At 45.3% G+C, this 211,611-nt stretch overlaps 3 protein-coding genes across 25 annotated transcripts; 1 reads left to right on the top strand and 2 right to left on the bottom strand.

The window, feature by feature from the left end:
• Nucleotides 1-23,731: 23,731 nt before the first annotated feature.
• TTC13 (tetratricopeptide repeat domain 13) lies at nucleotides 23,732-106,899 on the bottom strand. 14 transcript variants are annotated; one of them, XR_014827886.1, is made up of 24 exons: nucleotides 106,614-106,899; nucleotides 83,633-83,727; nucleotides 78,618-78,693; nucleotides 76,341-76,411; nucleotides 63,069-63,134; nucleotides 60,892-60,984; nucleotides 57,821-57,937; nucleotides 56,754-56,864; nucleotides 50,505-50,587; nucleotides 48,794-48,935; nucleotides 48,333-48,507; nucleotides 45,974-46,130; nucleotides 43,836-43,966; nucleotides 42,760-42,892; nucleotides 41,999-42,091; nucleotides 38,917-39,000; nucleotides 36,828-36,912; nucleotides 36,383-36,509; nucleotides 32,861-32,967; nucleotides 29,785-29,920; nucleotides 28,026-28,105; nucleotides 26,520-26,598; nucleotides 26,083-26,162; nucleotides 23,732-24,507 (listed from the first exon to the last, which is right to left on the bottom strand). XR_014827886.1 is itself a non-coding variant. In XM_001926662.6 (23 exons), exons 1-23 carry the CDS (start codon nucleotides 106,876-106,878, stop codon nucleotides 24,393-24,395), a joined length of 2,577 nt encoding a protein of 858 aa, XP_001926697.1. In that variant the 5' UTR covers nucleotides 106,879-106,899; the 3' UTR covers nucleotides 23,732-24,392. The 14 variants fall into 14 exon arrangements, 6 of the variants coding, with proteins under 6 accessions (XP_001926697.1, XP_005652475.1, XP_005652476.1 ...); XR_014827887.1 differs by lacking the exon at nucleotides 36,383-36,509 and having other exon boundaries at nucleotides 32,861-32,970; nucleotides 36,805-36,912; XR_014827888.1 differs by lacking the exon at nucleotides 36,383-36,509 and having other exon boundaries at nucleotides 36,805-36,912.
• Nucleotides 106,900-107,117: 218 nt separating this feature from the next.
• On the top strand, nucleotides 107,118-119,131 carry ARV1 (ARV1 homolog, fatty acid homeostasis modulator). 3 transcript variants are annotated; one of them, NM_001243293.1, is made up of 6 exons: nucleotides 107,118-107,356; nucleotides 110,942-111,061; nucleotides 113,118-113,271; nucleotides 114,954-115,178; nucleotides 116,216-116,362; nucleotides 118,553-119,131. In NM_001243293.1, the coding sequence occupies exons 1-5, from the start codon at nucleotides 107,153-107,155 to the stop codon at nucleotides 116,356-116,358; spliced, it is 846 nt and encodes a 281-aa protein (NP_001230222.1). In that variant the 5' UTR covers nucleotides 107,118-107,152; the 3' UTR covers nucleotides 116,359-116,362; nucleotides 118,553-119,131. The 3 variants fall into 3 exon arrangements, 1 of the variants encoding a protein (NP_001230222.1); XR_002338273.2 differs by having other exon boundaries at nucleotides 107,145-107,356; nucleotides 116,216-116,446; XR_014825491.1 differs by lacking the exons at nucleotides 114,954-115,178; nucleotides 116,216-116,362; nucleotides 118,553-119,131 and adding an exon at nucleotides 114,337-114,815 and having other exon boundaries at nucleotides 107,145-107,356; nucleotides 113,118-113,363.
• An 8,178-nt stretch (nucleotides 119,132-127,309) lies between these two features.
• On the bottom strand, nucleotides 127,310-148,430 carry FAM89A (family with sequence similarity 89 member A). Of its 8 annotated transcripts, none has more exons than XR_014827914.1 (4): nucleotides 148,118-148,430; nucleotides 130,847-131,705; nucleotides 130,080-130,161; nucleotides 127,310-129,675 (listed from the first exon to the last, which is right to left on the bottom strand). XR_014827914.1 is itself a non-coding variant. In XM_001924531.5 (2 exons), the coding sequence occupies exons 1-2, from the start codon at nucleotides 148,388-148,390 to the stop codon at nucleotides 131,442-131,444; spliced, it is 537 nt and encodes a 178-aa protein (XP_001924566.2). In that variant the 5' UTR covers nucleotides 148,391-148,430; the 3' UTR covers nucleotides 130,663-131,441. The 8 variants fall into 8 exon arrangements, 1 of the variants encoding a protein (XP_001924566.2); XR_014827913.1 differs by having other exon boundaries at nucleotides 130,080-130,151; XR_014827915.1 differs by having other exon boundaries at nucleotides 130,080-130,148.
• Between the last annotated feature and the right edge of the window lie 63,181 nt (nucleotides 148,431-211,611).

Raw genomic sequence — 211,611 nt, 5'->3', positions numbered from 1 at the left:
TTAAAACAAAAAAGACCGTATTTCAGGTGTTACTAAGGAGCTTTGCGTCTAAAGTAACACTTGGAGGAGTTCCCGTCGTGGCGCAGTGGTTAACGAATCCGACTAGGAACCATGAGGTTGCGGGTTGGGTCCCTGCCCTTGCTCAGTGGGTTAAGGATCCGGCGTTGCCGTGAGCTGTGGTGTAGGTTGCAGACGCGGCTCGGATCCCGCGTTGCTGTGGCTCTGGCGTAGGCCGGTGGCTACAGCTCCGATTAGACCCCTAGCCTGGGAATCTCCATATGCCGAGGAAGCGGCCCAAGAAATAGCAAAAAGACAAAATAAAATAAAATAAAATAAAAAAATAAAGTAACACTTGGAAAATTCTGAAGTTTATAAAATAAGTCAATGTTATCTCAAAAAATAATTAGTAATAAAACAGTCATGGAGATATCTTGCAAAATTCTGTTTTAAATGTGAGATGGCCTTATCTTTTGGCCCAGATTCCTAAGAAAATATTTTCAGAATGTCAAATGTGACAAGCTCTACAATAAATGATACCGCTGTCAACAGTGTTATCAACATAATATATTGAAAAGCACTGAGAAAAGCCACCAAATAATAACCTAGGTTGCACAGTATGTGAAGAATTATTTAGGAAGCCAGGAGATGATTGAGGGTTTGGGTACTATTTTATCTCAGTTTAAGTTGATGCTCACTGAAACCCACTTTCTCCCCCTTTAGCCCTTGTTTAATGGGTGAGTGATGTTTAAAGATGTATTCTTGAAATTTAATTGACATTTTTGAAGTAGATTTGTAAGTCACATAGAAGGGGTTCTGTGCTGTTAGGAACTTGGTCCCATGTGGTTTTCACAGCAGTTGCAAAAATAAATGTTGCTTGCAAAAACATAACCCAGTTGTTTCAGATCAAATATAATTTATTGCCAGAGAAGTCATAATATAAATATAATATGAGATAAATGAGGGACATCAGCCAAAGTATGTAAAATCCACGATCTGGGTGATAAGGGTAACTAAAAGGAGAATTCTTCTAGATTATAAAGGAAACTCAAGGGAACTAAATGGCTCTGACAGATGACTTTAATGAAATTAGGAGATAGATGGATAGAAAGCTAGATAGCTAGCTAGATAGATAAAAGAGAGAAAGAAAGAAAGTTAGTTCACCCCAGAGAAGAAATAAAGATAGCCATATTCCAAATACATAATAAAGTAAAATAGTGGGATAGTTCTATTGCTAAGCATCTTCTTAAGCAAGAATTTGATGGGGGCAATCTGCCCTGTCCTTTGTGGATTTGGTTTAGCCAGTGGACTCTTCACAGAACAAAGAGACAAGCCTGTAGTCACTGACCCTCTGAAATTATTTAAAACCTTGCACTGGTCCAAAGACCATTCCCTTCTTTGTTCCTCAACATTTTTTATTGAGGCCTTTACACTTCACATTAAGTTCTACAGGGAGCAATGGAAAGGGTGTGAAAACAGAGGGAAACAGTTATTTTTACTAGACCTTTTAGTGATGGTGGATTGGTATTTTAGGCAAGGTCAGCTCTTCAGGACCTTAAAGTGATGTTTGTTCCTGGAATGCTTTTCTTAGGAATTAAAGAGACATGGAGTTCCCATTGTGGCTTGATGGGTTAAGAGCCCAACATAGTGTCCATGAGGATGCAAGTTCAATCCCTGGATTCTCAGTGGGTTAAGGATCTGGCATTGCCACAAGCTACTGTATAGGTCACAAATGCAGCTCGGATCCTGAGTTGCCGTGGTTGTGGCGTAGGCCTCAGCTGCAGCTGTGATTAAAGCCCTGGCCCGGGAACTTCTGTATGCCACAGGCGCAGCCCTAAAAAGAAAAAAGAAAAGGAAAGGAATTAGGGAGACATAGCAAAAAGTGCTTTAACTAAAGATTCAGCTTATTTCTTGGGGTTCCTGTCGTGGCGCAGCAGAAACAAATCTGACAAGGAACCGTGAGGTTGCAGATTCGATCCCTGGCCTCACTCAGTGGGTTAAGGATCCGGCATTGCTGTGAGCTGTGGTGTAGGCTGGGAGCTGTAGCTCCAATTCAACCCCTAGCCTAGGAACCTCCATATGCCGTGAGTGTGGCCCTAAAAAGCAAAAAGCAAAAAAAGAAAAAAAGAAAAAAGAAAAAAATTCAGCTGTTTCTCTCAGAAGAGTTCTTGAGTCTCTACCAGGATGTAAACTCCACAATAGGGAGTTCTGTCTTGTTTTCTCTTGGGAACAAGAATGCCTGATTCAGAGTAAGGACTCCATGACTATTGGTTGTATGAATTACGAATGAATAAATGAAGAGTGAATGAATGTTGCATAGTTTGCATTATTATCCCTTCTTTACAGATAAGGCTAGTGAGGCATCAAAGGAAGAAACTTACCTGGGATTAACCCATACCACCCCTCATAGTGTGTAATGTCACTGCTGTGGCTTGGAATTTCCACATGCCGCATATATATATATATATGAGATTCACTTTGCTGTACCCCTGAAACTAATACATTATACTGCAATAAAATTTGAAATAATAATAAGTTTATTATAGCTTCTGAATCACTCATTAGTAAAACACAGCACTGATTTTTTCAGTATCATATTTAAATGCCCAGGATGATGACCAAGGTTTCCATTACACGCCTGGCATCTTGCCTAAGTGTGGCTGCCCTGGGCTCCTCTCCATGGATCAGTCCCCCTTTAAAAAAAAAAAAAAAAAAAAAAAAAACCTATTGACAGAGACACCAACAGCAAGGCCATCCCCCAGGATGGAGAGCTTCCCTGGGGCACCTCTGGGAGACCAGGAAGGGACAAGATTCCGTGGCTTTGGGGAAAAGCCGGGCGGCAAGGACTAGGGTGCACCTGAAGTGGGGTGCTGTCATGCACCTGGCTACCAGAGGTGCTAAAACCCTATCAAAGCCTCAATTTCCTCATCTGTGATATGGGGACAGCTCTACCAGTCTCCTAGGGTCAAATGTCAAATGGGGGGTGGTGGCACATGGAAAAGGCTCTCCCTCACCCAGCTAGTGAGATCAGCCTCTCTGCTCCCACCTCCACGTGGGCCACATGTGCTCTACCTGTCAGGGTTCTGTGTGGTATTTTGGGGACTTGGGTAGTTGAAGACAAGGGCAGAGCTTGTCCTCCTTCCTTCCTCCTCCGTGACCCCAAAGTGCCCACTTACAGCTGACTGTTACATAGGCTCTTCGTACAAATGTCTGTTGAATGAATGTGTTATTCCAAACCATTTGGGAGCCCTCCCCCCACCCCACCCCATGAAGATCCTGCCCAGTCATGGGAAGCCACGGGGCAAGCATTCCAGCCCTGCTTCTCAGAATGACCCGCTCTGATGTTTTGCAAGCCGGTTGTTGAAGCGTGTGGTGAAATCCCAGGCACTTGTGGCCAACAGATGCCAGTTTGGGCAAGGGAATTTTTGGTGACATGATGGGTGATTGGCCGGTAGATAAAGCCAGCCTTCCTTACTCATGCTCTCAGCTTGGATAATGATTCACTGTTGCATCTGGTACTGGTTATTCCAGATGCTGCTCTGAAAGAGGCCTGTCCCCACCCTTAACCCCCACACCAAGAAGGAACAGGCCACAGAGGAGAGGCCACTGGGTGTATATGTATGACCATCTCACTGCAGCTGGAGGGTGGTGTTCATGACCAAGACAAAGGAGGCAGGAGGCAAAGACAAAGGAGGCAGGAGGCAAGAAAGAAAAGACAAGGAGAAGCTTTTACAAGTCTTCTGTTGGCAGGAAACATGCTTTGCATATCACAAGGGGTCAGGTTATTTTTCCCATTGTAGGGCTTTGTCACTGAGACAACATGGTCACCAAGTCCGGGCAGGTGTGAGGCCCTCCTTGTACCTTCAAGGACAGAATCGCCTTCTCGGGGCAAAGCCACGTGATCCACGTGAGGCTCCAAACTGGGTCCTCCCCTGTCATGTCATATTTGCCATAGCAAAGACGACCAGCATTAACAGCTCTATGAAAAATGCTAAAAGTCCTCTTGAAAACATCAGGGAGATTCTACCTGTCTGGCTTTTTACATTTAGAAAAGCTTCTGAGGTTGTCAGTCCTCTGTAAGCATATAAATAAGTCTAGAAGTGATTGTTCACTTTTCCCCTTCACCTGCAATTCCTACCCCACTCTCTGCAAATGTGGAAATTCCATCCTTAAGATCCAGCCCACATGAAGTCCTCGTGACATCCACACCCAAAAGAAGGTAGGCAGGCCCAAAAGGGACAGGTCTTCTCCTTTGTACTTTGATCTCAGTTAGACTCTGCTGTCCTCAGAAGAATGGTGCTAACACTTGAGGCATTATACACACGCGTGCTACAGATTGCATGTCAGATTCACACGCTGAGGCCCTAATTCCCACTGTAACAGTGTTTGGAGGAGGGGCCTTTGGGGCTGGAGCCTTTGTACCCTGCTAAGGTTGGAGAGGACTTACCTCTCCCTGCTCCCCACCATGTGAGGGTGGCCACCTGCAAACCAGGAGGCAGGCAGGCACTAGATCTGCTGGCACCTAGACCTTGGACTTCCCGTTTCCAGGACCGTAAGAAATAAATGTCTGTTGTTTAAGCTGCTCCGTCTATGGTATATTGTTATAGCAGCCTCAACTAAGACAGTGTGGAAATGGAATGGCTTCAAAATCATATAAAATCTTTGGCTTAGTAAGAGTGTGTAAAAACGTAGTTAGAGAGAGGATGAGGGGATAAAGAATGGCTGATGGAGAGGAGAGAGAGACGTATGTGGCAGAGGTTTATTGATTGAGAAGTGAATGCCTCTCTCTCTCTTTCTCTCTTCCCCGCTCTCCTCATCTAAACTATCCCTTCTTAACTCTAAACACTCCCAGATGCGGAATGCATTTTTTCCTTCTGTCCTTCTCTTTGTGCTGCCCTGACATGTGTCAAGTGACAACTGTCAGTTTCTCCTGGCTCTTGGCGTGAATGTCACCACTTTGAGGTCTGTAAATGGTCATCCCGCTCCCTGGGAGAGGTTCGTGGAATCCACTGGCGCTCTCTGCTTGACAGAAGGCACGGGCCAGCTTATTCCTTTACATCTTTCATCATTAGCCAGAACTCAGAGAGCTTGGTTAAAACTTCATGCAGGAGTTCCTGTCGTGGCTCAGTGGCTAATGAATCCGACTAGGAACCATGAGGTTATGGGTTTGATCCCTGGCCTTGCTCAGTGGGTTAAGGATCCGGCATTGCCATGAGCTGTGGTGTAGGTCGCAGATGCAGCTCGGATCTGGCGTTGCTGTGGCTGTGTGTGTGTAGGCCGGCGGCTACAGCTCCAATTAGACCCCTAGCCTGGGAACCTCCATGTGCCACGGGTGCGGCCCTAGAAAAAGGCAAAAAGACCAGAAAAAAAAAAAAAAAAAAAAAAACTTCATGCAGTTAAAAAGACTGGGAGTTCCTATCATGGCTCAGTGGGTTAAGAACCTATCCATGAGAATGTGGGTTCAATCCCTGGCTTTGTTCAGTGGGTAAACAATCTGATAAGCTGTGATGTGGGTCAGAGATGTGGCTTAGATCTGGCGTTGCTGTGGCTGTGGTGTAGGCCAGTAGCTGTAGCTCTGATTCAACTCCTAGCCCAGGAACTTCCATATGCCACAGATGTGGCCATGAAAAAAAAAAGAAAGCCAGTTTCTGGGATGGTAATATTTTCACTCTCCTGTCCCTGCTTGGATTTGATCTATGTCCTTGAATCTTTCTAACTTGAAATATTATCAAAATACCAAGATGCTAAGAAGAATGGAAATGAATGTGGAAAAATGAAAACAGTTGTCCATTAAGTTTCTGGGATTGCATTTTATTTTTTAATTTCTGTGAAAATAGTGTTTGTGTCATCGATACATTAACAGTGGTCAAACGCTCCCAGAGAGGGAGATAGATGCTGCTCAACATGGAAAATATGGGGAGTTCTGTCGTGACTCCGTGGGTCACAAACCAGACTAGTGTCCATGAGGATGCAGGTTTGATCCCTGGCCTTGCTCAGTGGGTTAAGGATCCAGTGTTGCCATGAGCTGTGGTAGAGCTTGCAGACGCAGCTTAAATCCTGTGTTGCTGTGGCTGTAGTGTAGGCCTGCAACTGCAACTCCGATTGGATCCCTAGCCTGTGTATGGTGCAGGTGCGGCTCTGAAAAGAAAAAAAAAAAAACAAAACACCACTGAAAATATGGAATCTATGTGGTGGTGCCAGTGAACCTGACCATGTCTCACCTGTAGGACAGGAAAGGAGGGCAGCTTGCTCCCGCCCTTGATTAAATGACAGTCATGGGCCAGTGCCCAAGGGGAGCCCTGCATCCATGAAGGGTGTCCTGCAGCAGTTCTTTCCGAATGGACGAGAGGCGGATGGAGGAGAGAATCTCACCTACAGCTCGGCCCCCGTTGTGTTAGGATCCAGCTCACAATTCCATCCTAGGGGTCTACTCAAGAAATAAGTCGCACTGTGTTTTGTAACGGTCTACGAAATCTCTCTTTGTCCTTTCCACTGTCCCCACTGTACTCCAAGTCTCATCATCCACCCTGGCAGGTCTGGCCCTCCCACCTCCAAGCCACTCCCTCCAAAGTGCACTCCATCTCTCTGCCAGCCTCCTCCTCCTTCACAAAGCCTCCAGGTGGGTAGCTCCTTTTTCGTTGCCACTGTTGGCCTAAACTCTCTGGCCTTCACTGGCCTCGCTCTCTCCCAGCACATCACCAAAGCCTCCAATCCAAATTCTATGTATTCTTGAAAGTTCGCCATCTGGCTGACCCTGACTGTGTCCCCTCTGGCTCTACACAGTGACTGTAAACTCCAAACCCACCAGCCCAGGAGAAAGCACACCATGCTCAGCATTCACCTTCTACGTGGTTCTAATCAGAGCCGTGCTTTAGAAATCATAGCAGACTAGGATGACCCAGAACAGGTCCTAGGAACTCGGAGATCCAGTTAGGGGCTGTTGTTCCTATAACAGGAAGGAGGGGCTCATGCAGGATGGCTGCAGTAGGATTGCGAGGACCTTAGTGTCAGAAATCACCAAGAAAGACTTGATGGGCTTAGAAATGATTAACCAGGAGGGACAAAGAAAAGGAAGAGGTAACAGCCAGCGAGCTCAGAGCTTGGATAATTGGGAGAATGGCAAGATAAAGGGGAGCAGGGAAGAGTCAGTAGGGAGAACTGGCTGACAGGGGGCGGATTTGAAGAGTTTGGCTACACATGATTTGAGTTTGAGGGGCTGGTGGTACAGGCAGCTGCAAAGGGTAAGTAGCCAACTGGAAACACAAGACTAGAGTTGACAGGTAGGTCAATGCTAGAATCTGTGGGAAAAGATGATAGCAGCTATCATTATTTTGTTTTCGCTTTTTAGGGCCACGCCTGTGGCATATGGAAGTTCCCCGGCTAGGGGTCAAATCGGAGCTGCAGCTGTTGGCCTACACCACAGCCACAACAACGCCAGATCCTTAACCCACTGAGCAAGGCCAGGGATTGAACCTGCATCCTCATGGATACTGTTGTCGGGTTCTTAACCCACTGAGCCACAACAGGAACTACTGGAGATGGTGGTTGAAACCACGAGAACAGAGACAGTCAGTGAAGAAGTATGGACAAGAAAAGGCCCAGAGCAGAACCATGGGATGCAGTCCCTGTTGAGGACCTGAATGGGGTGTGAGAGGGGCTGAGGCTGCAGAGAACGAGTCAGGGACGGGGCAGGGGAACTTGCCGTCTTTCAGCATCCTTGGTAAAGCTGACTTTTCTATACAAGTCTCATCAAGCCACACCCATGCTCTAACATCTTCAGAGAATGTAGTCCTCATTTCTTAGTACAGCCACCCTCAGGCCCACACTGCTTTTCCAGCCCCATCTACAAGCTCTGCCAAGATGCCAGGCTCCTTCCCATCTCTCATTATTCTCTCCCAGTTTTGCCTCTGCAAGGAGGGTTCCATCCTCCCTGGCAAATTCCTACCTACCTCCAAAGGCCAACAAGCTCATCAGTTCCCATCTCCCAGCTACATGCTCGGGCATAAATACATAGGTCCTTTTGGTTTTCTCATAGCACTTTGTTCTTTTACAGTCATCATCATTTTGTATTATTTATGTCTCCTTCCTTCCTCCCTCCCTCCCATCTTCCCTCCTCCCTCCCTCCTTTCTTTCTTCCTTTCCTCCTTTCTTCCATTCGTTCTTTCTTTTTTTCTATCTCTTTCCTTCTTTCTTTCCTTCTTTTTCCAGCTGCACCTGCAGCATATGAAAGTTCCCGGGCCATGGTCAAACCTCACAGAGACTACGTCGGGTCCCTCTGAGCCACAATGGGAACTCATATCTTCTTTCTGAATCAAGCTCATGATCAAGCAATCCAGAGGAGGGAAGCAGGAAAAGATACCCAACAAGGACACAGGTGGAAGAGAGCAAAAGCCAGGTTTATGCCAGGGCCCTGCACAGAGTAAGGCAGGGTATCAAATCAGCGGCCAAGATGGAAACGAGAGCCCACCTGCAGGTGATGCTGGAGCACAGAGCACAGCCCAGAACTGGTAAATCCAGGTGGAGTGACAGCATCTAGCCTTTGATTTCACTGATGGCAGCTGGCAGGAAATGCTTCTTGGAGCCCCTGATCTCCCAGAAGCTTTTGATTTCACTGATGGCAGCTGGCAGGAAATGCTTCTTGGAGCCCCTGATCTCCCAGAAGCTCTGCTCTTGTGGTGTTAGGAACAGAATGAGGCCGGACACACTTGTCTCTCATGAGATTTAATAGCATACGTTTCTAACTCACTTTGATGCTTTTCTCTATTCTTCAAGATTGATTACCTCCCCAAGACTCCTGGTAAAATCTGCTTTAACACCTCCTATAGAATGCTTCCATCAGTGGTTTCCTTGTCTTTTTGAACCTTCAAATGCTAGTTAAGTAATGGGAGAAGCGTCTACCTAACTCAGCCTCTCCAGAAGTGCTTAAACAACTGAGAAATTCCCTGTTTCTCTCGCCTCAATTCTCTCACTTCACTGTAAAGAAAGAAAAACCAATGGTTTGTATGGAACAAGGTGATTGTCATTTTCCAACCAAATATATTTCTCTCTCTGACTTATCCACATTTTCCAATCATACGTGATACTAGCATTATTGTTATTCCCAAATTGCATGCAGTTTAAATTATACATCAAATACTAAAGAGAGATTTTTTAAGATGTTTAAAAAGCTGATTTCTAAAACAATGTGACTTCAGGCCAGGAACTTTTTGGAAATCTTGACTTAAAAATAGACATTTAAAGGAGTTTCCTGGTGGCTCAGCAGGTTAAGGACCTGGCAGTTGTTGCTGCTGTGGCTCAGGTCACTGCTGTGGCGCAAGTTTGATCCCTGGCCTGGGAACTTCTGCATGCCAAGAGCACAGCCAAAAAAATTTATTTTAAGCATTTAAATAGAACATTACAAAATTTTAAGGCAGTTAATCATTTCCCCAAACTATTACTTATTCCTTTTTAGGTAAACTCTACTGCATGTATTTATATGAGTTTAGAAATTGTAAAGTATCTGATTTGGGGTGTAAATTGAATCATAAAAATTTCCATCTCAGGTAATTTTATTTATTTAATTTGTCAATTAATTTAATAATTAATTTTGTCAATTAATTTATAATTACTTTCATCATAAAAGTAATAATTATCAACAGAAAAATATTTGAAAAATAAACACACACACTATAACTGTGTGAACATTCTATTTTGTACACTGATCTTTTCTCCATGTATTACCAAACATACTAAAAATAACAGTAAAATTATTTTCATTACATAGTAGTCATTCTTTCAATTAAAAATGAATGTTACTCTAACTTGTCCCTTTCACGCAACAATATTATGAACATTTTTCTAATTTTGTTAAATATTTTGAAACATGATTTGAAGTCATATAGTATTCCAAAATAAAGAAATACATAATTTATTCAACCAAACCCCTATATTGGGATTCTTATAAATTCCAGAAGGAAGGTCTGTAGTAAAACTCACTTTTCTGGAAATCACGTGTCCTGCTCCCTAGTGGGTGACCCGGTTTTGTACCTGTGACCCCATCTCCTAGGTAGCAGGGTAGGGCCAATCTGACCACTCCTCTTATGAACTTGAACCTGGGACTGACTGGTCAGACAGTCTCTGGGCAGCAGAGACAGACAGAGAGAACAAGGAATCCTATTCCTTCTGAACATGATTTTGAGAAAGAGAACACAAACATCCAACTTCTCTACAGCCACCCCCTTTCTTCCGGGCATTTCCAGGGCCTGGTGGCAGGAAGCACAAGGACAGGGCTGTGCCCTTGTAGGACATTCTCCTCTTCCGCCTAAGTTAGCTTTACGAGGTTTCTACTTCTTGCCACTCAAAGTGTTCCACCTAGTGATAAAGGCATAAACATTTTTAAGGACTGGAAACACCTTGCAAAGCTTTCCTCCAGAAAAAGTCATATCTGCGTTGTAAGTTTCTTGTATCTTGTGGGTTTTGTTTGTTTGTTTGTTTGTTTGTTTGTCTTTTTAGGGCCACACCACAGCATATGGAGGTTCCCAGGCTAGGGGTCTAATCGGAGCTGTAGCCGCTGGCCCACACCAGAGCCACAGCAACAAGGGATCCGAGCCACGCCTGCGACCTACACCACAGCTCATGGCAACGCCAGATACTTAACCCACTGAGTGAGGCCAAGAATCAAACCCAAGTCCTTACGGATGCTAGTCGGGTTTGCTCACCACTGAGTCACGACAGGAATTCCCCAGTTTCTTGTATTTTGGAACAAAGGTTCTTTACCAGATATAGTTCTTAATAGGAAGCAGGTCTACTGTTCACTCTTTTTTGTTGTTTTTTTTGTTTTTGGGGTTTTTTGTTTTTTTGTTTTTGCCTTTTTAGAGCTGCACCCACAGCATATGGAGGTTCCCAGGTTAAGGGTTCAATTGGAGCTGTAGCCACTGGCCTACACCACAGCCACAGCAATGCCACATCTGAGCCTTGTCTGCGACCTATACCACAGCTCACTGAAAGGCCGGATCCTTAGCCCACTGAGTGAGGCCAGGGATCGAACCCAAATCTTCGTGGATACTAGTCCGGTTTGTTAACCGCTGAACCACAATGGGAACTCCTGCACTGTTCAGTCTTAAGTGCTACCAAAGGGAAAGAAGTAAGGCTTTGCAAAGTGTCGACAGAGACTTAACATGCATGTACAGGGATGCAGGCTGTAATCATAGTTGATGTGTGTAGGCGCAGGACCCAAAGACCAGTGGAATTTTCCTTCTGAGAGGCTGAGGCTGGGGTAATTTTCCTGACTAATTTGAAACTGGGAACAGTTCCTGTAAATTGCTGTAATCCGAGCCCATCTGCAAAGAGGCAGAAGACCTACGGGCCTGTTGCTGTCATCCAAGCTCATTTTAGCAACAAAAATCTAAATCCTCATTTGCTGGTGATGGTTCTCTCCAGAGAAGGACTGAAGCCAGGTCAAGGCAAGGCCGCGTTTGATGGCCACACCCATGGCATGGCCCACAGCTGTCATTACCAGTCTATGAGTCCCCATCCTCGAACCTCCCATGACTTGCTCTTTTATTAACTTGCCCTCTCTTGCTTCTTTCTCCTGCTTTCTAACCAGCTGTTTGTTTAGCAGCGGGACATGCTGACTTCCCAGCATGGCACAGAGACAAAAGGTGAGGAAAGGGGGCAGGGCCTCACTGCCTTGTGAGGGTCTAGCTAGACCACATGGTTCAGCCTGTTTTCCCCAAGCACATTTTTTTTTTTAATTTGTTTTTTTTTTGTCTTTTTGCCGTTTCTAGGGCCGCTTCTGCAGCATATGGAGGTTCCCAGGCTAGGGGTCAAATTGGAGCTGTAGCCGCTGGCCTGCACCAGAACCCCAGCAACACGGGATCCGAGCCGTGCAGCTCACAGCAATGTCAGATCCCCAACCCACTGAACAAGGCCAGGGATGGAACCTGCAACCTCATGGTTCCCAGTCGGTTTTGTTAACCACTGAGCCACGACGGGAACTCCCACATTTTTTTTTTTAATTTTTTATTTTTGGGGCCGCACCCAAGGCATATGGAGATTCTCAGGCTAGTGGTCAAATCAGAGCCACAGCTGCCGGCCTACACCACAGCCACAGCAACATGAGATCTGAGCCGCGTCTTCAACCTATACCACAGCTCAAGGCAATGCTGGATCCTTAGCCTACTGATCAAGGCCAGGGATTGAACCTGCAACCCGCAACCTCATGGTTCCTAGTTGAATTCATTTCCACTGTGCCAGGATAGGAACTCCCCCAGCACCTTTTAAAAGGAGAAATTTCCTGGAGTTCCCATCGTGGCTCAGTGGTTAATGAATCCAACTAGGAACCATGAGGTTGCAGATTTGATCCCTGGCTTTGCTCAGTGGGTTAAGGATCCGGCATTGTCATGAGCTGTGGTGTAGGTTGCAGACTCGGCTCGGATCCCCCGTTGCTGTGGATCCTGGTGTAGGCCGGTGGCTACAGCTCTGATTCAACCCCTAGCCTGGGAACCTCCATATGCCGTGGGAGCAGCCCAAGAAATGGCAAAAAGACCAAAATAAATAAATAAATAAAAATAAAACAAAATAAAATAAAAGGAGAAATTTCCCTTGCTGCTTTTAGCCCCCATGTAACTGCCAATTGCACCTGGTTAGAAACACACCCAATTTTATAAACAGGGACTTTTATGATCTTCTTTTTTATTGTTATTATTATTATTGTTTCTTCCTTATTATTTATTTATTCATTTTTGCTTTGTTAGGGCTGAACCCATGGCATATGGAAGTTCCTAGGCTAGAGGTTGAATCAGAGCTGTAGCCACCGCCCTATACCACAGCCACAGCAACACCAGATCCAAGCCATGTCTGCAGCCTACACCACAGCTCATAGCAATGCCGGATCTTTAACCCACTGAGCAAGGGCAGGGATCGAACCCGCAACCTCATGGATACTAGTCAGGTTCGTTACTGCTGAGCCGCGACGGGAACTCCTATATAGGGAATCTTCTATTGCCCAAAGTTTACAAGTTGGAGGATGCCTTTTCCCCCACCCTCAGAACAAGTTTATTTATCATTCCCCAACACCAAATTAATAAAGGTGAAGTAAGACCAGATATGTCTGTGGGGCCTGGATGGACTCATTTGTCTCACTGGAGAGAAACACCCCCTTTGCTCTGTGGCTGTCTCTCTTTGGGCCTCACCCCAAGCCATTTTCTTTATTTTTTTAAATTTTAATATAATATATCACAACCTTTGAATAGTATATTTTATTTTTTAATTTATTTTATTTTTTGGCTGTGCCTGCAGCATGTGGAAGTTCCTAGGCCAGGGACTATACAAATATTTTATTAGATCAGTCTCCCAGGGCAACAGAGATATAAACAAAAATATACAAATGGGGCCTAATCAAACTTAAAAGCCTTTTCACAGCAAAAAAAAAAAAAAAAAAACACTAAAAAACAAACAAGCAAATAAACAAACAAAAAAACTGGAAAGACAACCTACAGAATGGGAGAAAACAGTTGCAAATGATGCAGCTGTAAGGGCTTAATCTCTAAAATATACAAGCAACTCATACAACTCAGCAACAAAAAAACAAAACCCAATTGAAAAATGGGCAGAAGACCTAAATAGACATTTCTCCAAAGAAGACATACAATGGCCAATAGGTACATGAAAAGATGCTCAACGTCACTAATTATCAGAGAAATGCAAGTCAAAACTACAATGAGATACCACCTCACACCAGTCTGAATAGTCATCATTAATAAATCTACAAATAACAAATGCTGGAGAGGGTGTGGAGAAAAGGGAACCCTCCTACACTGTTGGTGGGAATATAAATTGGTACAACCACTATGGAAAACATAATGGAGCTTCCTCAAAAAAGTAAATCTAGAACTACCACATGATCCAGTAATCTTACTCCTAGCATCTATCCAGACAAAACTCTAATTCCAAAAAGATACATGCACCCCTATGTTCATAGCAGCACTATTCACAAAGCCAAGACATGGAAACAACCTAAATATCCATCAACAGATGAATGAATTAAGAAGATGTGGTACATATATATATGTATATGTGTGTGTGTGTGTGTGTGTGTGTACACTACTCCGCCATGAAAAAGAACAAAATAATGCCATTGGGAGCAACATGGATGGAACTAGAGATTCTCATTCTAAGTGAGGTAAGTCAGAAAGAGAAAGACAAATATCCTAAGATATCACTTATACCTGGAATCTAATATATGGTACAAATAAACCCTTCCACAGAAAAGAAACTCATGGACATGGACAACAGACTTGTGGTTGCCAATGGGGAGGGGGAGAAAGTGGGGTGGACTGGGAATCTGGGGTTAACACATGCAAACTATTGCCTTTGGAATGGATAAGCAATGAGATCCTGCTGTATAGCACTAGGAACTATATCTAGTCACATGATGGAGCGTGATGGAAGAAAATGTGAGAAAAAGAATGTACATATGTATGTGTGACTAGGTCACTTTGCTGTACAGTAGAAAACTGACAGAAAACTGTAAACCAACTCTAATGGAAAAAATAAAAATCATTAAAAAATAAGATAAAATATAGCACAAATGAATCTATCTACAGGGTAGAAACAGACTCACAGACAAAGAGAACAGACTTGTGGTTGCCAAGGAGGGGTAGAGGGATGGATGGGGATTTGGGGGTTAGTAGATGCAAATTATTACATTTAGAATGGATAATCCATGGGGTCCTGCTGTGTAGCACAGGGAGCTGTGTCCAATCTCTTGGGATAGAACATGATGGATATAATATTCAAAAAGATAATGTATATATATCGGAGTTCCCGTCGTGGCTCAGTGGCTAACGAATCCGACTAGGAACCATGAAGTTGCAGGTTTGATCCCTGGCCTTGCTCAGTGGGTTAAGGATCCGGCATTGCTATCAGCTGTGGTGTAGGTTGCAGACATGGCTTGGATCTGGTGTTGCTGTGGCTGTGGTATAGGCCGGTAGCTGCAGCTCTGATTCAACCTCTAGCCTGGGAACCTCCATATGCTGCGGGAGCGGCCCAAGAAATGGCAAAGAGACAAAAAATAGTAATAATGTGTGTGTGTGTGTGTATATATATGTATGTATGACTGGGTCACTTTGCTGTACAGCAGAAATTGGCACAACATTGTAAATCAACTATAATTTTTAAGATTTAAATTAAAAAAAAAAAAAAAAAAGCCAAAAGCTCTGGGATCAGACAGCCAAGGTTGAAACCTCAGCCCCATCTGTGGACTGTGACTTTCAGTGACTTTCTCACATTTTCTCCTCTTCCATTTTTCTATAGGTGCTATTTTTATTTCCCCTTCTATGTGTCTCACATGAGGACTAAATGGGATAATACTAGTGAGTGCTCAGCACCATGCCTGGCAGATACTAAATGCTTAACAGACCTGAGCTATGATATTATAACTGCTTGTCTGTCTGCTTAACTGGGCCATGAGTGGGTAGAGACTGTGGCTTTTTCATTTCTATCCCCCAGCATTAGCCCGGTGCCTAGCACTTGCGGTGGCTTCTCAATAGACACTTGTTGGTTGGATGGATGGGGTGAATGAATGTGTGAATTAGAGGCAGACAGGCTTTTGTAAACAGCGTCCTTGTCCCATCTCATCCTTTTTCTGGTATTGGAAAGACAACTGTAACACTGAGCAGGGGGAGGTTCACGCTCCTCCTCTTCTCTCAGAGGGACACCGTGCCTCTTACAGACCACATGACGATCTGAGAACCATTTTTTCGCCAGTCACCAACGTTCTTCCCTAGACAAAAACTACCTACACTGTGATCAGTAAGGCAGACTAGGCACAGAGCCACGGGTTTAGCTTTCTCATCAAAAGCATGGTTCTACAGGGTCTGTTTTCTCATAATGCAAATTGCTGCAGAAATAGCCACAAGCAAAAAGAGCAGACAACCATGTATGTATAATAAGATATAAAGAAAGAGATGTGTGGGTCCTGTGATATCAAAACCAAGGCTCAGCAGTTAATGAACCCAACTAGTATCCGTGAGGATGAGGGTTCGATCCCTGGCATCTCTGCTCAGTGGGTTAAGGATCCACAGCTGTGAACTGTGGTGTAAGTCGCAGACGCTGCTCGGATCCCACTTGGCTGTGGATGTGGCTGTGGCTGTGGTGTAGGCCAGCAGCTACAGCTCCGATTCGACCCCTAGCCTGGGAACCTCCATATGTCACAGGAGTGGCCCTAAAAAGCAAAAAAAAAAAAAAAAAAAATCTTTGTGGTTATACCAAGTGCATGCAAAAAGGAGAAACTATTTTATTGGTTGATTGATTTACTTACTTACTTATTGGCTGCACCCATACCATGTGCAAGTTCCCGGGCCAGGCTTCAAAGCCTCGCCAGAGCAGTGATCTGAGCCACTTCAGTGACAATGCTGTATCCTTAACCCACTTCACCACAAGAAAACTCCAAGAAATGCATTATTTTAAGTTCTGATTATAGTGTTCCCATTGTGGCACAGTGGAAAGGAATCCATCTAGTATCCATGAGGAGGCGGGTTCAATCCCTGGCCTTGCTGAGTAGGTTGGGGATCCTGCATTGCTGTGGTCGTGGTGTAGGCTGGCAGCTGTAGCTCCGACTCTACCCCTAGCCTGGGAACTTCCATATGCCTTGGGTGTGGCCCTAAAAAGCAAAAACATACAAATAAACATATAAATTCTGATCATAGTAAGTGACAATTACTAGTCTTTTTTTTTTTTTTTTTGGCTTCTTTTTTCTTTTTAGGGCCACACACGTACCACATGGAAGTTCCCAGGCTAAGGGTCAAATTGGAGCTGCAGCTGCCGGCCTACACCACAGCCGCACAATTCAGGATCCAAGCAGCATCTGAGACCTACACCATAGCTCTTGGCAACGCCAGATCCCGGACCCACTGAGCGAGGCCAGGGATCAAATTCGCATCCTCGTGGATACGTGTTGGATTCATTTCCCCTGAGCCACAGCGGGAATTCCCAACAATTACTAGTCTTATCTGAGATTATATAAGCCTTGACAAATTTGTTCATTCTTAGGCAAAATGTAGAGTTGCCTTAAATACCAAACCAATCCATATGGTTCCCAATGGATGACCGCTGGGAGATCCTCTAATGTAACACGGTGGCATTTCTACCTGGTCTCTGGCTGGAACCAGTCAGAGCACTTTACCACATGCTTGCTCTCCCTCCTACCTTCCTCCCCCTTCCCTCCATCCCCCATGTCAAATCCCAGGGGAAATTCATCCTTGGGCCTGCTGAGCTCAAGGCAGTTTTATTTTTTCAATGAAATATGGTGATTTTCACTTTTTATTTCCTTGCAATATTCTTTTCTTTAAAAAAAAGTTGAAGTACAATTGATTTACAGTGCTTTGGGTGCACAGAAAAGTCATTCAATTATACATACATGTATAAATATTTATCCTTTTCCAGATTTTTTTCCATTATTGAAAATAGTTCCCCATGCTATATAGTAGGACTTTGCTGGCTATCTATTTTATACAGAGTTGTGTGTATATGTTAATCCAAATTCCTAATTTATCCCTTCCCCCTCCTTTCCTTTTTGCTCAACTGTTAAGTTTGTTTTCTATGTCTGAGTCTACTTCTGTTTTATAAGTAAGTTCATTTGTATACATTTTTTAGATGCCATAAACAAGTGATATCATATAGTTTTCTTTGTTTGACTTACTTCACCTAGTATGATCATCTCTAGGTCCATCCATGTTGCTTCAAATGGCGTTATTTCATTCTTTTAATGGCTGAGTAGTATTCTATTGTGTATATGCACCACCTCTTCTTTATCTGCTCCTCTGTTGATGGACATTTAGGTTGTTTCCATGTCTTGGCTATTGTGAATAGCGCTGTGATAAACATTGAGGGGGTGCACATATCTTTTCGAATTAGAGTTTTCAACTTTGGTTCTGGATATATGCTTAGGGGTGGGATTGCTGGATCATATGGAAACTCCATGTTTCTTTATCTGATTGACTTCATTAAGTGGACATATATTTAGGGGCTAAGGCCAAGGGTGCTGGAGCCAAGCCCCACTGGCCCCACCACACCACACTTCATGGAGTGCTTATTCCATGGCAAACACTCCGGCAAAATTCAAGAGCTGTGACAGTTAAGTCACTCTCGCACCTGAGCCATCAAAGTGGAGAGAACACTAGTGCTAACCTCACAGGGTTCTTGAGGGGATTAAACAAGCTGATAAAGTATAGACCTTAGAAAAATGCCAATTGTATCATGTGCTCAAGACGTGTGGACTCCAAGGACGCTGGAGGCCAGCATGGGCCACTCAGCACTAAGGACAGCGGGCAACTGAGAGCCTGGCCCCCAACAGACCATCCTGGTTTGGCTGGGAACTTCAACAAGGCAGTAAAACTGGAAATGTCCGAATCACCCTGATTTGGCACAGGTTACATTTTCTATATCCAGGAGAAACTAGAGCTTGTGAACTGAGCTGTGTTCAATTACAGGGAAATATTAGTTTCATCCATATTTGCATACCCACCTGGTAATGGAACTGGTAAACGTGAGGCTTGCAAACTGTAGACCTAAAGTGATTTTATATTTGTGGGCACATAGCTTGAAGAAAGAAAAGGACTACCAGAATTCCAATCGCAACCATAATTATTCAAGAACATGCTTGATTCTCTGGGGTTTTAAAAAGAGGAGGAAAAAAAAAAAATCCCAAGGCAGTGGGATAGACTTTCATATCCTAGTTTGATGCTTCTCAGGCGTGGTTCCTGGACCATCTATGGTAAACTTCCTGGGCACTGATGAGGATGCAGACCAAGCCTATCCCAGGCCCCCAAGTCAGTATTAACGGAGATTTTTCAGGCTGCTGCTGGTGATTTCCTTTCTCTCCCCTCTCTCCCACTTGTCTCCCTGTGCTGCAACTGAATTTTGACCCTGAACCCCTCAAAACCCAGACTCTTGCTTAAAACCACAGAGACTCCCACTCTAATGACTGTCTGAGGCAGAAGCATGGAGAGATGCTCTAATTTCAGGGTGGCAGCACATCCTAATGCAACGTTCTGCCTTGACTTTCTGCAAATGTTCTCTCTGTGCTGTCTGCTACGGTAGCCACCAGCTGCTCCTATGGAGCCAGTGTGACTGAGGAATGAACAAGTGTGTCCTTTCATTTTATTGAATCATGTGACAGTGCTGATGGCTAGACAAGTGCATATTGGGGACATTGTTAGAGGTGGACGTAGCTGGATGTGATGGTGAACGGGGCGGGGGGATTGGAAACAGAAACTGCCTCTCGCAGACTCAGGATGGCCTGAGGGGTGCTGGCCCGAGCTGCTGGGTAGGAGGGAAGAGTGGAGGATGGCACTGACCCTGGGGTAAGGAGTCACCAGCTCCAGGGCAGACATCTGAGGATGCTCATGGATATAGACCTGTCCTGCGGGTCTGAGGCACAGTGGGTGACTCTGCTGATTTCTGCTCTGATTCATATCAGTCATGTCTCCTTATTTACTTTTTTTTGTCTTTTTAGGGCTGCACACGCAGCATATGGAGGTTGCCAGGCTAGGGGTCCAACTGGAGCTGTAGCCGTTGGCCGACACCACAGCCACAGCAACACCAGATCCGAGCCACATCTGTGACTTACACCACAGCTCATGGCAACGCTGGATCCTTAACCCACTGAGTGAGGCAAAGGATCAAACCTGCAACCTCATGGTTCCTAGTCGGATTCGTTTCCACTGCGCCACGACGGGAACTCTGTGTCTCCTTATTTCTAAATTATTGGAAGGCAGGCTTGGAGAGCTGGAGGTGAGTTTCCTGTCCCTCATACACTTTACTCGTCAGAAACATTCCGCACCAAGTCTCTAGTCCACCAACCAGCGCCACCTAGAGGATCTTTTCAAGTTAGTCTTTTAAAAGCGTGAACATGTTATTCATGGGAGCAAGCTTACAAACAGAGCTGAGATATTCAGAAAAGTCTACAAAATTAAGTTCACAATATAATGAAGTACTACCAGAGAACATCATTTGGGATTATTTCTGTGGAAAAGCTTATTCTGAAGTCAAAGGAAGAACTCTCTAGGCTGTACTGTTTCGCATAATAGCCACTGGCTACCTGTGGCTATCTGAACTTAAAGTCATTAAACTAAATTAAAGAGTTTCCGATGGTGCAGCGGAAATGTATCCGATTAGGATCCATGAGATTGCAGGTTCAATCCCTGACCTCACTCTGTGGGTTAAGGATCCAGCGTTGCCATGAGCTGAGGTGCAGGGTGCAGATGCAGCTCGGATCTGGTGTTGCTGTGGCTGTGGCGTAGACTGGCAGCTACAGCTCTGATTAGCCCCCTAGCCTGGGGACATCCATATGCTGCAGGTACAGTCCTAAAAAGACAAAAGACAAAACAAACAAATAAACAAAAAACAAAAAAATAGTTAAATTAAAAACTCAGTTTCTCAGTCACATGAGCACTAAAGCAGGTGTTCAGTGGTCACATGCGGCTGGTGGCTGCCATCCTGGATGAGGCAGATATAGAACATTCCCATCACACAGATGGTCCTACTGGACAGCACTGGGCAAAGGGCGAGGTCCCCACGGGCAGCAAGACATGATGGTACTAAAGCGCAGTGTGGCTGAGGTGGATGCAGGGAAGAGCTGTAAGAGGTGAGGCTGGACAAACCCTGGGTTCTGGTAGACTTGGGTTTATTTCTGGTCAGTGAGATGCTGTGAGGGGCGTAAGCAGAGCAGCAGCAGGAAGACGGGTCAGAGGTGACAAAAGTGGTCAAGAGAGATTATGATGGAGGTCCCATTGTGGCTCAGTGGGTTAAGAACTTGACTTGCATCCATGAGGATGCAGGTTGGATCCCTGACCTCGATGCCAGGAGGTCACAGATCCAGCTTGGATCCTGAATGGCTGTGACTGTGGTGTAGGCTGGTAGCTGTAGCTCTGATTCGACCCTAGCCTGGGAACTTTCATATGCCAAGGGTGTGGCCCTAAAAAGCGGGGGTGGGGGATGGGGGGAAGCTGGACTGGGGAGGTACAATGGGGCCAAGAAAAAAGCACAGAGATGGGGGTTTTGAAGAAAGAGAGAAGAGCTGGCTTGTTAATAGACTGCCTTGGGCTGGGTCCTGGGAGAAAGTTTCCGGAATAATCCACAGTCCCCTCTAAAACACATTTCAAATTATATAGGGGGTAAAGGAGCCCTAAGACTGATAACAAATAGGCAAATGAATTATCTAAAGAATTTAAAAAAAATTTTTTTGGTCTTTTCAGGGCCGCACCAGTGGCATATGGAAGTTCCCGGGGCTAGGGGTCGAATCAGAGCTGTAGCCACTGTCCTATACCACAGCCACAGCCACAGAGATCCAAGCCGTGTCTGTGACCTACACCACAGCTCATGGCAACACTGGATCCCCAACTCACTGAAGCCAGGGATTGAACCTGCATCCTCATGGATCCTTAATCCACTGAGCCACAACAGGAACACCTGGAGAATTTCTAATGGTAATAGCTGGAGTACTAGAGAAACAAAATGCACGAGCACAGACCAACATGCAAAGCACTATACACACAGCCTCTTACACTTGAATCCGACCTGGGGCAGAAAAGCCCCTCAAACCTGACATTTCCAGTTCTCATCACAGAGGTTGAGGGAGAGTGGGCTCAGGGTGTCAGAGACCCAGCAGGAGAATCCTGATTTCTATGCCATGAAATCAGAAGGACCAGGGTAGCTAACAAGATAAAAACCAAACAGAGATGAAGGACACTTAGCAGCCTTATAGCTGCAGAAGGATCAAAAGGTTTTGATATGAAACTTTTTTTTGGTCTTTTTGTCTTTTTAGGGCCACACCCAACAGCATATGGAGGTTCCCAAGCTAGAGGTCCAATTGTAGCCGCCAGCCTAGGCCACAGCCATAGCAACTTGGGATCCAAGCCGAGTCGGCAACCTACACCACAGGTCACAGCAACACTGGATCCTTAACCCACTGAGCAAAGCCAAGGATCGAACTTCAGTCCTCACGGATGCTAGTTTGGTTTGCTAACCACTGAGCCACGACGGGAACTCCCTGATGTGAATTTTTTTCAGGACAAAAGCAAACCCTAATTCTAATTTTAAAGATAAACATTTTTTTAAAAAGGCTTTAGGGGAGTTCCTTGGTGGCCTAGCAGGTGAAGGATCCAACATTGTCACTTCTATGGCACGGGTTCAATCCCTGGCCTGGGAAACTCTGCATGCCACAGGTGTGAATAAAAAGGAAAAAAAAAGTTTTAAACAGAGGATGACCCGTATGCTGGAATTCTGATTTTTAGATGCAGTTTTTCAGTTTAATAGACGATGTGATGAGAGAACTTTTATACCATGATATAAAAGTGCGAAACTCCAAATCTCCATGACCTTCTCGAGACAAGAACCCTCAAAGGAGGGAACGGGAGGGAGCACCAGTAGGTGGTACTTTCCAGTAATGTGCAGGTGGCAAACTTAGATACAAAAAAAATTTCTAATCTGGGGTTTAAGACATATTGTCCTATTTTAGAAAAGGTAGATAATTTCTTTGCATGATTTCCCCACCTGAAAAATGGGTGTCTCACCATTAAAGATTTTGAAGCGCTGGTGATAAGGAAAAATCCTTGACAAAGTTCAAAGAGTCTGATTTTGAGATAATGAGCCAAAAAGTGGAAACATTTTAAAATCTACTCATTTCTCCTTCATTTCATCTCTGCCATTTCCACTTCACTTTGCAGTCCTGCAGAGTGTATCTGGGCAGCTCCTTTGTGGTTTTAAAAATCTCAGGTAGACCAGTTGGTCAAAGAGAGAGATGGAGAGGAATGTGGGACCTGAATCCCTGGTGCGCTGAGACCATGGTGGGCATCCCAGGGGCCTGGCTGGGATCCCCACCATGGAGGGGGGGTCATTAAACCCGGAGCTTCAACTCCTTCTCTTCTGATATGAAAATAAAGGCACTTGTCTTTTGTGAGCACAGGTTTGGTCTCAAGGGAAAAATGAAGTCTGTGTGAAATTCGTTTGCAAAATTAGTGCACCTGACAATTTATATCACCATCATCATCCAGATGAGAGGAGAACACAAGCCACATCTCAGTGGCTGGTTTTTTTTTTTTCTTTTTTTTTCTTTTTCTGTCTTTTTAGAGCTGCACCTGCAGCATATGGAGCTTCCCAGGCTAGGGGTCGAATCAAAGCTGTAGCTGCTGGCCTACACCACAGTCACAGCCACGCCAGATCCGAGCCGTGTCTGTGACCTACATCTCAGCTCATGGTAACACTGGATCCTTAATCCACTGAGCGAGGCCAGGGATCAAACCTGCAACCTTTTGGTTCCTAGTTGGATTCGCTAACCTCTGAGCTGCAATGGGAACTCCCCTCAGTAGCTGTTCTGAAGCACATGTCAGCGCCCAGAACGGCATCCATCCACAGTGCAAGTCCCATCTGCCTGAAGCGCTGCAGTCCTCCAAGAGCACAGCTAACTATGCTACTGCCCAGTGTTCAGTCCCCGCCAGGCAACGCCTGCAGACACTCCTTTGTGCCCCTCACGCAAGGTCTTGAGACAAAAACTACATAACAGAAAGCAGTAAACAGTTTAACTCTTTAACAAAAAGTCAAAGAAAAATGATAATGGTTTTGAAATGGCAGCAGTTTAATGAAGCCATTTTACTCACCGTCATTTACCTAGTCTGCAAAAAGAAATCAGTCATCTTCTGACCTCTTCTTGTACCTGAAAGTGACACTAGTTCACAGAATAAAAACATACATAATCCAGTGTCCAAAACTGGTGATTTATCAAAATCACCCGTTTATTTTTTTCCAACAAAGAGGGGAAAAAACCCCAAGCATGGTTCAATAATTCAGGGTTTGAGTCACTGGCAAATACTGACCGCGTCCTTCAACGGAAGAGTTCCTGGCCATGAGCTCCGGGCACGCGGGTTGATGGCCACGAATCTTCCACGGTTCCCATGAACTGAGCGCAGGGGGTTACGTGAGTTGAGAACGAGATGCCTGACCACAAAATGCACACAAAGAAAAGTCTCGGGAGAATCGCCACATCTTTAAAGGAATGAAAACGCTCTCGTTTTGGTGTTGGTTTTGTTCCTTTTAATTACTCACTTTCGGTTTTTCAAGTCCGCTGTTTTCGCTGTGAGGAAGGGGTCATGTGACTTTGTAAGTGGAAACCAATGGGCCGCTGGCTGAGAGACACACCTTTCCTCCCAGACACAGGGCTCTCCTGTCCCCTCGAAACCCTTTCATGATTTGTAGTACGGTTCAGAGAGGTAAAGAAAATGATTTCAAGTCGTCCGTTCCTATCAAAAATTGGTATCAAAAGTAATAAAGGACCTAATTTCTTTATAATTCCATGTTTTAAAAAATAACTTAGGAAGCAAGAGGCCCGGCCCTTTACTTGTATAAATACCACAGCGTAACTAGAGTTTCTTAAGACAGCGTGGGGAGGAGTCCGTGTTTAGCACCTCGATCATTGATCTTAACGTTGGGAACGTCTCTGACACGGACGGGAGAGTCTTATAAGAAGGCGAAATGCTGAAAAGGAAAAACACGAAGCAGGTGTGTGAAAACCAAGACAAGTTTACCAAAAAGGCAAAGCTCACATCACACGAATTCCTATTCCAATATTCGCTTCCCAGCGCCCTGTGTGTGCGACACCAGGCAATGTTACGAAGGCAGGGGCAGCTGTGAGCAGGGCAGATTCTGCTGCAGCAGTGAAACGGGTATCTGCAGGCTCCCACCGTGCGTGCACCCAGGGTCTCTGGAGAAACTGAATCTCTGATTTACACAGAGTGTGGGGCGCACACGTCCTGCTGGGATGCACACTGGGCGTGGAACCGGAAGACACAGGCTCTATCCTCATCAGCTTTGGTAATTTCTCTAAGCCCCGCTTCCCAAACCTGCAGCAATAGGAACAGTGTTCCTAAGTCCCAGAGTTACTGGGAGTAGGAGTGAGATGCTGGATGCCAAGGTACACCGGGAAACACCAGGTAGGGCTGTTATTCTTTCCCTAAGGTACTGCCAAAAGATCAACACTATAAAATCATGTAGGAAACAGAAGCGAGGCCTTTGAGTTTATGGCTGTTACTAAACTGGACCTGAAACAATACAGTGGAATAGGAAGTCCCCTGGAGGCCAGTGGTTAGGATTCAGTGTTTTCACCCTTGCAGCCTGGGATCAGTTCTTGGTCTGGGAACTGAGATCCCATACCAAGCCACCATACACCATGGCCAAAAAATAAAACAAAACAAATCAAAATAAAATAAAATGACTTTGTCCCGAGAATTAAGAAAAAAGAATACGCTGGAACAAGCCTCGGTTGTTAGGAGCTTTCATTTGAAGGCTAATGGAATACTTAGAAATCGAACAAGAGTGTCCTAGAGACATTTACTTTTCTGTTTTGCAAAACTGGAGGTGGTTATGATATTAAAAAACAATGGGGAAGGAGCAAGAATTAATAAGGCTGAATAGTGAGATTTGCTTATTCTTCATTAACTATGAAACTATTAAAGTGAGTTTAATTTCATCCCAGATTCACATGTTCCCCTACAGTCCTTCTGGAAACCAGAGCAGGAAAGGTCAGAATCTGCTGGGCTCACCCGCGTAAGCATCAGGGATCACTTCCTGCTAGTGGTGCCTGATTGGCACCTCACCTATGTTACAAGAAAGTACCACCTTCTCAAAACCTAGAGCGCAGGAAAAATGCAGCAGAAAGGCAGGTGCCCACCACCTGAGTCAGTCTGCGTCAGGTCCAAATGGGTTTCCAGACTTACTCCTGAACGCTGAGCCCGAGAGTCTGGGACAAAGGGGGAATTAGCCAAGAAATGTGACTGTCTGGCTATACAAATAATATGTGTAACCTCACCTTCACAAACCGGCTCCCCCACTTTGTTCATTATTCACTTTGATTCATACACTCACCTGTTCAGGGGGTTTACGTGACAGCAAAAACATCTTAACTTTGAAAAGTGGGTTCTATTCACTGTCTAAGAATAACTCCTAGAGATGAGTACGATTCCAGTTTTATGACGCTCTAAAAGTACCAGGAAGTTCCTTTTTTTTCACTTTTCAGTTGTAACATCCTTTTGTGGATCCCTATCAAGCAGTTACCTTTTCAAGTTCATCCAGCTTTTAGCTATTTTGCTAAAGGCCTCTGAACCAGGGGCGGTCATTGCTTCAAAGTCAACCAACTGAAAAAGAAAGAAATTTATAAACGTGATTAAACATGAAAGAGAGAGGCTCACGTATCTTTTTTTTTTTTTTTTTTAAACTTGGCCTGATTGTTTACATAAGTGTATAATTGATAATATTGGCTTTTTTTTTTTTTTTTTAGGCTGCACCCTGCAGCATATAGAGGTTCCCGGAGCAGGGACTGAATCTGTGCCACAGCAGGAACCCAAGCCACGTCAGTAACCTGCACCACAGCAGAGACAATGCCAGACCCTTAACCCGCTGAGCTGCAAGGGAACTCTGACTCATGTATCTGAACACAAAAACCTCACTGGGATTTGAACACACAACTGTTTTCCCTTCCAGCCTCAACATACCTTCCCTTTGGGAATTTTTCCTGCTACTTCTTTTCCACTTGCCATCAGAGCTCCCACGATCACTGAGTAAGCGATTACACTATTTACAAAAAGAACAATTACCAGTTAATCCCAGGCCTCAGACACCACAATAAAACTCCCCATGATTCTGCATCACGAAGGATGACATTTTACTTCTTTTAAGAATTCTTTGAACATTAAACATAAGAATTGTTTCATTGTTTTAAAGTATTTACTGATTCACTAATTCAAGGGTAAATGTGACCAAGAATAAAATTTTTCCGAGAACAAAAAGTTTCTTTTGATTAGGAGTTTTCTTCCCACTTGGTTTTTCTTTTTATCTTTCTTTCCTTTTTTTTTTGGCCATGCCCGCAGCATGCAGAAGTACCCAGGCTGGGGACTGAACCTGTGCCACAGCAGTGACAACACTGGATCCTTAACCCCCTGAGCCACCAGGGAACTCCCACTTGGTTTTCCTGTTCTTGTGAAATAGTGAATTAGAAAATGTGCCTGCTTATATTTTTAACAACTTCATGATGCTTGTCTTTAAAATGCACATATATATATACAATATATTTTATAAATACAAACACATTAATCTTATTGTTTAAGCAGTAAAAATTTGGCCCCACCCTCAAGAAGAAAAGCAGAACCATTCTCAGAAGGCATGAACAGCCAGGTCTGAAAATGGCTGCGTTATAAGGACTTCCTTCCTGGCCTAGGAATATTCTGCATGCTGCAAGTGTGTCCAAAAAAATTAAAAAAAAAAAAAGATCAAGACATTCAATTATATTATTTTAGCCAAAACATCTTAAATTCAAACATATGCAAATAATGGCATATGCCAGTCACATGATTTACTGTACACAGTAATGGATAAAGGAGAATAAAAAGAAACTTCTAGGCTCACTGCTGTTTTAATGAACACCTAAAAGACTCCTGATGGATTCACAAGAAGCAAGAATTCATTCATCATAATAAAAATAATATGGGATGGTGGGTGACTCAAAAATAATAAACATTAGGGCCAAAGGTCAATTAATGGCCAAAATATAGGGGAGAAGAGGGCAGGGTAACAGTCTGGGAAAATATCAGAAATTAAAACACAATGACACATGTGTATACTAAGTGAGAATTTGACACATTTTTGCCAATGAATGACGCCTAGCCTGTAGACCTAATCACACTCTATTACACTATCTTCCATAACTCTTTTTTCTTTTTTTTTTGCTGCATCTGTGGCATGCAGAAGTTCTCAGGCCAGGGATAGGACCCTCACCACAACAGTGACAGCAGATCCTTAACTTCCTGAGCCACCAGGGAACTCCTCCATAACTCTTCTGACAAAGTGGCAAATCAAGGACATCATTGGGGGTGGACTTTGAAGAACCTAAAGGGGGCTTCTCGCCATTGCTGAGCCACCTGTACCCACACCCACATGGGTTATGCAAGCAAAAAGCGTGTGTTCTTCACTGTAAAACTGTCAGATGTCAGGATACCACTCACCTGGATCCACGAGAGAGTGGCATCAAATTATAAAAGTAATAAACTAAGGATAAGATTAAGTTGCAAACAGCATCAGCCTCCTAGGAAAAAAAAAGACACATGCTCATGAACTTAAGTACTAGATTTTTTTTTTTTTTTGAGGAGGAAGAGGTGACATTTTTTTTCTATTTTTTAATTAAAATATAGTTGATTTACAGTGTTATGACAATTTCTGCTGTACAGCAAACTGACTCAGTTATAGATATATACATACATTCCCTTTTTATATTCTTTTCCATCATGGTTTATCTGGGGAGATTTAGATATAGTTCCCTAAATGCTAGATTATAGATTTGTTTTTTATTAGGTGACCAAACACACTGGAATCATGTTAAGTTAGGGAGAGGATTATTTCATTCTTCCCTAAAAAGAACCCACTTTTCACATCTTCGAATATTTTATACTCTCTTGCATCATTTTTTTCTAATGAAAAAGTATATATTCAGTTCCGTTTAGAACAGTCTTCCCAGCTGCCTTTAAAACTGCAACCTTTTCTAATAAATGTAAACATCTCAGTCTCGCTCTATATATAATGTTACTGGAAATGTCAAAATATATATTGAGATTAAAATAAAGCATCATTTTTAGACTTTCCGTGGTTGCTCAGTGGGTTAAGAACCCGACTAGTATCCATGAGCATGTAGGTTCGATCCCTGGCCTCACTCAGTAGGTTAAGGATCCAGCATTGCCGTGAACTGTGGTGTAGGTTGCAGACACAGCTCGGATCCTGCACTGCTGTGGCTGTGGTGTAGGCCGGCAGCTGCAGCTCTGACTTGACCCCTAGCATGGGAACTTCCATATGCTGCAGGTGTGGGCCTGGGGAAAAAAAAAAAAAAAAAAAGCAAAATGAATAAGATAAAATAAAGCACTTCTTAATACCGAATATTCTTTCTCAAACTGCAGGCCTTTCTACTCCAAGATTCTGATTAGTATCCCACCCCTCCCATGAGATTTAGGTGATACATAACAATATGTATAAACTGATTAAAAATCCAGAGAAATAGGAGAGTTCCCGTCACGGCTCAGCAGTTTAACGAACCCGACTGGCATTCATGAGGATGTAGGTTCGATCCCTGGCCTTGCTCAGTGGGTCAAGGATCCAGTGTTGCTGTGAGCTGTAGTGTGGGTAGCAGATGAAGCTCAGATCCTGCGTTGGGTGGCTGTGGTGTATGCCAGTGCTAGGCTTCCCTAGCCTGGGAACCTCCATAAGCCACAGGTGCGGCCCTAAAAAGACAAATAATAATAATAATAATAATCCAGAGAAATAAAGTAACTTCCCAAGGGCCCCCAGCATCCATTCTGGAATGCGGATGGAGTGCCCCTCATGGCTGCTGCCGCCAAAGTGACATTGCAGATCCTGCCCCCAAGCAGCCCTTGAGTGGAGGAGGCAATGGAGGGGGGAGGGGCCACCCAGGAGAGGGTCCCTCATGCAGGAGAGGTCATTCCCATCAAGACCAATTTTCCATTTAAATCTTGACAAGCCCCATTTTTAAGATACTCTAACGTATTAACTGCCTACATCTATCAATCTCCCCTACTCAGCTTCTATAGCTACTAAATATGGGAACTGTTGCTCTAAGAACATTAAAAAGGAAATATTTACCAGTCAATTAAAGCTGATTTCAAGCATAAAATATCTAACCCCAATGGTAGAGGTTTAAAAAATTTTATGAAAGACTCCTAGGAAGCAGGGATAAAATGGAAACAAACAAAAACCTACCCCAAATTCTGATGAGAGAATTAGTACTTTTCCTTTGGCCGTTAGATCTTTATAAAGTGCATCTATTTCGGCGTGATATAATTGCGTCCTTTCTTCTGTGGTTTGAGTCTCCACAGAAAATAGTATATTGCCAACCCTACAAATAACAAGGATGTGTGTCAAAGGCATACGTTATAGGAGGCAAAGAGCCAAAGGCAGGGGCGGGGGGCAGCGTGGTGACGTGGCACGGGCCGCGTAGAGGTCACAGCGGGCAGTTTCTTCACAACTTCAATCAGTCCAACCATGTGGACTTCCCGTATGAGCTCCCACTAATACGGGAGGAAACAACTGCACACAGGACAATACACTTCAAAGCCCAGGAAACATGACCAGCAAGTCCAGCCACCCCGTTAGGACTAGGGCAGGGGCAGGGGCAGGGACAGGGACAGGGGCAGGGGCAGGGGCAGTGAGAGGCAAGCAGGCTCCAGGACGCCACTCCTTTTTTTTTTTTTTTTTCTTTTGGTCTTTTTTGTCCTTTTTTTAGGGCCGCACCTGTAGCACATGGAGGGTCCCAGGCTAGGGATCTAATTGGAGCTGTAGCCACCAGCCTATGTCAGAGCCACAGAAACACAGGATCCGAGCTGCATCTGGGGGACCTATACCACAGCTCACCGCAATACTGGTTTGATCCCTGGCCTTGCTCAGTGACCTTAACCCACTGAGCAAGGCCAGGGATCGAACCCACAAGCTCATGGTTCCTAGTTGGATTTGTTTCTACTGCACCACAACAGGACCTCCATCCTTCCTTCTTGAAGCTGCTGCTGCTGCACGTGCAGCTCCACAGAGGCTCAATGGAGGACTTAAACTTGAAGCAACAGGTCTTTACTGCCAAACACCTCCACCCAAATGCTGGAAGAGTCCTTGGAGCCGATAAAAGACAACCCAGCATAGCTGCTGCCTTTACAGGGGAAGTGGTGGGGAGGGGCAGGGCCGAGGCCACAGACCATCAAGTGAGGCCTCAGAGGAGGAAGAATAGATGGAACTGGAAGACAGGAAGGAGACAGGAAATGCTTTGTGGAAGTAGGGTCTGAACTTGGATCTTGAAGATGAGGATGGGAGTGACAGAGGCTCAGAGCCAGGAGGTGGGAGATAACCTCAGGGAACAAGGGGTCCAACCAAATGAGCAGGCCAGGCCCTGCCGGGAAAGCAGCTCAGGTAAAGTGGCAAGTGTTTCAAGGTCCTATTACAAAAGGCCTTGAATGCCTGACAGAGGAGCTGATCTTTGAATCAACAGGCAATGGTGGGGTGTGAACTGGGGAGGGGTTTGGGAGCCAGAGGGTGGAGCCATCAGGATGGATGAAACACTGGTCAGCCACCAGGGGCCCAGAGGTAAAGTCAGGAGTCATGCGGGGTTTAGAAGTCCCAACCAAGCCTGACAACAGATGGGTGAAAGAAGAGAAGGCGCTGGGTTTCGGAGAAGGATCTATCTTCTTTTATTCAGTGGCCCCATTTCTGCCTGGAAGTTTAATCGCAGGTGGATGAAGAGGTAGGAGAAAAGCTTTTACATCAGTGGAAAACCCTGGAATCCCTTTTGCCAGGGAATGCCCTTTACTGGGAAAGCACTTTAACAAGCGGCTCGGGGTAGAGGTGGAGACCTCAAGGACACAGAAGAGTCACAGAATCCGGAAGCCGCTAGGCGGGTGTTTGCTCTCGCAGGCCTGTGTGAGTTCTGACAAGGAAGCAAGAGCCCAGGAGGCAGAGGGGCTGAGGACCCAGGTAGGAGGCACTGGGCTGGCAGGAAGCACTTGAGGACTGTGTGCTGGGGAAGGGCAGTGAATGGGGAGGGTCAAGGTCATCCCACCCCAAATTCAAGGGGCGGAGGCTCTGCAGTGACATGTGGATTTCAGATGTAAATAAAATGACTATGAATAAAAAACATTCATTGCTATTTATAAGGTGAAAAAATGGGAAACACCCTAAATGCTCAACAATTACAAAATGAGTTGGAGAAACTCTATGCAATTCATAAAATGAAATACCATGCAATTTTAAAAAATGCTTTGAAGAATTAGATGTGAGAAAATGTTCATAAGGGCAGCAAAGAAACAGGCTATAAAACAATAGGTATAGCATAACCTCAGTTTTAAAAGGAAATAATGAGTTAAAAATTTTTAACCTTGCTTATCTGTGTATTCTCAATTTTCCACAGGACTGCACTTATGATTAAAACTTTAATATTTAAAAAATCTAAAAATAGCCTTCAATCTGCCAATCTCTCATCTTTTCTTTCATTTTATTAGTAAAAGTCTTCAAGAACCCAGAAAAAAGCTTTCCACAAACCTCGCTAGACTTTATACCTAATATCTAGAAAATTGTTAGATTTAGCAGTCAGAAAATCTGCTTGTGTAATAATACCCTAAATGTCACATTAAAAAAACAGTTGGTTCTGAGAGTTCCCATCGTGGTGCAGTGGAAACGAATCCAAGCAGGAACCATGAGGTTTCGGGTTCGTATTCATGGCCCTGCTCAGTGGGTTAAGGATCTGGCGTTGCCATGAGCTGTGGTGTAGGTCACAGATGTGGCTCGGATCTGGCGATGCTGTGGAGTAGGCCGGCGGCTGCAGCTCTGATTGGACCCCTAGCCTGGGAACATCCATATGCCACAGGTGCGGCACTAAAAAAAGACAAACAACAACAACAACAAAAACCAGCTGGTTCTATGGAGCTCCTGTTGTGGCACAGCAGAAACAAGTCTAATAACCATGAGGTTGTGGGTTCGATCCCCAGCCTCACTCAGTGGGTTGGAGATCTTGTGTTGCCGTGAGCTGTGGTGTAGATCAAAGATGCAGCTCTGATTTGACCCCTAGCCTGGGAACCTCCATATGCCTTGGGTGCGGCCCTAAAAAGCCAAAAAAGAAAACCCCAAGCAAACAAACAAACAAACAGTTGGTTCTAGCTACACACAAGACCCTGCTAATTCCCATCTCAGGAGACAAGGGCCTCACCCGAGGGCCCAGTATGTGGAACCTCCCATGCCAGAACCTTCTGCACACGCCCCAGCCCCAGTCTGCACACGCACACTTGGGAAGCACACGTACTTGTCTCCTGTAATAGTGATCGTGAAGCCATCGTATTCCTTCCCCTGGTCTTTGAGGCTGGGAACTTTTGTGTTCACAGTGAACCCATCCTTTGTTTTAGTATTAAACTGCTTTCAGGGAAAAAGAAAATTCACATTACTGGCAGAGAATACATTGTAAATCCCCAGCCGCTGCTCTGTGGTGCTGACTCCGACTTTGACGTTTTTAAGAGAGGTCACAGAAGTCCCCAAGGCAAGCCACCGTGTATTCTCTGTCCTGGCAATTAGTGGCCAGGACCCCACCCAAACTCCCAGCCCAAGTCACACTCTGCATGGCCCCTGCCAGAGGCCCGCAGAGAACGTCAGTGCGAAAGATGCCCAGCCTCCCTTCCACGGCAAGGCCCCTGCTCCCTTCTAAGAGCTCCCTTAGAGAGCAACATCTTAATATGCCGCAACACTGATACTTAACAGAATAGTTGTGCTCGATATCTTGTAATTCAAAAAAAGCAACTTGTGTTTGTGCCATCGGGCTTCTTCAAAGCAGATTCTTAGCTGTCTGCAAAGTACTCAGAATTTTGTCAACTGGAAAATTTCTCACACACACACACTAACTCTGCAGACCACAGAAAACAAAGCAGAGGAAGCTAAAGGAATTACTCAGAGCTAAGACTGGCTCTGTAGCGTGAGGAGTATGAACACAGAGCTTTCTGTTTAAAACTACTTTGACAAACTGAAATGCCAAAAAATAGGTGTTGTCATTGCTCCAGAAAAGTCCTACTCAAATTTAGTCATTTAGTGTGGCCAACCAAGGCTTTTAGGATTGACAGACTTGAATAAGAGAATCGATGATAAAGTAAAAGGAGGTTGTGCTTCACATAAGACATTGCTGGGGGGAAAGTCTGGCCAAAAACAGTGACATCCAGCAGCTATTCACCAAGGTCCAGAGAAGGAGAGGGATGAGTGGACATGAGCTGGACGGCCATGGCAGCAGGGGCAAAGACAGGAGGTGTCTTGAATGAAGACAAGGGCTTTTACAGCAAGAATGTGCTAACACTTAGCATGGGCCAATTGTCTTTTTTTTTTTTTTTTTTCTTTTCGGTCTTTTTGTCTTTTTAGGGCCGCTCCTGCGGTACATGGAGGTTCCCATGCTAGGGAGCTAATCAGAGCTGTTGCTACCGGCCTACACCACAGTGACAGCAACGCCAGATCCGAGGTGCATGTGTGACCAACACCTCAGCTCATGGCAATGCCGGATCCTTAACCCACTGAGCGAGGCCAGGGATCGAACCCGCAACCTCATGGTTCCTAGTCAGACGCATTTCCGCTGCACCAAGACAAGGACTCCCCAGTTGTCTTTAATGCTCATAATGTGCCCATAGGGCAGGGCATGATCTCCCTCATATAGGTGAAGAAACCAAGTGAAGGTGAGAGGAGTTGAGCTGAGCTGTTGTGAGAGGAGGTAAAGTGCGCAGAGGTGAGGTGAAGTGAGCTGAGGTGAGGGGAGGTGAGAGGAAGTGAGGTGACCTGAGCTGAGGGGACAGGAGATGAGGTGAAGTGAGCTGAGGTGAAGTGAGGTGAGGTGAGGTGAGAGGAACTGAGGTGAGGCCCAGCCCGAGCGGGTGCTCAGGGGTGGCAGAGTGGGATCAGGGACCCAGGCCCTCGAGATGCGCAGTTTCCTTATTTGCTAACCAGCTGCCTGAAGGGGAGCGCAGGTACATTTAACTTGGCTTTCAGCAAAAGTACATCGTTGTACATCTCAGCCATGGCATCACATTCACCAAGCACTTTAAACACAAAAGTGCATTTTTATACACTTCCACATAAGCCTCTGGTAGCGCCAGTGTTCCCACAGCCTGGGTGGAGGCTGCTGTGCAAGGCCACTGCAGACGGCCACTCCCAGAGGCGGTCAGGCAGGCAGTGACTTCACACGGGGAGCCGAGCACCTGCAGCCTCTCAGCCGATCTCCAAGCATCCGCAGCCTTTAGTCCATCACACTTTTCTTTTCAGACAAAGACACGTTTATTGCAATCTCTTTAAGGCGATCTTGTATTCTGCCTCATACAGTAAATTTAAAAGCCTAAAATACTCACGGAAAAAGCTAGAGACTCCAAACAGGCTCCAGTTTTCCTTCTGTCTGGTGCACCCAGCAGCACCTCCTGCCCCCTGGGGGGGCATTTGGGGAATTTACAGGAGAGTGTGAGGGCCTCAGGGAAAAGGTGGGTGGGGGCCAAAACCACCGGGTGCCACAGAGCAAGGAACAGTCACACGTGCACAACTTCACTGGGCTTTCATGTAGATGGGGATGCAGATGTTTATAATTTAATAATTGCCTAAGCCTGGAACCAGACTCCGTTTTACACTAACATGCTGAATATTTGTTACTGGTGGAATACACGCTGACTTTTCTAGGAATGCAAACAGCCTACAAACTGAGGAAGAAGTAAAATTATATATTGCATGGAACTTTGTTAAGCGTGGTTTTACCATTACAGAAAACCATATTGCCAATGACATCATAGCTCGTGATACCGGAGTTACCAAGTGGCATGTGGACACAGGGCTGCTTCTGTAGCTGTCACGTTCACCAAGATTTTACACTCATGTGCAAGCAACTGGTGACTTTTTTGTGGCTTCTCATGAAGACATGCCTGAATGTTGACCTACTGAAATGCATGGTTTTTCTACTATAAATAAGTGGCCTTTTAGAGCTCCTTGATGGCACCATGGTGATGTTTTAAAGACTTTTTGGAGTAGGTGGGATCTGTTCTTTATGAATTTCATCTTGGTGCAGTGAAGGGGGCATATGAACATGTTTTTGACCTTTTGAGGCTGGCTTATTTCACTGAGCATAATATCTTCAAGGTTCATCCAAGGTGTAGCAGGTGTCGAATCTCATTCCTTTTTGAAGCTGAATAATACGGTATGGAGGGACCACATCTTGTTTATCCATTCATCCATCAACAGATACTTGGGTTGTTTCCACGTCTGGCTATTGTGAGTAATGCTGCTGTGGACATGGGGATGCACATATCTGTCTGAGTCCCTGCTTTCAATTCTTTTGAACACATACTCAGAGGTGGAACTGCTGGATCTTACAGTAATTCCATGTTCAATTTTTTAGGGAACTCTCCTTTATCTGAAGTCCCCCAATTTTATCAACATGTGTCTAGATGCCCCCAGATGAGGCCAGAACTCCAGCACCTCTCAGTGCTGTGAAGTCTGCGATGCCGCTGTTCAGCTCAGCCCCAGCAGCCACTCACTGCTGAGCCCCTATCTCACTGCAGGTGCACCATCCAGCCCTCAGCCCAGGTGACAGGTGCACCATCCAGCCCTCAGCCCAGGTGATGGGACTCCCACGCTGTCCTCTGGGCACCCCAGGCATGTAGCTCCCTGCTCTGTGGCACTGTCCTACCACATCATGTTCCAGCCACTGTCACAGACCCAGGCTCCAGACTCTGCCTCCTGAGCTGCTGGGGTTCCACATCCCTGCCCAGTGGTCTGGCAAGCCTTCCCAAGCAGAAAGCTGGGGTGAGGTGGGGCTCACCTCACATGGCTCCTTTCTCTCAAGAATCAGTCTTGAAACCATTCAACACCTGAAAAGAGCTGCCTTGTATTTTGTCCAGTTTTATCATTGCTATGATGTAGAAGGGCAGTCGGTAGTGGGGACGACTCTGTGTCCAGAAGCAGAATTCAATTACATGTATGTTTAAGTTTTCTTCGGTTTCCAACATCAACTGCTTCCCCACAGATCTGCTTTTAGGTTTAAGACGAATGCCTATGTTTTACTTTACTTTGGTTATTATTCAGAGTGTGTTTATATATGTCTATAAAAACACTTTCTATCAATATTTTCAAGCAGCATGCTTATAATACTGAACATGCTTCTAATAATAACAAAACATGCATTTAGTAATTAGGAGTTCTTTTTTAGAAAGTGCTAATTTTTTTTTTCCTAAAAACACTTACTGCGATTTTGATGATAAATTTACCTTCATAATTGGAAGGAGGTCTTCTACTTTGTGGACCTTTTCCAGAGCTTCTCTAACTTCCAACAATCCCTTAGGATTATTAGCTCTTAAAAAGTGAGAGAGAGAGGGAGAGACAGTAACAAAAATTAATACATAAATTAATAATTATGCTATTCCTTTAATTAATTTTTTTCCCGCTGTACAGCATGGGGATCAAGTTACTCTTACATGTATACATTTTTTCCCCACCCTTTGTTCTGTTGCAATATGAGTATCTAGACATAGTTCTCAATGCTACTCAGCAGGATCTCCTTGTAAATCTATTCTAAGTTGTATCTGATAACCCCAAGCTCCCGATCCCTCCCACTCCCTCCCTCTCCCATCAGGCAGCCACAAGTCTATTCTCCAAGTCCATGCTTCAATTTAAATAAAGCATCCTTAATTATGAGTGGCTCAATATTCAAGATGGTGGACCAGGACCAAAGTTTGTAAATAATGGGATGCGTTAATCTAATGAGTTTTGGATTATAGGTGAGAATTAAGGAAACAGAGCAGTCTGTCTAGAAGGTGAAACAGGGCAAATGGCATGGAGGAACAGCCAGTGCCTGTGTGGACATGTCTGAGCTTGGCTGGAAAATCCCGATTCTCCTATTCCAACTATGAAATTAGAAGGAAATGTTTTCTCTCTAAAGTGGCTCAAATGGGAGTTCTCTTGTGGTGCAGCAGGTTAAGGATCTTGCAGAGTACATCAGCATTGAAAGGAGGCTTGTGGGGAATATCCAAAAAAAAAATGGAAAAATGAGTTTCATGTTAAGTGAAAAAGAGCAGAGAACCACATTTTATATATATATGTAAAATATCATCATAAGGATAGACATATATTCAAATATGATTTATGCATCAAAAAAGAATGGAAGGAAATAAAATATTAACATTACTCAGAGATATTTATTCTTTTTTCTTTCAATTCTCTTTATTTTTTTTGTTTTTTTAATTTATTTTTTATTGGTATTTCCCCCAACATACTTTTTTTTTTCCCCACTGTACAGTATGGGTCAATTCTCTTTAATTTGTTAAAAATTTTAATGAGTCTATTTCTCAAATCTTTTAAAAATTATCATACAGGAAAATTGACTTTTGGGGGAAATGTGTACAGTTTTGCACATTTTGATACACGTATAGATTTATATAACATTACCATAGTCAGGATACGTGAATCACTTATTTATAAGAAGAAAAAAAGTAGTAAATTTTCTGAAAAAAGAAAATAGAGTTTCCTGGAGTTTCCCAGTTGCTCAGTGGGTTAAGGATCCAGCACCGTCACTGACATGGCTTGTATTGCTGCTGTGCTGTGGTCCAATCCCTGGCCTGAAAACTTCTGCATGTTGCAGGGGCAGCCAGGATAAGTAAGTAAATAAAAAAAGTTGCTCAAATAGAAGTATCCTATTAGTTTTTTTTTGGCGGGGGGAGAGAGGTTATGGCCGAACCCAAGGCATATGGAAGTTCCAGGGCCAAAAACTGAATCTGAGCCGCATCTGTGACTTACAATGCAGCTGTGGCAACGCCAGATCCTTTAACCCACTGCACTGGGCCGGGGATCAAATCTGTGCCTTCGAAGCGACCCAAGCTACTGCAGTCGGATTCTTAACCCACTGCACCACAGCAGGATCTCCCCTAGGAGGTTTTTATAGCAATTTTATATTTCCTTGGTGATAGCTGACATTCAGAAGTCTTTTTTTCCCAGCGATGTGTTCTATACTATACTGCCTCTTAGGTGAAACGGAGTGAGACTTAAGGCTGAAATTCCTCATTTCATCCCTAATTAACACATGCAAAGAAACATCCTGCTTTTTAGAAGAAAGAGGCTAGAAAAGTCGCAGTATTGTGTGTAAGATAAAAATACTCAGTTGCGGTCCACAGATTTTGTGAGGCTCTTAAAGAGAAAGTTGATAAATGGCTGTGAAAGACTTTATGATCCCAAACACTAAGTAAAAATCTGATACACTCTGTTTTGTCCATCAATAGGCCTAGTTTTCAAGTTTCATAAATACAGGAGTGTCAAATATATTAAATCTCTCCATTACTATGAAAAAGAAAATTGGAAGATTACCCATGATAAACCAGAATTCTATCTTTAATAAAATGGAGAATTTTCTCAAAATATTCCAGGTATCTCATGTTAATCACCTGACCCCTGTAAGAAAAAAAAAAATTAAGAATGTTTTTGCAAAAGAACATGCGCCACACAACATCTAATTTCAAAGTTAATTCAAACGGACACAAAGGCTCTGAGGATAATGCAGCAAAGAGGTTTGGGAAAATCTCTTGTGTGCATTCAAAGAGTGGAGGAGCAAGCACCTGTCTTAGCAAGGGTGATGGTCAGCACCTGGAGCTTGTTCTGGTGGGAACGCGTCAAACTCCGCCCTGGAGATGCCCGAGCAGGAAGAAAGGTCCTCAAGCACTTAAATAAGGCTCAGATTTTCACACCAGCTTCAGAGCACGTTACCTGCTAAGAATGGACTTCACCTCCTCCACCGCTTGCCACACAGCCTTTTCCCCACATTTCCAATCCCACTGCCATTTATTTTTATTTTATTTTTATTTTTTTGTGCTTCTTAGGACCCCACGGCATGTGGAAGTTCCCAGGCTAGGGTTGGAATAGGAGCCACAGCTGCCAGCCTACACCACAGCCACAGCAATGCCGGATTCTTAACCCACTGAGCGGGACTAGGGCTCGAACCCCAGTCCTCATGGATACTAGCTGGGTTTGTAACCACTGAGCCGTAACAGGAACTCTCCCACCCCCATTTTTAGAGCTCTCTTGAACCTCGTGTACAGCCAGCAGGCTGGTGTCCGTGTGTCCCACAGGCCCAGCTGCTCTCTGGACATGGCTCCCTGGACTGCCCACAGTTCAGCAACTCACACCCCCAGCCCGCTAGGCCCCCAGCTCCAGCTCCCAAGTGTGTTCACCTGCTTCCTGTCCTGGGGCCACCAAGCATCTGCAAGACCTCAGCCTAGCCTCCCCACAGCCACACACTTGAACACCTCTCACCCGCCCCCCAGTGCTCCGACCCTGCCTTCTCAGAATCCACACTTCCCCTCCCATTTACATCCACAAGGCTTTCTAGACTGCTGCACTAGTGCATCTGAATATTACACAACTTCCAGAGTTCGTGCCTGTGGCGCAATCAGATAGGTGGCGTCTCTGCAGCACCAGGATGCAGGTTTGATGGGTTAAAGGATTCGGCATTGCTGCAGAATCTGATCCCTGGGCTGGGAACCTCCATACGTCAAGGGATGGCCAAAAAAGAAAAAGAAAACCCACTCCCCACACATCCAGGGGAGCCGCTGACTCCTCATCTAATTCTGCCACCAGCGGCCACAGTGATGACCCAAATATGCAAATCTGCTCACGCCACATCTCTGCTTCTGATCTCTGAATGGCTCCCCATCATTTCAGGACCAAAAAAAATGCCTTGGCATGACAAAAGTTAGTTAGATTTGGGGTGAGGGGAGCTATTTCTGCTTTGGCCTCTGCCTGTCTTTCTAGTCTGATTCCTGATAGGTCCTTAATTGCAAACCAATCACCAGTGGTAACGAATCAGTCTTACCTCCCTGACCACATGGACACGTGAGTGGCTCTAGGTCCTTCCACCTCTCTTTGTTTTCCATCTTTCCAAACAGCATCACCTAAGGCTGGGCTGAGCACCCCTGGCATTCTGCACACATGACCACCACCACTCCTTACCCACTACATGGTCCTTCACTGGTCCATTTCCTCAGTAGGCTGTGAACTTTCTGAGACCAGGGCCATGCTGCACGGCTGTATCACCATCATGCAGCACAGCACGTGGACAGTGGCCTTTGGTTAAAGCTAGTGAGTCTATCTGCACATGCCACAAATTATTCCATAAGAATCTTTACAGGAATATCCAAGTCATAAGGGGAAAAGAAATTTATTTATTTATTTATTTATTTATTTATTTATTTATTTTTTGTCTTTTTGCCTTTTCTAGGGCTGCTCCCGCAGCATATGGAGGTTCCCAGGCTAGGGGTCGAATCAGAACTGTAACCGCAGGCCTATGCCAGAGCCACAGCAACTCGGGATCCGAGCGAGTCTGCAACCTACACCACAGTCATGGCAATGCCTGATCCTTAACCCACTGAGCGAGGCCAGGGATCGAACCCACAACCTCATGGTTCCTAGTCAGATTCGTTAACCACTGCGCCACGACGGGAACCCAGAAATTTATTTTTTAAAAATTAAAACAAAAATAAATGTCTCAATAACATTTCCATTAAAGATAAATGTCAAACTGGGAGTTCCCATTGTGGTGCAGCAGAAACAAATCCAACCAGAATCCATGAGGTCTCAGGTTGGATCCCTGGCCTTGCTCCGTGGATGAAAGATCCAGCATTGCTGTGAGCTGTGGTGTAGGCTCGCAGCTACAGCTCCGATTAGACCCCTAGCCTGGGAACTTCCATATGCAGCAACTGTGGCCCTAAAAAAAAAAAAAAAAAGTCAACGTGGTATAGTATAATATTGTCTTGATTCAAGTTTCTGGAATTAAAAGCATTTTAAATGTGACACAACAACCATATTTGTCCATTTTATCTGAATTTAATTCAGTGGGTCTCCTTGGAGCTGAAATTCTTTAATATTTCCTTATTGTTTACTCCGGGAGTGGCTAAACACATGAGGGGCAGGGTAAGGAAGGAAGAACTCCCCCACAGCTCTGACTGGCCAGGTAACCTGACTTGTCCTCCCTGGATGGTAGTTTAGAGCCCAGACCAGTGTTATTGACGCAAACCCTTCATGCGCTGCAGGCTGGGACAAGGGAGCCTTTTCCCCACCAGGAGAATGCTCTACACCAAGCAATATTATCAGGATGGCAGGGTAAACAAAATGTTCTCCATCCCATTACTCTGTGATGTTTTAGAACCCTTTCAAGATTGCCATCAAGGCAGAAAGCCAGCCCTCTACCCTGCAACAAGGCTCTGCATCAAAGAGAAGCCTGGAGAAGCAGCACAGACTAGCGCACAGCAACACAGGCAGGACCCTGCAGGTGCAGAGCTACACTGCATCCCAAAGCCAGTGGGAAGGGAGCAAAGGGCTGCTTGTGGTCTCCACAGACTGTATATTTCAAATAAGAGTCCTACGAAACCAGGAGAGATGAACAGGATGTTCATACCTGATTAAATTGATGTGGTTGTTAAATCCTCTGCTAAGACTTCGTGCCGGCATTTGATCCAACCATAGCACTGGCTGGTCTGGGTCAGCGATCCTGTAAAATAGGGCTTGTTAAACATGAAGGCTGATTAAACCTAGGAACGTTCAGAAACATTACAAATAAAACATGGAGAAGTCTTTGCAGAAGTGGGGAGAAAACAATGGCTCAGTTCATTACACCTAAAAGTACGAAACATAAACCTGCAAATTCCATAAAAGATGCTTCAACTGGGCCAAGTAAGAAGTCAGTACAAGTTTTTTTTTTTTTTTTTTTTTTTTTCATAAAAATGAGTATCAGCCATTCCCCCATGTCAACTGTGGTGGGTTGGCCAGGCCCACACTTCAACCATGAAGACACTGACGCCCTGAGGTTCATTCAAAGGTACCTGGGGAATGATATGCTCCCAGGGAGGCTGTCGTTCCTACAACACTGCACTTCGAGTGTGCTTGGAAACACCTAAAAATCAGTTCCAATTTCACAAACAACTGTTGAGTGCATTTCAAAGAATAACAATGCCAGAAATTTCCAACAAACTTTACAGAGGAAAACATAACTTACAAGGTCTGTTATCAGTGAATAAAATGAGACTGAAAGTCTGTTAACTACGGGAGACTTAGACTGTTTTACAATGGTAAGACCTCTAGCTTGTTTTACTTTTTAAAAATTTTTTGAATTATTTTTATTTTTACTTTTTAGCTTGTTTTAATTTAAACGCCAGTTACCGTCTCCACTTCACCGCAATGTCGAACATGTCTCTCCACTGCATCAGCCGCGTTTTCCCGTTCATCCGAACCTTTGAATTGGTCCACGTACGCTGTACGGCTTGCATGACTTCCAAAGCTGCCAAGCCCATGGCTGAAAGGAGGAAACATGGGGAAAACAGAGTTTGTAGAGGGATCTTTATCGGTAGCTCAGTGAACAACTCGGAAGCCATCACGTAAAAAAAAAAAGAATCACACGAGTTCCCATTGGCTCAGCAGGTTAAGAACCTAACTAGTATCCATGAAGATGCGGATTCAGTCCCTGGCCTTGCTCAGTGGGTTAAGGATCAAGGGTGGTGGCAAACTGCGGTAAAGATCCAAGATGTGGCTCAGATGCGGTGTTGCTGCGGCTGTGGCTTAGGGTGGCAGCTGCAGCTCTGATTCGATCCTTAGCCTGGGAATTTCCATATGCCACAGGTGTGGCCCTAAAATAATAATAATAATAATAATAATAATAATAATAATAATAACAATAAAAAGACTAACAAGTGTGGGTAATTTAGTAAGACCAGAGATGCATTACAATCTTAATGCCTCAGAGTTCCCTAGTGGCCTAGTGGTTAAGGACCTGGTGTGGTCACTGCTGTAGCTTCAGTTCAATCTCTGGCCGGCCACATGGCTTGGCCAAAACAAAACAAACCAAAAAACAATCATGACAGCCTGCTGAAAACTCTGCTCTATCAGAGGAAACTGGAGCCGATCCCAGATGTGTCTGCTCCCAGCCCCGAAGGAGCTGAGGCTCACCCTCCTCTTCCCTCCGCAGCAAGGAGATGGCGCTGGGGGAGGAGCGGTCTGACTGACAGCCGTGATGAAAGACCCACATCCTACATCCGCATTTAGCATCAGCACAAAGGCCAAAGCTGGAAGCAGTCTTCTTTCAGAATTCACTGTGAATGAATCTACTCATTTCTGTTCCAATGTCATGCAGATTCTGAGTAAGCACAACAAAGGATTTTTTTTTTTTTAAGTACAACATGATTTAATAATCCTTGCTCTTTGGTCAGAAATACTCCCATTTTCAGATAGTTTTCAAATACCTCTGTGTATTCTCTTGTTTGGCAGGAAACCAGGTGTTTCGTATTGCATCAGGGATCCCAAACGATCAGCTACACAAACCAGCTCTTGCACCTCAGGTTTATAACTCTCAAAATTCTGATGTAACACGTCTCTGGAAGAAACATTAAGTGCATGATACAGACTTTGACGACAGATACCTGGTTAGCTCATTTCACCTGAAAAGCAGTCACTTCCTCCACTGGAAAAATAATCAAGACACCTAGCACCACATGATCCTAAATTCCATGCTCTGCACCCAACCATACACCAACTAAGAGAAGGAATCTTTGTGAGGGTGTGGAGACACTATCATATGCTTGGTAGCCACACTGATATTTAGTTTGCAAGGTACCTCTGAGCATCATGTGTTTCGTAAACTTCTCCAGAATAAACAACTTGCATGGACTGCCTTTTTCAACAAGCAACCATACCCAACCCTCTGTCCATTCTTACTCCAGCCCCAAGTGGTATCACTGCCAACTGTGCTTGGGGTTGTGTATGTGGCTCCTGTCTCGCTGCCAACCTGCTACAAGTTTCCGTAACAAAGACTGCAACTCTAAGTTATTCTAAGTTACAGGCTGTGTCAGGGTCCCCGAGAGTCCCCTGGGCTTCAGAAAGTCTCAGAGTGGGCTCCTGGGCTCCCAGTACAGCTGTACTCAGGGGGCATTGAGATTCAGGGGAAGCCAGGACTCCAGGGAGACACATGGCACTAATTCCAGGGTGACACACTCACTGGACACTTACTGCTCCGGGACTGTACTGGGAGGACCCCTGCCAGCCCCCAGGGAAAGTAAGTGTGTGGCCTACACTGTGCTGTCTGTACACACAGGCAGGTGCAGGGGGCCATGCTTCCCAGCTCGGGATGAAGGGAGCTCCCCAAACCCATGTCCCAGAAGCCAGCCTGGGGACTAAAGCTTCCCTCATTATTTCTTTAATCTGTCTGGTCACTTTTTAAATAATCTCACGTTTCTTGCTCATGTTTGTGATTTCTTTACTACTTCCTCTGGAGTGATTTTAGGGTCTGTTTTCAACAATTCCAATAGCTGAAGTCCCTGAGCGTCAAAGTCTATTGTCTGTTGTTTCTGCTGATTCTCACAGCTGGTTTTGGTAACACTGGTTGTAATTCTCACACCAGTGATCTTCATCTGTGGGAATACTCGGGGGCACAAACTGGCACTAATTTCTTCCCAGGATGGATCTGCATTTGCTTCTGTTGAGACCCTGGGAAGGCCTCCACCGTGGCATCAGCCAGCCATGAAGGTCTGAAAACCCATTTTGCCCACGCCTCAAGGCATTCCATGGACATCCTTTTCCTTTAAAATGTGCTTAACCATCCACCACTCTTGTTTGAATAACTCCCCTTTCTTTCTTTTTAGGGAGTGAGGGCGCTGATCTTTACAGATTTTTCCTAATTTTTTTTTTTTTTGGTCTTTTGTCTTTTTTCAGGGCTGCACCTGTGGCACATGGAGGTTCCCAGGCTAGAGGTCCAATCAGAGCTGCAGCTGCTGGCCTACACCACAGCCACAACGATGTGGGATCCAAGCCACGTCTGTGACCTACACCACAGCTCACAGCAACGCCAGATCCTTAACCCACTGAGGGAGGCCAGGGATGGAACCTACATCCTCATGGACCTAGTCTGGTTCGTTAACTACTGAGCCATGACGGGAACTCCAGATTTTTCCCAATGTTTTAAGGCATTGCTAGATGCCCAGGAATTAATTTCTATTCTAAACCTAATTGCTCTGTAAAGGCATACTGTTTGAGCATATCTGTTCTGCCGTACTGCAGCAGCAATTGGCCAGTATGGTAATTTCAAACTTTTAATATGTTGAGAAACTTGTTTTAAGCTAACAAGGTATAAGAATGATGCATGTCAAAGGCTCTAATAAGCATGAGTGCATTTGAAGTTTGAAGGTGCCCCAAACTACGTCAGGCTAGAGGGAAAGATGATATTCAAAGGTGAGGTTCAAGGTACCTTATAAACTAGGAGAAATATTTGCAGACACATCAAACCCCCCAAAAAATCCATCAGAAGGCCACTTATCAATCAAGAGATATGATAAAGGTATAGCTTGGTGTCGAAGAGGAAAAAACAGCCTCTTTTTGAAGCACTCACTTTATGTGGGGTTGCAGCCCTGGCTGCTCTTCGTAGTCTTCTATGAGGAAAGGCAGGTTCTTAGCCCAGTGGTCTTTAAAGCTCCCAGGCAGATCCACGTCAATGTTGTACTCCGTAAGGGGGGTATCCAGGTGTGCGTGAAGGTATCGAGAATACTCTGCAGACAGGAGGTGAGATCTGATGCACCCAAATATGCCCAAGGAACTGTGTTTAGGGCTGTCATTTTTCATAGCCAATTTGCACAAAGTCCAAGGACTTCACAACAAACTTCCATTTAATGATAAGAATTTTTAAGTGGACTCCAAATTTTAGTAAGTCACTATAAGATGACAATGGAGGTGGCCTGCTGCTGACTTGAGTCGCCAAGGCCAAATACACGCCAGTCAATCTGGGCCCACTTTGGCTAAATTTTAACTGCTTTTCCACAAGCAATACTAAAGATCTCACTATTCAATACTAGAATCTAAGAATGCAAGTTCAATGCCACAGAGAGCCTGGTTCCTTGTCAACGGATAGATCTACTGACTGTGGATGCGATTTCATCAACTGACCAACTGCTGTTTGTCTCTAGGAACATGGTGTAGGGAAAAAACAGAATAAGGAGTGCCCGCATCTTCAATCGATAGTTTACAAGTCCAAGTTCTCCCAAACCAGGAACGAACAGAGAATTACAATTTAGAGTAAGCAGCTGCACTGTCCAAAAGGTGGCCCCTAGCCAGCTGGCTATTGAGAACTTCAGATGTGGCTAGTGTGGCTGAAAAACTGAACTTTAAATTTTACTTAACTCAGATTAATTTAAACATAAATTAATACTTTGCTATCTTGTGCAATTATTAGAACACAATGTTTGGAACAACCCACATATATCAACCTACTTTTGAACTTTAAATTTTATGAACTCTTGGAGTTCCTGTCATGGCTCAGTGGTTAACGAATCTGACTAGAAACCATGAGATTGAAGGTTCAATCCCTGGCCTCACTCAGTGGGTTAAGGATCTGGCGTTGCCATGAGCTGTGGTGTAGGTTGCAGACTCAGCTCAGATCTAGCGTTGTTGTGGCTGTGGCATAGGCCGGCGGCAACAACTCCGATTGTACCCCTAGCCTGGGAACCTCCATGTGCCGCAGGTATGGCCTTAAAAAGACAAATAAATAAATAAATAAATAAATTTTATGAACTCTTAAGTCCAGATCATGAATCTCCAATGAAAATTTAGCATCCAAGTTGACAGGAACTGTAAGTGTAAAATATATTTCAGGAGTTCCCATCATGGCTCAGCAGAAAGAAGTCTGACTAGTATCCATGAGGATGGAGGTTCGATCTCTGGCCTTGCTCAGTGGGTTAAGGATCCGGGTTTGCCATGAGCTGTGGTGTAGGTTGCAGACACGCAGACTCGGCTTGGATCTCACGTTGCTGTGGTTGCAGTGTAGGCCAGCAGCCACAGCTCTGATTCAACTCCTATCCTGGGAACCTCCATATGCCTCGGGTGTGGCCCTAAAAAGACAAAAAAATAAAACAGATTTCCAAGACAAGTACAGAAAATGGAAAATATCTAACAAACAGAATTTTCATATTTACCAGAGGCTGAACTAATACTGTGAGTGTACTAAGGTACATGAAATGTATTATTAAAATGAATTCCACCTTTTTATTTTTTGTCTTTTGTTTGTTTTGACTTTTTACTGAAGCCAATAGAAATTTAAAATCACACATACGGCTTGCAATTTTTCTCACTTGGACAGTACTGGAACAGAGGGCAAAATATGACGAAAGAGAAATGAAAGTAAAGATTTGCCTTTCTATGAAAAACAAAACTATCTTTATGTAGGGCAGAGAGAAGGTAAGACTGACTAATGAAAAGATAACTCAAAGACGAGTTTCCTCTTCAGCCTGATTTAAATTCTCCAACATAGGTGAGAACTCTGATATGAAGGAATGACAGATCAAAGATACTAAGCTTATACTGAACAGCAGAAACCTTATAAAGGGGTACTTTTCTGTCATCCCTTTATCTTTGGATGAGACGTGACAAAACACACATACCCAGATGATGGTCACATTTAGTTCAAGATATGTTTTTTGTTTTTTTTTTTGACTTAAGTAAAAACTTTTAACTTTAGTGACAAAGAAGCCAAAAAAAAAAAAAAAAAAAAAAAGAAAAGGAAAGAAAGAAAGGCACTGGACTGGCCTTCATAAGACATAGGGTCTCTAGCCCTGACACTCGCATTCCCCGAGGGGTGGCAGTGGGCAAGCTTCTCTGAGAGTCTCAGCTGCCTTGGAGGGGACCTTGGAGAGACAAGCCGTGTGACACCTGCACCTTCAAGCTTTTAAATGCGGTGACCCTGCAACTGCCTGACTTACCTCGCAGATACTTCACTTTAAGGTACTCTGGGCTAGCCTTCTGGCCGGGAAGAGGGTCATTGAGCATAACTTTCGTTTGGGCCTTTATCCCTTCATAAAACTGCCCCATTGCTACGTGGCTGAGTCCTTTCATGTACTGGCACACCTCATTATATGGCTCCAACTGCAGACACCGCTGAGGCATTGAAGGAGAAAATGTGTTATTAGTTAGCAATACACTTTAAAGTATATTCGTCTTTAATCTGGAATTGGAAAAACTTTCCCTCCGGGTTAAATCAGGCCAAATACGTCCTCTGTAAATCAGTCAACAGGACAAGGTAATGGTTTTCTCTTTCTTTTTGCTGCAGTATAAGCCCTATTCTTGTCCCTCCCCCACCCCCACCCCCACCCCGTTGCACCGAACTTTGCTGAGGATCCATGCAGGTCTGCAGTCACGGTGCTTCTCACTTTCAGATGCTCACCTTAAAGTTCTTCAGGGCCTCCTGTAAGCTGCCATGGTGATAGAGCATCACTCCCCTGAGCTGGAGGGTCTGCACATGATTTTGGTTGAGCAACAGAGCCTTTTGAAAGCTCTCAGTGGCTGCTTCAAAATTGCCCAGTTCTCTAGGTATTTAACAATAGTGATGAACATAGTACAGACATTTCAGTAAACATACAGAACAAGTTATCCTCAGAATTACCGTCCAATCTGCAAATAAGATAGCCCGATATGGGTGTTTGCTTTTTAATTTTACCACTTTATAGCTACTTAGCCTCATCATATCCTACTTGCTTTTTTTTTTTTTTTTCCTACTTGCTTTTTCTTTTTTTTTGTCTTTTTAGGGCCGCACCTGTGGCATATGGAGGTTCCCAGGCTGGGGTTGAATCAGAGCTGTAGCTGCTGGCCTATGCCACAGCCACAGCAATGCCAGATCCGAACCATGTCTGTGACCTACACCAGAGCTCGCGGCAACACTGGATCCTTAACGCATTGAACAGTGCCAGGGATCAAACCTGAGTTCTCATGGATGCTAGTCAGATTCATTTCCACTGAGCCACAATGGGAACTCCCTACTTAATTTTTCTAAATCTTACCAGATTATAGGACAATCATAGAGCTCTTGAAATTCTTTAGGGGGAAATTAATTTATTGATTTCCAAAGACATAAGCTTATTCAAATTCTTTTCCCCAATCCAGGATGAGCTCCAACCCCTAAAAAACTTTGTGTAAGTTTTAGTTTTTTGGCTAGAAACATGTTTCTCTTTTGGGAAAAAAGTATGTAGGTTATAATCATACAGAGGTATATCATTGTGAATCAAGTTCATAGGTTTAAATATTTTTTCTGTCACTAAAGTTACTTTACGTAAAATCTCGTAAATCATTAATTTAAAATTCTGAAAGAAGTATATTTTAGAATTTTTGATCATTTCAGAGTAGAAAGGTTCTTACTGAGCAGCCTTCTTTTATATATCAAATTTCTTATAAATAATAGAGCCTCCAAAATATCCAATATGTCAGTTTTCTATAAATAAGGAATATTTTAAAAATATATGTAGCACTCACTTTTTTTTTTCTTTTTTTTTTAAGGGCTGTACCTGTGGCACATGGAAGTTCTCAAGCTAGGGGTTGAATTAGAGTTGCAGCTGCTGGCCTACGACACAGCCACGGCAACACTGGATCGGAGCGCATCTGTGACCTACACCACACCTTGCGGCAATGCCAGGTCCTTAACCCACTGATCGGGGCCAGGGATCTAACCTGCATCCTCATGGATACTAGTTGGGTTTGTAACCCACTGAGCCACAATGGGAACTCCTGTTATGTGGGTATTAACCTCAGTTACTGTCTAAAAAAGCAGCAGCATATAGAACTCAACAGTTTATAATGCCACTATTCAAAGCAACAACCCTTGAAGCACTACCATTTTCTAGACCAATATCTATAAAAGAGGTTCTCTTAAGACAGATAACAGGCATCCTGACATCCTCTTACTGACAGTTCTATAGTCCAAAGAAGATCTCAACAAGGATATACATGCCTGTGTAATTCAGAATGAGCATCTCTTTTGGTTAAGAAATGCTTTAAAATATGTGTGTGTGTGTATATATAATATTGTATATACCGATTACGAGGCTGTCTTATCTCCCCATCGACACCCTCCCTCCTCCCCCACCTGTTATTACTTTACTCACCTATAGGCCTGCCCAAGACTTTTATATGCATCAATAAAGTCAACTTTTTGCTTCAAAGCTTCTTTGAAGGATTCAATAGCTTCCTGTAAAAAGTATGTAGAAAATTATTTCATTTACTTAACTTAAAATTGAGTTTCTCTTAAATCACTAAAGGACTTATCTACATCTTATGCATGGTCTCTGAGTGATTTTATTTTTAAATAAGAGGACTTAAAAGAGAGAGGTATAAAGCACAATAAACTATGAGTCAGGATGATTTGATTTCAACAGTAAACAAATGCATTACTACGGAAAACAGGGCCTTAAGTTTCTCCCTTTCAAAAAGGGAAAACAGCTTCTCACTATCTCTTTCATTAGGATTTTGAGTGTTAATAACACCTTCATTTTAACATAGTTTCCTTAATGGATAAAAGCCGCATGGAACAAAAGGAAGCCTAAGAGCTGCGTGAAATAATCCAAAATGATCACAGCCAGCAGCATTTAAAAGTGAACCAACAGAAGAGACAGAAAAGAGCAAGCCCAATGTGCAATTGTTTATAAGACAAGAAAAAAGGCTCCTAGGAGAGCATCTGAAGGACTCCCATGATCTACAAGGAAAAAGGAACAAAATAAGAGAAACCTTCACTCTGGGGGCAGGCGGACTGTGGCTCCCACCAAGGTTCCAGGTGTGCGCTAAGGGCCCAGAACCGCACACACTATGCCTTGACACCAACCCTCAGAACCACAGTATACTTGGCTGCAAGGGGACTCTCTGTGAAAACTGGCAATAAAATGCACCATTCCATGTCAGAAAAAACATCCTAGGCTTCCACCAGCATTGAATGCACTTTTCATTATAACTTTATTTACTGTAAAAAAAAAAAAAAATTACGAAGACATTTCACCCATCTCCCCAGGAAAAGACATATCTCACTTAACAGCTATAAAGGATCACGGTCTCTAAGAGCTTTAATGAGAAAGCCTTAAAAACTCCTGGGATAGAACATTGCAGCCTCATTAGATAATTCATAGCAAAAACTACTAAAGATATCATATGCCTTGCACATGGTAGGCACTCAATAAACATTTAATTCCCTGGTAGGCACACAAAATAGTTTGGCAAAAGCAGGACAATCTTGATTCTTTTCAGAAAGTCATTCCTTCTCTGCTTCTTGGTTTCTCGGGGCGGTGGGGGGGCAGCAGTCAAGAGAGGCTGGATTTGAAACTCTTCAGAGGCAACACGGGGATAAACCTTTTCATTAAGGAGTCCCACTGCATAGCTACTGCCTGGGAGAAAGATGAAAATCAATTCGAACACTGAAGTGTTAAGGACCACTCTTAATTAGGCTTCTTGCCATGACACAGTCCGGATCTTTTAGGGTTTCTACAACTATATATTTAATTCAACAAACATATAGTGAGTGCCTACTATGTGCCAGGGGCCACAGGAGGGAAGGGAACACAAAGATAGGCAGGTCATTATCTCTGTCCTCTAAGAATTCACAGTGTTGTTAGAAAGCCAATTGTGTCACCAGGTTATTAGAATACAAACTAAGAGCTACGACAGAGGTGTGAGCAAAAGTCTCTGGGAATAAAGTGAAAGAAACAACTAACTGAGCCTGAGGGACCAGAAGAGGCTGCACAAGGAGGTGACAAGGAGCTGGGTTTACAGAATGAGGGTTTGGGGAAGAAAGTGGAGCTTCTTGGACGGGGAGCACTAGGACACTGGGGCGTGAGCACAGGGTGCATGGGTGAGGGTGGGAGAGGGAGATGCGGGGGTCAGGGGCCAGAGGGCTCTGCAGCCTGGGCCAACCCTGAAGCCCTGAGGACTGGGGCCTGGGTGGCGGTCCCCATCTCACAACATGTACCCATTAGAGATGATAAAGGCGGGCAAAACCAGAGAAGACACACGGGAACCGGGAGAGGATGGATGGAGCCCGGCCAGGAGGCGGCCGCATGGGTCCAGGCAAGAGATGATGAGAGCTCAGACTGAGATAGTGTCTCAAGGGAGAGAAAAGAAGGGTCCCATTCAGGAAGGGTTGGTTTTTTAAAGGCAAACGAAGACCCTACTGGCTGTGTGGGGCTGGGGGAGGAGGGAGGTGAGGGCAGGGAGAGTTGAAGCTGAGAGCCTGGGTGCAGGGCCGGGGTGTTAACCGAGGCGGTTTAGCAGGTGGACAGCTGCGAGGTGGGGGGAGGCCATGAGTCCACCATTAAGTCTGGGGTGTAGGTGGACGTCTGGAGGAGATGCCCGGGGGCCTCTGCTGCCCACGGCACTTACAGCATGCTTGGACGCCACAGTTCTTCAAAGTCTGATTTCTCTTCAGCTTTTAAGAGTCTTTGGTTTCGGGGTTCCTGTCTAATCACTGCACAGCTCTCTACCTCATTCTGCCAAAAAGGGGACATAGCAGAATCAAGATTTTAAGCCATTGGGAACAAAGAAACCACGTTCGTTGAATCAATCTCTCAGCATACGAACTGGCTCTGAATTCGTCTACACAGGGAATGCAATGGTCACCACTTAAGTTGCCATCCTCCTCACTAGCTGGTGAGCAGCCAGCACTCTGGGGCCATTCAGTTATAACTGAACAGGACAACCGCAGGCAACTCTCAAGGTCAATGTATGTGTTCCGAATATACAGTTTTTGAAATATCCTTACAACGGGTATACAATTCAATAGAAAGATTTTTGCTATTCTTTCCCCTAAGAAAATCCAAAATGTCTGATATAGCTACTGAACTGGACAGCTGTGAAATTTGTCATGTAATATATCCTAATATAGTTCTTTTTTTTTTTTTTTAAGGGCTGGACCTGCACCGCTGGAGGTTCCTGGGCTAGGGGTCTAATAGGAGCTGTGGCCGCCGGCCTATGCCACAGCCACAGCCACGCCAGATCCAAGCCATGTCTGCAACCTACACCAAAGCTCATGGCAATGCCAGATCCTTAACCCACTGAGTGAGACCCAGGATCGAACCTGCATCCTCAGATGCTAGTCAGATTCATTTCTGCTGAGCCATAGCAGAACCATGATGGGAACTCCTATCCTAATATATTTCTTTCTTTTTTTTTTTTTTTTTTTTTGTCTGTTTGTCTTTTTAGGGCCACACCCTCAGCCTATGGAGGTTCCCAGGCTAGGGGTCAAATCGGAGCTGTAGCCTCCGGCCTACGGCAGAGCCACAACAACGCCAGATCCAAGCTGATCACAGCTCATGGCAATGCCGGATCCTCAACCCACTGAGCAAGGCCAGGGATTGAACCTGCAACATCATGGTTCCTAGTTGGATTTGTTTCTTGTGCCACAACGGGAACTCCCTGATATATTTCTAATGTATGATATCATAAAGTAAATAAGCAATCACCCACTTAATTTCTAAATTGCTGCTGATCTGGAGAGATCACCTTTAGGATACAGTGATAATGCAAACTCTTTGGACTATTTAATACTTTTTAAATTTTTTCCTTTTATGGCTACACCCATGGCATATGGAAGTTTCCAGGCTAAGGGTTGAGTCGGAGCTGCAGCTGCTGGCCTACGCCACAGCCACAGCAATGCAGGATCCAAGCTGCATCTGCAGCCTATGCCTCAGCTCAAGGCAACACCGGATCCTTTAACCCACTGAGCGAGGCCAAGGCTCAAACCCACATCCTCATGGATACTGGCTGGGTTCCAAACCTGCTAAGCCACAACGGGCATTCCAGTGCGGTTTATACTTTGTCTCTACAGTTAAGAAGAAAAAGAGAAGTATCTAAACTAAGTTCATTAATGTAATTAAGGCATTTCACCACTGACTCAGTTTTCCAATCTGTGTAACTGGGACACCCTCTGCTCCTTCTCTACTTCATGGGGATGTCATGCCGTTGGGATGAGTGAGACAATACGTAAACAGTCTGACCTCTTCGGACAGCAGATCTACAAAACGCAAAGAAAAAGGTCTCATCCATTACACACGTTGATGCTGTGTTTATGAGCGTGGCGAAAAGAAGGAAGGATCAAAACCACTGAGGGAGACTGATTCACTGAGGGGCTTCTGATGCTCCGAGAAGGAAAGCACTGCTTCTAGGTTCTCACCATGTAGGTTTGAAATATACCAAACTGAACTTTAGTCCATGTCCAGTTTCTACTTGGTGTCTCTGTCACCACTCTTTTCCGAAAATTCGTCCTTTGGATATAACACAGAGAGCCCCGCCCACGTTCCTAAACCTGGTTTTTCAGTTAAAAGTGGAATCATTTGTTTGCATTTGTTTACCTTAACAAAGTGTTTTTACCCTCTGAGTAGTAACAGTTCGCGTTTTTTCCTATTTCAAATCTCTTTTTCCTCCATGTCATACTCAAGGGACAGGCTCTGAACAGGGTATTGTGATTTTGCATTTTTTAATTGAAGGTGACCGAGAGAAGATGAGAGGAATAGAGGGCAGATACGAAACAAATGGAAAGAGATCATCGGGCCGCTGCTCAAAGCACATGTGGAATAACTGTCCTCAAAGCCCCTGTGCTGCCCCCATGAATCCTGAGGGGAGCCAGAAAGGGTCCTTGTTGGGACCACCCTCCATGTACTTGCAAAAAGGAGAGGACGTGGATGAAACGAGATCTGAGAAATTCTTTCTGGTTTGGTTTTTAATGACTGGGGGTTACTTTTTTTTTTAATGGGTCTATAAATGAAATTTCCACATATAAAATAATCTGTAATAATTAATACCTGATCCACATTTAGAGTTTATGCAGGACTTTTCACACACGCTATTCTAGGTCATCCTCATTGTCATTCCAGGAGGCGGAGAGTGGCAGCACCCCTACCGGACAGATGTGGAAGGAGAGGCCCAAAGAGGTGGAGCAGCACGTCCAGTTATGCAATCAAGAAGATTCGGAGCCAGAGCTCAGACCCAGGCCTTCAGTGCAGTGCTCTGTCTTTGAAATGCACTCATCCCACGGATACTTACTGAGCACCTACTATGTGACAGACACTGTAACACTGAGGATTTACAGCTTGAGGGCTTTTCAAAGGTAAACCCTCTCCCAACCTCCAAGCGTGCATGTGTGTGTGCATGTGTGTGTGTGTGTGTGTGTGTGTGTGTGTATGTGAGATCCTCGGAACTATTTTCAACAATAACGTGCATGTTCTCTCTGCCACGTGCTACTGGAACTTGTCACAGCTTTCCAAGACCAGGTTCAGTGGAACCTCCTCTGGACTCCCCACCTCCTCACTGCAATGGAGGGTTGTCATTTCCCACTGTCTTTGGCTCTTAGGCTGGCCTGTCCTCACTCAGCCGGTTTGGACACGTCCTGTGCCAGAGCACTGCTATGTGTCAGGCCTGGCTTGGGTGAGGGGCTGAGCTCCACTCTCAGCCCTCAGTGTTTCTGCGCTCGTCCATGGCAGGGACAGGCCTGGCACAGGCTGGGAGAATGCAGGGTCACAGGTAGGGGGAGGAGCTGGTGGGGGCATCCCACCCACACCTGGCGTCAGCTGAAACAGAGCCCCACCAGGGTCCCTCAACTGCTCCTTCAAGGGACGGAGCTGGCACCGCCCCTGCAGCCCCCAGAGGGCCTGAGGCAGTCTGGCCGCCCCAATCTGAACGTGGCCAGCGTCTCCTGTGTCCCTGTCCCTACCCTCCTCGGCCCCTGCCGCCTCAGCATCCACTTCCTAAATGCAAACCGGGTCTTGTCTCTGTATTTCCCCCAAATCCAGGTTTTACAGTACCTCTGGGCCACCGATTAAAGCCAGAATTCTCAGCACAGCACTCCTGACCTTCAGGACGCCCTCCCCGTGGCCCAGCCCCGTCTCCTGGCACTCAGCCCCGCTGTGCTCCGGGCACTGACCGTGGCTGTGTCCCCCGGCGCTGGTATCATCGCTCATGCTTTTTCAAAACTTCCCAGCCCCACTCCGCCTTCCAGGTCAGGATGCAGCCCACTTGCTCTCTGGCCTGCCCCCAACCCCTGGGTTCAAAGGAATCTTTCTCACCTCTGCTTCCAAAGCCCTTGGTTGATATCACTTTAGTGTATTCACCGTATGACACACGATATGTAGAGAAAAGAAAGTCTTTGTAAAATGCATCCGTCCTAAATGCAAAGTATTATGTCTCCCTCCTAACCTTCTGTCCTCCCCCTTCTGCATCTATCAGACAGTAGGAGCTCAATAAATATGTTGATTCAAACTACTTTCTAAAATAAACCAATCAGACACTTGAGACGTCATTTAAAAACATGCCAAACTAAAGCCCACCCGCAAAGGAAAAGCAGGATCGCTGTATGTACACATATCACACAGCACTTTCACCTTCAAAAGTCCTCTGTGAAAGAAAGTTAAACCTTTGTATAGCATAGCTATGGGCTGGTTTTTGTTCAGTTCTAAGGACTGCTGAAAGTCTTCATGGGCTGTGGCATAGTCCTACAAAAAGGAGAATGAAAAAAAAATAAAGTAGTATTCATTAGATATTTTGGACATGTTGTACCTTTGACTGATAGAGGAAAAAAATTCCCAATTTATCCTGTGCCCTTTCTGGCTTTAAAAGAAACATTTCATGATCATAAATATGAGTTGAATGCTTATTACTGTTTGTTGAAAGAGTGGATTTAAATTGATGGGAGAAACTCATAAAGGTTTAATTTAAGCATGCTGTCTCGACCGCAACAAGAATATTATTTTACACACGATTAAAGTCATAATCTGTTATAGAAACTTACAAATTATTTTCTGGTACTAGCATTTTATTACACCAAGTACTTCTAAAATAGTCATGATGTAGATCAACCTCGAAACATGTTATGCTGATATTTTGAAACTCTATTTCTTGTACAATAGCAAATTGTTATTAAAAATGACTGTAAACCCACAAAAATAAGTGTGACAGTCATAAACACCACTCTGATGATAAAAGATAATCTTGCTAGACTGAGAAGGTACAGTCTGGGAAGCCACATTCATTCAGGTTTTAGTTCTTGGGTTGTGAGACCCACAGAAATTCAAATTGTTCCTGTAAGTTTAATGGTCACAGTGGTAACATGGACATGCTTCTCTATGCTGCTATCCGCAAGAAAGGTGACGGTATAATCTGTAAACCACATTTCTCTTCTTCTGTTTCTCACTCTCCTTCTTTTTATCCCCCAGCCCAGAATTAGGTACCGCTGACAACTCAAGCAAGAAAATGTGTTCCTGACACTTCATATGTCTCCACTGGGTTCGATTTCAGCTAAAGAGAATGCTTTTATACCTGTCTTTGAAGGCAAATGTAGTATGACTCAGCCCCAAACCCAAATCTATCAACAAGCCGTTTTCTGAACTAGAAGGAAAGGCCAAGTCTTGATCATTGTGAAAGGAAAGGTTGCAAGGCAAGAATAATTCACCTCTGATATGAAGTACAGGGTCCCCCGGTGTCTGTACAGCCGTGCTGAGGGCTGAAGCTGAATAGCTTTAGTGAGATCATTCACTGCTTCATTAATTCGTCCCAGAGGGGACAGAATCTATAAACCCAAAAATGCAATTAGGGGAGAAAAGTCCCAATGATCATCCTCACACTGCCAACGTTTTTGACTTTTCAACTCCACTTCCCCACACCACACGCCCTATGACTCCCTCTGCAGCCTAAAACCCTGGACCCCAGGCACCAGGCAGTGAGGTTCAAAGTCAACAGGCGAAGGGCCACCGACCTTGTCCGGCCAAGAGGAGGCTAAGGAATTACAACAATGGCAATGGACTTATCCTTGTTTCATGTTCTGGGTCACAACAAATGCTGCTTTTCCTGACGTATGACCATTCCCCCCCCCCCCCACAACCTGTCATTTACCTTTCAAAACAAAATTTGGTGTGTCAAATTAACCTGAAGGACAACCCTGAACCATTGAAATAGAGGAAGTGTTCATCACAGATCAGAGTCCGCCATGCTCTCTAGCTGTGCCCTGTGTGGTATTAAGTGCTGAATGGCAATTTCTAAGATCCTGCGTGTTTTGACAGCCCTCTGTGTGAACTCTCAACTCATTGGTCATGATCTGAAAGGAAGGAAGTAAACAGCTGCAAGCCTGTTCTGAAACCGCCTTTTAATCCAGCAGTCGGTTGTGTTCTGGCAACACTGACAATACAGAAGGCAGCTCAGGATGCAAAAATACACCCCAAAGGAGTTCCCATCATCGCTCAGTGGTTAACAAACCCGACGAGCATCTATGAGGACTCAGGTTCGATCCCTGGCCTTGCTCAGTGAGTTAAGGATCCAGCATTGCTGGGAGCTCTGGTGTAGGTCACAGACGCAGCTCGGATCTGGTGCTGCTGTGGCTCTGGCATAGGCTGGTGGCTATAGCTCTGACTGGACCCCTAGCCTGGGAACCTCCATACGCCGCAGAGGCAGCCCTGAAAAAAAAACAAAAAACAAAAAAAACACCCAACAACAATGAAAAAAACACCCCAAAGACACAAGAAAAATTCAAATGTGTATCTGTATTCATGAACTGCGTTCAAGCAATTTATCCAGAACAGATGTCTTTAAATTTGGGTTAATTTTGTTCTTAGAATAGGACACTTCCATCCAGTTTTACTAACTGGTTTCCTCCTCTGCAGGAACTTAAAGCCAGCAAAAGAGAGAAGAGTCAGGTAGTCACATCACAGTGGCAAGAAAGATAGTTGAGAAAGAGGAAAGAAGTGGAATTACGCCCTGAGATTTCAAGCCCCATAGTGGCCTGGCATTGTATTTTCAAAGGAACAACATCTTGACCTGGTAGGTTAACCCTCAGAGACGTAACTGAATTGTCACACACCAGCACACCAATCAACATGCATAGTAGTGTCACTAAAAAAGGTTACATTATGTTCACTGAACACAGACTATTTCAGAAAGCATCAAAGTGAAAAGTTTCTTGTAAAAGAATTTCTGACATAGATCAATGGTATCCCGTAACTGAGCTGGAAAAAAATCACTACGTTGTGACATTATTGTCTGATTATGCCAGAAAATGGGGGTATTATTATTTCGTTTTTCAGATAATGGGAAATCACTTTTCTGATTACCAATATTATTTGGGGTACACAATTAGCTTTTTTTTTGAAGCTGCTCAGTCTTCTTTCTAAGTACACTGAGCGAAATTCATGCTTTGTCATAACGTTTGAGCGTGACATCATCGTAATGGTGAGGAAAAGCACATGGCCTCTCCCTGGAGCAGAGGGTCACCAACTGGGCCACCAAACGCTCCCCCTAAAAACCAATAGGACTCTCATACAGCAGCAAACAGATTCACTTAACCCTTAGGGTTACGATCCAAAAGAGACAAGAGATAATGAATTTTTTCATTAATGGAGAAGGAATTTCATTCAGGAAGTCAAAACCCCAATAAAACATAAAACTCATGTTAAGAAACTGAACTGTAACTTAAGACATTATCATTTTGAGGACAAAAACCTCACACATGCAGACTTTAAAACACTAAAACACTTTGTGTTCCCTCTGCTTGCTCAGTTTTCTCCCCTCGAAGAGGGGAAAAAAGTCATTTGCCCCTTTAGTGGAACTCTCAAATCCCACCAGATCAGACTATTAAAAGTTAAATTTTATTCAGATTGAATTCATTAACATAAATTCTAAGGCCAATAATGTGAGTATAGGTGCAGTAAAATAAATACAGCATGAAATCTGGATGGTTTACTATTGCTTTATGAAAATAGTAAAATGGACACATTTCATTTAAAAACATTAAAAAGGACACCTTTGCACACACGCCTTTCCCTGGCCTGGACACCCCACCCCACCTTGTCCCCCAGGACAAGGGATCTGACCCGCTCCAGCATCACCTCTTCAGTGAGGCCTCTGCAAACACTCCCCGAACCTGTCCCCTTGCTGACCTGTCCCTGAGCCCTGGCAGACCATGCTTTCCTGAAGCCCCCCCCTCGGAGTCCACTGTCACAGGTGTTACCTGGAATTTTCACCACATGTTTCTTCTCTGTCTCCACCTTCAGTCATAAGTTCTGGTTATGGTCCCCCTTACCTGATCTATGTCTCTATATAGACAGGTGTATCTCATGCGAATTATATACCAGTATGCACATGTGTGCACGAGCACACACACACACACACCCCGAGATGCTTCTAAAGGCTAGAAATCTCATTTGACCATACTGTCACACTGTTTTGCTAAAGTAAGTCATATGTACAGCAAACATCACGTATGACATAGTTTTCAATGGGCACTGACAATGGCACGACACACCATAACTGTGTATTTTAATACCAAATATTACTATTACATGTTAAGTCAGGAGTATCGCTCGGCCCATAGTTTTTAGTAATCTCCACCGTGTTTTAAGGCATTATGTATCTATGGAGGAAAACACAATAGGTATAAGCGAGGTTTTAATTTATAAGTAATAAAATAATAGGGAAAAAAGTCTGAGATTCGACTAAACCAGTAACAGAGGGGAAAAAGAAAACCACACTCACTTCGGCTCGCTGCTCAAATACCTCTGGACGATCTGGTTCCAAGGTAATTACTCGGCTCAGTTCGAACAGAGCAAGCTCAGCATTCTTAACGTCCTTGAAAAGGCATTAGCTTAGTATGAGATGCACTGTTATGTGAAACCAGCTTGAATAGATTTTTCTGAAAAAACTAATCATTTAGTAAGGACATAGCTACTTATTGGGAAATAAATACCAACTTCACTTCTACACAAGAGATCTGCCAGGTTAAATATGTTATATTCCAACTCTTTCACTCACTCAGCTCTAACTATTCACTCACAGAACACTGGACCTGCTACCTGCCACAGGTGCCACAGATGGCAGCATAATTTCTCAGTTTAACCTATTTAAACACCACACCAACAAATTCCCAGGGCTGAGTGCACGGACACCAGCGTGCAAAATGATGCTGACCAGTGGCGATGTGGGGAGAGAGAGGAGCCATGACAGTGTCAAGTCAAAACCCTAGACTCACACACCTACACCTTAGGATGTCCACGTAAGTTCTCTTTAAAATTTGGACATGACTTTTATATTAAAAAGATATGAGCATGTTTCTTTTACATTAAGAATGCATTTAAGATACGAGCAAATTTCGCATCAAGATATAAAATTTAAAAAGATGAAATTGGGAAGAAGCAGTTTATCTCTGACCTTTACTAGGGCAACTTCGGTCATTTACTGATGCCCTGGACCTAACTAGGGCTAATTATGGATGCTCTGAGCGTAATATTGTTCCTTCCTAAACACCTTTGTCATTCCCAAATCTGAGTTCCTTCTCAGTCTTCCTTCACATGTCTCAGAAGTATACAAATATACAAGAGTTCTCCAACGATTTTTTTCTTCATTGGCAAAGATATAAAAGTGACATTTCTCCGGAGTTCCTGTTGTGGCTCAGCAGTAACGAACCTGACTAGTATCCATGATCCATGAGGATGCAGGTTCGATCCCTGGCCTCGCTCAAGGGTTAAGTATCCGGCATTGCAATGAGCTATGATGTAGGTCAAAGATGTTGCTCAGGAGTTCCCGTCGTGGCGCAGTGGTTAACGAATCCGACTAGGAACCATGAGGTTGCGGGTTCGGTCCCTGCCCTTGCTCAGTGGGTTAACGATCCGGCGTTGGCGTGAGCTGTGGTGTAGGTTGCAGACGTGGCTCGGATCCTGCGTTGCTGTGGCTCTGGCGTAGGCCAGTGGCTACAGCTCCGATTAGACCCCTAGCCTGGGAACCTCCATATGCCGCGAGAGCGGCCCAAAGAAATAGCAAAAAAGACAAAAAAAAAAAAAAAAAAAAAGATGTTGCTCAGATCCACCCGTGGCTGTGGCTGTGGCATAGGCCAGTGGCTACAGTTCTAATTCGATCTCTAGCCTGGGAATTTCCATATGCTGCATGTGCAGCCCTAAAAAGCAAAAAAAAAAAAAAAAAAAAAAAAAAAGAAAGAAAGAAAAGAAAAAAAGTGACATTTCTCTTCTAAAGCATAATTTCATTTGACTATTTTCAGTATAAAATAATTTTTTAAAAAATATGCATAATGTTCTAGACTGAACATCTGGACAGCTGATCTTAGACTATTTTATTATTTACTCTATAATCTCAGGAACGTCTTCATTTTTAGATCATGTTGCCTTTGTTTGAGCAAAATATACTTCTTAGTGCCTCCCTCCTGCACTCCGCAGAGAAATATGGGGGATAAGGTTCCAAAGACACACCTATCTGGGAAAGGATAATCTAGGATAACAAATTAAAAATAAGTTTTTGTTCTTTTATGCAACCTTTAAAAGCTGTGAAAGGAACTCAGATTCTAAGTGCTCCTGTACTACCGACACCCAGTTTCTCTTTTGCTAAAGACTCTTTCTTGGGCATTCACAAGGTCTCAAGCTTTTCTTGGTTTATGCCCAGGCAGTTGAGGTTGGCAAAGGCTGTCCTTTTGGAGTTGGTGAAATGGACCTCAGAAGACCTGGGCAGAAACTCCCAGCACCCCCGCTCCCCAGCCACTTGATCTTGAGGAAATCCTTCGCAGCCACTGTCTCTTCCGGGAGCTGGGATGGCACCCCTGCATGTTCCATCAGAGCTTGGGGAGCAGTGGGGGGGCCCTCGGGGAAACCCTGGTCCAAGCCCGGGCATGTAGGCACTGTGGCGAGCGTTAACTATTCCATACTCACATGTAGGCCCTTCTTTCCATAGGCTATCCCTCGGCCATAAATTGCACTAACCAGATCAGGCTCCTCCTAGTCAGACCAAAACAGAAACACGTCAAAAAACTAGAAACGAAACAAAACAAAGAAGTCAGTTTCTGCTTACAGCGCAGGGTTAATGGCACAAAGGGCAGCTCTACGTTAGGCTACCAGCCCTCATGTCAATCAGTACGAGGTTCCCCCGCCAAAAAGCTCATGATAAGGAGACATGGATGCGAGTTTTGCATTCTAATTTTTTTAGTTTTTATTTTGTTTTATCTTATTTTTCGGTTTTTAGGGCCGCATCCATGGTATCTGGAGGTTCCCAGACTAAGGGTCAAATTGGAGCTACAGCTGCCGGCCTATGCCACAGCCACAGCAACATCAGATACAAGCCGAGTCTTCAACCTATACCACAGCTCATGGCAATGCCGGATCCTTAATCCACTGAACGAGGCCAGGGATCAAACCCACATCCTCATGGATCCTAGACAGGTTCATCAACCACTGAGCCACAAAGGGAACTCCTGCACTAAAAAAAAGTTTTAAATAAAGAGAAACAACATTTCTGTGTTCTGCGCTTGCTTTCCTTAAAGACACCTTTGTCTTCCTTAAAATGTAAGCCTCTCAGCAACTCTCTGACTGGCAGCGCAGAGGGAAAACAGGGCTCAGAGAAGCACACACGGGAGTCAGGGGCTGGGGGATGCCTCTTCCTAGTTTGTCTCCAGTTGTGAAATAACCTGGAAAGGAAGGAACCCTCGGTGCCAGCGCAGTGAGGAACAAGAGATGAATCGGCTCCACGATCTGACAGGACTCACACAGCCCTTTACTCCGCTGGGTCAGAGGAAGAACAGAACCTCTGAGCACTCTGCTCCCACATGGACGGGATGAAACACCTCCAGAGCCCAGGCCCATCGCATCTGCTGCCTGGATATCCTGCCCCTGCCCCACTGGCCAAGTGACATGCCTCTCAGCTACATTTAGCCTCTGCCATTCTCACCCTCATCTCTGAATCTTTCCCTATACATTTGTGAAAGAAGAGTACACAGACTCTGGCTATAAGGTCCCAAGAGGGAATTTAACAGAACAGGACTACACCAGGCGAGGGATCTTACAGGCTAATCTACCGTTGGTTTCAAACCTGAGATGGCCGGGGCGGAGGGGGTGGTCCTTGCCAGGATCACAGAAGAAGACACATCAGCATCAGTGATGAGTCCAAGGAGAAGAATAAAGAAGATGCCTATACACTGAAAGGCAAAACGAGGCTACCGCAAACTGAATGAGGCGCAGCACATCAAGGAGAAAACTGGGGCGTCACCGGCTGCAACCCAGCCAGGAGGTGGGCTTCTCGATGTATGGAAAATGGGAAAAATTCAGGTAAACAAGTACAGATTCAACAATGATAGACCCACAGTTGGGAATGAAACTGTAAGAACATGCACCCCCCCACCACAAAAAAGAATTAGCGCTGAGTCCTGGCTGCCCATTTAGATGAGGGGTGTGTCTACCACAGCCCACCCACTGCCTCAAGGTGGCATCAATGCACTTCTCTCTTTTAAGTTGCCTCCCTGGTTCCCATACTGTCTGGGATTTCTGACTTATACCTTATACGTAACTGGCACGAAGGCTGTCTATGCTACTTGCTGAGGGAGAAAAAGTCTAAATGACAGGGCAACAGAACAATGGGGGTCACTGCTTATAAATAATACTTATATATATGATTATGTGGGTCAGGATGTGTGCAGAAAAGGGCGCTCCCAAACACTAAGGATAATTTTCTCTGGGGAGCGTCATTCCTAGATACGTTCCCCTTCTGCTTAATATACTTATGCATCATTCCTTTGAATTACTTAAATCAAACATGCATACATTTACAACCAAACCGAAATGTTTTCAGTAAAATATTTTCAGTAAAATGTATTCCAGAAAATAAGAGAAAACTTCAGTATAAATTGAACATACTATGCTAAGTAAATAAATAGAAAATTTATTATAAATTACAGACCACTTAGAAAATGAAGAAAATCACAAAAAAAAAGAAGGTAAAGGGCACCCCATAATCCCATTACCCAGAGGTAACACTGTAGATATTTCAATATCTGTCCTGACAGATGAACAGATCTGCCTGCAGGGCAGGCGGCAATGGAGCAATAAATGAGCCCCATAAAACACTTCACGTAGGAGTTCCTGTTGTGGCTCAGCAGTAACGAACCCGACTAGTATCCATGAGGAGGACGAGGGTTCAATCCCTGGCCTAGCTCAGTGGGTTAAGGATCCCAAGCTGCCGCGAGCTGTGGTGGCAGGGTGCAGGCTGGCAGCTGCAGCTCTAGTTTGACCCCTAGCCTAGGAACTTCCATATGCTGCAGGTCAGCCCTTAAAAAAAACCAAAAAACAAAAAAAACTTCACATTAAAAAAAGTAACTAGGAGTTCCCATGGTGGCGCAGTGGTTAACGAATCTGACTAGGAACCATGAGGTTGCGGGTTCGGTCCCTGCCCTTGCTCAGTGGGTTAAAGATCTGGCGTTGCCGTGAGCTGTGGTGTAGGTCGCAGACGTGGCTCGGATCCCGAGTTGCTGTGGCTCTGGCATAGGCTGGTGGCTACGGCTCCGATTTGACCCCTAACCTGGGAACCTTCATATGCCGCGGGAGCGGCCCAAAGAAATAGCAAAAAGACAAAAATAAATAAATAAATAAATAAAGTAACTAAATAAATATCTTTCCTGGAAGGAGAGGGTTATAGGCACAGAGGAGGAGGAGGGGCAGGAAAGACAGTCCCTGGAAAGGAGATGAAGGATGACAGTCTTCATGTCTTCCCCTCACAAAGCACCTGCCAGGAGACAAAAGAGCCTGCTGGGCTGGGCTAATAATAGCAGGGGCGGCAAGGCCATGGGGCTCATGCCTGCTGACTACAGGCTGCAGGAAGGAGACCCCACTTCCAGATTTGTAATGTTCCAAAATATACCATCTAAGAAGCTTTTCTCCTCCACTGAGAAGAGGAGATACCAGATGACAGGAGGTAAATTACAAAAAGGTGCATTTAAGTAAGTAGTTAATCTACTGATCTAGTGACCACACCAGCCATGCTGGGCATCGTTCTCATCTCCCCAGCCACACATCTACTCATGAAACCCTGGCAGCTTCACCTCCTGACCCATTAGCTACCGCCCAGTTTAAGCTTTCCTCTCACACGTGGCTACTGCAATTGCCTTAACCACTTTCTTGTTTCTTCCCATCCCTTCTCCAGGTGCCCACTAAGAGTCATCCAACACCAGGGCTGATCACAACAGATGTGAAACTGGCTGAGACTCTTCACTGGCTCCGCAACACCTACAACGGCAACATTCAAACACTGTTCACTCTAATCCATAGTAAGAAATATAATTTACACTGTGACCCAGTACACTCACACATATATACATAACACACACACACACACTAGAAACAAAAGTTTCATTAAGTCACACCTAGCCTTACTACACACAATATAATCTGAGATTTTCTTTCTTTCTTTTTTTTTTTTTTTTGTCTTTTCGCCTTTTCTAGGGCCGCTCCCGTGGCACATGAAGGTTCCCAGGCTGGGGGTCCAATCGGAGCTGTAGCCGCCAGCCTACGCCAGAGCCACAGCAACGCGGGATCCGAGCCGCGTCTGCAACCTACACCACAGCTCACGGCAATGCCAGATCCTTAACCCACTGAGCAAGGACAGGGATCAAACCCGCAACCTCACGGTTCCTAGTCAGATTTGTTAACCACTGCGCCACAACGGGAACTCCGAGATTTTCTTGTCTGACGCATTTCATTTTTAAAAAATTCTAGGCTTGACTCACAAATTAATTTCAGGCCCTACGAAAGGGCAGCAACTTATAATTTGAAAAACAGAGAGGTAGCATCTAAACACCTTTTGCAGAGAATGCTGATCATTCAGGCTCCCCTCCTTCCATTTCCCCCTCACGGTTTACACTTAGCAGTCCACACAGTTCATACGTAGCAGTTCCCAAGATACAACGTGCTCTCCCAAGCTCGGGCTTTGCACATGCTCCCCTCACTGCCTCAAACCCCCACCCACCACCTCTGTGCCCACAAAAGTCATTTGGTCCTCGAAGTCTTAGCTCAAACACTATCAAACACTCCTTAGAGACACCCCTGGACAATAAATATACTTCTCTCCTCTGTTCCACCATATGTCGTGCAGACATTAGTCATTTTTCAGGGACAGCGATGAGCCATGTCCCATCCCATGTGCTAAGAACACCACGGTAACTGAAAACCAACACAGAAGGCAAAAGATTCTTGCTTTTTCGGAGCTCAGCCAAAGAATCACAACACAGATGTAAAGTGACATCCTCAGTAAGGACTAGAGTGGTAAATGGTGCTTTAAGAAATTGCACAAAGACTTCAATAAGGCTAGGGAGGTTCTCTAAAAAGAGATACCTGGGCTGAGATGTGCTGGGGGAGGGAGGGGTCCCAGAATTGCTGGTCCAGGCAGAAGGGCAGCCTGTGCCAAGGCACTGAGGGAAGCAGGGAACACAGCATCTCCAGGATGAGCTGGAGAGGCAGGGAGGGACTTTGTTAGCGATTTTTATCTTTAACCTAAAAGCAGCAGCAAAGCACATGTGTGTTTAAAGTGCACGTTTGTACAGTGTGCACGTGTATGGGAGAGAGGCCAGGAAATGATAGCCCCATCTGTCCTCTGGCAGATGGAAGCAGCACGGCTGAGGGTTGAACAGAGCCAGGAAGAGCAGAAGGTACTTAGGAGGCGTGCAGAGAGCTGGTGACAAAGTAAGTGGCACATGTGTGTGTAGAGCATGTGCCTCACAGAACCCAATGGAGGGGATATTGAGCTGGGCAACACAGGGATGTGACAAGGAATTCTTTTTCAGTTGCGGGAGGTGGTACGGGATCAGGTGACAGTATGCAGCTGGTCTAGAACCTTTTAAAAAAAATGTTTTTTGTTAGAGTTGATTTACAATGCTCTGTCAATTTCTGCTGTACAGCAAAGGGACCCAGGTCTACATACACATACATTCTTTTTCTCATATTATCTTCCATTGCGTTCTATCCCAAGGGATTGGATAGGGTTCCCTGTGCTATACAGTAGGACATCACTGCTGATCTGAAGTTGAAGATGCCTTTTAGATGTCCAAGTGAGTATAATTCCATTCAAGTAATTCTCCGATCACATCATTATTTTGCATTCGCATAGTGTCGCCCTGCTGGAGTCCAGAGGACATACCTTTTCATGTCAGGGCACATGAGCACAGCCCCTGGCACATGATAAGTCTTAATACGTGGCAGTTATTTATTATTTACGTTATTCAACAAACACTGGCCATATGTGAGGCAGCTATGAAAACCTTCATGCACGTTAAAGGCTATCAGATCAAAGCAGCTCCGCCTGGCCTGCTCTTCCCACAGGGGCTGTAGTGGGATGAAGACCATGGAAGAAAAACACCAGACCCAGGATTCACGAAGGCTGAGGTGCCCTGGGGCGTGGATTCTGCTGGGCCACCAGTATGGCAGCTCTAACGTTATTGCACAATACAACCTTTAAAAAAGAACCACTTGAAAGTCCATAACCATTGAAAGCTCTGAACACTGACTACTTCCTGCAGTCAGTTATTGTACTGGCTCCTGGGGTCTCACACATGCCCCATCTTTGCCCTCCCCTCAAACTACCCCTTGGTCTCATCATGACTTAGCAGTGACTTACTTTCAGGACTGCAAAGACAGACCAAGTGATAGAGTTGTATCAATCACTGGAGTTCCTGCTGTGGCGCAATGGGATTGGCCACATCTCTGGTGCACTGGGTTGCAGGTTCAATCCCCAGCTCGGCACAGTGGGTTAAGGATCCCCTGTTGCCACAGCTATAGCGTGGGTCACAACTGCGGCTCAGATCTGATCCCTGGCCTGGGAACTCCATATGCCCCAGGGTGGCCAAAAAAGAAAAAAAGGAGTTTCTGTTGTGGGTCAGGAAGTTAAGAACTGGACTAGTATCCGTGAGGATGCAGGTGCGATCCCTGGCCTTGCTCAGTGTGTTAAAGGATCTGGTGTTGCCATGAGCTGTGGTGTATGTAGGTAGCAAATGTGGCTTGGATCTGGTGTTGCTGTGGCTGTGACATAGGCTGGCAGCTGCAGCTCTAATTGGAAGTCTAGCCTGGGAACTTCCATATGCTACAGGTATTCTATAGGTGTGGCCCTAAAAAGGTAAAAAAAAGAAAAAGAAAAAAAAGTAATAAAATCTACCATTTAATTGAGGAAGCCACAATACTAGGCTATAACTATGCTAGCAGCCAGAATAAGTAAACATCCTTCTATGCTGCTGGGAAAAAACTCTGAAGAGGAAACTGAATGAAGAAAACCGAAATACCTTACAGACGCACACATTAGTTAGGTTTTTCCCTCTTTCTCAATTTACATTTTCTCTTTTAGAATTTTTTCCAACAGCATGGAAGGATGTATAATTACTGTGATAGTATCACAGTTATACCATAGTATTACAGGTTCCTAAATTTAAATAGATATCATTACTTTTTTTGATTGATACAACTTTAATATTTTATCATTGGCTTCAGACATTAGCAAGAAGTTAAATTCTTTCTTTACAAAATATCACAATGAATTATTTTTTCAAATAAAAGCAATGTTTATTTATTTCCTTTTTTTTTCTTTTTTCTTTTTTTGCTTTTTAGGCCCGCACCCAAGGCATATGGAAGTTTCCAGGCTAGGGATTGAGTCGGAGCTACAGCTGCCGGCCTATGCCACAGTCACAGCAAGACGGGATCTGAGCTGCGTCTGTGACCTACACCACAGCTCACGGCAACGCCAGATCCTTAACCCACTGAGCGTGGCCAGGGATTGGACCTGGGTCCTCATGGATACTAGTCGGGCTTGTTACCTCTGAGCCACAATGGGAACTCCTGCAATACTTATTTCTAAAAACCAGTTGGCCTCAGAATATCATTTCAAAGTATTTTTGAATACACAAGTCTAATAACAGTTACATTTTACAGTTTTCAGATTTTTAAATGAATTAAACTAATATTTCAATCTTCCACTGTTACTTTAGGCAAATGCAAAATCATTTTATAACAAGACAGGTAGCTTACTGTGGTCATATCCACTTACATGCCTCAATTCTCAAAAAAAAAAAAAAAAAAAAAACCACCATTTTTTAAAATCCATGAAAGTCTAACATCAAAAGCTATCACGGAGTTCCTGTCGTGGCGTAGTGGTTAACGAATCCGACTAGGAACCATGAGGTTGCGGGTTTGATCCCTGTCCTTGCTCAGTGGGTTAAGGATCCAGCATCGCCGTGAGCTGTGGTGTGGGTCCCAGATGCAGCTCGGATCTGGCGTTGCTGTGGCTGTGGTGTAGGCCGGCGGCTACAGCTCCAATTCGACCCCTAGCCTGGGAACCTCCATACGCCATGGGAGCGGCTCTAGAAAAGGCAAAAAGACGACCAAAAAAAAAAAAAAAAAAAGCTATCACTTACATGTGGGATCTGAAAAAAGGACACAATGAACTTCTTTGCAGAACAGATACTGACTCATAGACTTTGAAAAACTTATGGTTTCCAAAGGACCCACTTCGGGGGGTGGGGGGATGTCCTGGGGTTGTGGGATGGAAATCCTATAAAATTAGATTGTGATGGTCATTGTCCAACTATAAATGTAATAAATTCATTGAGTAATAAAAAATAAATAAAATCCATGAAAGTCTAATTTATCATCCTTGTTATATTATTTATATAGTAACTTTAAAATTTACAAATATTTATTTTGCTACCACAAGGTTGGCTTTTTGCTAAAATGTGAAAGTCACTGGCTCAAAGACATATAAGTGAGCCAAAAAAGTCACGGCCCAGCAACATGAGGAGGTTTAAGTTCTGTGTAAGTGGTTGGTGCACACACACGTAAAGGATGGTTACAAAATCATGCGCAGAAGGATGTTTCACATTGTGTCTGCTTGTGTAAAAAAAGAAAGTTCTTTCAGGAATTCAGTTCCACCAGAAGCAGATGACCTCAACGTCACACAACTAATAACAAAGTCCAGTTACGTCGTAACATTGTCACGGCACTTATGTTACCCGGCCCTGCATGAGCATCAAAGCAGCATGGAAATCAGGAAACAATACCACTTTCAAGGACACTGTGATCAAGGCGGTGACATGTGTGGACACTGACATAGAGAAAATACTGACTGATAAGCTTTTAAAATCAAGTGTTTCCAGGAGTTCCCATCGTGGTGCAGTGGAAACGAATCTGACTAGGAACCAGGAGGATGTGGGTTCGATCCCTGGCTTTGCTCAGTGGGTTAAGGATCCGACATTGCCGTGAACTGTGGTATAGGTCGCAGACACGGCTCGAATCTGGTGTTGCTGTGGCTGTGGTGTAGGCCAGCAGCTGTAGCTCTGATTCGACCCCTAGCCTGGGAACCTCCATATGCCGCTGCTACAGCCCTAAAAAGCCAAAAATAAAAAAACAAAAAATAAATAAAAAATTCAAGTGTTTCCAGTGAAGACAGACCTATCTAATGAAGCCTTGAGACTGTGCTCCTTGAAAACTCTGATGCTCAAGGAACACTGTCTTCCTTTATAGACACGCCAATCAAACCATATTTGGGTCAATATTCAAATGAATACCTTGAAACGACAAAGATTATGGAAGTATCTCATAAGCTTGTTCCCTGATAGTGTAGCTAAGACAACAAGCTATAAAAGCCTTACATCACAGAGGGTCATTCTGGAATGGGAGCAGCCTTCACACACAGATCCAAATTTCACCTTAAATGAGTTTATAAAAACGGTGAATAAAATAAAACCCCAGCCCCATGGTCTCATTTGTCTTCAGCTTTCTATGCATGGAATCAGATTCCATGTGCTGCTGCTTCACCCTGGAGCTCACAGGTTGTCCAAAAGAAACATTCTGCCAGGAGTTAGCAAACTAAAAAAACTGGAAGAGAATATCACTGAAGACTTGTTAAAGGATCTTTCCTGGCTTTGAAACACAGAAGAATGTTTGCACACGTGAAAGGTCCTGCAAGGAACAGGTGAACATCTACTAGCAAATACTGACAAAAATGGTCCCCCCTCACTCAGCATTCCTCCATGCTTGGAAACACTTTACCACTCTCTGAATGTGGCATATAAGAAAGTATTGCTGGGGTAAAAATCAATTTCACTACCACAAGACAATAAAAGAAAAGGAAGAGCAGTTAGATTTAAAGAATGATCATACTTTTTTTTTTAACTTATTTTTATTTTATTTTTACAGCTGCACCTGTGGCATATGGAAGCTCCCAGGCTAGGGGTCCAATTGGAACTGCAACCTCAGGCCTATGCCACAACCATGGCAACACCAGATCCAGATCAACACCGGATCTGGGTTGAGCCACATCTTCAACCTATGCCTGCTGTAGTTTGTGGAAACGCCAGATCCTTAACCCGCTGAGCGAGGCCAGGGATTGAACCCGCATCCTCTCCGACACTATGACGGGTTCTTAACCCACTGAGCCTCAAGGGGAACTCCAAGAATGGTCATATTTTAAAAAATATAACATTAGAGTTCCCACTATGGTGCAGTGAGTTAAGAATCTGACTGCAGGAGTTCCCGTCGTGGCATAGTGGTTAACGAATCTGACTAGGAACCATGAGATTGCGGGTTCGGTCCCTGCCCTTGCTCAGTGGGTTAACGATCCGGCGTTGCCGTGCGCTGTGGTGTAGGTTGCAGACGCGGCTCGGATCCCGCGTTGCTGTGGCTCTGGCGTAGGCCGGTGGCTACAGCTCTGATTGGACCCCTTGCCTGGGAATCTCCATATGCTGCAAGAGCGGCCCAAGAAATAGCAAAAAGACAAAAAAAAAAAAAAAAAAAAAAGAAATTGTAGTCTTTCTGGAGTTCCCGTCGTGGCGCAGTGGTTAACGAATCTGACTAGGAACCATGAGGTTGCGGGTTCGGTCCCTGCCCTTGCTCAGTGGGTTAACGATCCGGCGTTGCCGTGAGCTGTGGTGTAGGTTGCAGACGTGGCTCGGATCCTGCGTTGCTGTGGCTCTGGCATAGGCCAGTGGCTACAGCTCTGATTTGACCCCTAGCCTGGGAACCTCCATATGCCGCGGGAGCGGCCCAAAGAAATAGCAAAAAGACAAAAAAAAAAAAAAAAAAAGAATCTGACTGCAGCAGTGCAAGTTGCTGCAGAGGTTAGGTTCAATCCCCGGCCCTGTGCAATGGGTTAAGGATCCAGCATTGCCGAAACTGCAGCAGAGGTCACAGCTGTGGCTCAGATTCCACCCCTGGCCTGGGCAACCCCCCTGTGGATTCGGCCATAAAAACAGCAAGAGACTGATTTATGTAAATTTTGATTCATAAAGAGTAAAGAGTTTTGACCAATTGGAGAAATAGCAGTAACTATTCTTTGAACACTTGCTACCCCTTGTACAGTTTCTTGATGAGAACAGCTATCAAGAATTTGAAGAAATCAATGAAAAGCTCTTATAGGAATTGTGTTCATTAATTTCAAACATAGAGCCTAATACGGAAAAGTAATACCTAGAAAAGCAGGATCAAGTCTCTTATTAAAATTTAAAAAAATTTTTTTAAAGAAAGGCGTTCCCATTGTGGCTCAGCAGGTTAAGAACTCAACTGTATCCATGAGGCTATGGGTTCCATCCCTGGCCTGGCTCAGTGGGTTAAGGATCTGGCAGTGCCAAAAGGTCTCAGATGTAGCTTGGCTCTGGTGTTGCTGTGGCTGTGGCTGTGGCCTGAAGTTACAGCTCTGATTCCACCCCTAGGAACTTCCACATGCCGCAAGTGCAAAAAATAACAATAATAATAATTTTAGCCTTTAATATCAAATCTTTGTATTTTGTATTTAGCAGAGTCATATAACATAAAGAAGACGTGGCAGATTTTGGCCAAGCCCTATCTGGAAGCCTCTGAACTTGCTCCTGCTTATTCCAATGTGTCACACGAATGTGATTTTCCACGTGCATCATGATGCGCCAATGGCTGGGAAGCATGGAGGCAGAGAAGAGAGACATCACCAAGAAGAGCACCAGCAGGAAAGCCGAGAGAGCCTCGTGTTCCCGGGTGAAGGCGTGTCATGAATGACCACCCACCCTGTATTCTTGGGCCAGGAGTATCTGACCCTTCTGCTTCACCCCCATCCTCTGTTCCTGCCCCATCAGGAGCTGGAATCACCAGAGAAGCAGTCCAACCTTATAATCCACACACTCTTAAAGAAAAATTCCCAGATGCAAGCAACCCATCACAAATGGATGAAAATGCTTTATCAGACTCCAGTAGAGTAATATCTTCTCTTAGCGCAAAGAGAAAATTTCTGATCTATTTTCTGAATGCAACTGCAAGAGCCATACATTTTACAACTATACATGGATGACACATTATAGAGTCATCAAAACTGTAAGATTGTAGAGATATACTGAAAAATATTTATAGCATAAAATTAAAAGTAATCAAATAGTACATATATTCAGATTATAAAAGGCAAACGCATACTTTGAAAATGTCAAAAACAAAAAACTTAAATTATGGTAGAGTGGCAAAAGTAGGAAATTTTTTTATTGCTTAAACTTTTTTCTTTAACATTGTTACATTGCCTTCAACTAGAATGGTAATAATATTTTTCAAAAAGATGAATGAATTGATAACAGGTCTGCAAGCCCATACTGTCTTCTTCTGTCAGCTACCATAAATTAACTGACATTTGCTCCTATGAATGTATCAAAGTCTCCCTTTCAAAGCAGGGCGTTAAACTGCTTTCTTACCTTTTTAAATATTGCCACGCTAATCAGAAAGGCAAATTTTCAAACTACTTATAATCTACCCGTTTTACATTAAACTCCACTGAAGAATATTATTCCATATGACCAAACACACAGCTGCTTGGATCTAAGGACTCTAATAATTAGAAATCTCTTATAGATTATTTGAGAATGAAGACAGAATTATCCACATAATTAACCCTATGTTTAAAAAGAGAAAAAAATTCAAAATCAATAACTTTTTTTTTTTTTTGTCTTTTTGCCTTTTCTAGGGCTGCTCCCACGGCAATATGGAGATTCCCAGGCTAGGGGTCCAATCGGAGCTCTTGCCGCCAGCCTACACCAGAGCCACTGCAACGTGGGATCCGAGCCACATCTGCGACCGACACCACAGCTCATGGCAACACCGGATCCTTAACCCACTGAGCAAGGCCTGGGATCAACCCTGCAACCTCATGGTTCCTAGTCGGATTCATTAACCATTGTGCCATGACGGGAACCCCTCAAAATTAATAACAAAATTAAGTCCACCTGCTGGACTGTTAACTATCTACTGATTCTTGCTGTACCAGCTCTGATGAATATGCCAGAACGGTGCTCTGAGTAGTGGAAATTAACTGAGCACTTACTGTGTGCCAGGCACTTAGTACTTTTTTAAGCTATTTCATTTAAACTGAATGAGAATATTTTTGGAGATAGTTATTATCATGCTCATAATCCAGAAGGTGAAATAAGTCACTAGGGAGCAGCAAAGTGGATTAGAACTTGGGCTTCTCTAACTCTGAAGCCCATGTCTTCTTCACTGGGCTCCCCTGCACAGACACATTGACAGTAGATAATGATCAAGCGTCCACAAGAACAGTTAAACAACAACATGAGATACACAACCAACAATGTCAGGCTGCATGACAGGTCTCCTTTACAACCATAATACATCTATTTTTAAGTTCTTTGTCTTAACCAGGTTTTTTTAACACAGCCGTCAATCAACAGAGGTCTGCTACTTCCCCTGCAGAATCTTATAATTACACTTCGAGGTGAGAAACAGATCCATGAGTGGACATGGAGTAACCATGCAGACTGACTCTGTGCAGAGCATATACATCCCGAATTCCAAGAATTTCCAGTGTCTGCATCGCATGGGAGATACCAAGGTAGAGAGGAAAATGAGCCAAAGCTAATGTTTGTCTTTTTGAAACTTGTGTTTGACTCTCAGCTCTGCCACCTGACAGTGGGGAGACTACAAGCAAATTGCCTACCTCCTTAGATCTCATTTTCTTGCTTTAAAGTAAAGTAACACTGCAAAGATTAAATGAGAATATATTCCAAGGCCTGCACCAAGAAAGAGCTCAGTCAGGGATGGCTTCCTTTACTTTCTTGCAAAATCTTAAAATCCACGTTTTATTGCAGCACTTTAGCAATTAAGTCTTTATTTTTGTCATGACTGTAAACTTGAAATTGTATAATTAAGAAGAAAAATTACCTGAAGCATTGTTGAAAAATGTCTTATTGCTTCATCATAGAGACCACTGCCGATCAATACATATGCAATAGCTATGAAAAAAAAATACAAAAATATTAAAGGAACAAATAAAGGATTTCAGACAGAAAGTGGTACCTAAATTCTTTACTGAATCTTAAAAAGCAGCTCCAAGGAGGAGAAGCAGTTAAAGAAAACCTAGAAGTTAATAAGATGTAACTGAATTCTCCCAGCTCTCAGCACTTGATAATCAGTCTTCCAGTTCTATCTAGATTTTAATTATTAAAGTCATCTATAAAACATCTGCCTACAAGAAGTAATTATCTTTTTCTCAGCCCATCACTCACTTTCAAATACCAAATAATCTTTATGAATGTTTCCTATCCTTAAATCAAAAGAGCTAATAATAAGCTTGAATAATACCCACACAATGTGGCAATGTGATTTTACTGTGAAAGTTAGAAGAAATATCCAAATAGCATCACGTATCTCAGTTCCTGCAGGTGCAGGAACTGGATTTACTGCCAGTTACCTAGTCTGAACAAAACAGAGGCTCAAATTATTATATATTAATATAATGCTTAACTGTAAATAATTCACATCACTGCGATGCAGTGGTGGTCTTTTCCCTACCTCTTCTATTCAAAACATAGTCAAAACACTGCTCAAAATATATTCTTACAATGAATAAATAGTTTCAAATCAAATTGTTTATGTAAGTGGTATTTTGTAATGAGAGCCATGACAATCTCTTAAAGCACAGCAGTATTTTGACTAAACTTTTTAGCATGATCAAAAATAAATTTTAATATTTTAGATTATATTTCCATCTATATTTGCCTTAACACTCTAAATCTCTGAATACCCCTGAAAAAAGGTATGTTCTTAACTCAATATAATACTATTTTGATTCCATTTCTTTGCAAAAAAAAAAAATAGCTTTATTGTAACCCTCTAATTCTAAGACCTAATAGGTATTCAAGAAGATGGCAATTTAAAACTTTTACTGTCACTCAGAGTTTCAATTTCCTGATAGTTAAAAGCAGGAGAAACAGTAAATGCAAAAAGAGATGTAGAGTATCTTTATAACTAACCTGAGAAAGACAAAGTTCAAAACACTGAGCATCATAATAATATAAGGGCTTTGGGAGGGCATTCTTCAACATGAAAAGAGGACTGTTTTTAAGCCAATTTCTTTGAAAAGATAATTAAGGCCAAACTCATATTCAGAGTAATAGGAATGGATACTATTCAGGTAGTTTTAGCAGATGGCGAGATAGCCAGAGATCTCTTTGGTGGGGGCCAGCAGTATCGGTAGCAAAACCAGCAACAACAATAATAAGTGTCACATACTGTATTCTTAATACGTGCCAGGCACAGCCCCAAGCATTTATACACACTTATATACACTCATTTACTCCTTAATTCCAATGAGGGACAACAACTGTATGTCCCCATTTGCAGACAAGGAAATGAAGCATTTAAACTGTCCAAAGACAACATGCAGTAAGACAAGAGAACCAGGCTGCCTCGCTCTGGGACCTGCCCTCCTAAACAACAAGCCACCCTGAGCAAAATCAAGGCTGCACCGAAAGGGCTGTGCAATGGGCCAAATTCCTTGATGACTGGGTGAACAGGGACTGAACCATAAACTTGCACTTTTTTTAAGTGCACTAAGCTGTTCGCTGTGCTGTTCAGTCCTGTTTTCAATGCTCTGCCCATACCTTCAAGTGTGAGCTGATCAGGCGATGAGGGGGACACACCCAAAGCAGATCAGATGCTGGTGAAACTGGCCTCTTACAACACAGTCTTGAACAAGGCAAACTGCACGACCCATCTGCAGATCTGAATGAACTCAACCTTCTACACCCACGGGCTTAGACCCATGGGTACATTAACCCAAACCTAGCTCATTTATTACACAGAAGACTAAAGCAGGTGTGATTCTCTTTCCGCTTTCTCTTCTAAATTGTACTTGATGACAGCACACGAATAACCTTTTAATGAATGATAACAGCGCAAAGGAACTCATTACCATAATCATTCATTTCCATAGAAACACAAAGCTGGGACAGTCCTTACCAATTCCATCCAGATCTTTTATTTTATGATGAATAATACAGAGACCCTCACAAGGGTTGAATGCCCCATCCATGATCACACCGCTCATATTGGCAGAGCCACTCTCTGTTTTTCCTGCCTCCCCATCCTGCCTACTCGCTCTTCATCTTAGAAACTCTAGGTAAATACCCCAGGAATAGCCCCCGTGTCAAGTCTCACCTAATTCTTCATTTGTGCTGTCATTATCAGTTGCAAATGGGAATCTCTTCTGTTCGGCAATAGACTTGGCCTGGCTCTGAAATAAAAACAAACATACGTTTTAGCTTATGGCAAAAGAAAAGATACAACGAAAACTGAATTTTATTTATTTATTTATTTACTTGGCCGTCCTGTGGCTTACGGAGTTCCTGGGTCAGGGATCAGATCTGAGCTGCAGTTGCGACCTGAGCTACAGCTTCGACAACGCTGGTTCTTTAACCCATTGTGCCCAGCTGGAGATCGAGCCTAAATCCCAGTTCTCACAAGATCCTGCTGATTTGTTGTGCCACAGTGGGAACTCTGAAACCTGTATTTTATTTTATTTTTGCTTATTAGGGCCGCACCTGTGACATATGGAGGTTCCCAGGCTAGGGGTCGAATCAGAGCTGCATCTGCTGGCCTACGCCACAGCCACAGCAACGTCAGATCCGAGCCATGTCTGTGACCTACACCACAGCTCACGGCAATGCCAGATCCTTAACCCGCTAAGCTAGGCCAGGGACGGAACCCACATCCTCCTGGTTCCTAGTCAGATTCGTTTCTGCTGCGCCACGACGGAAACTCCCCTCAAACCTGTAATTTAAAAAATTAAAGCTACACTTACTTTTGGCAGCCAGAAAATATTCACATTAAGTCATTATCAATAATGGACCTCGAAGACACAATCTGTGCTGTAGCTGATTTGCTTCCTTCCTTTATCGTTAGTGGTTTGGTCTCCAAGAACACCTATTCCTTTATGTTCGTGGGCATTAATCTTCCTGGCTGCTTCAGAGCTCCCTTCAAACACTATTTCATGACATTGCTCATGTTAGAAAGATCACATTCTAGTGACTGGTCTTCAATGTGGCTTGATAACAGAATACTGCTCTTTAAACCCTATTTTAGTATTTTAGAAATAAGAGCTACAGGTTATAGGAAGATGACACCATAATAAGACCAGCCAAACCTGACCAAGAAACAAGACATTTTATTAAGTAATGCACAGCAGGTAATGAACATAACCGTCCCACTTGACACAGTACATTTGCCCATGAGGAAATCAAGCAGACACACATGTGTACACTTGGCAGAAGAGATAAAATAAAAACAGTAACTAGGGAAAAACAAAATAAGTTAGCTTAGCAATAGGAATGATTTTTTAGGCAGTACTGGTCCACCACCCGAAACAACGGCTCTATTGTGTTTTGGAGACAAGTCGTGTCTGATAACACAAACAGCTGTCACTTGGCTGGAAGATTTCACTGCTGACACTGAGTCGTGACAGGTTTAGCCTACAGGGTACACATTAAGATGACAACTTCATACCAGATTCACCTAAGGTATGTTGAAAACGTGTACACACAGACAGAGGAAGCTAAGATAAGGCGAGACAAAAGAGTCACTTGGGCAGAACTATAGGATTAGAACCTAGTGACATCCCAATTATTCGAATCCCTCTTTTTTTTTTTTTTAAATCCATTGTACAGATGCCTACGGGCATACATGACAGCCAAAGACTTCTACACAGGTGACTCTTAGGACTGATGACTGTGCTATTTGGCTAATAATTGTTCTCATTAGCCACAGTCTCTTGGGCTTCACTGACTCACATAACAGAGTTAACAGGTATTCCCACCTACACGCCCTACACTCTTAAGGTTCAGATTGATGTTCAGATACGGAGTGGTTTTGGGAATTTGCCTAGAAGACAGGTCAAGGGAGCTTCATGGTGGACTAGTGGTCTGGACTCAGCACTTTCACTGCTGCAGCCCAGGTTCAATCCCTGGTCTGGGAACTGAGATCCCACATCAAGCCACTTCACGCTGAGGGCAAAAACACAAATAAATAAATAAACAAATAAGTAAATAAAATGGGTCAAGGAGTTCCCATTGTAGCTCAGTGGGTTAAGAACCAGAGGTAGTGTCCGTGAGGACATAGGCTCAATCCCTGGCCTTGCTCAGTAGGTTAAAGATCTGGCGTTGTGTCTGTGGCATAGGCCGGCATTTGTAGTTCCAATTTGACCTATAGCCTGGGAACTGCCATATGCTGAAGGTGTGGCCATAGTAAGAAAAAAAAATTTTTTTTTTTTTTTGGTCTTTTGTCCTTTTGCACCCGCGGCATATGGAGGTTCCCAGGCTAGGGGTCTAATCAGAGCTGCAGCTGCTAGCCTAAGCCAGAGACACAGCAACATGGGATCAGAGCTGCATCTGCGACCTACACCACAGCTCACAGCAACGCCGGATCCTCAACACACTGAGCAAGGCCAGGGATCGAATCTGCAACCTCATAGTTCCCAGTCGGATTCGTTAACCACTGAGCCATGATGGGAACTCTTGAAAAAAAAAATTTTAATAAAATGAAACAGGTCAAGAATAGCGATCTCTGGTCAGAACACAAGTTAAAAGATACAGGTCAAAAGGGCACCCCATCTTAGGAGACTCGGGCCTCTCGCGTCAATCCATGCAGAATCCTGAGCAAAATGAAACATCTGAAAATTCTACTGCTTGGGGAATGTTTACATTTTCCCTCTTCCAGGAAAACCTTGAGGACTACAGAGAAACTCTGTCAGCTCTCTCCTGCTTTGCTCTCTAGCTGGGAGCTTCCGCACATGGATGCCTAATCCAGCTGCTCCACAAAGCGGCAGGTTCAACACCATGTGAGGGGTTTATAACACATTCAGATGTGACCAGCCAAGAGCGCTTCCTCTTTCCAGTTGCTTACAGACAAACGCACAGAGGCAAAAGCTTTTTCTGCTTTACAAGTTGCTTAGAGCCAAGAAAAGGAGTCTATAAACAATGCTTTTAATACTTCAAAAGTCTTGTGATCTCCAGTAACCAACGAAGAGTCAACCATTTGCCAAGCCTCTGTGCAAAAAGATGGTGAAAGAAGGAGTTCCTGGTGTGGGTCAGCAGGTTACGAACTCTACTACTAGTACCCACGAGGATGCAGTTTGATCCCTGGCCTCGATCAGTGGGTTAAGGATCCAGAGTTGCTGTGAGTTGTGGTGTAGGCTGCAGACGCGGCTCGGATCCCCCCTTGCTGTGGCTCTGGCGTAGGCCGGTGGCTACAGCTCCAATTCGATCCCTAGCCTGGGAACCTCCATATGCTGTGGGTGCAGCCCTAGAAAAGGCAAAAAGACAAAAGAAAGAAAGAAAGAAAGAAAATCTATAGCAGATAGCAGACATGGACAGGAAAAGTATAGTATGGACAAATTAATTTCATGATCAAAAAGAATCATTCCCATTTCTAATACTGCATCCATAGCTATCTTCTGGGGACAGAGTGGGTTAGCTATGATCACGGAAGTTCCAACACACAGCCCCACTCTGCTAGTAGACGAACTCCAATCCACCTTTCGGCCCCTGCTTCTGTTTCAATTCTGAAAGCTGTCTTGTCTGTTTCTTCTAATATAAGAGAGATTATGTTGACCCCCTGTTTTTCCTTTATATGGTTTGCACAACTGAACTTCCACTTGCATTTGTACAGTTATTTGACTAGTGCCTGTCAGAGTCATAATCGCAGGACCACAGCTATCTGGATCACGACCCTACAGCTAAGTACTTACTTAGCACAATGCCTGGCACAATCGAGGTGCCAAATAAACACCTGGAAACTGAAACTAAACAAATAGTTTAACTCCCAGAATTTTCAGCCTGGGGAGAATGAAAGGCCTCTATTGATAAGCATTCTCCCAAAGGTTACTAGCTAGGGCCATGTTCAGCTAGAAATGCCACTAACAGAAAATATTTGAACTACTATCAGCAAGAAGGTCCCTACTAAGTCTAAGAATCTAATCACTTATCCAGGGTAGGGATCACCTAATTTCTAGTTAAATGTTTTCAGGGACAGCCAACTCACTACTTCACACGTTGGCCCATTTTGGTTTGGCACAAGTCTAACCGAAAAGTTCTTCCCGGTATCAAGTTGACGGCTATGCAATGAGTGGGGTAAAATCAGTTGATCATTCTCTAGCCTGCAATTTCTACCTATATTTAGTAGTTCTTTTTAAAAAAAAAACAAAACCTGAAATTAAAGTATAGTTGATTATTCAGTGATTCTTACATGAAAAGGCGGAGCTTTGTGTAGAAAAGAAAGAATACCCTAAAGGGAAATTGCAAATGAAAGAAGCAAACAAATTTACGCAGATGTTGAAGGAAAAGACCTGGAGAAAAAATATGTTAACCTCGGCCACTGAAAGTATAACTCAATCTCACGGAATTAAGTGTGAACAAAAAGACCCTTGCACTTCGAGACAGTTGTGCCAGGAGACTACACATGCTAACAGGGATAGGCAGGCACCGAGGTGGCACAGTGCCAGGTCCTCAGCCCTGGAGTGGAGACATCTCCTGCACAGATGAGTGAGTACTGATCAAAAACATAGATGTAAGAGTTCCCATCGTGGCTCAGTGAAAACAAACCTGACTAGCATCCATGAGGATGCAGGTTCACTCCCTGGCCTCGCTCAGTGGGTTAAGGATCCAGAGTTGCTATGAGTTGTGGTGTAGGTTGCAGATTCAGCTCGGATCTGGTGTTGCTGTGGCTGTGGTGTAGGCTGGCGGCTACAGCTCTGATTAGACCCCTAGCCTGAGAACCTCCATATGCCGTGGGGGCAGCCCTAAAAAGACAAAAAACAAAACAAAACAAAACAACAAAAAAAAAAAACATAGGTATAAGGGGTACTCATGCAGGCAAAGGCTAGAAAAATAAGATTATACTCTTTGCTCCAATCCATAAGGCTCCTAGAAACAAGCGTTAACCATGATCTCCTTTATTCCGTGGAACTTAAAAGTGAGAAGTGCTAAGTCCAGAATGACCAACCGTCTAATTCATAAGATCAATGGGACAGCAGATCAATGGGACAAAATACCAGATGACCAATCTTTATCTTTATGTAGAACCAACTGGACTCAACTCCTAGTGCAAGAACTTCGCCTTCTGGAACTAGTATCACCGTGTTTTGGGCCACAAAAAAAGAAGCCCGGCTGGGAGATGCATACCAGAATCTTCTCAGTGTTGAGGGAAAGCAGTGAGTCGCAGGGTGGTGATCCTTTGGGTTCGCAGTCGGAGTCATGGAAGTTCAAAAAAGATGACTCTGAAAAGCAAACAGTCCTTGTTATTCTCCTCAACTTAGATTTATGGCTCATCGTTGCTTAACTGTGAATTGGAATGTTAAGAATCCATGAAACCAAAATAAAGTGTAAAAAACACTAAAAGGGGCACCCTGTCTTCCAATTGTATGATGTTTAGAGCTTCCAAGTGTCTTGCACACCCATCAGTGATTGTCCTCACAACATGAAGAGTCAGTTGTTAAAGACTCTTTCATCAGACACCTCCTATTTGGTGGCATTTACCAGAGGTTAAAAAAAATCACGAAGAGGGCAGCAAAGTGAAGCCAGGAAGACCGACTATTAAAAGACATGCAGTAAGGGTATAGCGTCCAGAAGGTATAAAAACTCTTACAATTCAACAGGAAAAAGACAACCCAATTTATTTATTTTGTCTTTTTAGGGCTGCACCTTTGGCATATGGAAATTCCCAGACTAGGGCTCAAATCAGAGCTGCAGCTGCAGGCCTACACCACAGCCACACCAGACCCAAGCCAGGTCTTCGACCTACACCACAGCTCACAGCAACACCGGATCCTTAACCCACTGAGCAAGGCCAGGGATTAAACCTGTGTCCTTATGGATACTAGCTGGGTTCTTAACCTAGTGAGCCACAATGGGAACTTCAGACAACCCAATTTAAAAGCAGGCAAAGGGAGTTCCCATCATGGCTCAGTGGTAACAAACCTGACTAAGATCCATGAGGACACAGTTCGATCCCTGGCCTCGCTCAGTAGGTTAAGGATCTGGCACTGCCATGAGCTCTGGTGTAGGTCACAGTCCTGGCTCGGATCCCACACTGCTGTGGCGTAGGCTGGAAGCTACAATTCCGATTCAACCCCTAGCCTGGGAACTTCCACTTGCTGTGGGTGCAGCCCTAAAAAAAAGGACAAAAATAAATAAAGCAGGCAAAGGACTTGAATTGGCAACACTCCAAAGAAGATCTACAAACAGCTAGTGAGTACATGAAAAGAGGCTCTACGTCATTATTAATTAGGGAATGCAACTCAAACCACAGTGAGGTACCACTTCACACCCATTAGGATGGCTACAATTTTTTTCTAACGGGAAATCACAAATGTTGACAAGGATATAGAGAAATTTAACCCTCGTGCATTGCTGATGGGGAGGTAAAATGGTGTGGCCACTATAGAAAACAGCTGGTTGCTTCCTCAAAAACAAAAAAGTTAAAATGCAGAATGACCACATGGTCCCACTATTCCACTCCTAGGTCTGTAGCCTCAAAGAACGGATAAAGGGGACCCAAACAAGTACATACACACAAATGTTCAAAGCAGCACTATTTACAATAATCAAAAGGTGGAAATAGCCTAAATGTCCATCAGCAGGTAATGGATAAGCAAATCGCGGTATATACATGCAGTGGAATATTATTCAGCCTTTAAAACGAATGAAGTACTAATACATACTACAACATGGAAGAACTTCCAAAACAAAAACTAAGTGAAAAAAACTAGACACAAAAGGCCACATATTGTGTGATTCTATTTATATGAAATACACAGAATAAGTAAATTCACAGAGATAGAATGTACCTTGGTGGATGAGGGCAGGAATGGGGATAAACTGCTTACTAGGCAAGGGAGCTGACTTTGGAGGGAGGGAAATGCTTGGGGTAACTGAGCTACTTAGTGAATGTACTAAATGCGACTGAACGGTTCACTTGAAAATGGCTAATTTTATGTTATGTGAGTTTTGCCTCAGATTATTTTTTGATATAGGCTTGAATTCAGCAGTCATTAAAGAGCAACAAATTATGTTCAAGGAACCATGAGAACCAATTTGGCTGAATTCTGGCGTGTGTGTCCTCATGGCAGAAAGCTAGCCCTGATGGATCAAAGAGCCCAGGTGGGAATAATGATGGCGGCCCGATGGGGCACAGTGGGGCTGAAAGGATGGGCAGGATCTGATGAGTACACAGGACACAAGGGGAATGGGCATTCGAGGCAGAATGTGTGGTGTGCAGAAACACAAAGGCAAGCAAATGCCAAGGGGCCAATGAGCAGACAACCCTGGCTAGGGGAGCGAGTTGGTGCTGGCGAATAAAAAGCATGCCTTTGAAAGGTGAGTGGTCATACTGGGGAAAGTCAAGGACCCAAAGAAGGGCTTTAGTCGGACAAGAATGAAGAGCCAGTGGTCCTTGCTGATAGGCAGCTGGAAATACATTAACTTATAACCTGTTTCTTCTACCTTTTAAAAAAAAAAGGTACCATTTGAGAACTGACCACATGCGGAGCACTGTGCTAAGCATTGCACAGACATGGCCATATTCTAACAATCCCTCTACTTGGTGGAATTCTTCCCAGTTTCAATACATAAACATCTATATAGTTCTAGCGGGCTCTACAGCTTTCCATCCCCCGGAACTTAACCAGACCCCTACCACTGGATAATTAGCATGTCCTTTCTCTTCTCCATAAACAGTTTCAGTGAGTATACCTGGTCTATATTTTTTCACAAATGTACCCAACTGGGCAATTAACACATAACGTATATCATTTCCGAGGCAAAGGGTGTAAACAGTTTTAAGAGTTTCCAGATGTATACGGCTCCATTTCCCTTCCAATACATAATAGTAACTCCGTCTATTTCCCTCTACTCAGAATACTGCCATTCCTTTTATCTTTCCCAACCTGAAAATAGTTCTAGTAAACCTCTGATTTACTGGCCATGTGTACCTCTTCCGTAAATCGCTTGTATCCTGTGCTATTTTGTAAGTCATCTGATCTATTTAGGTCTAAGATATGGAAAAGAAGTTCTAATTATCTCCTTTCCAAATGGTTACCCAGAGATCCAGCACCACTTAAGAAATTATAAAGTTTGAATGCCACCTTTATAACACATTATAGTCACTGGAATCTATTTCTAGACTTTTTCTTTTTGTCTTTTTAGGGCCACACCCTCAGCATATGCAAATTTCCAGGCTAGGGGTCAAATAGGAGCTGTAGCCAGACCCATAGCAATGCGGAATCCGAGCCGCGTGTGCAACCTACACCACAGATCTCGGCAATGCTGGATCTTTAACCCACTGAGCGAGGCCAGGGATCGAACCCGCAACCTCATGGTTCCTGGTCGGATTCGTTAACCACTGAGCCACAACGGGAACTCCTAGACTTTCTTTTTTTAAAAGGAATCTTTGAGATGATTTACATCTACCTTCTGCAGTAGCTCTGACAGATGACTGCCCAATCTCTATGTGGACATTTATTTCTAAAAAAATTATAGTCAGTCATGTTCATTGTAGTAAAATGCAGAAAAATCACAAAACATGAATAAAGTCATACGGAATATCACCACGTGCCGAGAAGCACCATGAATTGTTGGTGTATGTAATTAAACTGTCTGAAATCAGATAGCTGGGTTTGAATTCCTATTCTCTGCCACTACTAACTAGCTCTTGGCCACTGTCTCCACCTCTTCAATCTTCAATTTCTTCACGTCTAAAACAGGGTCAGTAACAAATTACCTATATCACAGGGGAGGTTGTGAGATTTAAATGAGGAAATTTAAGTAAAGCATGCGGTAGTTTCTGACATAAGGGAGCTCAAAGAACGCGGGCTACTATTATTGTCATTAGGTTGTGAGAACTGAATGAGCTACATTGTTTTATAACCTGTCCTTTTAACTTCATAATATAAACACGTACCCATACGATTAAACATCCATATGATTAAATTTTCTCCCACATGAAACTTGGGGAGATTATATATCATTTTTAATTTAATATTTTAAGAATAAAATTTCCATTTTCTACAATAAACATGCATTTTGTTTCTTGTAGGCTTTCTAACCCCTTTAATGATCTGTTTATTCTGACTGCAGTATTACATAGTTTTAATTACTCTAACCTTATAATAAATACATATATTTTAGTATAAAAGCAAAGCCTCATTTTTTTCTTCCAAAAATGTTGTGGCTATGTGGAAAACGTTCTTCCTTCAGATAAACTTCAGTCATTTTGTTAAGGTTCCAAAACCAAAAAAATGCCATATGATTTTTATTAGAATTGCATTAAAATTGTAGATTAATCTGGGGAGGAATACTTGACTTTACAAAATTTTATTTTTATTCGTCTTTTATTAACCTACATGGAATTTTATAATTTTTGTGTAAGATTTACACATTCGAGCTTGTGATCTTAAAAAAAAAAAAAACTGGTTGATGAAGTTCCCTGGACCTAGTGGTTAAGAATTAGGTGTAGTCACTGCTGTGGCATGGGTTTGATCCCTGGCCTGGGAACTTCTACAGGCCGTGGGTACAGACAAAAATAAAAATAAAAATTGGGAGTTCCGATCGCAGCTCAGCACAAATGAATCCGGCGAGCGTCCATGAGGATGCTAGTTCAATCCCAGGCCTTGCTCAGTGGGTTAAGTAAGGATCCAGCATTGCCATGAGCTGTGGTGTAGGTCACAGATGTGGCTTGAATCCCAGGTTGCTGTGGCTGCAGTGTAGGCCAGCAGCTGCAGCTCTGATTTGACCCCTAGCCTGGGAACTTCCATATGCTGCCAGTGCAGCCCTAAAAAGAAAAAAGAAAAGAAATACGCTAGCCCAGCAGGACAACTTCCTGATGATCAGGGAGAGCTGACCCCAAGCACTTGGTCATATATGTTTTTGTAGTCCAGGGACAAAGGAGAGAAGAGAGGTCTTACGACACACTTGCTGGTTGGTTGAAGCATATAATTTCCCTGTAGGGGCAGGGCAAGGAACAGGCCAAGTAACTTTACTAATACAGGACAGGAGGGAGTAGACAGGTTGCTGAATGGGAAGAGGGGGCTCGAGAACTTTCTAACAGTTGCAGTGAGACAGGTGGAGGATAAGGGTCTGGTAATTTTTATCCACATGTTGGTGGACTGTCTGCCACAAAAAAGAGTGAAGGCAAATCTGAGCAAAGTTAACGACTTAACAGGCAAAGGTCCACGGGAGGCTGGCAGGACTGGGAGAGTGGTTCAGGCACAAATATAACATACTGTCAATCTTGTCTCCTTAGCTGGCTAAAGCTAAATATTTCATTTCCCCACATTACTGATCTCTTAACAGGCCTATTAATGTCTCCATTTACACTGTGGATAATTATATCATCTATATGTAATTATATCAAGGTCTTTTTTTTTTTTTTTTTTTTTCTGGCTGCTTCAGGGGTATACGGGCCAGAGCTGGAGCTGAGCTAATGCACAGCTGCAGCAATGCTGGATCCTTAACCTGCTGTGCTGGGCACCTCCACAGAGACAAGCTGGATTACTAACCCACTGCACCACAGCAGGATCTGCAAGATCTTTTTAATATTTATATTTACTTAGCATTTTATTATACTATATAAAACCTCCCCAAAATAAAAGGCACTCCTGGAGTTCCCACTGTGGTTCAGTGAGTGAAGACTCAACTGAAATGGCATGGGTGTCTGCAGAAGTGCAGGTTTGATCCATGACACGGAGCAGTGGGTTAAAGCTTCGGCAGGTCATGGGTTGCAGCTGCAGCTCAGATTCGATCCCTGGCCTGTGAACTTCCACAAGCGGTGAGTGAAGCTTTAAAATTAAAAAAAAAAAAAAAAAAAAAAAGGCACTCCTGCTTATTTTTCTTTTCTTTTTGCCATACATACATCATATGGAAGTTCCTGGGCCAGGGATTGAACCAGCACTATCAGAAACTAGCTGGATCATTAACCCACTGCAATACAGCTGGGAACTCTACTCCTTATTTTTGTCAACACTTCATTTGATGACCAAGAACTTCTTCAACTTTTGACAATAATACTTTTTAATTAACACTTCTAAACATCCAGTGGGAAGCTGCTCTATGCGGCTATTTTGAGATTGATGCATTTTACCACATAAGGGAAGAATTCTCCAATCTTTTGCTTTACCAAAAATCAGGAAAGCTGGCTGAACTTTATCAAGTGATGTGGATATTTCTTTTTGATAATCATATGATTTTTCTCCTTTGATCTATTAAAGTGATTAATTCAATTTTTTTAAAAGTTAAACCTTTTTTTACTTATAGAATAAAATAATTGATCAAGGCAGGTTATTCTTCTAACTGCTTGCTGGCTTCCGTTTATTAATATTTTACTTAGGATTTTTATAACAATGTTAATAGCTTTCTCCCCTCCCCCGCAACTGTATTAGATTCTGGCATCCATGTTTTCGCTGGTCTGGTAAGGTCTGTGATAGAAAGACAGTTTTGTTCTACAGACTTGTGGTTGCCAAGAGGGAGGGGAAGGGAGGGGAATGGACTGGGAATTTGGGGTTAATAGATGCAAACTATTGCTTTTGGAATGGATAAGCAATGAGATCCTGCTGTGTAGCACTGGGAAATTTATCTAATCACTTATGATGGAGCATGATAATGTGAGAAAAAAGAATGTATACATGTATGTGTGACTGGGTCACCTTGCTGTACAGTAGAAAATTGACAGAACACTGTAAACCAGCTATAATGGAAAACATAAAAATCATTTTTTTAAAAAAGAAAGTTTGTTCTAGTTGTAAGTAGAGTTGCCTGGAACAGGTTAAACTTGTTCTTTATTTTTATTTTTTTTGTTGTTTTTTGTTTTTTGTCTTTTTGCCATTTCTTGGGCCGCTCCTGCGGCATATGGAGGTTCCCAGGCTAGGGGTCCAATCAGAGCTGTTGCCACCAGCCTACACCAGAGCCACAGCAATGCGGGATCCGAGCCGCATCTGCAACCTACACCACAGCTCACGGCAATGCTGGATCCTTAACCCACTGAGCAAGGCCAGGGATTGAACCCGCAACCTCATGGTTTCTAGTCGGATTCATTACCACTACTGCACCACGACGGGAACTCCTAAACTTGTTCTTTAAAAATATTTAACTCACTATGGCTTCAACTATTTTTATAATAACATCCCAGTCAGCTGTATTTAAATGGTATAGGGGTTCCCCTTGTGGCATAGTGGGTTAAGAATCCAATTGCAGGAGTTCCCGTCGTGGCGCAGTGGTTAACGAATCCGACTAGGAACCATGAGGTTGCGGGTTCGATCCCTGCCCTTGCTCAGTGGGTTAACGATCCGGCGTTGCCGTGCGCTGTGGTGTAGGTTGCAGACGCGGCTCGGATCCCGCGTTGCTGTGGCTCTGGCGTAGGCCGGTGTCAACAGCTCCGATTAGACCCCTAGCCTGGGAACCTCCATATGCCGCAGGAGCGGCCCAACAAATGGCAAAAAGACAAAAAAAAAAAAGAATCCAATTGCAGTGGCTTGGGTCACTGCAGAGAGGCAGGTTCATTCCCTAACCAGGCACAGTGGGTTAAAGGATCCGGCATTGCTGCAACTGTGACACTTTCATATGCTGCAAGTGTGGCCATAAAAAATAACAATAAGTAAATGGTATAGATTTCCACAGAACTAGGTAAAGTCTGTTTTCTTCCTTGTTTAGGTCATACAAGTAATTTAATGGTGATTACTGCAGAAATATTCTCAAAACACATCACAGATTTTCAACTTTTTCTTCTACATCATCTTCCTAGATATTTTTTATTGTTTTAGAGTTTTAACTTTATTAGCAAAGATTTCTACACAGTTGTCTCTTAATTCTGCATCTGTGCACACATCCCCCCTTTGTAGGCACATGTGCATCTGCTCCCCTATTTATACATTAGCCTTATTGATCTACTGTATTCTTTTTAAAGAACCAGCTCTTCTAACTATTGATCAATGCTACTGTCACTCTAACTCACTTATTCTGGCTTTGTTCTATTCAGTCTTTCCAATTTCCCTTATTTCCTCATCCAGTTTCTCAAGTTTGATATCCAATTCACTTAGTCCCTTTCTTTTTTAAGATGCCAAGGAAAGGCATTCCCATTGTGGCTCAGCGGAAACAAATCCGACTAGGAACCATGAGGTTTCGGGTTTGATCCCAGGCCTCACTCAGTGGGTTAAGGATATGGCGTTGCTGTGAGCTGTGGTGTAGGTCACAGACTCTGATCAGATCCTGTATTGCCGTAGCTGTGGTATAGGCCGGCAGTTGTAGCTCTGATTTGACTCCTAGCCTGGAAACCTCCATATGCTGCAAAAAAAAAAAAAAAAAAAAAAAAAGTCAGGGAAATCTTAAGCAGGAAGAAAGATCACTGACAAAGGTGTGAGGAGAGGACAGGAGATGGGGGTCTGGGGCCAAGCAGAGGCTGCGGCCAGAAAAACGGGACAGTCGTAACACAGGCTTGGCCACTGGCTTGAAATGGAGGGGAGGTGATAGCGATTCTCTAAAGAGATATGGAGTTAAAAGGATGGGGCCTGGAGAAAAACTGGGCACGGGAAGAGGAAAGAGGCTGTTTCCAGTTTGTGCAGCTAGAAAAGGAGCGGTACCAGTAGCTGAGGTGGGGAATTCAAGAGGAGGGAGGGAAGTAAAGCACTAACTTTGGGTTTAAGTCAAGTGCTCCCAAGATGCTGAACCAGGAGCTGTCTTGCATGTAGTTAGGAAATCCCAGATAAAGATTAAGAGCTACAGACATGAGTGTGATAATCATTAACTTATGGCAGATGATTAAGCAGGGAATGTAGGCAGGATCTCTAAGAAAGCTTAGGAAGCTTAAAGGTAAAGAGGAAAAGAGCTGACCCTGCTCAGGACACGGTATTTAAGAAGGAGACGGGCAATCATATTGGTCATTTACCTTTTTCTAAAGAGCTATCCATTTCTTTGAATCGTTCCACCTCTTTGTCATAAGGCGACAGAGTTATAATGACTCCTGAGACCCTCCAACAACTTAGGGGTGAGGAATGCCAACCCTCCGTGCAGCTGAAAATCTGCATTTTATATACAGTTAACCATGTGAACCCATGGTTCCACAACTGTACACTCAACCAACTATAGTACTGCAGTATTTACTACTGAAAAAAATCTACACTTAAGTGGACCCAAGCCACCCAAACCCATGTTGTTCAAGGGTCAGCTGTATTTACCTCTTCTCATTTTCTTGAGTAGACTTGCTAGATAATTGTCTAAACTTTACCTGTATTTTCTTCCTTTTTTTTTTTTTTTTTTTTTTTTTTTGCTTTTTAGGGCCACACTCACAGCACATGGAAGTTCCCAGGCTAGCGGTCAAAATCAGAGCCACATCTTCGACCTACACCACAGCTCACAGCAACGCTGGATTCTTAACCCACTGAGCAAGGCAAGGGATCAAACCCGAGTCCTCTTGGATACTAGTTGGGTTCGTTACCACTGAGCCACAACAGGAATTCCTACCTGTATTTTCAAAGAACCAGCTCTTCTACTGAAATCTACCCTTTCTCTGACTTCAAATATAATTAATTGGTTTGGAGGTAAGGCAGCAGAACAGTTGAGAGCACAGGCTGTGGAGGCAGACTCAGATCAGATGCCTAACTGGCTGTTGGACTTAGGGCAAGTCCTTTAATTTCTCTTAGCCTCAGTTTCCTCATTTGTAAAATAGGACTAACTACCACCACACATCCTCACAGGGCAACTGTGAGTGACCTCTGTGCACTAATGCCAAGTTGAATCTCAGCAACAGAGTTTTTGGTGAAGGAGAAAAGAATAGCTTTATTGCTTTGACAGGCAAAGGGGCCACAGTGAGCTCATGTCTACACAACCTGTGTGTCCCACCTGGGAGGATTTGGTGAGGAGTTTTATAGCTATGGTTCAAAGGTGGGGTTGCTGATAAGGATCAGGGTGTGTGCAGGGCCTGTGTTTCTTTAATCTGGCCCCAGGGGGTCTCTGGATGAACTTCTGTGGTTCTCGGGTTATCAAACTGTGACCTGCTCTCTGGAATGAAGAAGGCTTCATCAAGTAGTTAACATTTTCCATTTGGTGGGGGTTTAGTTCTACAGAAGAGCTCAAGATATGTGTTTCCCTGGAGAAGGACCCAGGGCGCTGCCCCAAGGCTGCACCCTTGTTTCTGCTCCACCCTGGTCTCTGCATCTTCTCCTTCCCTGATGAGTAACTGTTTGAACCTGCCCTTTGGAACCCGGGGAAGACTGTGGAGGCTGAAGCCTATTCCCTGCGAAAAATAAATGGGGGACACAGAAAGGCTTCCATACCCCAGAGCCCCACAGTGTCCTGCTTGGTTTCATGAGGAATAGAATGACTGTTAAATGTTAGTTTGTGCATCTAGGCATCTAGGCTTAAGTTTGCTGGGGTTCTGTTGTTGTTAATTTCTTTTTCCTACTTAAGTTCATTTTAGTCCTCATATTACAGCTTTTTTTTTTTTTCTTCTTCTTCTTCTTTTTAGGGATATGGAAGTTTCCAGGCTAGGGGCTGAATTGAAGCTACAGCTGCTGGCCTTACACTACAGCCACAACAATGTGGGATCCAAGCTGCATCTGCGACCTACACCACAGCTCACGGCAATGGTGGAACCTTAACCCACTAATCGGAACTGCACCCTCATGGATCCCAGTCTGGTTCGTTAACCGCTAAGGCATGAAGGGAACTCCCACTTTACAGCTCTTAAAATGCTTTCACAGACATTATTTCTTTTGGTCCTCCATCCTCTGAGGTGGGCAGAACATTCCCTGGGCTCACGGTGCATGTGGGACTGATGCTCAGTGCTGATGTGTTCGAGACTGAAACCACCCACCTTGGCCAGGCACGGTAGTCGTCACTTTCACGACTTGTCTCACAACCGGAGGCCCTGATAAGGAAAGGAGTGCTGCCCTGAAGACTAAACTGGAGGATTTGGGAGGGGACAGTAAGAGGGAGGAGACCACCAACCTCCCAGGATCCTTGGCTGAGAGATACACAGGCCACCAAGAAGGACCCTGGGCCAGACCAAGTATGGGCCGAGCAAGATGACGGGCCAGAGACAATCCAGAAACGAACCCCATTCCCATAAAACCTGAGGCTGCAGGGGCACGTGCCGAGCAGGTCTCCTGGTTCCCTCCCCCTGCTGCTCTCCGCCCAGGCCGCCTTCCCATAAAGTCTTCTGCTTTGTCAGCACGTGTGTCTCCTCAGTTCACTTCCAGGGTTAGACAAGAGCCCACGCTCAGCCACTTCCAGGGGACCCTTCCTGCAACAGATGGACATGTTTAAGATCACAAAACAAAGGAGCAGTGGAGCAGCCGCACCAGAGCAGTGCTCGCAGCCACCACGTCAATAGAGGTACACGGTATGTTAGTCACCACCCATTCTGCCTACACAGGGTCCTGGTAATAAACAATTTACTACAGCAACGCCATCCAGCTTCTCTCCTCTCCTCCTAAATCTTACAGCTGACTTAGAAGAGCACCTCTGGTGGAGAAACAGGAGCTGAGGAGGTTTGAGACAGAACTGGAGGCATGGGGACAATGCATATAGACATCACCTTTGAGGAATTCTGCTGTAAAAGGAAGCAGAGACGTGAGGTGGTGGCTGGAGTGAAACAAAAGGGAAAAGAGCAGGGCAAAACCTTTAAAAGAATGACAGAACCCTTGAAGACATAACAAAAACTGGTTAGAACCAACTAGGGCCAAGATGGTAGAAAATTCAGCTTCCAGCAGACCTCGAGCCTCATTATGCACTCATTGTAATACATTAGCATCTAAATGACAGGCCCACAGGTGCCAGGACAGCTCTGAGGTGACCACTACAGGGCAAAAAAGTAGACGGGCCCAGTTCCTGGAAACCCCTGCCCTTTCCTGAAATGGTTGGAATAATCCTCCTGCTCAGTAGCCTGTGAAATTGCCCAGTCCATAAATACCCGCCACCCTCATATTTCGGGGCTTCTAGCCTTCTGAGACGCCCACACACTCTCTCTCAATAAATCTACTTCTTACCTATCACTTTAGCTCTCACTGAACTCCTTCTGCTCTGAGACACCGAGAACCTGAACTTCAGTAATTCCTGAGACTAGGTGAGTGGTTTTAATTAAAAAACTGGGTTCAGGCGTTCTTGTTGTGGCTCAGCAGGTTAAGAACCATGAGGATGTGCGTCCAATCCCCGGCCTCAGTCAGTGGATTAAGAATCTGGCGTTGTCACAAGCTGTGGCATAGGCCCTGGATGTGGCTCAGATCCTGCATTGCTGTGGCTGTGGTGTAGGCCTGAGAACTTCCACATGCCGCAGGGTTGGCCCTAAAAAGAAAAAAGAAAAAAACAAAAAAACATGGGTTCAGGTCCCAATCTGAGTTGTGCAGTTTCAGTAGGGCTCAGTGGTCATGACTCTGTTGTTTGTCTTTCCAAATAGGAGCTATTACAGCTGTCTGTAAACTGATGGGGCGAGACCAATGACTCTAGGCACAAGGGCAGAGCTGCTCCAGGCAAAAGCCATGAGGCTGCCATGGCACCATGACCACAGGCTAAAGCTATCAGCGGCCTGACAGCTGAGATGCTGGGAGAGCACAGACATTCTCTCCTGACTGCTCCTTTCCCAGTCAAATAAGAGAGCGTTACCCCCTGGGGAGGAGAGGTGTCCCTGGAAGGGGCATGCGTTTGCCACACATTCCTGTCCTGCAAGTGAGAACTGACAGAAAGCCCACAAAGAGCAAACCCATGGCGACTCCCTGAAGGTAAACGTTTCGCAGGGACTATTTCACAGCTGCTGGGCTGTGCTCTGACTTGCCCGCCTCACTCTGGGTGGGCCCAGTTCACTGAAAACAAGGATGCCTGGGCTGGAACTTGGAAGTCGGGTGCCAGACAGTTATTGACAATTCTAGTCCCAGGGGCAGGGTAACCTGAGAAGAGCAGATAGTGTTCTTGTGGCTGTGGAACCACCTGAAGGCCAAGCAAGTGCTACACACCTCTGCAGTGCTTTAGCTTTGTAAGACAACCACTGTTAAGGATGTTTAGGAGTTCCCTGAAAACCAAGCTCCCCTGCCAAGTTTATGATTAACCTTTCTCACCAGAACTTCATTTTCCTTCTGGTCCTGCCCCACTCCCCTCAGAACTGAGACACATCAGAGAAGGAGCTGAAACCAAGCAAGACCTCGCTGGACCCTCCCAGTAGTAAAGCCCCTCAACCCCTGTCCCCTAGTTCTTGCCTGTAGAAAAATGCCTCAGTCTCCCAGGCCTCTGGGGGGGTTCCAAAAAGCAGACTCAGGCAGTTACTAATTGGGGAAATGAGGGATGCAGGGAAAAAAAGGGACAACGCAGTCAAGCAAGAAAAGCACTGACAGCTTTAACAAAAATGATGAAATGGAGTCCTAGTTCCCCCTCAAGGGATTATACCTAACAATTTCTGAGTTGTTTTACAGGAGCTGAGATCCCCACGGGTGGAGGATGGGGACTACCTAAGCACAGGGACCCTAGACCAGTTGGAACCAGAAGGCTGACAATTAAGATTCCCGAGATGTCACCTTGTCACCTCACCACCAACCAACTGGAAGAAAGCCCACAGGCTGCAACCCTCACCCCAGATGTTGCCTTTAAAACCTTTCCCTGAAAGCCACTGGAGAGTTCAGGTTTTTTGAGCATGAGCTGCTGGTTCTACAAATAAACACTGCACCTTCCTTCACCACAACCCAGCGTCAGCAGATTGGCTTTTTTTTTTTTTGTCTTTTTGCTATTTCTTTGGGCCGCTCCCGCGGCATATGGAAGTTCCTAGGCTAGGGGTTGAATCGGAGCTGTAGCCACCGGCCTACGCCAGAGCCACAGCAATGCGGGATCCGAGCCGCATCTGCAACCTACACCACAGCTCACGGCAACACTGGATCGTTAACCCACTGAGCAAGGGCAGGGACCGAACCCGCAACCTCATGGTTCCTAGTCGGATTCGTTAACCACTGCGCCACGACGGGAACTCCCCAGATTGGCTTTTAACGTGCTGCAGATGGGCAGACTCAAGTTCGGTTGGGTAGCAAGGACACTGTAGATTACACTACTTGATGATCCCAAGAGGCACTTTTTTTTTTTTTTTAGGGCCACGCCTGCAGCATATGGAAGTTCTCAGGCTAGGGGTCAAATCAGAGCTGCAGCTGCCAGCCTATGCCACAGCCACAGCCACACTGGATCCGAGCTGCGTCTGTGACTTACACCACAGTTCATGACAACACCGAATCCTTAACCCACTGATCGAGGCCAGGGATGAAACCCGAATCCTCACAGATACTAGTCGGGTTCGTTACCACTGAGCCACAACGGTACTTTTTAAAAAAAATATAATAACAGGAAAATTTCCCTCTGAAGAATTTGTATGCTTCTTTTATTCTAATAAATATTATTCATCAGTATGAAGTGTCTAAGTTATCATAAAACAACTCAAAAATGGAGGTTGCTCACTGAGAATTATGAAGTCAACATATAATTAATTCTCTAGAACAAGGACCTGCAGAAGGCATCTTAAAGGGGCAGAACAGTTTTTTAACAAAACATTAATCTGACTGAAGCTGTATTAATCCACATTGAAGTATTCACACATGCAAAGACTGTATAAAAACAAAAGAAAAAGGGTTCGTCAGCTGCATAGACTGGAAAAAGAGGCACGGAAGCAAATTATGTGGTACCAATGCAAGAACAGACCAGGCTGGCAGTGCTGCAGCCACCGAACTGGCAGCGGGCCTCAACCACGAAGGCTATTCCCTTAGCTTGGGTTACGAATGGGACTGAAAATGCATCCGATGCTCAAAGTGGCTCGTACTTTAAGAGCGAAGCCTCCCTTTCTCATAAGCCCACACACACTGGCAGATATCACCAGCTCTACTGTGAAGGCTGCTGGAGCAGATCTAGGAGGTGATGTGAGACCATCAGTGACAAGGGAACACAGTGTCACTTTCAATACCTCAAACATGGGAGAAAGTCACAAGGGAAGGCAACTGGTCTTTTCTGCAGAAGAGGTGCCGTGTAGAGGACAGACCTCCTGAGGCAGGACCCCCCGCTTGTCTCTGTGAAGAACACCAGCATCCAAGCAGAGGCTGGCCACTGCCCGGTGCAGGTTCCTGAGTCAGAAATAAGGCCACAGCAAATATTTTCCAACGAAACAAAGGCGACAAGGAATAAGACTTTATTAGCATGCTTAAAACAAGGTATCAGTTATTGATTCAGGATTCTTTCTGATTACATGAGTTACCCGGGTTGTGAGAATTCATGGAATTCCCCTTGTGGCTCAGCGGTAATGAATCCAACTAGTATCCATGAAGATGCCTCGCTTGGTGGGTTAAGCATCTGGCATTGCTGCAAACGGTGGTATAGGTCACAGATGCGGCTTAGACCCCAAGTTGCTGTGGCTGTGGTATAGGCCGGAAGCTGCAGTTTGGACTCCACCCCTGGCCCAGGAACTTCCATATGCCACAGGTGTGCCCCTAAAAAGAAAAAAAACCAAAAAAACAAAACAGATATCAGTTATTGATTCAAGGTTCTTTTTCTGGTTACACAAGTCACCCAGAGTTGTGAGAATGCATGGAACTTTACACTTTCGATACACACATTTTTCTGCATATATACCACATTTCAATGAAAGTTAAAAATAACAGAAGGAAAATGTTAGAAGCATTAACCCAAAGCGAACAGTGCTGAAATTCTGCTATTATAATAGATTTTGTACTTATTCTATCTACAAGAGAACAAGCCCAAACAAAAAGATAAGATGACCTCTTTAAAACACTGTGAAAAGAGGAAGCTTTAAAAGTTGGTCGGGGAGTTCCCATCATGGCTCAGCAGTAATGGACCCAACTAGTATCCACGAGGATTCGGGTTTGATCCCGGGCCTTACTCAGTGGATTAAGGATCTGGTATTACTGTGAACTGCGGTGTAGGTCGCAGACGAGACTCCAACCCCATATTGCTGTGGCTGTGGCGCAGGATGGCAGCTACACCTCCAATATGACCCCTAGCCTGGGAACTTCCATGTGTCGTTAGTTCAGCCCTTAAAAAAAAAAAAAAAAAAAAAAAAAGGTTGGTCAGGAAGCTCCCTGGTGGCTCAGCAGGTTAAGGAACTGGTAATTGTCACTACAGTGGCTGGGGTTCCTGCTATGGCACAGATTCAATTCCTGGTCTGGTAACTTCCATAAGCCATGGGTGGGGAAAAAAAAAAAAATGTTGGTCAGCAGCCAACCATCTTTTGAGTGCAAAGTCTGCTGTCTCTCCACACAGTAAAAGAAACTCCTTAAAAAGTTTGTGTTCTGCCACTTCCTGAAGCCATGCTCCACAGAGGAAGATTTTAAAATCCTGGCCACATATCTTTCATTATATCTGCATATTGCCCTTATTCAGAGGAAGAAAAAAAAAGTTAACCTTTGTCACCAAAAGCTGAACACATCTACCTACCAAGCACAGACCTTGTCAATGGTAAATGCAATTCTCTCTCTCCTTTTTTTTTTTTTTTTTTCTTTTGCTTTTTAGGGCCGTACCTACAGCATATGGAAGTTCCCAGGCTAGGGGTCCAATCGGAGCTGTAGCTGCCAGCCTTTATCACAGCCACTTCAATGCGGGATCCGAGCCCTGTCTGCAACTAACACGGCAAGATCGGATTCATTTCCACTATGCCACAATGGGAACTTCCAGTAAATATAATTCTTAACAACAGATCTACAGGAAAAAGCTGACAAGTTTGCAAATACCATGGGCTGTCAGCTTCCCCGGGCTCTGGCTACAAAAAGCCACCCCTAAATCAGAGGACTTGCGGAAAAATGCTGCTCACCCTCCCTGGGATCAGTGGCCTGGGCTCGTTGAGATAACACCACCAATCTCTTTATCACTCCGTCTCAATCTCTGAGCTCAAAATGAGATAGCTCCTTGATCCTGGCAAATTTACTGTAGATGCCCTAAAAAATATCAGAAGAGATTTGCCGCAAAACTATGTACGATAACGAACACAGAAAATCAAGGCCAAGGGAAGAATGATCAAGCAAACACACTAACAGGAAGGGTTACTGCAGTTGCCATGACTGAGCACAAAACTCAGCTCTTAACTTCCCCATGGCCAGAACAAAAGAGGAAATCGCTCTTATTTTGAGTTTCCCTCTATTGATTCCTTACCACCTCTAAGGCGAAGCTGTGACTTAAGGTTGTGAGCTATAAGATTTCATGTATTTAAATGAGGGAGGTACCATAAACAATGACCATCTTTAGGTCTAATGGACTTTGTCAAAGAACTAGGTTCACAGCTATTGCTTTTCTGGCAGTTTAAGTTCCCAAATCGGACAAGTAGACATTAATGCTCTGTTTTCCACAAAAAAACAGTGGAAAGTGAAATAAATCTGTGATCATTAATTTCACCAAACAATTACTTAGGGTTGTAAATTAATCACTGAACTTGGCTGAGGTTTTTTTTTTTGGTTTGTTTTTTGGGGTTTTTGTCTTTTCTAGGGCCGCACCCATGGCATATGGAGGTTCCCAGGCTAGGGGTCTAATGGGAGCTGTAGCCGCTGGCCTACACCACAGCCACAGCCACGCCCGATCCGAGCCTCATCTTCGACCCAAACCATAGCTCACAGCAATGCTAGATCCTTAACCCACTGAGTGAGGCCAGGGATCAAACCCAGAACCTCATGGTTCCTAGTCGGATTCGTTAACCACTGAGCCACAACGGGAATTCCATGGCTGAGGTATTAGGCATGGATTGTGCCAATGTCACTAGGTAGATGAAGGAGGCTATTTGAAAACTACTATCACAATGTCAAGTACTAGTCTACCTCACTTGGGAACAGACAAAAAACCCTCAAGAAGGCAGTAAAAAAAATACATCACATAAATTCACTGTTCCTATTCATGGATTTTCAAAGGAAAACAAAAGTATTTTTGAAACAAGTACTAGAAATGCATATGTCTGAACAACTGAAACACATCTGGGCTGCCAGAAAAGAACACAGAAAGACATATTTCATACAGATGAATGCCATGTTGGAGCTGCAGCTGAGTTTTGGTAGGAAGAGCCGAGGAGAATACCTGAATTCTTGAATGAATGGACAAGTTACGACTAAACTAGACTCTACTTCACCAGATCCGGGATATCAGGGTGTCGAGTTAAGATGTCATCAAGATGGTTCCAGTCCTCGCTCCATCCAGGTCTCTGCTCACATCCCCGTGGCAGAGGCCTTCCCCAGCCATCTTTCAAGGGAGCACCCCACACCACTCTGTTCTTCTGGGCACTTTTCACCAGGCCTGTCGCTCATGGATTCCTTCCCCCGCTGGAACGCAGGCCCTACTGAGGAACTCAGCCAGCTGTGCTGTGACCCCAGGGTCCAGAACCCCAAGCAGCATCTAGGCACACAAACAGCTCCATAGCTGAAGAGATCCACCCTGCTCTACAGTTCAAAATATCAGGCTCAAGGGAGCATCATTACACACAGGTCAACAGAAAATTCTGGGAGAAGTTACCTAAGAATGCAACTTTCAACAAATAAGGCTTAAGGGTATAGGGCTTTTATCAATGACATTGGTAAGAAACTATACTAACAAGTAAATATTACTGAGGAGAAATTCACAAATGGTCAAGAGGCCAAGTTCAAATCCTGGCTCTACTCTCTACTGTGTTCTTTCTTTCTCTTTACCTCTGTTTTGCTTGTCTGATTTGGCAACTTTAATTGTCAGAGAGGGGGAGATAAAATGGGTATAAAAACAATATATACTTCAGTGTCAAGAGGGTTAAATAAGAATGCACAGTGTTTACAAATATAAAACTGAGGGACTGGGAGTTCCCGATATGGCACGCAGGGTTAAGGATCCGACTGCTGCAGCTCGGGTCACTACAGAGGTTCAGGTTTGAACCCTGGCCCGACACAGTGCGTGAAGGATCTGGTGATGCTGCCATTGTGGCGTTAAGTTGCAGCTGCCCCTCAGATTCAATCCCTGGCCTGGGAACTTCCATTTGTCTCAAGGAGCAAAAATAAAAACAAAAAATTGAAGGAAAGGATTAGGGAAAAACTTTTGTTCATTAGCTCTCCCCACAATCTCAAACTACAAACAGGTCACAGATAACAAGGAGGGGAAGGAAAATGTATTTTTACTTGAAAGATGTATATTATAGTATTCATATCTTAAAAAAGTAAGATAAGAGTTCCCATTGTGGCTTAGCAGTAACAAACCCAACTAGTATCCATGAAGATTTGGGTTTGATCCCTGGCCTCACTCAGTGGGTTAAAGATCTGGTGTTGCAGTGAGCTGTGGTGCAGGTTGCAAACGAGGCTTGGATCCTGAGATGCTGTGGCTGTGGTGTAGACCTGCAGCTGCAGCTCCAACTGGACCCCTAGCCTGGAAACTTCCATATGCCGCACATGTGGCCCTAGAAGGCAATAAATAAATAAATAAATAAATCACTTTAAAAAAAAAGGTAAGATAATTTTCACCACAGGAAAACGGAAGATCAGAAGTTTGTGGTTACACATGTATTTCATATAAAAAGTGAAACACAGGAGTTCCTGTCATGGAGCACAGGAAACGAATCCGACTAGGAACCATGAGGTTGCAGGTTCAATCCCTGGCCTTGCTCAGTGGGTTAAGGATCCGGCATTGCCGTGAACTGTGGTATAGGTCGCAGACATGACTTGGATCCTGCATTGCTGTGGCTCTGGCGTACGCTGGCAGCAACAGCCCGATTGGACACCTAGCCTGGGAACCTCCATATGCCGAGGGTGTGGCCCTAAAAGGACAAAAGACAAAAAAAAAAAAAGTGAAACACAAATGTGCTGGAGAAGAAGCTGAAGGGAGCTGGGCAACAGTGAGGCTGAGCCTGTGGCACGGAGATCACCCAGGCTTGTACTGTGAGCAGCTGGACCCTCCCCTCCCCAGCTGCTACCTGGGGCCTGGATTCCAGTCACCAGGTCTGGATCCCAGTGCTGTTCAGACTGACAACTCCAACGAGCTATTCTCTTTGGCCCTATAATCCCTGGGGCCAATCCCTGGTCTTAAAAAAATACAGCTCATTTGCAAGGGTGCAGATTTAGACCCAAGCAGGCATCAACTCAGCCACGAGAATCCAAAAGCAGTGAGAAGGCTTCTGAAAAGTGGCTGTGCTGCTGGGTCTACCCTCTGAAGAGAGGCTGGCTCGATGGGGACAGGCCTGGGGCTGGACAGACCGGCAAAGACCAGGACATGATTAACAGTTGCTGAGGTCAGATCTGTTTCGATTCTGGATAAATGACTGGTTCTGGATCCTGGCACTAGTTTATAGACCCCATACTGATCATTTGAGGTACAGACATGAGTCCCTCAGGCTACAATTCACTTAGTTGTAAATCCTGAACTTGTTGCTTCATCTGGTCCTCCTGGAACACACAGGGACTGGGGCAGGTTCCACCTGCTTCTACCTGGTTGTCCAGGATAACGATGGAAAAATGGGAGACACCCAAGGTGTTTCTGCCACACAAGAGATGGCTTTTGCCACAAGGCAGCCACTAAGGCTAAGGGGAACACCTGAAGACCCAAGAGCATAAGCAGCTGACTCTGGAAATTATTTCCTGGGGCTGAAGGCAGCAACAGGCAGGCCACTTCAGCTCTGTCGGCAGCTGCTGGGACAGTCACAGCAGCATAGCGGAGGCCATCTAGAAGTCTGTGCCCTGCGTTTGCAACAGCACGTTTTTTAATTGCAAACTAAGAAAATCAGTACTACATGGGGAAGGTAAAGAGAAAACTGAAACACTGAAATAAATTATGCTTAAAGCCTCATAATACAGCGTTCATCCTTTGAAGCAGAGAACATGAGAAAAAAAAATTTTTTTTTTTGGTCTTTTTAGGGCTGCACCTATGGCATATGGAAATTCCCAGACAAGGGAGGGTGTCGAATTGGAGCTGTAACTGACAGCCTATGCCACAGCCACATCAACTTGAGATCTGAGCCACATCTGCAACCTACACAACAGCTCACGGCAACACCAGATCCTTAACCCACAGAGCGAGGCCAGGGATCGAACCTTCATCCTCACGGATACTAGTCAGGGTCCTTTACTGAGCCACGACGGGAACTCTCATAAAATGGCCTTGATATGTGAGGGAATGACGGATGGACAGATTCTTCCAAATGCCTCGGTTCTGAAAACCTACATTTATCATGATCTGGGGGAAAAGCATAATACAGGTCAGAGTTGGCTCAAATGAAGACTTTTTTTTTTTTTTTGGCCACCCTTGGTACATGGAGTTTCCCGGATCCAAACCACAATTTCGATCTACACCGAAGCTGCAGCAATGCTGGATCCTTAACCCACTGTGCCAAGACAGGTATCGAACCCTTGTCCCAGGGCTTCAGAGAAGTCACGGATCCTGTTTTGCCACAGTGGGGACTCCTCAAATGAGGACTCTTAACCACTGGCAGAAGCCTGATGCTACAGAGTAAAATAAGCCACCTAGATCAATAACATCAACCGATTTCATAATATAAATCAATTTGTTTCTTTCATTGCCTAAAATCTGGGTCTCCTTTAGCCAGTGAGCATCACATGGCTATAGAAGGGAAGGGAAATGAAGATTTACACACCACACACTATACGCTTGCAAACACTACAGATGTGTTTCCATCCCTTTAACCACTTAGTGTTTAAGACAAATTGTGTCTGGCGCCTGACCACCTGGGCTCCTCCCTTTCCAGCTGTGGGCCCTCAGCAAAGCGATGATTTCACTGTGCTTTGGTTTTCTAATCTGAGAAAAGTAGCTACCGTCCAGTGATATAGTTACCGGTGTTCTGAAAGACTAAGAGAACTGGCTAACCAACCTAAAACTCTTACAGCAGCACCTGGCACAGAGCAAATACTGCATACGTGGATGTTAGCTATTTCTCATTTTCCTCGCAGCATCCTTATGAAGAAAATAAAACCCTGTAATTAGGTAACAGTGCCTTCAATTTACAGAGCAGGCGATTTTGCAAAGACAGGCTATTAACCTGTTCAGAGTCACAGAAAGTGACAGAGAGAAAAGCCCTTCTCTACCCACTATGCAACACTGGCCACGTCATTTATGCTGCTACTAGCCACCGCCTACTACAAAATACAGAAGTCACATAGCCCTCCATGAGCAAGACTTCCTCAAGGAAGTCAGATTGTGCTAAAAGGAAATCAGAGTGTGCTAATCTTGCCATCTCATCTCAACCAAAAAATACTTATTGTCCTTCCAGGTACACAATGCTAGACTGCTGAGAGGCCATAAAAGCAACCAGCCAGCTCCTTAAGAAGACCCAGACGTTTCAAAAGCAGGCCTTAAGGGAACTCGCGGAGGGCAGGAAGAAAGGGAAAGGGGAGGGAATTAAAGGGTTAAAAAGACTCACTACGGAACTCATAAACAAAAAAAGTACCTTGCCCCTGAGGAATCTGCCATGAGTTATTAAATTGAGGCCAAAAGCGCCCAATCTTAATGAATGAGCTGGCCCAGTTCCAATACACACACAGCTCTGATACACATGGGCTGGGTGCCCCAGGGCACTTTTTACGCCCTGGGAAACACCTGACAGATCACAGGTCAATCTTAAACAACTAGAAGCAAGATGTCAATGAGCAGATCCAATGGGCTTGCTCTTTTGCTCCCTTCTTTTTCCAGGTATCAAATTTTTAGACTCTGTGTTTAACACAAGACGTCAACCGGGAGGGGCGGATATCTCGTTTCCAGGCCTAAGATGGGCCAGGCATCACAGCTCTGGACGCGGGTCCGGTCCTCCTGGTCTGTCGGTACTTCCCTAGGCTCCCACAGCCCCCGTGGGGGCCGGGGGCTGCCCTGGAACACCTGCCATCTCCTCCTCCACCCTTTCAACAGTTATGAGGACTGCGGAGAGGCCGCCCTGGCCTCGGGAGCATGCTGTCAGCTCTTCTCACTATTCACCGCCCTTCCCAAGGCTGCCTCGGCAGGGGGGCGCACAGCGGCGTGGGTGTGAGCGGTGGGAAGCTGCCCCGGCGTGACACCTCGCGGAGCCGTCTCCCGCGGGGGCACACGCCGCGGCTGGCGGCAGCGAGACCTGGGCGGCCAGCAACATCGGCCCCGGGGCCCGCAGCCCCCAAGGCCCCGCCACCCGGCGCTCCGCTGCGACCCGGACGCCCGCCCGCCGCCGCCGCCCACTCACCGCCGCACTCGGCCGAGTACTGGTCCCCCCAGTCCCCGGACTGCGGGCTGCAGCCGCCGCCCGCCGGGGCCTCCTGCTGCTGCCGGTGCTGCAGCTCCTGCTTGAGCAGGGACAGCGGCGAGTAGTGCTCGGTGGCCAGGGCGCCCGGCCGCGGCCCAGCGGACAGTACCCCCAGCAGCAGCAGCACCGGGACGCGCCGGGCGGCGCCCGCGGCGGCCACAGCGCCGCCCCAGCAGCCGCAGCAGCCGCAGCCGGCAGGTGCCATCTTCCCTCAGGGCGCATGTGCGGCGTCCCTCGCCGCGCGCTGCGGCCTCCCAGCCCTTACCCGAGGCGGGCAGGTGGGCCTTGGCAGGGGGGCTGAAGAAAGAGAGTGGCGGTGCCTGCTGGGAGTTGTAGTCCCATATAGGCCAGTCTGGGTCCCCCTGTCTGGGGCCGGGACTGCGAATCCCATCAAGCACTGCGCGCGCAAGGCTTCCGGTCTGGCGTCTGACGTCTGCCCCGCCACTGAATCGGAAGTTCTGGGCTGCAGTTGCGTGGAAATGGGCACTGGTGGGCGGAGTGGGCTTCGGCCAGGCAAGGGGAACGCAGAAGGGGTGACAGCGGGAAAGGGGAAGGCGGATGGGGTGGCAGTGACTCCTACTGCTGCCTCAGCCTCCTGCCAGTACAGGTGTATCGAATGCAACCAGGAGGCCAAGGAGTTGTACCGAGACTATAACCACGGCGTGCTGAAGATAACCATCTGTGTGAGTTGTCAGCTGTGGGGTTCCTTGGGGAAAAAATGGCGCAGTGAGATTTGGGGACCGTGAGCGACCATGGAATCTGTATCAGCTGTTCAGGGTGATAAAATGTAAAAAATCAACAGTTTCAGGGTCTTCTAATACAGACTAAATTTTGACGCTCGACCTTCCCCGTCGAATGTTTGCCTGAATACCTAGAGTAGTAGAGAAGTCACACCCCACAGTGCTTTTCTCAGATCCGTCACGTTTGCTGACGGATCCTCGGACCTGATGGATGCAGGCGCTATGCCGAGAAATTTAAAGGTCAGATTAGGTTGACGGTAAAGCTATTTCATTCTTAGTTGTTTTCCCTCTGATAGACAGATGTTGCCATCTTTGCGCTTCATAACCTATGGCGAATTCTCTAGATATTTTTTCAGGTTTCATCCATTGTGGTTATGGAATGGACAGCATTGTGTATAAAGCACTGTGCTAGACGTTGGTGATACAAAAACCAAAAATGAGGAAGTAAAAGTTCTGCTTTCAAAGTGTTCATAGTCTCTTTATAGGGAATGGTCCTTTGTTTTAAAAGTCATAAAATTGGGAGTTCCCGTCGTAGCTCAGCGGTTAACGAACCCGACAAGCACATATAAGAACACGGGTTCGATCCCTGGCCTCACTCAGTGGGTTAAGGATCCGGCGTCGACATGAGCTATGAGCTGTGGTGTAGTTCGCAGACCTGGCTGGGATCCTGCCTTGCTGTGCCTCTGGCGTAAGCCGTCGGCTACAGCTCCGATTGGACCCCTAGCTTGGGAACCTCCATATGCCCTGGATGCTGCCCTAAAAAGACAAAAAGACCAAAAAAAAAAAAAAAAGGTCATAAAATTGGAAGTTCTTTGGGGGCCATTAGCAAAGAATCTGTCACATTATGGGTAGTCACTATGTTTTTCTCCCATTTCCGATCCCATTTCTATTAATCTTCATTCCAAAAACACAGCACATAGTAATTTACCAGGGAGCAGACAGTATGAATATGTACCAGTTTCTGACTGTCAGACATGGTAATCACTCTGGTGCATGCGATCCCAATTTCCTGTTCTTTTTCCACTCACTTGGCAAAATTTTGACCCTGGTTAAATGCAGCATATTGCCTACTCTGTCCCTACCTACCCTTGCATCTGGCATTATAGGGGAGACCTGAAATTCATGATCACTAACCTCATTTTCTCTTCTGAATCTACTTGGGACAGACTTTCTCCCACCCTCCCATCCTACTTACCCTTGTCCTCCACTGTGTCACTAGAAACTGTTCTCGTTAAGATCACCACTGACTTCCTCTTTTCTAGTCCATTCTCAGTTAATTAGCAGCTTTTGACCTTATTGCTGCCTCCTCCTGGAAATGCTGTGTTTACTTGCCAGGGGACCATATGTTCTTCTAGATTTCTTGCTTCACTGGCTATTTCCTTTCAACCTCCTTTCTGGTTCTGCTTCACCTCTCACTAACTCTAAACCATGGAATATGCTGAGGCTTGGTTCTTCCACCTATTTCTGTCTACACACTCTTCTTTGAAGACCTCATTCTGGCTCATGGCTTTAAATAGCATCTAAATGTAGAAAATCCCCAAATTTATACCTTCAGCCTGAATCCCTTCCTTGACCGCCTGAACCCATTACTTGACCACCTGAACCCATCCCTTGACCTCCTGACTCAAACATCCAACTACCTACCTGATTTCTCCACTTGGACTTCAGTAATCACCTCAACCTTTCAAGGAGTTAATGGCAGCTCTATCATTTTATTTCCTAAGACCAAAAAACCTTGTAGTCATCCTTGATTCCTCTTCTCTCACATTCCTTATTCAATTGCTCAGCAAATCCTGTTAGCTCTATCTTCAGATTATGTTCAGAATCCTCTACTTCTCACCCTGTCCCATTGTAGCACATTTACCATAGCATGTTTATTTGTCTTCCCCTTCTAAACTGTAAGGTCCTTGAGGATAGAGCTTATGTCTTAAACCAAGTGGCCAGCACTTCACAAGTGCCTGGTCCTTAGAAAGGGCTGAGTAAAGAGAGCTGTTGGTCTGAGTGTAATCACCACTGCAAACGCACTCTTCAGGCAGGTGATTGCAGAAGGAATAACTGCACTACCCTGTCTCCTCCTGCTGGTTTCTGCCCATCTCCTTCTCAGAATGTCCCAGTTCCATCTTAGACTTGTGACGCTGCCCAAAGATGGGTTTTAGAGAACTTTTAAAGGACAAAGAGAGGATCCTTGACCAGTCTGCGGTCTCACCTTAAAATGAAATAGCATCTTTGGTCTTCTACTTATGTGTATAAAAAGAAAAACTGTTCATATGAATAGCACAGGGAAAAGATCTGCAAAACTACCGTCGTGTATACAGTATTTCCGACTCTGTGGCTTCTGTTTAGACACTGGCTTGCTCTTTGCTCAGCTGAAAAGCCTAACATCTTAGGCCTCAGATTTATTAGGCAGATTTGAATTTGGGGTAATAGTACATCTTCACTGGCTCACTTGACTAGAAAAACATAACACACTTTTTGTAATGACATGAATGAAGGGGAGAAACAAACTGGTACTGAGTCTAATTCTTCATGACATTGGGAGTGCAAGGTTAATATTCTTCAGTATACTCCATTTTTCTTCTTACTTTGATGTAATTAAAAGGCCGTCTTAGTAAGTTTGCAGATCCATCACTTCTGTTTCCATTTTAACCTCTCAGAGTTTTGCAGTGTTTTGTGTTTGAATTGTAGCCATTAGTTCATGCAGTGACTAGTAGCCTTGGTGCAACTTTGTAGCTAATACTGTTTGAAATGTCACATTTCTAATAAGCTTTTCCCCCAATACCTACATTTTATAGTTTATATGTTCTAATGTATCAGGATTTCATAGCATTGTAATCACATGTGTCAAAAACAAAACAAACAAAAACCCACGCAAAATCCATTTATTAGCCCAGAGAGCCTTGATCTGGGTAACTTGGAACCAGGCACAACCCAGTTCTTATCCGCAGCCCAGCATTCTCCAGGGTCTTTGCTATAGCAGAGAAAGAACATTTTCCATATTCTTAGTGTTATTGGAGAAAATAACACTGTGTGTCACTGTTTCTACCTGCCTGTAGCTCTTAGAAGCTCTGGGTACAGGGTTACTTTTCTAAACCTTTTTCTCCAAATGGTGTTTCAAGAACCACAAAGTCGGAGCCATCTAGCCAACAGGCAACAGTTTGTCAGTGAAAGTACAGTGTAGATTTATTTATTTTATAACAGTTTCTACAAATTGAAAGTAGAATTTATGGAGTTCCCATCGTGGCGCAGCAGAAACGAATCCGACCAGGAACCATGAGGTTGCGGGTTCGATCCCTGGCCTCGCTCAGTGGGTTAAGGATCCGGCATTGCTCTGAGCTGTGGTTTAGGTTGCAGACGCAGCTTGGATCTGGCATTGCTGTGGCTCTGTCCTAGGCCGGCAGCAACAGCTCTGATTAGATCCCTATCCTGGGAACCTCCATATGCTGCGGGTGCGGCCCTAAAAAGAAAAAAAGAAGAAGATTTCAAAATGTATGAATCTGCTTGTTCTAATATTATCTTGCATTATTTCAGAAATCCTGCCAGAAACCTGTAGACAAATACATCGAGTATGATCCTGTTATCATCTTGATTAATGCTATTTTATGCAAAGCCCAGGCCTACAGGCATATTCTTTTCAATACTAAAATAAACGTAAGTTGTGATAATTTTTTTATTTTCTAACTTTACTTCATGATTTTTTATTTTAAAATAACGGTAATTTTGAACAAAATGCAAGGACATCATTTAAAGAAATTCCAACAAGAGTGGGTTTTTATCTCAACAAGTCTGGAAATTTCTAGAAATAGCAGGCATTGATTTTTTTTTAAAAGATGTACAATGTTTAGTGTCTATTTAATAATATGATCACTGGCAGAAAACTGACAAATCATAGTCTGGATTCCTTTTCGTAGGTTCCTTTTTGAAACAGACATCAATAAATTTGAACAGAATAAAATAATAATTTTTTGCATGTTACACTCTGCTGTTGAGGGAATGCATGAGGTGAAAAATGAGGAAAGTCCTAATATATAATGTTGGGTTTTTCTAAATATACATTTAGTGTATCAACTTGTGAACTCTTAATAGTTTGGGTAAGATTGACAGATAAAGTACAGGACACACAGTGCAATCAAAATTGGAAATCAAATAAACAGTAATTTTTTGACATGTCCTAAATATTGCATGGAACATACATATACAAAAAAAGCATTTATTTATCTGAAATGCATCTTTAACTGGGTGTCCTATGTTTTTGTTTGCTAAATCTGGCCTCCCTAATTTTGGGCTAACATGGACAGCAACAGTGCAATTTTTTTTATCTCTGTGCCTCCTCTCCCAGGTTAAATAACCCAGGCAGTTTTTAAATTACTAGAGCACTGAGTCTCAAACTTTGCTTCACATTAGAATTACCTGGGAGAGAGAGAGGGGAGGGCAGTTAACTCTTCCAAGCTGAGGCCTCACCCAGAACCAGTTAAATCAGAATCTTTGGGGATGGGGTCCAGGCATCGTTTCTATGAAAAACCCCCTTGCAATTCCAGAGTGCAGCCAAGAAAAGCAGAGTGCCAGCCGAAGGAACCTCAGAAGCTCACACCCATACCTGTTCCTGGACCCTGTGGGATTTGCACACACTTTCTCGTCCCCACTTTATATTGATAAAGTTTAGCCAATAGGAGAAGTATATAGAAAAGAGCCAGTTCTTTTTGCCTATTATTTTCTACTTTTGCCAAAATTTCAGAGTTTTTAGAACCTTCAGCTGGTTTGTCATCTTTTAATTACTCTTTCTCACTATATTATACTCATCCAGCCTAGAATGTGTCTGGGGCATTTTTTCTTTTTTTTTATTTACCTTCAGGGAGTTCCCATTGTGGCTCAGCAGCTTACAAACCCAGCTACCATCCATGAGGATGTGGGATCAGTCCCTGGCCTCATTCAGTGGGTTAAGGATCCGGCATTGCTGTGGGCTATGGTATAGGTCATAGATGCAGCTTGGATCTGATGTGGCTGTGGCTGTGGCTGTGGCCAGTGGCTGCAGCTCCAATTCAACCCTTAGCCTGGAAACCTCCACATGCTGTGGGTGGGGCCCTAAAAAGAGAAAAATTGTATTCAGAAATCATGAAATCTTCGGATTAAATCCATTCTCATTTTGCTGTTTGCACCTATCCTGAGTCACATAAATTCTTGCTTGAGTCTATATAATTGGATGAATGTTGACAATATAAGAAAAGGTGAACTGCTGTTTAAAGCAGTGATTCTTAACTCACCCTCAACCTGGAACTGTTTCAAAATGTACATGTCTATGGTTTCCTTCCATAGATTCTGCATCAGGAGTGGGGCCTAGACGTTTGTGTTTTGAAAAATCTGCCCACTTGAAGATTCTACTGCATGTTGCAGATTAAGAACTACTGGTTACAGAAACAATACAGTTCCACACTTAATTGGGCAGTTCTAATTTTGAAAAGCTACTAGATGGGACTTTCTTCAAAAACCACAAACGTTAGCTCTGTCTGTGCCTATTGGTATTAAGTACAATTGTTCCTTTTTCTTATTTTATTCTTTTTATTAAAGTATAGTTGATTGACGATGTGCCAATTTCTGCTGTACAGCAAAGTGACCCAGTCATATATATGTATATGTATATATATATACGCACACACATTCCCATTAAGTGTTTCTTTACCTGATTGAATGGCATTGCCTTTTTGACCAGATGCATGGAAAACTCTGCGTCTTCTGTTTGCTATGTGAAGCTTACCTGAGATGGTGGCAGCTTCAAGATTCGAGCCGGATCACTGATCCTGATGACTTTATCAGATATGCCAAGGAATGGGATTTCTATAGAATGTTTGCAATTGCTTCTCTAGGTAGGAAGAAGCCATGCTTTCCATTCTGGTTAACCCACTAGTTTGTTGGTTGGTTGGTTGGTCTTTTTAGGGCGCACCTGGGCCATGTGGAGGTTCCCAGGATAGGGGTCAAATCACAGCTGTAGCTGCTGGCCTACACCACAGCCACAGCAACACCAGATCTGAGCCACGTCTTCGACCTACACCACAGGTCCTGGCAACGCCGGATCCTTAACCTACTGTGCAAGGCCAGGGATCAAACCTGTATCCTCATGGTTGCTAGTCAGATTCGTTTCTGCTGAACCATGACGGGAACTCCCAGAGTACTAACGATCTTAATGAAGAGAATAATGCAGTTAAAAGAAATGGTAAATTCCTAGTTGATGGGAACAGAGCAGATTGTACTCCATTCTGATGATGGGACACCAGAGGAGTTATTGCCTCTTCTAGTCTGGATTCTGCTTTCTGGAAGGATGAGGAATTACACTCAACAAGTTTGTCAAAATGAATAAGGGAAGTTTTAATTTAGGTAACAGAGAAGGTTCTCTCGTGGCTCAGCAGGTTAAGAATCTGGCATTGTCACTGCAGGGGCTAGGGTCAGCGCTGTGATGAGAGTTCGATCTCTGGCCTGGGAACTGCCATATGCCTCAGGCATGAACTAATTATAATAAATTAATTAAGGTAACAGAATCTAAGATCTTATGGATAATAGGCACTTAATAAACAGTAGAAGGGAATTCCTCTTGTGGTTCAGTGGATTAAGAGCCATGTTAGTATACATGAGGACACGGCTTCAATCCCTGGCTAAGGATCCAGTGTTACCATGAGCTGAGGTGTACGTGGCAGATGTGGCTCAGATCTGGCATTGCTGTGGCTGTGGCATAGGCCAGCACCTGCAACTCTGATTCAACCCCAGCCTGGGAACCTCCATATGCCACAGGTATGGCCATAAAATGACCAAAAAAAAAAAAAAATAGTAGAAGAATGAACAATGAGGAACATCTTCATATGTCATTCCTAAGATGGGTCCCCTATTTCAGATTTTTTTTTTGCCTTTTTTGAGGGCTGCACCCTTGGCATATGGAGGTTCCCAGGCTAGGGTTCTAATCGGAGCTGTAGCTGCTGGCCTACGCCAGAGCCAAAGCAACACCAGATCCGAGCCGCATCTGCGACCTACACCACAGCTCACGACAACACCAGATCCTTAACCCACTGAGTGAGGCCAGGGATCAAACCCGCCACCTCAGGGTTCCTAGTCAGATTCATTTCTACTGCGCCACGACAGGAACTCCCCATATTTCAGATTTAAAAGCTTCCATGCTCCTGTCTGCTCTTTGTGTGGAAATCTCTAAGACCGAAGATATTTAAACAGAACCTTACTTCCTAGAAGGAACTTTGGAGAGTTGACGATTATAGTTCCCATGGAGTTACTTTTTCTTCAGAGAATGATAAAGTTCTTCATGAAGGAATTATTGAAGTATGTTTCTGAAATCAAAGCAGCAGGATTTGACACAAAAGGCAGGGGTTTATTTTTAAAAAAGAATAAGAAGGAGAAAAGGAAAAAAGAAATTTGATCTTGATAAAGAAGCATTTCTTATGTGGTCAGCCGATAGGCTGTATTTTGGAATTGCAGTTTATTTGTTTTTAGGGGGCTTTGGTTTGGATTAGGACATTCATATTTTTATTTTTCATTTCCTCCCTAGAACAAACTGCCTATTTTAGTGGCATTTTTACTTTCCTGTGGGTAGAACGACCCCTAAGAGCGAAAAAAAAACTCAACTTCGTTTTGCTGCTGAAAGCATTATTATTATCCAGCTACGGAAAACTCCTGCTGATTCCAGCTGTCATTTGGGAACATGATTACACACCCCTGTGCCTCAGACTCATTAAAGTATTTGTCCTCACATCAAACTTTCAGGCAATTAGAGGTATGTTTATGTTTTATTCTGTCTTCTCAGCTTTCAACCCATATAAAAGCTTAAGGCCTTATTTCTAGAGTACAGTTTTTATAGAGCCTGTTAAACACTGGGATTCTTCAAGAACAATAACAAGGCCTAACATTTCTCTAGTGCTTTATGCATAGCATGTATGCAGTGTTCGTTCAGTTGAACCAGTTGGTACTTTTTAGCTTTCCAGATGCTCTCATAGGCAGTGTCTCCATCCTGAGGGGCTAGTAGGGCAGCCGTCGTTACCTCCACCTTATAAATGAGCTTGTGGTAACCCGTCCAAAGTTGTGAGTCTGGGCAGTTATGAAGCCAGGGTAGGATGCAGGTGTCTGCCTCCCAACTCAGGCCAGTTCCTAGTGTATCCAAGAAGGGATAAGCAGCCTATGAGTCTTCATTTTTTCTCATCCATTATGAGAAGTGCTATTTCAAAGGAACCTGTTACCTAAGACTTCTCCTCATAATGTTTAATATCTTGTAAACTATAAAACAGAGTATCAATTTTTTTCTTTCATTCTCTTTATAACCTTAGAACCTGGAGTTCCTATCATGGCTCAGTGGTTAACAAATCCGACTAGGAACCGTGAGGTTGCGGGTTCGATCCCTGGCCTCGCTCAGTGGATTAAGGATCCCGAGTTGCTGTGGCTGTGGCATAGGCCAGCAGCTATAGCTCTGATTAGACCCCTAGCCTGGGACTCTCCATATGCCGTGGGTGTGGCCATAGAAAAGACAAAAAAAAAAAAATCTGTTTTTCATCTTCCTGTTTAATATTCAAGGGAATCCGTGTCTCAGTGTGAGGAGGAGAAGCTTAGTGTTTTTATTATAAGCAGATGCCTTGGTTCTCTCAAAAGGTTTGCAGATGGAAAAGTGGGAGAAGGTTGCAGCAGAGATTATTAAGAACAAATAGAGATTTTTCCAGAAACAGCTTTACAAAACAATTCCAGGCACGCTCTCACATGATTTCCATGCCAGTAGCATTTACTTAAACTCCTAAAACTGAGCAGTTGCCTTTTCTTTCTCAGTGACCCTGAATGTCAGCCGCAAGCTCTCCTTCTTGGCCATCCTGAGTGGCTTACTGGTGGAGAGCACCATGGTCTACTTCTTCCAGAGGATGGAATGGGCTGTCGGAAGCGACTGTGCCATCTACAAGTCTCAAGACTTTTGAAGAGGTAGAGAGCATCTCGGTGTTCATGCACGCGCGCAAGTGCCCTCAAATTAGACAGAGGTCAGGGAATTCCCTGGTGGCCTTGTGGGTAAGGATCCGGTGTTGTCAGTGCCGTGGCTCGGGTCCCTGCTGTGGTGCAGGTGTGATCGCTGGCCCAGGAACTTGCATGTGCTGCATGGCAGAAATAAATAATTAGACAGAGGTCATTGTAGAATACAGAGCGCGTCCCCTAGCATCTGGGCCCCTCAAGGCTGCCTCTGTCACCCTTGGGAACTTTAGTGCTTGTCTCCCAGGGTCCTGCACGCTTGTTCTTTTATCATCCAGAGTGACAAGGTAACGTCAATAGCTGTGGTTTTGTTGCTTCTGGAGCCCTGTTCTCACAGCACCTCTGACACCTCCACTCCAACTCACTCCTGCTAAGAGCTAACTGCCAAGTCCATCCTGCTGACCTTTTCCACCCATTCCACTCCCTCCCTCACACCACCCCTGCCTTTTGCTTCCCATCTCCCTATGCCTCTCACCTTCCTCTACCTCTGGCCCATCCTATTTTTTAACCACCCTGGAGCCTACAGGTGGCTGTTGCCTTATCTGCCGTCGGTCCCTTGACACCGGCCGGCTTCCATCAGCCTGCCCCATAGAGCTGCTGGGTGAGTCTCTTTTCTCCATGGAGCCGGGCCAGCCCTGTGTCTGTAGAGCACGACTGAGCAGCGGCTCCTCTGTCCTCTGGTCACCTCTGGTGCTCAGCCCCCTCTTCCTCGGGCCTCAGAGATGCCCGCTCCTCCTCCATCCTCTCTCCTGCAAGGCGCCTTCCCTCGGCCAGCAGATGCGCTGCTCTTCCTTCTTTTTATTCTAGAACAGCTGCTCTAAGCCTGTGTCTTCACTGCCTTTCCTCTTTGTAAAGCTCACTTTCTCCCTAGTCCCTGCACTTGGCTCCCAAGTCAGAAGGCCAGCTGCTGCTGGCTCTGTCAGGGCCCCCTTCCTGCTCTGCTCTGCTCTGCAGGCTGAGGCCACCCATGCACTTTCTGCCAGGCCCTCCTTCTCCACAGACCTCCCTGTGGCCCATGCCTCCGTCCTCAGCCCTCCTCTTTGCCCTCCTGCCATGCCTGGCCCATTCTCCCAGCGCAGGAAGCTTCCAGACCTGATGCCCCAGCCCTCGCTCCACCAAGTCACACATGTCACTGGCACTTTCCCCTGCCTCCTAGAGGGTGCACAGCCGTCATCTCCAGAGCTGAACTCAGACCCACCCCTCCACCCTCCAAAATGACCCTTTCCTGACAGCCTTTCCTCTTGTCACTCCAAGCCCAGCTCAGCCCTCCTCATCTGCTGCTTAAAAGTTTAGAACAACCTCCTCACCAGCCTTGAGCCCCTCTTCACAAAGCACCACTTCTGTGTCTCTGTGAATTTCTCCTCATTTCTTCTTGCCAGCAGGGGTTTCCAGTCTCTCCTGAGGAGCACTTTTCATTTCCTCTGAGCTTCCATGGGGTCTGCACAGTCCGCCCCTCATTTCTCCCCTGTGGCCTGTTCCTGCTGCGCTCTCTGCTGCAGTCTTTTCACCTCCAGATGTGTGCTCTGCTCCCCCCCGGGGCCTGGAGCTGCCTTTCCTCTTCTGCCTTTGCTTCCCCGGGCAGTGAGGACTTGAGTCTGTGGTGCTCACTCCTCCCCCAGTCTCCCCCTGCCCAGCTCAGCACCACTGCCCTTGTGCTCCCAGAGCGCCTGAGACTTTCCCAGTGCCCAGGGCCTGGCGCTGCCTCTTAGTGCTTCTGACACGCAGCTGTCCATCAGAATTCCTGGGTGGGAGCAGGCCCCCTGTCTCTAACGGCCATTTGAAAACCACTGTCCTCCTTTAACATCATCTCCTGTTTTATACTTGTTTATCTCTTACATTAAAATGCCGTATGTAGGAGTTCCCTGGTGGCTCAGCAGGTTAAGAATCTGGCATTGTCACTGCGGTGACTCCAGTCACTGCTGCAGTGCGGGTTTGATCCGATCCCTGGCCCAGGAATGTCTGCATGCCGTGGGTGAAGCCAAATAAAATCCTGTATGTTTATGCCCGACTGCCCCAACCCGGCTTGGTGCCAGGAGAGACCATACCTGAGGGTACTGGGTCTCCCACAGTACAGGGCCTGCCCTGATAAGTGTGGATTGGATTTTCAGCAGAATGTGCCACTCTAAATTCTTCTTTCATTCCCCACAGTTTCATTCTTTACCATCTGTGGCATGACCAGCTGCATCCGTAAAATAGAAGACATAAAATATAAACCACGCTTCTCATTATTGTTGTGTAAAATGAAGCAAAGATCTGGATATGCTTCCTGGGGAAAAAAAAGCAACGATTATGGTGCTGGGGACTCCTAACCCATCACCCCAGCCCTACATGTAGGAAACAGAGCAGGTACAGATTTGCACACACAGACACTCAGACACAAGGAATGTTGCCACAGGAAGGGACGTACACAGCAAGTGACGAGGTTGACCTTCTAGACTGTTCAGGTAAGCGTTCAGGCTGAAGGAACACGAACTCCTGAGTCACAGATAAGAAGATAAGAAGAGCTCTGTTTCATTCCTTTGCCGTATTTATATTTATATTTAAATGTTAATGGTTAAACTGAGCTTTTGTGAATTTTCAATTCAGTATCTTCTCCTGTGACTAAGTTACTCTCTGAAATCAGCTGATCCAAAAAGAAATAACTAAAAACAGCTGCCTTGTACACTTTACAGGAGTGAAGTATATCTCAGCAGAGCTGTTATTAAATAAATAGTTGTGTCACCTGTCTTCCTGTTTCCTTTATTCTTTCGTTCATTATTTACATATTCATTCATCAGATATTTACTAGGCCCCTACTCTGCTTGGGTCAGACATTGTGGATACAGTGGTAAAAAAAGACACAGCTCTCTTAAAGTTTACTGAGTAGCAATAGATTGAGAAATATGAGCAGGTTGGAGTTCCCTGGTGGTGTAGAGATTATGGACTCAGCATTGTCACTGCAGTGGCTCAGAGGTTTGATCCCTGGCCCAGGAGCTTCTGCATGCCGAGGGTGTAGCCAAAAACATGAGAGATGTAATTGCAGTACAGTGTCATACATGTTATGAAGGGGTGAGTATAGTGTACTTGGAAAAGGTGGAATGGGAACACCTGTTCCGTTCTTAGACGTCAAGGAGGTCTTCCAAGGGGAGGGGGAAAAGAAAGGAGCTTTCCAGGTCCTTGGCAGAAAGGCTGACAATGCTCACAAATTCCCAGGGAGCAGGGTGTGTGATTTGCAAGCACAGGAAACTGAAAGCAAAATGACATGCCAGGTGGAGTGTGGGCAGTGGCGGCTTACAAATAATGCTAGGAAGTCACGTAAAGGGCTTCACAAGTTGTCATTTATCCCAAGGACAATGAAACCAACACAGACAGTTAAAGGGAAGCATCCAGGAGTTCCCCAGTGGCCCAGCAGGTTAGGTGTCCCGCTTGGATCAGATCCCAGAACAGCTGTAGGATGGAAATGACCACTAGATGGAGCCTGCGAGTATTAAGGAGAAGGAGAAAACGTGGTTCAAAAGCATGCAACCAATTAAAAAACAAGCACTAGGAAAAATGAGCAAAAAAATAATACACTGACCATAGCCTTTAAATCCTTGATCTGTTAACTCGGGCAAGTGAAGAGAAACACATCACCCATTTGAAAATTCATACTCACCACATCCGCGGTCTAGATCACCATAAATAATGTATTTATTACTCTTTAAAACAGCAAGTGTTAGGCGTTCCCGTTGTGGTTCAGCAGTAATGAACATGACAAGTATCCATGAGGACTCAGGTTCGATCCCTGGCCTCAGTTGGTGGGTTAAGGATCCAGTGTTGCCTCAAGCTGCAACATAGGCCTAGCAACTGCAGCTCTGATTCCACCCCTAGCCTGGGAATGTCCACGTGCCATAGGTGTGGCCCTAGAAAAACAAAAAAATGAAAACAAAAAACACAATACAGCAGAAACTGACAACATTGTAAATCAAAATAAAACAACAGGTGTTAGAAACCTCTTTCCTGGCTGCCAAGGAGGCATCCACGAGCAGTGGGTGAGTGGCAGGGGCTACAAGGCAAAGCCTTCTGGTCCAGCTCTGATCTTGGCCTCTGACTCAGCACATCGGTCCTGGGAGTGAGAAAGGAAAGGGCGAGACTCCAGGAAGAAAGCAGAGAGGCAGCCTTCTGAGGACCAGCTGGCACACATGGCGGGTGACCCATCGGCCCTGCCCTGCCACCCAGCTCTGAGAGCTCATCTTCTGTCTGCTCTCAATGCCCTCACTTTTTCAACACATTTTATGATAAACTTCAAAGATACGAAAAAGCTGAAAGGATTGCACAGAGAAACACATATACCCACTGCCTAGATTTTACAGTTGTTAAATTTTGCCCTGACCTCTTTCTAAAAATTGTTTACATATCATTCCCAGATGGCAAGACTCTCAGTTATGCCAAGGAGATGAGTTAGTGGTGGTGGTGCTGCTTTCAAATGCTGTCTGTTTTTTCCAAGACTATTTAAACATGGTCTAACAACAACCCAAAAGGTATTTATATGAAAATCCACTTGAAGTTGTAGAAGATCACTTTTATTTTTGTCTTTTGTCCTTTTAGGGCTGCACCTGCAGAATATGGAGGTTCCCAGGCTAAGGGGTCTACAGCTGCCGGCCTATACCACAGCCACAGCAACGCCAGAACCAAGCTATGTCTTTGACCTACACCGCAGCTCACGGCAACGCCGGATCCTTGACCCACTGAGCAAGGCCAAGGATCGAACCCGAAACCTCATGGTTCCTAGTCAGATTGGTTTCCGTTGCGCCATGATGGGAACTCCACTTTTATTTTTTATGGGCCGCACCTGCAGCATATGGACGTTCCCAGGCTAGGAGTAAAATTGCAACTGCCAGCCTATGCCACAGCCACAGCAATGCCAGCCACATCTGTGACCCATGCCACAGCTTGCGGCAACACTGGATCCTTAACCCACCGAACAAGGCCAAGGATCAAACCTGCATCCTCATGCATGCTATGTCAGGTTTTTAACCCACTGAGCCACAACGGGAACTCCAGAAAACCTTGTAGAAATCCACACTTTTATTGAAAAAATGTATGCACCAAGCCATTCTAGAAAAGCTGCCTTCATAATCACAATGGATTAGTTATGGTCACACAGTGGCTATACAGCCAGAGCCCACCACTGGCTCCTGAGTTTTTAACACAGCCAAGAACAGGAGGAGGAAAAGTACCCAATTTATGAAAGCATGATATAGATGAGTAAGACACAGAGAAAATAGACAAATGGGCTTCCGTTAAAAGATTTTCGGAGTTCCCATTGTGGCTCAGTGGTAACAAACCCAACTAGCATCCATAGGCTGTGGGTTCGATCCCTGGCCCCACTCTGTGGTTAAGGACCCAGCATTGCAACGAGCTGTGGTGTAGGTTGCGGACTCAGCTCAGATCTGGCATTGCTGTGGTTGTGACATAAGCCAGCAGCTACAACTCCCAATTCAACCTCAACCCAGGAACTTCCATATGCCACAGGTGCAGCCCTAAAAAGACACACACACAAAAGATTTTCTAGCAGAGTGTTTGAGACCCTTTGAACTAAACTGGGAGGAAAACATAGTCAAAGAAGGGGTAATTTTTATTTTTATTTTTTTATTTTAAATTTTTTGTCTTTTTGCCTTTTTCTAGGGCCGCTCCTGTGGCATATGGAGGTTCCCAGGCTAGGGGTCTAATCAGAGAGATAGCCGCCAGCCTATGCCACAGCTACAGCAACTCGGGATCCAAGCCGCGTCTGCGACCTACACCACAGCTCAAGGCAACGTCAGATCCTTAACCCACTGAGCAAGGCCAGGGATCGAACCTGCAACCTCATCGTTCCTAGTCGGATTCGTTAACTATTGTGCCATGATGGGAACTCCAAAGAAGGGGCAATTTTTAGATATTTACAACAAAACAAGGCAAACAATCAGAAAATTTGGAGATTTTTAAAAATTGCAATCTTATATGAAGAAACTGAAGCTTAGCATGGTTCAGGGATATGCTTACAGTTCCATAAGCATATTGTGACAGAGTGGCACTAAAAACCTTGGTCTCCATTCCTAGTCTAATTGGGGATACCCTGACTCATCATCACTTGTCAAGAAAAAAGATAAATACAAATACAGTTAGGAATAGAAAACAGGAGACTTTTACTTTCTTTCTGTTGGCCCCGCCCGTGGGTAAGTCCCCAGGCCAGTGATGGAACCTGGGCCATAGCACCAGCAACTCCAGATCCTTAACCCCCAGAGGCACCAGGGAGCTCCAGAGTTTTAAATAAATAGGGAACTCAGATGACTAGAACCCGATTAAATATTAGCCCTTTGTCTCCAGGGAAGAAGATGTAGAAGAAAATGAGTTTTTTTTTTTTATTATTCTTTCCTGAACAGAATTGCTCTGATTCTGAAGACTCATGTTGTATCTTTCTAATATCGAACGCATCTAAGCATAAGTTTACTTATGAAGTTGGGGGTTCACTTAAGGGACAGTTAGCAACCTGAGACTCAATTAAAATGTTCTCTAACTCCTGACGAACCAGCAGAAGAAAAGCATTGCAAAAACAAGAATCTCAGTACCCAAATCAGGACTGTATTTATTCATTCCTGTATTTATATATACTACTTTGTACCAGGCAATATTTGAGGGCCATGGTAATTTTTTCTTTTTTTTTTTTTTTTTTTTTTTTTTGTCTTTTTGCTATTTCTTTGGGCCGCTCCCGCGGCATATGGAGGTTCCCAGGCTAGGGGTCGAATCGGAGCTGTAGCCACCGGCCTACGCCAGAGCCATAGCAACGCGGGATCCGAGCCGCGTCTGCAACCTACACCTCAGCTCACGCCAACGCCGGATCCTTAACCCACTGAGCAAGGGCAGGGACCGAACCCGCAACCTCATGGTTCCTAGTCGGATTCGTTAACCACTGCGCCACGACGGGAACTCCGGGCCATGGTAATTATTAACTCATTTAATTCTCAGAATAACCCTAGCAGTTGCCTCTGAGAGCCCACTGGGAAATGTACCCTGGGCATTCTGATAGGGGTAGCACAACATGTTTGCTTGGCATATTCAGGGATGCTGTCCAGCCGTGACAGAGATCAGTGGCTCGGGAGGAGGAACGTAAGGGTGCCTAGAAATCTGTGCTGGTTTCCTGTGGCTGCTGCAACAATGACCACAAGCTTGCGGCTTAAAATAACAAACTTATTCTTTCACAATTCTGGAGGCAGGAAGTCCAGAGTCATTGTCATTGTCTTTTTGTTGTTGCTGTTGTTTTTCCTTTTTTTTTTTTTTTTTTTTTTTCTTTTTGGCTGTCCTGCAGCATATGGAATTCCTGGGTCAGGGATCAGATCAGAGCCACCGTTGTAACCTACACCACAGGTGTGGTAATGCCAGATCCTTAACCCACTGTGCTGGACTGGGCATCAAACCTGCATCCTGGTGCTGCAGAGATGCTGCCAATTCCATTGCACCATAGTGGGGACCCCTGGTTTGGGGGTTTTGTTTTGGCCACATCTTAAGTATGCGGATGTTCCTGGGGCCAGGGATGGAACCTGAGCCACAGCAGTGACAACGTCAGATCCTTAGCCACTGGGCCACCAGGGGACTCCTTCACTGTCTTAAACATTTGTGACACCATTTAGGACCCACTTGGATAATTCAGGACAATCAGGTCATCTCCAGATCCTTAATTACATGTGCAAAGACCTTTTTTCCCCCAACAGGGTCACATTTACAAGTTCCAGAGATTATGTCTTTGACCCAGATACCTTTGGGAGGCCATTTCCCGCCTACAACAAAATTATCTGGCTGACAGCAGCCCCACACCCAACACACACAGACATACACAAACTCCCAGATTTGAGCAGGCCTCATTATGGAGCCCAACCCTTTATCTGCATCTTCATCAGAGTCACGGGGAGCAGATTTCAGGGCGCTGCCAGGAGCTCTCAGCATTGGCTGAGTGGACTCCATGCAACTCTGGATCCCCTTGCGACAAGAAGGCCACTCTGACTCCTCCCCATCTTTTCCGGGAGTCACCTTGCTTGAACACACTTGGCAGGAAACACCCAGGAAAACACCTGCTCTAGAGCTGAGCATTCACCGTGGATCTGATGGCCTTAGTCTGAATTCAAGGTCAGTCTCCCTCATGTTCTGCAGGCAGAGAGAATTATTTGACTTCCTCACGGCAGGTGCTTCTTGTGCTGATGTCACACCTGGCTTCATCTCATCTTTCCAGCCCTGGAATTCTCTCTGCGCTGATTTCTAAACACTCTTTTTAAAAAAAATTTTTTTTTTTTTTTTTTTGGCTGTGCCCGCTGCATATTAAATTTCCCAGGCCAGGGATTAAACCTGTGCCATAGCAGCAGCCCAAGCCACAGCAGTGACAATGCCGGATCCTTAACCCACTACACCACAAGAGAACTCATAAACCTACTTTTTTTCTTTTTTTTTTTAGGACCATAAGTGCAACATATGGAAGTTCCCAGTCTAGGGTCAAATCAGAGCTGCAGCTGCCAGCCTATGCCACAGCCACACCAACACCAAATCCGACCTGAGTCTGTGACCTGCACCACAGCTCACAGCAACACTGGATCCTTAACCCACCGAGCAAGGCCAGGGATCGAACACACATCCTCATGGATACTACTCGGGTTCTTTTCCACTGAACCACAGTGAGAACTCCCTAAACCTACTTTTTAAAAAATGCATTTTGTGTTGTGTAAATCTTTATAAAGCAACCTTAAATAGCTTTTGAAACAAATGTGGTATAGAAATCATATTGATCTATTTAAAACAGATAAACCTGTGACCAGGCACTTGCCTGGACTAGAGTGGGTTTTCTGCACTGGGGCCATGTTTCTGCTCTTCCTTCCGCAGCCCAGGTCTTATGCCGGGCTCCTTCTAATCTGAGGTTCCAATTGGAAGGGCTTTATTGGGGTGCCTGAGCTGGTATGAGTTATCGATCAAGAAGAAAGCTATATTTGATGTGTCTGATAGAAGCTTGTCGAGAAGTCACATGGTGTAAGACCACAGGGAGATGGGTCGAACTTGTCTTCCCTAGTATTTCTGCCAAGAAGGCAGCTGCGGGTCAGCCAGAGAGGACCGGTGCCCAGCAGGGAGTGTGGCTGGCCTTGGCTAGCTGGGATCACACAGTGACTGCTGGTGGAGTCTGGTGAGGGATCAAGCACCCATCACATCCCATGGGGAATCCTGAGCCCCCACGCCCAGGGACACACCAGCCTGTGCTTCAACCTCAGTGCCCCATGGCTTTCCTACGCTGGTGCTGGACTTTGGAATTTTAGAGTTATCCTCTCTCCAGCATAACGGATGCTCTAGAGCCCATCTTAAGAGGTCTCCCCTCTCGCCCGTCCTCTCTGAGCTTGTCTGGCATCTTGCTACCCTGGGGCCAGGAGGAAGAGAAGGAAGGGCAAGCTGCTCTGGTCCCCAAGTCCCAGAGAAGAGCAGAGCTAAGTCCTAACTTTTCTTCTCCTATATGATGCCCTTCTAAGGAAACTGGGAAGTCCTCTCAGGGCCTATGGTGACTGATTTTAATCATGTCTAATCTCACGCAAGTCCTCCCCTGACCTAAATCATCCTTCCCAGTGACAGTGGTGTCTGTGTTCATGGGGCCCTAATGGTCACTGCCTCTCATTAGCACTTCGGTCTTGGTGATGGAATGGGAAGCAAGGAGAGGGGGGTCTTTGAGCTTCTGCCTAAGGTTGCAATGCAGAATTCTCCTGTTGCCACTGCTCTGTTCTCTCCCACAGGCACCTGCCTCTCTCAGGCTATCTCTTCCTACCTATTATTGCTTCATGCTTTTGTATTGTTAGTATTGCTTTGTACATGTCTTTAATAAGGATGTTGCTCAACAACATTCTGTAGATGCTAAGCTTGCTTCTGTGAGTTCTCCAGGGAGTCAGGAGAACCGGGTTGTGAGCTGGGAATCTAGGGACCTGTCCTGTTAACTGGTGGCCAAGGCGGGAGGTGGAAAACCATGCACTCTTATCACAGTCAGTCAAAACAAAAGCAGCAGGCAGGCTGTGGACACTTTGTCCAAAGCCCACCACGAGGTGATTGAAAATGCAGGCTCCCGTTGCATTTTCATCCTTGACCCTGACCCAGCAGGTGTCAGCCACTATTCAGGTGTGACCTCCAGATGTGACCGTCCAGCCTCCATGGAGTACGGGCTCAGAAACATCCCTCTGGACAGGACATACAACCTTCCATGAAGACAAGAAGCCTGGACAAGCTTGCGTTTTCACAATCACTAAGTGTTCTTTGAGCAGAGAGAGGAGATTCAACTGCCAACCAGCCTGCAGTGATCTTGGTGGCTGTGGCCTTCCCATCACCCATACACTTGGTATGTTTATCATCACAGGCTCTGAAATAAGTCCTGTGTGTGTAGAAGTCAGACCACAATCCAGCAGAAAGCACTACCCAACAAACCAGTAAATAATAAATCACCGTGATGAGGGCAAAAGGGGCTGCGGCAGATAATCTCCTTAGAGTTCATGTTACCCCAGCAACTGTTTGTGCCTTAAACATAAAACATAGCCTGCATCTGAAAACTCCAGCTCTGCTGTCTTTCAGCCGTGTCCTTAGGCATATCACTTAACTTGGGTTTAAGTTACAGAAAAGAAAATGTTTTATGAAGCACACAGAACTGCCCAGAAGTTTAGGTGTTTTTTGTTTTTTTGTCTTTTTAAGGCCGCACCTGTGGCATATGGAAGTTCCTAGGCTAGGGATCTAATCAGAGCTACAACTGCCAGCCTACAATCACAGCCACAGCAACTCGGGATCCTTAACCCAGTGAGCAAGGCCAGGGATCAAACCCGTGTCTTCATGGATACTAGTCGAGTTTGTTAACCGCTGAGCCACAATGGGAACTCCCATGCCCTGAAAAGTTTTTGGAGACTGTTTTGGTTTTTTGGAGCAGAGAAAGTTTATTGCAGAGCCAAACAAGAACAGGTGGCTTGTGCTCAAAAACCCCAAACTCCCCAATGCTATGGGGGAAGAAGTTTTTATAGGCAAAATGTGGGGTGGCTGCAGGGTTGTTGCTTTCTTCTGATTGGTTGGTGGTGAGGTCATAGGGCGGTGCTCCAGGAATCTTGAGCTCAGCAGGAAGTTGCCATCCTCCACCTGGGTGGGGACCTTAGTTCTGCGGAAGAACTCAAAGGTATTGTTATATATATTCCTGGAGAGGAACCAGGACTCTGCCCCAAGGCTGCACTATTGTTTCTTGACTGTTTCAGACCTTCTTCAAGAACTTATTGAACCAAAGCCAGCTGAGATATTATCCTGCATCCCAAGTAGCTGTTAAGTCTTCTCGGACTCAGGGGCTCACGAAACACCCCCCCCCCCACACACACACACTGTCATACTTGACATCGTGTGCTGGGCTCTCTGTGGAAAGAGGCTCTTCATGTTACTCATCCACATTCTTAGCGCCTGGACCAAAGTAATCCAGAGAAATGCTAAATAAATGTTAATTGAGTGAAAGACATCGCCCTGGGTTACAGAGAAATGAAAGGAGTCAGGTGGGTTAGCCATGAATTCCACTAGGATGTGAGAGGAAATGTATCATTTGTGAATTGCAGACTTAAATTATTGGCAATTTTGGGTTCACTGCACACACGCCTTGGAAAACTAAAGATGCTTTTCTTTAACTACTATGTAGGACATTGCCTTACTAACGTGTTCACAATTCCTTCAGCTTTCATCAGGTAATGCTGGATTGTCTTATCATCTGTTTCTCTGTTGGCGACTGGTCCAGAGTGGGTAAGGAGTTCCCTTGTGGCACAGTGGGTTAAGGATCCAGCATTGTTATTGCAGTGGCTCAGGTTCAGTCCCTGGCTTGGGAACTTACACATGCTGCTAGCACAGGCAGGGACATATAAAAAGAGTGAACAAGATAGACCCACTCTGAACGTACAGATAATGATTTATGCCAGGTAGCAAAAAAAGACACCAGCTGAATCTGTTTTCTAACCATCTGTGGAACTTTTATAAGAAGGGTATATTATAAAACATTGGCTCTGATTCGACCCCTAGCTTGGAAACTTCCATATGCCTCAGGTGCAGCCTTGAAAAAAAGGGGAAAAAGGGAAATTTAATATTTCTTGCCAAGCTGTATTTACAGGAGTAACACTCTATCTGAAGTAAAAGATAGTTTGAGTGATTTTTATATATTGCAGAGTAAACGGAGTAAAAATCCTGGTGGGAGTTCCCACTGTGGTGCGGTGGGTTAATGATCTGGCTTGTCTCTGTGGTGGCACTGGTTTGATCCCGGGCCCAGCACAGTGGGTTAAGGATCCTGTGTTGCCACAGCTGTTGCAGCTCTGGCTCAGATTCTATCCCTGGCCCAGGAACTTCCATATGCTGTGGGTGCAGCTGAAAAGGGAAAAAACTAATAAACAAACAATACAGTGGCTTATATGTATACACCACTTTGCTACAGGGTGAGACTGTGTTACTGACTGTGCCTTGCTTACCTCGATTCATTCTACTCTTTTTTGGGGGTGCCCAGACCATACAAAAGTTCCCAGGTGAGGCAACAGCAGTGATAACGCCGCGTCCTAAACCACCAGGCCACCAGGGAGCTCCTCTACTTCTAACTCTTGACAGCTAGCCCCGCACTGATAGAGTGCCCAGAAACTCGCAGGCACCAGGAATGTCTATGGTTCCAGAAGAATCCAGAGGCAGGGAACTCAGGCATTCTCCATTAGCGGGCTGCCCGAGCTGGAACCAGCCCTGCAATTTTCACTGTCAGGACCAGGGCTCCTGACCCTGGTCTGGGGCTTGCTGCTCTAAGCACCTTGGTCCTTCTCAGAGCAGCAGCGTTGCCCCTGGGATGACATACAGCTGACGTCAGGAGGGCCATGGGAGCATCTTGCCAAGTGCAAGGCTGAGGGGGTGGGGGTGGGTGGGTGAGGTTCCGCATTACGTTTTTGGTGGCATATCACTTGGGGGATATCTAGAACCCTACAGAAGCCTAGGTCCCACTCCTAATTACATCAGAATGAGGCTGGCAGGTCTTGAGCCAGGCTCAATATTGTTCCCGTTGTTGCTCAGGGGTAACAAACCAGACCAGTATCCATGAGGAAGCGGATTCGATCCCTGGCCTCCTGGCCTCGCTCGGTGGGTTAACGATCTGCTGTTGCCTCAAGCTGGGGTGCAGGTCACAGATGTGGCTCCGATCCTGTGTTGCTGTGGCCGTGGTGTAGGCTGGCAGCTGCAGCTCCAATTCTACAGCCCAGGAACTCCCATATGCCACAGGTGCAGCCCTAAAATGAAAAAATAAAAATAAATAATAAAAGCTCCCCTGGTGATTCTATCGTGGTCAGAGTTAAAAAGAGCTGATCTCAGGTTCAACTCATTGTTAACCTCAAAGGAAGAGGTTGCAGGAGATAACCAGACCTCACCGAGTTTTATCATTTTCAGTTTTCTAGTGCCCGCCACTTGTGTTACATGCTGAAGGCAATTCACTGCCCTCATTTTAATGACTGCTTCCAATCTGGGAAATGAGTGGGAATGCTCTTCCTTCTGTGCACCTCACCTCAGTTCCTGACACTGGGCTGTGTACATGGTAAATTTATTTCCTTCTCTGACCCCAAAGAGGTGCTAAAAGCAGAAGAAGGAAGAGCAATGGGTCCAGAATATTTCATGACTGAACAGTGCTGAGACCTACCTGTATGTGGTGATCTCCTGATCACTCCAACTCCAAAACCTCCAAGAATAAGCCACCAGAGCAAAAAAGCTTCTTTCCAAATCTTAACGTCAAGAAAACAACTTGTAACTTTTTTTTTGTCTTCTGTCTTTTTAGGGCTGCACTTGTGGTATATGGAGGTTCCCAGGCCAGGGGTCTAATCAGAGGTACAGCTGCCAGTCTACACCACAGCCACAGCAACACAGGATCCGAGCCAGGTCTTCGAGCTACACCCCAGCTCATGGCAATGCCGGATCCTTAACCCACTGAGCGAGGCCAAGGTTCGAACCCGAAACCTCATGGTTCCTAGTCGGATTCGTTTCTGGTGCTCCACAATGGGAACTCCAACCTGTAACTTTCTTTCAGGAGTTGACTGGATTCAATGCATTATAAAAGTTGATGCCCTTTTTTTTTGTGGCCAAACCCGAGGCATGTGGCAGTTCCCAGGCCAGGGTTCGAACCCACATGACATCAGTGACAAGGCCAGATCCTTAACCCACTGAGCCACCAGGGAAGTCTAAAAGTTGATGATTCTTAAATCAGAACAAAATAATACACAACCACAAGCAGAATATATCTTTTATCCTCATTTTTAACCTACAAAGTGTAAAACGTTCATAAAAGACTTTAATAAATATAGTAAGGCTTAAGGTGACCACTGTTTTGAGTGGAAGAGTTTGCTTTCTAACAGCTAGTGTACATTCGCAATCTTTAAACAAAAACATTCACCACCTTACAGTGAAGGATACAAAACATTAACTTGCCCCAGTTTTTCTCCGTACTCTCTTCCTTCCTCCTCCACCTGATGGAGGAAGGATGATACAGATTCTTTTGACAGGTTAGGAGATGCAGTCCTCTCAATGGGTGTGACCTAAAATGTTCACTATTTCAGTACAAAGCTTGTACTGAGTCACCCGGACAATGAGTAACGCAGCGTACAAAGAAACAAGGCTCAACCAAGAGGCTTCCAAGCTCAGGAGACAGCAAGAAAGGCTGCAGAACGTACCGAGGAAGGGAGCAGGGGAGTATCAGCTCTAATACACTGCAAACTGGAGGCGACCCAATCTGGAAGAAAGTTACTGCTACACGCAAGTTGTCTCATTTTGCACAAAACATCCTTGAGGGTTTTCTTCAGGGACCATTCAGGTGATGCTTTTAGGGGTAAACCCCTGGCTGTGTGCCGCGGGCCAGGATGTGAGGTTACTGAGCGCCTCTAGATCACCTAAGCAGAAACTGGCTGCCCAGCGTCCACGCAGATCCCACCTGCAGACTGAACTGGCAGCGCTGGTCCACAGGCCGGGGCTGCCCACGGCTGAGGAGCAGCACACGCCCCTCCTGGGTCCTCTAGAGGGACCCCAGAACCCAGTCTCTGCTGGGGATTGGGGACACGGGCCGAGGCAAGTCCCTCGGGGGGCCTCGCTCCCTGCTGTCTTGGAGGTGGTCCTGCTCCTGGAAATACTCCTCCTCCTCCTCGAAGAAGCCGTTCTCCAGAGCATAAGTGCCATCCGGGCTGCACGCTGCCTGGCACGCTCCCTTGTACTCCTGGATGGACTCGTAGAGGCTGTACAGCTGGCAGAGCAAGGACATGTCCAGCTGTCGGAGGCCGACCTTGAGGGAGGGGGCAGGGAGGTACAAAAACCGAGAAGTCAGTGCTGGAGTTGCATTTCAGTGGTACCCTCAGCCGGCAATCTGCTTGTGGCAGCACGTTCCTCCCACGCCACCAGCGACACAGCATCCCTCGAGTGCTCCGGGTTCCCGGTTTGAGGGTAAACCTTCATGACGTGACGCCCACACCTCAGACATGACTCAGAGCGTCTAGGGAGGTTCACATCTGCCAGGCAGCGGGCCCCAGCCTGCAGGATGTCCTGAGCCCTCTGGCACACCCTGCAGAGTAACAGCACTGCACGTTCTGGAAACCCCAGCTGGCTCCAGTTTGGATGCCAAGATACAAGAGCGTCGTTTCCTCTTGCCATGATCAGATTCAGATAAAACCCACATGTGCTGCCTTGCCAGGCTGGTCATTCTCCACGCCCTGGGGCAACAGGGTCCCCTTGCCAGGCCCCCGCAGCTCACCGGTCAGGGCCACACACTGCCCCCTGGGAGACCCACCCTCTTGCCCGCTCAGTCACCAGGACACATATGGTCAGACTCCCTTTCCTCCTGAGATGGGTGTGGGATAGCTTGCCCCTCAGAGTGAGCAACTGAATATGCTATGGAGACACAGGTCCTTGACAGATTCTCCAGGGAACTATTTTCACAGGAGGTAACAGAACAAAGAACATTGAAAAGTCACAGATTGGTTTATCCGAGGTCCTCCCTTCCCTGGGGCCCCTCCCAAGAAAAAGAGCACAGTCAGGGAGTTCCCTGATAGTGCAGTAGGTTAAAGACTTGGCCTTGTCACTGCTGTGGCTTGGGTTCCATCCCTGGTCCGGGAACTTGTGTATGCACAAGTGCACCCCTCCCCCTCTCCCAAATAAGGAGCACAGTCAGGAAAGGAAAGGCATCACTTCCATCAATCCCAAAGAAAGAAGGGTTAATCCATTTAGAAATGAAGCCTAGACCAGCATGTCTACACTTTGCTGAGCCTGAGAACCACTTGGGGATCTTGTTAAGCCAGCAGATTCTGACTCAGCAGGCCTGGGGCCACTGATGACAGGGACGCTGAGAAAGGTTGCTGGGTGGCAGACCTCACTGAGTGGCAAGGGGAAAAGCTACGCAAGATGTCACTGTGCAAGTTATTTATCATCTCTATGCCCTGGGTGATGACAAAATGGGGTAATTGCTCCGATGGGGAGAATTCAATGAATTATCAACCGTTTTCTTTCTTCCTTCTTTTCTTTCTGGCTGCACCCATGGCATATGGAAGTTTCCAGGCTAGAGGCAGAATCAGAGCTGCAGCTGCTGGCCTATGCGACAGCCACAGCAACACCAGATCCAAGCCACATCTGTGACCTACACCACAGCTGTGGCAATGCCAGATCTTTAATGCAGAGAGTGAGGCCAGGAATCAAACCCACATCCTCATGGATACTAGTTGGCTTCTTAACCCACTGAGCCACAACAGGAACTCCTCAATCATTTTAATAAATAGGAATCAAATACCCTCTGTGAACCAAGCACTAGGCAAAGAACACTCAAGACGCAGGGCAATGAGCACCTAGGAAAGTGCAGAGCATGTCAGGGGACTCGGTCCTTAAAATTACCCAGAGGTGAGATTTTCCAAACAAGATAAGCCAGGGTCCAGTAAGAAAGGTCCACCTGGTAACAAGACTGAGTGTTAGGTTCCAGGTCTCTCTTCACACCATCGACCACGTTAAAGCACCCTCAAAGCTGACTCTCTCCAACCTGGCATGTTAACTCAGACACTCTAGGATGATTTCCGAATGCAGAGGCAGGTCCTGTTGCTGCTGGAGATTCCCCATTACCCTAGAACTCCTTCTGAACTACAGCTTCCTGAAAATGCTGCTCCTAGGAAAAGACTGGGCCACAAGCAGGGGGCATGGCCTCCAGGCCCAGATCTGCCCCTTCAATGGCTTTGTGCAGGCCCCTGCCCTCATTGTGCCTAGAAATAGGCGAGTCAGACCAGGTAAGCTGGAAACCAGGTGTGCGCTGCTCAGGAACACAGCACTGCCCCGCATAGGCCTGTTGCACAGGCCAACCTATGCAAAGCATTGGGAAGAACAAATTAGTCCCCAAATAGGGATTTAAACACACACACAGGCCCCTCCCCGCCTCTCAGGACCTCCTTCCTCAGGCACTACCTTCAACTTCCTTCTCTGCTCACCAGCAAATCTCCAGACCGCGCTAGGAAGACTTGAACTCTGTCCTACCTACAACGCAGCTTCCCAGCCAGACACCTCTCCCTCAGCTGTGCTTGTTTCCACATTTTCACTTGGATCTTCTAGAGGGACGATGAAAAGCCCTAGGCAGCCCCCCCACAACCTGGTCTGAATCTCTTCTCTCCTGCGCCTCACGCACTGATCAGCGTGCATGGAGTCCCTCGGGCCCGTGTCGCCCCAGCTGTCTCGCTGCATGGGTCAAGGCCTCCTCTCTCGCCTGGCCCAGCACCAGCTTCTCGCCCACTCTTGAGACTTCGATGGGCACAGCCACCAGGGTTGCTCGCTGTCCCTCGTCTTCTCTGCCGTCTCTCGGCATTCATCATTCTCTGCCTCGTGCTAGACACACACGCAGTCCTTCTCCGAACGCAGGGACCCACCCCCTCTCCGGATCCCTCCGCAAGCAGCGAAGGACCCTGCACAGGAAACACTCAGATCCTGGTCGGCAATGGGTCAGCGCCTTGCCGCAGAAACGTACGATGCGCTTCAGAGGTCCCCTGCTGCGGAAGTGGCCTGGCCCTGGGAGGGGGTGCTGGGACCTGCAGGCCCCAGGCTCCACCCCACAGGCAGCCCGTGGGCCCAGAGCACTCAGAGGTGCCCCTGAGAAAAGCTGCCGACCACGTGGTTCCCGACAGGTCATCACCTCTTGCCTGGCAGGAGTGCTCATTACAGAGTCGGCCGCCTGCCCAGGAGGCAGGCTCTCAACAAGGGAGGTTTGAGGGTCTGGGGGCCTGGGAAGGGGAGAGAAGGACGAGCCAAGAGAATGAAACTGCAGGGATTTTAGGACTTGACTGGATCACCTATAAACAAAAACGTCTCATCCTTCCAGAGAAAAAACTGGGGGGACACACCATGACCCTCACCACTGTCCCCATTCTACAAGCAGGAGAAGCCTGCACTTTAGGGATATGTCCCCACATGTCCCTAGAAGACAGATCTCCTGATTCACAGCTGCATTCAGAAAAGACAGCTCTTTTTTTGAAAGCACAGTTGAAAAATACAGAAAGGCTCATTTAAGAAAAATATAGGAGTTTCTGTTGTGGCTTGGCGGGTTAAGAACTTGACCACTATCCATGAGGATGTGGGTTCGATCCCTGGCCTTGCTCAGTGGGTTAAGGATCCATGAACTGTGGTGTGGGTCACAGATGCGCCTCAGATCCTGTGTTGTTGTGTATGTGGCACAGGCCGGCAGCTACAGCTCTGATTGCACCCCTAGCCTGGGAACCTCCATACGCCACAGGTGCCGCCCTTAACAAAAATAAAGTGCAGAATTCTAAGGCCCTGTGATTTGTCACCCCTTATTCTAGACCTCCAAGACGACTGAGAACAATTCACTTGTTTCCACCACTTTAAACTGCTAGCATGATTCCTTCCTCTCTCTGCTCAGGCTTCCTGCTTCCTTCCTGAACTTTCCCCACAAACAGAGCTCCCTGCTCCACCTGCTCCACACACAGGTGGCTCACCAAGCCCCTGCATCTCCAACAATGGAGCCCGGCAAACCTAAACCACCCTCCAAAGTGTTTCAAAAAAAATTCACAATAGGTTAGCCTCAGGAATACACCCCAGACAGGGCGGTGGTTCCCAGCTGGGCTTCAGGTGGTTCCCAGCTGGGCTTCAGGTCACCGAGTTTCTGACTACCTCAGAGGGGTGCTGCTGGGGAGGAAATTCTTCTGACTTCTAGATTACAATAGAAACATTACCATCAGGATACAAGGCTCAGAAGACAAAAGAACACTTTACTGGGAAATTTTGCTGTAATTTACTGAATACAAAGCATCAAGAAAAATTGCTGGATTTAGCAGTAAAAAAAAAAAAAAAAAAAATCACATTTAAGAAAAATAGCCTGTTTCATTTAAGAAACGAAAAACAAAAGTTGGAGCAATTCATGTGAGATTAAGAGACACAGAAGCAACTTCTTGCCAAAATACAGCAATGAGTAGAAAACAAAACAAACATACAGACAAATGGTCTTATTTGTACCCAGCTCCATACAGGAGCCTGGGCAGGGTCTGTGGGTGGAGCTGGGAGGGAGCAGGTCTAGGGCCGGCAAGGGTCGTCTTAGTCCCAGTAGTCATACTGCAGGTCACTCTGAATGAATCCCTCCCTCCCTCACCAGTATACTATCTCCCATCACTGCAACTCCTCCCACCTAAGATGAAAAACACCCACCTCTGAGTTTGCTGGTGGTGCAGCAGGTTAAGGATCTGATTAGGTCACTCCTGTGGCTCAGGTTCAATTTCTGGCCCAGGGAACTTCCTCATATACTGGGCATGGTCGAAAAAGAAAAAAAGAAAGAAGAAAGGAAGGAAAGGAGGGAGGGGGGAAGGAAGGGAGGGAGGGGGAAAGAAAGAAAAATACCCCATCTCACATGAGGTGGGGGGGGAATATATGGATCCGATGTTAAGCTATTGAATCAGGAAATATACATATTACAGTCAACCCCAAATATAGGAACGAGATGCAGGAAAAAAAAAATCTGTCATATGGGAGTTCCCGTCATGGCGCAGTGGTTAACGAATCCGACTAGGAACCATGAGGTTGCGGGTTCAGTCCCTGCCCTTGCTCAGTGGGTTAACGATCCGGCGTTGCCGTGAGCTGTGGTGTAGGTTGCAGACACGGCTCGGATCCCGCGTTGCTGTGGCTCTGGCGTAGGCTGGTGGCTACAGCTCCGATTCAACCCCTAGCCTGGGAACCTCCATATGCCGCGGGAACGGCCCAAGAAATAGCAACAACAACAACAAAAGGAAAAAAAAAAAATCTGTCATATGAAAGTTTAGATCAAAACATAATGGATGACAGAAACTTGACTTAAAAAATTGTTATAGGAGTCCCTTGGTGGCCTAGTGGTTAAAGGATCCAGCTGTCACTCGGGTTACTGCTTTGGCATGGGTTCAGTCCCTTGCCTGGAACCTTCCACATGCCAAAGGTGAGGTGCAAAAAAAAAAAAAAAAAAAAAAAAAAAAAATTTATATTATAGGTCATACAATAAAAACCAGCCAGTCATTTAAAAGAAGGAAGAGGTCTCTAAGTACTAGAGTAGGACACTGAGCAATGCACAATGTTAGGCATAAAAGTTCAAGGTACAGAATAGTGTGTTTAGGGCGATTTCACTCTGCACATATGTGCACATTGACGTGCAAGGTTTTTTTTTTTTTTTTTTTTTTTAATGGCCACACCCACGGCATACGGAAGTTCCTAGGGATTGAATCTGAGCCACAGCTACAGCAACGCTGGATCCTTAAACCTGCTGCACCAGGCGGGGATGGAACCCATACCTCTGCAGAGACCCAAACCTCTGCAGCCACATGTGCCACAGTAGGAACTCTGCAAGCTCTTGACTGAAAAAGGAAACGTCTGCTAGCAGAATTTACTTCTGCAAAGTTGAAAGGGATATTTACATCCTGTCATACTACTTAATTTTTTTTCCCCAGCAATCATGTTACTCTTAAAACTCTGCCTGACTTTTAACTAGCTAACCAGTTCATTTCCAGAGACTGACTGTGAAGAAGACAATCTCAGCTGTACACAGACAGGTCATCCTCATCCTTTTCTGAGGCTGTAGGTGTTGTTTCTGTTATGATGAGAAAACTGAGGCACTGAGGAGGAAGGCCTTTGACTCAGAGCAGAGAGGAAGTCGAAATCGGTCAGAGGGCTCCAGCGCCTTGACCATCAGCCTGCACATCAGCCAGTGCAGACAACACTGGAAGATGCCACGATGCCAGCTGCAGTGTAGCAAGCTGTTGAGATCATAGGTGACTTTTATTTGGGGCTTTCCTGAATTTTCCAGATTTTCTATTATGACTACATATTAACTCATGAGGAGAGAGCTTTTCAAGTTATCTTTTTATTTTTTAGGTTTGTTTCTAGTTGGTTGGTTGGTTTTGGCCATGCCCATGGCATATGCAGGTTCTCAGGCCAGGGATCGGACCTGTGCCATAGCAGTGACCCGAGCCACTGCAGTGACAGTGCTGGGTCCTTTATCTGCTGAGCCACCTTTTTAAAATGTAATGAATGAATAAGCATATAGGACGAATGGCTTGTGAATGTACCATAGACAAGTCTTGGTAAATGCCTTCAATTGAATCAGGGTGTCTAGCATGCATCCGCAGGAACAGAATGTAATAAAGCAAGCTGTGACCTAAGGGATTCTAACCTGATTTCTGAATAAAGGATGTGCTGACAGGAGGATGCAGACCTGCATACCATTTCGAAAAAGAGAATCAGAGAGAAAGGCTTCATCAGTGTGGATCTAGCGGAGAAAGGGTGGTTAACTCAGCTGCTGGAGCTGGACACGTGCCCCTGCAGGACCCTGGGCTCCCAGTGAGCTGGGTGGGACCCAGGCTCACGAACCCAGCTTCCCACCCATCACACGGCTCCTCCACTGGTTGGAATCGCAGTGGTGCTACTCATCTCCTGGTCAGCCTCATCTGCTGCTAACGTGTAGCCCCACCAAGCTGACAGTGATTCAGACAGGAAACAGACCAGGGTGCATGACTGCGCCCAGGATTAAGCCAGACTCTCAGCCCCGCCCACTCCTACATGCTCCCACAAATCCCCCAGCTAGGAAAGGCTGTTAGTTGACTGTTCTGCTTTCAACTGACAGTATCCATAGTGATGGATGGACCCTATTCTGCAACTCAGCAGTTCCCATGAGGACAATCTTGTTTATCTAAACTAATGGTGCTACCAAGTAAGCCCATTTCCTCCCATTCTGTCCTAGGCAGAGATGAAGAAAAGTGATTGACCCTTCTAAGAAATGCCTTTACACATTCCTTTACTTTTTTCCCTGACTACCAAAATGAAACAGTCTAACTGTATTAAGAATTCAATGGTGGAATTCCCATCATGGCTCAGCGGAAATGAACCCCACTAGGAGCCGTGAGGTTGTGGGTTCAATCCCTGGCCTGGCTCAGTGGGTTAAAGATCAGGCGTTGCCATGAGCCATGGTGTAGGTTGCAGACGCGGCTCAGATTCTGCATTGCTGTGGCTATGCCTGTGGCTGGCAGCTGTAGCTCTGATTGGACCCCTAGCCTGGGAACCTCCATGTGCCAAAAGTGGGGCCCTAAAAAGAAAACAAAATAATAAAAAGTAAAAAATAAATTCAATGTCTCACAATTATACAAAACAGCCTTCCCTAATTTCATGTTCTAAAGCAGCAATCTAAAACAAACAAACAAACAAAAAACCCCAAAGGAGTTCCCATCATGTCTCAGTGGTTAACGATTCCAACGAGGAACCATGAGGTTGCAGGTTTGATCCCAGGCCTTGCTCAGTGGGTTAAGGATCCAGCATTGCTGTGAGCTGTGGTGTAGGCTGCAGATGCAGCTTGGATCCCAAGTTGCTGTGGCTCTAGCATAGGCCAGTAGCTCTGATTAGACCCCTAGCCTGGGAACCTCCATATGCCACGGGAGCGGCCCTAGAAAAGACAAAAAGACAAAAATAAATAAAGCAAGCAGCAATCTTCAAATGTCTTGGTTGCAGGACCCTTTTATACTCCTAAAATTACAGAGGGTCCCAGAGAGCTCTTGTTTATGTAGGTTATACCTATCAATAGTCAGTCACCTTGTTAGAAATTAAAACTGAGACACTCTAATATATGAATCTATTCACAAATACTACCTGTTAGCATAAATAACATGTTAACATAAATAACATTTTTATCAAGGACATTTTGTAAATCTTTTCTGTGTCTGGCTTATCTGCTCCTACACTTGACCCTTTGTAATCTGCTTTTTTGGTTGAAGTCAACCTGGCCTCACACAGATAACGCAATTGGGAAAAAGAGGAGTATTTTACCAGTAATTGTGGTGATTCTTCTCTGACACTAACCTTAAGCTGGCTGCAGTGTGGAATTTGAAAACCATGCCAAGGAGCTTTCACACTGGTTATATCAAAACCCATCAGGCTTGCACTCTGAATGGCTCTGAAACCCACCAGATTTCCTTAGGTACTATTTGAAAAATCACATTTGTCCATATGACCGCCACATAATTATGGACCCTCAAAGGATCTGGGGACCCCTAGATGTCCTCAGACCATACTTTAAGAACCACTCTTCTAAAGATATCCACTTCTAGCTGTTTTAGCATGTGCCCCTCAAGACACTATGTGTATCCAATTTGTTTTTCAGCTACCTTACCACATACACAAATGTATATACATACTGGGTTGTTTTCTTTTTGTTTTGGTTTGGTTTTTTTGGTTTTTTGTCTTTTTAGGAGGTTAGCATATGGAGGTTCCCAGGCTAGGGGTCCAATCAGAACTGTAGCTGCTGGCCTACGCCACAGCCACAGCAATGTAGGATCTGAGCCGCGTCTGGGACCCACACCACAGCTCATGGCAATGCCGGATCCTTAACCTCCTTAACCCACTGAGTAAGGCCAGGGATTGAACCTATGTCCTCATGGATACCAGTGGGTTCATTTTCGCCGAGCCACAACGGGAACTCCTACAGTCACTCTTAACAGACAAATGCCTGTAACGAAAAGGTGGAGGAAAAGCAGAAGCGCTGTGCTGTTCGAGACACTTGAGTGAGGAATTTCTGATTGCTACAGGAAGGCACAGGAATAGAAAAAAGTTTACAGTGGTGTGAAAAAATATCTTTCAATCTTTTACATCCTCAAATCGTACAACTATTACGTATAATCTCTGAGACAACCTCTGAAATGAATGAAACCAGACCAGTGATGCCACAGACACAGGTGTGCTTTCACGTGCACACACTATTGTACAGCCTTTGTTTTTGCTTTTATTGGATGGATTCTGGGATGGAGACAAGTATCGTACAGGGTAATTAGGACCTAAAAGCTTTAAGAACTAGTGTAGACAGCCATATTTTTGATCAACGGAGTCTAAGAATAGCAACCTACGCCTGTCTTCCTTTTCTGCTGCCGCTGTTTTGCATTAAGTGGATTTACAGCCAGCAGATATAGCTGTGCAAGGCTCCCTTGGGGTCACATAGGCTCTGCACCTGTACCCACATTTATGACAGAGCAAACTTCTTCTAAGGGCATAGTCAAGACCCATAAAAACATGAGGGAAAAAGAATTATACTGCTATAGCCAAAAAGATCCTTTACAGCATTTGATTCTCATTTTCCCAACAGGGGACCTATAGTCTAACATAGTTAAGTGGCTTCCTAAATTATATTACATAATTTAATAATACAATTCATGCTCTTGATGCCTGGTTCATGAGCTTCCCAAAGAAGTTGTTAAAAATGCAGACCCTGTCCCATCATGGCACAGCAGAAACAATTCCAACTAGGAACCATGAAGTTTCGGATTTGATCCCTGGCCTCGCTCAGTGGGTTAAGAATCCAGCATTGCCGTGATCTGTGGTGTAAGTCGCAGATGAGCCTACGTTGCTGTGGCTCTGGCGCAGGCCAGTGGCTGCAGCTCTGATTGGACCCCTGGCCTGGGAGCCTCCATATGCTGCAGGTGCGGCCCTAGAAAAGACAAAAACAAACCAACAAAACCCCCCCAAAACAAAAACAAAAACAGAGTCTGGAGTTCCCGTCGTGGCACAGCGAAAACGATTCTGACCAAGAACCATGAGGTTGCAGGTTCGATTCCTGGCCTCACTCAGTGGGTTAAGGATCTGGCATTGCCATGAGCTATGGTGTAGGTTGCAGACATGGCTTGGATCCCACATTGCTGTGGCTGTGGTGTAGGCTGGAAAGCTGTAGCTCCAATTCGACCCTTAGCCTGGGAACCTCCATACGCTGTGGGTGCAGCTCTAAAAAAAAACACCAAAAAACAAAAACCAAACAGAGTCTACCTTCTCCCAGATTCTGTAGGTGCAAGAAAGGGCCTAGGAATGTGCATTTTGGCCACACCTGCCATATGCGTAAATTCCCGGAAGTTCCCCGGCGGGGGATGGAACCAGAGCCAAAGCAGTGATAACCCCAGATCCTTAACCCACTGAGCCACCAGGGAACTCCCTAGGAATATGCATTTGAGCAAGTGGCACAGGAGATTCTGGGGAACACCACAATAAACCATGCTGGTGAGAAGACAGTGAAAACAAAATGACAGCATTAAAGGCCACTGACCATCCCATCTTCTCTGATGAAGGTCAACCAGAACGCTACACTGGGAGCCAATGCTCTTATTCCAGATGGCATTTCATAGGTCTGACTCAAGATTGGAGCTCCAACCACAAACCCATCTCCTCCCTAAGACACTGGCTTCATGTGTAGGATGAGGACTGAACGTTGCTAGGATCTGGGCTCTTCAGGTTAATGCCTGTCACCTAGGACACAGGTCACTGGACAAGCTCATTAGGCACTTAGTTGTCTCAACTGAAATGTGGGAAAGGCATTTTGTTGCCCTCAGAAATCAAACCCTTTTTCTCAGATAAATTCTTCACCCAAAGTACCGCTGCTCAGGAAATCTACAGTTCTCCTACAGAGAACAAAATAGCTGCAGGATAGTCTGAAAGTAAAAGGAAAACTGAGGCAAAGAGGTTCCGAGTGAAAGCTACTAGAACTTGCTGCTGCTGATGGTCTGAGAAGCAGAACCCAAGAATCATCAGGGTTGCAGCCCCACCATCTCTTGTCCCCACGTCTGAGGCTCTTTTTGGGTCTGGATGCTTTTGTGAGACTTGGGTATCTAAGCTTTTTTTTTTTTGCTTGCTATATAGGGCCGCACTTGGGGCATAAGGAAGTTCCCAGGCTAGGGTCTAATCGGAGCTATAACTGTCAGTCTACACCACAGCCACAGCAACTTGGGATCTGAGCCACATCTGCGGCCTACACCACAGCTGACAGCAACACTGTATCCTTAACCCATGGAGTGAGGCCAGGGATCGAACCTGCCTCCTCATGGATGCTATTTGGGTTTGTTACCACTGAGCCACAAAGGGAACTCTGAATACCTAAGCTTGAGTGTGCCAGCCTCACAAGGCTGCTGGGCGAGTGCTCTTTATTTTTTTATTTTTTACTTTTGCAGCAGAGGTTACTTTGGTAAAAGATTTTTTTTTCTTTTTTTTTAAATGAATGTATTTAGAGAAGGTGGTCTCTGCAGAACCCAGAAAGCGAAGGTGGGTGCCAGTGTTCCCGCTGACCCTGACCGTCAGGCCTGTCCTTCAATGGCACGCAAGGATGTGAAACACCAGCAGAGATCTAGTAGACAAGCTAGCCTGACGGCAGACAGATAACAATCTTGCAAACTGTGGGGCCCTTGAGGGCGAGGTATTTTTATCCAGAAAGAGGCTGGTGGTAGATACCTTGTATGCTGGCTATCCAGTACCAGCCCTGCTCCATCACACCATCTTAGTAAAACACCCTCCTGTCACGGGTCACCTCTGGCTGGCCCAGGCTGGCCAGAGCCCACCACCACCCCAAGCTGGGCCCACTGGCTTCCTTCCACATTTTCAAACTGGAACGCCCTGAGGCATGGCTGAAACTGGGAGCGTGGACACCGCTGGCAGTCACATTCCAAAATGTAGGAAAAAATAAATAAAAATGCAAGGGAGGGGGAAGAAGAAAGAATACAGCGGCCTTCCTGGGTTCCCCGTGAACCCAGGTTCTAGTCTGTCTCTGCACACATCCAGCCCTACAAGGTCCTCCTTTGGCAAGAGTTGGTTCACATTGAGTCTCTATGGCTAACAAGTCTTCGGTCCTGCAAACTGACAAGTGGTCTAAACTATGGCTACAGATTGCTGTACGATGCCGTCTCTGCCAGATGCTTAAGCTCTTTATCACCTACATGGCTCCTATGCACCTCTGTACCTGCCACAACACTTTACATCTAACAGATACCCAGTAAACTTACACTGAATATGATCTAAAAATACTTTCTGGAGTTCCCGTCGTGGCGCAGTGGTCAACGAATCCGACTAGGAACCATGAGGTTGCGGGTTCGGTCCCTGCCCTTGCTCAGTGGGTTAACGATCCGGCGTTGCCGTGAGCTGTGGTGTAGGCTGCAGACGCGGCTCGGATCCCGAGTTGCTGTGGCTTTGGCGTAGGCCGGTGGCTACAGCTCCGATTCAACCCCTAGCCTGGGAACCTCCATATGCCGCGGGAGCGGCCCAAGAAATAGCAACAATAACAACAACAACAACAAAGACAAAAAGACAAAAAAAATAAATAAATTAATTAATTAATTAAAAAAAAATAAAAATAAAAATACTTTCTGATGTTGGGGGGAAAAAAAACAACAAAAAACCCCAACAGTCTCAGCTTCTTGTTTTAAAGCACTTTTTCAGGTCTAAAGAGCAACAGCCATCTGTGTGACCCTCACAACTCTTCAAATGGGCCTGTAGGGGGCAGGGAAGGGAACTCGAAGCAACACAGAACTTCAGAGGGGGGGTTACGGGGACAGGAAGGGCTGAAACCTGGAGTGGAATCCAGGACTGTTAGATCAGAGCAGGGCGTCCCCAGTCAGGGACAGAGCCTCTGCCCAAACAAGCTCCCCTGGACACCAGCTGCCTCAGGTTCTGGCCCCACTGTTTGTCAATCAGGTATCTCCAGCCCAAACCCTCTCTGCCAGCCTCTAGCCCCGCATTCTGAAATGTTTAACATACTCTTCCACTGATGTAATGGCCAACCACCGTCCCCCAGAAGAAACCACTCCTTCTGACTCCTCTACTGTTGTCATGAACCCCACCTTCATGACAGATGACAGATCATCAAGGAAATTACTAGCGGTTATATTGTTATATTACATTATAATATACATTGACCTGAAAAATACTTGCAATATGTGCCCCCCCCACCCAAAGCAGTAAAATGCAATGCTTAAACTGGGTCTTGGAGCCAAACACATCTGGTTGCATCTGTCACCTTAGGTGAGCTACTTAAATTCTGAGTCGTATTTTCTTTTCTTTTCATGGCTGCACCTGCGGCATATGGAAGTTCCTGGGCTAGGGGTCAAATCAGAGCTGCAGTTGCCAGCCTACGCCACAGCCACAGCAACAACAGATCCAAGCCTCATCTGTGACCTGTGCCACAGCCTGCAGCAGCTCGGGATCCTTAATCCACTGAGCAAAGCCAAGGAATGGAACCCACATCCTCACAGAGACAACGTCATGTTCTTAACCTGCTGAGCCACAATGGGAACTCCTCTGAGTCATATATTTGAAAATACAGACTTTCAGTATTTATCTCGTGGGAACTTAAAAAATTAAAATGATGTAAGCAAAGCACTTACATTGTGCCTACAAGGAGATATCCCCAAATATTAACAGTGATGGTATCTAGGTGCTAGGACTGTGATTTTTAATCATTTTGCTTAGCTGCATATTCTGTAAAAAAAACACTCAAGTCTTCTCTGGTTCCTTTTCATCACCGTCCCTGACTCTAATACTTAATGAGCCATTCCTGCAGATTCTGTTTCAGGGAAGCATCTCCCATTTGATTCTCCTGTCGCATTCCAGGGTCCCCACGCTGCAGGAGGCTCTTGCCTCCCCAAGCACACCTCTAGCCCTCCCAAGCCCAGCTCCCCCTATAATTCCTCAAAGCCAGCTCTCCAGCCTGACCCCTCCCTTTGCTGCTTGAGACCTCTGCAACCCACCCAGCCCGGCCCCTGTCCTCTCACAGTTGGAGTGTCCACTCCTGTGCTATTCTGAGCAGAGCATGCATCCATCCAGCTTTCCTGCTACTCTCCTGTCACCCTTTTCCCTTGTTAAGATGTCATCACCTTTGGGGACCTTCCAAGCCACTGCTGCTGGAAGCTGGCCCTCTTTTGTGCTTGCACAGGACATTTTAAAACAGGACTAATCAGGAGTCCCACTGTGGTGCAGTGGGTTAAGAATCAGACCACAGAGGGTCAGGTTGCTTTGGAGGCTTGGGTTGAATCCCAGACCTGTCCGGCATTGCCACAGGCTGCAACATAGGTCCCAGCAGAGCTCTGATTCAATCCCTGACCCAGGAACTTCCATGTGCAGTGGGCGTGGTCATAAAATTTAAAAAAATAAAAAGGGACTAATCACATCCTGCCGTCACTATGCTAGTTACATACCTTGGTATAGATTCTACCTTCAAATTAAACAGATCAACACAAACTACTGGGAAGATAATTCAAGCAGGAGCACCCAGCTCTTTGTTTTCTTTTTTCTTTTTTTTTTTTTCGGGCTGCACCTGCGGCATGTGGAAGTGTCCATGCTAGGGGTTGAATTGTAGCTGTTGCAGCTGGGACCTATGCCACAGCCACAGCCACAGCCAACGTGGAATCTGAGCCGCATCTGTGAGCTGTGGCATAGGTCAAGACAACACCAGATCCTTAACCCACTGAGCGAGGCCAGGGATCAAACCCGAATCCTCATGGATACTAGTCAGGTTCCTAACCCACTGAGCTGCAACAGGAACTCCTGAACACCCAGTTCTGATCTTACAAGGCCCCTCAGTAGGAGCCTGAGTTTGAGGGGGCCACTCTGACCCCATTGCCCCAGGTTAGTAAATCTCAAAAAGCCAAAAGACCAGAGGACTTCTAGGACCTCATGACATTTCTTAAAAGGGGCTTGTCAAGGCCTGTAGCCATATTTTGTTTTTATCTCAGCTAAGTATCAGGCAGACCCAAGACTGCTGTTTATTTTCCTTGTGCTTCAAGTACAGAGGGAGCTCTGGTCCAAGGCGTAATGACAAGGCCGTGGCTATGCTTCAGTTGTACCAGGAGGGACCTGGAAAAATACTTGCGGGAAGGGCACGTTTACTCCCAAGCCACCACTTAGTAATATGCAAGACTCCAAAGCATGTTTATAAAGCAGAGAGAGCTTCACAACAGGAGTGGCCCTGAGGTTTTCCTGTTTCTGTTCCAGTCTGTAACTTACCTCAAGATGAATCTTCCTATTTCACCCCTGTATTTTTGCTGCACCTAAGATGTGTAAACACACTTGGGTGTAGATTTACCTAATTAAAATGCACCTCACCAGCTGTGCAATGACAGTGTCAATTAATGTTTATTAATAAATCAAAACGGTTGGCTTGGAATTTAAGTCATTCTATAAGAAGCTTAGACAATCTTTTCCTCAAGAAATGGAAATCACTACAGAGTGGGGAGATAACTGCTGATTAATTAAAAAAATGTTAAGACTGTTTTCCCGGATTTAATGAAGTCTAAGTTTTCAGAATAGCTACACTCCTGAAGAAATGCATAAACTGAATTTTTCTAAACCATATCTTAATGTGTTAGATGCATATTTAAAGGATTCCTATAAGAATTTCTTTAGCAAATGTATTTTTGGGGGGAAAGGAGCTTTCATATATTAGGTTTCCTTAATAAAGTATTTACCTGTGCCAGAAGAGAAGCACCTGCACAAGGTAAAAGAATGGGCAGATTCTAAAAAGACAGAGAAGGTGGCCCCACAGAGTTAGAAGGAGGAAGTTTTTCTGTTCTCTTCTGGGTGGGCCTAAGCCTGAAGAAAGATTCCGTGCTACCCACATCTCTGCCCTTGCCCTGCTTTTTGGCGTCACCCTCACTACAATGTCCCGGTCCTCAGACACCTAACATACTCCCCAAGGACTGGGAAAAACCAAGCCCCATTGTTTGGGGCCCAGACACAACCTGAAGAATCCTCACGGGTTTCACCCAGACGCGGTGGGCCCCACCTCCCCATCCTTCTCGAGGCGGCTTGGGGAATCCGAGTACCGCGCGGAGAGGGGTGAGGCAGAGCGTTCGCTTTCCCCACCATCTGCGGGCCGGAGCCAGCCCGCAGTAATCCGATTCTGCAAGCGCCGCCTCGGGCGCGGGGGAGGGGGGCGAGGGCTGTTCCAATCCGCTGTCTACACTCGGACGGACAAAAAGCTGTCCTCTTCAGGGCAGGAAAATACGATTGCACACAGCTCTTACGCCCCTCGGGCGCAGTTGAGTCCTCTTTCAGACCAGGGACATCTGCTGCACTCTGGGGAGGGTGACGAGCCGACCCCGGCCCGAGGCCAAGCGCAAGCCCCACGCCGCACCTCCCGACGCTCGGGTCTCTGAGCCGGCTGGAGTCGTACTAGGGGCGTCAAGTCTCTGAAAGGCCGCCTTTCGAGAGGACGACCCTCTCGGGGCGAGGGTCCAGTCGTGGCCACAGAGGGGACAAGCAAAAGGGGTTAGCTGAAAGACAGTCCCTCTTTCGGCGCTAACGCCTGGGGCAAAGGAGCCTGAGACTGGCTGTGGCGCGGGCACTTCCGGCTAACTTTCCCAGTTCGGCGAGTCCGGACGGGAAGGACCCCCGCTCAGCCCGCGGACCCCCGCTTACCATCTCTTTACGCAGCAGGGCCAGCGCGGCGTCCAGGTTGGGGGGCTTGGCGGGCAGCACCGTTGCCCGCGCCCCACCGCCGCCAGCTCCACTTCGGCTCAGCTCGTCCTGGATCCGAGACTTCTGCGCGTAGAGCCGCTCCAGGTGCCGCCAGCCCCCCGACGCACCGCCCCCCGACGCCGAGTGTAGCAGCCCGCTGAGGCTCTTGGGCAGCGGGGGCAGCCCGTCCACCCGCAGTCCGCGCACGGAGCTGGCCGCCCCGGCCCCGCTCATCCCGCCCAGCCAGACCACGCGCCCGCCAGCCGCAACCGCCGCCAACGCCGCCGCCGCCGCCACCCGAGGGCCAGGCTCCTCGGCCCGCCCCGTTCCCGGCGGCGCCCCGCCCACTTCCCTGCCCCGCCTCTTCTCCCTGCCCCCTCCGCGGCCCACGCCCCTCCCTGCTTCCCCGCCCTGCGCCCTCGACCCCAGTGCGCCCCACCGCCCCGGCTCTTCTTCGGCCCCGCCCACTCTCTTCCTCACCACCCTCAGCGCGTCTGCGCCCTACCCAGCAGCCCAGTTCACCACCGACCCCTCCTCATTAGCCTCCGGTCCCCACCGGCCCCGGACCAGCCCCCACTCGGCGCCCACCTCGGCTTCCTGGCTATCTTCCAACCCCGCCTCCTCGTCACTCGCCCCGCCCCACCATGCGCCTATCCCCGCGCTGAGGCTCACTTTTAGCCAGTCCTGATTCTCCCTCCCCACCTGCCCGCGCTGCTCTGGGGATCGAGGCCACCCACGCTACCCCTTTCCCGGCAAAGTGGGCTCCGAGACCAGTCCCCGGAGCTGCTCGTAATTACTGATGGGGGAGGTCATCTCAGATGCGACCGGACGGGGCCAGCTTGGTGTGGGGAGTCAGGGTACGGAGCCTACCCCTCCAGGAGGCCAGGATAAAAGGAGAGAAGTTTTGGTAGTGCTAGTGATCCCTCCCGCGGTCACCGTCCCCAGAGGCAGGATCTAACACGCCAGGTACAGGCTGACCAAGGGGGAGAAGGCCAGGTTCTGGCCACAGGACCCCCGCCTGTCCCCGATGGCAGAATCTGGACCGCTTCTAGTTAAGTCTAACTTTCCACAGGGACAACTGGGGCCCAAGCCCCGGCGAGTCACTCTTTCACTGCAGGGCGCGCTGGCCTTCTCAGTAAAGGCAGTCAGTGTCCAGCCATACCGACAGCAGCCAAGAAGAGCATGGGGTATACTTTGGGAACTTCAAAATTCGAACAAAGATGGCTTTCAGCTTGGCTGTGGAAAGAGCAATTCTAAATGAATGGAAGTGTTAGGAGAGTGGAGAAAAGGATTAAATCTCAGAAACTATCCATCAACTCCGAGGCAAAAGTGAATACTCAGGACACCTCAGAGAGGCAGAAAGAAAAGAGAGAGAAGCAGGCTCTACCTTTTGGAGAAAGAATAAGAACGACAGAGGTTATACCCAGATTAGTGACAGAAAAGGCAACAAAGAATTGATTTGCAGAGACAGCCCCACTGCAGATTAAAAACGAATGCAGTATATAGAGACTGGATAACTTTAATGCCTGCTGATTCTCGCCTTTAATTATCAAAGGGGCTTAATGGGTCTAAATACCTTCCATGGGATCATAATTATACAGTGTTCTGAGCACTTCAGACACTTAAGATAAAAGAATCTTTGCACTTTGGGGTTTTTTCCCCTTTCATCTAGCACCAGAGAGGGGCCTTTCCAGAATCATTTGGCAGATGTTCCCATTGGACCTTTGCAACCAGATGAGACCCGCATGGAGAAGCCCCAGCACCAGTGGTGTGATTTTGAGGGTATCAGGAAGGATTCCCACCCAACTCAGTGCCCAGAATTTTCCACTTCATCACTGTGCCTCACCTTCCTCTAATTGCCTAGTTACATTTCTGGATTTCAGGCATCCATTCATTCGCCTATTTAAACAGTGGGTGTCTGGGAGACTCACACATGTGTTTGCGTGAGAGTCAGGGAGAGGAAGGGATGGGTAGCATCTGATCTTTTGTTCACACCTTGGCATCAATTCCTTTCATTTCGGGTGTCAGGTTGCTTTCTGTCTGGCAGTAGTAGCAGAAATTACTGAAGTGAGGTGGTAGGTGGTTCGGATATGTGATGGTGCCATGAGAAAAAAAGAATTGTGCAGCATCAGGCTCTGAAATCATTTGAAAGCACACACTTGAGAGGATTACAGATGACAAGAAGGAAAGAGAGGTGGGATCACGAGGATAGCAGCTCACAGTCCCTGGTGCTAGAACAAGAGGGACAGTTGGCAGGATGCCAGCCCTACAACTGTAAAGGCAGGTTCTGGGTCCTGGTATATACTCAATGAGATGAACACACTGAAATAGTCCTCTTTGTGTCAACAAAGTACATTCACTGTGAATAGAAATTTCTACAGAATTTCCATGGTACTGAGTAAGAGCATTTGTAGGAGTTCCCATTGTGGCTCAATGGATCGAGGACCTGACCTTGTCTCTGTGAGGTTGCAGGTTTGATCCCTGGCCTTGCTCAGTGGGTTAAGGATCAGGGTGTTGCCATAAGCTGTAGCCATAAACTGTGGCGTAGGTTACAGATGCAGCTCAGATCCCATGTTGCCATGGCTGTGGCATAGGCCTCACCTGGGGCTCCCATTTGACTCTGGCCAGGGAACGTGCATATGCTGGCCATAAAAGGAGAAAAAAAAAGATTTGTATAAACCTGAACCATAATCCAAAAGCAAATATAGGGTACTTTTAAAGGTTCATGCTTATGTCAGAAATGAAATAATAATAATAATAATAGTAATAAAAACCTTCTGAAAATATGTTTTTGCTTTAATTCAAGTCTGAAACACTAGCATTCTGATCTCAAACCAGAATGAAACCCAGCCATCTGCTATACAGCTATCTCAGTCTCTCTAACCCTAACCTTAACATATTTAACTATGTTAACAGTCAAAATATTCCCCCAGCTACCAGGACCCTGGTTCTGCTCAGGCACTGCTCCCTAGGGTCATTAGAACAGCTGTTTTTCCTGCCATACAAACAGCTGGCACATTCCTCTGGAATATTGCTACTTCCGGTTAACCTTGTGAAGTCATATAGCTGGCCTTTTTTGAAGACAGGAATTTGAATTATTTTGCCCCCCTTTATCATCTCCTCCAGGCACCTACAGTTTGTCAGGAATTTTCTTGAAAGGTAGTGTCCATATGCGAGTGGAAAATCCCAGATGTGTCTGACAGGTTCTAAATGGCATTGGACTGTCTCCCCCATTTTACTGTTAGCCCACCTTTTTTTTTTTCCTCTTGTCTTTTTGTCTTTTTAGGGCCACACCTGCGGCATGTAGAGGTTCCCAGGCTAGGGGTCCAAACAGAGCTGTTGCTGCCGGCCTACACCAGAGCCACAGCAATGTAGGATACGAGCCATGTCTGCGACCTATAGCACAGCTCACGGCAACACCAGATCCTTAACCCACTGATCAAGGCCAGGGAGCGAACCTGTAACCTCATGGTTCCTAGTTGGATTCATTTCCTCTGCACCACGACGGAACTCCCACTGTTGCTGTTTTTTCTTTTTCTCTCTCTCTTTTTTTTTTTTAAGGGCCATATGGGCAGCATATGGAAGTTCCCAGGCTAGGGGTTGAATCGGAGCTGCAGCTGCTGGCCACTGTCCCAGCCACAGCAATGCCAGATTCGAGCCACATCTGTGACCTACACCACAGCTCACGGTGATGCCAGATCCTTAACCCAACGAGCAGGGCCAGGGATTGGACCCGCATCCTCATGGATCCTAGTCAGATTTGTAACCCGCTGAGCCACAACAGGAACTCTGAGCCCACTTCTTTTGAAGCTTACAATCAAATTAAAGTTTGGAGTTGACACATCCTGCTTCTAAATAATACTGAACTTTTGTCCAATTTTAGTTTTAACCCCTCTTCAAGTAAGTTGCACAAAAGAATAACAGTCTGTCCCCATAAGTGTCAAGATTTAAAAAGAATAAACAAATATATGTTTATTTAGGCAGAGGACATGTCTGGAAGTACATATAAACAAGTGGCTCCTTCTAGGGGGAGGGAATAGGACATTCTCTGAGGGAGCTTTTCAAATTTTTATTTTACGCCCTTTTGTATTATTTGCATTTTACTTTAGGTATGTCATAAAAGGTACAATTATAATTTTATTCCTATTATTAGTCACACATACATTTTAATTTATAGAATTAAATTTTAATTTATAAAATAATTAAGCGCCTCCATCTGTAGGAGCTACAATTAGGCTGAAAGCTTACTTTTCTGTAGTTGGATTTTTTTAAACTAAACACAGTACTTTCACTTATCTATATAAATTCAGCTTATTTTATGCAACCGATCGAATCCTATTCAACTGATTGAATCCTATTGAATCCTACCTATTCAAAAGTTTTTTGAATATTGATTCCTGAATTATCTTTCCCTGAATTATCTCATCTGCCAGATTAAGAAATATACCACTTATGGTGATAGTGATAGTAGTGAAACCTACTATTTTTAAGGGCTTAGTATGTTCTGTGTCCTGGGATAAACATTTTACAGACAGTGTCTCATTTCCCCTTCATAACACTCCTTTGAGGTTGGTGTAATTATCCCCATTTATGGATGATGAAACCAAAGTTAAGGGAAGAAAATTAACTTGCTCACATTCACACATGTACTTAGTGGTAGAGCAGATATTTGAAATTAAGGTCTCTCTGACTCAGAGCGAATGTTCTTTTTTTTTTTTTTTTTTTTCTTCACTGTGGTAATAAACACATAACACGAAATCTATCCTCTTAAAAAAAAAAAGTGTACAGTACAGTATCTGTATTTACAGGGCAGAACTGGTGTCCTTAACACTGCCCTAGCCAAGACATCAAAGAAAATGATAAGCAGGACGGGGTCAAGGACTGAAACTTGTGTCAGAGACCTTTCTCCAGTGTGACGACAATCTGTTGACTTACATTCTCTGTGTACATGATGTGGCCACCTAACCGTCTGGGATACTAAGAGTGCCTAAAACCGAGCTGTCCAGCATAGCAGCCACTTGCCCCAAAGGGCTACTGAGCACCTGAAATGGGACTATAGCCCACACTGAGATGTGCTGTGCCCTGGGGGCCAGAGGCTTAGCATAAGGAATGTAAGTTCTCTCATTAACTGTTGCTGGCATAGGTTGCATATTGAAATAACATTTTGGATATATTTGGTTAAATCGAATATGTTATTAAAAATGATTTCACTTGGCTTTATTTTTTACACAGCTCCTAGAAAATTTATAATTACCTATGATGCTCCCTATAAAACAGATACAGACTCACAGACATAGAGAACAGACCTGTGGTTGCCACGGGGGAGGAAGGTGGGAATGGGAGGGATGGGGAGTTTGGGGTTAGTAGACACAAACTATTAGATTCAGAAATAGGTAAGCAATGAGGTCTTACTGTACAGCACAGGGAACTCTATCTCGTCTCCTGGGATAGATCATGATGGAAGATAATATAAAAAAAGAATGTGTGTGTGTATATATATATGTGTGTGTGTATATATATATATATATATATATATATGAATGAGTCACTTTGCTGTACAGAGGAAATTGGCACAACATTGTAAATCAATAATATTTTAATAATTTTTTTTTTTTTGGTCTTTTCTCTTTTTAGGACCGCACCCACGGCACATGGAGGTTCCCAGGCTAGGAGTCTATGGGAGCTGTAGCTGCCTACGCAACAGCCACAGCAAGGCCAGATCCGAGCTGTATCTGCGACCTACACCACAGCTCATGGCAACGCCGGATCCTTAACCCACTGAGCGACGAGGCCAGGGATCAAACCTGCAACCTCATGGTTCCTAGTTAGATTCATTTCCACTGTGCCACGCTCAGTGGGTTAAGGATCCAGAATTGCCGTGAGCTCTGGTGTAGGTTGCAGATGTGGCAGGGATCCTGCGTTGCTGTGGCCGTGGCATAGGCCAGCAGCTGTAGCTCCAATTAGACCGCTAGCCTGGGAACCTGCCAAGGGGTGCGGCCCTGAAAAGACCAAAAAAAAAAAAAAAAAAAAAAAAAAAAAAAAAAAAAAAAGAGTTAAAGAGATAGGGCTCCTAGGACCAGGGACTATACAGGGTCAGCAGGCGACAGCACAGGGATGGAGAGGGGCCTGGAACCAGCTGGAACCCCACAGAGACCAGGCGGGGTCATCAGCCATCAAGTTCAGGCTAGGGATCTTGAACTTACTCTTCAGCAGAGAGGGAGCACTGATATTTTTAGTGCAGGAATAATGAAATCTGTGTTTTGATTTTTTCCAATCAAAGGTCTCACATATTTACTACTGAACCAACCTACTAGTGAAAGTTATAGAAACAAAAAGAAAAAGCATTTTCCCATTTCCCCATGTCTAACATCCAGGTAGTGGCGAGGAGGTAAGATGCTTGTGACCTTGATACAGCGTTAAGTATGGTGCCCCCTCAGGTATGGTCCCTTATAGACCCAGCTTGTCTCGTGCACTGTCTCCTTGTGTTGCTGGACTTGATTTTTATTACTGGTTTTCATCTGAATCCACATGGGAATTGGGACCATGGTGCTTTTGTTTCTTGGCCAGGAATCTCTTAATCCTGAACATCTCATGAAGTGACTTGGCAATGACAGTGGACCACACGCTCGGTGGAGGAAGGGAGAGAGCAAAATCTGTGTTTTAGAGTAATAACAAGGCAGGGGGTCAGGATGGATGTAGTGCAGAAGAGGAGAAGCTGACACACCCAGAGGAGGAAAGAACAATTCAGAAGCAAATGGTTTAGCCCATGCAGGAGTTAAAGCTGGGCCCTAGACCAAGTGCCTGACTCTGAGGATAGAGAGGAGAGGAGGTAGAAAAGAGACCTTTAGGAGTTCCCATTGTGGCTCAGCAGGAATAAACCTGACTAGTAACCACGAGAACGTGGGTTCAATCCCTCGCCTCCCTCAGTGGGTTAAGGATCCAGCATTGCCAGGAGCTTTGGTGGTAGGTCACAGATGCGGCTTGGATCTGGCATTGCTGTGGCTGTGGCATAGGCCGGCAGCTGCAGCTCCAATTCAACCCCTAGCCTGGGAGCTTCCATATGCCAAAAGACAAAAAGGAAAAAGAAAAAAGAGAGAGAGAGAGACCTTTAAAAAAAAACCCAACATAGTATTTAATGACTAGTGGTACATAAAGAGCTGAGAATTATGCTCAGAGACTATCTCTGCATGGTTTCCTTTTTATCCCCAATACATGAGAGTTGAGACAATGACTATGCTGGTCGCTGGGGCTGTCACACACAATCAAAGCCATTCAGTTGACAATATTCCAGTTGAACCAAGCCCTTCGAAAACCCCTTCATAATGGCCAGCATTTCCAAGAATCCCTCGGTTGGAACACTGTTTGCAAATCCTGTTCGGAGAACAGCTGAACTGAAATTAAAACTCGTGGAGTTTCCCCACTTGGCACCGCTCACTATTGAAATGAATATCCAATAATGGGGTTAAAAGACACTGGACAGAAATGGAAGAAGACCAAAAACGCTCAGCACACACTGGCCAGCAACCCACACAAAGAGCAAAGGGAGGTTGGAATGTAAATAGAACCGGGAGCATCAGACAGAATTAATTGAGACAAAGTCATCAGTGTTCCGGGCAGCCGAGTGAAAGTGAGCCCTTAATTTAATTCTACCCATCAACCCAACTGTACTGCAAAGAGTGGTGTGCTCAGCCAAGAGGTTACTACTGTTTTCATTTTTCTAGAGGGAAGTCTGACACCCAAGTTTAATTAATCAGTGAAATAGATTTATGTAGTTACTCCAGGCAAATTTATTAACACTGAATTTAAAATGGGTTTTTTTAGGGCCGTACCCATGGCATATGGAAGTTCCCGGGCTAGGGGTCCAATTGGAGCTGTAGATGCCAGCCTAAGCCACAGTCAGAGCAACACTAGATCCGAGCCACATCTATGACATATGATGCAACTTTTAGCACCAACGGATCCTTAACCCACTGAGTGACACCAGGGATCAAACCGGGAACCTCACAGAGATAATTTGTCAGGTCCTCACCCACTGAGCCACAATGGGAACTCCTGAAAATGTTTCAAAGTAATGGCTTTTCTGTCTATCTGGGATATCCTGAAATCTACCATTATTCATTTATTTTTTTCACTTTATTGGTTTGTACACTAATTTTTTTACAATTTACTATTTAATAAATAACTACCATATGCCAGCCACTGTGTAACGTGATAGAAATTCAAACATTTTCTCCCCTCAAGAAGCATAGGAGATCAGGATATAAGCTCAGACATTAAATATCCATAACTGGTCCCATGACTGGTGGAGCAGACAATGCCCGGTTCCCTGGGGACAATCCCAGGGCACTGAAGGCTCAGGCAGGGAGTGACGTGATGGAGTGGTATGGCCCATCCTCGTTATTCACAGGTTCTGAATTTGCAGATTCTGGATTTGCGAATTGCCTACTTGCTTAAACTTACTTGTAACATACAAATCAACACTTGCTGTCCTTTTGTGACCATCTGCAGATGTGCACAGAGCAGTGAAAAATCTGTCTCCCTGTAAGCACTCCCCCAGCTGAAGGGGAGCACAGAGACCTCTGCCTTCCTGCTTCAGCTCTTACTCTAAACAAGTGTCCTTTTTGTAGTCTACTTAGCATACTTTTTTTTTTTTTTTTTTTTTTTGCATTTTCAAGCTTTTTGTTGGATTTTGTTGTTTAAAATGGCCCCCTTGCTGAATGCTGAAGTGCTGTTTAGTACTCTTAAGGGCAAGAAGGCTGTGACGTGTGCCACGGAGAAAATACATGTGTTAGATAAGATTATTGGGCCATGCATTGTAGTGCTGTAGTTGTGAGCTCAATGTTAATGAATAAGCAAGATAGATTAAATAAGGTGTCTTTAAATAGAATTGCAGGAGTTCCTGTGTGGCTCAGCGGGTTAAGAATCTGACGTAGTGTCCTTGAGGATATGGGTTCAACCCCTGGCCTGGTTCAATGGGTTAAGGATCCAGCGCTGCCACAAGGTTTGGCGTAGGTCTCGGATGCAGCTCAGATCAGGTGTTGCTGTGGCTGTGGTGTAGGCCGGCTGGCAGCCGCAGTTCCAATTTGACTCCTAGCCTGGGCACTTCCATATGCCACAGGTGCAGCCCTTAAAAAAATAAAAAATAAACAGAAATGCTCATTAAACAAGGTTATTTACTGAACAGTTGATGAAATGCTATGATAAGAGGTTCTCAGGAGCCTTATCCTGTTTTTCCCCTTAAGAGCAATGGTCCAGTATTTGCTGATTTGGTGTGTGTGGCAACTTCATAGACCCTAACTGACTGCTGTGAATAGCAAGAATTGAGAATGTTATAAAAAGATCCCTTTGGGAGAGATGTGGTTAATGGATGGGAGGACGTGTTGCTTGCTGTCTTAACTAGCCTTGTTAGACCATCATAGCAGTTCATCTGAAAAGATGAAGGCCTTAACCAAGGTAGAAGCAGTGAGGATCCAACCATTCATTTATCCTTTCCTTCAGTAAATGTCTCTTGGACACCTATTCCACAGGTGCTGTGGCAGAGCACAGGCCGACCAGGCACCGCCATCATGGGTGGAATGGAGGTGGGCAGCCTGAGAGGTATCAGGGACTGACCAGGTCAGTGGATGAGACGGAAGGCAGGTGTGAGCCCAGGTGTCTGTTTCACGCAGCAGGTGAATGGTGCTGATGCTCCCAATGAGAGGAACATAAGGGGGAGGGGCAGTCTTTGAAGGAGACAGTGAAGAAGGTGGCTGGATGCATAACGATGTCTGTGGGGAGCTTCCAATCAGAAGACCAGTGGCAGGTAAACAGACCTAGCAATCAAGGAAGCATCACTTCCGCCTGCCTTTCCCAAGGTGGGCTGCTGGTAAAAACTGGGCAGGAGGGAAGACCTCTCAGTGCCTCTCTTCCTTGTGGACCCTGGCTTTGGGGAATCTCATCCTATTGTTTATCTGGATCCTCAGGCCACTCACTTCTCTCTGATGCCCACCCGCCCTACTTGGGGGTCTCAGTTTTTGCCCCTTTGGGTCCAAATCACTTCTCTTCCACATCCTCCAGCCAGCTTACTTCATCCCTTGATTTACAGTCAGTTTCTGGGTCCCCAAGGGCACCTATCCACCCACCAGATTGCCAGCCAGGTTATAAAAACAGTCCTGGGAGTTACCGCCATGGCATAGTGAGTTAAGAACCTGATTGCTGTGGCTCAGGTAGCTGCAGAGGTGCAGGTTTGATCCCTGGCCCAGCTCAGTGGGTTAAAGGATCTGGCATAGCCACAGCAGCAGCTCAGAGCCAGCCCCTGGCCTGGGAACTTCCAGATGCCACAGGGGCAATGATTAAAAAAAAAAAAGAAAAGAAAAGAAAAAAAAGAAAGAAAGAAAGAAAAAGTCTCAAAATAAAACAGTCCTGAGTGGGAGAAGACCTAGACAACTGCCCACAACCCACTCTATTGTTCCTATCTGATCACCCAAGGGGCTTTAAAATGGTTTCCATGCCTGGCTATGGCTCCCTTTGTGCCCTGCTCAGGCCCTGGGGTGGTGGTGGCGGTGGGTGTCCTTGCTTCAGGTAGGAAACTCCCTGTCTCCTTCCTCCTGTGGAACCCTCCAGCCAGGTCACATCCTGACCGTGCTGGAGAAGAACTGCCTAGGCTGTGCCTCTGGGTATCAGTTTATCTCGTAAACATGTGCTCTTGGAGAGATAGGTGGCCCTGGGGAGTCGAGTGTAGTCATTGTTTTTATACACACTTCCTCTCCTGCACCTGTTTTAAGCTAATTGACAGCGGAAGTTGCTCGCTGCTCAGAGTCCAGTCATCCTCAGCCTCTGGCACAGGGCAAAGCCCTTGGTAGGAAATGAAATAAGATTTGTGGAACCAATCCTCTAAAGTGGAGACTGTATAGCAGATAAGAAGGAAAGGTGACATCATGGCAGTCGGAGTGGAAAGAGGATACTTTGGTGACAAGCAGGGCTTTTCCTTATCCCTCATATTGCACCCTCTGGGCCACTACCAATTTTCCTCACCAAGCATGCACCTTGATGTCTTATCCCCAGGGCCGAGTGAACACCTGGCATATAGTGGGCATTCTGTAATATTTGTTGAGTAAATTACTCCTCAATTCTGCCCTGTAGGAGTTCCCATCATGGCTCAGTAGTAATGAACCTGATTAGTATCCATGGGTTTGATCCCTGGCCTCACTCAGTGGGTTAAGGATCTGGCATTGCCATGAGCTGTGGTGTAGGTTGCAGATGCAGCTTGGACCCCACATTGCTGTGGCTGTGGCTGCGGCCAGCAGCTGCAGCTCCGATTAGACCCCTAGCCTGTGAACTTCCATAAGCCACAAGTGCAGCCATAAAAAGACAAAAAAATAGAAACAAAAATTCTTCCCTGTAACTTTCCCAGGTTTTGTTAAATATTCAAAAAGTTTCTGCATCAGTCCCACACTCACCAAGTTTCTCATCCAGTAGGTGAGCAATCTCCTTTAGGAGAGGAAGGCTCGAACTTCAAAAATTGGTTGGAGGACTTCTGACTCTGGCCGTATGGGGTCATGGGTACTAGAGCTGCTCTCCCATTTAATCAGCTAGAAAACTGAACAAAACCTAGGAAATGGTTATCTTTGGCTATTGGCTAACAGGCAGCAAGAGACTGTGGTCCCTGAGAGAGTGATCACAAATAAGAGGTTTGCCATGCAGAGGCACTTCCAGAATCCCGCCCGAGTGAGGCGGGCAGGATGCTGAAGAGATAGAAATGGAAACGAGGAGATGCAGCAGGCAGACAGCAAAGGAAAGAGCTACGTAAAGTGGTCCAGAAATCTGTGTAGGGCTGCCCTGAAGCTTATCCTGACCTGGCCGCCCATGAGGAAGAAGGAAGGAAGGAAAGAAGAAAAGAAGGAAGGGAGGGCAAGAAGAAAAAGGAAAAAAGAAAGCAGTCCAAAATTACAAACTATACAAATGAACCTATCTATGAAACAGACTCATGGACAAGGAGAACAGACTCATCTATGGTTGCCAAGGAAAGGGGGGTTGGGGGAGGGATGGGGTGGGAGGTGGGGGTAAGCAGATGTCAACTATGATGCATGGAGGGAATAAACCACAAGGTCCTACTGTACAGCACAGGGCACTCTGTTCAATGTCCTAGGAGAAACCATATGGAAAAGAGTAGAAAAAGCGTGTGTGTATAATTGGGAGACTCTGAGATCTGATAGCCAGAGGGAAGAGACCTGGTGGACATTCAGGGTCTGCAGGCAATGGAGAAACCAGAGGTCAGCTTCTTAGTGGGAGGACCCTATTAGCTCTGCATAACGGCATTGGTTGTATTTAAATGAACCAGTTTTCCAAGAATTGGCTTACTTCCTAGGACCATGAAAAGTCCTATTTCTATTTTTCTTAATGTTTATAAACTCAGCTATTTTCTACATGCACAGATCCCACAGAGACATCCGGACAACATCAGTTTGGGGCTTAAAGTTGGTGATTTATGCATTTTATTAGGAAAATGTACACATTAGAGCTTACCATCAAACAAAGATTAATTTTAGTAACATTTTTGTGGCACTGTATGCTTTCTTTTTAAAATACATAACATTTAATATAAACTAAATGTTATTTTTTAAAGTATAAATTACAGATAACACAAAGAAGAAAATCAGATGGCCTATAATCCCTCCACTCACAGATAACCATTCTTTGTACTGTGTGCTTTTTTTTTTTTTTTCCCAGCTGCATCCATGGCATGTGGAAGTTCCTGGGCCAGGGATCAAAGCCAAGCTGCCGCTGTGGCAATACCAAATCCTTAACCCACTGTGCTACAGCAGGTATTCCAGTACTATGTGCATTTTATTTTTTGTTTTTTTCTCTTTAATTTTTTTTCTTTTTGTGACTGCACCTGCTGCATATAGAAGTTCCCAGGCTAGGGGTTGAATCAGAGCTACAGCTAAAGCCTAATCACAGCCACAGCAATAGTGGGTCTGAACTGCATCTGCAACCTATACTGCAGCTTACAGCAAAGCTGGATCCTTAACCCTCTGAGGGAGGCCAGGAATTGAACCTGCATCCTCATGGACACTATGTTGGGTTCTTAGCCTGCTGAGTGAACCACGGTGGGAACTCCTGTACTGCGTCCTTTTCAAAGAGCACTTTCTCATACATTATCTCATTGGATCATCAAACAGCTGATTAAGCAGATGGCATGCATATTATTATCCACATTTTATGGATTAAATTAAGTGGCTTGCCTGAGGACATTTGGCTTAATGGCTAGGAAGCCAGATCTGGATTCAGATAACTCTGACTGTAGAAGCTTCTAGTCCCTGAGAGCTGCAGTTTCCCAGGAACTGTACCCAAAACTTAGCGTCCAAAAGGCTTTCTCGAATAATAAGATCACCTTATCAGTCAGAGTGAATTAGTAGCAGAGTAAGTCAAATTCACACAGGAGCCAAAAAATTTTGTCTTTGGCCTCATCCTCCACCCCCTTGGCCAACCGTATTTTTTTTTTTTTTTTGTCTTTTGTCTTTTGTTGTTGTTGTTGTTGTTGTTGTTGCTATTTCTTGGGCCGCTCCCTCGGCATATGGAGGTTCCCAGGCTAGGGGTTGAATCGGAGCTGTAGCCACCGGCCTACGCCAGAGCCACAGCAACGCGGGATCCGAGCCGTGTCTGCAACCTACACCACAGCTCACGGCAACGCCGGATCGTCAACCCACTGAGCAAGGGCAGGGACCGAACCCGCAACCTCATGGTTCCTGGTCGGATTCGTTAACCACTGCGCCACGACGGGAACTCCCAACCGTATTTTAAAGGGAAATTTTCTGCTTAAACAAAAATAATAAGCATATAAAAAAACGGTCAGCAGCTTTACACTAGGTTTGAAGTTTACATTTAAAAGGAATGGGGCAAGGGGTGGGTGGCTCAGTGTATTAAGGATCCAGCATTGTCACTGCTGTGGCTTAGGTCACTGCTGTGGTGTGTGTTCCGTCCCTTGCCTGGAAACTTCCACGTGCTGTGGGTGGGTCCCCCCCCCAAAAAAAAAGAGGAACCTGGGATGGATCACCAACACTTGGACCACAGGGATGGTCTTCCCTCTGGTTCAGAGGCTCCATGCCTTACTGTGTTGGTCCCCGACCATGCTCCCATTCTAATTGGGGTTTCTGCTGAGGGTAAGAGCCCTTTTTGTTGCCAAAGCATTCCAAAATCATGGCCTACCCAGAATGCATATTTACTCTCCATGCACATACTGACCCTCTTATCTGGCACTATCTGGCAAGCCCTGGTGAGCACTGTGAATACCGCCATCGGGGCAGATTTTTACAGCTGCTGAGAGACAATGTTCTAGAGGGAAAGTCAGTTTGTTAACAGGATATTTTCTCGGTTGAGTCTGATGATATTACCCATCAATCAAATAGATTAAGCCTGCATTTTTCTAAAATATCTGATAAATCTATTCATTCACAAACAGAAGTTAGTGATGAGTTTCCCCTGAGTCATAGAAGAAGAATAGGGTTCAATATATTATAATGATGAATGGAAATATCTCAGGGGAAGGAAGAGGGTTTCACAGGAGGTGAGCCTATGTGCTGAGAAATGTTGCAGGAAGGACCGTCACTTTTTTTTTTTTTTTTTTTTTTTGCTTTTTAGGGCTGCAGCTGCCGCACATGGAGATTTCCAGGCTAGGGGTCCAATGGGAGCTACACTTTCTGGCCTACACTGCAGCCACAGCAACGCAGGATCCGAGCCGCAGCTGAGACCTACACCACAGCTCATGGCAATGCTGGATCCTTAACCCACTGAGTGAGGCCAGGGATTGAACCTACAACCTCATGTTCCCTAGTTGGATTTGTTTCTGCTGCGCCATGATGGGAACTCCAGGACCACGATGGGAACTCCAGGACCATCACATTTAAAGGAGATTCTAAAATCGGAGCTAACTTGGAAGACTCGCATTTCTATTTTATTTTATTTTATTTTATTTTTATTATTTTCTTTATTTTTATGACCACACCTGAGCTGTATTCTAGAAGTTCCCAGGCTAGGAGTCAAATCAGAACTGCAGCTACTGGCCTATACCACAGCCACAGCAATGCCTGAGCCAAGCTGTGTCTGTGACCTACACCACAGCTTGTGGAAAGATCCTTAACCCACTGAGCAAGGCCAGGGATCAAACCCACATCCTCACGGATAATAATCAAGTTCTTAACCCACTGATCCTTAACCCACTGATCCTTAACCCACTGAGCAAGGCCAGGGATCAAACCCACATCCTCACGGATAATAATCAAGTTCTTGGAGTTCCTGTCGTGGCGCAGTGGTTAACGAATCCGACTAGGAACCATGAGGTTGCGGGTTCGGTCCCTGCCCTTGCTCAGTGGGTTAACGATCCGGCGTTGCCGTGAGCTGTGGTGTAGGTTGCAGACGCGGCTCGGATCCCGCGTTGCTGTGGCTCTGGCGTAGGCCGGTGGCTACAGCTCTGATTAGACCCCTAGCCTGGGAACCTCCATATGCTGCGGGAGCGGCCCAAGAAATAGCAACAACAACAAAGACAAAAAAAAAAAAAAAAAAAAAAAAAAAAAGGCAAGATTTTCAAAAAAAAAAAAAAAAAAAAAAAAAAATAATCAAGTTCTTAACCCACTGAGCCACAACAGGAATCCTCCACATTTCTCAATCTTCTACAAAGCTCCAACAATCAAAATGCTGTGGAGTTGGCATAGGGACAGACATACAGGTCAATGAAGTAGAAATGAGGGCCCAGAAATAAACTCCTGCATCCATGGTCAATTGATTTTCTTCAAGGGTACCAACATCATCCAATGGGGACAGAACAGTCTCTTCACAAATGGTACTGAGAAAACTGGCTATCTACATGCAAAAGAATGGAGTGGGCCCTTACCCTATGGCAAATACAAAAACTAACTCCAAATGGATAAAGGAAATAATAAATGGGTCAAAGACTTAAATTTAAGAGCAACACTATAACACTCTAAGAAGAAAACATGGAGATGATCTTCATGACCTTGGATTTGGAAATATATTCTTAAGTCTGACATCAAAAGCACAAGGAATAAAGGGAAAAAATGACTGGCCTTCCACAAAACTAAAACTTTTGTGCATCAAAGGACACTATCAAGAAAGTTAAAAGACCACCCACAGAACAAAAGAAAATATTTGCAAATCGTATATATGAAATGGTTTAATATTCAGAATATATAAAGACCCCCTACATTTCAACAACAAAAAGACAGCAATCCAATTTTAAAATGGGCCAAGGACTTGAGTGAACGTTTTCCCAAATTTTGTAGAAAATTAGCATTTGAAAAATGCTAGACACCCTTAGTCAATAAGGAAATGCAAATTTAAACCACAAAGGGCTCCCACTTCACACTTACTAGGAGGACTATAGTTAAAAAAACAGACTGTGTACTAGTAAGGATGTAGAGAAATCAGAACCCTCATGCACTGCTGATCAGGATGTAAAATTGTGAAAAACAGTTTGGTGCTTCCTCAGAAAGTTAAACAGAATGATCATATGATCCAGCAATTCCACTAAATAGTACACAGATATATACATCAGAGTTCATAGCGGCATTATTCACAATTGCCAAAAATAGGAAAAATAAAGGTAACCATCAATAGATGAATGAATAAACAAAATGTATAAACAACAGAATATGTATAAACAACAAAAAGAAAGGAGGTTCTAATACATTCTATGATGTAGATGATCCATGAAAAAGACATGTTAGGTGAAATAAGCCTTATATAAAAGGACAAATATTATATGTTTCCACATATGTAAAATATCTAAATCAGAGAGACAGAAAGTAGGTTATAGGTTACCAGTAATTGTGAGTAGAGGAATGGGGAGTTATTGCTTAATGGGTACAGAGTTTCTGTTTGGAAGGAGGAAAGGTTGATGAAAGATTAGTTAGAAATAAATAGTGGTGATGACAGCACAACATAGCGACTATAATTAATGCCATGGAATTTAAACATGACTGAAATGAAAATTTTATGTTATAGGCATTTAGTTTACCACAATTAAAATCATACACACAAAGTTGTTGCCTGGTGGCTCAATGGGTTAAGGATCCAGCATTGTCACTGCTGTGGCTTGAATTGCTGCTGTGCCTGGGGTTCGATCCCTGGCCCAGGAAATTATACATGCCACAGGTGTGACCAAAATAATAATAATAATAATAATAATACACACAGACTAATCAAGATTGCTAGTTTGGTTGCTGTGGTTACTATACTTGGGTGGATTAGCTCTGCCACTGTATCAAGTGAGATTTTAGGAAGTTACTGGTCTCTGATGACCCCCATGAAGTTGAATGTCATGTACAAAGATGTGGAAAGGCTTATGGTAATTAGGAAGGCCCAGAGTGGGAGACAGCTGAAGGGCTAATTTTAACTCATAAAAGACCCATTCATGTTTCCAGTCCAAGGGAGGAGATTGTCTTCTTAACCAAGGACTGTGAAACTGCCTATGGTTAAGTCATATGGTGGCCTGGCAGTTTCACAGAAGCTGGAACCCACTGTCTGTAGCAGCCACTGAGACCCAAGAATCCTCTTTTTTTTTTTTGTTAATTGACGTATGGTTGATCAGGGATCCTCTTAATTGCTGCGCAGTTACTGGCCTGGGACAGTTGAGAAGGTTCTGCAGTGTATCACGAGTAAGGCATTTACCTCCTTGGGAAATGTCCCGGGAAATGAACTTTGAGAAAATCGCAGCTTCTCTCTGGAAACCTATGTCCTTTCTGAGCTAAAACAGTGAAATCAATGGAGTCAGTCCTTGAGCCCACCTCCTCCTTATTTTTTTTTAATTTTTAAAATTTATTTTTGTCTTTTTAGGGCCATGTCTGCAGCATATGGAAGTTCTCAAGTTAGGGGTGTCAAAATGGAGCAGCAGCAGCTGGCCTACACCACAGCCACAGCAACACGGGATCCAGGCCTTGTCTACGACCTCCACCTCAATTCATGGCAACATCAGATCCTTAACCCACTGAGCCAGGGCAGGGATCGAACCTGCACCCTCATGGCTACTAGTCGGGTTCATTACTGCTGAGCCACATCAGGAACTCCCTTATCTTAATTTTTATTTATTTTTTGTTTTTTTTTGGCTGCGCTTGTGGCATGCAGAAGTTCCCAGGCCAGGGATCAAACCTGCCCCACGGTACTGACCCAAGCTGCCATTGCAGTGACAACACTGGATCCTTAACCCGCTGAGCCACCAGGGAACTCTGTCACCTCATCTTTAGAACACAACAAAGTTGTCGTCTGTTGGATAAGAGCGGAGTCACAGGGAAATGGAAGGTCCTTGAAGCTCTGATTGAAGACTTGGGAAAAGTAGGAGAAGGACAGTAACCTCCTGGGATGTAATGGTCCAGGTGTACTGTTAATTTCCCAGGGGAAAATAAACAAGTGTCGACCTTTGATCTAAAGGGATGCAGAGGAAAGCAGACTGCAAACCTACAATTGTTACCCTGCAGCCTCAGGAGGCACCAACATGAAATGAGGTTTGGGTTTGGTACCACAGGGAAACAAGGAATGTCTATCCTATTTCTGTCCCTGAGCCTTGAAAACCTCTAGCTGGGCCACTTTGACAGGGACGGTAGGAATATTCTGTGGACCAGTACAAGCCTTGAAGGGTGAGGGTTTTCTCTGTTAGGTTTTAATGATGGTTTTATTTAGCTTCTGGTTTAACAGGATATTGTAGAGTTTGGAGAGAGATTTAGATAAGTCAATCTTAACCTTCATTGTTTTAGCCCCTAAATCCTCCCTATAACTCAACATTTTTTGCATCCTCTTGAGATCGCCAATTTGGGCTTGATTCAGATACTAGAGTAACAGCAAATCATCAACCAGATTAGCTATGATGTCATTGTGAGTAGGGGCGTTTGGGGAAAGGGGGTTCAAGGAAGAGACCCTCTGAGGAGGGTCATTTTTATCTGCACAGCAAAACCTTCCCTCTCAAGTTAGTGCTATTGTATCCTGAGGAGGAAAGACTCTTCCTCGGTCCCAGGTCTGAGGGAGACGTGTTTTGGCTGTGGGAATGTTTGAGGATTATTAGAGGTACCCTCCAGCTGACTAGTTGTTGAATCTAAGGCAGAGGTAGGTTTAAAGTGTGCACACAGCACATGAATTAATTAAAAATTTGTGGAGTTCCCATTGCAGCTCAGCGGGTTATGAACCCGACTAGTGTCCATGAGGACTCGGATTCCATCCCTGGCCTCGCTCAGTGCGTTCAGGATCTGGTGTTGCAATATGCTCCAAAAAGTAACTTCTTGCCCATTTGCAGTCAGTTTCTCCTCACACTCCCGGCCCTATACGGCCACTAATTTACTTTCTACCTCTGTGGATATGACTATTCTGGATATTTCATATAAAAGGAATCATGCAACATATGATCTTTTGTGTCTGACTTCTTTCCCTTAGCACAACATTCTCAAATTTCATTTCAGAAGGTTTTGATGAGTGACCCAGAACAAAGATTGTTCAAAGGATGTGCTCTAAGAAAAAACCTGAATTTCTCAAGGCTGTTTTTTTGGGGGGGCGGGGCAGTGCCTGGCCCGGTCTCCTCCCTGTGAACTTTCTTCTTAAAGACATGTAACAAGGAAGTTCCTGTTGTGGCTCAGCAGATTAAGAATCTGACGAGTATCCATGAGGATGCGAATCTAATCCCTGGCCTCGATTGGTGGGTTAAGGGTCCATCGTTGCTGTGGCTGTGGCGTAGGTCGCAGATGCAGCTCTGATTTGACTACTAGCCCGGGAACTTCCATATGCCACAGGTGCGGCCCTAAAAAGAACAACAACACAAAAGACATGTAACAAATGTGGAGTTTCCACTGTGGCACAATGGGATTAGCAGCATCTCTGCTGTGCCAGGACATGGGTCTGATCCTGAGCCTGGCACTAGGTTAGAAGATCCGGTGTTGCCACAGCTGCGTGGTAGGTAGCAACTAGAGCTCAGATCTCATCCCTGGCCCAGGAACTCCATAGGCCTCAGGGTGGCCAAAAGAGGGGAAAAAAAAGACATGTAACAAATATGACAGATAGTGACAAATAGCAGCATTATCCATGATAAGGCAGATTTCCACCAAGTTTAAAGTTTTTCCAAATCTGACCAGATAACCAAAAGACTTCTAGAAAGGATTTTTCACTCCTGGGAAACAAAAAAACTCAGCATTTGTGGAGCTGAATAAAAAGCAATCAGGATCAATATCCCTGACACATAACAAGTGCTAAATAAATATTGGCTATTGCCAATTCATTTATTCAACAGATATTGAATGCCTACAGTGCACAAGCCTCAGTGCCAGGAAACCATGCAAAGCATAGAGCAAAGTCTACTAAGAAAAGGGTTCAAACAGCGGTAGAATTGAGTGCAACCGATGCTGTGATAGGAGGAAGATACTTGAACAAGAAGGAGGGGTACGAGACCCCATCAGAGGGACCAGAGAAGGTTTCCTGGAAGATTGAGTCCTAAGCTGGATCCTGAAGGTGGGAGGGAGGAAGCATGCAGTCAGGTCATGGGAACGTCTTGCTCATGTAAAGGTATGGCCAGCAGAGACAACCTGGCTCATTCTGGAAACTTCCGAGAGCTCAGCATGGTGGAGAGGCAGCAGGGGGAAAAGGGGGGTCAAGGGATGGAATCAGAGCTGTTGTGGGGCTGGTTCTGTGGGCCATACCAGGGAAATTGAGGGTTCTGGAACCATCGCAACCAGAGCAATTCGATGATCAGTTCTGTAAGAACAAAATTCTAGGCTCTGTACAAAGTACTTGACCTATGTCAGCTCATTTAAGTTTCTTGATCACCCTATGAAGCTAGACATGTTCTGTATTTTATAGATGAGGAAACCAAGACATGTGGAGATGGAGTGCCTTGCCCAAAAGTAGTCACACCGCTGTTAAGTGGCAGAACTGGAATTTGAATCCACACCTTTCAAAGCCCAAACCCCGATACTGGTTCTCTCTTAAGTATGATACTGCACTGTACCAGTTAGGTTTTCAGGTTTTTTTCTTGGAGAACAGTTGAGGGCAGAGGCTAAGACAGTAGCCACGGGGAAAGAGAGACTGGCATGCATTCAAGAGGTCCTAGGAGGCAGAGTCTGAAGGAATTGGTACGTGGCACTGGAGGGCAGCTGGATGGATGATGGTGTCATTGGACCCATCAGCCTCTAGAGGAGGAGCAGGTTTTGGAGTGAGATAATGGTTTCTCTTTGGGTCATGGTGAGTTTGAGTTACCTGTGGGAGAACTAAGGGGAAAAGTGCAGAACTCACAAGTCTCTGGGGTCTAAGCTCAGACGAGCGGTACCAGCTGAGCATGAATTTGGAGTGGGAGATGTAAGCTTGGATGTGGGTGTGTGGAGTGATGGGAGAAAGCTGGTGACAGATGAGAGCTCTGTCATCAAGGCAGAAGTATTTGGGGTTATTGATTTCCTAGACAATAGTCTAAGGAATTGATCTTGGAGTTCCCGTCATGGCACAGCGGAAATGAATCCGACTAGGAAGCATGAGGTTTCAGGTTTGATCCCTGGCCTTGCTCAGTGGGTTAAGGATCGCTCACCTGGCATTGCTGTGAGCTGTGGTGTAGGTCGCAGACACGGCTCGGATTCTGTGTTGCCATGGCTGTGGCAGAGGCCAGCAGCTGTAGCTCTGATTGGACCCCTAATCTGAGCACCTTGGGTGTGGCCCTAAAAGAAAAAAAAAAGGGAATTGACCTGCCATCAGCATGCACAGAGGTGAGTGGACTGTCTTTTCTTCTGTAAAATTAGGTATTTCTTCCTTCATAGAGTGGGTCATAGAAGAAGTTCTTATATCATCATGCTACCTTACATGACCCTGACTTAGAGCCTTTGTTTGAAAGGTCTAATAAACCTAAATGGAACAGTCTCATCAAGAAAGAAAAAAAGAAAAATTAACAGCTCCTCACATGGGAGAATGTGCTGATCAAAGACAGACATTTGATTCAGACCACTATTGGCAATTTCTGAGCCCATTAAATGGTCTTCTCCATGCTTTTCTATTAACAGAAGGCTTAAATGCTTAAAGGATTTATTTATCCTTTATTATTGCTATGGTGCATTCATTTATGAAGTCCTCTGATGTCGTTAAAGGAGCATCAGGTGAGAAAATGCATCTCATGATTTACCGTAGGCATGGTTTCCGACAACATAAACACTTAAGATTGCAAGTTCCCATCGAATAGGCCAGAGTCCTCCACTGGCACTTGCAGAGTTAGTCAAATGGCTATTGCTTTTTGTTGGTTTGATTTAGCATTCTTGGCTGTTCTTTACATTAAAGGGGCTAGAGTCAAAATAACAGCATCATCTTTACCAAATGTTATGGGCTGATTTGTGTCTCTTGGGGACTTCACATACGAATGTTTTAACCCCCAGGAACCCAGAATGTGACTGTAGCTGGAGATGGGTTTCTAAAGAGGTAATTAAGGTACAATGAGGTCACAAGATGGGCCCTAATCCACTGTGACTGGTGTCCTTACAAGGAGAGAAGCCTCAGGAAAAACCAACCCTGCAGACACCTTGATCTTGGACTTTTAGCCCCAGAACCAGGAGAAATAAGGTCTGTTGTTTAAACCCTCCAGTCTCTGGCACTTTGTTCTGGCAGTCCTAGCAGACCAAGGCATCAAATAACTAGTATTTTCTCTCTCTACATGGCTATAAGCCAACACGTGGTAGGTATGGGGGGCCTGGGGCAGGGTGGGGGGCAGTTCTGGCCTGCAACGTTTTCATGATGTGATCCTCAAAGCAGATGCCACCTTGGAAATGGAGGCTTTAAATCCTTGAGGGATTACAGCAAATGCAGTGCCTCGGTCCAGGAAAAAGACAAAGCTGCTTTCAAAGGAAGGCAGGAAATGGGAACCTGAAACTCCATCTGTGCGAAGGCCACAAATAAAAGCAGATGTGTCCGCCATACACCTTGCCTTCTGCCGGATTTTCTTTGGTCAAAACTCAGTAACTTGGCACAGTCTCAGTGTGCCATTTGTAAGCAATTGCTGGCAAGAGGGAAAGGCAGACATCCAAGGCAGGTGGGGGCTGGCGGGGGTTGGGGGGGGCAGGATGGTGGGTCAGGGCTCAAGATGCTCACTGCCGGCCCAGCCATAGGCCTGTGTTTGAAAAGGATGTGATTTCTCTAATCAGTGTTCGCTGAAAGAGAACTCTGTTTCTCGTCTTTGTCGGGAGATTAAGACCCTTTCAGAAGCAAACAGGAAGGAATTTTAATTTGGTTGCTCTTCTCTCTTTGCTTTTTACAGGAAAATAGGGAGTGGGTTTTGACAAAGACATATGCAGTTACAGTTCTCTGGGTTGTAAGATATTTTGTCCTCTATATGGCTTGTGATTTTGTGGGTTTTTAAAATTGAAGTATACTTGATGTACAATGTTGTGTTAATTTCTGCTGTACAGCAAAGTGATTCAGTTATACATACATGCTTTTTCTACTCTTTTCCATATGGTTTCTCCTAGGACATTGAACAGAGTGCCCTGTGCTGTACAGTAGGACCTTGTGGTTTATCCCCTCCATGCATCATAGTTGACATCTGCCTACCCCCACCTCCCACCCCATCCCTCCCCAACCCCCCTTTCCCTGGCAACCACGAGTTGTGTCTGTTCTGCTCGCCCGTGCGTCTGTTTCTGTTTCGTAGATTGGTTCATTTGTATGATTTGTAATTCTGGACGGCTTTCTTTTTTTCCTGTTCTTCTTTTTCTCCCTTCCTCCCTCCCTCCCCACCCCCATTCCCTCCCTTCCCTTCTCTTTAAGCCGGGGCTCTCTTTAACATGTCTATCAAAAGATATGAGACATACTTCCCCACTCAGCATCTTGACGCATCATCTGTTAACCCCCATTTTGCCCAGAGACTCTGTCTGGAGGTGTGGGTCTGTGATGTTGCCCCTTTCCCACCCAAAGTCTCAGCAATCATTCACTACAGGTTGGTAAGGTGTGAGGGCATTGGAGGGGGTGGCAGGTGGCAGCAGAGGAATGTCCATCAAGTGTCCCTTTTCTCCTTCTCTGACCACTGTCTCCCCACAGCCTTGACTTGCTACTGTCCTGGCTGATGTCCTGTTCTTTTTATTTTTTATTTTCAGGGCCACACCCATAGCATATGGAAGTTCTCAGGCTAGGGGTTGAATTGAAGCTGCAGCTGCTGGCCTATACCACTGCCACAGCAACGTGGGATCCCAGCCACATCTGTGACCTACGCCCAGCTTGCGGCAACACTGGATCCTTAACCCATTGAGCGAGGCCAGGGATCAATCAAACCTGCATCTTCATGGATGCTAGTCAGGTTCTTAACCGGCTGAGCCACAGCAAGAACTCCCCGATGTTCTAATCTGAGCTAATGTCCTCAACTGATTTCTAAGACCAAATTATTCTTCTGTTTGAGCCAGGCACATTGGTCTTTCCCAGTTTCCCCCAAAGCATTCCCAGAGGGTGTTGGGGAGTCTCTTCCTTTCATCATCTGCCTCCAGCTGGGCAAAAGGCCACCTGAAGGAGAAAGCCCCAGAGACTGCCTTCCCACACTCCGAAGAACCAAGCACAAAAATATGAACCTTGTTACAAAAGAAACTCTCCGGAGACCAGGGAGGAAAGGGCGTTGTTTGACGATGGAGCCTTAGAACAAAGAAAACAGCCCCAGAGGGAGTGAGATAGCAGTTCTGGGGACCGGGGGCTATTTTCCTGGAGGAGCTGGCCAGACCTGGATTTGAAGCCTCACCCCACCACGTGCTGATAGCAGGTCCGTGGGAATCTCATCTGGAAGCAGGAGTCCCAGCGCAGAAACCAGGTCAGTTTAGCCAAGGAGTCTCATGTGCAAGCCCTCCTCCCCGCACTCCCCGCCCCATCGGTGCACCTGAATCTCGAGGTGATATGAGGCCCAACCTCGCACAGCTGGCCAGGGGCCCATCGGGCACCACAGCAGCAACCGTGTGCTCACCAAATAGAGAGCCAGGACGGGACGCTTGCCAGGAGAGGGCGCCAGGGCCTCTGAGGTTTTTACCCAGGTGAGTCGTGAAGAGGCTGGAGCCAAATACAATGCCTCCCAACCTGGCACAAAAGCTGGGACTCCCAGTGGCACAGGAGCCTCACTGTCAAGGTTACACCAACATCTGTGGGTGTCTTTCAGCAGGTTTGCTGTTGAACCACACTGGAGGTTCAGGGCTGGGGTCAGCATATGACCCACTGCACAGGGTAGGCTGGTAGGATCAGGCAGAGAGCTGAAGGCCCCCATGGTGAAGCTGATGAGGTGACTTCACTTGCACCCTCGTGTCTGCTCCAGGTTTAGAGGCCAGGAGGAGCTCGGGACCCCAAATCCCTTGATGCAGGAGTCCTTTCCTACCACAGTGGTTTTTCATCCCCAGGGGCTCCAAGTGGCCCCTCCAAGGCACCCACTGAGAGGAAACAAGGAGCTGACAGAAGCACCCCTCTCCTCCTTCAACAGAGCAGCCACCATGTCATCTCTTTGTTCTGGAACCAAACTTGGGTCTGCTCACCTGCACATCATAAAGCTGACCTACCGACACTGGGTCATGGAGAAGGAAGGTGCAATGTTTATTGCAGGCACCAGGCAAGGAGTCCAGGCAGCTGGTGCTCAGAACAGCCCAACTCCCCGAGAGCTTTCAGGGGAAGGGTTTTAAAGTTGGGTAAGGAAGGGGCTTGTAGGATGGGTGATCAATCAGCACGTGGATGTTCTGATTGGCTGGTGGTGAGGGCATCAGAAGTCAATATCATCTACCTTCTGGTTCTAAAAGGTCTGGGGTCTCTGTGCTGGTGGGCAGCACACAGTTAACTTCTCCCACCTGGTGGGGGCTTCAGTACCTGCAAAATAGCTCACAGGACATGGCTCAGAATATGATCTACAGCCCTGGAGGAGGAACTGAAGGTCCTTGATTAACGGCCTAACTATTATTATTTATTTTGTCTTGCTTGATGGTTCAGCTTTGTTTCTGCATTTTATTTTATTTTATTTATTTTATTTTATTTTATTTTATTTTATTTTATTTTATTATTTTATTTTATTTTATTTTATTTTATTTTATTTTATTTTATTTTATTTTGCTTTGCTTTTTAGGGCGGCACCCAAGGCAAGGGGTCAAACTGTAGCTGCAGCTGCCAGCCTGCACCACAGCCACAGCAGTGCAGGATCTGAGTCAAGTCTGTTGACCTCATGGCAATGATGGATCCCCGACTCGCTGAGGCCAGGGATAAAACCTGCATCCTCGTGGATACTACTAGGATTTGTTTCCGCTGTGCTACAGAGGGAACTCCTGCTTCTGCATTTTCTTACCTTTCTGATTAAATCTATTCCTTTGAACTCAGGGAAGGCCCACGAGGGTAAAGTTTTTCTACACACGAGAGGCAGGCAGAGGACAAGACTGCAGGGCCCTCGGTTACATTGGTTGGTCTCCAGATAAGATTTTATTTCAGGAGTTCCCGTCGTGGCGCAGAGGTTAACGAATCCGACTAGGAACCATGAGGTTGTGGGTTCGGTCCCTGCCCTGGCTCAGTGGGTTAAGGATCTGGTGTTGCTGTGAGCTGTGGTGTAGGTTGCAGATGCGGCTCGGATCCCGCGTTGCTGTGGCTCTGGTGTAGGCTGGCGGCTACAGCTCCGATTAGACCCCTAGCCTGGGAACCTCCATATGCCGCTGGAGCGACCCAAAGAAATAGCAAAAAGCCAAAAAGCCAAAAAAAAAAAAAAAAAAAAGATTTTATTTCAGTAAACACTTTAGTTAAGGTTCTTTGGTTGAAAGTGGCAGAAACGAACTCAGGCCAATCAGCAAACAGAAGACTTTATTGGAAGAAGCAGCCCCCTAAGATCCCGGTAGAAAGGCTTGTCCGTCTCTGCTGCTGGATGGAAAGAATCAGACCACGGCCTCACCCCTTTCAAGGGCATAAGGTTGAGGGGTGGGCCCCTAGCCTCCATGGGGGAGAGAGGCTGTGAGCCTGCGGCAAATCCACATATGCTGGGCATTGCACCATAGGTGCTGTGCATCTTTTCTTTTCTTTTTTGGGGGGGGCCACACCAGCAGCATGTGGAAGGTCCTGGGCCAGGGACTGAATCAGAGCCATAGCAGCAACTCGAGTCACTGAAGTGACAACACCAGATCCTTAACTTGCTGTGCTGCAAGGGAACTCTTGCACATGTTTTCTTTGAATGAATGAATGAATGAGTGAATGAATGAAGCCCCATGTGTATTTGTTCTGGCTGCTATAACAAGCACCACAAGACTGAGGGGCTTAAACAACAGACCCTTATAGTCTCACAATCTGGAGGCTCAAAGTCCCAGATCAAGGTGTTAGCAGGGCTGGTCCCTGCTGAGGCCTCTCTCCCTGGCAAGCAGATGCCACCTTCTTCCTGTGTCCTTGCACAGCCTTTCCTCTGGGTGTGTCTGTGCCCTAATCACCTCTTCTCAGCCCTGCTCATTAACTGTACCTTCTTACTTATGTAAAGTCATTTTCTTCAAATACAGTCACTTTCTGAGTTTCTAGGGGTTAAGACTTCAGCATATGAATTTGGGTGGGACACAATACAGCCCCATACACTAGGCTACAACACATCACCTTATTTGTTCACATCTGGGCTCCCCTTTAGGCTGGATTGGGAAGTCCTGCAGGCAGAAATTCCTGAGCTCTCCTTCTTCCGATTATCTAGTGAAGTAGAGCTGCCTCACCTGAATGCATGGCTGAAAAACACTATAGATGCGCTGTGTGCGGTTCACGAAGCAAGTCCTTTCATCCCCAGAGACTGCAGAAGCTTCTGGGAGCCAACAGCTTCCGGGAGCATGGTGAGAGGGGGAGGTGAGAGTAGCTTGTGTGGGACTGCTTTGCTCTTGACTTTGATGGAGGCTTTAGAGACAGGCTGAGAAAAGCAAACACTCAGAGAGCTTCTGGGTTTTTAAACACTTTTTTTTTTGTTTTTTTAGGACCATACCCTCAGCATATGGAAGTTCCCGGGCTAGGAGTTGAATTGGAGCTGCAGCTGCCGGCCTAGGCCACAGCCACAGCAACCCCCAATCTAAGTTGCATCTGCAACCTACACCAAAGTTTCCTACAACACTGGATCCTTAACTCACTGAGCGAGGCCAAACACATCCTCATGGATACTTGTCAGGTTCTTAACCCACTGAGCCACAATGCAAACTCCCTAAAAGCTTCTTTGTAAACAGTTAAGAGTTCCCTTGTGGCTCAGCTAGTTAAGTATCGGGCGTTGTCACGGCTGTGGCTCAGGTCGCTACAGTGTCAAGAGTTTGATCCTGACCTGGGAACTTCTGACTGCTATGGGCATGGCTGAAAAAAAAAAAATCTTCTTTATTAACACTGATTTGCATAAAATAGTCTTTTTTAAGGGGCAGCTATTTCCTCTTTTCCAAAATATTTGTTAGGACCTAATGAATCACAGAAATACTTCCTGGCCACCCCTAAAAGATGATGTATATACATCTGGTAGGAATAATAGTTTTTTTGTTAATGGAGGAATGGGATAAAGTCCCAAGTCATATATTTCCACTCAAGCAGTATTTCTATACTTTGGAAAACTTGAACCTATTCTAAGATTCCAGAATGCCAAGAGGGCCCTGCAATGGGATACAGATTCCTCAGGCAACTATATGCCCATAAGATGGACAACCTAGAAGAAATGGACAAATTCTTAGAAAGGTACAGTCTTCCAAGACTGATCCAGGAAGAAACAGAAGATATGAACGGACCAATTACAAGTACTAAAATTGAATCCATGATTTAAAAATTCCTAACAAACCAAAGTCCAGGACCAGATGGCTTCACGGGTGAATTCTATCAAACATTTAGAGAAGAGTTAAGACCTATCTTTCTGAAACAGTTTCAAAAATTTGCAGAGGAAAGAACACTCCCAAACTCATTCTATGAGGATGTCGTCACCCTGATACCAAAACCAAAGATGCTTGCAAAAAAGAGAGAGAGAAAGAATTACAGGCCAATATCACTGATGAACATAAATGCAAAAATCCTTGCAAACAGAATCCAGCCGTACATTAAAAGAATCATACACAATGACCAAGCGGGATTTATCCCAGGGATGCAATGATTTTTTAATATCCCCAAATCAATCAGTGTGATACACCACATTAACAAACTGAAGAATAGAAACCGTATGATCATATAAATAGATGCAAAAAAAGTTTTTTTTTGTTTTTTGTTTGTTTATTTGTTTGCCTTTTGTCTTTTTTAGGGCCACACCCATGGTATATGGAGGTTCCCAGGCTAGGGGTCTAATAAGAGCTGTTACTGCCAGCCTACGCCACAGCCACAGCCACAGCAACGCTGGATCCGAGCTGCATCTGCAACCCACACCACAGCTCACGGCAACGCTGGATCCTTAACCCACTGAACGAGGCAAGGGATTGAACCCACAACCTCATGGCTCCTAGTCGGATTCATTTCCACTTCGTCATGACCAGAACTCCTGTTTGTTTTTTTTTTAATGTCCACCCTTGCAGCATATAACAGTTCCTAGGCCAGGGATCAAACCTGAGCCACAGCTGCAGCAATGCTGGATCCTTAACCAACTGCACTGGGCCAGGGATCAAACCAGAGCCTCAACAGAGACAAGCTGGAGCATTAACCCACTGCACCACAGTAGGAACTCCAAGAAAAAGCTTTTGATAAAATTCAACACTTATTTATATTAAAAAAGAATTATCCAGAAAGTAGGCATAGAGGGAACCTACCTCAATAATAAAGGCCATACATGATAAACCCACAGATAGCATCGTACTCAAAAGTAAAAAGCTCAAAGCATTTCCTCTAAGATCAGGAACAAGACAAGGATGTCCATTCTTAGCACTTTTATTCAACACAGTTTTGAAAGTTCTAGCCACAACAATCAGAGAAGAAAAAGAAATAAAAGGAACTCAAATTGAAAAAGTAGGAGTTCCCGTCGTGGCTCAGTGGTTAATGAATCTGACTAGGAACCATGAGGTTTTGGGTTTGATCCCTGGCCTTGCTCAGTTGGTTAAGGATCCAGCATTGCCGTGAGCTGTGGTGTAGGTTGTAGATTCGGCTCGGATCCCGAGTTGCTGTGGCTCTGGTATAGGCCGGTGACTACAGCTCCGATTAGACCCCTAGCCTGGGAACCTCCATATGCTGGGGGATCAGCCCTAGAAAATTCAAAAAAAGACACACACACAAAAAAGTTGGAGTAAAACTGTCACTGTTTGCAGATGGTATGATACTACGTAGAAAACCCTAAAGATGCTATCAGAAAACTACTAGAGCTCATCAAGGAATTCTTTAAAGTTGCAGGATACAAAATTAATACACAGAAATCTATTGCATTTCAATACACTAACAACAAAAGATCAGAAAGAGAAATTAAGAAAACAATCCTATTTACCATCACATCAAAACGAAAAAAATACCTAGGAATAAACCTATTTAAGGAGGCAAAAACCTGTACTATGAAAATGCTGATGAAAGAAATTGAAGATGACACAAACAGATGGAAAAATAAACCAAATTCTTTGATTAGAAGAATCAATACTGTCAAAATTACTATGTTACCCAAGGCAATCTACAGATTCAGTGAAGTCGCTATTTTTTTTTTTTTGTCTTTTGTCTTTTTTGTTGTTGTTGTTGTTGTTATTGTTGCTATTTCTTGGGCCGCTCCCGCGGCATATGGAGGTTCCCAGGCTAGGGGTTGAATCAGAGCTGTAGCCATTGGCCTACGCCAGAGCCACAGCAACGTGGGATCCGAGCCACGTCTGCAACCTACACCATAGCTCACGGCAATGCCCGATCGTTAACCCACTGAGCAAGGGCAGGGATCGAACCCGCAACCTCATGGTTCCTAGTCGGATTCGTTAACTACTGCACCACGACGGGAACTCCTGAAGTCGCTATTAAATTATCAATGACATCTTCACAGACCTAGAACCAAAAAGAATTTTTAATTTGTGTGGAAACAGCATAGACCCTGAATAGACAAGGCAATCTTGAGAAAGAAAAATGGAGCTGGAAAAATCAGGCTCCCTGACTCCAGACTATACTACAAAGCTACAGTCATCAAAACAGCATGGTACTGGAACAGAAACAGAAATATAGATCTATGGAACAGGATAGAAAGCCCAGAAATAAACCCACACACATGTGGCTAACTAATCTATGACAAAGGAGGCAAGAATATGCAATGGAGAAAAGACAGTCTCTTCAGTAAATGGTCCTGGGAGAACTGCACAGCTACATGGAAAAGGATGAAATTAGACCATTCTCTAATACCCTACACAAAAATAAACTCAAAATGGATTAAAGGCCTAAATGTAAAACTGGGTACCATAAAACTCCTAGAGGAAATATCTTTTTGGATCCACCTCCTAAAGAAATATATATATTTATAATAGTGTGCACAAATTCCACATAGCCAGGAGAAGATGGAGCTGAGCGAGATATGACTCAGAAGCATGCCCTCTGAGCACCTGCCATTACCATCTCCATGTAGTTTAGGAGAGTGGTCTCGGCACTGTGCAGACCACTGGTCCCACAGAACCCTTTCTGGGCCTGCCTGGTGTCTGGCTGCCATTGACAAGGATGGAGGAAAGTGTTGCTTTTCCTTCTGCAGGGGTGACTATTCTTCCTGTTCAGTGTCTGTGAGATCTGTGCTTCTCAAAACAGCAAGAAGTTGGTTAGCATCCTCTGCAGGGATTTCAGGGGCCTAGGAAGGTGGGCTGTCAGCCCCACAGCCAACTCATGGCCACAGCACCAAAGTCCGAGCTGCTCCCCGCTTTGTCAAAAACAGGGCTCACTCTGCTTTGGAACGGCTGGAGAGCTGGGCCTGCAATTGACACATTTCCCTGGCCTTTATTTGTGATCTTGAAGGGGTTCTACTTAAAGTGGAGTGTAGGTATATGTAAAGCCAGTTAAATGAGAAAAGGACCTTGCAGATTTTGTGGAGGCTGCAGGCGAAAAGGAAGGTGCATGTGGGATGGAGGAGAATACACCAGGGTCAAATTCTGTATTCCTCAGTTACTAGCGCTGTAAAATGGTAAGTTATTTAATTGCAACCTGGTTTTCCCCATTCATTTAATGCCTTGCTTTTCCCATCTATAAAATGGGACCGGTTATGCTTCATTTGTGGTTGTGAAAATTACATGAGAAGATGCAGCCCAAACTTGGCAACCAAGTTTAGCTACCCAAATGAAGGAATGTCAGTGTCTGAAGGAAATCATTTTCTCTCTTAAACATCCTTCTCTTTAGGGAAAAAAAAGGAAAGATGAAAGTCTGATTTAGGTCACAATGTGTGGGTTAACAGCTGAATATTACCAAAGGGTTGGAAGTTGTAGTGCCCAGTTATCTGGTCACCTTCGACATAAAGCACCCCCTCAATGAAGTTCTAGACCCCATCCAATTACGGAGGCGTTCTCTTCCTGAGACCTTAGCAGGGTCCATTTCTCACATCTGCTCCCTCATCCCAGAAGGAAGTGTTGTATAAATCACATCGCTAAGCATCACATGATTTCCTTTATGTCTCTCCCCTCAACAGCCCTTAACTGGGCAATCTGACCCCCAGATCTAGGGAAAAGGACATCCAGGAAAGTAATACTGGTGGGCACTTCACCTCAGGGTGGCTGACATCATCATCAGCCTTATAAGGATGTTAGAAAGGTGGACCCAGGGACCTGCACTTCATTTTTTCTTTTTTTTTTTTTTGCTTTTTTTTTTTTTTTTTGCTTTTTAGGGCCACACCTGTGGCGTATGGGGGTTTCCAGGCTAGGGGTCTAATTGGAGCTACAGCTGCCAGCCTACGCCACAGCCACAGCAATGCAGGATCTGAGCTGGGTCTGTGACCTATACCACAGCGCATGGCAATGCCAGATCCTTAACCCACTAAGCGAGGCCAGGGATCGAACCCGAAACCTCATGGTTCCTAGCTGGATTCGTTTCTGCTGTGCCACGACGGGAACTCCTGGCACTTCATTCTTGAAGGAAAAACACCCAAGCAACTCACCTGGGCCTCTTAGCTTTACAAATCCCCACTCTTTTCTCCTCCCTTCCCTGTTTCTCCAGTCTCCGAGGGCTTCCTGCAGGTGGAGCCTGCTCCACGCACTCCCAGGCTGCTCCCAGGACTGGTGACCCCCTGCTGCCCTCTGTCCCAGGCTCCCACTCAGGCAGAAATTCCCATTAGACTCCCATGCGGGAGATAGGACCTGACTGGAAGGTACCGTGCTGCTCTGAATTGGTCCAGATGCTCTGCGGCATTTTGATTGATGTGAGTCTGGTTGAGACCTTTTAAAGCCTGATTTCCTCTGGAAATGCAGCCTGGAAAATCACTAGCTGTGTGTGTGTGTGTGTGTGTGTGTGTGTGTGTGTGTGTGTGTGTTCGTTCATGTGCATGTACACTGTACGCTCTGAATGAGTCTTCAAATACAATATCTATTGAATGTAGTTGAATTCAATTCATTTCAATTCAATTTGGGGATGTCCAAAGGTAAGGAACAAAACAAACCTTACAACTCTGGACTTTTACTTTTTTTTTGATTTTTTATTTTTGGCTTTTTAGGGCTGCACCCATGGCATGTAGAAGTTCCCAGGCTAAGGGTCAAATTGGAGCTGCAGGGGTTCCTGTCGTGGCTCAGTGGTTAACCAATCTGACTAGGAACCATGAGGTTTCGGGTTTGATCCCTGGCCTTGCTCAATAGGTTAAGGATCTGGAGTTGCCGTGAGCTGGGGTATAGGTCGCAGATTCGGCTCGGATCCTGCGTTGCTATGGCTGTGGTGTAGGCCGGCAGCAACAGCTCTGACTGGACGCCTAGCCTGGGAACCTCCGCGTGCCTCGGGAGCAGCCCTAGAAAAGGCAAAAAGACAAAAAAAAAAAAAAAAAAAATTGGAGCTGCAGCTGCCATCATATGCGCCACAGCCACAGCAACGTGTGATACGAGCCACGTCTGCAAACTACAGCACAGCGCACAGCAATGCCAGATCCTCAACCAACTGAACGAGGCCAGGGACCCAACCCTCATCCTCATGAATGCTAGCTGGGTTCGTTACCACTGAGTCACAATGGGAACTCCCATCCCTGGACTTTTGTCTTTTTTTTTTTTTTTTTTTTCCTTTGCTATTTCTTTGGGCCGCTCCCGCGGCATATGGAGTTTCCCAGGCTAGGGGGCCAATCAGAGCTGCAGCCATTGGCCTACGCCAGAGCCACAGCAACGTGGGATCCGAGCCGCATCTGCAACCTACACCACAGCTCACGGCAACGCCGGATCGTTAACCCACTGAGCAAGGGCAGGGACCGAACCCGCAACCCCATGGTTCCTAGTCGGATTCTTTAACCACTGCGCCACGACGGGAACTCCTCATCCCTGGACTTTTAATAGAGTATTCCAAGCCTTTCCATGTTTAAAGCACACTAAAATTACTTATAATTTTACCTTGAACCAAATACTTCTTCAAAATAAGCAGAGTTCACAAATTTCCATGATGGTCCTGAGTGTTTCCAACTCTAGAATTTCACTCATTCCAAGTAAATATAGGAGTTCCCGTTGTGGTACAGTGGAAACTAATCCAATTAGGAACCATGAGGTTGTGGGTTCAATTCCTGGCCTCGCTGAGTGGGTTAAGGATCCAGTGTCGCCATAAGCTGTGGTATAGGTCGCAGACATGGCTCATATCTGGTGTTGCTGTGGCTGTGGTGTAGGCTGGCAGCTATAGCTCCAATTAAACCCCTAGCCTGGGAACTTCCATATACCATAAGTGCGGCCCTAAAAAGACAAAAAAGACAACAACCAAAAAACCCAAATAAATATAAAAAGTGCAGCTTTAGGTTCCTTTGTGGCTCAGCGGGTTAAGGATCTGGCATTGTCACTGTAGCAGTTCGAGTCGCTGCTGTGGTGAGGGTTTGATCCCAGGCCTAGGAACTTCCACATGCTGTAGGTGCAGCCAACAACAACAACAACAACAAAAAATAGCAAATGCAGCTTTTCCCCACAGGACATTAGACAAAAATCTCCAACCCTGCATCTGCTCCTGGTTATGCCGGAAATAATGCCTAGTGATTCTAGAATTTCAGAGTCTAAACAGCCAGGGTGACAAAACTCTAGGAAAGTTGCATCTGGATGATCCAATTAGTAAGTGAGTCACCCATCAGACACATATCCACCAGCAATCAGGCCAGCTCGTTCGGGTGTTTGCTTTGGGAAACTGTCTGTTTTATAAAAGCAAGTGGTTCTGAGTGGTCTCAGCATTTCCTTTCACACTTGGCTTTGGCATTTTGCAGGGGGTGGGGGTGGATAAGAAAGATGTGAGGACACAAAGCGGCTTTTCCCCCTTCACGACACCTCTCTGGCTGCTGTGTGTTCAAGAGCCCTCTTTGTTAAGGTTGAGGCTGTCCCACCACTGCCCAGCTCCTGTCAAGGCCAGACTTCACAAATGGTGACCTTGCAAGGAGAGACTTGGGACTTGAGGAAGAAGCACCTTTTGAGAGAGAAATGCATGGAAAACAAACACAGCAGTGCCCCAGGAGGGAGTTTCTGTGTTTGTTACTGAAGAGCATTAGGTCCAGGAGGTGAGTAGCTCATGTTCTCAGGACCAAAGAGACCTTCCAACGTGGCCCTAACCAGCTTTGATAACCCCACACTGAATACAAGTCTTACTAACACAGGGGGTGATCTGCCCGCGGAATCTGAAAGCACGGGGTGTTTTCCTGTCCCACGCAGGGGAGGGCATCCTAATTCGAGAAAAGCCAAGAGGCCTGCAGGGGAGAGAAGGGCATTTCTTCAGCCTTCCCCAGGATGCTCCTCCCGCTGTGATTCATGCTCAGAGCACAGCTGGTGTCCTGAGCTGCCCACCCCTGAAGTGTCCAGGGAGACATCAACACACCTTCACCTGTGAACACATATTCAAAGGCCTGTCTTGGCCTATGGATCTGAAAAAAAAAAAAAAAAAAAGAATATTAACAAGTCATGTTTCTACACCACTTTATACTCCACTGAAGTCACTGTGGTGTCTGATCTTGCCTTTATCCCTCCTCTTGTTCTGGAAACGGATCCAGTACTTGACCATTCTCAGCATCCAGCCCCTTGGGTACAGTGATTGGTCCAGGAACAAGCCCGTTAGGGCTCTTTTTTGTTTGTTTTTCTGCTGGAGCTGATGGGGTGTCTCTTTGCTCTCAAATCTTGGATTTGGAATAAGGAGATTCTGGATCCTATTATAGAAAGCGAAAGAAGTGAAAGGAGAAAATGAAGTCCAGCAGAGGTAAGCAGATGGGGGACACTTAAAAATGGTTAAGATTAGAGAGTTCCCTGGTGGTTCAGCAGCTTTAAGGATCTGCTGTTGTCCCTGTAGTAGCTTGGGTTGCTGCTGTGTGTTGAGTTCAGTCCCTGGCCTGGGAACTTCTGCATGCCATGGGCGAAGTTTTAAAAAAAAAAAGGTAGAACAGCAGAAACAAATCCCACTGGTATCCATGAGGAAGTGGGTTAGATCCCTGGCCTCACTCAGTGGGTCAGGGATCTAGCATTGCCGTGAGCTGTGGGATAGGTCACAGACAGGGCTCAAATCCCAAGTTGCTATGGCTGTGGTGGAGGCTGGCAGCTGTAGCTTCGATTTTACCCCTAGCATGGGAACTTCCATATGCCGCAGATGCAGCCCTAAAAAGAAAAAATAAATTATATAAAATGGTTAAGATTGTAAATTTTGTTATGGGCATTTTGCCATAATTTTGAAAGATTTTTTTCTTTTTGGGCATGCCCATGGCATGCGAATGTTCCTGGGCCAGGGCTCAAACCCTCACCACAGTACCAACTTGAGCCGCTGCAGTGATAACAGCAGATCCTTAACCTGCTGAGCCACCAGGAAACTCCTAGGCCATTTTATTTCATTTTTTGTGACCTACCTATCACATTCTTTCTCTGTTTGCCAATAAGATTACTTATTTTTTTTACTAATATTTAAGAGCGCTTGACATACAAAGATATATGATTGTTTTAAATATATGGTGCTTTCATTTCAATGATCATTTTTAAAAAATAAAGTATTCTACGGAGTTCCCATCATGGCTCAGTGGAAACAAATCTGACTAGCAGCCATGAAGATGAAGGTTTGATCCCTGGCCTCCTTCATTGGGTTAAGGATCCGGTGTTGCTGTGAGCTGTGGTGTAGGTCACAGTCGCAGCTTGGTTCTAAAGGTTGCTGTGGCTGTGGTGTAGGCCAGAAGCTACAGCTCCAATTCAACCCCTAGCCTGGAACCTCCATATGCCATGGGTGCAGCCCTAAAAAAAAAAAAAAAAGAAAAAGAACAAAAATAAAAAATAAAAAAAGTGTTTTTTTATTTGGTATACTAGATTGTAAACAAGGACTGGCAAGAAAGAATGGATGTGTGTGTATGTATAACTGAATCACTTAACCACTTTGTTGTACACCAAGAAAAAAATCACAACATTGTAAATCAACTCGACTTCAACAAAATTTATTTATGTATTTATTTATTTAGTCTTTTGTCCTTTTTAGGGCTGTACCCACGGCATATGGAGGTTCCCAGGCTAGGGGTCTAATGGGAGCTACAGCTGCCGGCCTACACCACAGCCTCAGCAACACCAGATCTGAGCCACGTCTTCGACCTACACCACAGCTCACAGCGACACTGGATCCTTAACACACTGAGAGAGGCCAGGGATCGAACCCGCAACCTCACGGTTCCTAGCTGGATTTGTTTCCACTGTGCCCACAATGGGAACTCCAATAAAACTTTAAAAAATTAAAAAAAAAACACTAAAGATATTAAAAAAAGAAAGGGATTCCCCTGGCAGCATAGGGTCAAGGATCCAGCAGCATCACTGCAGCAGCTCAGGTCACTGCTGTGGCTCAAGTTAGATTCCTGGCTCAGGAACTTCTACATGCCATGGGCATGGCCAAAAAAAAGATACTAAATTTTTTTTTTTCAAAAAGCTAATATCATTTTTTCGAAAAAGGAGCAGCAAGAACGTTTAATGCCTACGTTTGCATTCGTGAAGTTTGTAAATCAAAGCCCCATGCTATCATGGCCCACTGTATGAATGAAGGACCTGTAGCACATATGATATTACAAGTATGCTGCATGTAAAGATCTTGCTTTTGGGCAGTGAGTGCCATGTTCATATTTAAGAGTGGTTGAATTGAGTGTCCCGTATTTGTATGCATCAACTTAAAGCAGTTTATGTACAATGAAGAATGTTTTTTGGAGTTCTCATTGTGGCTCAGCAGTAACAAACTCAACTAGTGTCCCTGAAGATGAATATTTGTTCCTGGCCTCGCTCAGTGGGTTAAGGATCCGGTGTTGCCTTTAGCTGTGGTGTAGTTTGCAGACACGGCTCGGATCCCATGTTGCTGTGGCTGTGGTGTAGGCTGGCAGCTGCAGCTCCGATTCAACCCTTAGCCTGGGAACTTCCATGAGCCACAGGTGTGTCTGTAAAAAAGAAAAAAAAAGAATGTTTTTCTTCCCAGCTCTGGCAATCACTGAGTTAGATATTTAATGTAGGTTTAAGTAATACTACACCTCTAATTTTACCTGCCAGTGAATTAAACAGCATTATAGAATTACTATTTGAAAAATGCTTATTGTTATATTGTTTTTTTCTTTTTAGGCTCACACCTGCATCATATGGAAGTTCCTAGGCTAGAGGTCCAACCGAATCTGTAGCTGCCAGCCTACACCACAGCTCATGGCAATGCCAGATCCTTAACCCACTGAGTGAGGTCTAACTTTCCAGGACTTGCAAAAATAAAAGCTTAAAGTTATTTATATTGTTTTATACAATGCATTTGTATAAGGAACTTTTCCTGACATCAGTGTTTTTGAAGCCAGATATAGAAACAGATGAAAAATTGAAGTAGTTCTGAGAAGCCATATTTCCACCGTGAAACCCAACATCAAAAATGCCACCAAACTGACATCATCCATCACAGTATGTTAGAGTTGTTCATTTCAGTTTCATTGGTTTTGTTGTTTGAGGTTATGGGTTATTTAACTTGTGGGTTTGTGTATTAATCAGGGTTCTCTAGAGAAATAGAACCAACAGGGTTGGGGGGGGGAGAAACAGAAACAGAGAGAGAAATTTGTAAGGAATTCAGGAGATTATGGGAGCTGGCATCTAAAATCTGCAGGGTGGGCAGGCAAGTTAGAGACCCAGGGAAGAAATGATGTTGCAGCTTAAGTCCAGAGGCTATCTGGAGGCAGAATTCCCAAAATTCCTCAGTCTTTCCTTTGAAGGCCTTCACCTGATTAGATGAGGCCCACCCACATTGTGGAAGGTAATCTGCTTTATTCAGAGTCTGCTGATCTAAATATTAATCTCATCTAAAAATATTTTCACAGTGACATTTACACTGGAGTTTCACTAAATATGTAGGCACTGTGGCCTAGCCAAATTGACACATGGTATGAAACATCACAACTTGTTTTGGTTTTAGCATCACACAAGAGCCACAAGGATTAAGACTTCAGATATTGTTTTCAACACCTATATTTATAGCACTGTAATAAAAACATCTCAAATCAGCATGGGGGGGGGGAGGGATTTTTTACTTTTTTTTTTCTTTTAAAACCATCTGAACTATTCTCAGGTTAAAGAACATTGTTTACAGACCTGAAAGGTCAGTTAAAGCAGTCTTCTGTGAAAGATGGGTTCTGCCCCTGCTCCTGGTACAGGGAAGGTCTTGCTGGCACCCCAGTCAAGGTCCTGGATTCCAAGGTTTCAGAAATGTGAGCCTGATTACTCACACAAAATGTATTCTGCTTTTTTCTCTTAACATTTAGTATAAAGCTCTAGATCCTTCTTGTTAAAAGATTTTTCTTTCTTTCTTTTTTAATGGCCGCACCCACAGCATCTGGAAGTTCCTGGGCCAGGGACTGGATACGAGTCGAAGCTGTGATCTATGCCATAGCTGCAGCAATGCCAGATCCTTAACCCACTGTGCCGGGCTGGGGATGGAACTCTATCCTCCACAGTAACTCCGAGCTCCTGCAATCGGATCTTTTTTTTTTTGTTTTGTTTTGTTTTTTTTTTTTTGTCTTTTTAGCGCCACACCCCCACACATATGGAAGGTCCCAGGCTAGGGGTGGAATCAGAACTACAGCTGCCGGCCTATGCCACAGCCAGAGCAACTCGGGATCTGAGCCGTATCCGTGATCTACACTGCAGCTTGCGGCAGCTTGGGATCCTTAACCCACTGAGCAAGGCCAGGGATAGAACCCTCATCCTCATGAATACTAGTTGGGTTCTTAATCACAATGGGAACTCCTGCAATCGAAATTTTAATCCACTGTGCCCCAGCAGGATCTCCAAGATTTTTTCTTATTGGTTTGGTTTTTGTGAAGATTTCAGTAAAAACATAATAAAGTTATATATGACGATTTTTGAAAAAAATAGCCCTCCAATAGAACTTGAAAACCCAACCATTGTGAACAAGCATCAAGATATGTTGAGGGCAATGGTGCATGTATGAAGTTCATGCGAATTTAGCAAAATGTTTCATACAAAAGGGTCATTTTCCTTCTCTCCCCCAATGCCCGAATAACACATCCCGAGAACATTCTCTCATGGAGAAAAGAGAATTTGACTAATACTTTCATTAAAATAGAAAAATCGTATGAATAGAAATATCAAACCTCAAAGGCATAGGGAGACTTTATTAAGCAAACCCAAACCTACCGTCTTAAAATCTTAGGTTTGCTCGAATTTATAGTTCCTGTCAGGAACACTCATATGTCAGCTATAAATAGAACATGGCAGCAGAGAAAGGAGCTTTTTAATTAGGTCGTTACGGAGTTCGCATGACTTATTTTCTCTGAGTCTTTGCCAGTTTTTACTTCATATTTGGTCCTTTTGTGATGATGATACAACATGACAGAATCATACCAGGCTTTCAAAGAGCTCCCCTCCCCATCATCTCTCCTCTCTCTCATCACGTGTGCAGTTGCTCTGTTAAAGCCTCTTGCAAGGGGGAAGCAGTGAGAAGCTTCTACCAGGTTTAAACTGGAAATTGGGTCTCACCCTTGGTCACTCTCTCATCTGGGACTGAATGTCCCAATCAGAGCTGAGCTATGTACAGCTCTCCTATGGCCCTTCACCTTCTCTCCTGAATTTGGTGACTGACAGTGCGGGAGGAACTGTGACAGGGGAATGGAGTTATACATATAAGATTAAAGCAGGAGTTCCTGTCGTGGTGCAGCAGAAACGAATCTGCCTAGGAACCATGAGGTTTCGGGTTTGATCTCTGGCCTCGCTCAGTGGGTTAAGGATCTGGCGTTGCTGTGGCTGTGGTGTAGGCCGGCAGTGGTAGCTCTGATTTGACTCCTAGCCTGGGAATCTCCATATGCTGGGAGTGCAGCCCTAAAAAGACCAAAATAATAATAATAATAATAAAAAGACTAAAGCATAGAAAGCATTTGAGTGAACTAATGGTTATCCCTATTAGTTTTTACTAGCTTCTGAAGCTAGTAAAATGAAAATGAAAAAGACCCTTTCCAGCCAATATCCTTTCACTCTGTGTGATTTCTGAGATGCTGGGAAGGGTATTACGCCTCCAAATTCACACTGTCTCACCCACCACAGGAACATGCGGTACCCTAGTGGGGACAAAATCGTTCAGTCCCATGGTGGCACTGTTGGTGGCTTTAGAGGTTCTGGAGTTCCCATTATTCTACCAACACCCCTCTGGAAGAGTCACCGGGAAGTTCCCATGTGGCGCAGTGGGTTAAGGATCTAGCATTTTTTGCTGCAGGGGCTCGGGTTTGATCCCTGGCCAAGGAAATTTCATGTACCATGCACGTGGCCAAAAAAAAGAAAGACTCACCAAAAATCCTTCTGAACATCCACGCTGTCTGGTCTGAGCTTGGAGGGAAACACAGCCTCACAACCCCACCCTCTCCACCAGCCCACTTGGTCCCTTCCAGCCAGACCACTTCTGTGTCAGAGTCACTAAGTTCCGTGGCAGGACACCCACAGCTGCACTGCTGAGCCCGGACCTGTCTTTTTTTTTTTTTTGCTTCTTGGGGCCGCACCTGTGGCATATGGAGGTTCCCAGGCTAGGAGTCTAATCAGAGCTACAGCTGCCAGCCACAGCCACATCAACACCAGATTCTTAACCCAATGAGCAAGGCCAGAGATCGAACCCGAAACCTCATGGTTTCTAGTCAGATTCATTTCCACTGTGCCAGACCTGTTCTTGATCAGTGAGCACAGCTGGAAAAGGTCATCTACTGTCTTCATAACACATTTACTCAGCAGATGACCCTGACCTCGGCAGACTCCTTCTGGCAGAAAAACGGACCTAGTCTGATGTCAGGCTGCTTTAGCCTATGGAACTTACCTGCCATAGGGCTGTTGGCAGCAACACTTTCCAAGCTGGGAGCCACCTGTTGCTTCCTGGCACTGTGCTACTTAAGTACCTACAGTGCTAGTGCTGGATTGGCACATAGGGAAGTGTCCTATAAATATTTACTGAGCTTAATTGAACCTTTATGCCTGAACACTTAGGAAGTAAGCGGGCGATACCATGTTGAATTGTCATTCAGAATAAAAAGTCATGCATCTAAAAGTAAAGCAGTGGTGTTTCCGTCCTGGCTCAGTGGTTAGTGAACCTGACTGGCATCCATAAGGATGCAGGTTTGATACCTGGCCCCGCTCAGTGGGTTAAGGATCCAGCGTTGCTGTGACCTGTCGTGTAGGTTGCAGACGTGGCTCAGATCCCGTGTTGCTGTGACTGTGGCATAGGCTTGTGGCTACAGCTCTGATTAGACCCCTAGCCTGGAAACCTCCATATGCTGTGGGTGCAGCCCTAAAAAGACTAAATAAATAAATAAATAAAATTAATGCTATGTCCTGGATGGGATCCTAGGACAGAAAAGGGATATTAGGTAAAAACTGCACTGTGAATCAAGTACAGACTTTAATAAGAGTAATGTGTTGATATTAGTTCATAAATCGTGACAAATGTACAGTATTAATGTAGGATGTTAACAATAGGTGCAACTGGGTGCGAAGAAATGGGAACTCAACTGTCGTCACAATTTTCTGTAACTTATTCTAAAATTATGCTTATTTAAAAACGAAACGGGGTTCTCGTTGTAGCTCAGTGAGTCACGAACCCAATTAGTATCCATGAACATGTGGGTTCGATCCCTGGCCTTGCTCAGTGATTTAAGTATCTGGCATTGTCATGAGTTGAGGTGTAGGTCACAGCCATGTCTGGGATCTGGTGTCACTGTGGCTGTGGTGTAGGCTGGCAACTGCAGCTCCAATTCGTCTCCTAGTCTGGGAACTTCCATAGGCCGCATGTGCAGTTCTAAAAAGAAAAGAGAAAAAAAAAAAAGAATAAAACGTCATGGATTAGTCATTCATTCATACATTCATTCCTTTAGTCAATCCTTCATTTAACTAACAGAGGACCAACTCTGTTTCAGGTCCCATGTTGGATTGTAAGATGAATAATAGGTAGCCCTCATCCTTGTAAAGTTCACAGTCAAGTAGAGAAGACAGATAAGGACTCAGGGTTTTAATACAGAGCTGCTAAGAGTGTGGCTACATCACAAGGACACAGAAGTCAGGCCTCTAACCTGTGGGGCAAGATCAGACTTGCATTGTAGAAAGATGACTCTCAACAGTAAAGCCATTGCCTGAACACAGCGTAATTACTGCAAGATGGAGTACAAGATTGTAGGTCTCCTCCATGAGGCCTGGCTTCAAGCTATAGGCAGTAATGGAAAGAGACCACCTTTAGGAGAGAAAACCAGAGCTAAAAATGACCTGCATTTTCTATAAAGTCAAACGTGTCCCTGGATGACTACATATGGCTCCCATCTACTCTCCACCAAAATGGCACACCTTCCTCTTCCTAAGGAATCCACCTAAGACAGCAGGAGGCAGTGGTGTTACTTCTTTCCATCTTGTTAGAGGTCTTGGGTCCATGAAGAGTCGTTGCACCTACTTCCCTGAGGGGGAGCTTTCTTGAGGCAACAAAGGAAAGAAGAATTTCATCCTTCATCCCACCAAGTGCTAAGTCGGAATCAGCAATGGCAGGGCTGCTGCTCATGCACAGGAGACACTTGTACTCTGGGGTCTGTGACAGGTGCCGACATGCAGAGCATTCAAAGATCCAGCTCTCCTCTTGCTCCCAGAAAATGAAGGTGGGAATCAGGCAACGTGTTGCCAACACCAGTGAGATCTTTCAGCTCCCAACCAGCTTTCTTTGTGTGTTCCTCTGAAGCCATCGTCCTTCAAATGGGATGACAAGGCAGCAACCTGACGGGCTGAAGGACTGTGAGGAAACAGGAGGTGTTGGAGCACTTCCTGCATGAAAATGATGTTTTCATTTTTAAAAAGCACATTTCCCCTCTTGGCTGCAGCCCAGAGACTCAGACAAGGGCTGTAAAAATGACTAATGTGCTTCCCTTAATGTGGCCACTAACTACTGGTCAGGTCATTTCTACATCGATATCACAAATCTTGATGCTTCTGTAAGCCACTTATATGACTAGTAAGAAAAGCAGAGTTTTCCAGAGGATCAGCTCTCCCAGATACATGTGAGAAATCCGAGGCAGGCTCACAGAGCTGCTGCTGCCTGATGAGGAGTGAAGGTGGAGGAGCTTGAACTTGTCCTACATCCACCAGAGTGGCCGCTCCAGTGCAGCCTCCAGTGTCTGCTGACCTCAGCTTCAAGACCACCTGGGCTGCCTCCGCTGTAGGGGGCCCAAGGTCTGTGGTCCCTCTGGCCAATGCAGCAGGACATCTGCCATTGCCACAGGTGTTGCCGTGTGGACCTGCTGGCTTTGGTGCAGACCCCATCAGCTTGCCCAGGCAACAGTCATCCAATCACATGAGAGGTGGTTTCCTCTCTGTGTCACACTCTATAATGGGGTTCCTATCCTTGGAGAAAGTCGTCCTCTTCCTAAGGTATTCTGATTCCTCAGATTTCACGCTAGAGACATTTCCCAAGCTGAGCCCCCAACACTGGGATGGGCGTCTTGGATGAGTCTAGAATGGTGCTTAGAGCTTAGCCTTCCTTGTTGAAGAAGTGTTAAATACTGAATCTGGTATTGCTATAGCTGTGGCATAGGGCACAGCTGCTGCTCAGATTCAACCCCCGGCCCAGGAACTTCCGTATGCCACGGGTGCGGCCATAAAAAGAGTATAGCTCAGAAACCTGAATCTACATAAAGAAAGAATGTTGGAGAAGGAGTGAATGAAGGTAAAATAAAATATTTCTATTGATCTAAAAGCTAGCAGTTAAAGTAATAACAGTGGAGTTCTCATCATGGTACAGTGGAAACGAATCCGACTGGGAACTGTGAGGTTGCTGGTTCGATCCCTGGCCTTTCTCAGTGGGTTAAGGATCCGGTGTTGCTGTGAGCTGTGATGTAGGTCGCAGACACGGCTCGAATTTGGTGTTGCTGTGTGGCTCTGGAGTAGACCAGAAGCTGCAGCTCTGATTAGACCCCTAGCCTGGGAACCTCCATATGCTACAGGTGTGGCCCTAAAAAGACAAAGAAAAAAAAAAGTATTATTAGTGACAGGGTTTGGGGTGATTATAGCACACAGTTAAGTGAGATGGCAGACAGCAATGTGAGAAGGGCCATAGAGAGGAGTTAGAAATACTCTGTTATAAGGTACCTGCATTACATGTGAAGCAGTGTAATTTTATCTGAAGATGGGTTTTGACGTCCATCTAAAATATGTTTTGGGGAGTTCCCGTCGTGGCACAGTGGTTAACGAATCCAACTAGGAACCATGAGGTTGCGGGTTCGGTCCCTGCCCTTGCTCAGTGGGTTAACGATCCGGCGTTGCCGTGAGCTGTGGTGTAGGTTGCAGACGCGGCTCGGATCCCGCGTTGCTGTGGCTCTGGCGTAGGCCGGGAGCTACAGCTCCGATTCAACCCCTAGCCTGGGAACCTCCATATGCCGCGGGAGCGGCCCAAGAAATAGCAACAACAACAACAACAAAAGACAAAAAAATAATAATAATAATAAAATAAAATATGTTTTGGAGTTCCCGTCGTGGCGCAGTGGTTAACAAATCAGACTAGGAACCATGAGGTTGCAGGTTCGGTCCCTGCCCTTGCTCAGTGGGTTAATGATCGGGCGTTGCCGTGAGCTGTGGTGTAGGTCGCAGACGCGGCTCGGATCCTGCGTTGCCGTGGCTCTGACGTAGGCTGGCAACTATAGCTCCAATTCGACCCCTAGCCTGGGAACCTCCATATGCCACGAGAGTGGCCCACGAAATAGCAAAAAGACAAAAAATAAAATAAAATAAAATAAAATATGTTTTAAGTATGCATTTTAAGATGTATATTGCATGGAGTTCCTGTCGTGGCTCAGTGGAAACGAATCTGACTAGGAGCCATGAGGTTTTGGGTTTGATCCCTGGCCTCACTCAGTGGGTTAAAGATCCGGTGTTGCCGTGAGCTGTGGTGTAGGCTGCGGATGCAGCTCAGATCTGGCGTTGTTGTGGCTCTGGCGTAGGCTGGCGGCAGCAGCTCCAATTGGACCCCTAGCCTGGGAACCTCCATATGCTATGGGCACAGCCCTAGAAAAAAAGACAAAAAAGACCAAAAAAAAAAAAAAAAAAACATATACTGCAAACTCTAGGGCAACCATTAGAATTTTTTAAAAGATGTATAATTTACATGCTAATAGAAGAGACATAATGGAATCAAAATGCTCAATTAAAATCAGCTGAGGCAGAATGAGAGAGGGGAGGAAAGAAACAGAGAATAAGGGCAATGACTAGAAAATAGCTATGAACATAGTAGGTATTATCCATTACGCAAATGATCTAATGAAAAGAGACTGCCAGAGTGGATGACAAAAAACAAGACCCACCTATATGTTTTCTATAAGAAACTCATCTTATTTTATTTTTTTTCTTTTTACGGCTGTACCTGTGGCACATGGAAATTCCCAGGCTAGGGGTTGAATCAGAGCTGCAGCTGCTGCCTACACCACAGCCACAGCAATGCCAGATCCGAGTCATATCCACAACCTACACTGCAGTTTGCAGCAACACCAGATCCTTAACACAATAAGCGAGGTCAGGGATGGAACCCATGTCCTCACAGAGACAACGGTGGGTCCTTAACTCACTGAGCCACAGTGGGAACTCCAAAAAACTCACCTAAGTAAAGATTCAGATAGGTAAAAGTAAAGGGACAGAGAAAGATACACCATGAGTATACTAATCAAAAGAAAGCTGGAACTGGAGTTCTCTGGGCTCAAAAGGTTAAGAATCTGGCATTGTCACTGCTGTGGTGAGGGCTCTATCCCTATCCTGGGAACACTTGCACACTATGGGTATGGCCAAAAAAAAAAAAAAAGAAGAAGAAGAAGAAGAAGAAGAAAATCAAGCTGGAAATGTTATTTAAATTTCCAACAAAGTGACCTCAGAACACGAAAAATCTTCCAAGGTAAAGAGGAGCATTACATCATGATGAAAGTCGATTCTCCGGGCAGACCGACCTAACAATCCCACGTGTGTATCTGTATAATAACGGAGCATCAAAACATGTGAGGCAAAAACTGATAGAACTGATGGGAGAAATAGACTAGCCCACGACTGTGGTTAAAGACTTCAATATCTCCTCCTTTGGAGCTGAAAGATCAATCAAGACGGCACCCTGTAAAGACAAGGGAGAAATGAAGGAGGAGACATAGCTCACTTCTTATCAGAAACGACGGAGGCCAGAAGACATTTGAAAGACATATATAAGGTGCTTGAAGGAAAAAAAATGTGTCGATCACGGATTCCATATGCTCTCCATCAAAAACAAAGGCAAAATAAAGCATTACAGACAATCAAAACCTGAAGGACTTTATCACCAATAAAGCTGCACTACAAAAAAGAAGAAAAAAGGAAAATACTAACACGTTTTTCATGCTAAAGAAAAATGTTACTTCTGGGCTTTTTAATTGCACGAGCTAATCGATTCCCCATTTCACTTACATCCCTTTGAGTTGAATGTCTCCATCAAACATTCCAACTAGTAAATAAACATAGCTGAATCTGTTCCTCTGCTCGTGTGTTCTCTGGGCCACTGTTTCTCTGCCCCATCTCTGTTGAAAGCCCAGTTACCCTTCACCACCAAGCCAAATGCCATCTTCTTTTGAATGGAACTTGCCCTGTTCCCCCTCCCCCTTTCCCCACACCTCCCTGTCTGGAGTGAGTTGTTGACTTGCGCTTCCCCGCACAGTGGGAACCACAGGGTTAAGTTGCATGGGAGCTAGCGTCTCATTCATTTTGTATTCCCCACTGACTTAAGGGGGCTCTTGCATGGTAAATACTAAGCATTTGTCCAGCTTTTCAATTCCTGAAGTCAACAACAACAAAACAACCCAACTCAAAAACAGGCGAAGGACTTGAATAGACATTTCTCCAAAGAAGATATAGAAGTGGCCACTAAGCACATGAAAAGATGCCCAACATTATTAGACATCAGGGAAGTGCAAATCAAAACCACAGTGAAATATCACCTCACACTCATTAGGATGGCTATTATCAAAAACAAACAAAAACCTAACATAAGTGTTGGGGCAGGGGGGGAAACTGGAAACTTTCTATACTGTTGGTGGGAATGTAAGATACTGTTTTCACTATGGAAAACAGTATGCAGTTTCCCAAAAAATTAAACATAGAATTACCCCATGATCCAGCAATTCCACCCCCAGGCATATATCCCAAAGACTTGAAAGCAGGGACTCAAACAGATATCAGTATAAATATGTTCACAGCAGCATTATTCATAATATTCAAAAGGTAAAAACAATTCGTGTCCATTGACATGTAAATGGATAAATAAAATGTGATATATCCTTACCATGAATTTTTTTTTCTTTTTTTCCTTTTTTTTTTTTGAGCCATGCCCATGGCATATGGAAGTTCCCAGGCTAGGGGTGGAATCAGAGTGGCAGCTGCCGGCCTACACCAGAGCCACAGCAACGCCAGATCTGAGCCTGTCTGCAACCTACACCACAGCTCATGGCAAGGCAGGATCCTTAACCCACAGAGTAAGGCCAGAGATGGAATCCAAGTCGGGTCTGTTCCCACTGAGACACAACAGGAACTCCCTAAACTGCACTTTCTATGCAGTAACATCACAGAGAACTGAACTCTAAGAGCTGAAGTTTACTTGTCTTTTCTATCCCAAAGGCCCAAAACCCTCACTAAAGCTATAAATATCAGAATCTCTTCATCTTTGAAAAGCAGCCAGTTCTAGGTCCTACTTAAGTAGCCTGAAGCCAGTAGGCACAATGTATGCATGCATGAGCACACACGCGCGTGATTGCATACGTGTGTGTGTGTGTGTGTGTGTGTGGTGAAAGAGGTCTTTATGAGTGTGCCTCTGCTGCAGGCCAGTGGGAAGGGTGAGAGGAAAGGGCTGGAATATCTGGGGCTAAGCTGCTTAGTGGGTCCCGAGGGGCTCGGTTCCAGTCTCCGCCACGTGTGAGTCTGCAGGCTACTGGTGAACTGAGACTCCCACTGGCACCAGAGCCAGGAAGCATGGCATGGGGGAGGGGACCCCTTGGTGGGCTGGGGACACACTGTGTCCCCTTAGGGTGGGCAGGTACAGCCCCTTCCTCCCAGGCCATGCCTCGGCCTCCCCCTTGTGTTCAAGAATGTAGGTGGGAGTTCCTGTGGTGGCGCAGCGGAAACGAATTGGACTAGGAAGCATGAGGTTTCTGGTTCGATCCCTGGCCTTGCTCAGTGGGTTAGGGATCTGGCATTGCTGTGAGCTGTGGTGTAGGTCGCCAATGTGGCTCGAATCTGATGTGGCTGTGGTATAGGCTGGCAGCTGTGGCTCAAGGAACCTCCATATGCCACAGGTGCAGCCCTACAAAGCACAAAACAAAATAATAATAATAATAATAATAAAGGAAAGTAGGTGACACAGGCCCTGAGCAACACCCCAGGTCAGCACTTTATCCCACTTACATATCTGTCCTCATTCACTGGCTCAGTCAACAACAGGTGTCCTTTAGGTCCTACTATGCCCCACACGCTGTGCTAGGCTCTGTGGATAGAATGGTAAACTGAATAGATGTGGTCTCTGCCTTCTAAACCACAGAAAAGTCAGTAAACAGAAAGCAAGATAACAGCAGATTGTGAAAAGTACTTTAAAGAAAAACAAAAGCAGGAGTTCCAGCTGTGGCACAGCAGGTTAAGGATATGGTGTTGTCTCTGCTATATGTGAATGGCTCAGGTCACTGCTGAGTCTTGGGTTCAATCCCCCGCCCAGTGCAGTGGATTGAAGGATCCAGTGTTGCCACAGCTGTGGCATAGGTCGCATCTGGGGCTCGGATTCAATCCCTGGCCCAGGGAACTTCCATAGGCCTTGGGTGCAGCCATAAAAAGAAAATAATAATAATAAAAATAAGTAAATAAAAGCAAAACCCAGGATAAATAGTGTAAAGAAGGGCTGTTCTCCTTCTGTGGGTGGTCAGAGAAGGCACTCCAGGAGCCAGGTTGGGGTGGGGTTCCCAGCAGTGGGACCCGAAGTGCAGGGTGGGAGCTAGGAAGGGCTTGCAGTGTCCTGGGAGCAGCAAGGGGGCCCGTGGGGCAGGCGCCAAGGGGGAAGAAGGAGAAGGACTGTAGACGCAGGGTGAGTCAGCGTGGGCTGAGTCCCCACATGGCTGGCTGATGCCCTGATGGGCCTTGCAATTTATAGCAAGAGCAGGGGAAGCAATAGAAGGATTTTAAGCAGTGATGAGAGTGATGCCATATGTGAATGGGTGGGTTTTAAATCACTGTATTGACTAAATAGAGGGGAATAGAGGCTGGGGTAAGGAGGCAAGAGGGAACTTAGGGAGATCAGTTGGGGGGGGTGCTGGGGAGTTCCCGCACAATGGGATTGGCGGTGTCTTGGGAGCACTGGGACGCAGGTTTGATCCCTGGCCAGCACAGTGGGTTAAGGATTCAGTTTCAGCCGAAGCGGTGGCTTAGGTCAGAACTGCAGCTTAGATCTGATCCCTGGCCTGGGAACTCCATATGCTGCAGGGTGGCCACAAAAGGGGGGAAAAAAAGGAGAGGGGATGTTGGGATGGTCCAAGGGAAAGAGGACAGTGGACTGGGCCAGAGGAATGAGGCTGGAATGGAGGGAGAGTGGGCTGATAACAGATCAGGTTTACTAGTGAACCAACAGGGCTTGGGGGCGAACTGGGATGTGAGATAAAGATAAGGAATCTGAGGAGAGCACTGGGTTTTTCCATAAGCAACTGGGAGGCTGATTGTGCGACTTTCTGAAATGGAAATAACCTGGGGGTGGGAATCTATCCTAGCAAAGCAGTAAGGGGGAGCAGGGCAGCTTTGAGAGGAAACAGGAGATTCAAGGCAGCAGGGGCTCCCAGGGTGGGTGCCTGGTCTGCGTGGCTCTACCCCTTCTTTCCCCGCCCACCACTCCCTCGGGGCTGCTCTCCTTCCAGGCTGAGGAGTGAACTGTGCAAGCTGGTTTCTGCCTTCACTTGCTTCTTGACCCTCAGCATGCATCAAGCACCCTGCGATCTGGCCACACGGGATGGAGAAAGAGGGAAAGAAACAGCTAGGGGAGCTGGTCCTAAAGAAAAGTTCTCCCAAAGCACAGCCACCAGCAGAATACTAAAAACCCCATGAAGTGTGGAAAATCTTGACCTTGGAATGGAGGGATAAAAACCAGTGATGGAGCAAGCTCAAGGTACAGCATCCTTGCGCTTCTGAGAGATGGTCTTATTGGAAGCAGAACACTAGTGAGCAGGCACGAGGTCAGCAGACGGGGTCCAACCCCATGGGAGAGGAAATGAGACCAGCAAGAACAGGATAGGAAAGAAAGTCCCCATAGGGAGATCAGGTCAACCCAGCAGAGGAAAGGTATATGGTCTCTCCAGTCTCCAAAAGGCACCCTCCCCACACCCCAGGCCACAGTAACGGCTAAACCTCTCCACTGGGTGTACCCAAGCTCCCATTCAGAGTGCCCACCACTTGTGAGGTGTCGTAACAGACAGCAGCTTCCAGGGGTGCTCACCACCACCCCATGAGGTAGGGACTCCTGTAGCCCTGTCTGCAGAGATGGACACAGCCTCCAGGCAGTGGCCGTCTCCTCTGGGGCTCAAAGCTTTAAGAGGTGGAATCAGGAAGGGACCTCAGGGGAGCCTCCCTTCAGAATCCTTGTCCCACCCACCTCAGAACCTCACCAGGGTGGGCTGAGCTCAGGGCTGGACTAGGCTTATTGTGCAGGAGAGGCTCAGTGCTGAGGGGGCCTTGGGGTCAGTGGCCAGGCAGCAGTAGCAAGCAGGTCACCATTTAGCCTGCTCTCCAGCCTGCTCGCAGGGCAGTCCTCTTCCTTTCTCTGTGATCTGCAGAGGGGGGAGCATATCAATAACCCTTGGTCTTTCAACGCTTAAACCCCAGAACTTTCTGCAGATTTATGGCTTAGGAAAGATGTGCTAACACTTCAAAGGACAGAGCCCCAGCCCAGAACCAGGATTCTGTTCTGCCTAGGTCCCCGCTTCTTTCTCATTCTGCTGCAGGCTTGTCTTATACCCCAGACCATGCTCCTCGGAGCTTTTTTACCCTGAAAGCCCATTTTTTCATTGATGACACAGGTACAGCTTGCAGGGGTCAACAGAGGAGGCTCTGGCCTTCCCAGGCCCCAGTCTCCTGTCACCCACTGGGAAGCTCTGCCCCAAGGACACCTAGACAGGGGCACCTGTAGGTTTACCTCTGCCCACCCCACCCCTCTGCCCCAATTTTGGTTTCATTCTTCTCAGCCTTGCTGGGGATAGAATCCCAGAATGACTTGGTTTTTCCACTCTCTTGGCTCTGTGTTGAGAAATTGCGTCTGCCTCCTGGCCCCCCTCCCCCTCATGCCCATCATTCCCTTTGAATCAGAGGCCCTTTGATGCTTTATTTATGTAAAATGTCTAGCATGTGTCTAGCACATGGTACATTCAAACCTGTTAGCTTAGTCCCCCTCTGTCCTAGCCTAACAGGACAGAGCCGGAAAATCATACAGCAGCTGTATAGACCAGGTTTTCTGGGACAGGCCCACTTTTAAATCATTTTATCCTTTTCTAAAAGGTGACATTTTAGGAGTTCCTGTTGTGGCTCAGTGGGTTAAGGAGTCAGTGTTGTATCTGTGAGGATGTGGGTTCGATCCCTGGCCTTACTCAGTGGGTTACAGATCCAGTTTCGCCATAGCTGGGACATAGGCTGGCAGCTGCTGATCTGATTCGACCCCTGGCCCTGGAACTTCTATCTGCTGCAGGTGCAGCCTTTAAAAGAAAAAAAAAAAGTGACATTTAAGATGTATAACTACATGACATTAATTTGTAAAGAAAGATTTACTCTGGTATTGTAGCAGGCAGAATTCTATGACAGCCCCCAGGAATTCTTGTCCCACCTCCACACCCATATAGGCCCTTTCTAATCCCCAGGACTGTACCTAAGAAATTTTAATCTTGTCATCAGGCACAGTTGATCTTAAAATAGGGAGATTATCCAGGTGGGTCTGCCCTTGTTGCATGAGCCTTTCAACGTGGAGAGTCCATAGCTCAGCGGGTTAGGGTATCCATGAGGATGTGGGTTTAATCCCTGGCCTTACTCATTGGGTTAAGGATCCTGCATTTCTGTGGCTGTGGTGTAGGCCAGGAGCTGCAGCTCCCATTCGACCCCTAGCCTGGGAACTTCCATATGCTGCAGGCAAGTCCCTAAAAAGAAAAAAATTAAAATAAAAAGTAGCAAAATAAAGCGGAGCATTTGCTCTGGCTGGTCACAGAGGAGGAAGTCAGAGACTTGACACAGAGAGGCCACGTGACAAGGACAACAGGTGGTCTCTAGGACCCAAGGGGTGACCCACCTGATAGCCAACAAGAAAATGGGGACCGCCTTCCTATACCTCAAGGAATTAAATTCCATCGATGACAAGAATGACCTTGGAAATGGATTTTTCTCCAGAGCCTCCAGAAGAGAACCCGACTGGCTGACTCCTGGCTTCTGCCTCTTGGTACCCTGAAATGAGAACCCAGCCACATCACAGCAGACTTCGGACACACAGAACCCTGAGCCCAAAGTATGTGTTGGCGGTGCATTGTGAGCAATAGAAAACTAACAGCTATAACCCACATAAAATAAATTCATGTTTAAGTTGTCAGCTAAGTGAGGTTTGATAAATGGTTGTCATGCAACCACCATCATCACCAACAAGTAGAGCCATTTCCATCACTCCTCAAGTTCTCCTCCTCAGTCCCTAGCTTCTGAACTGTTTTTTGTTCCTACCATTTTTTATTTTTTTGTCTTTTGTCTTTTTAGGGCCACACCCATGGTATATGGAGGTTCCTAGGCTTGGGGTTGAATTGGAGCTGTAGTCGCTGGCCTATACCACAGCCACAGCAACGCCAGATGTGAGCAACATCTGCAAACTACACCACAGCTCAAGGCAAAGCTGGATCCTTAACCCATGGAGCAAGGCCAGGGATCAAACCTGTGTCCTCATGGGTGCTAGTCGGATTCGCTTCCACTAGCCAGGACAGGAACTGTTGTTCCTATCATTTTTTGCCTTTTCTGGAATGTCGTATAAATGGAACATAAAGTTGATAGCCTTTTGTGTTTAATTTCATTTAATACTTCTGAGATTCCTCTGTGTTGTGACATGTATCAGGTTATTCTTTTATTGCTGAGTAATATTTCATGGTTTGGACATATCATAATTTATTTCTTCACCTGTTGCCTTAGGTTTGAATTGTTTTTAATTGTTGGCAATTGGGAATAAAGCTGCTCTGAATATTTACATGAAAGTCGTTGTGTACACATATGTTTTTACTTCTCTTGGTAAATATCTGAGTGTGGACTGTATGATATATTTGTGTTTCACTTAGGAGAAACTGTCACACTGTTTTCCAAAGTGTCTGTGTCATTCCACAGTCTCATCAGAAATGGATGAGGGTTTCACTTATCCTATATCCTCATCAATGCTTCGTATTGTCAGACTTTTAAATTTTAACCATTCATATGAGTAAGCAGTAGTATCTCCTGAGAATTTAATTTATATTTACCTAATGTCTAATGTTGCGAAACTCCTTTTCATGTGCTTATTTGCCATCTGTATATCTTCCTTGGTAAAGTGTCTGTGCAAATCATTACCCTTTTTTTTTTTTTTTGGAATATTCTAGATACAAATCCTCTATCAGCTATGCATTTACAAATGTTTTCTTCCAGCTCATGCCTTGACTTTTTATTTCCTTAACAGTGTCATCTAAAGGGCACAGGCATTTTTAATTCTGATGAAGCCCAGTTTATCAACTTTTTTACGGTTTGTGCTTTTTCTGTCGTATCTTAAAAATCTTGCCTAAATAAAGGTCGCAAAGCCTTTCTCCTAATAGAAGCTCTTATAGTTCAGTTTATGATCAATTTAAAACTCTCCAGTAGCTCTTATATTTCAGTTTATGATCAATTTAAAACTAATGTATTATATATGATGCAAGGTAATGGTAAGGGTTTGTTTTTTGCATATGAATATCCAGTTGTTTCAGAACCACTTAGTAAAAGAGTATCCTTTCTCCATTGAAATGCCTTTGTATCTTTGTAAAAAATCTACTGACTGCATATGTGTGAATTTATTCTTTTTATCTGTATACCTATTTTTAAATCGTTAACTCTTGGATACTGTAGTATCACATTAAGTCTTGAAATAATGTAGTATGACTCTTTGGACTGGTTTTTTTTTTTTTTTCCAAAATCCTTTTGGCCATTCTAGATCCTTTGCATTTCCATATAAATTTTACATTCAGCTCGTCAACATGTTTTGAAAAAAAAGCATTCGGCAATTTTGATTGGGATTGCACTGAATCCATGGACTTATTTGAGAAGAAATGGTATCTTAACAGTGTTGAACACAGTCTATCTCTCCATTTATTTAGGCCTTCTTTAATTTCTGACAACAACGTTTTATAGTTTTCAGTGTCCTGGTCTTGTGCATATTTTGCTAATATTTTCCTTAAATATTTATTTTGTTGATACCTGTATAGTGGTAGTTAAATCTTTATGTCCAATTATTCATTGTTAGCATATGGAAATACAATTAATCTTTGTATCTTGATCTTTGCAACATTGCTAAACCCACTTATTCTAACAGCTTTCCAATAGATTCTCTGGGATTTTCTATGTTGTAAAAATCATGTCAAATCCAAATAAAGAAAGTTTTACTTTTTCCTTTCTAATTTGCACGCCTTTAAGTTCTTTTTCTCAGGGCTCAGGGGTTAACGAATCCGACTAGGAACCATGAGGTTGTGGGTTCGATCCCTGGCCTCGTTCAGTGGGTTAAGGATTGATCTGGTGTTGCCTTGAGCTGTGGTGTAGGTTGCAGATGTGGCTCAGATCTGGTGTTGCTGTGGCTGTGACGTAGGCTGGTGACTACGCTCCAATTAGACCCCTAGCCTAGGAACCTCCATATGCCTCGGGTGTGGCCCTAGAAAAGACACACACACACACACACACACACACACACACTCACACACACAAAACCAATCCGACTCCAGTGGCTCAGATCACTGCAGAGGTGTGGCTTTGATTTCTGGCCTGGCAAACGTGAGAACCAACATATGTTTTCTCTATCAAAGGAAGCCTTGGTTACTCCATTTTGTTCCTGCTTTGTCTGAGACTCCCTCCTCCACCCCTCCCCTCTTTCCCTCTTCTCCCAGTAACAATTTGTTTCAAATTAGCTAACCGAGAAGAACATGTGCCCTGACCTGACCAATGGCCTGACCAATGGGAAGGGGACAGATATACCACCTCCATTAGGGATAATTGGGTGAGAGGGGGGGAGAGAAGAGGCTTCCCTCTTATGTGCATGCTTTTTGGGCACTCAAGCCTTTCTGCAGAAGTAAAGAGCCTTGTCAAGATCTCCCCGAGTTCATGTCCCACTGAGCAAAGCCAAGGATCGAACCCGCAACCTCCTGGTTCCTAGTCAGATTCGTTAACCACCGAGCCACAACAGGAACTCCCAAGTCCCCTTTCTTCCTGATCCCTGGGCTTATAGGAAGTGACTACTGTCCTTTGTCCCATCCCACAGGGCCAGTGTGAGGACAGAACCTTGTGACTTCCTCCTGGTGGCCAACCAGCCTCTCAGCTTTCTTTCAAGCTCTGTACCCCTTCCATAAGGAATGCTTTTTTTGGTTGGTTTTTGTTTTTTTCTGAGGCAGGAAAAACTTATTCTCACCAGTCTTCCAAAACTATTATTTACGACATAAGGTAGGTGTCCCGTGTTATTTAGAGCTCATAATTTTTTCATATTCAAAATGTAAAAATCAATTTTTTTATCTTAAAATATCATCTTTGCCCTGAGTGCAAAAACCTTGTTTGGGAGTCACAGGCCAATACTTGACTCTCTTTTTGCTTCCTTAACTCTGCTATGACTATCATGCCTTTGTAATCAGTACAGCATTTCAATAAAAGGACCTTGAAGTAAAGAGAAATGATTGAATAAAAAATTTTTGAGACTACATCGACAGAGGAGTGGATCAAGAAGATGTGGTACATATACACAATGGAATATTACTCAGCCATAAAAAGGAACGAAATACCAGCATTTTTAGCAGCATGAATGGACCTAGAAATTATCATGCTGAGTGAAGTCAGACAATGAGACACCAACATCAAATACTTTCACTGACATGTGGAATCTGAAAAAAGGACACAATGAACTTCTCTGCAGAACAGATACTGACGCACAGACTTTGAAAAATTTATGATTTCCAAAGGAGAGAGTTTGGTGGTTGGCGGGATGCACTGGGGTTGTGGGATGGAAATCCTATAAAATTGGATTGTGATGATCATTGTACAGCTATAAATGTAATAAATTCATTGAGTAATAAAAAAAAAATTTGAGACTATATTGGACTTCTCGCTGGGGCGCAGTGGGTTAAAGGATCCAGCGTAGGTTGCAGCTGTGGCTCAGATTCTATCTCTGGCCTGGGAACTTCCATGTACTGTGGGTGCAGCCATCAAAAAAAAAAAAATATTGAGACTATTTTTATGAAGGTATCAAAATATTATCCAGTGACATGTATATAAAAGCTGTACAAGTATGAGTTGGTTGCAATTTTTTTGTTTAGCATAGTTTCACTAAAAGCTTTAAAATCCATGCTCAACCCTTAGCCTATGCAACATATAAATGCTTGAAAGTCTCTCCATGTTTCCTTTCAAACCTCCTGTGGTCTATTTTTAGCACATTCTCCACTTCTATGTTTTCTCTGCTCTGACTATGGCATCTGCCTTAGATCAGAAGCCCCTCTGGAGCAGAGACTGGGTGTTTCCAGGGAACTACAGCCATTTCCTGATGGATTGATTCTGACAGCTCTTCCATCTTCCCCTCCAACTCCTGTAAGACACGTGGATCCCTTTCCCTATACAGCCAAAATAGTCTACTTGTGGTTCATTTCTTCATGAATCCTATTGAGAATCAACGGTATGACATGTCGGGGGGTGAGAAAAGTAGAAGAGTAGTAATACAGAATGTTTGGTGAGTACTACATGCTGCCCTTTTTTCAACTAAAACCCCAAAGTGTAAACTTTTCATTTTTATATAGTCTGATACTTGCTACAAAAAAAGAAAAAGTGGGACTTCCCACTGTGGCACAACAGGTTAAGGACCTGGTGTTGTCTCTGTGGCATCTGGGGTTGCTGCTGAGGTGTGGATTCAATCCCTGGCCTGGCCTAGTGGGTTAAAGATCTGGCATTGCTGCGGTTGTGGCTCAGATTTGACCCCTGGCCTGGGAACTTCCAGATGCTGTGGGTGGAGCCACACACACAGGAAAATGTGAACAAATTGAATAGTCAGCTTCTAAGAGGGGGAATTACTTATCTCATAAAGTTTCGATGTTTACTACACTACACAGTAAATAAGTTCTTAGTACTCTATAAGGACATTAGCAGATGAAATTTAAAGCAACTAGCCCAACAACTGCGGCCCCTAGCCTGCGACTAAACCCTCTTGTGCAGAATTCATTATTCCTTCTTTATTCTAAACAGCCACACAAATGCAGACTCTTCCAGGGAGTTCCTGATCCAGAATACTTTCCACCATCCTGCAGCTCCAGAGTAAGCCTGCCCCCCTTCCCGTCTCTCAGACTATCCCAGACCTTGTCTGCCCTCGGAATCTGCTGTGTCCTATTTTGCAGGACAGCCTGAGACTCTGTGTATGGTACCCTGTTTGAGTCTGCTCTAGCAATAAGCTTTCTCTGTACCGAGAAGGGCCTGCAGTGTAGAGAGCATGCCTCTGCCTGCTAGCGGGTTATTTCATAAGTTGCCCCAACCTCTGAGGTCTGTGCTGCTGTGATCTCCATTTTACAGCTGAGGAATAGGAGTCTCTGAGAGGTTAAGGATCTTGCCAAAGTCCGCCCATCCATCCACTCCAGCTCCAAAGGCCACGCTCCTAAACTCCAGTCTGCCTCAGACCCCAGCAAGTTGTCAAATTTCTACCAAAACGCAAGGGATTCTTAGGTAGAACTAAGTCAAATAGGACACACGTTGGATTTCCCATCCTGGCTCAGGGGGTTACGAGCCCAACTAGCATCCAAGAGGATGCAGGTTCAATCCCTGGCCTCACTCAATGGGTTAAGGATTTTGTGTTGCTGTGGCTGTGGTGTAGGCCAGCAGCTGCAGCTCTGATTAGACCCCTAGCCTGGGAACTTCCATGTGTCCCAGGTGTGGCCCTAAAAATGACAAAAACGAACAAACAAAACAAATAGGACAGATGTTTAGCAGCTACTATCCATTTAAGTGGGTAGTGACTTCCCTGTCAAAAGCAATGCTTCTATTGAGTGAATTGGATGGTGACATGGTTTGGGCTTTAGCACTCTGCCGTGTGGCCTGGTGGCCTGTGAGTTCCTTCCCGTTGGTGCTGTATCTTTGTAGCAGAGTTGGATGAATAAGGCTGTCAAGAGTTTGAAATCACTTCCACACAATATTCCCCAGTTTCTTTTGATGTCTCTCATTCCCACCAAGTAACCAACTTATCTTTCTATGTATAACATTCTACTATTTACAAACACTCGTATTTGCCCTCTGTTCCCCCCCCCCCCGCCCCCCGCTTTTTAGGATCAAACCTGTGGCATATCAGAGCTGCAGCTGCTGGCCTATGCCACAACCACAGCAACACATCCAATGATCCAAGCTGCTTCTGCAACCTACCCCGCAGCTCATGGCAATGCCAGATCCTTAACCCACTGAGCAGGGCCAGGGATAGAACCTGCATCCTCATGGATACTAGTTGGGTTCGTAACCCACTGAGCCATAATGGGAACTCCTTGCCCTCTGTCTTAATATGGGAGGTTACTGGACTTGCAGGCACAACCTAACATCCCATTGATTTCCTGTCTAAGAGGACATCAAATGGAGAGAATAATAACATGGTGGAGCCATGGTCAGGGAGAGGAAGCAGGGTCCCCCAAAGGGGAGGCCACGGCCATTAGAGTGGTAGTTACCGTGAGAGCAAAGGGGCGGCGGGCGTGCTGAAGACCAGCAGACTGAAAAAGTCAAGACATGGGAAGAATGACTTTTTCATTTCCAGGAATGAAAAGAGCAAAACCAAAGAACAGGCAAGGCCAAAATCCAATAGAATAAGAGCAGAACAATTTCAACACCCAGAAAGAGGTGACTGAAGTACTCAATTAAATGAGGGTATGACCTCGGTACTTTGAACAGGCACATGGATCAACCCAATCTTATCTTCTGAACTCCCTCCTGAACCCCTATCTTTTCTAAAAGGAACATGCGAGTATCATGACACCATTAGTATAGAGGGGTGTTTTGTGGAACCCAAGGCAGGAGTGTAGCAGGGTCTCAGAAACGTGTAAGGTTGTGGGACCCTCAGAGGCCCTCTCATTTTGCTGATTCTGCATTTCTGCTTTATTCTTCACTCTCCGTTTGTATTGCTTTTTCTAGGACCACAGCAGCTCCTTAACTTTGGTGTTAGAGGCCCATCCAGATCCCTTCTCTGGTTTCAGCTGTACATTTCAGGAAGGAAAGATTCTGAGTGGCTTAGTCTGGTCAGGTGCAACCCTTGGTCTAAACAATTGTGCCTAGGTCAGGGTCAAGCTGTACTAGCTTGGCTGCTGAGAACCTACCATGTGGGTTGGGGCCCCTCCTTCAGTTTTAGCATCTCCCAGGCCAGTCTGTGTTGCTGTAAGGATCAGATTAGATAATATACATGAAAAGGTACCATGAAAAAGGAAAGTGCTATTACAATTTTCATGGCTGAAATGTGTAACCAAAGGGAAGTATTTGAAGCTCAAATTGCTTCTGTGGTAATAATATTAGTTTCCATGCATTATAAAGATAGCCTGGGTACATAGAGTTCTGTAAATTGAAATCTATTTGCTTCATCTGAGATTTTATTCTAAACCCTTTTGTTTGCAAAGGATGCAGTGAGAGAAGGGCCAGCTTCCTTAGATCGGGTCTTCTGATCTCTTGAGAGGAAGAGTCTCAGAATTACAGGTAGATGGGGACAGTCATTATTCGGCATCCTAAAAGTTAAAGTAGAAGGTTGTTAACCACCAATCAAGGATGTTTGAAGGGTAAAGTGGCTCGATTTTAAGTTTCCTCTATAGAATCTGTCTTCCGGAAAAGAAGCCAATGGTATTCCACCCTGGAGAGGATGCTTTGTGTTGCTAGTGATAATTGTTCCTCATTAACTTTGCCATAAAGAAGCTTTGGGGTGCTATGCATAGAACAGGATGTGACTGCTTTCTTCTAGTTAAATGCAAATTATTTTAGACCATATGGTTCTTGGGCTGCAGATTTTCATTAAATTCCCCTACTCCTCCTGCATTGTACACAAACAAACAAACAAACTTAAAAATACAAGCTTTCTTTTTAAAATTTGTTCCAGGGGTTCTTATGCTTGAGATTACAGTATCTATTTTTGCTGATAACGTCTTAAATTCCATTCTACACAAAGTACTTAAAATTCAAAGGGCAAAGCAGGTTGATTGTTTTCCTTGTAACTTGCTGTGTTACCTAGAGTAAATTATTTAACTTATTTATGTTTTGGGGGAAGGAGAGGTAACATAATATGTCTTGAGGTTTTCTGGGACTTTAAGCATAAAAATCTCACTAGAACACAAAATAACTCACTGAAGAGTGTTTTTCTCTGCCTTGATGACAGTGCATGACAGAGTTTTAATTATTAATGTGCTGTTCAGATGTGTCTAAATGTTTCTCTCTTAAAAGAAAAGGGGCCATGGAAAATGGAGTAACTGGAATGACACTAGAGGGAATTATGTTTGCAACAAGAAATTAAATATGGGGCCATCTTTCTGAGATCTGTGAGTAGTTTAGAACAGAAACAGAAATGACCAAGGAGGAAAGAACCACATAAGAACAATCAGGTTAAAACTAAGAAGACCAAGAGTAAGGAAGGATTTAAGGGAAGATGCTCGTGCTCACACACACACACACACACATTCACACACACACACACACACACACACACAAAGAACAAAAACTAGGTAACCTATTTGAACCTCAGAATTTAAAGGAGAAATTTTCCCTGTGGACCTGTAGATAGCTTTCACAGAAAAAAATCTCCATTGGAATTTTTCACAGAAGGTTATGGGGATGATATATATAGTCTTTCTTAGGGCCACACCCACGGCACATGGAGGTTCCCAGGCTAGGGGTTAAATCTGAGCTACAGTTCTTGGCCTACACCACAGCCACAGCAACGCCAGATCCTTAGCCCACTGAGCGAGGCCAAGGATCGAACACGAAACCTCATGGTTCCTAGTCAGATTCATTTCCACTGTGCCACGATGGGAACTCAGGATATATTATTCTTAACAACTAATGTATAGAGACTTTTAGAACCAAAAGGAAATTTACAATTCAGTGAATTGTCCTTAAATTGTATAATAGAAAAAGAAATGAGGCTCAGAGAAATAAAATTATTTTTCTGTATACACATGGTACGTGACTCAATGGGGATAAAACGAGGACTTTTATAGATGATATTGACAATTGGTAGTAATTATGACGATATACAGTGAAATACTGGAACCTGCTGTGTAACCTCAGCTTCTACGTAGCAGCTGCTGGATGTCAGTCCCCTAAGTGGACAATGTCTTAGTAACAGCGCAGTGCAAGGTTAAAATGATTTAGGTCATGGATCTGGGGGTTGGGGATGGGCAGGTGGGAAATGCATTGATGTAGAATTATAAAGTATCAGAGGAGCTTCCTCTCCATGGGAAACAAAATCATACTCAGGCTGAATGACAGAGCTGTTGGAATTGCAGGTCCTGCTGTACAGGAACCCTCACCCCCACCCCCAAGCAGTTTATCTTGGTCTGAAAATGACAAAGCTGGTGTGTCTCAGGCATGTGACCATTGGTTGAGGTGGGGGTTGGTGTGGGAGGCAAGCCTGTTCACAGTCAAACCATAGGAGGCTATAACTTTCCCTGTTGTTACTAGGAGGTTAAGCTGGGCTGGGGTGAGTGATGACACCGCTAG

The sequence above is a fragment of the Sus scrofa genome, chromosome 14 (genome assembly GCF_054392235.1).
Source record: "Sus scrofa isolate SSC_HxYL_T2T_F1_AM1 chromosome 14, Sscrofa_HxYL_maternal_Yorkshire_Landrace_v2.0, whole genome shotgun sequence".
Lineage (NCBI taxonomy): Eukaryota > Metazoa > Chordata > Mammalia > Artiodactyla > Suidae > Sus > Sus scrofa.
The sequence above is the reverse complement of the archived record's forward strand: the minus strand, read 5'-3'. Positions and strand labels throughout refer to the sequence as shown.

Excerpts from the sequence above, each read along its gene's own strand:
- TTC13 (XM_001926662.6), bottom strand. The coding sequence starts at position 106,878 with ATGGCACCTGCCGGCTGCGGCTGCTGCGGCTGCTGGGGCGGCGCTGTG. Across the intron at positions 48,508-48,793 it reads AGGCCCTGAAGAACTTTAAG|CGGTGTCTGCAGTTGGAGCC; the intron begins GTGAGCATCTGA and ends TCAATGCCTCAG. Across the intron at positions 24,508-26,082 it reads AGCTGGATGAACTTGAAAAG|CATTTCGCCTTCTTATAAGA; the intron begins GTAACTGCTTGA and ends TTTCCTTTTCAG.
- ARV1 (NM_001243293.1), top strand. The coding sequence starts at position 107,153 with ATGGGCACTGGTGGGCGGAGTGGGCTTCGGCCAGGCAAGGGGAACGCA. Across the intron at positions 111,062-113,117 it reads TTTTCAATACTAAAATAAAC|ATGCATGGAAAACTCTGCGT; the intron begins GTAAGTTGTGAT and ends CTTTTTGACCAG. Across the intron at positions 113,272-114,953 it reads GTTTGCAATTGCTTCTCTAG|AACAAACTGCCTATTTTAGT; the intron begins GTAGGAAGAAGC and ends TTTCCTCCCTAG.
- FAM89A (XM_001924531.5), bottom strand. The coding sequence starts at position 148,390 with ATGAGCGGGGCCGGGGCGGCCAGCTCCGTGCGCGGACTGCGGGTGGAC. Across the intron at positions 131,706-148,117 it reads CCCTGCTGCGTAAAGAGATG|GTCGGCCTCCGACAGCTGGA; the intron begins GTAAGCGGGGGT and ends CCCTCCCTCAAG.